Source organism: Callithrix jacchus, chromosome 11 (assembly GCF_049354715.1).
Source record: "Callithrix jacchus isolate 240 chromosome 11, calJac240_pri, whole genome shotgun sequence".
Classification (NCBI taxonomy): domain Eukaryota; kingdom Metazoa; phylum Chordata; class Mammalia; order Primates; family Cebidae; genus Callithrix; species Callithrix jacchus.
The window spans coordinates 97,066,623-97,342,197 of record NC_133512.1 but is presented as its reverse complement, the minus strand read 5'-3'; the positions used below and the strand labels follow the sequence as shown (position 1 = coordinate 97,342,197).

Here is a 275,575-nt window from a genome sequence, read left to right as displayed (position 1 = left end):
TCATATGTCAGATTTTAAAAAGAAGGGATTCGGCATGGTCCTATCTATCATTACGGAAGAGGATTCGGCGTGTTCCTGACCTTATTTTACTCGTCATCTTATCCCCCGTCGTCTACCAGGCATCCAGGCGCTGAGGAACAACTGTTCCTGGCCTTCCCTTCCTCCTCTGACAAGGAATACAATGAGCTTTCCCAGAACTACCACTGGCTGAACGCTAGATGACACTGCTGTGTTCCCCACCCCAACAACTGCAGTTCCTGCAGAGGGGATGCTCAGGTGACCCGACTGACTGGACCACTTGGTTCAAATTCTGGATCCAGGTAGATGCAGCTGGGGAGGGCCGGGAAGGATGGAAGGCTACAGACAGAATGCCCACATGCCTGCCTTCCTGAGGGCTTGTCTTCCCCAAACCCCCTGGGCAGTCACATGATTTACTTGGCTCTTTTCCTTCTTCCTAGCCTTCTCCAGCCCCTCGAAGCATGTGCCTTTATCTCTTCCCAAACCTCCCGTGTCACCTGAGGCCCTCTGGTGGTTCAATTCTTCATTGTAAGAACAAGCAACCTGTTTACCCCAAAGGGCTTCCAAGGAGAAATGCAAACGCGTCTCTTATTGGCAAGAAAAGCAGCACTGATTTGTTGAACTAGTGAATTGCGTTAATTCTGCAGATCAGTCTCCTCTTGCCTTGGGTTGAAGTAAACACAAAAAATTCCATAGAGGAAGAATGTATTGTCACAATACAAGGCTGCCATTAACTATGTAATTGGCCATAATAGAAGGCATGAATGGTGGGAAGTATGGGTTTGCGATTAACTAACATTCCTGTTCCCCATTTCAGGAGATCTTGCGGCGAGGTGCATGTTACCCACATAGCAGACCCTGGGAGGATACCCAGGAGCAGTGGTGGGGATCACAGAAGGGGCTTTAAGACGCCCCTGGTGTTCTATGGCCATTAGCTACCAAGAGGAGCAGGCGCAACCCTGGCTGACCACAGACGCCGCTGTCAAACACAGTGAGTTAACAGAGTGAGGGACTTCTCTTCCCTGGTCCGCCAGGGGCGTGGCTTCAAAGGCAGGAGTTTCCCGGCTCCACGCCTCCATCTGGGAACCAGAGGGGTTTCAAATGTAAAGTTCTTTGTCTGGGTTTCCGGCGTGCGGGCTAGGTAGAGAAATCCAGGTGAAGCTCCTTTGTCCTAAAACACCCGTGTGAAGCTCTTAGAGGACGGGGCTCTGTAACGCTGAGTTGTGGACCAAGCAGCCAATCCGGTATCAGAGTCAAAGATCAATCACTCCAGAGGACGTTTGCAAGAACTCCTCTGATTGGATGAGAACATGAATGGGGAGTGAATGGGGAGGGAATAATTCAAGGGTTCAAATTCAGCTGCTCCTTACCTGAGCTGATATCCTGCTCCGGGCTCCCCTCCCACAGCAGTGTGGTAGCTGGCTGTATCTCTCTTTCTCTCTCTCTTCCCCGCCCCCCCCCCTTCCCGTCTAATAAATCACTCTCCCACGAAACTCTTTGGGCCCACGATATTTATTCGAACAGTAAGCTCATGGTGCCCCTGGGGCCCCTTTCCCCATTCTTCAGGGTAAGAGAGGCTAAGAACCTCTTCAGAACTGGGAGCTGGGGATCTTGATGCCCCTCCAGGTTATAAAAGGACAGTGAAACATGGGGACGTGCAAGTCAAAGGCCATGTCTTCCTCCTAGATCCCCACCATTTCCGTGGCTATTATTTTCCAACAAGAAGACGCACTGGGGTAGAGGGCTGAGGAGAATAATTCAGTCCACAGATGCAGTTTTCTTTTTTCTACCAAGGCTCTGAATGAAGAGCTAATATTATACTATTCCCACCTGTGATGAGCCACAGTCCTTTCAATCCTTCTTCTTCATCAGCCATCCAAATGTCCCCAAGTGGTAAGCAGGCCAGCAAACCCGTTATCCTCTCTTCTCTCCCTTCCGCACATGTTTTAGCTTTAGTGGAAACTCACAGAACAACCTTCAATTATCTGCTGTGGTCTATGGCATTACTCCCCTAAAAAGAAGTGGATGGGTGTTTTTCAACAGGTTTGGGGTCTACTCTGAGCTAACAATTAGTGTGACCTTACTTTCCTTTACCATTATTTCTAGTTGCCCAGGACTCAAGTGGGAAGATGTGGCTGTGGTCTGGGGCAGAATATTTTGGGAAGTCTGGTATCCAGGGATATTAGGCAAACAAACTTTTGCATTGCACTTAATATTTCAGAAACCCAGCTGAATAGCTCTTATTTTTATGGCAGTAAGAAAGTAAATCTTAAACCTTTGTTTTTAACACCATTAAGACAAAGTTATTATGGAAATTGGACAAAGTGCCTTAGAGCAGATGATCCATTTAAAACATCAATCATTTTATCCTTAGCATTGTTTTATTTTTACTTTTTAAAATTATCTGAACATTGTTTCACAGCTTGTGAAACTAATAAATGACAAAGGATTATAAATGTCAATGAAAGGAAAAGTAAAATAGCAAGTATTTTAGCCTGGGGGGCAATCAAGTCATAAAGAAAAAGGTTTAGTAGCTCGCTAGACAATGAATTCTTATAAAGAGCCAAGAAAAGTATTGCTTTGAAACATTTTACTTTTAACCTTAGGCCTTACTGAATCCTTTTTCACTATACTTTAAAATTTTATTATTTTCTGATTATATATTCCTTTAGTTAAGAGTAGTGTCTTCAACATGAGCTAGTATACCTACTGATAGCATCCCACATCCTACCAACATTTCTTACATTTGACATTTTCTGCTGTTGATCCATAGGTTAACAAAACAAAACTACACACAGAAGGAAAGAAAAAGAAAGGGAAGAAAGAAAAAAGAAGGAAGGAAAGAAGCACAGACCACTTCCAGAATAACAGTATAAGGAGCTCTGCAGACCTGCTCCCCAGCAAAACACTCATATCTAGCTAAATGACTTTTTAAGCATTTAAAGTCTCTGGAAATTGTTCCCAATAAGAACAATGAGAATCTATGACACTTGAGCCATGACTCACTTCCTCCCTCCTCCATCCCCCAACTCACTTAACAGAAGCTCCACTCTGGGTGGATGCAGCCAGGAAAACATGGCTCCCTCTCAACCCAGCTCCCAGTTCAGGAATACAGTGGCTCCCCAGAAGGGGTGGGCCACCAGGATTCCTCAGCTCCCATTTTGCACAGACTAAATTGTAGATGAGTGCAGCTGAGAGAATGGAAGTTTCCCTCCTCCACCCAGTCCTGTCTTATAGGTGGACACTAACCCAGACAATGCAGTTTGAAATTAGAGGCCACAGTTGCCCTTGATCCAGCTTGCTCATAAATCAGAGTCTCCATGCTAGAGCAGCAACCTGAGAAGACAAGAAGCTACGGCCATCATCCAGAGCCCCGCTCTGTAAAGCAAGGGTGCTCTGAGAGAAGCCAGCCGCAGCAGGTCTGGAGCAATGACTCAAAGATTTTGCCCAAAGGAAGAGGTAGACCATAAAAACAGAGAGCACTGAAGCTCTACGTCAAGCCCCCAAAAACCTAACTTTATTTAAAACAGGATGTGGGGAAATTCAAGCATAAGGGAACTCTCAAAAACAATGGAGATTTTGGTGGTAAACAATAAAGATAACGTAATAATGCTGGTATTTCCATGAGAACAATACGCTCAACTATAGGCTAGCTAGTTTACCAAAGAAAACAAAGCAAAACAAAAATAGCTAAGTAGAGTCCTCCCGCTATGGGAACAAACCCCAAAGACTGGCCTCAAGACAATCCCACAAAAGGACCCAAATTTCACTGGATCATGTTGTGCAGCATTACATACCTCCAGGCATTGTAGAAAAACGATAGAAAATCAGCCAATAATTAGTGTACCCTGACAGCTGGGTGTGATACCAAACAAAGACTGATGGCTTAGCAAAGAGATCAGGAAATGAGAACACTAGAGAGGCCTGTTAAAACTTCTGTCACCCAGGTGACGTACTGTGCATGTACCTAAGGCTGTGCCCTCTGAGGAGTGAACTCAGAGGCTTCACGTTACGGGGAAATACACTTTACAAAGTCACTAAACAAAAAAGACAAAAGCAAGAAGCTTCGGCCAGGAGTAAGGAGTAGGGGGAGAGGAGGGCAAGATCAGTATTCAGAGCTGCTCTGATATATTATCTAAAATTATCAGCTTTTAACAACAAAGCATTATGAGACATATGAAGAAACAGAAAAAAGTGTAACCCACAGGGTAAAAAAGGCAGGCAATAAAAACTGCCTGTGAGAGGGCCCAGATGGGGGAATTAACAGATACGTCAGAGCAGCTGTTATAAATATGGTCAAAGTACTACAGGAAATTGTGCTTAAAGAAGTGAATGAGGTTATGACAATGTCCAGTCAAATACAGAATATTTATATAGAGGACTGAAATTCGTTTTTAAAAGAACCAAATGGAAGTTCTCGGGTTGAGAAATATAATAACTAAAATGAAAAATTTATTAGAGGAGCTCAGTAGTAGATTTGAACTGGCATAAGAAAGAATCAGCAAACTTGAATATAGATCAATAAAGATTATGCAATTTGAAAGCAGAGAGAAAAAAAAGAAAGAAAAATGAACAGAGCCCCAGAGAAATGCGTGACATTATTAAGTGTACCAAACAAGCATAATGGGAGTAACCAAAGGGATAAAAGAGAAAGAAGCAAACTGGAAAAAATAATCTAAGAAATAATGCCTGAAAATTTCCCAAATTTGTTGGAAAACATTAATCCACATGTTCAAGAAGCTCAACAAACTTCAATTAGGAGAAACAAAAACAGATTCAACCCAGACACATCATCTTAAAAATGTAAAGGTCAAAGACATAAAGAAAATATTGAAATCACCAAGAGAAAATTACTACTCACATACAAGGGAACCCCAATAAGATTAACAACTGACTTCTCATCAGAAATAGTGGAGGCCAGAGGCAGTGAGATAACATATTCAAAGTGGTGAAAGAAAAAAAAACTGTCAAGTAAGAATCTTATATCCAGCAGTATTGTTTTTATAAAATGAAGGTAAAATAAAACCATTCATAAACAAAAACTAAGAGAATTCCTTGCTGGCATGCCACCTCACAAAAAATAGCAAAAGAAATTCTTTAGGCTGACAGCAAGTGGCTTAGACAGCAACTCAAACCCACAGACAAAATATAAAGAGCACCAATGTAGATAATTTTGTAATTATAAAAAAAGTGTATATGCATATTTCTTCTTCTTTCTTTTCTCTAATTTAAAAAGCAATGTGGGGTGTGTGTATGTGTATGTGTGTGTGTGTGTGTGTGTGTGTGTTTAAAATTTTATTCTTGAGTCTATACATATAGAAATGTATATATCTAACAATAGCACAAAACCAGTAGGTGGGAGCAAAGCTGCCTTAGAATAAGGAAATATCACCTGATGGTAACTTGAATCCATAGGTACAATAAAAAGAGCCAAAAATGATAGGTTAATATAACAAAATCTATAAATACATGCTTGTCTTCCTTTCTTCTCTCAGCTCCTTTAAAAAGTATATAATTATATAAAGTAATAATTATAACTGCTGAGTAGCCAGAATTACAGGCGCCCGTCACCACACCCAGCTAATTTGTTTTTGTTGTTGTTGTTTTTTTTTTAGTAGAGACAGGGTTTTACTATGTTGGCCAGGATGATCTCAAACTCCTGACCTCAGGTGATCCACCCACCTCAGCCTCCCAAAGTGCTGGGATTACAGGCATGAACCACCATACCTGGCCAGAAATTAATTTCTATTGTTTAAGCCACCCAATCTGTGGTACTTTGTTATGGAGGTCCTAGCAACTAATGCACCAACTTTCCCGAAACAAAAATGGTGCTGATAGACTTGTTCCAAGCAGGATTGCCGCAAACCTTCAATTTGTAAGAAATACAATATATGCAAAGCACTATGTAGCAATGTGCAATAACATGAGGCATGCCTGTATCTTCAAGAGGTCCATGGGCCACTTTCTTTCCAGAAACAATACTCTATGCCAACGAATTAGACAACTTAGAAGAAATGAATAAATTCCTATAAAGATACAACTATTGAAGGTGACTCAAGAAGAAACTGAAAATCTGAATAGACCTATAACAAGCAAAGAGAAGGAATTAGTCATGTTAAATTTCCCACAAAGAAAGGCCCAGGTCCAGATGTCCAGATGGCTTCAACTGGTGAATTCTACCAAACTCTAAAGTAGCACTGAGAGCAATCCTTTACATTTGATTCAGCAACCCAAAAAGTCACTATATGAAAAAGACACACACACATGCATGCCTATAGCCACACAATGTGCAGTTGCAAAGAAATGGAACCAACCTAAGTGCCCATCAACCAACAAGTGGATAAGGAAAATGTGGTATATATAAACCATGGAATACTACTCAGCCACAAAAAGGAATGGAATAATGTATTTTACAGCGATTTGGAAGGAGCTGGAGGTCATTACTCTAAGTGAAGTAACTCAGGAATGGAAAACCAAATGCCATGTGTTCTCACTTCTAAGTCGTAGCTAAGCTATGAGGATGCAAAGGCATAAGAATTATATAATGAAATTTGGGGACTTGAGGGAAAAAGCTGGAAGGAGGTTGAGGGATGAAAGAGTACCTATTGGGTAGTGTACACTGCTCGGGAGACGGGTGCACTAAAATCTCAGAAACTACCACTAAAGAACTTATCCACATAACCAAAAACCACCTGTACCCCCAAAAACTATTTAAATTTAAAAATAAGAAAAGAAAACTATACAGATAAAAGTAATTAATGGAATTAAAGTGTTACATTAGAAAATATTCACTTAATCCAAAAGAAAACAATAAAGGAAACAAAAGACATACAGAAAACAAATAGCAAAATGGCAGATGTAAATCCAACTACACCAATAACAATGTTCAATGTTAAGGCATTAAACAATCTAATCAAAAGGCAGATATTAGCAGATTGGATGCAAAATCAAGCTCTAACTATATTCTGTCTGTATGTGATGAATCTTAGATTCAAAATTATAAATAGGCCAAAAGGCAAAGGGTGGGAAAAAGTACACAATACAGCAGTTACCATGAGAAAGCTGGAGTAGCTATACTAATATTAGACAAAATAGACACTAAAACTAAAATGTTACTTGAGATAAAGAAGAACATTTTACAGTAACAAAAGGAGTTAATCCATTAGGGAAATAGACTAATCATAAACATATATGCACCTAATAACAGAGTTCTAAAATACTTAAAACCAAACTAAAAGAATTGAAAAGAGAAATAGACAATTTAACAATAATAAAGACTTCAATTCCCAATTCCCTATTTTTCAATAAAGAATGGAAAAACTAGGAAAGAGATGAACTAGAATATAGAAAACTGTTTCTAAGCCAACTAGACCTAACAAATGTCTACAGAATGGCCCACCCAATGAAAGCAAATTTTTCTCAAGTGCACAAGGAACATTCTGTGGATAAACCATTTTCTAGGCCACAAAAGAAGCCTCATTACATTTTGAGGGTTAAAATCATATAACTTATGTTCTCTGACCACATGAAATAAAACTAGAAATCAATACAAAAAGAAATTTGAGAGATTTACAATAAGTTGATATTAAACAACATACTCCCTAAATAACAATGGGTCAAAGACAAAATTCCAAGAGAAATCAGAATATCTTTGAGATGAATGAAAATGAAAACACAATATATAAGACATCATATAGGATGTAACTAAAGCGGTAGTTAGAAGGAAATTTATAAGTAACTATATTTAAAAAGAAGAAAGATCTATCACTAAACTAACCTTACACCTTAGAACATTAAAAGAGCAAAATAAGCATAAAGCAAGCAGAAGGAAAGAAATAATAAATGTAAGGCCGGTTGCCTCGCCGGGAGGTTGGACACACCCACCTCTGCACCGGCACCTAGCTCTGCCGCATGGCTCCCCTGGAAGGCTCCAGCTGATGCAAGGCTCCTGGCAGGCTCTCCCAGCGGAAAACCCACCCAACAACCTGCTAACCAATAGCAGCCTGCCCCATCTTAATCCCGCTCCCCTGGAGTTAATCAGAGCACCCAGCTGTTGCTTGTTCCTTCTAGTCATAAAAACCCCACGCCCCAGGAAGTTGGCGCGATTTCTCTGGCCTCTTTCCCCGGGGCCATGGAACCTCGCCCGGGAGCTGAATAAATTGGATTTTCTTTTTCTTTTTCTTTTTTTTTTTTTTTTTTGCCAATCAGTTTGAGCTTATAAGGTTGCTCAGGTTAGCCTTGAACTCATGACCTCGCCTTCGCAAGTGCCACGACCTCCAGCGGGAGCCACTTTGGACCCCAGATTTTCATTTTCTTATACTGGCCTCAGTTTCCTCATTTTAAACTTGGCAATAAACCTTACAATAAAGATAAAACAAAGATAAAGAGAACAGAAAAAAAAGAAAGTAGCAATAATACAAAAAGTTCTTTGAAAAAAATCAACAAAATGGACAAACTTTTAGCTAGATTGATGAGAGCTAGAGAGAAGGACTCAAATTGTCAAAATCAGGAATGAAAGAGGGAACATCACTACTGACTGAGATGTGATGAAATGTTCCTCCCCCAATAAAAACAAAACTTATATATTGAAGTCCTAACCCCCAGTATTTCAGAATGTGACTGTATTTGGATGCAGGGCCTTGAAAGAGGTAATTAAGGTAAAGTGAGATCATTTGGGAGGACCTAATCCAAAATGATTGGTGTCCTTACTAAAAAAAAAAAAACAGATTAAGACACAGACATGCACAGAGAAAACACCATATGAAGTTCACAGAGAAAAGATGGTCATCTACAAGCCAAGGAGAGAGGACTTGGAAGAAATTAATTGCTTAGGTCTTGATCTTAGACTTCCAGCCTCCAGAATTATGAGAAAATACATTTCTTTTATAATTGAGACAGAGTCTTGCTCTGTCACCCAGTTGGGAGTGCAGTGGCATGATCTCAGCTCACTGCAACCTCCATCTCCTGGGTTCAAGCGATTCTCCTGCTTCAGCCTCCTGAGTAGCTGAGATTACAGGCATGAGCCACCATACCCAGCTAAATTTTGTATATTTTTAGTATAGATGGGGTTTCACCATGTTAGCCAGGCTGATCTCAAACTCCTGGCCTCAGGTGATCTACCCACCTCAGCCTCCCAAAGTGCTGGGATTATAGACATGAACCACCACACCCGGCCAGAAAATAAATTTCTATTGTTTAAGCCACCCAATCTGTGGTATTTTGTTATGGAGGTCCTAGCAACTAATGCACCAACTTTCCAGAAATGAAAATGATTATAAAACAATACTCTATGACAATGAATTAGATGACTTAGAGGAAATGAATAAATTCCTAGAAAGACACAACTGCTGAAGGTGACTCAAGAAGAAATTAAAAATCGGAATAGACCTATACCAAGTAATGAGAATGAACTAGTCACGTTAAATTTCCCACAAAGAAAAGCCCAGGTCCAGATGTCCAGATGACTTCAACTGGTGAATTCTACCAAACTCTAAAGTAGAATTGAGAGCAATCCTTTACAAACACTTACAAAAAATAGAAGAGAGTACTTCCCAATGTATTCTGTGGAGCCGGTATTCCCCTACAGCAAAATCAAAGACATCACAAGAAATGAAAACTACACATAAATATTTTTTATGAGGCCAGTCACAGTGGCCTCATGCCTATAATCCCAGCAGGTTGGAAGGCTGGGAAGGATCACTTGAGGAGGATCACTTGAGGCCAGAAGTTTGAAGCTGCAGTGAGCTGTGATTGCACCACTGCACTCCAGCCTGGGTGACAGAGTAAGACCCTGTCTGTATAAAATATATGTGTTATATTTTATTATATATATAAATATTTTATATATATGTATATATATATAAATATTTTATATATATGTATATATATATAAATATTTTATATATATGTATATATATATATATATAGAGAGAGAGAGAGAGAGAGAGAGAGATCTTATTAATATAAACACAAAAATCCTAAACAAAATACTAGCAAACCAAATTCAGCAGTATATAAAAAGGATTATACACCCTGACCAGCTGAGATTTATCCTAGGAATACAAGGTTGGTTTAACATCCAAAGTTTAACTAATTTAATACACTATATCAGTAGAATAAAGGACAAAACCCACATTTTAACAGATGCAGTAAAACATTAACTGAATGCAATCCTCTTTCATGATGAAAACACTGAACAAACTAGGAACAGAAGGAACCTTCATCAACCTGATAAAGGGAATCCACAAAAAACCCACAGCTGAGATTATACTTAATGACGAAAGACTGAATGCTTTCCTGTTAAGATCAGAAATAAGACAAAAACGCCTACTTTTACCACTTCTTTCAACATTGTCCCGGGGTTCTATTCAGGGCAATTAGGGAAGAAAATTAAATACGTTTTCAGATTGGAAAGGAAGAAGTAAACTTTCTCTATTTGCAGAATGCAAGATCAAGAGGCAAACTGTAACCTGGGCATGGTGGCTCATGTCTGTAATTCCAGCACTTTGTGAGGCCAAGGCACGATGTTCGCTTGAACCCAGGAGTTTGAGACTATCCTGGGCAACATAATGAGACCTCCATCTCTAAAAAAAAATTTAAAAGCCAGACATAGGGACACATGTCTCTAGTCCCAGCTACTCAGGAGGCTGAGGTGGAAGAATGACTTAATTCAGGAGTTTGAGGCTGCAGTGGGCTATAATGAATAAAAATATAAATTTTATCTTTTAAGAGACAAGGTCTCAGTCTGCACTGGACTCCAGATTGGGTAGCAGAGTGAGACCCTGTCTCTTCACAGATAAAACAAAAATTTGAAAAACTGAAATACCTAGAATTAGGTATGATTTCATCACTATTACACCAAAAACACAAGCAACTAATAGATAAATTTTAATTAACATTAAAAATGTTTGTGCTTCAAAGGACATTATCAAGAAAGTGAAAGGACAAGAAGAAGAATGGCAGCAAATATTTATAAATCCATATACCTGGTAAGAGTCTAGCGTCCAACACACACACACACACACACACACACACACACACACACCCCTCAGTAATAAAAAGCAGCCCAATTAAAGACAGGCAAAGCATTTGAATAGATATTTCTCCAAAGAAGATAAACAAATTGCCAATAAGCACATGAAAAGATGCTCAACATCACCAGTCATTGCAGAAACGCAAACCAAAACCACAAAAAATGCCATTTCTCATTACTAGGAAGCCTAGAATGAAAAAGATGAGACAATAACAAGTGTTAAGAATGTAGAGAAGTTAGGCCAGGCACCATGGCTCACTCCTGTAATCCCAGCACTTTGGGAGACCAAGGTGAGCGGATCACCTGAGGTCAGGAGTTCGAGACCAGCCATGACCAACATGGAGAAATCCTGCCTTTACCAAAACTACAAAATTAGCAGGTGACACATGCCCATAATCCCAGCTACTTGGGAGTCTGAGGAAGGAGAATCGCTTGAACCCAGGAGGCAGAGGTTGCAGTAAGCTGAGATTGCGCATTGCACTACAGCCTGGGCAACAAGAGCGAAACTCCATCTCAAAAAAAAAGAAAAAGAATGTTGAGAAATTAAAACCTTCATGCACTGACGGTAGTCATGTAAAATGGTATCACCCTTTTACTACTTTCTGTAGGTTAGTGATTGCTTAGGGCTCAGGGGACCTGCGGGAGGAATTGGGAATAATTGCCGATGGGTACAGGGTTACTTTTGGGAATGTTAAAAATGTTCTAAAATTCAGATTGTTGCACAACTCTGTGAATATATTAGAAACCACTGAACTGCACATGCTAAATGGATGAATTGTAAGGTATGTGAATTATATCTCCACAAAGTTATAGATAGATAGATGATAGATAGATAGATAGATAGATAGATAGATAGATAGATAGATAGATAGATAGACAGATGATACAATGTTTCTGAGACAGGGCCTCACTCCTGCTGTCCAGGCTGGAGTGCAGTGACACAGCCTCATCTCACTGCAGCCTTAACTTCCCAGGTTCAGGTGATCTTCCCAACTTAGCCTCCTGCTGTTATATTCTTCAAAGCAGGGGTTGGGGGATGGAGTGAGGGAAGGAGGAAAGCAGAAGGGAAGGTGGGAGGAAGGAGAAAGGGAGAGAGGGAAGGAGAAAAAAAGGGGAGGGGGGGAGAGGAATGAGGCTTAATTAATGTGTGGGTGGCTCAGTAGGAAGTCCTGATTGACAGCTCAGGCCACTGCAGGAACAACGTATATAGCCAAGAGGTAATTGAACAGATTTGACCGCAAACCTGAGCAGATACCTGAATTCTCACTGTTACGGTAGCTCATTAAAAAAAAGAATGAGAAAAAGGCAACAGATGGTTGAATGGGACTTTTTCAGTGTCTATCAGTTTTTTCTAAAGCCCAAAGCTGCAAACATCAAGCATGCAGCACCGCAATGTATTTCGGGCCTGAAAAGGCCTAAAATTTATGTGCCGCTTGGACATCTCGGAGCAGCACGGAGCCTCACAGGCCTAACCACAGGCTCCCCGCTCTCTCCAGAGGTGCCCCAACCCCACAGAAGAGGCTCCCATCCTCCCAGTTCCCCTATCACCCAGACCAGCTGGACTCCACCTGGCCGTTAACCTAACAGGTTTACTTAGCTGCCAGCCTGTGAAATTATTCAAAAAGGCCAATCGCATCCTGTTGTGTGAATCAGGGTCCACCCCATCCTCTTGTCACTCTGCAGCCTGCCTCCCACAGCCCTGCTCCAAGCACATCTGCCCATGTGGCCCTGTGTGGTATACGCATCCTCCATCCCTGGGCTGTGAGTTCCTGTGACTAATGAACTGCTGTCAATCTCATCTGTCCCTTCTTGGCTGTGATGTGTTGGGCCATCCCATACTATTTAGGGCAGGGGATCCCTCCCTCGGCAGTGGAGTGGAAAGGAGGCGCTCAGAACCCCTCATTCTAAAGAGCACATCACAGAGCTGCCCCAGCCCCAGGCGTGCTGTGATGTGGCCCAGCTGTCCTGGAAGCACCACCCTACTCCAGCCTATCTGAGCGTGAAGGGGGTTCACTGATGCAGGGGTGTGCTTGGAGAAGGGGTGCCATGGCTCTACTCTCACTACCTCAAGTCATGTGAGAGGCCCCCAGGGAATGACTGGATGTAGCACCTGCCTGGGGCAGAGGCTTGGGAGAGGACCCCACACCCTGGCTACCTGTCGAGTGGTTGTGGGAACATACAGGCCCTTCCTGGTATCTGGAGCTTGCCATGGACCCCACGATTTTGGCACATACAAGGATTTAGAGACTGGTGCCTATTTCTTGCCAGAAGCTTGAAGGTGGAAGGCCAGCCAAGCCGCCTGCACCCACCTCTTATAGTGACAAGGATGACAGGAAACTCCAGAGAAAGTGGCCCATGGACCTCTTGAAGATACAGGTATGCCTCGTGTTATTGCACATTGCTCCATAGTGCTTTGCATATATTGTGTTTCTCACAAATTGAAGGTTTGTGGCAACCCTGCGTGGAGCAAGTCTATCAGCACCATTTTTCCAACAGCAGGTGCTCATTTCGTGTCTCTGGGTCACATTTGGCAATTTGCACAATATTTCACACTTTTTCATTATTGTTCTATCTGTTGGGGTCAGTTGTGATTAGTGATCTGTGATCTGATCACTACCGGCGTTGTTCTGGGCACTGTGAACCAGGTCCATATAAGTTGGCGAACTCAGTGGGTTAATGCTATGTGTGCTGTGAATGTTCCACTAACCATTTCACATCTCTCTCCCCCACCTTGGACTTCCCTATTCCTCAGGCACAGTAACATTGCAATTAGACCAATGAATAACACTACAACAGCCTCTAAATGTTCAAGTGAAAGGAGGAGTTGCACGCCTCTCACTTTAAATCAAGTTCTAGAAATGATTTAGCTTAGTTGGAAAGCCTGTCAAAAGCCAAGACAGGCCAAACACTGAGCCTCTTGTATCGGTGAGCCAAGTTGTAGAGACAAAGGAAAATTCTTGAAGGAAATTGAAAGTGCTACTCCAGTAAACACACAAATGATAAAAAAAAAAAAAAAAAAAAAAAGCCAAACAGCCTTATTGCTGCTATGCAGAAAGTTTTAGTGATTTGGATAAAAGATCAAACCAGCCACAATACTCTCTAAAGCCAATGCCTCATCCAGAGCAAGTCCCTAACTCTCTTCAATTCTTTGGAGGCGGAGAGAGGTGAGGAAGCTACAAAAGAAAAGTCTGAACCTAGTGGAGGTTGGTTCGTGAGGTTTAAGGAAAGAAGATATCTTCATAACATCAAAATTCAAGGAGAAGTTATAGCAAGTTATCCAGAAGATCTAGCCAAAATCAGTGACTAAGCTGGCTGCATAAATGACAAATTTTCAAAGTAAGTAAAACAGCCTTCTGTTGGAAGCAGATGCCATCTAGAACTCTCATAGCTAGAAACATTCATAGTCAATGCCCTGCTTTAAAGATTCAAAGGACAGGCTGACTCTCTTGTTAGGAACTAATGCAGCTAGTGATTTTAAGTTGCAGTCAATGCTCATTTACCATTCTGAAAATTCTGGAGCCTTTAAGAGTTATGCTAAATCTACTCTATCTGCACTCTGTAAAAGAAACAACAAAGCCTGGATGACAGTATATCTGTTTACAACATGGTTTGCTGAATATTTTCAGGCCATTTTTGAGACCTACTGCTCAGAAAATAAAAACAACTGTTCTTTTCAAAATATCACTGCACATTGACAATGCAACGAGTCACCCAAGAGCTCTGATGGATACATGCAAGGAGTTAATGTTGTTTTCATGCCTGCTAATACAACATCCATTCTGCAGCCCATGGATCAAGGAGCAATTTCCACTTGCAAGTCTTATTATTTAGGAAATACATTTTGTAAGGCTATAGCTGTCATACATAGTGATTCCTCTGATGGATTTGGGCTACGTTAATTGAAAACCTTCCTAAAAGGATTCACCATTCTGCACTTGATCTTAGCCAAAAGGCCAAGAAGCAATCACCATTCTAGATGCCATTAAGAACATCTGTAATTAACTGGAGGAGGTCAAAATAGCAATATTAACAGAAGTTCAGAAGAGGTTGATTCCAACCCTCCTGAATGATTTTGAGGGGCTCAAGACTTCAGTGAAGGAATCACTGCAGATGTGGTGGGAATAGCAAGAGAAGTAGAATTAGAAGTGGAGCCTGAAAAGGTGACTGAGTTGCTGCAATCTCATGACCAAACATGAATGGCAGCCGGGGGCAGTGGCTCATGCCTGTAATCCCAGAACTTTGGGAGGCCAAGGTGGTTGGATCACCTGAGATTGGGAGTTCAAGACCAGCCTGGGCAAAACAAAAATACAAAATTTTTCTCCACAAAAATTAGCAGGGCATGGTAGCATGTGCCTGTAGTCCCAGCTACTCGGGAGGCTGAGGCAGGAGATTGCTCAAACCCAGGAGGCAGAAGTTGCAGTGAGACGAGATCGTGACACTGCACTCCAACCTGAGCAACAGAGCAAGACTCCATCTCAAAAAAAAAAAAATATCTTAAATGGATGAGGAGTGGCTTTTTATGAATGAACAAAGAAAGTTGTTTCTTCTTTCTTATTTACTTTTTTTGAGACAGGGACTTGTTGTGTTGCCCAGGCTGGAGTGCAGCGGTATAATCATGAATCACTGCAGCCTCAAACTCCTCAAGTGAACCTTCCATCTCAGCCTCCCAAGTAGCTAGAATAACAAGTTCATGCTACTATGCATGCACCTGTTATGTATGCAGGGTATATATATATATAACCGAGCATAGTAGCATGCACTTGTTATATATGCAGGGTATATATATATATAAAACTGAGCATAGTAGCATGCACCTGTTATATATGCAGGGTATCTATATATATCCAGGCATAGTAGCATGCACTTGTTATATATGCAGGGTATATATATATAAAACCGAGCATAGTAGCACGCACTTGTTATATATGCAGGGTATATATATATAAAACTGAGCATAGTAGCATGCACCTGTTATATATGCAGGGTATATATATATAAAACTGAGCATAGTAGCATGCACTTGTTATATATGCAGGGTATATATATATAAAACCGAGCATAGTAGCATGCACTTGTTATATATGCAGGGTATATATATATAAAACCGAGCATAGTAGCACGCACTTGTTATATATGCAGGGTATATATATATAAAACTGAGCATAGTAGCATGCACCTGTTATATATGCAGGGTATATGTATATAAAACCGAGCATAGTAGCATGCACCTGTTATATATGCAGGGTATATGTATATAAAACCGAGCATAGTAGCATGCACCTGTTATATATGCAGGGTATATGTATATAAAACCGAGCATAGTAGCATGCACCTGTTATATATGCAGGGTATATGTATATAAAACCGAGCATAGTAGCATGCACCTGTTATATATGCAGGGTATATGTATATAAAACCGAGCATAGTAGCATGCACCTGTTATGTATACAGGGTATATATATATAAAACCGAGCATAGTAGCATGCACCTGTTATGTATGCAGGGTATCTATATATATCCAGGCATAGTAGCATGCGCCTGTTATATATGCAGGGTATCTATATATATCCAGGCATAGTAGCATGCTCTTGTTGCCCAGGCTGTTCTCAAAGTCCTGGCCACAAGTGATCCTTCCACCTAAGCCTGGGAGGCTCCCAGGCTAGGATTACAGATGTGACCACCACATCCTGCCCGTTTCCTTAGATGGAATATACTCCTAGTAAAGACGCTGTAAACATTGTTGAAACTACAACCAAAAAAGTTAGAATATTACATAAACTTAGTGGATAAAGCAGCTGTGGGGTTTGAAAGCACTGACTCCAATTTTGGAAGAAAGTTCTATTTTGGGTAAAATGCTACCAAACGGCATCACATGCTACAAGGAACTCTTTCATGAAAGGACAGTCCATTGATGTGGCAACATTCGTTGTTTTCTTATTTTAAGAAATGGCCACAGCCACCCCAGCCTTCAGGAACCACCACCCTGATCAGTCAGCAGCCACGAACACCAAGACAGAACCCTCCATCAGCAAAAAGATGATGACTCACTCAAGGCTCAGACGATTGTTAGCATTTTTTAGCAATAAAGATTTTTTAATTTAAAAAGCCCGAACCAAGCAGAGTAGGTTTATGTATTTAAACATTGTATTATAGACATAATACTATTGCACAGGTAACAGGCCACAGTACGGTGTAAACATAACTTTTATATGCACTAGAAAGCCAGTAGATTTTTATGACTCAACTTTATTGCAATATTTGTTTTATTGCAGGATCTGGAACTCAACTCACAATATTTCCAAGGTGTATCTGTACCCTTTGTGGGTTAGATCGTGTCCTCCAAAAAGATACATTGAAGCTCTAACCCTTGGTACCTATCCTGTGACCTTATTTGGAATCAGGGTCTTTGCCAGTGCAATCAAGTTAAGATGAGATTATACTGGAGTAGCGCAGACCCTAATCCAATAGCCAGTGTCCTTATAAGAAGAAGGGAAGACACAGAGACACACAGATACACAAAGAAGCTCATGTGCAGACAGAGGCAGAGATTGCAATGATGCTTTCACAAACCACGAACCACCTGGGGCTACCAGAAGGCAGCTGAGATGAGGACGTTTGCTCGCCTAGAAGCTGCAGAAGGAGCATGGCCCTACCAACACCTTGATTTTGACCTTCTGGCTTCCAGAACCACAAAATAATAAATGTCTGTTGCTTTGGGACACCCAGTTTATGCACCTTGTGGTTGTGGCCACAGGAATCCAGTAACGCTCTCTTCTAAGACGGCAGCCAGGCAGACGAGGAAAACTATGTATGCAGTTATAGGCTGTGGGGTGGACAGCAGTGGGCAGGTCATCCAGGCACCGTGCAGGGCCAGGTCCCGTGATGCTCAGTACACACACCTGTGCCCAGCAGAAGAGCCAGTGTTTGCATTTCTGCTCCCCAGAGCCCAAGGGCTCGTGTAAACAAAAACAGACACACTGGCATGAGACAGGGGACATAGGCTCTGGGATGGACAGCAGTGGGCACGTCATCAGGGCACCGTGCAGTCCAGGTCCCATGATGCTCAGTACACACACCTGTGCCTTCTCTCGCTTTCTCTCCTGTGGCAAAAGACAGGCCCCAGGGCTCCCAGCCTCCATTGGTGACCTGGCCCCAGGGTCTGGGAATGCCACACCCTCCCTCTGCCCCTGTCTGTGGGCAGGGCCGCCTTTCCTCTGAACCCCTCCCTCCGGCCTGGCTCCAGGAGCATCAGCAGGTATGGGAGAGGAAGAGAGGAGAGGTTGGCCAGTCCTGGGGTGCAGCAGAGCTGGGAGGAGAGGAAAAACTGAACTGGATGTTGGATGTTGTTGAACTTGACAGCTGTTTCATACAGGAACACAATCGAAAACCTATGGTGGGATCTGCTGCCAGTGTGATTAAGGTGGGGAAGCCCGTGTGCGGACAGAGGCAGAGATCCAGCCAGACACGGGCGCTGGGAGTCAGTGGCTGCTGGGAGACAGCACGGAGATACTCGACTTCAGAACTGGAGGCTGGGAAGATGAGTGACCTAAGAGACAAACTGGGTGGTACTCCAGAGACAGCAATCCCCAGAGAGGCTGCCAGCCCCCAGACAGGGGCAGAAGGAGGGTGTGACATTCCCAGACCCTGGGGCCAGGTCACCAATGGAGGCCGGGAGCCCTGGGGCCTATCTGTTGCCACTGGAGAGAAAGCAAGAGAAGGCACAGGTGTGTGTACTGAGCATCATGGGACCTGGACTGCACAGTGCCCTGATGACGTGCCCACTGCTGTCCATCCCAGAGCCTATGCCCCCTGTCTCATGCCAGGCCTTCCATGGGTGGAACCTGGCAATGTGGGAGGCACCACTTGCAGGGGTCTGTCTCCACAAGACAAGGCAGAGGAGGGAGAGGACAAGCGTAGGGTCTCAGGACAAACAGACCCAGGACCAGCACAGCAAGTGGAAAGGCAGGAAAGGAAAGGGGGAGACCTCCACTTTGGCCCTCCCCCGCCCCTATCTAGTTCTGATTGGTCAGCAAACCAGTTCCCAGCCATGCAACCCCAGGAAATGGCATTGATGGTGCTTGGACCTGAAGTCATGTCTGTGGGGTTCACCTCCTGGCCACAGTTCACAGACCCCAGAATGCAGGGACAGGGAACTCCCAGGGTTTCCTGGGACATTCCTGCGTGTGTTTGGTTGTGGACCAGAGGGTACACCTAGGAGGGAGAGGCTTGTTAAACACATGGCTGCCTGCCCCCACCAGAGACAGAGACCCTGGGGCTGGGGAGGGGTCCAGTGCATTTGTTCCAGTCCAGCAGTGCTGGGGCACCCTCACATCCACCCCAGGCTCAGGAGCAGTGCAGAGGAGAGGCAGGGGCTAGATCTGAGGGAGAGAGACGCCCGCCATTCCCAAACCCTCTTTACAGAGGACCATGAAGAACCCACCAAGCAGAGTGAGCAAAGAAGAAAACAAACACAGACTTATGACCTGGGCCCACCTCTCACTCCCGCCCCAGTTCACTTCCTCCCCATGCAAAGCAGGTGTTATTTTGTTTGTGGCTCTTTAGCTTCCAGGTGGGGATGCAAATGAGAAAAGCTGAGAAGGACTCAATCGTTTCACAGAAAGAAGAGGAAACCAGAAGATGTCGGGACACCAGAGCCTTCGAGGCCTTTCTGGGCAGGGCAGCAAGTGAAGGTGGCCTCAGAAAAGGATTGGGGAAGGAGGGGCTTGCTGAGGTCCCCTCACTGACCCTGGGGGCCCCTTCTCTTCACCAACACATACAAATCCTTGGCCTCAAAACCCAGGCAATGTTCCGGCCACCTCATGTGGCAAAGGGAGCCCAGAGAGACGGGATGGGCCCAGGGTCACACACAGAGTAGCCAGACTGGGTGGAGACCTGCACATCCGGGCACCAGGAGTCTCTCCACGAGCCTCTGCAATTTCTCAAACTCAAAGACTCGTTTTTGCAACTTGGTCTCTATTTTCTGCACTGTTGGCCATTTCAAGCTTTTACCCGTGGTCAGCAGAAGGAAGTGTTAATAACTCACCACATAAACCCACTTTGCCCATGGCTCAGACCTCCACAAACCCATTTTTCCAGGCTGCTGCCGGGTTAGGCTCCCTTGGTGTTAATTTCCTGCTCAGTAAAGCAGTGAGTCATCTCCCTCCCTTCTCTCCAGCTCTCACTATTGCTCTGGGACGAGAGTCTGCAGAAGCGAGGTCACATGGAATCCTTTATTTAGTAGTTCGTGACCTGGGCGAGGAGGGGCTGGGACTACCAGCCGGCTCCTTGAAAACTGCCCCCAGTTGATTCTGAGAACACACCTGAGCCAAGAAGCTCCATGCAATATGGAATTCCTGGAGTTTTCATCAGCGCCCACTGCCATACAGGACTCTGGGGCACCTGGCTTGTCACTGGCTAAAAGATGCGCTGGGGTTGAGGTGCAGATGCTGGAGCACCGCTTGAACTTCCCTGCTGGTTCCGAGCCTCACTTGGAGGAATGCTGTCTGCCATGCGACCACCAGGTGGCGCACAACACCTCGCGGCGACTGGACAGGGCCCGGCAGAAAACAGAGGCTGGATGAGGCTTGACCAAGTACTGCGGACTCAAAATGGTTCCCTGTGGACCCATTTCAGCTGAAAGGAACAGAAAAATGTATTAACAGCGGCTTCTACAAGGAACAGTCGTGTTTCTCTGTAAACACGGTCCTGAGTGGCATAGGGGCCCCATGAAGGCCCAGGGCACACAGCCTCCTTCCTCCTCACGGCCTCCACCTGGAAAGTTCCACCCCGCCAGCCTCCTAGCCCACAGTGACTGCCAGAGCTCCAGCCATCACATCCAAGTCAGGCAGTCAGATGGAGGAGGGGACAGTGGTATGGCCACCTTCACTATGCTTTGCCGGAATTCAGATATCGCTTCCACTTGCAACTCATTGGCCAAGCCTTAGCCATGGAGGCTGGGGCTGGGCTCTTTTACTGGGCTTTGCTACCCCCAAGTAATTTCAGGCTTCAGTTTGGAAGAAGGATGTGAGGATGGCTGTCTCACGGTGGCGTCAGTCTCACGTTAATATCACCACTGGAGTTCCTCTGCACCAGCCTGGCATATTTTCCATTCCCTGGAAACCACAATAACTGGGGGCCCAATTTACCCCCAAATATATGTCCCATGTCCAGATTCTTCTCTTACACTCCGAGACCTGTGCCTCTACCTGACTGTCCTGTAAGAACCTCACAACCACATGTCTAAGCCAGTTCATCACCTCTCCCACCCTCTGCGCAGACCAGCCCTTCCTCCCATGCTCCCCAGCCCGAGGATTCTATCATCGGGTCCCTTTACCCAAGCCTAGAACCAAGAACCTTGGCACCCGCTTCCCTCCACACAGCCCCTCTGCTGTCTCCCTCATGGGTCCCACCTTCTTAGCATTTCCTGAATTCGTTCCATCTTCCCTTTCCCCACGATGACTTCCTGCTCACCACCCCACGGCCTCCACCACACCAACCTCAACGTGTCTCGCCTCCACCACACCAACCTCAACATGGCTTCCAGAGGGGTCGCTCTAAAATCCAACCATGGAGGTTGAAGCCTCCATGGCTCCCAAAATTTTCGAAGCGATTTATCAAGTCCTTGAGAATCTGAGCAATCCCTACATCCTCCACATATCAGTTAGCATGGGTTAAGCATTTACCATGTGCACAAACCAAGCAGTGACTCCCTCTGTCCTCACAGCTCCTCTCTGAGGTGGCAGGAGAGGGTCTGGGTGATCATTCAGCAAATACTCACACTCCTCCCACATAGACTTCCCCACTCATTGATGTTGAACTTGATCACCTGACACGTTTTGGCCCTGGGGATGTTGGAGGACAGAATGCAGAAGCACTCCACGCTCCCATGTGGCTCGGCTCCTTCCTTGGACTCCAGAAGTCCAGGGTAAGAAGAGCTTCCTCCAGAGAGCCTCAGTTGTGCCCCAGGATGAACTTGGAGCAGCCACCTGAATTCTTGTCAAACCCAGGCTACCTAGAGCCTAGGGCAGGGCCGTCCAGCCACGCCTACTCTGGACCAGCCAAATAGCAGTCATCTGAGACCTGTGAGTATGAGAGTAATGACCACTGGTTGTCATAATGCACTGAGCTTGAGGGCTGTTTGTTAGTATGATTATTATTTTAGAGACAGGGTCTTGTTCTGTCTCCCAGGCTGGAGTGCAGGGTCACGATCACAGCTCACTCCTGCAGCCTCGAACACCTGGGCTCAAGCAATCCTCCCACCTCAGCCTCGTAAGTAGCTGGGACTACAGGTGTGTACCACCAGACCTGGCTAATTTTTTTTTTTTTTAGAGTAGGGGTCTCAGTATATTGCCCAGGCTGGTCTCAAATGCCTGGACTCAGTGGTCCTCTTGCCTCAGCCTCCCAAGGCACTGGGATGGCAGGTGTGAACCACTGCACTGGCCTGGGCAGCATTACTACCACAAAATTACAGCACTCCCATTTCCAGCCACACCAGAAGTCGTTTCGACCTCAGGGCCCTGCATCTGCTGAGTCCTCTGAGTCTGCCTCTCCTGGCCTTTACCCAGCTCATTCAGATTAAATGTCTCTTCCCGAAGAGACTTTCTCCATGCGGCCCCTGGCCGCCACAGCCCTGTCTTCTGCCTTCACTGTTGCAGTCGGGAATTGCCTTATGCACTTACACTTTCTCTCTCTGTGGTCAGAACCCAGGCTCCGTACCATGGAGCACTTGCAGGTACCTGGTGCCTCTTCCCTGTGCTTGCCTGGCTGCTCTCACCCCTGGCCTCACTCGCCTTTCTGCTTCACTGCATCGAAAGCCCTGGCTCATTTTTACACCTCCAGGGCCTACACCTCTGGGACCTGACACAGAGTAGGCCCTCGGTAAGAGCTGGGTTTCCAGTTGGTGGAGGGCACCTTCTTTCTGGATGGAGGGGACCCTATCCTGCTCCTGGACTCTGGATGGAGGAATCTCCTGGTTTAGAGAAGCTTCTCTAGAGTCCAGACCAGACTTACTCTGTGATATTGTCTCTGTCCCCAGCTCCTGAGCAGAAAGAACTGGCCCAGGGTGAGGTCTGTAATTCGGGCAATCAAAGGGCTGCTGCCAGGGCCAAGCCTCTGCAGAGAGAACTTGAGTTCCTTCCCCACCACGCTTCATATGTGCTGTGTTCATACCTGCAGCCCACACGTCCCAGCCCAGGCAGCCTCAGCCGTCCCCTCCTTGCTTCATGAGGCCTTAGTCCCTGTTTGTTGAGTATCTGGGCTATGCTACAAAGAGGTGACATCAGAGGCCCCCCACCCTCAAGGCCCGTGCTGCTTACTGGGAAGCACAGGTTCATGAGGAAGTAACTAGGAATTGTGGGGTAATGCAGAGGTTACCTCTCCCTGCAGGCTGGGGCATGGCAGAGGCGGGGGTGGTCTGGCAGAGGTCAGAGTCTCACGAGTGCATCAGAGTGAGCCAGGCAAGGGGAGCTGGGGAGAGGGGGTTCCGACCAAGGTCAACAGCTTGATCGAAGGCACACAGTTGAGAAACATCACTGCATTCTGTGCCGGAAGCTGTAATAGTTCAGGATTCCTGGAGTGAAAAGTGGCAGGTGGGCAGTTGCCTGGCTGAGCCTGGGAGGGCCCGACCTTGAGGATGGTGGCACAGCTGGCGGGGCCTTGGCAGGGCTCTCTGCAGGGCAGTGGCACGAAGCGATCCGTGAGTTTGCCACAATGACAGCAGGGTGAGGGGTGGATTAGAGAGGAACAAGAACAGAGAGGACGTGCAGGAGACAGAAAATATTCATGCAAGAGATGATAGGAATCTAAATCAGGGCCAAGGTAGGAGGGTTCGAAAGAAGAACATCCAAGAAGGACCCCAGAGATTAAAACACCAGAGCTCAGAGAATCCAGAACACACAGAATTGGAAGGAGGGGGCTTCAAGCTTGGGCACAGACACAGTGCCACCCCCCAAATCGGGACCCAGGTGGGAGAACTGGACTGCAGGGTGGGGTGGCAAGAGGGCACTGTCAAAGCCCAGCTTGCCCCTGAGACGGCAGGAAGGGTCATGGATGGCACAGGGACAGGTGGGCAGGGGGTGGGGAGGATTCTGGGGCAGAGCACGTTAGCAGCGGGTCAGCGGCAGAGAGTGAAGGAGACAAGAGCAAAGAGGGAGCTTGGAAAAGGGGCCAATGTCTATGCTGAGCTGAGAAAATGAGATGGAGCCACAGAGGCGAAAATCGCAGAGGGAGGGAGACAGACTCAGAGAGAGACAGAGAGGCAGAGCCTGTGCACACCCAGCACAGGCAGCAGGGGCCCCGCCACTCCCCACCTGTACAGTAGCTTTCCCAGGCCGCCCTCTCCTGGAGCCTCTCCTTCCGGCTCCTCTTTACCACCGATGCCAGTCATTCTGTGTTACTCGGGACCGTTGTGGTTGCAAGTGATAAAAATTCAACTTGAACAAGATCAAGGAAAAGGAGATGAACTTTGACAAAATGCCTGGGAGTCCCGCCCAGTGAAGGAACATTTAACAACCAGATCCTGGAGGAGGGCAGGAATCTCGCCTCTGCGAGGAGCTGGCCGGGTGCTCACGCCTGAACTGGTTGATTTCATTCCCACCATTGTCCACTAGCAGGTCCAGAGCCTTCGAGGGCACTGCAGAACCTGCAGCCTGAGACAGAGTCTCTATTCCCAGTCCAGTCTGCAAATTCCCCAGAAAGACATCTCAGGACCCAGGACCATGGACCATGAGGCAATGGGTGGACCTGTAAGAAAAGCACCTTGCGGCTGAGCAGGAGGGCAGTGCCCGAAGAACATGCTGGGGCCAGGCACAGGGAAAGCAGTAGACGGACCCTAAGGTCAGACAGCACAGCCGAAGCCCCTCCTTGCACTGGGACTCCCTCCTCCTCCTCCTCCTCCTCCTCCTCCAAGTCCTCCTTCTCCCTCTCCTCTCTCTCCATCTTTCCTTCCATAACTCTCTCTCTTTCTCTGTCTGTCTCTGTCCCTCTCTCTTCTCCCCTCTCTCCCCCACCCCTCAACCCCTACTGGGCAGGGGGCTCCCAGCTTCTTCCCATCCCACATCACCCCTCCTGGCTTTCTCAGCCTTCCTGTCCTGTAGATGCTGTGGTCTTCACACACTTGCCACATTCTTGTTCCACTGTGGCATCCAGGGTCCCCATGGCTACCTATGACCAGAGCTAAACAAAGCGCTGGTGTAGCTGTGCTCCTGCCAGGGCCCAGTGCGGCCGGCCCGGGACCTCCAGGTACAGGCGCTGTTTCCGCAGAAGGGGCCGGGCCGCTGCCAGCCCTCTTGGCAGCCTTGGCACTGCTGAGTCACACTGAGCTTTCTGTTTCCATAAAACATGTTTCAGAGATTTATGAGGTAATCATGTGCTCACTACAGAAAAATTTGAAAACACATAAAAATATAAAGGAAATGATTAAAAACCACCTACTGTCCTCCATTTTCATCTATTTCTCCTCAGTCTTTTACTTATGCAAATTTTAAAACAAATGCCAACTTGGTCTATATATAACTTTTGCTTAACTTCTCATCAAGAGCCTTTGCCCTGCTTGTCACATGTTAATGATCTTCATTTATGGATCACTAGGACAACAGCTGACAGTTACCACTCTGCTAAATACTTACTGGGGGCTATTTCATTTAACAGCCTACACATGGCTTTCCCAAGAACAGTTAGAGTCCCCATTTTACAAATGTGGAAGCTGAGGTTTACAGTGGTTGAATAAACGGTTGGCAGTCACACAGCTAGCACATGGCAGGTCCCAACTTTGAGACCAAGTCGCCTGTTTCACAGTCAATGTCCTTTCTCTCCATGACCGCCCCCCCCCCCGCACCGCCTGTGTACCACAGGTCACAGGTGTGCATGGGATGTCTGTGTGTTGGGGTCGGGGGGCATCATCACTCTCCTCTACCTGGGCTGAGCTATGTCCCCGCTGGACAGTGATGGAGGATGCTTCCTGAGAAGAGTGATTTCCTGTTTGTAAGCCACCAGCCTCTAAGTCATGGAGTTGCATGCGGTGGCATGGCTGAAGCCCACCTGCACTCTGTGGGCCAAGGGCATGGGGGATGGACAGCTCTTCATGGCAAAGAGCCAGAGAGTAATTCAGGAAACTAGAGTTTTAACACAATCACCTCAACTTTGAAAGACTGCATACCAACACCCCAGCAAATATCACATCCAACGAGAAACCTTAGAAACGTCCCCATTTAGACTGGCAGGAAGACGAGGTGCCTGTTAGCATTGCTTCTATGTAACGAGGAGCCAGGGTCAGGGCTAATGTCACAAAACCAGAAAAAGAAACGGGATGTGTAGAAGTTGGAAGGAAGTGATTAAAGTGTTATTCGCAGACTATATGATACTTTACATAGAAATTTCAACTAATTGCCAAAACTAATAAGAGAATGGCTACGTGGATGTAGGGTCAACTTACAAAGGTCAGAAACACTCTCTGTTCCACAATAACCACCTATAAATACGACATATGTACATATAAGAAGATGGATACCTTTTATAATAGCAACACAAGCTGTAAAATGCCTGAAAAAAAGGAACAGTGCCCTAGTCCTTTGAAAAGGAAATTTTTACCTTCTAATAAAGGAGATAAAAGAGGATTTAAATGAGAGAATAATCTGTGTTGTTGGACTGGATGACTTAATATAAAAGTATCAATTCTACCCAAGTATTACCACAATTGTTGCCCTAACCAAATGCCACCTGTCCTTTTTTTAGGAATGCAATACATTTATTCTAAAATTTATAAAGAAGGATAAAAGTTCCCAAATTACTAAGGTAATTCTTTAAAAGATGTTACGGGATCTCTGGAGTGTCAATTTTTCTGACTGGAAACCTCTGTGGCCACAGTGCCTTTGCCTGAGTTCTTGTCCTGCGTCCAGGAAGAATGAGGTACATGGACAAGTGATGGGTAAAGAAGAAGAAGAGTTTTATTTAGTGTTAGAACAGCTCAGAGGAGGGGCAGCTTCTCTCTATAGGCAGGTCCTCTGATGAGTGTTCAGCTCTCAGCAGAGGAGGCCCGAAGAGGGTGGCTCCTATCTGCAGGCAAGTCATTTGGAGGTCTCTGCATGTCTCTGAAGCTCTCAGCAAAGAGGGTAACTCCTCTCTGCCCACGGGTCATGTCTGCAGCTCTCAAGGGAGAGGATACTGCTCTCTGCAGCTGGTCGTCCTGCCCCATCATCTTGCTGCCCTCTTCATCTTCTGCCTTCCTCCGTATCTTAAGTCCAGCAGCCATGCTAGTCACTTTTAACTGGCTAACAGAGGCCTGGTATTTTTCTTTCATTTTGACTATTGCAGTGCTTAGGGACTCTGAAGAAAAGGACAGAAAGATTCACTTTTACCCACCCTTCCACAGATTCTGGATGAGCCAAGAAGAATGTATCTCAACAGAAGGAGGATAACTCAAAAATCCTAGTAATATGAAGTTAAAATGCTAGCATCAGAAATCAAAATAGAGAATTTGGATATAGACCCACGTGTGTACAAGAACTTGGTTTATGACAGAGAAGTCACCACAAGTCAGTGTAGAAAGAAGAACATGTGTAGCAAATAATCATTGAAAAAGCTAGCTCTTTAGTAGGGGGTGGAGGGTGGATTCCCACCACACCATATGCAGAGGTGGGAAATTGAAAGATGTAACTATAAAGCCATAGAAACAAATTACAATCACATGTTTGATAACTGGGGTTGGATTTGGGGAAGCTTTCATAAGAAAGACCTAAAAAGTACAAACTATAAGGCAAAAATTGATGTTTTCACTATATGAAAATTAAGAATTGGCCAGGCGCAGTGGCTCAAGCCTGTAATCCCAGCACTTTGGGAGGCCGAGGCGGGTGGATCACGAGGTCAAGAGATCGAGACCACCCTGGTCAACATGGTGAAATCCCATCTCTACTAAAGATACAAAAAATTAGCTGGGCATTGGTGGCGCAGGCCTGTAATCCCAGCTACTCAGGAGGCTGAGGCAGGAGAATTGCCTGAACCCAGGAGGCGGAGGTTGCCATGAGCCGAGATCACGCCATTGCACTCCAGCCTGGGTAACAAGAGCGAAACTCCATCTCAAAAAAGAAAATTAAGAATTTATCTTCAAAACTGGATTTCCAAATGCAAAAGAATGAAACTGGACCCTTATCTTAGACCATGAAATTCAACTCAAAATGGATAAAGATCTCAAAGGTCAGACCTGAAACCATAAAACTTCTAGAAGAAAACAAAGGGGAAAAAGGTCTTGGCATCAGCCTTGGCAACGACTTCTTGGATCCCACACCAAAAACTCAGGCTACAAAAGCAAAAATAAATCAGTGGGACTACTTCAAACTAAAAAGCTTCCAAACAGCGAAGCAAACCATCAACAACAACCAAAAAAAGGCACCCAACAAGTTAGGGGAAAATATTTGTAAACCACGTGCCTAATAAGGAGTTAACATCCAAAATTCCTTTCAAAAACTCATACAACTCAACAGCAAAAAACAAATGATCCAATTTAAAAATGAGCAAAGGACCTGAATGGATATTTCTTCAAAGAAGGTATATGATATATGAGAAGATGCCCAACGTCACTAATGAACCGGGAAATCAAATCAAAAGCACTATGAGATACCACCTCCCTTCTGTTAAGGTGACTCTTACCAAAAAGACAAGAGATTACAAGTGTTGGTGATGGCGTGGAGAAGAGGGAACCTTTGTTGTACACTGCTGATGGGAATATAAACTGGCTTAGCCATTATGATAAACAATAGAGAAATTCCTCAAAAACTTAAAAATAAAATTACCTTCTAATCCAGCAGTCCCATTACTGGCCATATACCCAGAGAAAATGAAATCACCACCTCGTAAAGACACTCACACTCCCAAGCTCACTGCAGCAGTGTTCACAACAGCCAGGATACAGAAGCAGCCTCGATGTCTGTCCGTGGACAAATTGATAAAGAAACTGTTGTGTTATACATGGTGGAATATTATTTAGCCTTTATAAAGGAGATCCTGCCATTTGACACAACATAGACGGAGCTGGAGGGCATTATGCTAACTGGAATAAGCCAGATGCAGAAAGATAAATATCGTGTGACTCACTTACATGTGGAATCTTAAAAAAGAAAAAAGGAGAGAAAGCCAAATATACAGAGATAGAAAATAAAACAGTGGTTAGCAGGGGTAAGGTGGGAGGAAAAATGGGGAGATGTGAGTCAAAGGACACAAAATAGCAGATATGTAGAACAGACAAATCTAAGGATCCAGACATGAGGACTTTGGTTACTAACAGTGTATCGTATTGGGGATTTTTGCTAAATGAGTACACTGTAGCTACTCTTGCCAAAAGCGTGAGTGCTGATAGGAGATGATGGATATGTTACTGTGCTTGGCTCCAGTAATTATTTTGCTATCTACATGCTTCTCATAACATCATGTTATACACTGTAAATACACACAATAAGATTTATTTTTTAAAAATCCAACTGATACAACTCAGCACTCTAGAGGACCTACCCTAGGTAAAAAGTTAACTTATTAGGACCATTCAGGGACAAAAAGAATTTCTACTGAAGGGATACCATAGACAAGGCCAGCTGCAGTGGCTCACACCTGTAATCCCAGCACTTTGGGAGGCCAAGGTGGTTGGATTGCTTGAGCTCAGGAGTTTGAAACAAGCCTGGTCAACATTGCAAAACCCCATCCCTATCAAAAACACAAAAATTAGCTGGGTGTGGTGGCGCACACCTGTGGTTCCAGCTGCTGAAGAGTCTGAGGTGAGAGGATCGCTGGAGCCCAGGAAGTTGAGGCTGCAGTGAGCCATGATCGTGTCACTGCGCTCTAGCCTGGGCAACAGAGCAAGATACTGTCTCGATCAATCAATCAATAAAGAATACCAGAGACAAAACTAACATACTGAAGCCTGATTGGAAAAAGGCATTTGCAATGCCTAAAACTGACTAAGCATTGATGGCTGGGCACAGTGGCTCATGCCTGTAATCCTAGTACTTTGGGAGGCCAAAGCACGAGGATCACTTGAGCTCAGGAGTTTTAGGCCAACCTGGGCAACACAGTGAGATCTTGTCTCTATTTAAAAAAAAACTGACTAAGCATTAACAGAACATACAAGAAAGGAAAGCTAATAGAAAATTAAAATTACAGTGACTGAAACATTTAATCCCATCAGAATGGAAAACCTAGGAGAAGTATGTATAATTGGCATCTGTCATTCATGGCTCCCAAAAATCTTTTTTTTTTTTTTTTGAGACAGAGTCTCTGTCACTCAGGCTGGAATGCAATGGTGTAGTCACAGCTCACTGTAGCCTCAGCCTCCTGGGCTCAAGCTATCCTCCCTCCTCTGCCTCCCAAGTAACTGGGAACATAGGCAGGTGCCACCATACCCAGCTAATTTTTTTATTTTTTGTAGAGATGGGTTTCACTATGTTTCCCAGGCTGCTCTTGAACTCCTGGGCTCAAGTAATCGTCTGGTGTCTGCCTCCCAAAATGCTGGTATTATAGGCATAAATCGCCATGCCCCCAGCCTTCCCAAAACCTTTTTTTTTTTTTTTTTTTGGGAGAAAAGTTGTCACTCTGTCAACCAGGCTGGAGTGTAGTGGCACAATCTTGGCTCACCACAACCTCTGCCTCCTGGGCTCAAGCAATTCTCCCACCTCAGCGTCCCAAGTAGCTGGGACTACTGGTGTGCACCACCATGCCTGGCTAATTTTTGTGTTGTCAGTAGAGATGGGTTTCGCCATGTTGGCCAAGCTGGTCTTGAACTCCTGGCCTCAAGTGATCCGCCTGCCTCGGCCTCCCAAAGTGCTAGGATTATAGGCCTGAGCCATCACACCCAGTCCTCAAAATCTTTTGAACTCCTCTTCCCAGTGTGAACATTGCCTTCCTAACACTGGCAGGTGGGGAGGAACCCCCATTTCTGAGCCTTACCTATTACTAGAGAATGGACTTGGGATTTCGATTCCACTAATCACATACAGCCCCATGACACTTAGATTTAGACCTGAGTTATGTGGGAAAGAGGGAAAGTGCAGAGGTCCCATTGTAGATAGCAACAGAAGCCGGGCACTGTTGAAGCTGGCAGCTCATGGGGCTTCCTGCTCTAGAAACTTCTGACTGAGGCAGAGGCAAGGGGCTGGTCTGCGGTGTCAGGCAGAAAGTCATTCTTGGAAGCTCATTCTTGAGTCTTTCTTCCAAGCTCCAAGATCCTGTGATTCACCACAAATCCCAAATCAATCCTTTTCTTCTTAAACTGACTAGAGGGGACTCTGCAACTCATAAACTTATCAACAGATTTGCTCCTACCGGGTGTTAATGAGAATTCACTTCTTCAACAAATATTTACTGTATGCCTCCCAGCAAGACAAAATCTTTTTTCACTAGGAGCTTCTAAGTTTGTGGAGATAGACAATAAAGAAGTGTGTGTGTGTGTGTGTGTGTGTGTGTGTGTGTGTGTGTTTTCATTTGAGAGAGCTGTCAAGTGGTGGTACGGGCTATGGAGAAACATTTTAAAGGTCAGCAAATGAGGTCACTCTTTGATATGGGTGGGTCAGGAAGTCTTTCACAAGGTGCCCTTTGAGCAGAGACCAGAAGAGATGAGGAGAGAGCCGTGGAGATGCTTGGAGAAAGAGCATTTCTGCAGAAGAAAGGGCAGAGGTGCGAGAAGGCTAGCCTTGTTTTTGGAACTGCAAGGAGGCCAGTATAGCTGGAACAGAGAAAGTAAGAGCTACATGGCTCCCATTCATCAGAAGATTCAAAACACACACACACCCTGCCAACCAAACACATGCATGCATGCATGCACACACACATGCATATACCCTGCCTCAGCCTGTGCACACACAGACACACACCCTGCCACACACACAGGTCTGGGAGCTATCCTCCTACAGATGCCTTAGGAAGTAGTGCACGTGCCTGAGCTCTTCATATGAGATGTAGAGAGAAACAAGCTCAAGGCGCAGAGGAAACCTTGGGGGCCATCAGCCCTTTACAGGAGGTGAAAGAAGCAGCCAGCAAAGCAGAGCTGGAAGAACGGCTGGTGTGGAGAAGAGGAAGGGAATGGAAGGTCATCTTGCAGGTCAGGCAGGCACTGACTGTGCTTGTGGAGCGGGAGGAGGGGGCAGCAGAAGACATCGAAGGCTGGAGAGAACACAGAATCCAGGTCCAGGGGACCGTCAGTGGTGTGTTTTCAGGAGAGTGCAGGAGCTGAGCCCGACTGCACGTGAAAGAGTGCAGGTGTGGCTGGGTGGGGTGGCTCACACCTGCAATCCCAGAACTTTGGGAGACCAAGGCAGGCTGATCACGAGGTCAGGAGATCAAGACCATCCTGGCTAACACGGTGAAACCCTGTCTCTACTAAATACACAAAAAAATTAGCTGGGCGTGGTGGCATGTGCCTGTAGTCCCAGCTACTTCAGAGGCTGAGGCAGGAGAATCGCGTGAACCCAGGAGGCAGAGGTCATGGTGAGCCAAGATCCCGTCACTGCACTCCAGCCTGGGCAACAGAGCCAGACTCCATCTCAAAAAAGAAAAGAAAAGAAAGTGCACAGGTGTGAAAGCAGAAAGGGTTGTATGTCAGGAAATTCCTGCCAGGAAATCTGGCAAGCTTCTTGCTGTAAGGGGGGCACACATGGAGGGAGCTTCTTCATTACTCAGAGAAATTGAATAATTAGCATATCCAAAGGGACAAAGTGCCATGAACCAGAGGATGTGGAAAGATCTGGAATCTAATCTCCCTTTCCTCTTATCCAGGAGGAAAGCAAGAAAGGGTTGACCTACCAGGGACATTTGAGCCACTCTGCAGAAGTGGCAGGCTGGGGGATTGCCCCTGACCATTTGCTAATTACAACATTGCCTCCACCTGTGAATGTACGGATTTTGAAAACCATCACTAAATAGACCGGTACTCCAAGGCCTAGGATAGCCTGATCCCACGAGGTACTTAATGTATTTTATTAATATAATGAGTGAAGAGAACGGGCACAGAATGTTCTTCAGTCTCATGTCTTACATTGTTTCATTAGAAAACGTTGCGTGCTGGCTACTGTACAGTATCTCTGTTACAAGACAGAGGGAGCCAGCTTGGCAATTCCCCTAATGAGGACAAGGACATTGAGATCCATTGTCACTGCTGTCAATCAACTTGGGGGAAAAGAAGGGGTGCAGCTCACCTTGGTGGAGAAAAGCGAGACTGGGTTACAGCCACAGAGTCCTTGTGGATGACCTTCCCCCTAAGATGGGGAGGAGGAGGACGTGGAGAGCTGATACAGATGAGTTCACTGTACAGACAGCACCCTGCACCAGGGAGGCTGATGTCTCAGCACCCATTCAGTGCCCTTTTTGTTGGGAAATCAAAGGATTTTGTAAGAAAAGTCCATTCTGACTATTGCTTTTCTTAGAAAGATAAACCTTTTGCAGGGTGCCTTATATGCCAAGCTCAAATTTAGCCTAATTTGGATCTAAAAGAAGGAAATCTCCCTGAGAGTGGTTCCAGAAAGGTGGGATTGGGGGCTTAAGAAGTGGGATGGGAATTAGAATCGCTGTCATGGGGCAGGTGTGAGGGCAAGGGCGGTGATTAAACTCCTGCTCTGTCTCAGGGTCCTTTGAGACAGCTGTCTCCGATCCCTCATGGGATCAGAGAGTGCAGACATGGAGAAGTCAGCAAAGCTGGGACCATCTCCACAAACATCCCACCGTGCAGGGGCAGGGACCCCACAGCGCAAAGCAGTCCGGGGTGCAAGGCAGGGAGTGAGAGACCCTCGGGCCTGCATCGCTCTGAGCCAGCAAACCCATTCCCAGAGATGCCCTTTGGGAGACGATCAGGAAGTTCTTAAACACATTCTTCGAGACCCCGCACAGCAGCCCTACACATAATACCAGAAATTCAATACCCACGGAGGCTCGATCAGCTCAGTTATAGTATAATAGATTAAATAATAGTACTTAAGTGTGAAAAGAGCTAACATTAATAACATAGATATTTATTAAGTCAGACAACATTCAGAATGGATTTTCTTAACAAATTCACTAGAAAGAGGCCCATAATACACCGTAGAGTGAATAGTGAGTTTCCAAATGCAATCCTATTTATGTTTTTAAACATGCGTTACCTATACAGACCAGACCCACAGGTATCTCCAAGTACATTCACTACTATGTAAACAATGGTTATCTCCGGGTGGTAGGCTTAAGGACATTTTTTTCTTTATTCTCTAAAATTCACTGTGTCATCTGAATTTTCATTAAGTATGTGAGTTATATTTATGATCAGAAAAACACTGAGAAGTATCCCAGGGGAAGACCACCAAGAACCCTCGCAGATGCATCCCCCTGTGCACTGACTGCACTGAAGGATGTTGTCTCAGCTTTGCTAGCCCAGAAACTCCACTCAGTACCTGCATCAGTGAAGACCACCACCAACTCTGGCTTAAACAGACGGGGGCTTATTTTCTACAATGCCCAGAGCAAAGTAAGGCCGGGCTGGGGCAGTGTCTCATGAACGTCACCAAGGAAGCAGAGCCCCTCTCTCTCTTCTTTCTCAGACATCCTTGAGTGTGACTTCTGTCTTCATTGTCACAAAATCGCTGTTGTACTTTTAGGCCTCACAATCATGTTCCAGGTAGAAAGAAACGGGATGGGCAGAAACATTTTCTCTAGCAAGACATTAGCTTGTTATCCTGAAAAAGGACACATTCCCTATAAACTTCTGCCTGTGTTGCATCAGCCAGAACTATGGCACATGGCTCCCCTGAGCTTCAGAAGGGTCTGGAGGAGAGTTTTTTAGCTGGCACATGGATTCTACCAACAGGAAAGAATGGAAAGTAGATGAGGGAGCAGCCGTCAGCGATGCACAGCCCCCATGGGCAATCGTTCTAGCAGAGAACAGTTCCTGCCTGCAGTAGGCTGATATATGAACCAGGGCCCCGTGGATTCGTTGCCACTCCAGCCACCAGAATGACCTTCCCACCAGAACACTCTCCTTCCCAGGATCAGGGAACTGGGAAGTCAGATTGTTAAACTAAACACTGCCTGGTGAACATGGAATCAAATCCATGGTGGGTGCTAATATTGGAGGGCAATTTCCCCCACGCTGTGACATGACCCGATGACTCTCCCTGCCAGAGGTCAGCACGCCAGCATCCTAGAATCCTAGACGCTCACGACACTCAAATCCCACGCCACTCCCCTCTGCCGGACAGTGCTGGGCAGACACCATCAACACTCATCTCTTGGACTCCCCATTTTGTGGGGCATCCATCCCTAGGTCACCCTTCCTCTGCCGGACAGTGCTGGGCAGACACCGTCAACACTCATCTCTTGGACTCCCCATTTTGTGGGGCATCCATCCCTAGGTCACCCTTCCTCTGCTCGCATTATTGATTTAGCTCTATTAAAGTCACCTCTCTGGTTTACCTTTGACATAGAAGGCCCCCTGTCTCCTGCCATTTGTGTTGATTCTAGTTACCAAACTCTCCTGGAGGCCCTTCTTTTGTCCCCACAGGGACAGCCAAGGACTAAGCTCTGCAGACTCCTGAAGCCAGCTGGTGAGGGCTGTCTTGCTGTGTCTTGCCAGCATCTCGAACTTCTATCCTCCCATGAGTGGCTGCAGTGCAGAGAAGAAAAGGTCGAGCAGACCGGAGCATCTGCCTAACATATCTGAGTTGTTGTCAGGGGCTGGGCTGACGGAGTAGCTGGAAGAAGCAGGACCCTCAGACGAAAGGAGCTAGAAGACAGATTTCGCCTACAACAGGTACTGTCCAATGAAGTCAAGCATGCTCCGCTCCTGGACAGGGGTCCATCCATCTGGTCTGTGGTGGAGGGATTTTCATCTCGCATGGATTCAAAAGAACAATCCAGCAGTGAAGAACACACATTCACCACCAGTCCAGGTTCATTTCCCCACAGTTTTTAATTTCTCTCGTCTTTTTTTGGTTTCCTTTCTCCTTCTGAGAAATTTAGACATCTTTTTTTTTAAACGTCCTTACTGCCAGTGTCATCATCACATTCCTGCTCCCAGTCCGCGCCTGAGTGTGAAAGTGCGAACCTCCTTTTCTAATAGGACATCTGAGGCCACTGCGGGATTTGCTAAAGGGATTGTTATGGGGTTCTCATTCAGAGGAAAGTGTAAAATGTCATGTTTGTGGAGTGAAGAACTAAGCTATGAGAGTCAGCCCATCAGCCTCCCTCATGTTTCCTGGCCTCCCGTGAACTCCAAGCTGGTGTATCGCTTCTGTCTCCACGTGGCAGAGGCTGCCCGCTGAGAGGGCAGAGCCACAGGATGTAGCTCAACCCCTGTCACGGCATGGAGGAGTGCTGTGTGGGACCTCACACTAATGAGAAATAAACCGTGGTTAAGCCTCTGAGGTTTTGGAGTTGGCTAGCTCACATATCCTTAAATTACATGACCGTGTATGGGGAGATCCCGTCACTGCCACTTTACAGATGCAATAAATGAGGCCCTTTAGCAGTGACTCTGAGGTCACACAGCCAGCACATGTTGGAGCTCATGTCTGAACCCAAATCAGTCCAACTCCAAGGCAAATGTTTCCCCCTCCCATGCTACCTCCCTTTCTTCAAAGATAGTCCCAAACTGATTCTCTTGGCTGGGGATTCTTCTTCCTCCCGTAAACCCAGTCTAGAGAACTCAACCCAAAAGGACGTCTTTATATGTGCAAAGCTCTCCTTTATACCTCGCTCCTGTTCACTCACCAATGCCCTCAGCCAAGAGAGAGCTGGAGGAGCACCCAGGCCCAGGCCACGCACGCCGGGACCCCTCGCTTCACCACACAGAGAGCTGGAGGCTGTTTCCCACAAACACAAGTTCACCAAGAGGACATGTAAGTCCCATTTTAATGTCCAAGGGCTAGAATTTCATGAAGCAGCTGAAAAGTTATGAGGGTTCGAGTGTCGCAACAACAGGGGATGAACCAGGTCAGTCAGGGAGGGAAGCACAACTGGACCTGAGAACGCTGATCAGGGACGTGAGGGACGGGCTGGAGACGGAGGAAGTGCTGGCCCTTGGGGAAATGCCAAGTACGGGGTCTCAGAAGCCTGATGGAGCCAAAACAGGATGGAGTTCAGGTATGTCCACAGCGAGGTGGAGACAGAGGGAGCCTGCAAGGTATGCTTGCCATGATGTGTGTGCCCAGGAATGGAGCGACGAGAGGTCACGATCATCCAGGAGAGGTGCCCAGAGGGCACCAGCCACATGGATTATTGGGACTGTGTGCTGCAAGGATGGCGTGCCTTTGAAATGGAGTGGCAGAGGGTGGAGTGCGGGAGACAGCACAGGTCACAATGTCTCCTGTCCCCCTAGAGAGGGGAGAAGGTGATTCTCCAAGAAGGAGAGAGAGCAGTTTGGATTCAGTGGTGTGAGATAGCTTCCCCCTTATCTTCTTGGAAATTGCCCAGGGCCATCGAGCAGAAAAGAAAACTGAAGCACAATGGCCATACCTGATGAAGCTGGGAGACAGATAAGTCTGAATAATATCCTCTCCAACTAGAGTGAAGACTCCACATGCATGAGAGGAGAGAAGCCTTGGTGGTGGCAGTGCCTTCAACAGTGGAGGCAGACTCAGGGGGTCTCCCAAGACTGAATCAGCTTCTGAGAACCAGAGGAAGGTGAAGGCACAATCACACTGATGGGCCTCTGCGTAGGGAGCAGACTGTCTCGGGGAAGGGGACCCATGGAGATGCACCAGCCAAACCCCCTTTGAGTAAAGACCTGTCCCACCTTCTGCAAGTACCATCAGGGGCAACCTCCAGCTGTCAGCCTTCCCAGGGCCTCTTCAGATGAGGACCACTGCTCATCCAGGTCACACCAGCCTGTGTGCAACCCATATACAAAGACCAATGGAAGCAGAAGTATCAAAGCCCACCGCATCTGTCCAAACCAGGACAACTCTCTTGTTCCTTTCAGCTCTGGGCCTCCTCATGGGTAAGCAGAGGCTGTCAGGCTGCATCCCCACTCAACATCTGCCTCTTCCCATTCCTGCTTCCCCTCCTCCCTTCTTCAGCCATTGACCCAAAGCCACCTATAACAAGCATCCTAATCCAGACTGTGACCCCCATGGTAGGTAGAAGAGTGCCCTCGCCAAGATGTCCTCATTATAATCCCCAAAACCTGTGAACATGCTACTTTACTTGCTGAAAGGGACTTCACAGATATGATTAAATGAAGGATCTTGAGATGCTAAGATTAGCCTGGATTTTCCACGTGGGCCCAATGTAATCACAAGGGTTGTTATGAGAGGCAGGAATGTCAGAGACAGAGAGATCTGGAGATGCTGTGCTTCTGTCTTTGAAGATGGAGGACAGGTCCATAAGCTAAGGGATGCAGGTGACCTCCAGGCACTGAAAAAGACAAGGAAGTGGCTTCCTCCCTAGAGCCACCAGAAAGAACATAGCCCTGCAAACATTTTGACACGGCTTTATATCTTACAGTTCTGGAGACCCAAAAAGGGGTCATAACCCATTGCGCCCACTATGACCCCTTTTGGATCTCCAGAACTGTAAGATATAAAGTTGTATTATTTTAAGCCAAATGTGCATTAAGTTTTCAGTGTTTGTTACCAGAAAGATGAAAGTAATACACACCCTATGGCAACAGTGGAAAAAAGACTCTGCACTGTGGACAGCTCCACACCTTCCGATCCCTGCTGAGTGGAGAAAAGAAAAAGTTAAACAAATTCAGGGTTTTTTAAAAATAATTCACAGGTTCATTTTTGCCAGCCTAGAACGGCTCCAGCCCCTACCTCTTATGAACCTCCTGCAAATATCTGGTCCAAGAAAACTTGTCTGTCTCAAAGAAGGATAATATTTAGATCGATACACAATCTATACAAAAATATTATAGCCTAAAAATGAGAGAAAAAATGGCAGATAAAAAACACTTGTCAAAAATGTATTGCAATGAACAGATGAAAAGCATATCCAAATATTTTGCCATGAATGTTTTAAACTCAATGAAGCAACAGCTCAAGAAAGAGATGGTGAGAAAACAGAAGGATACGAAAAGAAAGTTGGCAAAACCCAGGAAAGAGTAGAATCAAAATTCAAATCAACACAGAAATGAAGACAAAACTGGAAGCAGCACAAGAAAGTGCTGTAGAGCCCAGAAGGGGGAAATGGATTAGACAGGCTAGTGAAATGGAAAGGCAAACCGAGGAAGTGGCAGCTGTGGAGGAGGGCAGAGGAGCTCCAACTTCCACAAAACGGAGTGCGCGAGGAGGGAACGCAGCCACAAAACAAAAAAATAATTCACACGCAGCTCCCTAATGAGACCAGGCACTTTCTCACGTTTCCTGGCCATTTGGCTTTCCTGCTTTCCTGTTTTGCAATGTGCTCGTTCTGTTCTTTTAATCATTTTTCTGTTGACTCCAATGCCTTTTTCATATTGATTTGTAAGGATTCTGTACATTCTGAATAGGTGTCTTCTGTAGGTTATGTGCACTGCACATATCTTCTTCCCCTCTGTGACCCAGCTTTTTTTCCTCTTTTCAGGTGTCTTGGTTTGGTTTGGTTTGGTTTGGTTTGGTTTGGTTTGGTTTGGTTTGGTTTGGTTTGGTTTGGTTTAAGGCAGAGTCCCACTTTCTCGCCCAGGCTGGAGTGCAGTGGCATGATCTCAACTCACTGCAACCTCCGCCTCCTAGGTTCAAGGGATTCTCCTGTCTCAGCCTCTGCAGTCGCTGGGATTACAGGCGTGTGCCACCTCACCCGGTTAACTTTTGTATTTTTAGTAGAGATGGGGTTTCCCCATGTTGGCCAGGATGGTCTCAAACTCCTGATCTCAAATGATCTGCCTGTCTCAACCTCCCAAAATGCAGGGATTACAGGCGTGAGCCACCACACTGGGACTTACGAATGTATTTTTAATAAACTTCTATTTTGGAATAATTTTAGATTTACAGAAAAGTTGCAAAGATAATGCAGAGCATTCCATAAACCTTCACCCAGCTTCTCCTAGTGTTGATTTTTTTTTTTTTGAGACGGAGTTTCGCTCTTGTTACCCAGGCTGGAGTGCAATGGCGCGATCTTGGCTCACCGCAACCTCCGCCTCCTGGATTCAGGCAGTTCTCCTGCCTCAGCCTCCTGAGTAGCTGGGATTACAGGCACGCGCCACCATGCCCAGCTAATTTTTTGTATTTTTAGTAGAGACGGGGTTTCACCTTGTTGACCAGGACGGTCTTGATCTCTTGACCACGTGATCCACCCACCTCGGCCTCCCAAAGTGCTGGGATTACAGGCATGAGCCACCACGCCCAGCCTAGTGTTGACATCTTAAATCACCACAGTACGTTTGTCAAAACTGAGAAATTAATAGGGGTGCAATACTCTTAATTAAACAAAACTCTCTTCACACTTCACCACTCTTACCACTCGTTCTTTTTCTGTTTCAGAATCCAAAACCCAACCCAGGACACCATGTTTCACTTCACTGTCATGTCTCCCTAGGTCTCCTCCCATGTGTGACTGTTTCTTAGTCCTTTTTAAGGATCTTGACCCTTTTAAAGATGAAGTATTTTGCAGAATGTCCCTCATTTTGGGCTTGTCTGGTGTCTTTGGATGATTAGACTGCACATATATATTTAGAGGTGAACCACAGAAGTGAGGCGTCCTTCTCCTCAGTTCATTTCTAGGGCACGTGGTCTCAGCATGGGACTTATCACTGGGAATATAAGCTTTGAGGATTTGGCTAACACTTTCCCACTGTGGTGTGACTCTTCTTCCGTTTCCATATTCCCTCCTTTGGAAGCAAGTCCCTAAGTGTAGCTCCTACAGAAACCCATATTTCTGGAGGGGGTAGTGTCTACCTCCATCAGAACTCTTCTGTATGGAAGATTTATCCCTTCTTCCCCTTTTGTTTACATATTCAGTCACGCATTTATATCCATTTGTACTTGTGGGTATTTATTTTATTCTTTAGTTCGTAATTCAGTACTATTGTTATTCACTTCGCTGCTTGAATCGATCCAGCTTTGGCCACTGCAAGCTTGTTCAGGCCGGCTCCTGTGTCCTTGCGACATGTCCTCGTCACTGTGGGAATCTGTTTGATCACTCCCCAAAGGTGGCTCTGGATAAACAGAACTTCTTCATTTTAGTATATGGACTCATGTTTTCCTTTAGATTTAGTGCCTCTAGTTTCCTGCTATTACTTTCTACAGGGTTTTTTGTTTTGTCTTTCACAGATTGTGATCAGGAAACATCACACAGGAGCCTCTAGGGGGAAGATGAGTTCGATTTCTCAATCTAGACGGGAGTTACCCGAGTCAATCAAATATGAAAGTATGGGCACACTCGCCCGCATGAAATAGGACGTGGCAGCTAGAATGCAGGTGCAGGCTGGAGGAGGAAGAAAGGCACTTGCGGCATGAAGGGCAGGGGCGGGAAATGCAGCATCACGGTGGGCTCTGCTGTGCTCCAGCAGCCCAGCTGTCCTTCCTTTTGGAAATTGCCTCTTGTACAGCTTTGCAGGGTTCAACGACCCCACAAAGGAAGGATCACATGGCTTATGCCTGCACATCCTAGATTAATTCAAGAAGGGTGGGCACATGGCCCAAGCTGGCCAATATTCCAGTTGATGCTGCTGATTTTGTTCTACTTCTTTTTCTTCAGAGGCAGAGTCTCACTGTGTTGACCAGGCCAGGGTACAGTGGCACTATCATAGCTCACTGCAGCCTCAAAAACTCCTGGGCTCAAGTGATCCTCCTACCTAAGCCTCCAAATTACTGTTCATTAAGTCCCAAGAGCATGCTCCACATAAAGGTAAAAGGCCTTGCTGGGGACAATGGCCTGCGGTTGGTAACACGGAATTGAGAGGCTGACTTGTGAGGCTGGTGAGAAGTCGGTGTGACGTTAATGAAGAATGAATGGAAAGCTGTTGAGAATGGTGGAGGATAGCACGCAACAGACTGGATAATTGTGACCTTGGGAGAATAAAGAGCTAACTCTATCCTCCCAGTCTACCTGGGGTCTCAAACATCAGAACTTCAGTGTGTGATTTCCAGTAGAATTAAAGTTCCTGGAGAAGCACTACAAATCTTTTTTAAATGATACAGAAAGACAAAGAGCATATGAATCATGCATAAGACCGTGCCAACTAGCTAAGAGACTGTTCCTTGTTCATTGTGAAGCAGCTGGAAATGTTCTAAAGACAGAAAATGCTGTCCGGAAGTGGTGAGTTGGAATGGAGTTGCTGCTGTCCCTCCTTCTCATTGTTGTTGCTCCTTCTCGTTGTGGTTGTGGTTGTGGTTGTTAAAATACACTGATGAGAGGTAGCCTTGGTGGCAGAACAAGGGTGGCATGTGTGATTATAACAATTCTATTTATAAGTCAGAAAAGTTCCTAGGGATATTTCTAGACTGCCGAGAATTTGGCAGGCGCCCCATGCAGGAGCGAGGACCCTGAACCATGCACATCCAATTAATTAAATAACCAGTGCATCCACCTGGACTGGTGAATGTGACTGATTTACTTTGAGCTGCCAAGTATGTGCCTGTAGGCAATGGAATAATGGCCCCAGACAGAGAAAATTTATCGCTTTTGGCACCTATTTTGACTCGTTTCCTTCTCAGCCTACAGGAGGGTTTCAGGCTTTTAAAAAGAAACTCATTAATAAGGATTCAGTGGTCATCTTGCTGATGCCAGGGGTTGGAAGAGCTGGGCCTAGGTCTCTTGACTCTTTTTCTGGAAGGCTTTTGTTTCTCTTTATCTAAGAAGTCCCACTATTATATAATTACTTAACCTAAGACCCCTGAACTGAGTTAAATCATATCCCCCAAAATCCATGTCCACCTGGTCCCTATCAACATGGCTTTCTTTAGAAATAGGGCATTTACAGATGTCATCAAAATGCCAACGATTGCTGGTAACCAGCAGAAGTTGGGAGAGGTGAGAAGAGTCCTCCCTGGTCCCTTCAGAGAGAGCACAGCCTGCCGACACTTTCAACCTCTGCCTTCCAGAAGTGCTGTGGTGCCCACCTCTGCTGCTCAGAGCTACCAGGTTTGTGGCACTTGGTTATAGCAGCCCCAGGAAACTGAATTCAACCCTGAAATCTGTATGATGCTTACTCAGTCTGTCCCCTTTGGACACTTTGCCCTAAATAGGACATTTCCAGCACATAGGATACAGTGTTTAAGTAGCATTTCATTAATGTCACCAGGTATACATTACACTTATAATTTCTTAATAACTTCAATTAATAAACAGGATAGGATATGGATATTAATGGCCCACAGTTGCTTGTTTGTTTAATAAACAAACAACTCAATGCCGGGCATCGTGGCTCACACCTATAGTCCCAGCTACTCTGGATGCTGAAGCAGGAGGATCACCTGAGCCCAGGAGTTAGAGGCTGCAGTGAGCTATGATGGCATCACTGCACTCCAGCCTGAGCCACAGAGTGAGACCCTGTCTCAAAAATATATATATATATATATATTCTCATATCACCACATAAAAGAGAACAGAACCAGAATAGCAAAACCGAAACCCTCCCTGAAAACTATTCCTGCTGTAGATCTATGGAGAATATCTACAACAAATCTGGGTGATAAGGTATTCCCACAAATCCACAAACCCAAAATATGAATGTGTCCGGGCAGACTGCTGACAGCGTCAAGAACAGCGTGACATAGAGTTGTGCGGGAGGAAGAGCAGAAAAAACAGCTGGGCCTCTGCTGGGCCCAGGGATCATAACAGCACAGCCCATCTGCTGTGTGTCCAGGGACTCCCTGCAGGCCTGTCAGAGCACAGCAGCCAACACCGGGCAGGGGGTGTGCAGGTGCCAAGTCAGAGGTGAGAACAAGGGGACCTCAGTAAGATGGCATTGTGCTGGAGTGACCTGGGCCCTGGGAATTCTGCACACTGACACAGCACAGCTCCCTTCTGAGTCCAAACCCAGCACTGGGAAAAAACTGGCTAGAAAAGAATGCAGATTGATTGGGTCGGGGCCAAGGGGGACAAAGGGAAGACAAGGCCCAGTTTAAAGTTGGGGAGGAGCTCAGAGGAGAGAGAGTGCTCGGAAAGTGGGGTCTGTATCGTCTAACCCCGTGTGAAAGAACAGAAACCAGACTCCAGAGTCACAAAGTCCAAAAAGTTATCCTAGCCCACCCTTCTCCCCAAAGGTACAGAGAAATCTCATTTAACTTAAGTATAAGCAGTGGGAAAGAATTTCACGTAAATATCATTCTAAGTTAATTTGAGGAAAAAAGGGACAGGGAGCCAAAGAATATCCTACAGACAGTGACGGCACACCAACCAGAATGACTCGGCCGAAGCGCAGACCAAGGCTGGCTCCTTCGCATTTCAAAAATACACAAAATGATGAATGCCATGAAGACCATTATGAGTCAGAAGTAGAAAAGCTCCAAAACAAGGAAATAACGATAATATTGAAAGAAAGAAGAGACTCCAATGTGAAATAAAAATATTTTGGAAATGAAGTCTAAATTAGAAGAAATGTTAGTGCAGTTAGATGTAGTGGATAATGTAATGAAATAAAGGATGAAAAAGAAAAGAGTTTTAGTCAAAAGATACGAATAAGGAATTCAAGAGACAGTAACAGGAGGTGGACTAAGATGAAGAGTTCATATAATGAGACTCCCCAAGAAGAAGACTAAAGCCACAGAACAGAACAATATGAACAACTAAATTTAGAATTTTCCTTTTGTTTCTCTTTATCTAAGAAGTCCCTTTAGTATATAATTACTTAACCTAAGACCCCTGTACTGAGTTAAATCATGTCCCCAAAAATCCCTGTCCACCTGGTCCCTGTGGATGTAGCTTTCTTTAGAAATAGGGCTTAATAAAGATACGTAAAACTGCATACTGTATCGCATATGTAAGCACAATGTACAATTAGGAAAGTTATCACGAGACATATGCTAGTGGGACTATCGCATTTTGAAAGGAAAAAAAACCTTTGGATGTCCAGCTTAACAGACCAAGTTACTTATAGAAGGAAGTGGAGGAAAGATGAGGTTGCATTTTGAATTTTCAGTGGCCATGCTTTGTGCCAGAAGACCGTGGAGTAAAATATTTTAGGTACTCAAGGAAAGACAGTGTGACCCAAGACAACCTTTAAGGGGAAAGGCTGTAGACAGATTTTCGTTATGTATGCGAATGTTCGAGAACTCAGGGAGTGTTACTCTCATGCACTTTTACTGGAGAACCCACTAAAGAACAGGCTTCAAACAACACAAATGATTGGAAAGCTGTTCATATAAGTCAGTGCCAAGATGAAATGATAATTATAAGCGTGGTCCTGTAGAAATCGATGGCTGTGTTCTGACACTGTGGATAGACAATGACAATCATAAATCAGGAGGGAGCCCAGTATGGTGGTGGCACCGGTGGCCCCAGCTGCACGGGAGGCTGAGGCCAGAGGATCACAGAAACCCAGGAGTTCGAGGCCACAGTGAGCTCTGATCACACAACTGCACTCCAGCCTGGATGACAGAAACAGACATGGTCCCTTGAGAAAAGGAAAACGGGAGAGAGTGGGGAAAGTAGATAGAAAGTAAAACAAGCTTGCTGGTTGCCTTATGGGTAGAAACAGAAAGTCAGAGAGTGTCGCTTCAGAATACATGCTGGAGAGAGGAGGGAGGGAGATGTGACTAGCCAATTTTAATATCGCTCGAAGTAGGGAACTGACAGAAAACAGCCAAAACTAGCAAGCTGAAAGTGTCATATAAAGGTATTAGAATAAAGGTATTCATTAGAACAAAAATTCAAACCTTCCTAAATACAAATTAATTAATAAAATTAATCACATTGATATATCAGTATAGTTCTAGATATGTGTATGTGATTATATGTATAATAAAACAATGTGACAGAACTGAGGTCAAATATATAGATCAGATCAATCAATAGAATTGGGCTTAACTCAGCTGTTAGAAGAAAAAGGTATCCATATTGGCTAAAAAGGAAAACTCCAATATTATGCTATCTATCAGAAGCAATACTAATACAAAGAGATTGTGCACGTCTAAAAATAAAAGGATATCAAAATATTCAATACTATTGAAAGATATAACAGACAAATAAAAATTAAAAGGAATTATGAGTCACTATCTTGCTATTCAACAAGGTAGAATTCAGAGAGCATTAAATGAGACACAGAAGGAGGCTACAGAATCCCAAAATCTGCAGTAATGGTGGAGATCTAACAGGAAGTACCACTCACATGGCTGTGGCTTAACAGCAACTTCATGAAGCACAAACTGCAAGAGGCGACAGGAGAAATATACAGAAACATGTTTCTTTAAAAAAAATAAATAAATATTTAACATGCCTATCTCAATCCAAGACAAATCAACTAGGTAGGTAGGAAGGTAGCGATAGATAGATAGATAGATAGATAGATGATAGGAGAGAGAGATGATTAACAGATTAATAGATACAAAGATGATCGATGATAAATAGATGGACAATTGATAGATAAATGATAGGTGATAGATATATGATTAATAGATGATAGAAAGAATTGATCCATCATAGAGACATAGATGGACAGATAGATGATAGATAGATGGATGGATGATAGGAGAGAGATGATTAACAGATTGATAGATACAAAGATGATAGATTATAAATAGATGGACAATTGATAGACAATTGATAGATGATAGATATATGATTGATAGATGATAGAAAGACAATTGATAGATCATAAATAGAGACATAGATGGACAGATAGATGATAGATAGATGGATAGATAGATGCCTGTAGAAAACTTAACAAAATCATTAAAGTAGATATTATAGATAAATGAAGTGATGAGGGTGGATGCTGTGATGTGCCACCCAGATTGTCCTTCTGAAATGAATGTCATAATCCCTACTTATGGAAAGTGCCACCAGAGGATGGCCCTCTGCTGTCAGCCCTCCCATGGATTTGCCTTGGCAGGAAAACAACTGCCTCACCCAAGGTCACACCTCCTTCCGGAGCAGCCCACACTCAGTGATGGATTAACACGGGGATAGAACAGCCAAGCCCGTCATTCCTACGCAGCATCTCTGAAGGGCTCTGCCAGCCTTAGAGGTCCCTGTGGGCTCAGCTGAGCTCTCTGTTGAGGTCAAGTCACAGACTGACTTGTCCCTCTACCCAGTCCTCCTTCTTCTCCCTCCTTCCAGTCTCCTGTCTCAGAGTCTGCCCCCAGGGAACTCAACCTGTGATGGAAACATACACATTAAAAAGACACAGATACCATTTCTCATCTATCAAATTGGGCAAAGATCCAAAAGTGTGACCGCACAGTCTGTTGGTGAGGTTATAGAAAGAAGTGTTCCCACATTGCTGGTGGGAACTTTAGCAATATTTTTTAAAAATTACATATGCATTAACCTTTGACTCAGCCCATCTTGGAATTTCTCCCAAAGATATCCTAGCAAAAATATGAAAAGATGTTTGCACGAGGCTATGTATTGTAGCAGAACTCTGTAATACCAACAAAGGACTGGAAACAAGTGGCAACCACCAGGGGACTGTTTGAGTCCGTACGTCCACACAATGACATACCACACGGCTGTGGGGGAAGGAGGCGCGGCTCTTACTGATGTGGACTCCTCTCCAGATACTAAGTGGATCGAGCAAGGAAGAAAAAAGTTCATGTGGACACTTTCATGCATCTGGAAAATGCAAGTAGGGAAACTAGAAGCATACATAACATACACTTGCTAATTTTAAAATATGTTTGAAAGACAAGGAAAAATACCTTAACAGTTATCTCTGGGAGAGGAGGGGCAGAGACCAGATGAGGACAGGCATAGAAATGAGACTTCTTTGAATATACTTGGCTTTGCAGATTCAACTTTAGAATTAAACTTAAAAAGCAAGCCGTAAAAATGAAAGGGGAAATTACACAAATGAATCGTAATTATGGAACATAACCATGCAAGAAGGAATTATTCCAACCAACTTAAACACAGTAATTTCACTATACATCCCTAGTTGGATATATTAAGGACAAAAGAACTTCAAAAATATCACAGACGATTTCCAGTCACCGTAGTGTTAGTTGTGGTGGTTGGTATTATTGCTCTGAGATGCTTGCATGTGTGTTTGTTGTAAGATAAAGCCAATGAGTAATGATGTTTTTGCCATTAGGAGTCAGGATTTTCAGTGTGGGAAAAAGGAGATGAAGATGTAAGATCAATTAGGTTAAATTAAAACTCTGTAGTTCTGAATTAGAATTTGTGATAACAGCATGAACACATTATATAATGCCTTAAAAGGGTTGCTTATTTCCTAGCTATAGCCATTGAAAGGCCCTAGACCAGTCTAGTAGTAATGAGAACTCCTAGCTATAAATACATTTCCTATTAAAAAAAAAAACCAAGACTCATCGGAGAAATGGCTATCTCTAAGATCAGGACAGGAAATGTACAAAAATGATTCGGTTTGGAACATCCTGTAATATCATAAAACAAGGACACTGTCAAGATTGCATGCTAAGTATTCTTAGCACCCACAAAGGGCCCACAAGGAAACTGTGGGAGGTTTTGGATCTATCACCCTGACTGTGGACATGGTAACACGGGTCTGGGCATATGCCCAAACTCATCAGATTATCCACATTCAACATGTGCAATCCCTTGATTGTCTATCACAGCTCAATAAAGCTGTGTTTGGGAAAAGAAAAACTACCAGGGTCGTGTCAAAATAACTCAGGAACCAACCTGAATATAAGTTTCCACTGACCAAAGATGGAAACTTGTGAGATCAGTAATGATAATAATGATGAAGGGTTGAAATACGTTGTGTTTTTTCCAGCATATGCGTTTATAACATCATTAGAGGAAACTCATTCTTCACTTTGGGGAGATGTCCAGGAAACATATTTTGAAAAGCAAATAAAGGGAATGAATAGCATGTTTACATTGCCTTCACTATATGAACTTTACCTCTAGGTAACCAAATAGCCACTAAGAGTTCATGTCTCACAAAAGAGAATTCTAGCTAATAAATAAAAAAGGAAAATAAATTAGGACATCACTACTTTGCAACCTGTAATGAATTAATGGATTTAAGCAACCATCATTTATAGCTACTAAATCACAAAAAGAGAGACAGCCAGCTATTTCTCCGTCTCCTGTTGGAATAACACACCACTGACTAGGGAATACGTTTGACAAAAATTGAAACCTGAGTCTGATAAAGTTTCTAGGTTTAACTACCAACTTATGAGAAATACAGATGACAGAGAAAAATGCAGAGTGGCCGACCACTCTGGTTTGCTCAGGACTTTCTTGGTTGTAGCAGTGAGTAAACTGGGCCTGTCGGCCCCTCATCATCGGCGAAATTCAGACTGTAGAAAACTCAAATGAATGAACAACCCAGATTCTTCAGTCAAAACAAAGCACACAAAAAAACATGGAGGATGACCCCATAGATGAAATGTACTTAAGAGTCATATCTACCCATTGCAGTGGATAGACCTTATGTGGTTTCTGGTTCAAATAAAGAAAACTATTTCAAAAATGTATGAAGCTGGATGCGGCGGTGCTTGTGTGTAGTCTCAGCTACTTGGGAGGATGAGGCAGGAGGATCACTTGAGCCCACAAGTTCAAGTCCAGCCTGGGCAACATAGCAAGACCCTGTCTCTATAAAATGTGTGTGTGTGCGTGTGTGTGTGTGTGTGTGTGTGTGTGTACATATACAGAGATACAGGTATATGAAACAACTGAAGAAGTTTGATCACTAACTGAATATTTGATATCAGGGAATTACCCTGCCTTAGATGTGGTAATGCTATTGCAGCGATGTATTTTTTTGCATCCTCATCTTTTAGAAAAACTGAAATATTTACAGATGAAATTATGTGGTGTTTGGGATTTGCACCAGACTCATCTGGTGTTGGGAAGGGAGAGAGTATGAGGAAACAAGATTGGATATAAACCGATCATTGTTAAAGTTGTGTGACAGACACCTAAAGGATTATCATACTGTTCTTAGTGCTTTCGTATATTTTAAATGTTCCCTAATGCAAATAAATTTTAATTCAAAAAAAAACAAAAAATACAAAGGGTGAGGCTCACCTGGAAAGCTGAGCACTTTCCTCTATGAGTCAATTGTTGACCTTTGGCCCTGATACCCACACTCCTTTCCATACTTCACCCTGAATTGTAAAAATTACATCTCAGACTCCCTCACCAACTGGCCTCTGGCTGAGTTTCACCAACGAGAATCAATAACACGAGAGGGGAGGGGAGGGGAGGGGAGGGGAGGGGAGGGGAGGGGAGGGGAGGGGAGGGGCGGGGAGGAGAGGGGAGGGGAGGGGAGGGGAGGAAGCCACTCAGCTTCTGCCACAACTACAGCAGGCTACTGTGGCTTTGAGCAGCGCTGGTGGCTTTGTGGGGACCACAGGAATGGCTGGCGCTCGGCAGCTCTCCCGCAGCAGCAATGAGTGTGTGCCGTGGGCTCTCTCCGAGGGGCAGCAGCAGCTTCATGACCTATTAGCATCAGCCTTTCCTCCCGTCTGCTGTGCAGCCCTTCTTCCACATATGTGGCCCTTGTTTCCAGTGGTCCCTGCACTAAATCCTCTTTGATTGAAATATCTGGAGTAATGTCTGCTTTTATGACTGCACACTGGCTGATACATCATGACACCAGATGACCAGCAGCTATAACAGGTGTAGAGCTGATAAGAAGCTTATGCAAAGGAAGATTGGTATGGGATTGCCAGGAGCTGAGGGAAGAGGGGCTAATGGCCATGAATTCAGGGCAGAACAGCCATGAATAAGCTCTGGAATTAGACCCAAGCATTCTATGAATGCCAGTGGCTTGTGGTTAATCCACAGACCCAGAAAGAGTCCCCTTTGCCTTCCTGTGCTCAGGGGACAGAAAAGGGTGCTGGAGAAGGGAGACACCATGGCTGGTCCCATATACCCCTCTTCCTACCTCTCTTGACGGCCTCAGACCAGCGGACAGTAGCTGCAGTGGTCAGCGTGGTATGGAAGCTCTTCCATCGTTAGAGACCTGGGAGCTTTTGACTATGTGGCTTATCCATCTTGAGTGTGACACCTCATGCTTCAGTCAGCAGGGAGGAGGAGAGTTGAAAGAGAAACGCTCCTCCCTTGAAGGGCACCTCCCAGAAGTTACATATGGCACTTTCACTCCCATTTTGTTGGCCCGAGCTTAATCACCGGGCAATGCCAAGCTGCAAAGGGGGCTGGTGAGTGTGGTCCTTATTCTGGGAAGCCATGGGATTAGCTCAACATCGGAGGTTTCATTATTAAAAAGGTAAAGAATCGTGGCTATTGAGGGTTCAAGCGATTCTCCTGCCTTAGCCTCCCGAGTAACTGAGATTACAGGCATGTGCCACTACACCCGGATAATTTTGTATTTTTAGTAGAGGCGGGGTTTCACCATGTTGACCAGGCTAGTCACAAACTCCTGACTTTGGGTGATCACCCGCCTTGGCCTCTCAAGTGCTGGGACTACAGGTGTGAGCCACCAAACCTGGCCCTGTAGCAATTTTTAAAAAAATTATTATTTTTTTAAGACAAAGGTCTCCCTCTGTTGCTGGAATGAGGTGATGCGACTATGGCTCACTGCAGCCTCAACCTCCTGAGCTCGTGATCCTCCCGCCCCAGCTTGCTGAGCAGCTGAGACCATAGGCGTGTGCTACCACATCTGGATAATTGGAAAACAAACATTTGTAGGGATAGAGGTTTTGCTGCGTTGCCCAGGCTGCTCTCTAACTCTTGACCTCAAGCGAACCTGCACCTCCACCTTCCAAAGTACTGGGATTATAGGTGAGGGCCACCAACTCTAATAGGACTGATACTGGATATGGATAACGGTGCTGAGAGGACACTCTCCTCAATAATGACACGTGTCCACTGCCTGACTTCTTGCCTGAGCAGAGGCACGTTTTGTAGCCCTCTCCGCAGACGGGTTCCCAATGGGGCTTCCATGGAGGTGGCTTGGAGGCCAGCTGTCTAGAGTGTGGGGGAAAGAGCTGTGACTGCCTGGTGTTCCCCTCATTCAGCTTCCCCAGTTTTCTTTTTTTGAGACAGGGCCTCACTCTGTCATCTAGGCTGGAGTGCAGGGGCACGGTCATAGCTCACTGCAGCCTCGAACTCCTGGGCTCCAGTGATTGTTTTGCCTCAGCCTCCCAAGTAGCTGGGATGACAGAAGCAAGTCACTGTCCCCGGCTTGTTTTCTGAGTTCCTGCTTTTCTTCCTGGCTGTGAGGTGCCTCCTGATTCGTGGGAAGATGCCTTAGTGTTCTGTTCCTCACTCCACCCCGTGCTAGTTAAGGAAAGCTCATCATTTGGGGGTGCTCGCTCTCTTGGAGGGCTCACCTGCCTGTGATGGTGCCACCTCTTGCACTCCTTTCTTCCCATAAGAAAGCTGCAAGCTCCCCCATGCAAGACCAGGGCCATGTGTGAACTACAGCTTGGGATTTAGGTAAACTCAATTCAGAAGCAATTTCCTCTTAGAGTTAACATTGTGCGGCTACCTGGTTACCTGAGATTCTGACCTCACCTATATCCCACACCCAGATGGTGGGCTCCAGGATGAATCTTAAAGCACTGAACTTTCAGGCCAGGTACAGTGGCTCACGCTTATAATCCCAGAACTTTGGGAGGCCAAGGCAGGTGGATCACCTGAGGTCAGGAGTTAGAGACCAGCCTGGACAACATGGTGAAACCCTGTCTCTACTAAAACTACAAAAATGAGCCAGGTGTGGTGGCAGGTGCCTATAGTCCCAGCTGCTCAGGAGGCTGAAGCAGGAGAATTGCTTGAACCTGGGACGTGGAGGTTACAGTGAGATGAGGTAGCCTGGGTGACAGTGAGACTCCATCTCAAAACAACAACAACAATAAAAACCAAAAGGGCCGAACTTTCAGTTCTTACTGCAAAGCTCGCAGGGGCAGGGTTTTCTGGACTGGAGGGATGCCCACTTCTTTCTCACAGCATGACTTCAACAGTGTGTTCTCTGTGGTCTAAGGAACTTACCGATGTGGCTTCAGGAGTCTCATGTGGTAACCATGTTATTGAGTTGTTTTTATTTTCAGAAATCATTAAGGGATGCATTTGACTTACATAGAAGAGGAATCTACAAATGAGACTCTGAGACTGGCAGGGTCCCAGTTGCCTGCTCAGTTCTCAGATAGGCCCAGGCTGATGAAAATTCAACTTAAGTCATTCATTGATGCATAATAGCAATGGCACAGTTGTGAATGGAGGTGGGGTCATTTGAAACCGGCTCTGGAGGATGGGGCAGGGACTTGGCTGTTGGCCGTGAGAGCACCTGGGAATGACATGGAGGGAATAACAGGTGTCTCAACACCAGCACCTGGAGGAGCATGAGGGGAAAGGATGGACTCTTGTTAGATCAGTCAGCACAGCCAGCACAGCCTTCAGGGGAGCAGATGGCTATGTGCTCCTGGGCCAGAGGGAGATGGAGGGGCACTGTGGCCTAGAGGTTAATGACGGATTTGCTCTTTTTGTATCGTATCATATCGTATCTCATCGCATCGCATCACATCGCATCGCATCGTAGCATTGCATTTTTGAGACAGAGTCTGGCTCTGTCGCCCAGGCTGGAGTGCTGTGGCGTGACCTCAACTCATTGCAACCTCCACCTCTCAGGTTCAAGCATTTCTCCTGCCTCAGCCTCCCGAGTAGCTGGGATTACAGGTGTGTACCACCATGCCTGGCTAATTTTTGTACTTTTAGTAGAAACGGGGTTTCAACATGTTGGCCAGGCTGCTCTTGAACTCCTGACCTCAAGCAATCCTCCTGCCTCTGTCTCCCAAAGTGCTGGGATTCCAGGCGGTGAGCCACTGCGCCCAGCCAGCTCTTTCTGTACTTTAAAGTGGAATTTAAAAGCACAGGTTAAGGGTTAAAATTATGAAACACACTTGATATAAACCAAGTTATTCTGGGAATAAATTTTCCTGGTTGTGGAGAAGGTGGAATATTTCACCTTTGGTGAAATAAACTAGAAATGTGTTGTTAGTCTTGTCTACCTAACACAACTATAAATTCTTTGCAGCCAGGGCTGAGATGGCGATGGAGATGAGGTAAGGGTCTGTTTGAGGAAGTCTTCTCTCCAGAGGTGTACATGAAGGACCAGCAGCAGCGTGGCACTGCCTGATGCTGTCTTCATGGGCATCCCTTGCCCCTGAGGATTGGAAATAGAAACTTGGGGTTTTAATTCTGTCAATTGTTGTCATTGTCATCTAGCTCAGGGAAAGCTGGCTGGCTAACTGAAAATATCAGGGTTGGAAAGTGGGCGTTTGAGAAAACTTAATAAGTGACAGATCCCTGGAGGCTGGGACAGGCACAGAATCAGGTGCTGGGGAGTTGAGAATGGCAGGATGGGAGGCTCTCGAGGGCACACCCATCCATTCACTATGGGAAGCAGGAGCTGGAGTCCCGGAGGCAGTAGGCGGCTTGGCCAGGGCCATAGAAATAGAGGTAGGGCCAGCTGTAGGACATAGCTCTGGTCCCTCAGTTCCACAAATGCAGAACTATGATGCTCCCAACCCTTGGAACATAGCTTTGTAAAACCCAGATTGCTCTTTTTTTTTTTTTTCCTTGAGGTAGGGTCTCCCTCTGACAGCCAGGCTGTAGTGCAGTGGCGTGATCGCAGCTCACTGCAGCCTTGACCTCCCTGGGCTCAAGCAATCCTCCCAACTCAGCCTCCTGAGTTGCTGGGAATACAGGTGAGCACCACTATATCTGGCTAATTTTTTTTTTGTATTTCGTAGAGACAGGGTTTCACCATTTTGCCAGGGCTGGTCTCGAACACCTGGGCTCAAGCAATCTACCTGCCTCAGCCCCTCAAAGTGCTGGGATTCCAGGCATGAGCCAGCATGCCTGGCCTGGCCTGTTCTTGAGTGTGAAGGTAACGGATGCAATGGGCGGCCTGTGCTTGGGGTCCTTTCTCTGGGGTTAGAGGGGCATAATGTGGAGCCCTTCAACTGCTCCCATCCCTTCCCCCAGAAGGTGTTATGCCTTTGAGAAGAGGGAAGCAGTGGAATCTTTTTCAGGGATAATCAGCATCTGGCTGGAGCTCCCAGGCCCTCGCCCTACCCGTCTCTCCATTTCTCTGGCTCCCTGCCAGTGGCTCCTGGTCACAGGCCTAAACCTCAGGGGAGGGCAAGGACAGTTTCAGGTCAGAAGGAACAGAGCCAGGGTATCTTGTTCTGTTCTTACGTCCAGGTGGCCATGTCTTACCTCCGGTCCACGGGTCTCACCCGGGGGCAATATTGCTCCCAGGCCTGTTTGGCAATGTCTGTGTGCATTTTCGGTTCTTTCACTTCAGGCTGGTGGTAAGTGGGTAGTTACCGGCATCTAGTGGGTGGAGGCCAGGGATGTCGCTAACCTCCTGCAGGCACGACAGCCCCCGCAGCGGAGAATCAGCCAGCCCCAGATGGCCGTGATGCTGAGGCTCGGAAGCCCCGCTCCAGGCCCGTTCTCAGTGGTGTTTTGGGAAGAGGGGTTTCCCAGCAGCCTTCCTCCCCTGCACAGCATGGTGGCAAGCCACTGCGGGCCTGGTTTTACCTCCTACCTCCACGTTTTCTCCCTGAAAGTGGAAACGGTAATTTCTGTCTTCTATATTCGCAGAAAAAGTATTTTTAAAAGCTGGCTGTAGTTTGAGCTGAATGTCCTGAGAAAAAGGCACATTATTCCTGTGAGGAAGAGACGGCTCCCTCCTTTTGTTCAGAAGCACCCTGGGGTCTGCTTGGCTATTGATAATGTTCTTAGAGAGGGGCCTGGGTAAGCAAGGGCTGGTCAGAGGTGACATACCAGGAATCATTTGTTTTTTCTCAGATGGAGTTTCACTCTGTTGCCCAGGCTGGAGTGCAGTGGTGTGATCTCAGCTCACGGCAACCTCCGCCTCCTGGGTTCAAGTGATTCTCCTGACTCAGCCTCCTGAGTACCTGGGGTTATAGGCGCATGCCACCATGCCCCGCTAATTTTTGTACTCTTAGTAGAGACGGGGTTTCACCATGTTGGCCAAGCTGGTCTTGAACTCCTGACTTCAGGTGCTCCACCCGCCTCTGCCTCCCAGAGTGTTGGGATTATGGGCTACCATGCCCGGCCAGGAATCACTTTTGAGGTTTTTCTTGTTTGTTTGTTTGAGACAGACTCTCATTCTGTTACCCAGGCTGGACAAACAAGAAAAACCTCAAAAGTGATTCCTGGCCGGGCATGGTAGCCCATAATCCCAACACTCTGGGAGGCAGAGGCGGGTGGAGCACCTGAAGTCAGGAGTTCAAGACCAGCTTGGCCAACATGGTGAAACCCCGTCTCTACTAAGAGTACAAAAATTAGCGGGGCATGGTGGCATGCGCCTATAACCCCAGGTACTCAGGAGGCTGAGTCAGGAGAATCACTTGAACCCAGGAGGCGGAGGTTGCCGTGAGCTGAGATCACACCACTGCACTCCAGCCTGGGCAACAGAGTGAAACTCCATCTGAGAAAAAACAAATGATTCCTGGTATGTCACCTCTGACCAGCCCTTGCTTACCCAGGCCCCTCTCTAAGAACATTATCAATAGCCAAGCAGACCCCAGGGTGCTTCTGAACAAAAGGAGGGAGCCGTCTCTTCCTCACAGGAATAATGTGCCTTTTTCTCAGGACATTCAGCTCAAACTACAGCCAGCTTTTAAAAATACTTTTTCTGCGAATATAGAAGACAGAAATTACCGTTTCCACTTTCAGGGAGAAAACGTGGAGGTAGGAGGTAAAACCAGGCCCGCAGTGGCTTGCCACCATGCTGTGCAGGGGAGGAAGGCTGCTGGGAAACCCCTCTTCCCAAAACACCACTGAGAACGGGCCTGGAGCGGGGCTTCCGAGCCTCAGCATCACGGCCATCTGGGGCTGGCTGATTCTCCGCTGCGGGGGCTGTCGTGCCTGCAGGAGGTTAGCGACATCCCTGGCCTCCACCCACTAGATGCCGGTAACTACCCACTTACCACCAGCCTGAAGTGAAAGAACCGAAAATGCACACAGACATTGCCAAACAGGCCTGGGAGCAATATTGCCCCCGGGTGAGACCCGTGGACCGGAGGTAAGACATGGCCACCTGGACGTAAGAACAGAACAAGATACCCTGGCTCTGTTCCTTCTGACCTGAAACTGTCCTTGCCCTCCCCTGAGGTTTAGGCCTGTGACCAGGAGCCACTGGCAGGGAGCCAGAGAAATGGAGAGACGGGTAGGGCGAGGGCCTGGGAGCTCCAGCCAGATGCTGATTATCCCTGAAAAAGATTCCACTGCTTCCCTCTTCTCAAAGGCATAACACCTTCTGGGGGAAGGGATGGGAGCAGTTGAAGGGCTCCACATTATGCCCCTCTAACCCCAGAGAAAGGACCCCAAGCACAGGCCGCCCATTGCATCCGTTACCTTCACACTCAAGAACAGGCCAGGCCAGGCATGCTGGCTCATGCCTGGAATCCCAGCACTTTGAGGGGCTGAGGCAGGTAGATTGCTTGAGCCCAGGTGTTCGAGACCAGCCCTGGCAAAATGGTGAAACCCTGTCTCTACGAAATACAAAAAAAAAATTAGCCAGATATAGTGGTGCTCACCTGTATTCCCAGCAACTCAGGAGGCTGAGTTGGGAGGATTGCTTGAGCCCAGGGAGGTCAAGGCTGCAGTGAGCTGCGATCACGCCACTGCACTACAGCCTGGCTGTCAGAGGGAGACCCTACCTCAAGGAAAAAAAAAAAAAAGAGCAATCTGGGTTTTACAAAGCTATGTTCCAAGGGTTGGGAGCATCATAGTTCTGCATTTGTGGAACTGAGGGACCAGAGCTATGTCCTACAGCTGGCCCTACCTCTATTTCTATGGCCCTGGCCAAGCCGCCTACTGCCTCCGGGACTCCAGCTCCTGCTTCCCATAGTGAATGGATGGGTGTGCCCTCGAGAGCCTCCCATCCTGCCATTCTCAACTCCCCAGCACCTGATTCTGTGCCTGTCCCAGCCTCCAGGGATCTGTCACTTATTAAGTTTTCTCAAACGCCCACTTTCCAACCCTGATATTTTCAGTTAGCCAGCCAGCTTTCCCTGAGCTAGATGACAATGACAACAATTGACAGAATTAAAACCCCAAGTTTCTATTTCCAATCCTCAGGGGCAAGGGATGCCCATGAAGACAGCATCAGGCAGTGCCACGCTGCTGCTGGTCCTTCATGTACACCTCTGGAGAGAAGACTTCCTCAAACAGACCCTTACCTCATCTCCATCGCCATCTCAGCCCTGGCTGCAAAGAATTTATAGTTGTGTTAGGTAGACAAGACTAACAACACATTTCTAGTTTATTTCACCAAAGGTGAAATATTCCACCTTCTCCACAACCAGGAAAATTTATTCCCAGAATAACTTGGTTTATATCAAGTGTGTTTCATAATTTTAACCCTTAACCTGTGCTTTTAAATTCCACTTTAAAGTACAGAAAGAGCTGGCTGGGCGCAGTGGCTCACCGCCTGGAATCCCAGCACTTTGGGAGACAGAGGCAGGAGGATTGCTTGAGGTCAGGAGTTCAAGAGCAGCCTGGCCAACATGTTGAAACCCCGTTTCTACTAAAAGTACAAAAATTAGCCAGGCATGGTGGTACACACCTGTAATCCCAGCTACTCGGGAGGCTGAGGCAGGAGAAATGCTTGAACCTGAGAGGTGGAGGTTGCAATGAGTTGAGGTCACGCCACAGCACTCCAGCCTGGGCGACAGAGCCAGACTCTGTCTCAAAAATGCAATGCTACGATGCGATGCGATGTGATGCGATGCGATGAGATACGATATGATACGATACAAAAAGAGCAAATCCGTCATTAACCTCTAGGCCACAGTGCCCCTCCATCTCCCTCTGGCCCAGGAGCACATAGCCATCTGCTCCCCTGAAGGCTGTGCTGGCTGTGCTGACTGATCTAACAAGAGTCCATCCTTTCCCCTCATGCTCCTCCAGGTGCTGGTGTTGAGACACCTGTTATTCCCTCCATGTCATTCCCAGGTGCTCTCACGGCCAACAGCCAAGTCCCTGCCCCATCCTCCAGAGCCGGTTTCAAATGACCCCACCTCCATTCACAACTGTGCCATTGCTATTATGCATCAATGAATGACTTAAGTTGAATTTTCATCAGCCTGGGCCTATCTGAGAACTGAGCAGGCAACTGGGACCCTGCCAGTCTCAGAGTCTCATTTGTAGATTCCTCTTCTATGTAAGTCAAATGCATCCCTTAATGATTTCTGAAAATAAAAACAACTCAATAACATGGTTACCACATGAGACTCCTGAAGCCACATCGGTAAGTTCCTTAGACCACAGAGAACACACTGTTGAAGTCATGCTGTGAGAAAGAAGTGGGCATCCCTCCAGTCCAGAAAACCCTGCCCCTGCGAGCTTTGCAGTAAGAACTGAAAGTTCGGCCCTTTTGGTTTTTATTGTTGTTGTTGTTTTGAGATGGAGTCTCACTGTCACCCAGGCTACCTCATCTCACTGTAACCTCCACGTCCCAGGTTCAAGCAATTCTCCTGCTTCAGCCTCCTGAGCAGCTGGGACTATAGGCACCTGCCACCACACCTGGCTCATTTTTGTAGTTTTAGTAGAGACAGGGTTTCACCATGTTGTCCAGGCTGGTCTCTAACTCCTGACCTCAGGTGATCCACCTGCCTTGGCCTCCCAAAGTTCTGGGATTATAAGCGTGAGCCACTGTACCTGGCCTGAAAGTTCAGTGCTTTAAGATTCATCCTGGAGCCCACCATCTGGGTGTGGGATATAGGTGAGGTCAGAATCTCAGGTAACCAGGTAGCCGCACAATGTTAACTCTAAGAGGAAATTGCTTCTGAATTGAGTTTACCTAAATCCCAAGCTGTAGTTCACACATGGCCCTGGTCTTGCATGGGGGAGCTTGCAGCTTTCTTATGGGAAGAAAGGAGTGCAAGAGGTGGCACCATCACAGGCAGGTGAGCCCTCCAAGAGAGCGAGCACCCCCAAATGATGAGCTTTCCTTAACTAGCACGGGGTGGAGTGAGGAACAGAACACTAAGGCATCTTCCCACGAATCAGGAGGCACCTCACAGCCAGGAAGAAAAGCAGGAACTCAGAAAACAAGCCGGGGACAGTGACTTGCTTCTGTCATCCCAGCTACTTGGGAGGCTGAGGCAAAACAATCACTGGAGCCCAGGAGTTCGAGGCTGCAGTGAGCTATGACCGTGCCCCTGCACTCCAGCCTAGATGACAGAGTGAGGCCCTGTCTCAAAAAAAGAAAACTGGGGAAGCTGAATGAGGGGAACACCAGGCAGTCACAGCTCTTTCCCCCACACTCTAGACAGCTGGCCTCCAAGCCACCTCCATGGAAGCCCCATTGGGAACCCGTCTGCGGAGAGGGCTACAAAACGTGCCTCTGCTCAGGCAAGAAGTCAGGCAGTGGACACGTGTCATTATTGAGGAGAGTGTCCTCTCAGCACCGTTATCCATATCCAGTATCAGTCCTATTAGAGTTGGTGGCCCTCACCTATAATCCCAGTACTTTGGAAGGTGGAGGTGCAGGTTCGCTTGAGGTCAAGAGTTAGAGAGCAGCCTGGGCAACGCAGCAAAACCTCTATCCCTACAAATGTTTGTTTTCCAATTATCCAGATGTGGTAGCACACGCCTATGGTCTCAGCTGCTCAGCAAGCTGGGGCGGGAGGATCACGAGCTCAGGAGGTTGAGGCTGCAGTGAGCCATAGTCGCATCACCTCATTCCAGCAACAGAGGGAGACCTTTGTCTTAAAAAAATAATAATTTTTTTAAAAATTGCTACAGGGCCAGGTTTGGTGGCTCACACCTGTAGTCCCAGCACTTGAGAGGCCAAGGCGGGTGATCACCCAAAGTCAGGAGTTTGTGACTAGCCTGGTCAACATGGTGAAACCCCGCCTCTACTAAAAATACAAAATTATCCGGGTGTAGTGGCACATGCCTGTAATCTCAGTTACTCGGGAGGCTAAGGCAGGAGAATCGCTTGAACCCAGGAGGCAGAGGTTGCAGTGAGATCATGCCACTGCACTCCAGCCTGGGAGACAAGAGCGAAACTTAGTCTCAAAAAAAAAAAAACTGTTACAGGACAATGTGGCATCACGTGTCATGCAGTGTCACAGAGGATCGCTGTACACTGACAAAGGTTCAGGACAGGTTTTATGGAGAAGGCTGCCGAGAGCCAGGTCTTGGAGAATGAGGAGGACTTGCATAGGATCAAAAGAAGCTCTGTTGGGCACTTCATGAAAGTGGGGCCATGGTCTTTTTCTTCTATTTCTCTCATGTGGTCCCAACTAAATGATGAGACACTGAAGGGCGTAGGTGTATCCCATAAGCTGCAGCAGGATAGGAAGTGAGGGGCTGCGCTGCCCTGTACCCTCCTGCCTTGAGCAACTTTGAGCCTCGTTCTCCTCCACTGAAAACTGAGGGGGGTGGGCTGTGCTCTCTCAGGACTTTTTGTGACTTTCTGTGATTCTGAGGCTCAAGGAAACACTTAAAAGATTTTAAGTGAAAGTTCTCCTGCCCTGAGTTGGGGTATAAAATCTCCACGGGGGATCCCGGGCATAAGCACCCATAAGGCCCTGTCTGCTCTGCCAGAGTGAGGCCATCTGCACAGGTGCCTCACCAGCACTGGGTCCAGCTGTAGAGCTAACCCAGGGCCAAGGGCCAGGGAGAGGCCACCCACCAGGGATGCTGAGGAGAGAGGCGTTGGTCAGTTACGTCCAACGCACCAAGCACTTCAGCCAAAGGAGCTCCCTTTTCACCAGTCACTTTCAGCCTTTCTGCACTTTTTCCATTTCTGAACCACAAATTTGGCAGTTACCCAAAGCATTCAACATTTACCAGTCAGTTGGTGAAAAGTTAGCAGGAAGCTTCAAGGAGTCTGTCCTCAGCAAGCAGCGCTGTACCCCAACCCCTCCTCAGTCATGTCTGGTGTGGCTTGAGTTTCTCATAAGCAATGGCATTTGCTGTCCCCTCCAAACACAGATACTTCACCTGCTCCCTGAGGTAACGAGAGGATGGGCTGGGCTGGAGCTGCAGCAGCTGCCTCAGCAAGTGGGAAGCTAATTGGCTCAGGAAGGGATATTCCTAAGACCTCGGCTTTGCGAGCCCTGAGCCGAACAGCTCAGCCTACAATCATACACACCACTTCCTGTGCCCCTCGGGACTGCCTATGTGGGCACCGTGACAGGAGCCACTGAGCCTAGCCCAGACCAACCCTCAAACCTGCACCATGCTCTGCTCTCCCAGGAGGCTCTGTGCCTCCCGTTCAGCTTCAGCTCGGTTCCTTTGCAGCTTCCTCACCTCCTCGCCAGCTCCTCATCTCTGCAACGTGATGCCTCATCATGATCACTAATTATTATTATGGGAAAACTGCTTGCTGACCAAGACAGTAGCCTTTACTGCAGCCCCTCCTCCCCTCCAGGGTCATGTGCTCATTCCTCCCTGCAGTTCATCAGATGCATCTGGATAGCATCCCAATGGCTGTAGGAGGACTAGGAAAAAGGTTACCAGTGAGGACGGCACTGACAGGGTGGCAGAGAACTTAGGGCTTGAATGTCTGGGATCATCTTTGAAGTTGTTTTCTGGCCTGTATTGTGAGGTAACTTCCCCAGTGTTCACAACAGCCCCCTCCCCCACTTTTTTCTTTTTGGAGACAGGGTATTTTGCTCTGTTGCCCAGGCTGGAGTGCAGTGGGGCGATCACGGTTCACTGAAGCCTCAACTTTCTGGGCTCAAGGGATCCTCCTGCCTCAGCCTCCCAAATAGCTGGGACTACAGGCACATGCCACCATGCCCAGCTAATGTTTTTAATTTTTTTGAAGAGACGGGGTCTGACTATGTTGCCCAGGCTAGTCTTGAACTCTTGAGCCAAAGCAATCTTCCCAGGCACAGGAACCCGCCCCATGCTTAGGAGCCGGTGCCTGCTGAGTCCAATGTCTCAGAGACTTGACTCAGAACATAAGCCTCGCCCCTGCTCCCAGGCATCCCCAGAGACATGGGGTGGCACTGGGCAAATGGACTCAACCCATCTCTCGGTATTTGAAAGAAAAAGCTCCCCCAGGGCCAGAGGATGGAGGACAGCTGACAACATTCACTCATTGCCATTCCTACTCCTCATTCCTCCATGCTCCTTCCTCCAGCCCTGAGAATAATAACTCTTCCCTAAGGCCACTTAGAGCCCCACAGAAAGCCAAACTTCCCTGCAGAAAAGTCATAATCCCAGGGCACCCAGGGCAACTTGACATTAAACAAAACCCCTCTGCTGAGCCTTCCATCCCACCCGAGCTGCCTAAGACCAGGAGACCACCCTGATTTGACCTTCCCAGTGTCCCTAATCAGCAAGTTCCATCTGATTATCTGGCTGCCATCACCTACCAAAGCAGAAAGAGGAAGCGGAGCTGTCACATATGGTTGTGCCGCTGCGAGAGCCCTCTCCAGACTGTTTCCCTGATAACTGATTTTCTTACCAGTTAGCATCTAAGTCTTTTGTGGCCAGGCCTTATGCTATTGCTAATTTTAAAATAATGGTAAGACAATCATGCTAAATTCTTCTGCTCTGGTTTCTTAGCAATGTCTCTTGCAGACTTCCAACTCACTTATAGGGTGTGATTATTAATATAAAATAATGAAGCTGATTATTTAAACAAGCACCTCAGAATGCATTCTCTCTTTTTTTTTCTTTTAAGACAAAAGTTAACGCAAAAAACTCGAATTGTACTTGGATGTTTAGTAATTCAAAGTGATTAAGAATCACTTTCCTTAAAATGCTACTGTAAGAAGATCAAGATAAAGTGAGTTTGGGGGTGGGAGGACTGGGTTTTTTTGAGACAGGGTCTGGCTCTGCTGCCGAGGCTACAGTGCAGTGGTGCGATCTCAGCTCACTGAAACCTCCACCTCCCAGGCTCAAGCTGTCCTCCCACTTCAACCTCCCAAGTAGCTGGGGACTCCAGGTGCATGCCATCATGCTGGCTAATTTTTGTAGAGACAGGGTTTTGCCATGTTGCCAAGGTTGGTCTTGGACTCCTGAGCTCAAGCAATCCGCCCCTCTCAGCCCCGGCAAAGTGCTGGGATTCCAGGCGTGAGCCACCGTATCCAGCCTTAAATTGAGTTTTTATAGCTTAATACCATGCATATATGCAGCTTTAAGAAAATCGTTACTATTTAATCTTTTACTAAGTCAATTTTCACATCAACCACTCTTGAATGACATACAATCATCTTAAAATGCCCCAAACCATCACTTTGGAAAGCCCTGTGTTTCCCAATCATTTCGACGTCATTGAGCACTTGAGAGAAACTAACACACCACGTGTGTCCTCTTATGGCCCTTGTGTTGTCCAGCCACCAGGACTCCCACAAGGAAACACCTCTTCCTACAGCAGTGTAAGCTCTTGGTGAAAAGCAAGTTCAATCGGGTTTCAGTTTCCTGAAGGCTGTCACCACCGGAGGACAAGTGGATTCCCACAGACCCAAATCTGGAAATGCGAAGCCCTGGGTGAAACCTCCCTCAGCCTTGACCTTTGAAGGACAAATGAACAGCCACCCAGAGGGTGGCGAGCTGGAGCCCTCCACTCAGAGGCCACCTGGAAACTGGAAACTGGGAGCAAAACCTCCTGCAAAAAAAGTATCCCAGCTCCACCTCGGAGGTATCCCAGGGCCTGGTAATAGGGTGGGGCCCGCAAGCCTCCAGACTGGGGCAGCCACAGACAGGCCCCCACATTCATCCTACAAAATGAACAGCTGGAGGCTCTCAGTCCGAGTCTCTGGTTTATTCTCCCTACCGCTCCCATCATTCTCTTTCAAATGTTTAATATTTACCTTGGCTGTGCTAAAGTTAAAAAATAATAATAATAAACATTTGTACCCACATCGCCAGTGAAGGAGTGGGACTTGTGCTCCCTGGGGAGGTGAGCAGGGGAGGCAGCCACAATCTAAGAGGCCAAACCTTTGGGAGGAAGGCAACCTCCAGGGACAGAAGCAAGTTTCGACCCAGGAAACTCTGTCCAGAAGATATCTCCCTATTCTGTGCACAATCATCAAACACAGGGACGTGTGGGCTTTCTAGTGGCCACATCAGGTGCTGGGCACTGTGCTAGATGCTGGGCAGAAAGAGATGACAAAATGACCAGCATTCAGCCCTTCTCCTTCACGGAGGACAGAAGAGCAAGAGGCAGGATGTGGGAGCCCCCTCACACAGGTGCCAGTGAGTGCCACAGCCAGCTGAGAAGCCTGCAGAAAGCCTTGGGAGTGGCGAAATCCATGCTGGGACTGGGAAGACGGAAGGGTCTCTCCACACCAAGGATGAGGGAGTCTGCATCACAAAAAGAGGGCAAAGATGAGGCAGATGCCAGAACACAGTGAGCAGGACAGAAGCTCGCATGGCTGCCGCACCGGGCACGTGGCAGGGAGGGGAGGGGAGGGGACAGGCAAGTCTGGAAAGAAAGATGAGAACCTCTGTGCAAACCTGGCACGGAGGGCTTTGTCCTGCAGCCAAGGAGGAGAAGGCCATCTGTCCCTCAGGACCAGCAGGCGTGTGACTCAGACCACCTGGGTTCACATTCTAATTCCGCTCTCGGGAGCAAGGGATGCTCAGGGGAGTCCCAGCCTCTGGGGCTTTGGTTTCAGGTGGTTGAAATAATGCTTGTGCTCAGGAAATAGCCATTGTTGTTGTCAGTGAGATGTGAGAGCTGCTACCACCCAGCTGAGCAGGGATGGGAGCTCAGGTAAGGACAGGTGCTGGAGACAGCTTGCACCTGGACAGGCAGGCTGGGCATCCCTCCACTCCTGGAGCTCTGGGCATGGAGGAGGAGGCAAGAGGGGCGCCGCCCTGTCCCTTCGGTTCCTGCTCCCAGCCCCTGACCAGACTGCAGCTTGGGGCCCTGCGCCAGCCTTCCGCCTGGTGTTGACACCGCATGGATCCCTTCCTGTCTTGTCACAGTCCCTCCAGCTTCTGTCCTGCCCCCTGGTTATCTTGGTTTGGGAAAACCCTCAGCTCTGGATGACAGGCCCTTAACAGCCAGGTGCCCAGGCCTGCAGGAGGGGAGACTGCACCACCATGGCTTGCCCTTGTCCTCACCACAAACTTCCTGTTGCCCTGGGAGCCCAGGTGAGGGGAGGAGCCGGGGAACAGGCCTGCCGTGGCTGAGCAGTGCAGGCGGAAGGATGGGTGGGGAGAACCTGGAGTCAAGACACACCTGCCACCAACTAGGGATGCCACTGCCAGCCAGTCACCAGACCAGCCTGAGACTGACTGTCCTCATGTGAATGCTCACGTGCCCTCTGCCAGGGTAGGGATTCAGTACACAAGGGTAGAGCACCCAGCTGAGACTGGAAGCAGGGACCACCTGGCAAACACAGCCACTGTGACTGCTCCTCGCCCACTCTCCAGCCTTAGCAGGGGACTCCTGGCAGGGACTTGGCATGGGGCATCTGGGCAGCCTGGCCCATCCAGACCAAACGACTGACCCCATGACACCCATGCATTTCTGTCAAGGACCGGCATGGACAGGTTGCCCTCTGCTGGGCCCAGTCCCCATCCTGAGCATAGACACATGCACATTCATACACACACATTCACTCCTCAGGAGCACCACAACCTACACCGCATCTCCGCCCAGGCACGCCCTCACCTAGCAAGGCAGCTGACCATGGTGCTGGCATGGTGCGACAAAGAAATAACCAGTGGCACCTCTGCTGCAAAGCCAGAGGGGAGCAAAGGCCCTTCCTTCCTCTCCTCTTTGTGCCCACCAACACCCACCCGGCTGCTGGACACTGAGTGGTAGGCATCAGGTGGGCTCCCAGGATGAAGGCACCCTAAGGACAAGGGCAGACCATGGCAAGGCTGAGACAGCGTCGGGGAGCAGGGACTGGGCTCAGCTCACAGCACAGCATGCCAAGAGCACTGAGCTTCACTGTTCCCCATAAACTGCTGCCTGGCTTTGTCTCCTGCCCTGGGCTCCAGAGTCCACAAACAGAGCCACGCCCCATTGCACCAAATCTTGGCCACCCCAGTTAGACCCACACCTGCACCAACAGTCACATCAGCCAACCAGGAAGGCCTGTGTTCAACTTTCAAACCATGAGCAGAAGCAAGCTCACACTCACGTGCGCACGTGTGTCCAAGTGTGGAACAGATCCTGATGCACAACCCTGTCCTTTCTGCCTGGCAGGCCTCTCTGTCACCTATGGCTCTCATCCTCCTCCCTGTCTCTCCCAGGAAAGGGGGAGATCCCTTCCTTCTCTCCTCCCAGCTCTGAGCACAGGAAACCTGCCAGGCTGCTCAGAAACCAACACCCGCCCCACCCAGACAAGGGCAGTGAGAATGGCACCCTCATCTTTAAAACAGAGTCAACAAACCCACCTCCAAGGGTCAGAGGTTTCAAGGATTCAGTGAGAAGTTGCTGAGGTCTCTGGATGCCTCTGACAGCTCCTGCCTGCAAACCGGCCCACCTGGGCACAGCCTGCCCACTGCCCATCAGCACTCTGCACCAGCCGCAGCCCCAGCACCGCAATCCTCCAGGGGCCACATGTCCTCACAGGCCTAGCAGCACATGCACAGACATACACACACACACACACGCACAGAAAGGCACTTGTGCACGCACCATTCCCTGTCCCCACCACCTCTGCCTTGTCTTGCTCCCAGGTCATGGGAATGAGTCACCCTGAAGGTTGTACCCTCTTCAGGAAGCTCCTCGAGATCCAGATCCAGGATCACAGGGGACCAAGGTGATCCAAGTGAGGCCCATCTGCAGCCAGACACCAGGTGAGCACTGGTCAGGGCTGGGGTCACCAGTGTGTCCAGGCCCCAATTGTATTAGACAAGATAAGGCCAAGTTGGAGGCAGAGGTGGAGGCCAGAACTCAAGCCAATTTCAGGTTAGGGTCAATGCAGGCTCAGGGTCCAAGCAAGGGAGACAGCATGAGGCTGTGTCGGCAGTCAGTGTCGAGGCCAGCTGTGGGAGCCAGGGTGTCCTGCCCAGCAGAGGAACATGGCCCTCAGGCGCTAGATGCCAAGCCACTGACCCATCAGGACTGCCTCTAAATGCATGCAGTCCGGGGGATCTTTGTTATCCTGAATCCAAGGCCCTATGGAGACAAGATTCTGTCTCCCTGGAGATGACCTGTTTCAGCACCCAGGGAGCGCCGCCCCCCCAGCACACACCCACACCTGGATATAGGGCAGCCCTGTGGGCCTGGGCATGTGGCAGACCAGATTCCTGTGCAGGACCCTGTGCATGTCCAGACGATCACAGGGCACAGCAAGTAATAGTTACACCCGCCCAGCACCACAGGAGTCTCCTCAGGATAATTATTTATTATTCATAGTCATCAGCATCTTCATTAATTATTCATATGATCCTTAATTATTATCCTTAACAATAAGAGCAGTAAATAGCAGAAAAGTCCTTGAGGTGCCTAAGGCCCAGGGCCGGGTGCCTCCGGGCAGTTAGACCAGCTAATGCCCTCAGGGCAGTAGGGGGACCACAGGCCCCACCCTCTGCCGGCCCTGCCCCTGCCCCTCTCACTGGGGCTCAGGGGACTGTGGCAGGAGATGGTCCCAAGGGCTGGGGGAGGAGCTATGCCTTCGAGGTCCTCTCCCCTTCCACGGTCAGGGCCTCCTGAACAGGGCCTCCGCGGGGGCGGCCCAGCAGCACTTGATCCCTGGGTGAGCCACATGTCCACACTGGGCAGCCCCACTAACTGCCCGGGTCCGAGCCATGTCTGTGCAAGGGCTGAGAGGTGAGGGCCCCCAGCTGGCCCGGCAGGGAGAGGCGTCGCGTGGGGCCATCTTGGGGGAGCTCCGGGTCCCCTGGGGGCAGCTCCTCACACGCCATGAACTGGGAAACCTGTGAAACACACCGAGCATGGGCAGGTGAAGAGGCCATGGAGGAGAAGGAAGGGGAGGAGAAGAAGGGAGGAAAAGGGCAGGAGAAGCCCCTCCAGCTCCTCTGCCCACCTGACCCTCTCTCATCCATGAGATGAGAGAGGGTCAGGTGGGCAGAGGAGCTGGAGGGGACAAGGAGAAGGGCCAAGGCAGCGAGAGCAGGACAGGGGCCACCAAGGGGAGGCACCAAGGTAGGAAGTAGAGAAAGGCGCTCTCCCAGGGCAGAGGCCAAACAGGAGAGCTGGGAGCAGGGAAAGCCCTAGGCCCTCAACGTGGTCGTGGCCGCTAAGCCCAAACCCAACCTGGAATAAGCAGTCTCTGCGCTGGGACAGAAGCTGGGACAGAAAAAGAGGCAAGATTCCTTCCCGCAATCCAGAAAGAACTCAGGGACCTAGAAAGAGGCAGGCTGGCGGCCAGGCATCTGAAGGCCAGGGAGAGGGCCGGGGCTGGCGGGAGGGGTTTGTGGGTGCTGAGCGTCTGCTGGTGAGAGCTCTGCGGGGGCGGCTGCGAAGGGAGACTGGCACATTTGGTGACGTGGGCCCTGGTGTCTGCAAACAGGAGCAGGCAGCATATGGGAGGGGGGAGCAGATGCCAAGGAAAGAGGGGAGGGAGCAGATCCCAGGCCGCCTCTGGCAACCAGAGGAGTCCCCATAAGGGACATGGAGGGTGGCACAGACACTGCCATCCTGCAGAGGCCTGGGACACGCAGACCACCCAAGAGAGGACGAGGGACAACCGAGACCCAGCTCTAGCAGAGGGGACAAAGCTGGCCTAGGAAGTCCTCCCCTGTGGGCTTGGGCTCTGAACCCTGGGAAATGCCAGGCATCCTCAAGATGACCCTGTGACAGCCAGTGCCAAGGGCAAAAATGGGCGGGACAGTGAGACCAGAGAGTGTCACTCACAGCAGGGACCCAGGACCCTGTCCCTGGACACACTGGCATGCAGCCTCCACCGTCAGGCCTCGGGCTCCATCACTTCTGCAAGGAGACCACCCGTGGCCATGACACAGGTGCCACAGTTGGAGCTGGCTCTTCAGGTGATGCCCAGGGCCTGGCGGTGGAGACTGTGGACACTAGGGGAGTGAGGCTGCGGGCCACTTACTCTGAGGATTCCCTGCTCCCAGCTCTCTAGGCGCTTTGAACAGGGGACTCTCCTGCCCTACCCTGAGCCTGTAGCTCCCAAGGCAGCCTTCCTCCAGGAGGACAGGGAGGAGGGCAGGAACAAGGGTCACGGAGGCTGGGCCACAAAGCCCAACAGAAAGGCAGCAAAGCAGGTTTGGACTGGATTCCGGGACAGAACCAGTGGGTAGGGGCGCCTTGAGGAAGGGGGACAAGAGCTTACCTGAGAAAGCGAGTCCAGGGTGAGAGGGGGGAGGGGGCTGACGGGCAACATGGGGAACGTGGAAGTGGGGCCAGGGCCCGGGGTGGTCACAGCACTGTAGGCAGGCGGGACCAGCGTCATCTGCCTCTGTAGCAGCTGCAGTACGGCGGCCATGTCTGCACTCAGCCGGGTTTCCAGCCTGGAGCAGGAAGCAGGGGGAAGCTCAGGGAAGTGGGGACACCAGGGACAGCCTCCCTGGGAGTGGGGGGGGAGGGGCAGCTGGTCGACCCGGTCGACCCGGTCGACCCAAGCCTCTGTGCTGGGTTGACCAATGTGGCCGCCTCCAGCTCAGCCTGGAATGGAAGGAGGGGATCCAGCTGCAGCACATACACACAGGCCCTCTCCCTCTCCCCAACACTGCCAGGACCCAGACCAGACTCCAGGGCATTCCCCGCACCCCACCTGCACTCCCTCACCTGTTGAGCTGGCGCTGGAGGGCATCCAGCCTGCTCTCCACGTCACTTCGGGGCCGCCGACCAGGGCTGGAGAGGGGGATGTTGAGGAGGCTGGGGGTGGGGGCAGGGCAGCGAGGGAGCTCCTGGTACTGGCGGCCCCGACTGTCCCCCCAAAAGCTGAAAATGTTGGACACTCCCGAGAAAGCACCTGCAGTGGAAGAGCCATTGAGCCGGTGAGCAGGTGAATGCCCCTCTGCAGCCCCACCCAGGCCCTCCCTCGCCCACCCCTCCCCCCCACCCCTTACCTGACAGGGGGTTGCAAGTGTCGCTGCTCTTCTCACAGTCCTCTGTCAGGGGCTCCCCACCCGGCAGCTCTCCGGGGGGCCTGGGGCTGGAGAAGGGCACCAGGCGGAGGGGGCTGGAGCTGCGACCTGGGCCCTCATCCTCACTGCTCTCAGGGCTGGAGGGGCCACTGGATGGGCTGTCCCCCCACGGCCCCCCCGGCCGGCCCCGGCTACTCGGCCCTGCCCCCGCCCGGCCCGGACCCAAGGCCGACACCTCCCCTGGCTGCTCCGTGTCTGTGGGAAACAGAGAATGGGCCTCAGAGAAGGGTGGGGAGGGGAGGGGGCAGGGTGGAGGAGGGGACAGGAGCGAGCCTGGGAGAGGACTGGGCAGGATGCCCTGGTTTGTCCCCAGTTGCTGCTTCTGCTATCTTGCACCCACTCTCAAGCCGACTGAGAACTCCCAGCACCCCCTGGCTGCCCAAGCACCGGCAATGGTGCTTCGGGAATTGGGGGCTCTCTGGGACTTCCCGGCTTCTGCCCTATCATTGGCCCCTGGCCCTCCTTTGTCCTGTGACTTTCCTCCTCATTAATTTAGGGCAACGCTCACAGAGACCCCAGCCCTGTGAGTTCCAAAAAGCCTCGGCTTGCCCTGGAGGGTAGGAGAGGGCTACCTAGAGGAGGTGACAACTGCAGGGGCCCTGAAAGATGGGCAGCATCTGAACAGCTGGGGTGAGGAGTGGGCACACTGGAGGAAAGGATTGGAAGGTCTGGGGCCTGAGTGAAGCAGACAAGGCCTCCCCGACTTCTTCGGGCGACCAGCCTCACCTCGGCCCCGCCCTCCTTCCCCTCCCCCGCTCCCTCCCCTCCCCTGCCTCACCCTTGTCCGTGCGCCTGCGGAATGACAGCTTGCGCTTGCGTTGCCTACTGAAGCCGCCCTCTAACTCCGCACTGCCGGGGGAGCCGGGGATCATGTTGGTCTGGAACCAAGATCAGTATCAGGGCTCTCCTGCCCCACCAGGGTCAGGCCCCAACCTCCCTCCTTAACATAGAAAAAGTAGGGCTGGGTGCCCAGCTCTGGGGAGATACTTCTTTGCCCCCAAGTGACCTCTGCCCCAGACAAGGCCTGAGTTTGGGACTTTTGTAGCCTGCTCTACAATGCCATTTGACAGACAGGGAAAGTAAGACAGAGAAGCATCACATTCAATGTCACACAGCGAAGGGGCAGCCACACAGCTGGAAGCAGGAGGAAGGGGTCCAGCTCAGGACAGCCGACTCACATCTCGCAGGTTGAAGGTGATCTCCAGGCTGGACCAGAAGTGATCGGAGAACTCAGGGTACATGTCTAGCACCTCCAGCAGGTCGTCACGATGGATCTTGTGTAGGTCACAGTAGGTGAGGGCCCGCACGTCCCCGTTCGACTTGCCAGGCCTCGCATACAGGTTCAGAGGCTCCCCAAAGATGTCATTCTTCCCTGGAGGCCACGGAGAGGACAGGGAGCTCAGCCCCGGGGGGCGGGGGCATTCAGGCAGCAGGCACCTTGTCTCGACATCCCCACCCTGGGCAGGGCATGTCCCCTCTGCTGGGTCACCTGCTGGCTGGCCCCCAACCCAGAGCCAGGATACCAGCCCACCCTCCCTCCTGGGAGGCAGGACAGTAAGTGCCAGGGGGCCGGCAGAAGGGGCCAGAAACCCAGGGTGTCCCAGCAAATGAGACCCAGACAGCAGGACTCCCCAAACCCCATGTCCCAAACACCCTCTTAGCCAATCACTGCACCCTTGTAAGCAATGTTTTTCAAACCAAAGATCAGAACACAGTAGTGAATCAAAACCAGCATTTTTTTTTTTTTACTGAAAGAACATACAGTAGTTTAGCTTAGCACAGCACAGAACAGAAATGCTAGAATGTACCACATGTAGTAAGGCCAAGTGTTATGTAATGAAACTTTGATTTTAGTTGTGTGGGGGTGTGTATTTGTGTTTGTACAGAGCTGAGAAACAAAATCTAAAATGTCCTAACATAAACCTTGGTTGAAAGAGTTTGAAATATCTGCCCCGAAGTATGCAGGGCGAGGGAAGGACAGGACAGACAGAGGGTAAGAGGTCCCCAGTGTGTAGACACACTGACACACCCACCATGCACGGGCGATGGAAAGGAAGTGGGGAAGGGGCAGACCTCCCTTGGCTTTGGCTATGTCAAGGGGCCAGGCAAGAGGCTGCAGGGAACCACATGGCCCTCAGTGAAACCAAATGCCCGCCTCCAGGTGAGCACTGCTTCCTCTACTGCCCAGGCTAGAGGATCTAGACTGGATCCTACTTTAAGGAAGCAAAAAGTGTCTGTTTGTGGGGGATCCTGAAAGGAAGGAGAATGTGGGAACCCCAGAGTTCAGCAGCCCCTCCCCACATGGGGTTCCTCTCCATGGCCCCGTTTGGAGGGCCTCAGTTTAGGTGAATTAAAGGAGCCCAAAGACCCTGCAGTCCCAGGTCCACAGCCCCAGCAACTGCATATTCAGAAGGGTCGAGCCTCTGGAGGCTGCAGAGGGCATTTCCAGTCCAGTGCCCACCCCCCACCCCATACCCAGGATGGCCACGACGACGTCACCCCGAAGGATCTCGATGGAGCCCCGGGAGATGAAGTACAGGGCGGTGAGCAGGTCCCCGGCATGCACCAGGGTGTCCCCCGGTGGCGCATGTGTGGTCTTGAACTTCATGGCCAGGGCCCGAAGGCAGCCCTTGGTGGCCCCTCGGAAGGGCTTGCAGTGCTGCAGCAGCGAGCGGTTCAGGTGCAGGCAGATGTCGGCCTGCAGGCACTCAGGGAAGCCCTTCAGCACCTGGGGGCGTGGGGGGGGGCGCGGCTCAGCACATCCTCCCTCGAGACCCCAACCCACACTCCACTTCACCGTCCCACCCCTCTGTGTCAGGAAAATCTCATCCTGCAGGCCTGGGAGATCTCAGAAGCATCAGGGGGCTCAGTGTCTTGGGAAGGACCTGGGGTCCCCACTCCAGCTTCACCACCCCTGGCTGAGCACCCTTGTGTTCTGGCCCTTCATGTTCTTATTTGTAAGGCATAGAGACCATTCCCGCCCCAGGCTGTCACAGGGATTTAACTCCATCGCCCACGTTATACACAGCGCCTACCTCAGAAGGGGCGCTCTCCAGGGAAGGGGCTCCAAAGGCTTCCATTTCCTCACGGGCAAAAAGGGGCAACATGCCTCCAGGGCCCTTCTTAGTACGGAATGGACTGTGACCGCCTGAGACTTGCTTGCTGCGCCAAGAGGCTCCCCTCTGTCACCCGACTCTTCCCAGCCTGCCACCCACCCACCTCGCTCTGGTGGTCTCACCGCATTCATGTCAATGCCATTGGTGTAGGACCAGGCATGCTGGAAATACTCCTCGAGGCGCTGGCGCAGGGGGTTGGGGATCTGGTGGAAGCGGATGAACTCCCGCACCCGGAGCATCTGTGTGTGGTAGCGGGCTGTGCCCGAGTAGAGCCGCTGGATGATGGCCGACACATTGCCAAAGATGCTGGCGTACATGAGGGCTGGGGGCGTGGGTACGTGGGGCCGTCAGCATCTGCAGGGACCCCACCCACCCACACATAGGGACCCTGCTCAGGCCCCGCACCAGGTCAGTGCCTGTCTCAGCGTCGACATGCCCATGAGATGCCCAAGTACATCTGCGCTCCAGCATGCCCCACCCTTTAGTAGTGCCCACCCAGTGGCCCAGCCCCCAAACCATGTCATCATGGTGGCCCCTGGAGCCTCTAAGTCCCAGGGGCCTGACTCTGGCCCAGTTAGCAGCCTCAGTTCCCTCCACTTGGGCAATCCCCGCCGCCTGCCTCGGGGCACACTCACAGCCAATGAGCATGACACAGATGGAGAAGATCTTCTCGGAGTTGGTGTTGGGGGAGACGTTGCCGAAGCCCACACTGGTGAGGCTGCTGAAGGTGAAGTAGAGCGCTGTCACGTACTTGTCCTTGATGGAGGGGCCGCCCAGGCCGCTGCTGTTGTAGGGCTTGCCGATCTGGTCGCCCAGGTTGTGCAGCCAGCCAATGCGCGAGTCTACGTGCGGCTGCTCCATGTTGCCGATGGCGTACCAGATGCAGGCCAGCCAGTGCGCAATGAGCGCGAAGGTGCACATGAGCAGGAACAGCACGGCTGCGCCATACTCCGAGTAGCGGTCCAGCTTCCGCGCCACGCGCACCAGCCGCAGCAGCCTCGCAGTCTTCAGCAGCCCGATCAGCTGGGGGACAGAGAGGGGGTACATTCGGTGGAGGGGGCGAGAGAGGAGGGGAGGCGCTGCAGCCCTCCGAGCGGGCATCGGAGGTCAGATCCCCAAAGACTTCCTAGACCCTCCTCCTAAGAGTTGAAGCCCACGCCGGGCCCGGCACAGGTGTCTTATGAATCTTAGTGGCAGCTTTGGGACAGAGGGGTCACCACCCCCCCATACTGCAGATGAGAAAATGGGCGCTGATGGGCCAGTGGTCACCCTAGGGTGCCTGGCCAGAACTCCCATCAGCTTCTAGGGCAATTTGTTGTGAGCTACAAAATACTGGCCCCTTGGGGTAGATGAATTAGAAAAAGGGCATCCTCTGTGGCCCTCTGCAACCCTGCGAGGAGAGAAGGAGCACAGGTTTGCTGGGGTACCCACCATGCCTCTGCAGCTTCCTCGCCACCACGTCTCTCTCCCACTGTCTTTATCTCTCTCTCCCTCTGTCTCTCTCTCTCTCTCTCACTCTCCCTCTCTCTGCCTCTCTTTCTCTCTCTCCCTCTCTGTCTCTCTCTCTCTGTCTCTCTCTCTCTCCCTCCCTCTCTCCGTTTCTCTCTCCCTCTCTCTCTCCGTCTCTCTCTCCCTCTCTCTCTCTTTTTCTCTGTCCTCCTCACCACCCCCTCCACCCCAGTACCTCCCACCACCTTCCTGGCCTCTCCTCTCCCCCCGCCATCAGCCTCCTTGCTGACCCCACCTCCTCGGAGCCAGAGCCAAAGATGAGCAGGTCGAAGGGGATGGCCGCCACCATGTCGATGAGGAACCAGCCCTTGAAGTAGTGGACAGCGATGCGGCCGGGGTGGCTGACCACCTCCTCGTTGGCATTGACGTAGGTGGTGCGGAAGTTGATGAGGATGTCCACGATGAACATGATGTCCACTATGAGGTCCACCACGGCCAGCGGCTGGCAGGCGTAACCACAGTCGGGAGCAGCCGGGCCCTCTTCTGTCTCCTTCAGTAGGAAGGCAGCCGAGTAGGGCGTGAAGACGGCCGTGTAGATGACCAGCAGCAGGATGAGCCAGTCCCACACGGCCTTGAAGGGGCTGTAGTGCAGGATGGTCCAGCGGTGGATGCGCGGCGCCTGCAGCTTGTACTCAGGCAGCACGTCGGCGCCCAGGGACAGGACCTACACATGGGGAAGGTAGAGGCGTGGGTGAGGTGGGCCACGGGACCTCGGGGGGCGGGGGGCAGGAGCCATGACGGCTCCACCGGGGCCAAGAGTGAGGAGGCCACAAAAGCTTCTGTCAGAATGCCCACCCCTCAGCCAAGCGACCACAGCAAATGACCACCCCCAGGTCTGGGCACCATGGTTCCCAAAATGCCACACAGCACAGGACCTCCTGGCTGGCTCCAAACAGTTCCAACAGTTCCCGACAGACATGCCGGCTCCCCACTGGCAATGCAGATGCAGGCCTGCCGCTGTGACTGCCCTGAGATACGGACCCACGCCCCCAACCACGCACACTGTAGTCTCAGCCCAGAAAAGGTTCCAAGGACTAGAGCTCCCAGCCCGGGCAGTGGCCCCAGTAGCCACAGTCCCAACCCACCAAGTGGTAGTCACCGCAGTTTCTACCAGCCCCTCTTCATGCCATGGGTCCAAGGACAGCAGGCAACCAGTCTCGAGTACCTTGGCCTTCCGGGATGGAGAAAGACCAAGATACTCCCACTCTCACTCCCTCAGCCCCCTCTCCAGGCTCAGGACACACCAGTCCTCATCCTCCCACCCTCTTACAAAGGGACAAAGAAGACGTAGCCCAGCTGGGAGGAGATGGCACCCAATGTATACAGAGGAATGTGCACACAGGGACCACTCAGGGGTGACATACACAGCCCTGTGCTGCTCACACTCACACTCTCCCTCCTCCACAGACAGATGCAGGTGGCCATCTGGACCCTGTGATACGTGCCTCTTGTTCCCAAGACAAACTAGGGAGAGCTCCAGCCAGCTCCTCCATACCATCCCAGAAGCCTCTGGGTCTCCCTCAGAATCCTGTCTCAGACATGCAGCTCAACCCTAGAGCCCCCTCCCAAGCACTCCCTGCCATCTCCAGGCAGCCAGCTGAACCCAAGGCCTTGTCCAGCCCCCATGAAGTCCAGAGGTGCTGGCCCTGCTTCCAGAAGCAACGACTCCCAAGCCCCCACAGCCTCAGGCTCCTGGGTTGGTGAGGCCATAGTGGGTGAGTCCCAAAGACTCCCATTCATATTCAGCCTGTGGTTGCCCAAGACACCTTCACAGATGGCACTGCTTGGACAACATCTCCTTAGATAACTAGAAGTTAAGACAAGTCATAGTTAAGAATTTGACCACCCTGGGGTAGACACAGGGCCTCCAGAGGTACCAGATGGGCTAGGGGAGCAGTGGGGCCCGGGGCAGGGAGAGAACCCATGGACAGGCTCCCAGGCCCCCATGTCTGCTCTGCCTGCTGTCCGAGTGCCCAGCTCCTTAAAGCAGAGAGCAAATGTCCACGGGTGGGTGGCCCTTCAGTGGGGACTGAAAAAATAAATAAATAAATGACTGGCCAGAACGCTGCTGAGAAGGGGGCAGAAGGTAGCTGCCCTTGGATAGGACTCTTCCCTGTGCCTGAGAGGCCAAGCCTCTGGGTGAGGGTGTCAGGACCACCCCTAACAGCAGGGACCCTACCCACATCTACACTCAGCATGGGCAACACTGCACCAGGGCACAAACTCACACATGTATGGGGTACATCTCGTCCTTACAGGGGCCAGTCCCAGCTCTGCAGCCACCAGCTCACCCATGGCCTTGGGCCAGGTCTGTACCCCCAGCCTGTTGTCCTAAAGCTGGCTTGTTTAAGCCAGGGCCTGGCTCCTCAGCTGTGGGTGGGAAGACTCCCACCTGTACCTGTCCCCCAGCTGAAAAGAGCATATAAGCCAAGGCAGAGGGCTCAGGTGTGGGGCGGTGGGGGCAGGGGTGGGATTCCCAGACTCAGCCCTGGGCCACCTCCCACTCCTCCTCTACTGTCGAGCCAAGCCTGCCCCAGGCTCTGACGGGAGAGCCACTGCGTGGCTCTAGGAGGTAACAGACTAGTGCCTGGCCCAGCCACCACACCTCGGCTGCCCATGAAGAGATGAGCCAGGTGCCTCAGCCCAGTGCACCCTCACCACCCACACAGTGGCTTCCACAGATTCCAGCCTCCTGGACCCCCAAAAACAGCACAAGCCTCCCTTGCCCGCAAGGGTCCTCCCCCAGCACACACAGCAAGGGAGCCCCAGCACCTCCATGCCAGGCCCTGCTGCCACCTGTCAGCTTCTCACGGTCCTGCCCGTGGGCTCCTTCTCCCCACTCCGCCTCCCCACCATCCTCTCTGGGCACCCGTCTCATTGCTGTCATCTCCCCACTTTGCATTTTTAACTCTAGGATCGTGGGCCATGGCAGCCACAGGAGAGGGAAAGTCCCGGCAAGGGAAACTGTGAGCCCAGCCTGGGAGGAGAAGAGAGCAGGAGCCAAGCGCGGACGAGCAGAGCCAGGCCCCATGGTGCCCAGAGCCTCCTGCTTCCCAGCAGCCCTCTCCCCAACCTGGAGCCAGAGCCCTCCGGCTGGCCACCTGCCTCAGTGTCCCAGTCCCAGAAGGAAAGGGAAGGGCCGGGGGTCACCTACCTCCTGGGCCACGAGGCTGGAGATGCGCACGGCCCGTCTCACCCGGCCTTTCTGGGCCCTGGGCCGCAGAGTCCCTGTCCTGCTCGCCTTCCCTGCTGGGGCCGCCATGGAGGACTTGGCTCCCCAAAGCCTGCCTGCCCTGGGGCCTGAGGGCCCGGCCAGCACCTCACCTGCACCCCAGCAGCAGTCCCAGCCCAGGCTGCGCCCCTGAGGCTGGCCGACTGGCAGCCAGGGCAGCCTCTGGCATGAAGCCAGCGTGGTTGGGGCTGGGCCCCGGGGCTGGGGTCACCCTGGCAGTAAGCGTGGGCAGCAACCTGCCTGGCTTGAGCTGCCCATGGCCCCGTGGTATGGGCCCTGCTGCCAGGGTGCTGCGCTCTGCCCGCCCGCCAGCCCAGCAACGGCTGCACTCCAAACCTCGGCTCCTCCAGCCAGCCCCTCCTCCTCCTGGGTCCCCACCCCCACCCCACCACACTGGGCTCCCCCGCCCCCGCCGGTGCCCGGCCAGCGGCCCCCTCCCCCGCAGCCCAGGCTCCTGCAGCGGCGCTCCCGCAGCCTGAGCCCCTCCCCCTCCGCCAGCAGCCGGGCCTGTCACCGCAGATTAATGGTCTCCCCGACACCCCCGCCCAGCCGGTCCAGTGCTGAGCCAGCCAGAGTCAGACAGAGACACCCAGAGATGGAGAGACTGCCGGTGACTGGCAGGAACACACGCGCCTGCTGACACATACGGGTGCACACGCACAGACCCACCGCAACGCAGGGGCACACGCAGCGGGCACAGGAGCAGGGCAGATGCCAGGGGCTCAGGTGGGAATCAAGAGAGAGAAAAGGGAGGAGGGAGAGAGGGCTAGGTGGCCAGATAAGGGCCCAGGGTGAGGGGGAATGTTCTGGAGTCAAGGCCAATGGGCTGGAGACCTGGCGGGGAACCAGAAAGCCAGGCGGTGGGAGCAGGGCCAGGAGGCCGCTGAGGGAGCTGCTCCCTCACATGGGCCAACCTAGGCAGCTGCTATGGAAGGGGCAGGAGGGGACAGCTTGGGACAGGAGTCCCCCACATTATCCCAGCTTCTCACTCACTGCAGGGATCTGCACTCCTGACCCCCCCACCCCTAGCCCCCAAAGGCGAGGATAAGGTGTGTGGTGGATGAGGCCATGGAGAGGTCGCAGGTCCTCTTGCTACCAAGAGGACCCATAACCCAGGAGGGGACAGAAGATCAGGCTGGCTAATGCCCCAAGACTGAGGGGATCTTCTCTGGCCCAGGATTCAAGGACTTGACCCCTCCATATCTTTGTAACCACCCCACCCACTCCCCTCCCCATGAGAAGAAAATTTGCTTCTTCCACGCTTTGGGGACATAGTTGGGCCCTTCGAGGCCATCCTGGCCATCCCACAGGACTGGGGCCCACTCTCTGCCTGGCGCAGCACCTTGGCCTAGAAGAATCAGGACCCTCCTGTCCTTGCCTTCTGTGGCCCCTTCTCATTTGAAGCCTCCCAGTTGGCTTGGCCCCCAGTACCCCCTTCACACACCCTGCAGCCAGACACTTTATGTCCCTGAGGCTGCCTTCCCCCCGCTACTGGCCCTGTCCCCAGCCTCAACTACCCTGTGCTCACCCTGTGCCCTGTAGGCACGCAGCTCATGCACCCGTCCTCAGCATCTGCCCCCCTCCAGCCCTTCCCCAGGTCCCTCCAGTCCTCTGTCTCTAGGACTTCTCAGACTGTCCCCTCCCCACACCCCAGCTCTGGAATCCCTCACCAACCCCAGCCCTCAGGTCTGCCTTCCTCCAAAAGGCCCTCACTGTCTAGCCCCCTCCTCCCTCCTCTGGGCCACAGCCCACTCCCACCCCCTCCCCAAGCTCCTCCAAGGTGAGAAGAGAGCCCAGCCACTGGGCACCTACCTGGGTGACCTTCTCGGTGACATTGTGGGTCCGCTCCTTTATCTTGGGTGCTATGATCTCACGGTCACTGGTGGGCGAAGCCAAGAAGGGGTCGCCCTTGAGGTCCACAAAGTTGAGGGTGATTTGGGGAATCTTGCTAATGGTGCGGTAGCGCACGAGGTCCGAGTCTGAGGTGGAGTTGAGCAAGCCGCTGCGCAGGGGGTGCATGGCCCCTAGTTGGAGAGGCGGCGTGGTCAGGCCAGCAGGCCTGGGGTCCCAGGCCAGGAAGGCCACCCACAGAGACCAGGAGAGTGGAGACCAGGCCCTGCACAGGTGGGGCCATGGGGCACAGGGAGTCCATGGGGTCCACTCAGGAGACCAGGGGAGTCACAAGAAATAGGGGAGGCCAGACCCCACCGCACTTTAATGAAGCAGCCAGGAGAAAGCCCTGGGACCAGGAGGAGGAAGAGGAGAGGGTGTGCCCCAGGATGCCAGCAGGCAGGGGCCCAGGTGGTGTTCCGAGGCCAGGCTCCTCTCCTGCCCAGGGCATCCCTGCCCAGGCCTTCCCAGGACAGCCAGATCCAGGGGCCCACCACGGCTCTGGGAGTGGAAGAATGTAATGGGATGAATGGACATTTAATAGCACAACAGGCCACTTAATGGAATTAAATAAGTGCTTAATGGGATTTCCATCTCCCAGGCACCCAGGACATCGTGGAAAGGTCGGAAGCCGAGGCCGAGACTGCGGCAAGCCTGGCAGCCGGGGAAGCTGGGCTGGGGCAGGACGGGTCCCGCGGCACCCTCACCGGTGCTGGCGTGGCGCGGTGGCGGGGGCAGCGCCCCGGCGCGCATGGCCTCGATGTCATCGGCCGACGAGGCGCGGCGCACGCTAGCGCAGCTCTCTCGGGAGCGCGTCCGGGCCAGGCTGCAGCTGGAGCCCGAGGCGTCGGGGTTAAGGCTGTGCGCCCGGGGCGGCGACGGGAGCGGGCCGGGCGCGGGGGCGGGCGGAGAGCCCCGGCCCACCAGCGCGCGCCGCTCCTCCGCGGGCCCGAGCCCCGCCACGTGGTTGTCCATGGCCGTCATTTCGTCCAGGGCCAGAGACTCGCTGCTGGGCGCCGCGGGTGCCAGGTCCACGTCCACCACCACGGCCCCCGGGGCTCCCGTGCCGCCCGCGCGGCCCGACCGCACAGATGACTCCCGGGCCGTCAGCGCCAGCAGCGCGGGCAGCTTCAGGCGGAAGGTCTTGGCGCGGCCTGCGGGAGAGGAGAGGCAGGTGGCCGCAGTGACCTCGAGCAGCCGGGGAGGGGGCAAGGCCTGGTAACTGCAGCTCCAACCGCTGCCCGGGAGGGGGCAAGGCCTCCTTTGTACCCTTGGAGCCCCAACCGCTGCGTAAGGGGAACCGGCACCCCTCCATCCCCGCTCCCATGCACAGTAATTCGACCTCAGGTCTCAAAAATCATTCTAGAAGCCAGTCATCATAAACCGCCATATCTGAAGCGACACTTCAGGGCGGATTCCATAAATCATCCCTGGCTCACACCGGCAGCTGGGAGCCATTTTAGACATGAGGAAGTGTGGACACAAAGGCGCCATGTCACACAGCCAGTGGTGCCCCCCACACGCCTAAGTGGGCGGAGCAATGCCAGGGGCCCTGCCCTGAGGATTGGCATCCGCTGAACAGGTAGGGTCAGTGTTATTGACACTGTCCTTTTAGAGCGTGAGAAACCGGAAGGTGAGCACTTTTGTCATGATGCTGAGGGACAGCTGAAAATTGAGCCAAAGAGGCCATTCTGATGGAGGAGGGGGCTCAGAGCCTTTGTTGTCAAGGATAGTCCAGCCCAGGTGAACATTCCTTCCCTCAAAGCCTCTCCTCAGCTAGCCAAGACCCCCAGGAAATTTGACCAGTCCATGGACAAGGACCAGAGGGCAGAAACTACACAGAGCTGAGTCCATAGACAGAGCTTCCTACTGAGCAGAGGAGCCGATCCCAGGTAGTCACCTGCACCACCCTGGGGCTGCTCAAGCCAGGCTGGAGTAAGGACCACTCCCAGGGGATGCTGGGATCAGAAGCCCAGCAGGTGAGGCTAGGCATACAGTGCTATCCCACGCCAAGGACCTGGGCCCTGTCATTCCACCCCTGTGTGTCCAGGGGAACCAGGCCACATCCTCAGGGTACAGGGTTCACTCTCCCACCTCCAAAAGGACCCCCTTACCCAACCACTACATCCTCCCTTCCTGCAGAGCATTGACCTTTGGCAATTCCCAACCCCAGAGAGGTGAGACCATGTAACCGCGAGCCTGGTAACTGCAGCTCCAACCGCTGCCGGGAGGGGGCAAGGCCTCCTTTGTACCCTTGGAGCCCCAACCGCTCCAAGAGTAAAGTATGCCTACACTTACCTGGGGCCAGCCAGCTGGTGGGGGGGCCCCGGTGATTGGTGTCATGAGCCGGGGACCCCACCATGTCCTTCTCCATCACCACCTCGAAATTGAGGATGAACATGATGACAGCCCCATCCTCGTTCTTCACGGGCACCACATCCACCAGACATAGGAAGCAGCTCCCTGCAGAGTGGGAGGACATAGCCCCTTGGTACCAGTGCCCTCTCAGTGGGCAGAGCAGAAAGCCAGGCAGGATGAACCCTGGAGCCCAAGAGGGCCGGTCCACTTCTGCCTCCCCATATGGCCCTTCCTCCCGGGGACCTCCTGTCCTGATCCCCCACCCGGCCACCTGCCTGCTGCCTTCATGGCTCCCCTCAATCTATCTGCCCCAGCTTGTTGCTGCCTCCCCTGCCCCTGTCTCTGCCTATGTGATTTCTCTAGCCCTTTCCCAGGTGCACTTTCTCTCACGCTGGCTATGATTGTTTCTTCCTCCATCTTTGATCTGGTTTCCTCCCCATCTCATTTCCACATATCCTCCCAGGACCTCTGTCTTTCCTTCTCTCGAGGCACTGTAGCATGGTGCTTAAGGCCACAGACTTTAGGCCTACGATATCTGGGTTCACAGCCTGGTTCTGCTGCTTAATCACTTATGCTTTTTTCCCTAAATTATTTAACATCACTGTGCCCCGTTTTTTCCATCTATAAAATGGGAATAATAATTTTTTTTTAGTTTTTTTAACTTTTTGACATAATAATTGTACATGTTTATGGGGCACACAGTGATGCTGCGATACACTAATGTATCTAATTCTTTTCTCATGAGCTGTAAAGATTAACCAAGTCAGCACATGCTGAGTCCTTAGGCAATGCCTGGCATGTGCTGCGCGCTGCAGACGGTCCGCTGTTCCTATCCGTCTCTGTCTCTGTCTCTGTTCTCTCTAGACTAGACCAGCCGTTGTGTCCGCTCACACGCTAAGGACAGACGTTGAGAGCAAGAGTTTCGAAAACTTCACAGCAATTTGGCAACACCACAATATCCACGCATGTGCTCTTGTATTTCACAGATGTACCAGCCTGTAACATATTAGCATTAAAGAAAACTGATCCTTCACCAAAGACTCTAAGAAGCACTGCTTCTAGATCTTTCATCTTCGGTTCGCCTTGTGTTTTTCTCGATCCTTGATTTTTTCTTTTCCAGTCTCCCTCTGTCCTCCAAAGCCCCTGCACCAGGTGAGGTCAGTCCCCCAGGCCAAGCACCCCTGACCTCCCTCGGCTCCCTGTTGAGCACATGGGGCCCCACACACTTCCCCGAATGCTGATTTCTGAAAGAGACGCCTTTAGGCCAAGCACTCGGTTCTACCCAGGTCAGAACCTCCCCACAGGAAGTCCTTAATGAAACCAGAAGGCAGTTAACATCCTGCTCCAGCTCCTCTATGGTCCCTGGGGACCCAGGTAGGCTCCTCATCTCCCACTCTCCCCAGGGAGCCTCTTCCTTCCTCTCAGCTCCCCCTCTGCTCAGCTGTCTTCTCTGCCTCCCAGTGTCTCCTATCCCCAACAAAGGGCCTAGTGCCTAGAGTCACGAGCCCTGGGGCAAGCACTGGCCCGTGGTATCAGTGACAGGCCATGCTAACAGGGAGGCTGCAGCCATGGGGGAGAGGTGAGGGTGACAACCATGCAGTCCCACTCCATCTTAGCAACCCAGCGCCCCCACCCTCCACTGCCTTTTATTTGAGACAGGGAGGGTCTCACTCTGTCACCCAGGCTGGAGTGCAGTGGCATGATCTTGGCTCACTGCAACCTCTACCTCCCAGGTTCAAGCGATTCTCCCGCCTCAGACTCCCAGATAGCTGGGACTATAGCTGCACGCCACCACACCCAGCTAACTTTTGTGTATTTTGATAGAGACGGGGTTTCACTGTGTTAATGAGGTTAGTCTCAAACTCCTGGCCTCAAGTGATCTGCCCGCCTTGGCCTCCCAAAGCTCGAGGATTACAGGTATGAGCCACCACGCCAGCCTCTCCTCACCTTTCTACCTCCTAGAGCCTCCCTGGCTCACCCCTACTCCTGATCTCACACCCACAGAAGGGGTAACAGTTGTGGTACTGTGAGTCAAGGCAGACGCCAACAACCTGGAAGCAGTGACACCCCTGGGAATAGGAGCTGGTGCTTGATGCTTGTCAGTGAGGTCAAGGGGCTGCATGCTGGGGAGCCAGGGAGCAGGCAGGTGGGAAGGGCCTGATGCTGGGAGATGCTGGCCAGGCTCAGGGATTCTAACCAGCTGGGGATTCATCTAGGGGAATGAGGTCCTCTGAAACCTCACTAGGTGAAGGGGCTGGCCAGGAACTGTCCACCCCACCCTGCAGCCCTTCCACTCACCACATCCCAGACCCTCACGGCTCTGTCCGAGGGCCCTGAGCTCAGGGGCTCTGTCTGGGTCTCCCTGCAGCAGCCATGCTTGTCCTCTGACCTCCGGCCTCTGACACACGGTTATGGTGTTGGAAGCCGCAGGGGGCTGGGCCCAGCTGGAGACCATTTGGCACCCAGACAGCCCGCCTGGAGTTTATGCCCTAATATGGTGATGGCCAGCAGCGGCCTGAACAGGGACGTGCCTCACCAGGACTGAGGAGAGGCCAGAGACCAGAGAGCCTTAGCACAAGAGTCCCCAGCAGCCACCCCAAGGACGGCAGCCAGCCAGGCCCTCAAACCTCAGTCCTCACAGGGAACTCGCCTAGAGAAGTCTAGAGTCTGGAGCCAAGATGACCCCAACGTTCAGAGTGGGCTGGAGGCTCTGTCCCCAGTATAGGGCCCCAGAAATTCCAACCTCGAGACCTCAGCACCCCATCCGCTCTTCAGCTCCAGCTGCTCAGCAAGAGAGGTCAGAACGGCATTCTGAAGCCTACCCAGTCCAGAAGCCCACATCTCAAAACTCCCCACTGGGGTCGCAGAAACTAAGTATACGCCACCTCACAGCACAAGCCCGTGCCCCATGCCTGGACACACACACACACACACACACACACACACACACACACAAGAGAAAGAGGGGGGGAGCGGGGGAGAGAGAGAGGGAGAGGGAGGAGAGAGAGAGGAGAATCTGCTGGCCCTGTTACTTTGATGAGATTCAAGAAATGTTTCCTTTCAAAATAACCCTGTCAACGGCCTGGTTATTCCAAAAATGTGAACTGGAGCCCTGCCTGATGGCGGGGGCTGGGGCAGGGGAGATCTAGCGATTGTCAAGGGGATGTGGAAGGAAGGAAAGCCGGGACCCCAGACAGGCCTGAGCTGTCTGAAGCACTGCCTCCAACCATGCTCCTGGGTCAGCCTGGACTTCTGTGAGCTGCCACATCACCTGCTCCCTGCTGTTCAGCCAGGTCTCCCAGCCAGACCCCATCCCACTACCAGCTGGGTTATGAGGGTTGGGAGTCCCTTCATTTGTGCCTGTGCCCACCTACTCGAGACCCCCAGGCCCTCGCTCTGCTCCCCTCTCCCTCGACTCACCCTGGCTTCTGCCATGGCCCAGCTCCCCAGGTCAGAGCCGAAGGACCCAGCTGCTGCAGGCTGCAATTCCACTGAGAGCCACTCTGTGGCAGGCACAGCCCACACTCCCGAGGCAGCCAGCACTGGGCACTCTAAGGGGGCAGCTGGGACAGGCAAGGATGGCAGAGGGGATGCAAAAGGGGAGGGGTTCCCAGTCTCAAAGGGAGGGGGCATGGGCTGTGGAGTCGAGTGGCCTCTGTGCATTGCACAAGAATGACTTTGGGCCAGTCACTTACCAGCCCAGAGCCCTGGGGCGCTCATCTTCAACACGGGGTAACCCTGCCCACCCCCTGGGGCTGTAGGGGCGAAATGGCCTAAGATATGTGAATCTCAGAGCCTGGCTTGAAGCCTCCATAAGCCTGAGACAGAAGAGACGCAGACAAGGGTGGAGGGAGCTAAGCAATGAGAGGCCCCAGGGCCAGCCTGGCTCATGTGGCTGTTGCCAGAACAGTCTGTGCTGGCCCCACTCCCACCCCAGCCTTAGCCCGAGCTGGCTGAAGGCCCCTCACTTTGGGTGAGAATGTTCCCCCTGCCTGGCCCAGGCCTGCTTCCAGGCCCTCTGAAAGGGGTGGCACCCAGGGTGCAACCATCCCTGCGCAGGCACCAAGACTCCTTAGAACCCCCGTGCTTTTGGGCCCAATGGCCCGGGTGAGGCAGGCGGCCAGCCACCCAGCAGGCCTCCAGAGGCCATGCAGCTCAGTGCAGAATGGGAGAGCCAGGCCTGGACACATTCCCAGGGCAGCAGGTACAGCGCCATCCTGCCCCCACCAAAGGTCCCCGTCATTTCTCAGAACACCACGCCGCCAGCTTGCTTTCATTTGGTGCCAGTCCACACCCAGCAGTCTACCTGGGGTGGGGGGCATTGTCCCTGCCCGTCATCCCAACCCACCCGAGGTCAGGGGCTCCACCCAGTTCCCCACCTCTGGGCAACCCTGGCCTAGGCCCGGCCCCAGGCAGGAGCCACACTTGGCTGTGGCAGGGACAGGCCTTATCTCAGCATCAGGTGGGGAGGAGGAGGCTGCAGATGGCCCTGAGAGGCCTTGGGCAACGTCCTGGGGTCAGAGTCTCGGTGCGCTCCTCTGTAAATGAGGTGTCATCACAGCTTCTTCCCAGGCGGCTCTACCCAGGCCTCTGCAAATCACTGAGCACATCCATGCATGGGAAGCATTGAGCCACCATGACCAACAAGACACTGGGTGCCTGCCCGCAGTGACCCACCCATCCAACAGGACCCCAGCTCAGTGCACAGGGCAAGAGGGAGGAAGAGAGAGCAAGCCAGATAGGCAGAGGGGCCCCGGGGAGCCGAGCCGCTCTCCCCAGCCATCGGGGGTCCTGTGCTACCTCTCTTCTGCTGTGACTGTGGGCAGGTCGCCCACCTCCCTGAGCTACAGGCTCCCTGCGGGTACTGTGGGGACAAGTGATTCCTGCACTGGGTGCCAGATGAGATGACAGATGGCTTTGCGGAAGCATCCAGAGCTCGAACAAGGCGGGGTGCTGGGTCCCTGCAGGGAAGGTGACCTCAGGGAAGCAGCCATCCTCGCCCTGGTAGCCTCCCTGCCTCGCTTGAAGCTGGAGGAACTGTGCCTGGGACAGGCCCAAAGTCACGCTGAGGGCAGGGGGCTGGGGCTCCAGTCGGCCTGTCCGCCCCAGGCAGAGAGGCTGTCTCCAAAGCAGCAGCCCAGGGCTGTGCAGTGTCAGGTTATATTTAGCCTGGTGGCGGCGACAGGAAGATGCAGCAGGAGCCGCTCCTGGCAGGGGGCCACCGTGTCACTAACACAGCTCTCATGGGCAGCCAGGGGCCTAGGAAAGGCCAGGGACATTGCAGGCCCAGGGGACAGATTTAGGGAGCCCAAGAGGCCAGTCAGTGAATGAGAGAGAGAGAGGGAGAGAGACAGAGAAGGGGAGAGAGTGAGTGTGCATGTGTGTGTGTATGTGTGTGTGTGCGCGTGTGTGTGTGAATAACAGAGAGAGAGAGAGAGACCAATCCTAAGCTCCTGCCTCCAGGAGCTGGGAAATGCAGGGCAAGGTTGAGGGGTCCTAAGCTCAGATCCTGACCCACAGAAGCAGCATCCCCAGAGAGGCTCCACCAGCCCTTCCAGCCTGAGACCCAGCAATCTGTGAGATCATTTATAGGGTCCTGGAGGCCTCTGTAGTCATCTAGACCCACCCAAACCCACTGTGTGTGGCATGCCTGAGCCACCTCTGCCCTGGACCACAGCAACAGCCTTGGGAGAAGAGCTCTGTGTAGAGAGGCTCCGGAGCCCAGCTCTGCCTCTCGGGAGGTGCCTGAACGGGAAGTCCCACCCACTGCCCTGCTGCTGAGAAGCCCTGGGAAGGTGAAACAAGGGCAGGCTGATGCTGGGAAGCAGCTCTCCACAGCTCCCTGCACAGGTGTCTGAGTCCCCTGCAGTTACACCCCAGCTTCAGCCCTTACCTCCCGCTCCCCGTGGTCCCCACCCCTCTTCCCTCCAACTCTTCCCCACCTTCTAGAACCCCCACCTCCAGAAAGCTCTCCTTGACTGCTCCATCTGACCCACATGGACTCTGCCCTTGGAGCACTCTTCCAAATCAATGCCCCTCGTCTAGAAGGCCACTGTACACTGGCTGGGCTTCCCCTCCACCCGATCCAGATCCCTGAGGCCAGGGAAGGACCAGCAGTTGCAGAAGCAGGGAAGGACCAGCAGTTGCAGAAGGACCGAGGGTGGACTCAGGGGTGGCGATCTGCATTCATGGCAGGTAGGGACAGGCCACATTCCTACCCTCTCAGCTCTCCTCCAGAGTCAGAGCACAGCCCACCCTTTCACCACTGAATTCGCCCATTTCGAGCTGTGGTGCCCTCCAGCCAGGGTCTGAGCAGCCAACAGAACAGCCATGGGAAGTGGAATCACGGTGCCTTTTGATGAAGCAAAATTCAACCTGGTCATCAGTTTCCCAGAACACAGAGGCTGACTACCGAGGACCCCAAGGCAAGGTGGGGAAAGCAGGAACTGCACAAGGTGTGAGACTTCTGAGCCTCAGTCCCCTTCAGCCCCCGCTTCACTGTGACCCCACAGACAGCTGGCCACAGGGCAGTGAAGGTGCACACAGCTGCCACTGGCCACCAGAGGACACTGGGGTCTCCTCCTGCAGTGGTCTGCAGGCTTCTAGGTCTGTGCTCTGTCTTAGCACCCAGCATCCACCAGAGAGCCTGGTGAGGCCTTGATAAAGCCCTGTCTCAATTCCAGCTCTGCCATGGGTCACAGCTTAAACCAAGGGTTATAATTCCTCAGTGACACACACACACAGGACACTGTGAAGCACCAAGGAACAAACATGAGTGCCAATGAAAAGGCCCCGAAAAGTCAAGTGGAACATTCGAGCATCAGGACACACCACAATGATCCAAACATAAACAGCAAAAGCTGGCATCGTTTGCAGATGACACAGTCACCTGCCTACAGACCCCCAAGAAATCAACAGGTAAACAATCAGAACTAGTCAGATCAGAGAGTGCAGCAAGGCTGCGAGATACAAGATCGGCCTGCAAAAATATAAAGCATTTCTCTACACAAGCAATGAGGAAACATAGTCAAAAACAATATATCTTTTACAATAGCAACAAAACCTCTGAAGTATCTAGAAATTGACCCAGAAGGCACAAGAAACCTGTTGCAGCAGCGGGGAATGGGAAACAAAACTTTAAACAAGCAAAAACACACAGAATTGATGTGGTAAACGGAGAGACCAACCAGGCAGGCTCTGGAGTGGGACAAATATTAAAGTATCAGTCCCCTCCACATTAATCTATAGAACCGAACTAATTCCAATCCAGAATCTAGTGGGTGTTTTCTTTCCAGGAATTCAATAAACTTTCTCTAAAGTTTATGAAGAAGGGAGTCCGGGCGCAGTGGCTCATGCCTGTAACCCCAGCACTTTGGAGGCCAAGGCGGAGGATCACCTGAGGTCAGGAGTTCAAGACCAGCCTGGCCAACATGGTGAAACCCCATCTCTGCTAAAAGTACAAAAATTAGCCAGGTGTGGTGCTGCACACCTGTAGTCCCAGCTACTCAGGAGGCTGAGACAGGAGAATCACTTGAACCCAAGACATGAAGGTTGCAGTGAGCCGAAATCATGCCCCTGCACTCCAGCCTGGGCAACAGAGCAAGACTCCATCTCAAAATAAATAAATAAAGTTTGTGAATAAGAAGGGAGATCCAGAGATAGCTATATCAGCCTTTAAAAGGCAGGATGTGGCACATATACACCATGGAATACTAAGCAGCCATAAAAAAATTATGAGTTTGTGTCCTTTGTAGGAACATGGATGAAACTGGAAACCATCATTCTCAACAAACTGATGCAAGAACAGAAAATCAAACACCGCATGTTCTCACTCATAGGTGGGTGTTGAACAATGAGAACACACGGACACAGGGAGGGGAGCATCACACACTGGGGTCTGCCAGGGGGAAATAGGGGAGGGACAGCAGGGAGTGGGGAGTTGGGGAGAGATAGCATGGGGAGAAATGCCAGATATAGGTGATGGGGAGGAAGGCAGCAAATCACACTGCCACGTGTGTACCTATGCAACAATCTTGCATGTTCTTTATATGTACCCCAAAACCTAAAACGCAATTAAAAAAAGGCAGGAGGAAGAGAGAGGATTCCCCTCAGCAGGTGCTAAGACATACGGAAGTCTATAGGTTTTTTTTAAAGCTAGTATCAAAGCAAGAGCCAGTAAATAAATATTTGGAACAGAACAGAGAGCACAGGGACAGACCCATGGCTATGTGGGAGATTAACGTGATAAAGGCTCTCCCACAATTCAGCAGAAAAGAACAGACTGTTTACTAGATGCCTTGGGAAAGTTGGCACATTACATGGAAAAAACAAAATTCGATCCCTACTTGACACCACATACAAGGTAGGCTCAGGATGGATTATAGACCTAACTGAGAATGGTAAAACAATTAAGAGAACAGAAGAAGAAAATGAAGACCCTCTGCAGCCTGAGAAGGGTGAAGAATTTCTTCAAGAGAACATCAAAAGCACAAACAAAACTAAAAATCAATGAAGTTTTTTGCATCAGAATTAAGTATCTTTGTTGGAGAAATTGAAGAGAGACTGAATGGGAGAAGATATTTGCCATATCTCTTTCCAGTTCAACAAAGAATTAACATCTGAAATTCAGTGAATGTTTAACAGCACGCATTTGTGTTTCTAGAGTACACAAGCAACGCTGCAAGTCCACAAGGACAGAAGTCAGTGACATCAAAATTAAAATGAGCAAAGGGGATAAGCAGGCAACTCACAGGAAAGTAAACCCAAGAGGCTGACAGGCCTAAGAGGTGCTCGGACTCAACAGAAAGGAACGCAAATTAAAGCCACAAGAAATCACTGTCACTTATTAGATTGGCAAAATTTAGAAAGGTGGAGAATGTCGAGAGTGGCAGAGATACGGAGGTATGGGAATCCGCAGCTCTGAGAAGGAGGGTGATGACAGGCATGGCAGTACTTAGTTAAGTGTCCACATGTCTCACGATCCAGCACTTCCACTCCTGGGCGTGTATCCCACAGACATCCTCACCCAAGTCCTGAAGGGACCATATCCAAGGATACTCACTACAGCCTCATTGATGGTGGCTGGGAGTTGGAGACATTCTGGGGTCCCTCCCTGGGAGAGTGGGCGGGTGAAGCGTGGCGGCCACATGCCACAGAATCCGCGGCTACAGACTAGATGTCGAACAGCAACCCAGCAGGACTTAAAGCAGATTCCCAAGTAAGAAAAGCGAACACCAAAATACAACATATAGCACAATATCATTTACATAAATTAAATCTATATGCATATATCCAGACAAAATACACATTTGCAAGAACATATGCAAGCAACACATTCACAGTAAGTACATTTGAACGCTTGCCTGTGGGGAGGGTAATGAGACTAGAGAGTGAGATAAAAGGGAAAAGAAAAAAATAAAATGAAAGAGAAAGGAAAAAGCAGTGACACAAATGCTGTGGTTTCAATTATTTGGGGAAGAGGCAGGACCTGGGGCCAGCAGCAGCCTGGGGGGAGGGAGGCGGAGAGGTAGGCAGGGTGCAGGGTGAGGCGGGGCGCACCATAGGAGCAGGGGTGCTGAGGCCCTGGGCCAGGTTCATTTTCCACGATTGCAACAGCACAGAGCTGCAGCCACTTAGGTGACGCCCAGCTTCACGGTGAGCAGAATGAGCTCTGGCACTGCATGCTGCTTTGTGGGTGTCTGTCATCTCATTCCAGGAACACCCTCACACCCCAAAGTGCATCAGGGACAGGTGCTATGATCCCACTCAGCAAACGAGGAATGGAGGCTGGCAAACCCCAACTAGAATCCAAGTTTCCTGAGGGCCTGAGCCCATCATGCCCCAGAAGGTCTCTCTGGGTGCAAGAGAGCAGGCACACTGGCACTGCACACTGGGCAGGGAGGGGACAGCTGAGCTCGGGTTTGGCACTTGCCAGCTGGGTAAACTTGGGCAAGTGCCTCAGCCTTTCTAAGCAAGAGCTTCCCTCCTGTGAGGTGGCAGAGAGAAATCCTACCTTTCACAGGGCCACAAGGACCACCTGCAGTAAAGCATGGTTCCCCCATTTGCAAACTGTAAAGTGCAGTCGCAACAATAAAAGTTGTGCTGCTGGGCAGGTGGCATCACCCCCACCTCAGCTGTGCTCTCTGCGGCAGCTCTAAGACTCTGTCCCCCTACCCCATCCTCCTTGCTCCACCTCTGAGGGTGAAGAGGCTGGGAGCTCCCAGATGCTCCTGTGCCCCACAGTGTCCACCACATGAAGCAGGCTAGAGGACTCCCAGACACGGCAAGTCTGTAACCAAGCTGGAAACTGCTGCCAAGTCACCTGATCCCAGGAAAGGCTCCTGCCCACCCTGTTCATTCATTCATTCAGCAAACATGTGCCGAGCTCCCGCTGTGCACTGAGCAGGCAGATTCAACAGAGAACAAAGCAGATGGGCTGCTCTCCCTCCTCGTGGAGCTGGCGACCTAGTCAGGGGAGATGGACGGGGAACCTCCTCTGGCACTGAGACCTCATCCAGCACTGCAGGAGGCAGCGGGCCAAGGGGAAGACGCTGCCTAGCTCCTAAGGTGCTTCTCATCCTAGATAAGCGCCCAAAAAGGAGAGGGATTCATCTGAGGCCAACCACAGGCCATAGAAGAGAGATCTTTATGAGCCCCAAGACATGGAGGGGACTTTGCGGGAGCCCCACCATGTATTCATCACCTGTCCCAGCACCCCTCCCTCCTCTGCTGACCCTCCTGCCCATGTTGGGAGGGAAGTTCTGTTAAACTCCCTCACACTAAAGGGCTAAATACTTTCTCTATATGGGGAGGGGGCAATGAGAGAGAATGTGTTTCTAAAGAAAAAGGAGCATTCTAAATGCAGAAGTTCTCTAAGGGAAGAGTTTCAGGAACCCTTCTTGGAACCTTGAAAATCATGCCAACCAGGAAGGCAGAAAAGAGGCCCAGTCTCCCCCCATCTCACAATCCCAAGCTGGCCCTTCTGCTGCCCCACGGCTCCCCTCCCCAGAGCCCAAGGCCACCGTCAAACTCTGCTCCCATCCCAGACAGCCCTTCGCAAATATTTACATAGCTCCTCTCCGGGGGCTGCAGAAGACGCAACTCGGAGAAGCCGCGCTCCGACGCTCTCCAGACTCCAGGGCGGGTCAAGGAGTAGCCAGCACCCTTCAACCGTGTCATGCCTGCCTCACCCATGGAATGGGACCGGGATAGGAAGACCCCAGCCCCAGCAGAAGGGGACAGCCAGCCCCAGCTCAGGAATGATCCCCCAGGAGCCCCTCCAACAGCCTCTAATCCAGCTGGAGAAGGGAAGCGTGGAGCCAAAGTGCTGCAGGGCAAGAGGCAACTGGCTCAGAGGCAGGGCCCCCAAGGACCCCTGCGCCCCCATGGACCCCTGCACCCCCATGGACCCCTGCGCCCTCATGGACCCCTGCGCCCTCATGGATCCCTGCACCCCCATGGACCCCTGCGCCCTCATGGACCCCTGCACCCCCAAGGACCCCTGCGCCCTCATGGACCCCTGCACCCCCATGGACCCCCCATGGACCCCTGTGCCCCCACGGACCCCTGCGCCCTCATGGACCCCTGCACCCCCATGGACCCCTGCGCCCCCATGAACCCCCCATGGACCCCTGTGCCCCTGCGCCCACACCTGGCAGCCCTACAGGTTCTCCTACTCAGCCCTGTCTCTAGGCTCACCAGGTCTTGGCCAGAAGGATAGGAATACCCCTGTCCCCAAGATGAAGGGCACTCCCCTGATAGCTTCAGTCCTACAGGAAAAGTGCTCATGTGTCTAAGCCCCATCCTCCTCTGGGATCACTCTGGTCTGCCTCCTATCTCAAGTAGACAAAGCCCACTTATGCACCAATCCCTGTCCCACCTGCCTTCCCAGCCTCAAGGCTTCCCTTCCAGGAAAAAGCTTCTTTGATCCCCAGCTCAGGCCTAGGGGACTGAAAAGAAGCAGAGTGGGTGTCTGAGCTGGGGAGGGGTCAGCCATGAGGGAGGAGGTGAGGCATCATTGAGGACAGGACATATGGCCTTGGGGGATGTAGACGGGCAGGAGGCCCGGAAGAGTGGGGCTGATCACAGGAGGTGCTGAGGGTTTCAAGGCAGTCTCAGGTCTGAGAACTGCAGGAATACCTGGAAGGCTGGGGTCCGAGGCCCAGGACAGAAGCGGGTGGGTGTGGGAGCCACCCTGGGCACAGTGCACTGGGGAGCAGACCTGGATGGCAGGTCCCCACCCCCTCCCCACAGCCACAGCATCAGCTGTTGCAGTGGGGGCCCTCTGACCCTGTTACCATGGCAACCGGCCTGCAGCTGGAGTGGAGAAGCCAATAGACTCTCCTCCAGAGACACAGAGACACCCCCATCCCCACCAACGCACAAGCTCCCGGGACACAGGGACATAGAGGCAGGCCAGTCGGAGGCATGAGCAGCCAGACAGAGTCTTCCACATAGGGGCGAGGACGAGGGAGAGACGCAAGGAGGAAGGATCCGGGGGTGCTGAGACGAGGGAAGAAGAGAGGCGGAGGCATCAGGGAGGAGATATAGACCAAGGGACAGAGAGTCAGCCAAGCAGGCAGGAGACAAAGGCAGGGAGATGTGGGGAGCGGGAGAGGATGCACACAGTCAGGCTGGCTGAGCACGGCGGCAGGGAAGCAGGGAGCAGAGGCAGGAATGAAAAGCAGAGAGGATGCAGGGGACAGAGAGACAGGACTCTGTGAGGTCTGGCAGAGGAGGAGCCACAGCCCCCACGGTGATGTGGGAGCACAGGTGTGGACCCAGCCGGCACCTGCTGCCTGGGGTGCCTCCCCAGGGCCCTGTGGGGATATTACCACCAGCCAGCCTCACACCACTGGGCTCTGCCCCCAATTCCACCTTCATCCCAGGCCTGATTTCAAGGGGCAGTGAGTCCCAGGGACCTCGTGTCTCTCCTTCAGCCCACACTCCCCGAGTCTAGCCTCCCCACCTCCCAGCAGTCCCAGCAACTAAATAATGGGGCTGTCTGGCTCCAGGCCCTGACACTGCACAGAGCAAGGCTAGAGGCACCGACACAGCACAGCTGTCCACGGTGGCGCCTGCCAACAGAAGGCTCCACCTCCTGCCTCACCCCCCCTCCCTGGGGCTGGCTCAGGCAGAGACCCTGAGAAAGGCCTGGACAGAAACTAGGGATGGCACAGGCATTCCTCACCTCCACCTCCCTACTGAGCCTATGTGTGAGTACACACACAGGCACGCACACACGCAGCCCAGTCTGGGCCCGGGATCACTGGAAGGACTGAGTGTTTCAAGGCAGAAGCAACAGAGGCTGAGGAAATCTGTCTGTATCACCTCAGGCCTAGAATGCCAGGATACATGGAGTCCTCGGTGGCCAAGGGCCAGGCTAGCCTGTTGGCCAACAGGAGACAGCTGAGCCCCATGGAAACTAGGTGGAAGTGAAGAAGGGGACAGGCGGAGATGACTGGCACAAGGTTTTCTGGGTCATAGCCCCATTTGGAATCGTAACCTGGAGAGGCGACGAGTCTGAACTTGGGCAGGGGATCTGGGTTCTAATCCCACTCCCTCCACCAATTCACTGGTCATCAGACCTCTGCTTGAAGGAGGAGGAAGCTCCTTCTGCCTGCAACTCGAGTCAGCCAGATGAGGTGATCCCACATTAACTCCTCTGCAGAAGGGGGCCACGGCCATCCTCTCCCAAAGGGGCCAGCGTAGGCCAGGAGGGAGGGCCAGCTCCACCTAAGAGCACTCCACATATATCACAGCCAAAGCAAAGAGCCCTCAGCCCCTGCTGCCAAGAGGCCAAATCCCCAGCACAGCTACATCTGCAGCGGGACTGGCAGGCACTGTCTGTGAACGCTCAGCACCCTTGTGAGGGTCCAAAGTGAGGCACATCATCCCAGAAGCAGAAACAGACTCAGGGAAGGCCCCCAGCTTGTCCAATAGTGTATAATTTCTGGCACTGTCTTAGATGCAAACCCAGGACTTACAGGTTTGTATTCTTCTCGTTACACCTGTGGTTGAGATAACATACAGCATACAGACAGACCTGTAACTACCTGGTGTCATTCTCAACATATGACAGACAGAACAGAGCAGACAGGACTCTGGTCAGACAGACGTAGGCTCCGTCCCAACTCTGCTATTTTCTAGCTGTGTGACTGTGGGGAAGGTTGCTTAACTTCTCTGAACTTCAGTTTCTTCAACCACAAAATGAAGGCAATGGTAGTGTCTACCTCCCTGGGTTGGGAAGAGTGCATGAGATAAGAGAGGTAAAACATTTGGCCCAGTGTCTAGCCCCTAAAATCCAGCCACTGCCTTCAGGCTTTGAGTCTAGTCTCACAGCCCCTGCCCCCTGTCAGTTAGAACCCTGATTTGCTGTGAGAAAACCTTCCACAGGGTGCAGGGACCATGCCCCCTCTAGTGCCATCCAATGATGCCACAGAATGTGCACACCTGCAAAAGTGTGGCCTGCAGGATACCGGGCTTCGCAGGGCCACCCCGGCCAACCCTGAGCACAGGGGCTGAGGCATGGGGCTGGCTGGCCCGGTCCCTCACAGGAAGCAGAGCGTGCTCACTGTCTACAGCAGACAAGCCCCCTGAGGGCAGGAGCCTCCTCTGTCCTGCCCATCTCCAAGAGCCTAGTGCCTGGCAGGCATTTACTCTCACAGGGGTTGAGTAAATGCTTATGGGACACAGGCTAGGAAGCAGTAGGGTTTGCAAGTGTTCTAGAGCTGCCTCTGCAGCCAGATTCTGCCTGCTAGACCCCAGCCTTCCTGCTCTGCCCGCCCTGAGCAGAGCCCACCCCAACAGGGCAGTCTCCTTGTGGGAGCAGCCCCACCCCAGGATCTGTTTATCCGCTCTCCGGAAGCCCAGAGCAGCTGTGCTGGGGGAGGCGGTGGCTGAGCAAAGACACCTGGCGCAGGAGAGGGTGGCAGGGTGAGGCTCTCGACAGACCGCTGAGACAAAGGGAACTGAGGTTTCGGAGAGAGGCACTCACCTTCCCCAGGTGCTGCTGAAGGGCAGGGCAGGGCAGCAGAGAGAGCCAGAATCCTGCAGCCCTCCTTGGCCTCTCCCTCCGTGACATCTCCCAGACCCGTCACCTGACAGAAACTGTCCTAAGGTAGCTAGGGGCCTGTGGCCGGAGGTCAGCACCCAACCGCCAGCCTGACCTTTTTACCTCTATCCCCGCACGCACCTGCCCTCCCACCTCGGTCTAACTCAAATCCAACTTGCTCCAGGTGCCCACACCTGCCCAGGGGAAAAGAAACCAGAAGCGCCAGACCCACAGCCTAGCAACTCCTTTGCCCCCTTGAAAACCATCTCAGCAGAGTAAGGTGCAGGCACCAGAACCGGGCCTCCCACTTGGCACACACGGCAGGACCCCCGCCCGCGTCAGTCCCCTACAGAACCCTGTCCGGGCTCAGGCCATTCTCCAGCTGCCCCCGCAGCCCCGCGCCCCTCGCCGTGGCCCCGCCCCAGCCCGCGCCTACCATCTTTCCGGTAGAAGGCGATCTCCACTTTGCGCTCCTCGGCGCCCAGCAGTGCCTGCGCGATCTGCGCGGCAGCGCGGCGCTGCGTGCGCGGCCCGTGCAGGAAGTCGCAGGTGCAGGGTCGCTGCATCACCTCGGCCCGCGAGTAGCCGCACAGCTCGCAGAAGCCGTCGTTGCAGTAGATGACCGCGCAGTTCTCCACCCGAGCGTTGGCGATGATGAACTTGCGGCCTGGGGGGCGGGGAGGAGCGGGCTCGTGAGCTGGGACCCCAGCCTCGGGGATTCCCAGCCATTCTCCACTCAGACTTAGCGGCCCGGGGACTCCCCACCACAGAAAGCGTGGCCGAGACTGGGGTCCCCAGCAGAGGGCGAACGCAGCGGTGCGTGTGCCCCGACACAGGTGCCTGGCAGGGCCTGACCGCGCGGTGCGCCCCCTCCTCCTCCTGGCCCGCGGGCTGGTTGCATGGCTTCCCCCGGGCAGGTTGCCAGCAGCCCGCCGCCCCCTCCGTACCCGAGGCTGAGGCCAGCCTGGCGGGTGTCAGCAACGCGTGTCAGCAGCCGCGGCGGAGGGATAAACACTGGGCCTAGAGAGGGAGCCTGGGAAAGGCCAGAGATGGCGGCCAGGATTCCCTTTGCATTGGCTCTCTGGATTCTGCTTTTAATTTCCCTGCTCTCCAGGCTGGGGGGGCGCTGCCTGAGCCACTCCTTGCCCTGAGGCTCCCTAGGAAATCACTCCCCAATTATCTGAGGATCCCATCAGGTCAGTACCCCCTAGGACTTATGCAGCCCCTCCAAGGGCAGTCAGGAGCTGAGGGGTGGGTGTGCCAGAGAGGACGAGGGAAGTAACCCGTTGAACACCTGGGACCTGCATCTCATTTGGTACTCTGACAACCCCATAAGGTAGGTGTCATTATCCTCCTTTCATAGATGAAGAAATCAACGCTCCAGAGAAGTTCGGCACCATGCCCAGGTCTTGCAGCTTGTAAATGACAGAGCCAGCTTTTGAACCTTGGTCTGGCAGAGGCAGAGGAAGAAACTGAGGGTCACAGGCAGAAGCCAAGGTCATAGGAGGCAAAGAGAGGGAATGGCAGCTCCAAACCCTGGAAACACCTGGAGCCTGAGAGGGGCCTGAGACATTGGCCCCACCTGTAGGAACAGACCCAAGCAAGGGGACTTGCTCCATGGATGTGAAGCCTTCCTCACATCGAGGATGAGCACCCCCGTGGTTCCATTTCAGCCACACTTGGCTCCCCAACTCCAGGCCTGCCCTGAGAGCCAGGCTGGCGAGTGAGCAGCAGGCAGGTAGCAGCCTCACTTATGCCAGGCAAGACGCTCCTGGGAGAAGAGCTTTTTATAAACAGAAGTTTCCGGCCACTTTGGCCTTTAATGCTGGGGGTTTTAGTAGCAGTTGGAATTCTCCCCCTCTCCTCCTCAGCAGGCACAGCCCTCAGGCTGCAGCCTAGGCAATCCTCTGTGCAAGGCCTGGCTGCTGCAGGGCACCCTGAGGCAGGACCAGGCAGGTGGGACTTGCCTCCTCCCACCTTTTTCAGCTCTCCCTTCCCGGCCCCCAGGAAGTTGCTTTTTGGAACAGGGTCATCTTTTGGTCAGTTCCCAAGGCCCCCCAGACCTTCCAAGCAGCCATCAATTCCAGGAGCCTGGGCTTGCTGTCACCTGAAAAGACCCCCGCTAACTCAGCCTCCAGCTCTGCGGCAGCCCAAGGCAGCCCAGAGGCCCAGCCACACACCCCAGCTTCTTAGAAGAAAAACCACCCCTTGTCCTCACTCCCAGGCCTGGGAGAAAAAAGCAAGTTTCTTCGAAGGCATACCCCACCCCCCCCACACACACCCTTCACTGAGATCCTGAAATACAGGATGGGACAGAGGCCTGCCCCTCCGCTGTACACCTGGAAACTGAGACCCAAAGAAGGAAGAGTCACTCAAGGTCACACGGCAGTCAGTGGCAAAGGTGGGGCTAGAAGCCAGCACCCTCCCACACCCATCCCAGCCTCCTCCCGAGCCCCCCCCCCCACAGCCTCCCCCTGGGTCCACCCCATCTCTCCGCGAGGCCCTCAACCAGTGTCACTGTCTCCACCCCCTCAGGATCATCTTGTTCCTCCACTCCACACAATACTGACCATTGCACTGACCCCTCCTTCCCCCCACCACCGTTACAAGCACACGTTGTCCTGTGCTCACAGGGTCATGGGCAAGGAATGTCATCCTCTCCCAACTCCCAGGGCTCTTGGCAGTCACACCCACTGTAGCTCATGCAGCCTTAGGGACAGGCACATGAATGCTACTTGGGTGCAAACCCACAGCCAGGACATTTGCCTACCGTGGGACCCTTCTAGAAGCCTCCCTACCAGGCCAGCATTGGAGGTGCTATAGTCCCAGTCCCCATAAGGGACAGTGCCCAGAGCAGGAAAACCCACAACTTGGGGGTACCACAGGGAGCTGATTACCCTCAAAGTCCAGCTCTTGCTCCAGGACGCCCTGTCTCCACAGGGCCCATAAGCTTGCAGCCTTGTCAAAGCCACCTCCCCACCGCCCATCCAGGGTCTAACTCATGGGTGACACATGGACTCAGGGTGATGCACACACACTCAAGAGCAGATTAAGGGCTGAGGCTGCATCCTCGGCTTTCCAGTCCTTCAGGCACCACATAGTCAAGATGGGCAAGATCAGGGTGCGCCCTGGACTCTAGGCATCCCAGGGTATGGGTCATAGACACTCTTATGCCCTTGCACCCACACGTCCCAATCTAGGTCCAGGCACCCAGAGTTGGGGACACCTGCACACTCCATCCCACATCCCTTCCCTGCACACTCAGCGTGTCGCACACATTCTCCGATCCCAAAAGCCTGAGCAGAGCTTCCCGCCCCAAGCCCCAACCCCAAGCCCTTTGGCCCGGTGCCCACGGCCCCGTAGCACCAAGCGTTGCCCCCGCAGCTCCCCACCAGAGCCTGGGGCTCACCAGGCCCCAGCGACTCGCACTTGGCGTTGCACACGACCCGGGCACGCCCCCCCATCCACACTCGGAAGAGTTCGGCCCGCCCCCAGAGCCCCCTGCCCGCCCAGCCCCCTCCCCCACTCACTCTGGCCCTCAAACTTGCGGATGATGGTGTCCAGGAAGGTGTTCTGCGGCGCGACGTGGCCCCTCCGCACCGGCATCCTGAGCCCATGGGCGGGCCGGGCGGGCCCCCACCCACCCCGGCCCGGCCCGGCCCCGCACTAGGCTTCGGGTGGCCCGGCCGGGCCGTGGTCCCAGCACCCCGCAGCCAAGCTGAGCACGGGCGGGGCCGAGACTGGACTGCAGGCGCGGGGTCCTCGCTCGGCTCCCTGCTCCCCGCTCCGAACCGCGGGCCCGGCCTGGAGCCGCCTGAGCGCGAGCCGCCTGCCGCCGGCACACCTGTCTCCCGGCCCCAGCCTAGCCGCGGGGCCCGCTCCGCCGCGTCCCCGCGCTGCGGTCTGCCCGCCCGAGCGCCTGGCTCCCGGCTCCCGCCTGCTGCCGCGCGGACAGCCGCTCCGGCGCCCGCGGCTCGGGCAGCGCCTGCGGCTCGGCCCGGCCGCGGAAGGGTTAATGCGGCGCGCGCCCCTCCGGCTCCGGCTCCGGCCCCCGCCTCCCGGCCCCCTCCCGCCTGCCGCGCGCCCGCAGCGCCGCCCTCTCCCCGCCACCCCGCGCGCCCGCCCTTCCTATTGGCTGAGCCGCGCCGATTGCTCCCCCCGCGCCAGCCCCTGGCTCTGCCAGGGTGCCCCCGGGACTCGCGCGCCCCAAAGAGGGGGGAAGGGACCCTTAGGCTGGGGAAGCCTTGAGGACAGGTGCCACGGCCAGCTTGGAAGCGGCCGGGAAGGAGGAAGGGATTCCACCCCCACCCCAGATTAGCGGCTAAGAAACCTGATTTGAAGGGAAACGGCGGGTCCTTCCGCTCTGGTTCCCCACCACGCCGAGCGCCGGCTTGGTACACACAGCGTGCGCTCAGTGCCTACTGTGGGTGACGGTCAAGGACTGGGCCCTGCGAAGACGAGCCGGGGGTCAAGGGACACCCGGGAAATAGGAAGAGCAAGACAATCTGGAGGCCCCAGTTCAGGGGAAATTTAAAATAAGGGAGGGTGAAATTCAGGAGGGGCACGCCCCCTGCCCCAACACACACACACACACACACACACACACACACACACACACCTCTCTCCGGGCTCTGCAGGACTCTGCAGGGGGATGTACAGAAAGGGGCATTCTGACAGCACTTGCGGCCTCCTAGCTGCAGGATCAAAGAGAGGCCCCCGAGCGCGAGGTTCCAGTCGGGGGATCCCCTTGTGCGAGCGGCCCGCCCTCCCCCGGCGGCACGGGGCCAGCCTTGCAGGCCCAATCGGCGGGCTCGGGGCCCTGCTGCGGCGGCCAAGGCCCAGCCCCTCCGAAAGCTCTGGCCTAGCCTCAGGCCCCTCCCCCCGGCCAGCTGGCTCGCTCCAGCTGCGGCTCCCTTATTTAGGCAAGGAGGCCTGGGGATGCTCAAGGGCAGGCGGGGTGTCTGCCCGCCGCCTGCTCATCGCCTGCTCATCGCCTGCATGGGTCTGAGTGAGGGTCTCAAGGCGCAGTGTCCTCGGACTTAGCAGTCAGGCAGGGCCCCGGGAAGGCCAGGGCGGGGAGGCGAGTGTTGACAGCTGAGTGGGCGGGCGGGGAGGGAGGAGTCGCAGCTGAACAGCCGAGGGTCCCCTCTCTGCAGCCCCATCAGAGACCTGTCTAGATGGATGGGGCCATGTGGGGGCTCCTGAGGGCTTGCAGCTGCCTCTGTCCTTGGAGCAGGGGCTGGGTCTTGTCACCAGCCAGAGCCATTCTGGCTTGTGGGGGGGAGGGGAAGAACAAAGGGCAGGGACGGAAGCCGAGTCCCGAAGGAGCAAGGCGAAGAAAGAACTGTCGCGGTGAGACCACCCCGCCCAGACTTTCACCTTCCACCCAAGAACAAAAAGATGCAAGCACTGGGGCCAAATGGGGCCACTGGCCAGCAGATGACACTCTTTTTTATTTGCTGGTGGGTGGGCAGTGACTCAGGGAGGCAGCCAGTGGGAGAGAAGGAGGTGGCTCCACCAGCTGATGCTAAAAAAGTCCAGAGGCTCTTGCCTGTGCAGTTATTCCTTAGGCCCTCCCCACTGCCAGCAGCTTCCTCACACCCCCCAGGGGCCCGGGGCCTTCCACAGCACAGGTTACCCCTCCTTGGTGACTTGGCATCAGGTGCATCTACACATCTGGGTTAGACAGTCATGGAGGTAGAACCCACTCCATGACTGGCCCAGCACCCGCCCCACCCCACGGCCACCCCTGGCTGCTGGGTTGCCTCCCATGAGTCCAGGATGATTCATGGTGAGTGAAGCGTCCTCCCCTCCAGGCCGGGCATGGAGAGTCAGCAAAGGCCAGCAGCTGAGAATGGGCATGAAAGAGTGAGAAGGGAAAGGGACATCTGTAGCCTCCCCTCTCTCCAGACCAAGGGAGAGGGAGAGCCAGGCCCTGAAGGGAAGGAGCTACTCATCTGAGCTGGCCAGCTGTCCTCCACTCCTGTACTCATGTTGCTGGGGCAGGCCTCTGCTCCTATCCCAAAGGGAAGACAAAGGAGTCAGAGGGGCCCTTCGTCCTCCCAAACAGAGCAGAGCCCAGGTGCAGGTAGCCCTCCTTCTATGCACAGAGGCAAGAAGAGAGCTGCTCCCTCAGGCTATGGAGAGCCAGATCTCTCCCTTTCTCCTCCCACCCCACTCCACACACTGAGAAGTCAAAGCCGAATGTAGATTTCTAACTTCCTTGGAGGCTCAGGGTAGAGCCTGAAGGCAGACCCACTTAGCCGCCCCCACAGTCAAGAATTGAGCTGAGGAAGAGAAGCTGTGAGAGGGGGCAAGCTCTCCCCAAAGCAACGTTTCTGGGCCTCCAGATGAGCTGATGGAGAAGCCCCCACTGCCGTCAACTTCCCACCTCCGCTACCCCCAGATCTGGGACAAAGAGAAAAGTGCCCAACCCTAATACCAAGAGTTGGGCTGTTAAGCCTCTAGAACCTGCCCCACCCCCGTCTCAGCTCCAAGAGCCATGTCAGAAACCATTCCTGGGAAGAGCTCTCCTGCGCCCTGTCTGTGGCTGAGGGAAGAGAGAGCTATAGTGAGCTATCCAGGCTCCTCCCAGCTCTCAGAAAGAAACAATTTAGGGAGAAAAGTCTGCAGAGAGCATCCTGCCCACCCTGCTCTCTGCTCCTGCTCAGCCCAAGAGCATGGAGCCAGGACAACCTGGAAGGAAAAAGAGAAATGGAAGCCCGCCCTGCCAGAGGTCCCCCAAGGAGCAGACCAGACTAGACACCACCAGAGCCAGGCCCAAGAGAGCCTGGGGTCCCCACAGAGGACTGGGAAGCAGCTCCAGTCAGCCGGCACAGGAGAGGCAGCTTACAGAGCGGTGGTTCCTGGGAAACACTGGGGGAGAAAGAGCAGCATGAGCAGTCCCTTGATGCTTGAAATATGGTGGGGCTTTTTGTTTTTCTATGCAACTGGATCCCCGGAATAGAGACGTTTTCAGATACGAACTGGAGTTGAAAGAGAAAAGAAAGAAAACAGCATGTCTCCTCTCCGGAAGTGGATGATCAGGGCTTACTGATAGAAGGAAAGTAGGGAGGAAAGAAAGAAGGAAGAAAGAATGGAAGGAAGGAACCCACCTGAAACTCCTTGCCAAGAGCCAGGACTCTCTTCACTCATTGCCCTCTGCGACTCCACATGTAGCAATCCCACCAACCCCTGGCTCATTCCAAGGTCTTCTCTGGACAACTTGATCTCTATCTTTGGTGGGACATTTTCCCTGCCTTTGTGGTGTCAAAAGAAGCAAATAAGGCCCTGGAGACTAGGATTCGGGAGACCTGACTTCTAATTCTGGTTCTGCTACTAGTTACATCAACAAGTGTTTACTGGGGGCTTTCTAAGTACTGGGCCCTGTGCCAGACACTGCTGGGGGACAAGAGGGATAAGCCAGGATCCCTCCTCCAGGGATTCACAGTCTAGTGAGTTTTGAGGGAGACGGTGGGCAGACAGAAGCTGCAGTCTGCAGTCAGCGCTGTGGGATTACGAGGAGGTGTCAGTTAATTTCAACTGGAGGAGTCTTGGAGGGCCTTGCCAGGGAAGGAGATTTCAGAGCAGGCCCTTGAAGGTTGGAGATGGCGCAGGGCAGAAGCACTGCAGATAGAAGAGACAACATAAAGATATAGACTGGAGAATGGCAACTGGGTCTGGGGACACAACAGTTTGATGTGGTGGCAGTGGAGCCCCAGGCTGGCACCATTTGCAAAGGGCTGAGGAGTATGAATTTTATTCTGTGAGCAAAGGAGACACAGTAGTGGCAGGAAACAGTAAAGAAACAGTAGTGGCAGCTGAACGCAGAATCATCGAATGTAGATATGTGTCTGCCTTTGTACAGCCCCTGGCGAAGAGTGGGTATTCAAGAAAGGTTTGTTGAATGAATGAAACATGTATAATAGTTTGGAGAAGCTGGGGTGGCTATGAGGTTTTTCATTACCTATTGCTGCATCATAGCCATCCCAAGATCTAATAACTTAAATCAATGACAGCATGTATTTTGCTCATGGATCTGCACTTTCCTCTGCTTTACTCCAAACTAGAGACTGGAAAGTTCATCCACTCACGTTTGGTGGTTGATGCTGGCTATTGGCTGGGACCTCAGTCAGGACCGGGGCCAGACAGCTACACGAAGCCCTTCTGTGTGGCCACCTGGCTCCCTCACAGCATGGTGGCTGTGTTCCAAGGGCCAGTGTCCTAAGAGAAGACCAGTCAGCAGCTGTATCACCTTAAATAACTTAGCCTTAAAAATCACGTAAAACAACTTCCGCCGTAATCATGGCCCATCAGATTCAAGAAGAACAAACATAGACCCCCCCACCTCTCATTGGAGGAGTGTTGCTGTCACACTGGAAGAAAAGCATATGTATTGGCATGACCACCTTGGGAAAATATCGTCTGCCACATAGAGCAATACAATAGTCCAAGGGAGAGATGCCCAAGACTTGAACCAGGTCAGAGGTGATGGAAAAGGGCCCATTTGTTGTGTAACTCTAGGAGTGCCTCTAAATCTCACTTTCCTTACCTGTAAAATGAGGAGACCAAACAAGCTGATCTCAGAGATCCCTTACAGCTCTAACATTGAGTGATTTCTTAATTTCACACAACAACGCACCCACTCATGAGTAGTGCCTTCATTTCTCCTCAATACCCATCTTCACCTCCACCTCCTCCCTCTGCTCTCTCATCCTGGGTGTGCTTGGAGCCACTGGTTACTCCACAAATAGCACCATGATCCAGCCTACATATTTATGTCAGACTAAAAATAAGTGAAGCAGGAGACCCCTAGCGACAAGAAAGAAGCCCCAGAGACTGATCAGTCTCCCACTTTATCGGCTGTGTGCACATCACTGTAGCATCTACTGGAAACCACAAACACAAGGAAATCATTATCTAACTGGGGAAAGAACAAATGAGCATGAAAAAACTTGGACATGAAATGTCAGAAGAACAATCTGGTGATGCTGAGGATACATGGAGCAGAGTTCAGAAGAAGGGGGGCTCTGAGCAGGCTGGGGCAGCCCAGAAAACTTCCTGGGGGAGTTTGGTCCTTCCGCATGGTAAAGATTTTCTCAGGTACAAAGGAAGACGGTGAACATCTTCATAAAGCAAGATCCCAAGAGGAGTCAGGTGTGGATTTCCCCACCAATCTATACTTACCCCCAGATGAGAAAGAGAAAGGGCCAGTTTCAGTTTCCTCTGCCTGAAAACATAACAGTCGTCTGTTCCTTTGATTTAAGGATGATTGATTAAGGATCGGGATTTTTAGACACAAGAAGAGGCTTCAAGTGAGGCTCTAAAACTTAGCCAGTACTAGAAGCTCCAGAATTACTATATAGGAGGGGCTGATGAGGAGAGAGAATCCAATTATAAGGGGGCTAGGACATTTGTTTGGAGGTTGAATTTGCATGTATTCCTTTTCAAATGTATTTACTAAGCACCTAATGTGTATCTAACACTATTCTAAAAAAATAGGTTGGTTTTGTTTTAAACAATGCCCTGAGGTTTTGCAGAACTAGTGCACTGTTTTGATGTATATTAGGTGGTTTATTTTTGAGTGGCTTTGAGGGATTAAAAAATATGAAGAACCAAGACATGCTCTGGGCAACCTTGCCAGGAAAGCTGGCCCTGGAGGAGATTCCAAGCTCTCTCTTGGCTGCTCAACGCTACCCGCCAGGTTGGAGCTTTGTCTCTGTCCAAGGTGCTGAAAACACTTTACGGCAGGCTCGGCAGAAAACCAGGGAGGGCAGCCCAGGTGACAAGACTGAGGCCCTTTTGAAGACACAGTGCATTAGATGGCCACCCCAAATCCTGAAAATGTGTCTGGAGCTGGACAGGAGCTCCTGGAGGCGGCAGGCGGTGAAGCAAAAACTGGGTTTGTCAGTCAGTGCTAAGCAAACCATGCCTCACACCCTTCCAGAGTGTGCCTTTCTCCCTCACTCCCCCGACAGCCATCAGGAAAAGATATGAATACACCCCTGAACTTTACACTTGCAACTGTTGGGATTTCTTTTGGGAGTTTCTGTTGCTTTATGAAATATTAGAGCCAGACGCGAACACTTTCATATATTAGACAATAAAACAGAGATTCACAGCAGCAAGGACTCTGCCTCAAGTTTGTGCCACAAGTTAGAAATGGAGCTGGACAAGAAACAGCATCTCCTGGTTCTTAGTTAAGTGGTTTTTCCACCACACCAGGCCAGGTGGGGGATTACATAACACATATAACAAGAGCTAAAGAAATTTGAGATGTGTGTGTGTGTGTGTGTGTGTGTGTGTGTGTGTGTGTGTGTGTGTGTAGAGAGAGAGAGAGAGAGACCAGAGAGAGATACAGGCGTGGCTCTGTCAGCTCTCCAGAACTTTTCTGTTCATTCTGCTAACATCAGGCAGAACTAAGAGCCTACCCCAGCTTGGAATGAAAATGCTAACCCAACACTTGCTTCATATCTTGAAGGGTAGCTAGCCCACCCCAAGGATCATCAGCTACTTGAGCCAGCCAACACCAAGGACCTGAGAAGAGAACTCAGGTTCAAATAGGTCTTGCATGGCCAGGAACAGTGGCTCACACCTGTAATCCTGGCACTTTGGGAGGCTGAGGTGGGATGATGGCTTGAGCCCAGGAGTTCAAGACCAGCCTAGGCAACATATTGCGACCTCATCTCTACAAAGAGAAAAAATTAGTTGGGTGTGATGGTGTGCACCTCTAGTCCCAGCTATTCAGGAGGCTGAAGCAGGAGGGTCACTTGAGCCGGGTTAGTCAAGGCCGCAGCTAGCTGTTAACTTTTCTTTTTCTGAAACAGGGTCTCACTCTGTCTCCCAGGCTTGGGTGCAGTGGCACAATCATGGCCCACTGCAGTCTTGACCTCCTGGGCTCAAATGAGTCTCCCACTTCAGCCTCCCAAGCAGCTGGGACTACAAGCGTGCGCTATTATGCCTGGCTAATTTTTGCTTTTTTCTTTTTAGAGTCAGGGTCTCACTATATTGCCCAGTCAGGTTCTGACTTCCTGGGCTCAAGAGATTCACCGTCCTCAGCCTCCCAAAGTACTGGGATTATGAGCATGAGCCACCATGCCCAGCTGCAAAAGCCGTGATAGCACCACTGCACTCCAGCCTGAGAGATTGAGTGAGACTCTGTCTCAAAAAAACAAAAACAAAAAACAAACAGGTCTCCCACTCCATCATCTCCCTGATATGCCCATAAACAATTATCCATCCCTTCCTATGTGCCCCCCACTGTGAAGTGCTCCTAAGGAAATGTAAGATATACAATATAGTCCTTGGCCTTACAAAATTTGCGATTAGTTGTGAAGACAAGATTCTCACCCGTGATTAGACAATATTACGGCAATCAAATACGAGCAGCTGACCGGAGAAGTCACATAGTCCTAGATCTCAAGTCTAAGAGGTGGCGTACACCATAAATGCTTTTTCTTTCTTTTTCTAAAAATGTTATTTATGTTTGTAAAATAGAGACAGGATCTCCCTATGTTGCCCAAGCTGGTCTCAAACTCCTGGGCTCAAGCGATCCTCCCACCTTGGCCTCCCAAAGTGCTGGGATTACAGGCATGAGCCACAGCACCCGGACAAACCAGGAATGCTTCGACTTTGGGGTCTGAAGGAATTGTTTTAAGGCCAGAAGGGTAAGGGAAGGCTTCACAGGGAGGGAGGCGTAGGGAGAATTTGGCTGAGCTGAGAATTGTGGTCAGGACCTCATCTCTGTCCCTCTGGAGGACCAGCAGTCCGGTTCAGGTCCAAATAGAGCGCAGTGAGGGTGTAAAAGTCACGGCAGAAGCCGACTGCAATCGTGGGGCCCTGAATATCCACGAAGAGCGGATTCGGTCTTTCCCCACTGAAAAACAGGCCCAGAGAGCTCCCCCTTCTGGATCTGCTCGGGAGAACACAACCTTCCTCTAGGAAGTGGGCTCAGCAATGCCCTGCGCAGCCAGGGCTCGTAGGTTTAGGAAACCAGACAACAGACTGGGAAGCCCCTTTCCTGGAAGCCCCAGGGAAGCCTCAGGTCTTCATCACCAGCAAATATGTCAGAGACGCCTCTGGGAGATTACTGGGCGTCAGGGGCATGTAATCCATTTGGGGAGGGCAGGAAAAAAAGACAAGTCACCAATGACTGAAGGTTCACCCAGGCTTGGAGTGAGGACTTCCACATCTCATGATCAGCAGGGAGCCTTAAAGGCTGCTTCTCCCAGCCTGGTCTGGGGGCACCTGAGAGGGTTCTGCCCAGCCGATCCCAGTGACAGTTGCTATGGAATTTCCATGCTGGCCACACTTGAGACTCAAAACCCTGACTCCCAAGAGACCTAACGCCACAGCAACCATGCCAGGAAATGGGGCCAGGATGAGGGGTGGCAGGAGAGGAGAGGGAGGCAGGAGGAGGCAGGATGGGGGCAGGGCCTGTCAGATGGATCCCTGACAACCATCCGTCTCAAGTCCAAGGTAATCTTATATCTTTGCCTTGGCAGATAGGATGGCTTTGTATGTAGGGCCCCCACAGCCCCAGGCAGGGCTCCTATGGTGAGCATTCGTTCTCACTCTGGACCCTCAAAATAAAGGGCAATTTCAAGTCCCCATGGATGGGGAAGCCTTCATATCCACACAGATGCTCTTTGCCCAAAATAGCTTTGGAGGGGCAGAGTCCAGATGAGGAGGCTGGACAATGAGGGAGCCCAGGATGCACCACCCATGGGCAACTGCAAAACTGTGGGAGGGGGAGCTCCCCAGCTAGGGAGCAGGGACAGGGTATGAGGAGATGCCACCCCACCCTCAGGTGGGCTCCCTGGGGCAGAGCCTGGTGAATAGCCTGGCCTGACCAAGCCTCTAGCAGAGACGCTTCTGCCTCCTGGCCAACAGACTGAGTGACCTGGAAACCCAAGACCTTATCCCGGCAGTGGTGGGGGACTGCCAGCCTCTGGGGGCTCCTGGGAGTCTGGACCAACTTCCACCTTCCCAAGGGAAATGAGCATCTCCAGGCCTCAATCAACCTTCAGGTTTAGATTATTTCTTCCACACCACTGCCCTGAGTGGAGTGAGTGTGTGTGTGTGTGTGTGTGTGTGTGTGTGCATGGATGTATGTGGTTGTGTCCCAGTTTGTTCAGGCTGCTGTAAGGAAACACTATGGACCAGGTGGCCTAGAGACAACATAAATTTATTTCTCACAGTTCTGGAGGGTGCAGTCTAAGATCAAGGTGCTGGCAGATTTCACGTCTGGTGAGGGCCCACGATTCATAGACAGCACCTCCTCACTGTGTCCTCACATGGGGGAGAGGTGAGGGATGTCTCTGGGGTAATTTGTAAGGGCATGTATCCTATTCAGGAAGGTTCCTCCCTCCTGACCTAATCACCTCCCAAAGGCCCTGCCTCCTAACACCATCCCCTTGGGGCTAGGATCTCAACATATGAATTTGTGGAAGTCAAATGTTCCGATTTGTGTGTGTGAGAGTGTGCATGCACGCATGGATGGATGTGTGCGTGTGTACGTGAAGTCACTTCCTAAGCCTTCAGTTTGACACACCCCATGTGGTCTGTGTAAGAAGCAGGGAGGCCCATATGTGTCCCAAGAAAGGCACCCTTGCTCCTCTGGGGGTGGGCCCAAATGAGCCACCTTGGGACCCCAGATGGCTGGTGTAGACCCTGTCAGACCCTACACATCTGGTGTAGACCAGATGTGGGACCAGAGGCACACACCGTTGGCTCCTCGCCCATCCCCTGCGCCTCCAGCTTCCTTCGTGGTGTCTTTATCCCAGGACTGGGCGCGAATCGCTCCTCCTCGGCTCTCTGCTGCCCCCATGTGGCTGTCTCAAGAAAGCTAGGGCTGCCGGGGGCGACCAGGACCAACACGGGAGCTCCTTCAGACTGGCAACCCTGTCCACATCCCGGAACCCTCAGCACCCCAGAACTCGCCCCGACGCCCTCACCAAATGCTCAGCACCAGCTCTGCAATCTGGAAGCTGAGCAAATCTCTCCGCCCGCCAGCACTCAGCATGAGTTACATCCTGGGGAGGGGGAGGCCTGGCCGCAGCTGCTCCCCGCCCCTCTCCCGCTGCTCCCGCCTCCCTTCCCTCCTTTCCCCGCTCCCACCCTGTCCTTGCCAGCAGGCAGGAAGGAAGCTGCTCATAGTGCAAGGGTGGGGTACTTCCAGCTCACACTGAACAGCCCAGGGCTGGGCTATAAAGAGTCAGGGACTTCCGCTCAGTCACCCCTGCCCTCACCCCCCAGGCCCCCACGCACACACCCCAGGACCAGGGCCTTCCCTTCCCAGCACAGCCCTTCAAGGTCAAGGCGTCCTCTGCCCAGCCCTGCACAGCACTGTGGTCTGAGAGGGAAGGCAGGAGCAAGGTTTGCCTCCTCTTGGGTGTTTCAGCGGGGGCAGGGGGCACAGGGCATAGCCCTCCCCAGGGAGGGGTCCCTACTCAGCCACAGAAGGCTGTCACCCTCCCCTGGGGTCTGGGCCAGCCCTCCCCGAGGTAGGAACACAGCCACTGTCAGGGACAAGGGGGCTCAGCTCCCAACCAGATCATCTCCAAAGCCCCTGTCCAGCTTCAGATCTCATGATTTAAGATGGAAATTCTTTCAGTTGAACACCAAACCTCCAAGCTTGAAAACTGTGTTTTTTCAGAAAGTACTCTTTAAAACATGGTTACCCATATGAGAGGTCAGCCACCAGGGAGCATCTGAATCATTTATGCAGGGCTGCAGGCATAGAGCAGGCCAGCACCAGCCAGAGCTCTGGGGAGGCCAGGCCCCTTCCTACAGGTGGGTAATCAACTGTTCTCATCAGAACACCCTGATGGAAGGCAGGACTCTCAGGACAACACTGGCCACGGCCCAAGAAAGGGGAAGCAGGGAATCCCCTGTCCGGGGAGCATTCACCTCTGACTTTTTCTGTTTGACTTTTTTTTTCTTAAGACCCTGCCATGGGATCTGCTGCCCCAATTCAAACCCAGTGTAGGCCCACCCTGACCTTCAGCCTTCAGTGCTGGCCGTACTGAACCGTTTCGTTTTGTTTTATTGAGACAGTCGCACTCTGTCACCCAGGCTGGAGTGCAATGGTGCTATCTCAGCTCACTGCAACCTCTGCCTCCTGGGTTCAAGCAATTCTCCTGCCTCAGCCTCCCAAGTGGCTGGGATTACAGGTGCGCACCACCACACCTGGCTGATTTTTGTAATTTGAGTAGAGACGGGGTTCCACTGTGTTGGTCAGGCTGGTCTTGAACTCCTGACCTCAAATGATCTGCCCTACTCAGCCCCCCAAAGTTCTGGGATTACAAGCGTGAGCCACCACGTCCAGCCTGGCCGTACTGAACTGCAGCCCATCCTCCCTGTGACCTCAGGGTGCTCCTTCTTGGAGCACTCCCCTTCACCTACATTGACTTCTTTCTGCCCATCTAGACCCATCTAGCCTCAGCCAATTCCCTTCTCAGTGGCCCCTCTCCGTTGCCTCCAGAACACAGCTTCTAGTCCCTGGGCAGCTGCACACATCTGCAACAAAACAAGCCAATGTATGAAGCAATCCCGCTCAGTGCAAGAGCTCAACCCAGCAGAGGATCCCCGCAGAGAGGAACTGGCTTGTGTCTTCCAGAGCATGCAGGTTCATTTCAGTGAAAACCTGCACTCACAGAGCAAGCTGCCCAAAAACCACAGACAGGAGGACCCAGAGAAAGAGCTATCCCCAGGGCCTGGGGACAGGGTGACAGCTATCCAGGGAGCATGGAGACGGGAACGTAAGGAAGGCCTCACAGAGGAGTCATCCTGCGGCTGTGTTGGTTGGGCCCTTCAGGAAGCAGAGTCCCAGGAATTGGAAGCACAAGAGGAATACTGGGGGCAATGCCTGAGAAAGATAACAGGGACCCGGAGCGGAAGCAGCAGGGGAAGGATCTGGCCCGCAATGCCACGCTCGCCAGGCTCACACCTGCAGGAGAGGGAAGAAGAAGGGCCTCACACAGCCCAGCAGAGCACTCTGATATAACAATGATGTGGAACAGGAAGGATGAGCCCACAGATGCCCCGGGGTTGAGTGACGGTCCAAGCCTCCAAGGAAGCACATGGCCTTGGACTGCACACTGGCGTCTGGAAGCCAGTAGCCACCAGCACCTTCTGCAGCAGGTACCTGCTCTCTGGGAGGGAGTGAACCTCCAGAGATGCCCAGTCTGGGCCTCAAGGAAGAGGGGAAAGATTTTCATTCATTAAACGGGAAAGGGAGAGGTGGAGGGAATGGCACAGTAGTGGCCCAGAGGCAGGAGAGCACGGACCATTAGGGAGCACATGAGAAAGCCCATTCATCTAGAACAGAGGGTTTGAGCAGTGCACCGAGGACAATGAGGGCCAGGCCAATGTCCTGGAGTGGCTTTGGCCTTAACGGAGGGTTTTGGGTAGAGCCGAAGCATGAGGTAAGCCCTGATTCCCAGAGGAATCTCACACAGTGTGGAGACCAGATGGGCCAGGGAGGCCTGGGAGGGATCCGGAGGCCGCAGGGACAGACCACGGCCAGTGGTGTAGGCAAGAAGACAGCAGCCGAGCACAGTAGCTGATACCTGTTATCCCAGCACGTTGGGAGGCTGAGGCAGGTGGATCACCTGAGGTCAGGAGTTTGAGGCCAACCTGGCCAACGTGGTGAAACCCCATCTCTTCTAAACATACAAAAATTAGCCAGGTGTGGTGGCAGGTGCCTGTGTTGAATACAATGAGTTCTGAGTTTCTCTTCAAAGAACTAGTATGTCAGTATGTTCAGCTCCCTTGTTCTTCGTTCCCCATCTTAAAGTTTAACTTTCTCTTTTTTGTTGTTTTGCGATAGAGTCTCTCTCTGTCGCCAGGCTGGAGTACAGTGTCGCAATCTCGGCTCACTGCAGTCTCTGCCTCCCAGGTTCAAGCGATTCCCCTGCCTCAGCCTCCTGAGTAGCTGGGACTACAGGCACACACCACCATGCTCGGCTAATTTTTTGGATTTTAGTAGAGATGGGTTTCACCATGTTGGCCAGGATGGTCTCAGTCTCCTAACCTCGTGATCCGCCCACCTCGGCCTCTGAAAACACTGGGATTACAGGTGTGAGCCACATCGCCTGGCCTCACTTCCTCATTCTTCATGTCTTCTTGCCCCTAGTTTCAGTAAACAAGGCAGTAGTTTTGTCTTCAAGTAAAATGTCTGGTTGTGCCAGACATTTCAGAACAGCAAAAGGAGACAGGAAAAGCTCAAAAAGTACATGTAAGAAAAGAGGAAAGAGAAACTGGGAGAAGGAAAAAGAGAAAATAAATCAGAGAGAGGAAGAGATGTGAGGGAGGGAAGAAACAAGAGATGACAGAGAGACAGAGAGAGAGACAGGGAGAGGGACAGAGACAGAGAGAGACAGAGAGACATAGAGACAGAGAGATAGAGACAGAGAGAGACAGGGAGAGAGACAGAGACAGAGACAGACAGAGAGAAACAGGGAGAGAGACAGAGACAGAGAGAGACAGACAGAGAGACAGAGAGAGACAGACAGAGAGACAGAGACAGAGAGACATAGAGACAGAGAGATAGAGACAGAGAGACAGAGAGAGACAGAGAGAGACAGGGAGAGAGACAGAGATGGAGACAGAGAGACAGAGACAGAGAGACATAGAGATAGAGACAGAGAGAGACAGAGAGAGAGACAGGGAGAGAGACAGAGACAGAGAGAGACAGAGAGACATAGAGACAGAGAGATACAGAGAGACAGAGAGACAGAGAGAGACAGGGAGACAGAGACAGAGAGAGACAGAGACAGAGAGATAGAGACAGAGAGACAGAGACAGAGAGAGACAGAAACAGAGAGACATAGAGACAGAGAGATAGAGACAGAGAGACAGAGAGAGAGACAGGGAGAGAGACAGAGACAGAGAGAGACAGAGACAGAGAGAGACAGAGACAGAGAGAGACAGAGAGATAGAGACAGAGAGACAGACAGAGAGAGACAGACAGACAGAGAGAGTGCAAATGAGCTAAAGACTTAAGAGGCCCTCTGAGTCTGGCAATGAAAGATTTAAACAGAAACAGAAAGATTAGGGAGACAGATGAAGAGAATGAGTAAGAGAGACACTGGAAGAGACAGAGATCAGAGAGAGACACAGAAGGTAAGACTAGGGAGAGAGATAGTATAGAAGGAAGAGAGAAAGAGACAGGAGACAAAGGAAAACTGCAAGTGAGCAGGTGAGGAGAGGGATTGAAAACTCTAAGAGACAGCAGCTAGGATACAAGAGACGAGAGACTGCCTGGTGCCGCAGCGCCTACACTGTCCTCTTGCCCCCTGTATTAGGACCCCAGAGCTGGCCCTGGACAGAGGAGAGCCAACCTCGCAGCAACCTGAGCCTGGTCAGCAGCACCTCGACCATGTCCCCGCGCAGCAGCCTGAGCTCCTCACTATGTGTGATGCAGTTCTCAGAGTCTGTAAATGTATAAAAATTTATACTTTAGCATAACAAGTTATAGGTAATAGCCTAGTATGTGTATATATGTGTGTGTGTGTGTGTGTACACACATACACACGTATATCTGTGTATATGTATATATATAACTAATAAGCACACTCTAAGAGGGTCACCCCTTAGGGAAAGAAGTCCAGGATTAAGACCATTCCAAAGTGTCCAAATTGATTACACAAAAATGTCCCAAACTGGTCACCTAAAGTACTTGTTAGTGACAGCAAATCACCTCACCCACTGGGTAGAAGCTGTCGCCTTTCCAAGCATGACTGCCAGTAATGTAGTTAAAACATTAATTAAAAATATTACACCCAAATTTAGATTAATAAAAAAAAGTCGACTCAGATAATAGAATGTATTTTACTGCAAATATAATCAAAGGCCTCACTCAAGCCCTAGAATAAACTGGGAATATCATGCTCCTTGGCATCCACCTTCAACAGGAAAAGTAGAAAGAATGAACCAGACCTTAAATAACCATTTAATTAATTTGGTCCTAGAAACCCACCACCATAAACTAAGTGTCTTCCTATCGTGCTGCTCAGAATTAGGACAGCCCCCAGGAGAGATACTGGTCTAGCTCCTTATGAAATGCTTTATGGGATGCCCTGTCAAGTTTCACCCGTAACCTTCACACCTCTGAGAGCAAAGATCAGTTTCTTAGGAATTATATACTTGGCCTGCCCGCTACCTTGTCTTTCTTCGGGACCAAATGTCTCCCGGCACAAACCCCACCTCTCGCGTTTCCAGTTCATCCACATCCAGCTGGAGACTACGTCCCTATCAAGAGCTGGAAAGAAGAAGAGCTCGAGCCAAACTGGGAAGAACCCTACCTAATACTTTTAACGATGGAAACCGCCGTCCGAACAGCAGAGAAAAGACGGACTCATCACACCAGAATCGAAAGGGCACCCCCCCTCCAGAGTCCTGGACAGTGACTCCAAGATCTGCTCCCACCGAGTTGAAGCAGAGATGTGTGTAACCCTCCTGTTTTGTATGTCTTTCCATTGCTCTTCGATTGCTAGTCCCCTGATGTGACCAAGTCCATTTAACCTCAAACTATTACATTGGATGCTTGCCTTGTATACCCTGCAGAGCCTTGTCAAGTCGAAAACAGCTCTCCACTTTGGAAAAGTACCTCTGTCCTTCCTGGCTGTCCTCAGACCGGACATGAGTGATTTGAGATCATTTAGTCTGGGGAGAGTTCAGTGAAGACCCCAGTGTCCACTGGGAGTCTTGTCCTCCCAATATAGAGCTTTTATGCCACAGCTGGTCCTACGTTCTGTGGCTCACTAAAGAGCAAGGATGGACTATCCCAACCAGCAGTTGTAATTTCCTAAAGCCATACATTCATTTTACTAAAAGAACAGCTTCCCCTGTCAGCTAAACCAGTGTAATCCAGTACAGGTTATTATCTCAAACCCTCAACGTTCTTCACCTTCTCTAAGCCAGTTCCCTTCTTTAAGCCGGTTTTATGGTATAGGGGCTGAGGTTTCAGGAACAGACCTTATCAGATCCTTTGAGATATGCTTCATTGCTCCCCCACCGCCTGCACCTTCCCCTAAGCCTTCTTCTAGAACCTCTCACAGCGAAACTGTTGTTCCTCCTCCATCTAATGGCAAGACCAAGGTGGCTATTGTAGAAGTCAAAGACCTAAAACAAACTTTAGCAATTGAGACAGGATATCAAGGTGCAAGTGCCTGGTTGGAATGGATCAAATATTCTGCCCGAACCTTAAACAAAGGCACCTGTTATGCTGATGCCCACGGCAGGCCAGAGGCCCAGATTGTCCCCCTTTCCACTGGTCCTGCAGTCCACCAGGCATAGGCTGTAGGGTGACTCTTTTCCAGGACTACACAGCCTGGGGTAACCAGTCTTGCCAAGCTCTCTCCCTGCTATATCCCAAATTTCAGCACCCCGGGGGTCAGTCCCGAGGGCCATTCAGCTTCCGTCTCCTGATACCGAGTTCACTTTGTGTCTCTCACGTCAAGGAGGAAACTTAGTGTCCCTTGGAGACCTAAAAGGATGTAGTGAGCTTAAGATTTCCCAAGAGCTTACCAATCAGTCAGCCCTTATTCACCCCCAGGCAGCTGGATAGGTAGTCTTGTGGTGGACCTTTGCTGGACACTCTGCCAAGTAACTGGAGCAGCACTTGTGCGCTAGTCCGGTTGGCTATCCCTTTCACCCTGGCATTTCATCAACTACTGAAAGATAGGAACAAAACACCATAAAACCAAAAAATGCCCCCATGGGTCCTTTGACTTTCGTGTTTACAGAGACGCCGTTAGAGTTCCCCACGGGGAACCTGGTGAATTGAAAGCCAGGAATAAACAGCTGCAAGGTTCAAGTCCGCATCATTCCAGTGGGTAACGATCAACAGAAGCATAGCGTGGATAAATTACATCTACTGTAACCAGCAACGATTCGTTAACTGTACTAGAGACGCCATTAAAACAGTAGCTAAACCATTAGGGCCCACCAATCAAAGAGCCTAAGAAGAAAGAATAGCATTCAACACGATGCTCACAGAGAAGGGTGGACTTTGTGTCATGGTTAGAACCCACCACGGTACTTTCATTCCAGAGAACACAGCCCCCGGGCCAGGCGCGGTGGCTCACGCCTGTAAACCCAGCACTTTGGGAGGCTGAGGCGGGTGGATCACAAGGTCAAGAGATCGAGACTATCCTGGTCAACAAGGTGAAACCCCGTCTCTACTAAAAATACAAAAATTAGCTGGGCATGGTGGCACATGCCTGTAGTCCCAGCTACTCGGGAGGCTGAGGCAGGAGAATTCTTGAACCCAGGAGGCAGAGGTTGCAGTGAGCCAAGATCGTGCCATTGCACTCCAGCCTGGGTAACAAGAGCGAAACTCCGTCTCAAAAAAAAAAAAAAAAAGAACCAGTATGTCAGTATGTTCAGCTCCTTGTTCTTTGTTCTCCACTTTAAAGTTTAACTTCCTCCTTCTTTATGTCTTCTTGCCCATACTTTCAGTAAACAATCCCTTCTAACTCACATATTTAGAGTCCTGAGTCACCGCTAGTCACCTGCTCTGTCCTGAGTCATCCCTAGTCACCTTCTCTGTAACCGTCCTTCCTGCCAAAACTGCTCACCCCGCCACTCTGGCTCTGCCCCTACTCTTTTTAAAATAGCCAATTGGAATTAGCTTAGACCATGTGGTCTAACCCCAACCAACAGAGTAACGACACGGCAGCTAAGGCTAACTGTTAGGAATAAAAATCCCTTCTGTCCTTTGTTCTGTGTGCTCTCGCCATTGCTCCATCCGTGAGACACTCGCTTCTATAGAGGTAAATTTGCCTTGCTCAGAAAATGTCTGTTTAAGTGCTATTTCTTTTGTGGCACTGAAAATTTTGCTTCTAACACCTGTAATCTCAGCTACTCGGGAGGCTGAGGCGGGAGAATCACTTGAACCCAGGAGATGGAGGTTGCAGTGAGCTGAGATCACATTGCACTCCAGCCTGGGCAACAAGAGTAAAACTCTGCCTCAAAAAGAAAAAAAACATACCAAATTAGCCAGGCGTGGTGGGGGGCACCTGTGGTCCCAGCGACTCCAGAGGCTGGGGCACAAGAATCACTGACTCTGAGGATGCCAGTCACAGCTCCATTAACTGGGATCTAGGAAAATGAGTCATTCTCAGTCATGCACATTTAAAGTGGTGGCTGAATATGGAAGCCAGACTTGGGATCTGTTGTCTCCTCCAGCGTGGTGGAAGATGCCTGAGAGGTAGGGGCTGGATCCCATCCCCTGCCTCACTAGGAAGACGAGGTGGTGGGGTGGGCTGGGGCCTCAGGCTTGAGGCCATGGGACAAAGCCCAGGCTGAGCACTGCCCTTCCATCTCCCTCCTCTTGAGACAGGGGCAGCAGGGCACACTGGTGTCCAGGAGCAGCCTTTTCCATGTTTATGAGGCCCCTTCACCCTCCACCCTCCAAAACTGGCAGACCCCACCTGCTTGGTGTGACCCCAGAGCTCTGAGCACAGCCCGTTCCTTCCGCCTGCCTGCCCCCCACCCAGGCCCACCCCAATCTTATCCTCCACTGCTTTTCAGCGGAGTCTGGCCAACACAAATCCTCTTGTTTGTTTGTCTGCCTGCCCGCTGCTCACAGTCTCTGCCTCTCCCAGTCTCTCAGCTTCCGTTTCTTTCTTGAACTTTCTCTCAGTCTCTGAGTTCTCAAAACCACAAGGCTTCAACCCCTACGGACCAGATACCCAGCTAGTGGCTTTTCAACAACCCCCAGATGGCACAGAACTACAAACCCCAACATGCATTCTGGCCTGGAGTGACTGGAGAGTGCTGGTGCACCCCACCTGCATTCTGGGAACTGTAGTTTCCCTAGCCCCCCACCTTCCTGTCCCATGCTCTCACCAGGGCATCAAGCTCTTCCCTGACCAGCTATCCCTGCCTCGACCCAGGTCTCTCTACTGACCTGCAGCCCCGGGAAGCATGCGTCACTGAATGACAGGGTGGGGGTGGAGGACAGAGCTTCCTGCTCTTTTGTGTCCCCCATTTGAGTCATGGAGGTGTGGGGGTTCCAGGAAATTGGGGCTGGGAGGGGAAGGGATACCCTAATGTCAGACTCAAGGACAAAAAGTCACTGCATCCTTGCTGGGCCTGTATTCCCAAGAACCCAAAAGGACTCAAGGGCAGGGATCCAGGAGCTCTTATATGTATAGGGGGAAGTGAAGGAGAGAACATGGGTGACCCTAGAGGTCCCTGTGGTCACTGAGAGTGCGGGCTGCCATCCCCTGCTACAGAAACAGTGTTCACCTTCTGCCGACCCTTCAGGGAAAGGCCCTTCCGTCTGGCACCACATCACAGAAGGGCCTTTCTGACCCCCTGGTGGCTCCACCCTGCCACTCCCCCACACCCTAGCTCCCACACTGCAGCCCCAGGGCTCTGCTGGACACCTGGGTTCCCACTTATCAGCCTCAGTCTTCAGAGCGGAACCCAGGCGTCCGGCCCCCCACCCTCTAGGCCGGAGGGCGTGGAGCTGAGGCTTTAGAGCCTCCCAGCCAGCCTTGTTCCTGTCCCATTGTGTATGGGACAGGGGCGGGGCGAGGGCCAGCACTGGAGAGCCCCCTCCCACTGCCCCCTCCTCTTGGTCCCCTCCCTCTTCCTAAGGAAAAGGCCAGGGCTCTGCTGGAGCGGGCGCCAGAGTGGACGCACAGCGACATGGGCAACTTGAAGAGCGTGGCCCAAGAGTCTGGGCCACCCTGCGGCCTGGGGCTGGGGCTGGGCTTCGGGCTGTGTGGCAAGCAGAGCCCAGCCACCCCGGCCCCTGAGCCCAGCCAAGCCCCAGCATCCCCTCCCCCACCAGCGCCAGAACACAGGTAAGGGCCAGGCAGCTGGGTGGGCACAAGCGTGATGTCAAGGCCTGAAGCCTGGGGCTGGGAAGGTCTGGAACCCACAGCCCAGCCGGGAGGACCAGGTCACGAATGCAAAAGGACTATCAGTGTGCATAGGACAGAACAGTCCGGGAGGCTCAGAAAGGAGACCAGGATCAGAGTCTGCAGGGGAGCAAGGGTGCCAGTTACAGAATCCAGCCAAGGTTTCAATGCTGCTCTGCCACCAAGAACTGTTTGACTTTGAGCAAGTTACTTAACCTCTCTGAGCCTCCACTTATTTAAAATGGAGATATGACAGTACTTACTCCATGGGGTAGTAAGTTTCTAGCTCACAGCAAGCCTTCCACGGTAGCGATGATCATTGAGCTGGAGAAGAAAGGAGCTGAGAGCAGCGGTTTCACTAGAGTGAGAGAGTGGGGTCTCCCAGAAAAGGGAGAGAGGTGGATAGGAGACTCAGGCCCTTGGGGTGAGGGGGCTGAGAAGACAGAGCCACCAGGCCTTTCCCTCTTGCTCCAGCCCCCTCTCCTAGTGGCTGTCACCTGAAAACTGGACCATGCATTTCCCAGAAGAGTCCTCCCTGGGGCAGAGGTCCCAGGAGAGAGGAAGAACCTGGAGTCCTGATGGGGTGCCAGGCCAGGGGCAATGTGGCTGGGGCTGCAGGCAACTCTACAGGGAAGGCTGAGGGCCCTGGCCCTGCTGCTCAGGCGCACCCTTGGCCTGAGTCCCTCCCTTCCTCCCTGCCGACGGTGGCTCTGGGAGGAAGTGATAAGGCCTGCGAGGCTTCCCTTCACACAAGGGGCTGCTGTCAGTTGGGGGTGTGAGTGCAGAGAGAAATCAGGGCTGAGGAATCCCTGCAGGGCTTCCCTCCACTCAGGCACCAGGCTCTGTCCTCCTCAAGGTAAGGCTTACAGCAACATTGGGGGGTTGGACACCCCATCTCCAAAAGAGATGAGGTGTGCACTGCAGGGGGGATGCTGACCCAGCCTCGGGGCAGGGGCTCAGAGCTCAGTGGCAGCAGCCCCCATGGCCCAGGACCCTGGTCTATAAGCAGTGACACAGTTAGTGCCTGGCTCCTAAGGCCTGGGGAACCTCAGAAGGCGTGCGGTGGGTGAGCCGTGAGGTTGCTGGTCTTGTGAGAGGGGCCTCCGGGTGACATCTGGGGAGACGAAAGGAAACAAACCCTTTCCTAATGACCCCATCCCTGGCTCCCAACAGCCCCCCGAGCTCCCCGCTAACCCAGCCACCGGAAGGGCCCAGGTTCCCTCGAGTGAAGAACTGGGAGGTGGGGAGCATCGCCTATGACACCCTCAGCGCCCAGGCACAGCAGGTAAGGCCGGCCACCGCGTCCCCATCGTCACCAGGGGAAAGGGTGGGTGAGGTCTGGACTCAGAGGGGGCCCAGAGGGAAACTCCATGCTTCTCTGAATTGGCCTCTTGTCTCCAAAAAGAGGAGAGGACTGGGAAGAGGAGTTGAGGGACACACAGGGGACTTGGGTGACCCCCAGACTCCAGTCTTACTCCCAGCCCTGGCTCAAGCTCTCCCCTGTCCCACCCCTGCACCCCTCCTCCCTCTCCCCCATCCCATTCCTGCACCCCTCCTCCCTCTCCCCCATCCCACCCCTGCACCCCTCCTCCCTCTCCCCATCCTACCCCTGCACCCCTCCTCCCTCTCCCCATCCCACCCCTGCACCCCTCCCTCTCCCCATCCCACCCTGCACCCCTCCTCCCTCTCCCCCATCCCATTCCTGTACCCCTCCTTCCTCTCCCCATCCCACCCCTGCACCCCTCCTCCCTCTCCCCCATCCCATTCCTGCACCCCTCCCCCCTCTCCCCCATCCCATTCCTGCACCCCACCTCCCTCTCCCCATCCCACCTCTGCACTTTGGCCTGTCCTGACCTTTGCATTCCCTTGACCTAGGATGGGCCCTGCACCCCAAGACGCTGCCTGGGCTCCCTGGTATTTCCGAGGAAACTGCAGGGCCGGCCCTCCCCCGGCCCCACAGCACCTGAGCAGCTGCTGAGTCAGGCCCAGGCCTTCATCAACCAGTACTACAGCTCCATCAAGAGGTGACAGCTCCCTGGATGCCACAGCCTCCCTGGTCCCACTGAGGCCCCAGAAACCCCTTGACGACCTCCCCCATGACTCTCTCCCTTCCCAAATCCTAACACCACGTAGGTCCCTCCAGCCCACCCCACAAGCATTACACAAAGCCTAGAGGAGGGCCTCCCTGTCCCACACAACTTCCTGCTTTTCCCCTTCCCACCCCCTCCTTCCCAGGAGTGGCTCCCAGGCCCACGAGCAGCGGCTTCAAGAGGTAGAAGCCGAAGTGGCAGCCACAGGCACCTACCAGCTTAGGGAGAGCGAGCTGGTGTTCGGAGCCAAGCAGGCCTGGCGCAATGCTCCCAGATGTGTGGGCCGGATCCAGTGGGGGAAGCTGCAGGTGTGGCCAGTGAGACCCCAGGCGGGACAAAAAGGGGAGCGGGGTGTCGGGGCGGTTCCTGAGGCTTCCCAGGGAATAGGGGGTCTCAAACAGTGGGGGAGATCGCTGCCTGTTCCCTTAGAGACTAGAAAGGTAGAGGGGCTGCCCCACCCTCAGCACCCAGGGGAACCTCAGTCCAGTAGTAAAGACCTGGTTATTAAGCCCTATAGTAGAGCCTTGGCTGGAGGAGGGGAGAATGTCTAGCCCACTCCACGGTGAGGACAGCTGGGTGCAGCTTCCCCGGGTGGTGGGTGCCGTCAGTAGCAGGAGCGGCCTCCTAGAAAAGCCCTGGCTGCTGCTTCTCCCACCAGGCCAGCCCAGTGCAGCCCCTCACCCACACCCGGTGCTCCCCCCAGCTCCCCTGCCCCAGCCCGCACCCCCTCACACACCAGCCCACAGACTCAGAGCTGGCCTCAGTTGCTAGAACAGCCTGTGACCACAGCACTAAGAGAAGCAAGCTGCCCCATGGGGGAACTGCACCTACAGCCTTGACCTCCTTCACTGGCCTGGCCGCCAAAGAGTTTGGAATAAAGCCTTATGCCCAGTGACTCCCAAAGCAGTCTCCAGTAAAACACAAACTATCCAATCCGACACCTGCCTGACCCTCTAAGTCGTTCAAAGCTTTAGCTCAACTTTGATCCCTTTGAGCTGCCATAGTGGGCCCCACTCAGAGCTGTGTCCCTGCCACTCCCCTGCTCCTGTCACTGACATGTGTTTCCTCCTCCCTCAGGCAGGAGTGGGACCTCCCAGCCTCCTCCTGGGGCCTCCACTCAGCCAGCCAAGACAGCTCCTCCAAGCACTAGAATGTCAGGATGAGCAGCATCCCAGAAGGCCTCCTGTGCAGGCTTCCCTTCCCATCGTTCATGTGATTCTCAGAGAATCAGATGGCTGCCTGGGGTCACCTGTCCCTTCTTGAGTGCCATGGATCATGGGGGTTTGCTGCGCACACTCCTAGGCAGCCTCCGAGACATCCGTTGGTACCTAATCCAAGCATCAGTTTGGCAGAGGCTGTCCCTCCTCTGTACTGGGTACCAAGTCAGCTTCTGTAGGGATGGGGAGACACGTGGCACAGAGAGGAGATGAGGAGCAGGCCAGGTGCTACATATGTCAGAGAGCAGGGCAGTAAGGGATCAGTGTGGATGCCAGTGGTCAGGAGGGCGCCGGGGGTGAACCATGACCCCTGCCCCCTCACCAGCAGCTCCTCTGGAGCTGAAACTCAAGACCCTGTCTCTCTCCTCTGCCTCCTCTCCCGCTGCGGCTCAGGTGTTCGATGCCCGGGACTGCAGGTCTGCCCAGGAGATGTTCACCTACATCTGCAACCACATCAAGTATGCCACCAACCGGGGCAACCTTCGGTAAGTGCCCACCAACGCCAGGCCCAGCCTTCTCCCCCGAGGCAGGGAAGGCGGGGTTCTAACCAGCCCTTTCCCCACACATGCCAGCTCAGCCATCACAGTGTTCCCTCAGCGCTGCCCTGGCCGCGGAGACTTTCGAATCTGGAACAGCCAGCTGGTGCGCTACGCAGGCTACCGGCAGCAGGACGGCTCCGTGCGGGGGGACCCGGCCAACGTGGAGATCACTGAGGTGGGCACTGAGAGCCACCCACAAGGGTCTCCCCAAGGTGGAGAATGAGGAAGCCAGTGGGAGGAGGCTCGGTGGATCCAGGCAGGAAGAGGGGAGCCTTGGTGAGAGGAAGGATGAAAATGCAAAGGAGGGATGCCAGGGTAGGCATGGAGATGCAGCCAGTGAGGGGTCCCTGAGATGAAGGCAAGAGATGGTGGATGGAGAGGTCTCTGAGAATGGTATAAGGCTCAGCCGCCAGGCCGCCCCACCGCTCCCCACAGCTCTGCATCCAGCACGGCTGGACCCCAGGAAGTGGCCGCTTCGACGTGCTGCCGCTGCTGCTGCAGGCCCCAGACGAGCCCCCAGAACTCTTCCTTCTGCCCCCAGAGCTGGTCCTTGAGGTGCCCCTGGAGCACCCCACGTGAGCACCAAAGGGACTGGCTGGGTGGGATGGAGGGGGCCATTCCTGAACCCCTCAAGGAGGGCCTGTACGGGATGCTGATCCGATGCCCCGGCACCCCCAGGCTGGAGTGGTTTGCAGCCCTGGGCCTGCGCTGGTATGCCCTCCCGGCGGTCTCCAACATGCTGCTGGAAATTGGGGGTCTGGAGTTCCCTGCAGCCCCCTTCAGTGGCTGGTACATGAGCACTGAGATTGGCACCAGGAACCTGTGTGACCCCCACCGCTACAACATCCTGGAGGTGAGGGGTGGGCTGGGGCACGGCCACCAGATGTCCCTGCCCCAGGGGGGAGTCTGCCTCTCACTCCAACCCCAAAACGCCAGCCACGGGGACAATTAGAGCGGGGCCAGGGCTGCCTCCTAAATGGGAACTGAGGACCAGCTCTGGAACCACTGAGACTGGGGCAGAGGAGTAGGGGTGGGAGGGGTGTGTGGGGGTGTGAGTGGGTGAATGTAAGAGTGTGGATTTGTAGAGGTGGGTGGGTGTGGGTTTGTGGGGGTGTGCAAGGGGTGAGTGTGAGAGTGTGAGTTAGTGGGGGTGGGTGTGGATGTGTAGATGTGAGTGTGTAGAGGGAGTGTGTGAGTGTGGGTCTGCGTAGGGGTGTGAGTGTGGGTTTGTGGGAGTGTGTGGGCATAGGTGTGAGTGTGGGTATGTGTAGGGATGAGTGTGAAAGTGTGTGGTTGTGGGGGTGGGTAGGTGTGAGTGTGTGGGTTTGTGGGAGTGACGGTGTGTGTAGAGGTGAGTGTGAGTGTGGGTTAGTGGGAGTGGGTGTGGATGTGTACCTGTGAGTGTGAGTGTGTAGGGGAGTGTGTGAGTGTGGGTCTTTGTAGGAGTGTGAGTGTGGGTTTGTGGGAGTGTGTGTGGGTATAGAGAATGTGGGTGTGTGTAGGGGTGAGTGTCAGAGTGTGGGTTTGCGGGTGTGAGTGGGTGTGGGGGGTGTGTGTAGGAAGTAAGTGTGAGAGTGTGGGTGTGTGTAGGGGTGTGAGAGTGTGGGTTTGTGGGAGTGGGTTTGGATGTGTAGATGTGACTGTGTAGGGGGAATGTGTGAGAGTGTGGGTTTGGGGGAATGTTTGTGGATGTGTAGATGTGAGTGTGTAGGGGGAATGTGTGAGTGTGGGTCTGTGTAGGGGTGTGAGATGTTGGTTTGTGGGAATGTGTGTGGCTGTAGGTGTGAGTGTGGGTGTGTGTAGGGGTGAGTGTCAGTGTGGGTTTGTGGGTGTGGGTGGGTGTGGAGGGTGTGTGTAGGAGGTAAGTGTGTGAGTGTGGGTCTGTGCAGGGGTGAGCGTGAGAGTGTGGGTTTGTGGGGGTGGGTGGGAGTGTGTGGGTTTGTGGGTGGGTGTGGGTGTGAGTGGGTGGGTGAGGGGCACATGGGAGTGGGTGTGAATGTGTAGTTGTTTTCCCAGGTATAAGACTCATAACTCAAGAGCTTTCATCAGATACTCAGAGGGGACCTTGACTCAGAAAGGGTTAAGACCCATTTTCAAGATGAGACATTAAAGCCCGGGGCTGAGAAGTGACTGGCCCAAGGTCCCTCTCTGCTCTGAGACGCCTTCGAAGGCAAAAACCCAAACCAGGCCACTCGGCAGCCAGGCCTTTCAATGGCCACCACTCACCTCACTCCTTCCAGCCATGATGGGAAACAGAGATAGACTCCACCCCCACCCCCATCACCTCTGTCCCTACTGATGCCACGCAACCTCCTGCCCCAGGACGTGGCTGTCTGCATGGACCTGGATACCCGGACGACCTCGTCCCTGTGGAAAGACAAGGCGGCGGTGGAAATCAACGTGGCTGTGCTGCACAGTTACCAGGTGCACAGGCCCAGACTGGCTGGGAAGGCAAAGGGCTCGGGTGCAGGGGGAAGCAGGGGCAGGGGACGGAGGAGAGGGAGGCATTTAGAAACTGGGCAGGATCCAACAGGCGGAAGAAGTTCCACATTCCCAGTGCCACGGCACACACCAGCCTGCAGTTCTGGGACAGGGAATGTGCCATTCCAGGTGCTGTCATCTGGTGGCTTAATGTGTGTCAGGGACTTTGCTGTTTACTGCATGCGAGGTCATACTGATTCCTAGGGCATATTGGGTATTGTAGTTTGTGGGACCCACTGGATCCTGGAAACTCAGACCAGGATTGAGGGCATGCCAGGAGTGGTAGTTTGCTGAGTACTGCGGGCTATTTGGTTTGGAGGCAGGCATACAGATGCTGGAGACTAGAGCTGCTGTTGCATGTTGAACTTGGAGCATGACCATGCAGGATGCGGTTTGGGGTGACACTGGTTTGAGGGGACATAGGATGTGTCAGATGTGCGGTGACCTAGAGCACATGTGGTTTGGAGTGACAGGAGTGGCAGAGAAAGAATGGGCGAGGTCTGTGGGCCTGGTCTGAGCCTCTCCACCTCTCTCCTCCTGCCAGCTGGCCAAAGTGACCATCGTGGACCACCACGCTGCCACAGCTTCCTTCATGAAACACCTGGAGAATGAGCAGAAGGCCAGGGGGGGCTGCCCTGCAGACTGGGCCTGGATCGTGCCCCCCATCTCAGGCAGCCTCACTCCTGTCTTCCATCAGGAGATGGTCAACTATTTCCTGTCCCCTGCCTTCCGCTACCAGGTGCCCACCCTAACCGGTTCTGCCCCCCGGGCCCAGCTCTAACTCTGAGCAGCCCCTAGGGACCTGTAACCTTTCCTTTTCTTTACCTCCCCTCCCAACCCTATCACCTCTCTGCAGCCAGACCCCTGGAAGGGGAGTGCAGCCAAGGGCACCGGCATCACCAGGAAGAAGACCTTTAAGGAAGTGGCCAAGTGGGTACCCCAGAAGCACCGCCCTCCCCCACACACCCTGGGGGGACCTTGCCCCAGCAGTGTTCTGGGCCCACCATTCAATACGGCAAAACCCTGTTGTGAGGGCGTTGGACCCTTGCCTGGGGAGGCCTTGCCTCTGTGCACCTGGGACGCCCTGACGCCTCCCTTGCCCGCAGCGCCGTGAAGATCTCCGCCTCGCTCATGGGCACCGTGATGGCTAGGCGGGTGAAGGCAACAGTCCTGTACGGCTCTGAGACCGGCCGGGCCCAGGGCTACGCACAGCAGTTGGGGAGACTCTTCCGGAAGGCTTTTGACCCCCGGGTAGGGCTTTTGCCCCCAGGGGAGCAGGGAGCTAGAAAGAGGGGGCTCTATCAGCATCTTCAGGGGTGCCTGGGAGGACGGGAAGTGTTACAAGTCAGAACTCATGAGGCACTCCAGACCCACAGGTGTTCAGAAATCAAGTTGGGGCCTGAATTTTGCACTGCCAGGGAGGCCAGAATGAGGAGGACAGGGCCTCAGGGGGTCACAGCAGCCAGAACATCTGCCTTTCCACCCACACAGGTCCTGTGTATGGATGAGTATGACGTGGTGTCCCTGGAACACGAGACACTGGTGCTGGTGGTAACCAGCACATTTGGGAATGGCGATCCCCCGGAGAATGGAGAGGTGAGAATTTCCAGGAAAGGGGCTGTTGGGAATGAGGAGAAACTCAAAATTGGAGTGACTGGGCAGGAACCTCTGCCCAACACACACACATACACTCGGGCACACATACACACACACCAGGATGGAAGGGAAATGCCAAGAGACCTCCCTCCCCAGCCTGACACCCCGTACAAGGCACACTCCCAGCCTACCCATGAGGCTTCCTCCCTTCAACTCATTTCCATTATCAGTGCAAGTTTCTAACACAAGAAAGGCGTGTCCTGGCTGGCCAAGAGGTTAGACTGTGTTCAGGCATTGACAAATAAGAAAAACAGGGATACACTGAGCGCGGCTTCCAGGACTCGGGTAATATTTCTTAAGGGATGCCGGATACACAGGTGTGTTCAGTTTGTAACAATCCATAAAAAAGCTGTAATTTACAACACCTACAACACTATTCCAGCATTTCTTTTCTTCTTTTCTTTGTTTTATTTATTTTGAGAATCTATGTACGTTGCCCAGGCTGACCTTGAACTCCTGGCCTCAAGTGATCCTCCTGCCTCAGCCGCCTCAGCCTCCTTTTTAACAAAAGAAATAGAACGCTGTTTAGATGCCCAAGTTTTTAAGTAACTTCACTTAAAAAAAAATACACACACACACACACACACACACACACACACAGTACCACCATTGAATGCCTTCTCTTGCAAGCTTAGATGTCTCTGAGGTGCCCCAGGCTAGGTTCATTTCTGGTTCTTACCTGCTTCAGCTTCTCAGTGTTAAAGGCCTTATTAGCACTAAGTACCTCCTGGGAACTCTTTTTTTTTTTTTTTCCTTTGAGACAAAGTCTAACTCTGTGGCCCAGGCTGGAGTGCAGTAGTAAGTAGTACAGTCATGGCTCACTGCAGCCTCAACCTCCCAGACTCAAGCGATCCTCCCACCTCAGCCTCCTAAGTAGCTGGGACCACAGGGATGTGCCATGATGCGTAGCTAATTTTTGTATTTTTTGTAGAGATGGGGTTTTGCCATGTTGCCTAGGCTGGTCTCTAACTCCTGGGTTCAAGCGATCCACCTGCCTTGGCCTCCCGAAGTGCTGGGATTATGGATGTGAGCCACTGCACCTGGCTGTCAGTATCCTAAGCTTGAATCTGGTGAAAGCCTTTTCGCTGCCTTTGTGTCTATTTCAGCCCTCATTCTGCCCTACCTTGTAAAAAAAAAAAATAGCACCAGCAATTGACTTTTTTTTTTGTAGTATAAAGGTGTATAGATACCCATATAACCCACAGCCTTTACAAGGTATAACACATTTTCATCACCCTGGAAAGTTCCCTCATCAGTGCCTCACGTGCATCCCTTCCCAGTCTGTCTCCCTGCCAAAGTGTCTGTCACCGTAGATTAGTTTCACCTGGTCTAGAACAGCACCTAGATGAAAGCACGCAGTGTTATGGCATCTCCTGCTGAGTCTGTTTTTGAGGCGCACCCGTGTTGTGGCGTGACTCAGTATTTCACTCATTCTGCTGCTGAGTGGTGTTCATTGTGTGAATATCCACAGTTTGTTTATCCATTCTCCTGTTGGTGACACTTGGGCTGTTTCCAGGTCGGGGCTATTATGAATCAAGCTGTTATGAACATTCTTGTACCCGGCTTTTGTGGGCTTATGTTTTTATTTCTCTTGGATAAATACTGAGGAGTAGAATTGGTAGGTCATAGGGTAGATGCATGTTTAATCTTTCTCTTTTTAAAAAAGTAAAAGAGAGGCGTGGTGGCTCACGCCTGTAATCCCAGCACTTTGGGAGGCCCTGGTGGGCAGATCACTTGAGGTCAGGAGCTCAAGACCAGCCTAACCAACATGGCAAAACCCTGTGTCTCCTAAAATACAGAAATTAGCCCTGCATGATGGTACACGCCTGTAGTACCAGCTACTGAGGAGGCTGAGCCAGGAGATTCGTTAGAACCCAGGAGGTGGCGGTTCAGTGAGCCAAGATCATGCCACTGCACTCCAGCCTGGGCAATAGAGCAAGACTTTGATTCAAAATAAAATACAAATAAATAAAACTCCAAAACAGCCAAGTGAATTAAACTGACATGCACTTTAAGATCTGTACATTTCAACGTATATTAATTTTATCCCAAATTTTTAACAAATCTAGGAATATAGCTCACAGAAAATAGGGTATATTCACTATAAATATGAGCAGAGGCCAGGCGCAGTGCCTCACTCCAGTAATCCCAGGACTTTGAGAGGCTGAGGTGGGCAGATCACGAGGTCAGGAGATCAAGACCATCCTGGCCAACATGGTAAAACCCTGACTCTACAAAACTACAAAAAATTAGCTGGGCATGGTGACACATGCCTGTAATCCCACCTACTGGGGAGGCTGAGGCAGGAAAATTGCTTGAACCCAGGAGGCGGAGGTTGCAGTGAGCCGAGATTGCGCCACTGCACTCTAGCTTGGCGACAGAGCAAGATTCCGTCTTAAAAAAAAAAAAAAAAAGAACAAAAATATTTATAGCAAATTTGTGTGTAATACCCCACACTGGAAATAATTCACATGACCATTGACAAAAATGATAAATTGTGGTATGTTCAAGTGCCATATCGCACTAAGTGTGAACAAATCCAACCACACACAACAATGCAGGTGAATCTCAAAACATGTGAAGAGTAAAAAGTGCCAGAGCAAAGAATACATACTGCACTACAGGATTCACCTTAATAAAGTTCAGAAACAGGCAGAACTAATCCATGTAGATAGAAATTAGGAGGGGAGTTAGTCACCCCTGGGGTGGGAGTGGCAGTGACAGGAGGGAGGCATGAAGGTGGCTTCTAGGATTCGGGTGGCTTCTAGGATGTGGGTAATATTTCTTTTCTTTTCTTTTCTTTTTTTTGCGACAGAGGCTCGCTCTGTCACCCAGGCCCAGGCTGGAGTACAATGGCGCCATCTCAGCCCACTGCAAACTCTGCCTCCTGGATTCAAGCGATTCTCCTGCCTCAGCCTCCCGAGTAGTTGGGATTACAGGCACCTGCCACCACGCCCAGCTAATTTTTATATTTTTAGTAGAGACAGGTTTCACCCTGTGGGCCAGTGTGGTCTTGAACCCCAGGCCTCAGGTGATCCATTCGTCTCAGCCTCCCAAAGTGCTGGGATTACAGGTGTGAGCCACTGCACCCAGCCACAGGTAATGTTTCTTGATGGGATGCCGGTTGCACAGGTGTGTTGAGTTTGTGAAAACCCACAGAGCTGTACATTTACAACATGTGTGCGCCTCTGGGCTTGTGTTGCACGCTGACAAAACATTCAAAAACGAAATTCAAATCGTACTTGCTAACTATGGCAAACGTGGGAACCAACACTCAGAGACATCTGCAGTTCAGCACCAGATGCGCTTCCTTCCAGCTTCCTTCCCTCTGGAAGGTCCACATCACGCTGCCGCTTCATGGCAGCACAAACAGGCCCACAGTCTTCTGAAGAGGGCCACCTGAACAATGTCTAGAGACCAGGACACCACCAAAGGAACTGAGTTTGTCCCCCCATGAAATCCACTAACACAGGGTAGACTGGCCCTAGCCATTGCTGGCTGGGAGGAGGAAGGAGCTGCCACCTCCCCTGCTGCTGCAAGGGTGCTCTGGTGCCCCAACAATGGGGATTCAGCAACTCCACCTCTAAAGATTACCTGGCTGAAGCATTTAAAAGGGGGAGCAAGGCACACGTACAAGGGCGTTCGAGGGCGCACTGTTCCCAGACCACGCTGCTTCCATCTCTGTGACGTCAGGTGCAATGTAAACACTAAAAAGAATGAGGTCATGCTCTGGGAGGTTCAGGTAGGAGGATCACTTGAACCCAGGAGTTCAACGTCAGACTAAATAACACAGCGAGACCCTGTCTCTGCAGAAAATTTAAAAATTAACCAGGTGTGGTGGAACGCACCTAGAGTTCCAGCTACGAGGAAGGCAGAAAAATCTAATCTCAGGAGTTCGAGGTGACAGGGAACTACGATCAAGCCACTGCACCTCAACCTGGGCAACAGAGCAAGACCCATATCTAAAAGCAATACTACTACTTAGGTCAATATTGATGTGTTGACCTGGAGGGACGTGTGAATTAAATTACGTGAGGTATAAATAAATGCAAGGAAGTATGGTATAGTAACGCTTCTATTAAAAAAAACTGTAACTATACACCGGCACGTAGGGACAGGGAGAAAAGAGTTGGAGAGCAGTGGCATGATCTCGGCTCGCTGAAAGCGATTCTCCTGCTTCAGCCTCCCGAGTAGCTGGGATTACAGGCACCTGCCACCATGCCTGGCTAATTTTTGTATTTTTAGTAGAGACTGGATTTCACCCTGCTGGCCAGGCTGATCTCGAACTCCTGACCTCTTGATCTGCCCGCCTCAGCCTCCCAAAGTGCTGGGATTACAGGCGTGAGCCACCGCACCTCGCCTCATTTCTGAAATGTAATTTTTCTTCTTTTTTTTTTTGAGACAGAGTTTTGCTCTTGTTACCCAGGCTGGAGTGCAATGGTGAGATCTCGACTCACCGCAACCTCCGCCTCCTGGGTTCAAGCAATTCTCCTGCCTCAGCCTCCTGAGTAGCTGGGATTACAGGCACGTACCACCATGCCCAGCTAGTTTTTGTATTTTTAGTAGAGACGGGGTTTCACCTTGTTGACCAGGATGGTCTCAATCTCTTGACTTCTTGGTCCACCCGCCTCGGCCTCCCAAAATGCTGGGATTATAAGGGTGAGCCACCACGCCCGGCTGTAATGTAATTTTTCAAAAACGTCAAACTGCTTTTGAAATTTTCAAAACAAAAATTAAAAACTACAAATCACTAATAATAAGGGCCAGCTGGTACAGTTTTAAACTTCTGCGTAGTTTGAAATGAAACAAAACTAACCCTGATGCCAACATTTGCCTTGCCAGAGCTTTGCAGCTGCCCTGATGGAGATGTCCGGCCCTTACAACAGCTCCCCGAGGCCAGAGCAGCACAAGTGAGTTGGGCAAGAGTTTCAGAGGAGCTGGGGGAGCTGACGCATTTGGAGACACAAACAGACAGGGGTCTGAAGAGCTCTCCCTCTGTACCTCGAGTCGTTTTCCCACCAAAAGCCAGGGCTCCAGGATGGCCTTCCTTCCAGGCTGGAGCCGCAGTCTGGACCTGCCTGCTCTGAGAGCCATCCCGAGGTCTCCAGAGAGGAGGGTGTGGCGTGGCAGGGCCCAGGCTCGGAGTCCTCTGGGATGCTGGCCCTCAGCCCCTCCCAAGGGCAGGGCCTTTCCTGTCGAAGAGGCAGAGACCCTGCAGCTGTCCCCGGGGCTGGGCCTGGGCCTGGGCCGTGTCTCCAGGGCCCTGTGACAACCTCGTCTTTGTCCTCTCTTGCCAGGAGTTACAAGATCCGCTTCAACAGCGTCTCCTGCTCAGACCCACTGGTGTCCTCGTGGCGGCGGAAGAGGAAGGAGTCCAGTAACACAGACAGTGCAGGGGCCCTGGGCACCCTCAGGTCAGGGCCTCATCAAGAGGGGAGCAACAGGTGGGCAAGCTGCCTGGGCAAATGTGGGCTGGGAAGGGAGCTCCAGTGACAACCCCTGCACCCCAGGTTCTGTGTGTTCGGGCTGGGCTCCCGGGCGTACCCCCACTTCTGCGCCTTTGCTCGAGCGGTAGACACGCGGCTGGAGGAACTGGGAGGGGAGCGGCTGCTGCAGCTGGGCCAGGGCGACGAGCTGTGTGGCCAGGAGGAAGCCTTCCGAGGCTGGGCCCAGGCTGCCTTCCAGGTGAGCCCAGCCCCACCCCACACTGTTCTGACTCACTCCCACCTGGGACGCCTCCTCTGGGCCTGCAGTGTTGAGGCTGGAGGCCTCACTGCTGCCCTGATTCTGTTTGGTTCTTTGGTCCCTTTCTGTTCCTTCCAAAATCCACCCTCATCTCTCCATGGCACAGCCAGCTCTTCTGGGTCAGGGGCTGAGGATGACTGGCCCTGCCAACCACAGAGGGTGCCTAGCCCAGGCAGAAGTGCAGCCAAAAGACAGCAGGCACGGCCCTGGTAGGAGGGAGCTTCAGCCAGGCCCAGGCTGGGCCCCACGAGTGGGCACACATAGGGAGGGGGTGCAGGGCAGGGCACCCCACCCGGGACGGGCAGGATGGAGGGAGAAGTAAGGGACAGAGAGAAGGTCAGACAGAGGCAAGGGTTGAAGCTGAAGCCAGCACAGAAGCCACAGGAAGTGAGAAGCCAGACAGGCTGGGGCAGTGCCTGCACCACAGAACTGGTCCAGGGCCAGGAGAGCAAGTGCAGGGAGAGGTGGGTCCCAGGGCCTGGGCCGTGGCTTTTTAAACCTGGGCTTCCTCAGGGGCAGTGCTACCTATCTGGGGATTGTGTCTGCAGTTGACAGGGGCTCCATCTCCCCAGTGCTACACTGTTCAGGGCAGTGCTGCTCCCCTGGGGCCCAGGCTGGAGCTCAGCAAATTTGCCTTGATTGGAGGAGGGCATACTAACAGGAGGGGGAGGGAGAGGGCTGTCTGAGGGAGGGGGGAGTTTTGCTAAGGATGGGGAGGTCAGGCTGGAGAAACACATAGGCCCCAATTGGGAAGAAGGGAATAGAAAATAAAACTTAAAGAATTTAATCAAAAAGAGCCATTGGAGCAGGATGAGACCACAACATGAAGTTTTGGGAATAGGACTTCAGAGGCGTAGGATGGATTAGAGCATCACTGAACCAGAAGCAGGAAGGCTGAGCTAACCAGAGCAGCAGCAGTCGAGATAGGAAGGAAGGGAGGGAGCTGAGGAAGGAAGAGATATAAGACTTCACACGCACCACAAAAGAAAGATTAACAGGACTTGGTGATATGAGGCTCAGCCAATCACCAGTGAGCCCTGGATTTCAAGCCTGGGACTGGCCGAGCTTTGTACCTGACCGGGAGCGCACAGGATTCACACCCTCCCCAGGGTCTGCCCGGTGGGGCCTCCTCTGCCGCCTGAATTCTGCATCCCTATCCAGGAGGACTTACTGTCTGAACACACTGTGCTAAGGGCTTTACCTAAAGTACCTCATTTAATCTTCACCAGAACCCAATGAGATGTAAAGATGGGGAAACTGAGGCATGTAACTGTACGTACGGGAGTTGGAATTTGAGTGCAGGTCTGAACACACAAGCACCTTCACAAGCCACTGTGTGCCAAGCACTTGACTTCTCAGATCACGGGATCAACACTCACCAGATAAAGAACCATGACACCAATCAGAACATGCAGGGGAGGAGCGAGCCGGGTCCCTAGGCCCAGCGGCCGAGCCATGAAATGGGCTGGCAGAAAAGGTGCTGTCGCTGGCGCCTGCCTCAGCCACTGGGGCAACAGGCAGTCAAGCCATCCAGGCTCCCCACTAGGATGCTCGCCGGTGGCAGAAGGTCCTCAGCCTCACCAGCCTATCCCTCAGGCCGCCTGTGAGACCTTCTGTGTGGGAGAGGATGCCAAAGCTGCCGCCCGAGATGTCTTCAGCCCCAAACGCAGCTGGAAGCGCCAGAGGTACCGGCTGAGCACCCAGGCCGAGGGCCTGCAGCTGCTGCCAGGTGTGGCCCTGCCCTCACCCTGACCCCGCTGGCTCTCTGAGGACCCCCCACCCCAGGACTAACACACCCAGGGGCCAGGCCCTGCTCCCTAGCTCAAGCTGCCCCTTGACCCCTCAGGTCTGATCCACGTGCACAGGCGGAAGATGTTCCAGGCTACAATCCTTTCAGTGGAAAACCTGCAAAGCAGCAAGTCCACGTGAGGATGACAGCTTTACCACACCCCCCTCCCCTTCCTGCACACCCGCACCCTGGGCCCTCCTCCTCCCATACTGACCCCGACCTGTCCTGCACACCCGCACCCTGGACCCTCCTCCCCCCATACCCCCCTCCCTGTCCTGCACACCCACACCCTGGACCCTCCTCCCCCTATACTGCCCCCCCACCTGTCCTGCACACCCTCACCCTGGGCCCTCCTCCCCCCATACCTCCCCACACCTGTCCTGCACACCCGCACCCTGAACCCTCCTCCCCCCATACCGCCCCCCACCTGTTCTGCACACATGAACCCTGGACCCTCCTCCCCCCATACTGCCCCCCTACCTGTCCTGCACACCCTGAGCCCTCCTCCTCCCATACCACGCTCCCCCTGTCCTGCACACCCACACCCTAGATCCTCCTCCTCACACATCCTCTCACCCCAACCCCTCCCTGATTCCCCATAAGTGCCCCTCTCCCACACCCAGGCGGGCCACCATCCTGGTGCGCCTGGACACCGGAGGCCAGGAGGGGCTGCAGTACCAGCCAGGGGACCACATAGGCATCTGCCCACCCAACCGGCCTGGCCTTGTGGAGGCGCTGCTGAGCCGCGTGGAGGACCCGCCAGCACCCACTGAGCCCGTGGCAGTAGAGCAGCTGGAGAAGGGCAGCCCTGGTGAGGGGCAGCCTGGGACACGACAGGGCACACCAACCCCACGCCCAGCCCCAGCGCCAGGCCTCCTGGAGCTCAGGATCCAGGGTGTGGCCAACTCCTCCAGAACTCAGCAGCTGGGGTCAGAGCTGACTGTGCTGCCCGATGCCAAGCTAGCCTTGTTGCTGGACCATCTACACACCCTCAAATGCACCCCCACCAGAAAGCTGTCCCTTCCCTCCGGGATCCTCCCCAAGGCTCCCCTGGCAATTTAGCTTGCTCTGGAGCTGCCACGAGTGCCTGGGCTTTATTTAAAATAAGGGTGGGTGGGGTCAGAGGCAGAGCAGCCCAGACCAACCCAGTCCAGCCAGGGGCCCCCAAACAACACACTGAGGCTGCCCAGACAGGCCCATCAGCAGCTCAAGGGCAGGCTCCTAACAGTCCCCAAAATACAAACATCAGCCCAGGCACTGCAGTTCTGCTAGGCCCTGTCCTCACAGCTCCCTGTGCACCATCCGCAGGTGGCCCTCCCCCCGGCTGGGTGCGGGACCCCCGGCTGCCCCCGTGCACACTGCGCCAGGCTCTCACCTTCTTCCTGGACATTACCTCCCCACCCAGTCCTCAGCTCTTGCGGCTGCTCAGCACTCTGGCAGAAGAGCCCAGGGAACAGCAGGAGCTGGAGGCCCTCAGCCAGGTTGGGGGCCCCCACAATGAGGCACAGGGGCTAGAGAGATGGGATGAGTTGGGTGGGGGCCCCAGTGACAGGAAACCCCCATGCAAGGTCCTCCCTGGACTTTCTTCTCCTGACTGACGTGAACTGGTGCTTTAAGACCCAGCTCCCCAGGGAGGAATTCACGGCTGGATTCTCCAGGTCTTAGAGAAAGCTGTTGGCCTGAACTGAGGAGGGAGAACCCCTAAGGAGGCTCAGTGGGGGAGGAGTGAAGAAGGGAGGTCGATTAGGAAGGGCCATGGGGTCCCTAACCCACTGCATCCTGCCCTGCCAGGATCCCCGGCGCTACGAGGAGTGGAAGTGGTTCCGCTGCCCCACGCTGCTGGAGGTGCTGGAGCAGTTCCCGTCAGTGGCACTGCCTGCCCCACTGCTCCTCACCCAGCTGCCTCTGCTGCAGCCCCGCTACTACTCAGTCAGCTCAGCACCTAGCATCCACCCAGGAGAGATCCACCTCACAGTAGCTGTGCTGGCATACAGGACCCAGGGTGAGGCAACTAGCAGGAGCAGGCCTGGCCACAGCGGGGGTGGGACAGGCCCCTCTCTGGCCCCTCACCAGCCTCTCCTCCCCACCCCCTAGATGGGCTGGGCCCCCTGCACTATGGAGTCTGCTCCACGTGGCTAAGCCAACTCAAGCCTGGAGACCCTGTGCCCTGCTTCATCCGGGGGTAAGTGAGATGGAGGACTTGGTGGGGAGCTGCCCAGGGCCAGGGTGGCAGCTTTGGTGAGGAGTGAGGAGCGTCACTGGTGAAGAGTGTCACTGGAAACAGGAGGGAGCTCTGTAACATGTCAAGCACGTGGTGTCATTAGGTCACTTCAGAACCCTGGCTAAGCTTGGCTCTCCTTCATTTAGACTCAGAGTTTTGCCCTGAATCTACAGCTCCCAGAGCCAGAGCTGGGATCAAACCAGCTGGCCCTGTGGCTTTCTGAAAGTGCAGTTTCTGTGTTCCTCTCTTTGTCCCTGGGCCGTCTGATGTGGGGCCACATGGCAGCTGGGAACTACAGTCACTATATCCTCACTCACTCCAGGGAGAACTGCTAGGTAGGATAAAGGCCACCCTTGGCCTTGGTGTCACTGAGGGCTCAAAGAAGTTGAAGGATTTTTTTTTTCTGGACACGGAGTCATGCTCTGTCGCCAGGCTGGAGTACAGCGTCATGATCTCGGCTCACTGCAACCTCCGCTTCCTGGGTTCAGGCAATTCTCCTGTCTCAGCCTCCCAAGTAGCTGGGATTACAGGCACGCACCACCATGCCCAGCTAATTTTTTGTATTTTTAATAGAGACGAGGTTTCACAATGTTGACCAGAATGGTCTCAATCTCGACCTCGTGATCCACCCGCCTCAGCCTCCCAAAGTGCTGGGATTACAGGCGTGAGCCACTGCACCCGGCCAATTTTTTTTCTTTTTTTGAGACAAGGTCTCTTGTCACCCAGGTTGGAGTGCAGTGGCGCAATCTCGGCTCACTGCAACCTCCACCTCCCAGATTCAAACAATTCTCTCACCTCAGCTTCCCGAGTAGCAGGTATCACAGGAGTGCACCACCACTCCTGGCTAATTTTGTATTTTTAGTAGAGACAGGGTTTCACCCTGTTGGCCTGGTCACAAACTCCTGACCTCATGATCCACCTGCTTCTGCCTCCCAAAGTGCTGGGATTATAGGTGTAAGCCACTGCACCCAGCCTAAAGGTGAAGGATTTTAAGAGGCCCTTCCTTCATGCTGTGTCCAGAAGTCTTGCTCCCTCTCACAGCCAGGAACCAGAAGTCCTGATAGGACTGAGAATTGTTGCTAGGCTGACATCAGCTGGGCCTGGTGACCCCAAGCCACCAGGGCAGCTAAATTACAGATAAACTGTACCCATCTACTGAACATAAAGTAAATACCACTATTAAGGGCATTTAAAATACACACACTCGGTGAACCCATAATAAGCTGAAAGTATGTCTTTCACTCTCCCCACATTTTCTAAATCCCCTGAGTCATCTAAGTATTCTTCAAACCAAAATGAACTATATTTCCTTTGGCACAGTATCCAGAAACTGCAGATCCAAGGAGTTTCAGCAAGCAGAGTTGTTTTTTGGGTTTTTTTTTTTTTTTTTCTTGAGATGGGAAGTCTCTTTATGTTGCCCAGGCTGCTCTCAAACTCCCAGGCTCAAGCAATCCTCCCACCTCAGCCTCCCAAAGTGCTGGGATTACAGACATGAGCCCAGAGTTCTTTTCATAAACCCGTCAGGCTTCCTATGAGCCAAACACTGCTTTAACGACTTCACAGATATCAACTCATTTATCAGGAGAGCTTGGGTTCTCCTCGCTCCACCCGCCCTGCATGGTGAGAACGGGGGAGCAGGGAAGGCAAAGGGGACCTGATGAATTCTCTCTCCTGCTAGGGCTCCCTCCTTCCGGCTGCCGCCCGATCCCAGCCTGCCCTGCATCCTGGTGGGCCCAGGCACTGGCATTGCCCCCTTCCGGGGATTCTGGCAGGAGCGGCTGCATGACATCGAGAGCAAAGGTGAGGCTGGGGACTAGAGGACTGCTTGGAGGGGTGGGGTTGGAAGGCAGGAAACAGATAGGAAAGAGAGGGCAGGAAACAGAGGCCACAAAGCTGAAAAGATTGGAGGGGAGGGGAGGTACTGAGGCAAGGGCTGGGCCCTGTGTGTCTGGCTGCCTGGTGCCTGGCACATAGTAGGTGTTGACTGGATTACAGATAAAGGAAAATCGAATTTTGGAAGGGATAGGGCTAAGACTCAAAGAAGAACTGCCCGAGGTGGATTCTGGACTGTGCCAGAGCTGACTGGGGTCCGTCCAAGACCTAAGGATGCTCCAAGGTGTTCAGATTGAGCATGGGGTGCCCAGGGTAGTCTGTCAATTAAAAGAAGAGGGCTGTGACTGGGAGGAGACTTAAAAGTGGGAGAATATGAAGTGGAAGCAAGGAAGGGGACTGTGATGTGACACAATGCAAAGGCATAGAATTCTGAGTCCTAAGCCACACATTCTAGCGCAACTCCGCCAGGGGCTACCTACATGAAGGAAATCACCACTTCACCTGCGCTCCCCTTTCTTCTATAAATCAGGCGTGTGCAGGGTCTCTGTGAAAGCATTCTGCATGCTCTTAGAGATGAAACAGCCAAAGTAATGGTGGCTTCAGCCCAAAATGCTGGGCTGCCAGGCTGGGCGATGGTGGCCAGTGGGGGGCACCGCTGGCCCTGTGCCCTGAAAGAAGGGCCTTCCCAAGCCGCTGCTGCTTGCAGGGCTGCAGCCTGCCCCCATGACTTTGGTGTTCGGCTGCCGGTGCTCCCAACTTGACCATCTCTACCGCGACGAGGTGCACGACGCCCAGCAGCGCGGGGTGTTTGGCCGAGTCCTCACCGCCTTCTCCCGGGAACCCGACAATCCCAAGGTGTGAGACCCTCAGAGCGCAATGGTAATCTGAAGATAGAGAAAGAGGGGAGGACTCGTGCACTCCAGCGGGGCGCACCGACCAGAGCCCTCCCGCGGCCTCCCACGATCACTCAGCCACCAGCACGCACTCCAGCCCACCCTTGTGCCCCAGCCCCTCTAGGCCCACCCCGCCCCGCCCCCAGCCCCTCCCCTTCGGCGCTGCCCCTCTAGACACCGCCCCAGGGCACGCAGGCCCCACCTGGTGGGCTCCGGAGTCTTTCAGACCCAGGGGGCCAGCCAGCTGCCCCAGGGTGCGTACCCCGCGCCCACCCCACCAGGACCCGTCCTAACCCCGCCGCCCTGCAGACCTACGTGCAGGACATCCTAAGGACGGAGCTGGCTGCGGAGGTGCACCGCGTTCTGTGCCTTGAGCGGGGCCACATGTTTGTCTGCGGCGATGTCACCATGGCAACCAACGTCCTGCAGACCGTGCAGCGCATCCTGGCGACCGAGGGCGACTTGGAGCTGGAAGAGGCCGGCGACGTCATTGGCGTGCTGCGGGTGTGGAGGGGCGGGCCAGGGCGGGGACCAGGCCCAGGGAGTGCGGGGTTCCCGCTCAGGTCTCCGACTGGGGTTCTCATCCACTGCTCACTTTCCCGACAGGATCAGCAACGCTACCACGAAGACATTTTTGGGCTCACGCTGCGCACCCAGGAGGTGACAAGCCGCATACGCACCCAGAGTTTTTCCTTGCAGGAGCGGCAGTTGCGGGGCGCAGTACCCTGGGCGTTCGACCCGCCCACCTCAGACACCAATGGCCCTTGAGAACCGCCTGGCTTTCCCCTCCAGTTCCTGGAGAGCGGCCGCCGCACTCAGGTCCGCCCGACCAGGACAAGCCCCGCTCCTCCCGTCTTGAGGTGGTGCCTTCCCACATCTATCCAGAGGCTGCAAGGATTCAGCATTATTCCACCAGGAAGGAGCAAAACGCCTGTTTCCCTCTGTAGGCCTGCTGCCTCGGACAGGGTCCGCCTAAATCTGGAACGCCCCTCCCAGCAGCCGTATCCAGGGCCTACTCCTACCCCCTTCCTGTTTCTTAGGCGAATGTTAGATTCCCCTTACCTGTCTCAGGAGTATCTTACCTGTAAAGCCTAATCTCTAAATCAAGTATTTATTATTGAAGATTTAAGAGACTGTGCCAGATGTTAGGAGAACCACTAAAGCGCCTAACCCAGCCCATGTGGATTACAATTACAAAATGACAAAATTTCTGTTTTAACCTGTGCAGTTGTATGGGGGGAGAGGGGAAGGGGTTATTCTTTTGACAGGGAGTCTTGCACTCCACTTGACCCTGCACTCTAAAACATGGTTTCCAGCCAGTCTGGGCAGCTCTCCTGTGCAGGTCTCAGGCTCGTGATGGAGAAGGTGCAGCACTCAGCTGCCAGAAGTGGGGGCTGCCAGAAGCAAGAGTCACAGAGATGTGCAACGGCCATGAGCAAGCTTTACTGCTTATTTAATACAGCACAGGGAGCCAACCCACTCCCAAGTCAGCACTCCCAAGTCCCCATGCCCTGCAAGCCCCCAGGAACCTGAAAGTGCTGCCGGCGGCCACGAGCACAACAAATCCACAGCCTTAAAGCCCACCTGCCTCACTGTCGCCCTTCCATTTAGCTCGGGCTAGTCCTTGACCTCTGTCCCCCCACCTGGAGGAAACTCGAGGCCTTCTTTCCAGGCAGCTGCTCTAGGACACACTGCAGTTGTGGGCGTGTCCCCTCTCCCCTCCGGATGGGGACCATCTCTAAGACTTGTTTCCAGTTGCCATCAGCATCTCCTCTCCTACCTTTTCTCTGTTCTCAGGGCGAGTTCCTCACTGACTGCCAGGTCCTGCCCCACTAAAGCACCTGGGCCTGTCATCTACAGGGCCTCTAGTGATGGCTCCGTTGTTCTTCTACTCCACCCTCCAATCTCCTGTGGCTGTGGAAGCCAAGGCACCTGTGGGAGGAGAAGGTTCTTGGCAAGCAGTCTAGGGGTCTAGGTTCCAGGGATGACCACCACCATCACCCCAAATTCCCACCGCTGCTCCCATCCATTCAAGTCTGACTCCAAACCAATTGCCTACGCAGCCCTCTCTCCCTCCCCTCACAGGAGGCCATACTGACCCTGAGGCATCCTCTCAGTCAGTGCAAGAGGCCTGGCCAGGTTCCTTCTGGGTGTCTGTGGTCACCTGAAACCCTCTGGGGAACAGATTCCGGGCCCTCTGGGTTCCCCACTGTTGTCTGGGGCTAGAGGCAGGACTGGAGCCTGGTGACAAAGGCCATCAGCTGGGCAGTGCCAGGATGCCCAGTGTCTACCAGGCTCTGCCGCCTGCAGGCCCCACCCTCCTCACCATCACTTGACCAGGATGGCTTCTCTTCATCAGGCGAGGGTGGCTGTGAGGGGCTGGAACAGGGTCTGGACAGGTCGGAGGCCACAGCCTCACCCCAAGGCTCCTGCTGCTGCTGGTGGTGAAGCTGCATGGAAATGAGGAGGAATGAGGGCCGCCCCCAAGGAGGGCAGGGTCCCAGAGGCAGAGGCTTTTCAGCTTCCTCCTGCAGCTGTACTAGGCCCTTCCTCAGATTCCACCCCTGCCTCCATCTCCACGTTGTTCACCTGCTTTCTCCCCACATTTCTCCTTCGGGCACCCTCCGCTCACCTGGTGCAGGTAGATGGCATGGAGACTCATCTCAGCAGAAGCAAGTTCTGGGAGCTGGGCCAGCTTCTGGCCCCCAGTGCCTCCTGGGGACACACAGCTGAAACACAGCATGAAGCAGGTCAAAAGACATACCCTCCTCCAGCCACGGCCAAGAGGGCTTCCCTTCTGAATCCCCTGACAGTGCCCCAGCTCCTCCCTCCTAGAGGATCAGCCCCACCCAAACACCCCTGCATCTCAGGCTCCACTCCTCACCTGGGGTCCTGGGCAATTCGGGAAATGGAGGCAAGGAGGCTGGCTGTGGCCGCAGCTGGACAGGGGGCTGTTGGGCTCAGGTCCCTCGGGGGCAGGAGAGGGTGCACCAAGAGGTTGGCCAGGAAGGCCTCAGGCTGGACGCAAGAGGGGAGGGAAAGCCAAAGAGGGAGTCAGAAGAGAGGACAGAAAGGGAGTGGGGAGGAAGGGAAGGCCTAAAGAAGGCAGGAGAGCAGGCTGGGGGCAGGGCCGGTGAGGCAGGTTACCACCCAAGGTGAGGCTAGAGGGGAAGCGTTTGGGGAGGAGTTGGGGGGTGAGGGCAGAAGGGGAGGCCAGGCTTGGGACTCACCAGGGGTGAGGTGCAGTTGCTGAGCACCCCCGGGGTGGGGGGGCTGCGAGCCGAGGTGGCGCCCCAGGCGGCTGCATCTTGTTGTACCCGGCCCCGGAGGTGCCCGAGAAACTTGGAACTGTGCCCAGGGGGTTGCCAGAGAGGATGCGCCAGGGAGAACCGCATCAAAGAAAGCTCAGTCTTCCCGTCCTCCGCACGCTGAGACAGCGAAGCCTCCGTCTGCCCCGCTGAGAGCCACTGTGAGCAAGGACAGTCTTTTAGGTGCTAAGGACATCCAGCTTACGGGGTTAGGTGGGACAGGAAACACAGCCGCATTTTCCATGTGAGGGAAACAGAGGGGCTTGTTCGCCATCAGCAAAACCACAGCATGAGAACAGAACCCGGGTCTAGACCCAGCTTGGGGATAGGGCCAAGCCTCCGTGCTTTGCCCAGGGTGGTCTTGACAACTTTGGTCCAGCCACCAGTCCTTCGTCCGGCCCCACTCATGGGCCAAGTCCATTCCTCAGCCCCCAGGGGGTTCCTTGCTCCCATTTCCTGATGTTACTATGCGCCAGCAGCTCCATTTGCCTACGCAGCCAAATGGGCTCCACAGACATTATCTGTGTCATCATAAGCCTGGTCTAGGCTGTGCTCTGGAGGGCACATTGCCATTGTCACCATCTGACAGATGAGGGCATGAGGGCATAGGGAAGGGAAGTGACTCGCTTAAGGGCACAGGTGGCAAGCAATGGAGCCAGGGCTGGAACCCAGGTCTGCTCCCTAGAGGCAAGCAAAATCCCACCCAGCCCAACCCTGCAGGGCCAGGGCACAGCTCTGACCTGAGGGTGGCCATGGCGCTTCACATCCATGAGGGCGAAGGAACAGATGTCCCCAACCCCAGCCACATCCACAGTGAAGTGATGAAAAAAGTCGATAATCTCCAGGGCACGAGGGCGGAACCAGAAAAGCAGAAACAGTGGGGTGAGGAGCGGGGACAGGAGCTCCTCCAGGAGGGAGACCTGGGGAAGCAGCGGTGAGGCTGAGCAAGGGTCGCTGAGGGCCCCACCCGCGGTATCAGGACCAAGCAGCCCCCAGCGACCCTGGCCAGGGCAAGAAGCCTCCCACCCAGTCACTTCCTAGACTCCTGTGGTGGCCCTTTTGCTTCCTTCATGTCGTCTCCCAGACAGATCCTCGGCGCAGACAGACCCAACTTCCTCCGCAGCCGGCCCCCGCACGGACCCTCACCGCTCGGTACTGCAGCAGCTGTGCCATCTGCCGGTACGCGCGGTCCCTGCCACCGGGGCAGGGCTCCTCCGGGAGGTAATGCATGTGGGCCAGGGCCGTCTGCAGCAGGAGCTGCGGCGCACGACCCTGGCACTGCTCTTCGGGAATGAAAGACCTGAAGGGCGGGATGCGTGGGGAGAAGAGGCCTGCGGTTAGGAAGACGCGCGGTGGGATGCTGGGCTACAGGGCCCCGGTGGTGGGAGAGGTAAGCATTAGAGGCGGAAACCTCACATGGCACCAGATCAGAGAAACTGTCATCACACACCACCACCCTGGGCATCTGCCGTCGCACCTGGCCACGGTGGCGGTGACCCCGAGCGCAGTCATGGCGGTGAGCACGTGCTCCACGGCTAGCACGTCCTCGTCATAGACGGTGAGCACAAGCAGCGCCGCGAAGAGCGCGCCCGCGAAGAAGACTAGCTGGCGGGCCAGCAGCGCGCGCAGGGGCGCGGGGGGCGCAGCGGTGCGCAAGAAGGAGGTGGCGGGGCGGTAGGCGCGGGCCAGGCGCGCGCGCAGCTCGTGTGGCAGCTCGTTGAAGTGGCGAAGTTGCAAGCGCGCCAGGCGGGACCAGCGGCGCGCCCCAAGCACCCCGGGCTCACGCCGCAGCAGCTCCACGTGGCTATAGAAGGCATGCAGCACCTGCCAGGCCAGCACCAACGGGCTCAGCGCCAGGTTCAGGGCGGCGAGCAGCAGCACTGTGCGCCCCCAGCGTGCTGCCAGGGCGCCCCGCTGGTCGCTGCGTTTGTAGGCGTGCGGCAGCTCCCAGCCTCCGCGGAAGAGTGAGAAGGGACCGCGGAAAAGCAGCAGGTCGATATTGAGTGCCAGGCCGCGGCTGAGGAAAGTGGCACTGCCTCCCCAGGGCAGTGGGCAGCGGGCCGGCAGCAGGCCCTTGTTGGCCAGCGCCACCTGGTAGTTGGTGTAGCGCAGGATGCGGTGGTGGACATCCAGCTCCGTCAGGGGCCGCGGCTGTACGCACAGGCCCCCGCTCCTCTGCAGCGCCAGGAGACGGGACTGCACCTCTGCCCAGGGAACCGAGTTCAGCTCCTCCTGAAAGCGGAAACTGATGAGAGCCAGCGACCCCCATTCTTCTCCAATGATGCTCAAGCTCCACATCCCCAAGTGCACGGCCTGAAAACCGGCAAACTGAGTTTGCCGCCACAAACTCACCATGGCCAAGTTACATCCCTCACCGTCCCCCCTCCCACCTTTCCCTTAGCGCTGTCACTAACAAGGGCACGCCCTACTTCCTTCATCCTCTTCTAAATTGCCCTGTTCCTCATCGGCCCTGCCATTCATGTTGCCAGTAGTCATGTGCTTCCTGGTGATGGCTCCAAACGTTGGACCTGGCTTCTCATATCCTTAAGAGCCTGAGGCCCTCTCCCTTGTACACACAAAACAATAGCTGACGAGGGGGGGGCGGGCTCACGCCTGTAATCCCAGCACTTTGGGAGGTCTGGGGGGCAGATGGCCTAAACTTCGGAGCTGGAGAGCAGCCTGGGCAACATAGTGAGGCACTGTCTCTACTAAAAATACAAAAAATAGCAGGGCGTGGTGGTGTATGCCTGTAGTCCCAGCTACTGGAGGAGGAGGCTGCAGTGAGCTGAGATCACAGCACTGCACTCCAGCCTGGGTGACAGACCTAGACCCTGTCTCAAAACAAAACAAAACAAAAACAAGAATGGCTGGCAGTTTGTGGGAGACTCTCTCCTTCCCGTTTCCAGTGCACTCACCAACTCTGGAACAAAATCCTTCCCACCTTCTGCCTGGGCATGCTTTACACCCCCAGCCCCACCCCACTCCAGGCCGTCTTCTGCTCTGTCACCAGAAGCCTTCCCAGGACCCTGGCTATGTCCATGTCTGGGGTGGGGCACTGTCAGATCTCATTTGGAGGCTGCAAACCTCATGTCAGCCCAGTTTCACTCAGCTTCCCCAGTCCAGGTTAGTCAAGTCCCCCAGGCCAGCCTCTCCACTCCATCCCAGTGTCTCCCCTTCCCTTCCCCTGGAAGAAACAAGGAGGAGGGGAAACAAGGGAGGAGGAGAACAAGACAGGTGAGCAGTCTCCCACCAGAGCTGATCTGAGGTCCAGCTTTGGCTCCCACCACCTCTGCTTCCCTGACCTCCTCCCTCTCCCTTGTTCAGGAGCCTTCTAAGACCTCTCCCCTTGCTGCACAGGAAGGCTGTGCAGAGGGCTCCAGACTTCCTGGGGGAGCAAGGGAAGCAAGCTACAGAAGGCCATCTTTGAGCGGTGCCTTAAAGAACTCAGATACAGAGGAGGGAAGAGCAGCTCAAGACGGCAAGGAAACAAAGGGCAGAGTGGAAGCAGGGGACAGTGACAGGCCAAGGCAGTGGCTTACTGCAATGGGTGGATGGTACCAAAGGCTCTGTTTTAGGCTGGTGGGTCCATCTCCTCACTGCAGCTTCCAAAAGCTCACGGGTTTTCCCCACCCTCCTGTCCTGCCCACCCAAGCCCAACCCAAATTCCTCCAGCTCTGGAAAGCCAGATGACCACCATTCCTCTAAATATCCAATGTTTTTAGCACAAGCATGTGACTATACGTCATTTTTGTTTTTTTGAGACATTTTCTTGCTCTGTTGCTAGACTAGAGTGCAGTGGCATGATCTCAGCTCACTGCAATCTATGACTCCCAGGTTCAAGTGATTCTCCTGCCTCAGCCTCCCAAGTAGCTGGGACTATAGGCACATGCCACCACACCCAACTAACTTTTGTATTTTTACTAGAGACAGGGTTTCACCATGTGGGCCAAGATGGTCTGAATCTCTTGACCTCATGATCTGCCTGACTAGGCCTCCCAAAGTGCTGGGATTACATGCGTGAGCCACCATGCCAGCCATGTCATCTTATATGAGCCACCTAAATAAACTCTCTTAGGGTAGGGGCCATGCTCTCTGAGTGGTGGTAGCCCTCTCCCGACATTATTCTGGGCCTAGGGCAGGTGTTAGTAAGGCCTCACTCTTTCTGCCCTCCTTCCAGTTGGCTGTTTCATCTGTACAGTCCCGCTTCCTCCCCCTCCTCTGCACACCCTCTCGCGGTGCCCTCCACACAGATTTAGGCACCCAGCTCACCGGGGCAATGTGCAGAGCCTCCCGGTAAAACACCTGGATGTCCCAGTAGCTGAAGAGGCTGCAGAGTGAGCGAAGCAGCTGCACCAGCCAGAAGCCCGCAGCCAGGACCAGAAGGAAGACGAGCAGGGGGCTGGAGCGGATCCTGCATGGGGTCGGATGGAAAGAAAGGTGGGCAACGGAGAGAGAGGGAGACCAGACTTCCGGGGCGAGAGTAAACCGTCAGGAGGAGGGGATCCAGCCAGACCAGCAGCTCTCAAAATACGGCCTGAGGCAGGGGCTGGGGGGCTGAAGTGGCCCTCACAAGTGTGCAAAGTCAAACTCTTTTCAAATAATACTAATGCTTTCTGATGTTTTCATTCTCATTCTCTCATGAGCATGGAGTTTTCCAGAGGGTACAGGACGTGTGGACAGGTCACACCATACTGGCAGCTGATGAAACGTGTGCTCGCACACTCTTACATTTTACAGTTGTTCTCAACTATCATTTCTTTTTTTTTTTTTCCTTTTTATTGAGACAAGGTCTCTCTCTGTTACCCAGGCTATAGCGCAGCAGTGGAATCAGGGCTCCTATCTCCCTGCCAAAGGTCTGGTACAGTTATTGATTGGTTGGCAAAGAGAACATTGCAACGAAGGCTGTGAAGGTAACAGTGAAAATGCATCGTCTGCTGGGAGGGAGGAGGGTGTAGGGATGCTGCAGTGATCAGAGAGTCGCTGCCTCAGCCTCCTGAGTAGTTAAGACTACAGGTACGTGCCACCAAGCCCAGCTTTTGATTTTTCTTCCGGAGTCTCGCTCTGTCACCCAGGCTGAAGTACAGTGGCACAATCTTGGCTCACTGCAACCTCCACCTCCTAGGTTCTAGCAATTCTCCTGCCTCAGCCTCCTGAGTAGCTGAGACTACAGGCACACACCACTATGCCCCGCTAATTATTTGTATTTTAGTAGAGATGGGATTTCACTGTGTTGCTGGTCTCAAAACTCCTGCGCTCAGGCAATCCACCCGCCTCAGCCTCCCAAAGTGCTAGGATTACAGGCACGAGCTACCGTGCCCAGTCAATTTTTATTTTTTTTAGAGTTGTGGTCTTGTTCTGTTGCTCGGGCTGGTCTCAAACTCCTGGCTTCAAGAAGTCCTCCTGCCTCAGCCTCCCCAAGTGCTGGGATTACAGGAATGAACCACTGCACCCAGCCTAATTTTAATTTTGTATAAGGTAAATGTAGATAGATAAGACTCTCATGAACAAAAGCTCTTTAGGGTTCTCAACCAATTTTAAGTGTACTAAGATACATTTAATGCACTTTAATAGATACACTTAATAGATCAGGCACAGTGGCTCATGCCTGTAATCCCGACACTGGGAGGCCGAGGTGGGTGGATCATCTGAGGCCAGGAGTTCCAGATGAACCTGGCCAACATGGTGAAACCCCGTCTCTACTAAAAATACAAAAATTAGCCAGGTGTGGTGGTGCATGCCAGTAATCTCAGCTACTGGGGAGGCTGAGGCAGGAGAATCACTTGAATCCGGGAGGTGGAGGTTGCAGTGAGCCAAGACCTCACCATTGTACTCCAGCCTGGACAAGAGTAAAACTCTGTCTCAAAAAAAAAAAAAAAAGACACACTTAATACACTTAAAGTGTATATTAAGTATCTTTTTGGTCCTGAGACCAAAACCTTTAAGAACTGCTGCTCTAGACCACAGGACAAAGTGGGGCTCCTGTCTGCTCCTCTACCTGCTTCCTATGCTTCACCCCCAGAGCCCCACCACGTTGTCACTCACCTCTCAGCACACTGGGCTGACGGCAGGATGGCATCTGACAAGGTCACTTTGCTGTGGAATGACCCAGGTCTGGTACGGTTGCTTGGTTGGTTGGCAAAGAGAACATTGTAATCCACACATCGAAAAAGGAAGGTTGTGAAGGTGACAATGAAGATGAATTGTCTGCCGGGAGGAAGGGGGGTGTCAGGATGCTGCAGTGATCAGGGACAGCCATGTGGGCTCCTGTCCTGGCTCCCAGAGCCACCCGGGGTCATCCTCCCCAACCCTGCCCCTGCTGAGCCCCTGGGCTGCTTGGGAAAGCACGGGATGGAAGCAGCAGGCATGATTAAGGAAGCAGATGACAGGAGGAACACATGGGCCCAGGGGACCTAGTTCCATGGCTGGGCTAAGGGTCTCACCCCAGCTGGAAGACATCCTCCAGCAGGATGCAGGCAAAGCCATTCCTCTGGTGGTAGCTGTAGATGTGGCCGAATGTCAAGGAATAAGCCTGAGGCATGATGGGCCTCTCCTGAGGACACCTCCCCTCAGCCCCAACACATCTCCCACCCATGACGCCCTCATAGAGTCTCCCTGCCAAGAATAGTGTCAGCTCTAAGGGGACCTTCCCACGCCACCTTGCAGGCCTAGCACAAAGGATATCTTGGTGAAGAAGCTGTCCAGGTTCTGGATGTGATGCCAGGAGCCTGGGCACAGAGGGGAAGAGTGTCAGCCCCTGGCACGTGATCAGTTCTCCACATTCTCAACCCGATGAGAACTCAACTCCAGCCTGGGGTAAGTACTGGAGCTCCCAGGCACCACCAACCAGCTCCCACCCACACCCACACACATACCCCGGAGCCCTTCAGGGACGTGAAGGAGGGGTTGCTGCTCCTCCCCGTGGATGGGTGAGTCTTGGGACCCCTCAGGGTCACAGTCCTCCAGCCGCTCATAATCCTGCTCAGGGATCAAAGGGCCTATCCGCAGCCCAGGAGAGTCCTGGGGGCACTGGTGTGAGGGAGGGGCAGTCACTGAGGCCAGGGGTGGGGTGGAGTGGGATCCCCAGGAGGGGGATGTAGAAGCAGGTGTCATTGCAGGTTGAACCTGTGTTGTGGGGGTGGCTGGGGTGGGGAGAGCGCTATGGCAAGGCTGAGAAGCCCCTGTCCCCTGTAGCACTGAGCAAGGGGCCCCTGGGGTGACAGGGGAAAATGAGGAGGGAGAGCTTCTTGTATGAGGGGCAGGGGACAGAGAGAAGATAGAGATCCTCCCTCCCGCAGGTCCCCGGAGGGAAGGAGGAGGAGGAGGTGGCAGTGGCATGGGGAGGAGGGGCACCGATCCAGGCCCCAGGTCTCCCCACCGTCCTAGCCGCCCTCTACTCCTCCCCCAGCTCATTCGGCTCACCATGAGGCCACGGCTTCTCCAGAAAGGATGGAAGGATGGGAGCTGTTGCTGCTTCCACGGCAGGAGGTCTGTGATGCTGAGCTGGGACTTCAACAGGAGCTGTGACAACAACAATACTAGGTGACTCAGCCCAGGCAGGCCTCAGGCGTCCCAGCTCTCAGTCACCTGCCTGATCACTCACACCCCTTCCAGGACAACCTGAGGCCAAATCCTTCAGGGCCTGCGAGGGGCATCAGTTTAAGAGCCAGGGCCTGAAGAGCACATTGAGATGACAGGAGATCCCTATTATCTCCATCTTCGGACCTTGAATAAATGAAAGATAAAGAGAGCAGCAGCCAAAATGACAAAACCAAAATGCAAAATGGTGTTAGAGCCAGGTGTGGTGGTGTGTGTTTGTGTTACTAGCTACTCAGGAGGCTGAGGTGGGAGGACAAGTTGGTGCAGGTTACACTGGGACAGTGTAGGTTACAGTGAGCTAGATCTAGCCACTACACTCCTGCCTGGGAAAGATTCCCGTCCACGCCCCCCCCCCCCCAAAATCCTGTTAAAGGATTGTAGCTGGGCATGGTGCCTCACACTTGTAATCAATCTCAGCACTTTGGAAGGCTGAGGCAAAAGGATTGCTTGAGGCCAGGAGTTGGAGAACAGCCTGGACAACAGAGTGAGAAGACTCCATCTCTACAATAAATCAGAGAGCCAAGATGTTAAATATTTCATTTCTTAAGAGTATACCTCCCCTGCTTCCATCCACACACACACGACAGTGATCAACAGGGAAATATTTTGTGAATAAAGTAGAAAAGAAAAAGAAAGGGCCAGGCACATTGGCTCACACCTGTAATCCCAGCACTTTGGGAGGCTCAGGTAAGAGGATCACTTGAGGCCAGGAGATCAAGACCGGCCTGAGCAACTTAGGGGGACACCATTTCTATGAAAACTAAAGAAAACACTCAATTATTTTTTAAAGACTAAGAAAAGGCTGCATGTTTTATTGGTCTGAGGGGCTAAGAAAGGGAAGTGGAGGAGCCTGATTTTGCAGCCAAGTTGGGGAAAACTAAGAAGAGGAGAAGACAGGAAAGGCAGCTGTCTTGGATTTGAGAGTCATTTTGGGGAGTTTAAAGTAGAAAATTGGGAGGCCATGCGTGGTGGCTCACGCTTGCAATCCCAGCACTTTGGGTGGATCACGAGGTCAGGAGTTTGAGACCAGCCTGGCCAACACAGTGAAACCCATCTCTGCTAAAAATACAAAAATTAGCTGGGTGTGGTGGCGGGCACCTGTAATCCCAGCTACTTGGTAGACTGAGGCAGGAGAATCACTTGAACCAGGGAGGCAGAGGTTGCAGTGAACCAAGAGTACGCCACTGCACTCCAGCCTGGACAACAGAGCTAGACTCCGTCTAGAAAAAAATAGTAGAAAATTGGGCTTCTCTGAAAGTTCCATTCTGTTTCCATCCTTATCCTTTTGAAATTTGACATTCTCTCATGTCTGGATCCAACTTCTGGGACCTGCTGAAAAGCATCCCGGCTGAATCAGAAAGGAGGACAGCTGTGAGTCTGGGACTTGGAAGGATAATTTGAGTGCCCAGGGAGGAGCTGAAATGAGTTCTTTGTTGTCACCTCAACAAGGAGGAGGAGGCCCAGGCAGCCGGTCTGGTGGCTTGCCCAACGCCATTCTTGAGGGCCTGAATCATGAGGTTTCCTTCTAAAGCCCATTCCTCGGATGCTGACTCAGCCACCAGGTGTCAAGGTTTCTAGGGCTTAGGCCCAAGGGCTGATGTTGGGGCCAGTATCCCTGAGATGGAGAGATGGACACTGTGCTTCCCAGACTGTTCACCAAAGGCAATCATGGAATCACCCACAAAATCAGGGTCCAGATGTGCCTGATTTTTCTTCTTCTGTGTGGAGTATTGTAGTAGTAGTAACTTAGGTCTTGTAGGCCTTTATCTCTGAGCAGGAGGCAGAGCTATGAAAACAAGACCCGTCTTTCTAGAGGTAGCAAAATAGAATCCCACATTGCAGAGGGGCCAGAAAATTCTTTTTTTTTTTTTTTTTTTTTTTTTTTGAGACGGAGTTTTGATCGTTACCCAGGCTGGAGTGCAATGGCGCGATCTCGGCTCACCGCTACCTCTGCCTCCTGGGTTCAGGCAATTCTCCTGCCTCAGCCTCCCGAGTAGCTGGGATTACAGGCACACACCACCATGCCCAGCTAACTTTTTGTATTTTTAGTAGAGATGGAGTTTCACCATGTTGACCAGGATGGTCTCGATCTCTTGACCTCGTGATCCACCTGCCAAGGCCTCCCAAAGTGCTGGGATTACAGGCTTGAGCCACCGTGCCCGGCCAGAAAATTCTTATAATCTTTCTGAGACATCTGCCAAGATGGGTTACGTGGATTTTTGTCTAGTCTCTCCCCCACCTCACTCACCCAATGTCACTCAATATCATGGCTATTCCACCATAGTCACAATAGGTCCCCTCCCTATACACCCGGATTCCCTTGCCCAACCCTAAACTAATCCTGGGACATTGTACTACCTAGTTTAACCCTGCATTCATTCTCATTGACACCTACCACCACTCCCAAGTTAAGTCGATTTATAATAAAGGGCACTTTTCCTTGTCAAGCATTTGGAAGGGAAGGGGACAGATAAATGAAACAGAGCCACTACCCAGCAAGAAGCTGCAGCCCAGTGGAAAGACAAATACACAAACAATTACAGGGAATAAATAAGAGTGATGCAAACTCTTGGGTAGGAGCCTGAGGCAAGTCTTTCTGATCTGGGTGATGAAGGCATCTGTGAGGCAGAGAGATCTGAGGCCGCGCCTTGATAAATTACAGGACCTCCATACCAGTAGTTCTCAACAGCTGAGACGTAGGGCAAGTGTCAGAATCACCGGGGGAGTTTTTCCCCAAGTAAACGTGACACATGCCCCAGCAGTTCTGACCCGCCTAGGAGAGCGGAGTGGGCAGCAAGGCATATGTATGCGTTTTGAAAAAACTCCCAGTCCATTTGTGTTCATTCCAACCCTAGAGCCCGCGTTCTACACTCCCTGGAGACAACCGGACATCTAAAGATCCTTGAGCCTTAGGAAAATGGCCAGAGGTCGGCGGCTGACGCGTTACCGTGGATACTCCGGGTGGAGGACCTAACCGCGCACACCCTGATGACGTCACCCCGAGCCTACTGGCGCACAGGGCAAAAGTCAAACCCACTTCCTGTTCGGCTCCGCCCAGAGCAGGGGACGGGAGGGTAGGCTATTCTCTCCAATCACAGTTCCGAAAGGAGGAGTTCTAACAACGTATCCTCCGATCACAGCTTGCAACAAGATTGATGTGTCTTTTCACCAATCACTGCCTAGGCGCGTGGGGGTTGTCGGGATGGGGGCCGGAGCCAACATGGAGCCCTCAGTGGGATGAGGGTGAAACTGCTATTGCCGGCTACTCCTGTTTTCCCGCCCCAGCATGCTGGTGCATTTATTTCGGGTCGGGATTCGGGGTGGCCCAGTCCCAGGCAGGCCGCTACTGCCCCTCCGCTTCCAGACATTCTCAGCTGTCAGGTAAAAAGGGAAAAACCTATTCAGTGCGGGTCATTGACCGGCCGGCAGGTCATTTCCAGGCCCGCCGGGAGATGGAGTCCGCGGGCTCGCACGAGGCTTGCTGGGAGTTGTAGGCCAGGCCGGCCAGGGTGGAATGTCACTCCGCGGGTATTGGCCTCGATTATTTATAGTGACAGTATATGCTCCGGCGTCTGCATCCGCTTGTCGGCCGGAAGGAGGGACGCTCGGGGTCAGTGACCACGCCCATTCCGCACTCCCGACCAGGGGTCGCCTTTCCTCGCCCCGGAGTTGATTGGGCGATTTGGACGAAAATTCTTATGTTAAGAGACATTTAATAGTAGCAGTGCTCCCAGGAATCAAAATGAGTCGAACAAGAGCTGGAGACGTTCAGCAGATAAAGAGCCAATCTAATAGGCTAGGCGCGGTGGCTCACCCCTGTAATCCCAGCAGTTTGGGAAGCCAAGAGTTCGTGACCAGCCTAGCCAACATGGCAAAACCCCGTATTTACTAAAAACTACAAAAATCTGCTGTGTGTGGTGGCACACGCTGTAATTCCAGCTACTTGTCCAAAAGAAAAAAGAAGAAAGAGTGAATCTAATAATTTGTACATGTCTGTTTTTAGCAAAACACTCTATACAGATTGGTCCAGAGAGAGAGACGGGTGGGAAACAAACAAGGACCCTGAAACTACAACTCGAATGTAAATGTTTTATGAGAAGGGACTGATTCCTGAATCCATTTTTTTTTTTTTTTTTTTTTTTTTTTGAGACAGTCTCGCTCTGTCACCCAGGCTGGAGTGCAGTGGCACGATCTCAGCTCACTGCAATCTCTGCTTCCTGGGTTCAAGTGATTCTCATGCCTCAAGCTTCCAAGTAGCTGAGATTACAGATGTGCACTACCACACCTGGCTAAGTTTTGTATCTTTAGTAGAGATGGGGTTTCATCATTTTGGCCCAGCTGGTCTTGAATTCCTGACCTCAGGTGATCCTCACACCTCAGCCTCCCAAACTGCTGGGATACAGGCCTGAGCCACCTCTCCTGGCTGTCTTTTCTAATCCTAGAGTGAATAACTTGGGGGCCAAGCAAATAGAAGATTCCCAAGGGCAGGCGGATATGGAGTTGTGTCATTTGGAAAGGCCATCTGACTGGTGCAGGGCAAGAGCTGGGGCGAGCTGGAGCTGGAAGTCTTGGTGCTGGGAAGTAATCCACAAGCTCTTGGCAATGACGAAACCTTTCTTAGAGTCTTAGTTGGGAGACAATGCAAGAAGCTGGAAAAAGGCCATGGTAAATTGTTGAAAGGTTTAAAAGCAGTCCTTCGGAAATAATAAGGGTGTTGATGTTACTTAAACCAGAGAGAAACCCAAGGAAAGACAACAAATAATATTCAAGTATATACACATTCATTAGTCAGTATTTTTCAATAGATTATGAAATGAATCTGGTGGGTCAGGACCATTTAAAAGTAAATATAGGCCAGGCACAGTGGCTCACACCTGTAATCCCAGCACTTTGGGAGGCCAAGGCAGGCAGATTACCTGAGGTCAGGAGTTCAAGACCAGCCTGGCCAACATGGTGAAGCCCCGTCTCTACTAAAAATACAAAAATTAGTCAGGCGCTATGGCTCACGCCTATAATCCCAGGACTTTGAGGGGCCGAGGTGGGCAGATCACTTGAGGTCAGGAGTTCGAGACCAGCCTAGCCAATGTGGTAAAGCCCCGTCTGTACTAAAATAACAAAAATTAGCTGGGCATGGTGATGCCTGTAGTCCCAGCTACTCAGGAGGCTGAGGCAGGAGAATCGCTTGAACCCAGGAAACAGAGGTTTCAGTGAGCCAAGACAGTGTCACTGCTCTCCAGTTTGGGCAACAGAGAGAGACACCGTCTCAAAAAGAAGGCCGGGCACAGTGGCTCACGCCTGTAATCCCAGCGTTTTGGGAAAGCTGAGGCAGGTCGATCACAAGGTCAGGCATTCAAGACCTGTCTGACCAACATGGTGAAACCCCGTCTCTACTAAAAACACAAAAATTACCTGGGTGTGGGGGTGCATGCCTGTAATCCCAGCTACTCAGGAGGCTCAGGCAGGAGAATCGCTTGAACCCGGGAAATGGAGGTTGCAATGAGCTGAGATCGCGCCCTTGTACTCGAGCCTGGATGACAGCGACACTCTGTCTCAAAAAAAAAAAAAAAAGAGAAAAGAAAATATCAGAATACATGTTAAGAATTAGAGAAAATATTGTTTTGTGAAGCGTTTCCATTTTGAGTGGCATGTATGTGTTCATGGTTGCAATGTAAGATGTTTCTTTCCTTCCTCATGGAGAACCTCTAAAAAGGGTAAAAAAAGAAAAAAAAAAAGATACGTTTCTTGCTGTAGGCCACAGTAAGTGTAAACATTTGCAAATCCCTATAGTAGCTGGGTTAGACTGCATCTCCAGTGACGGCATGCATGTGCTCAGCAAACATAAACATTCGTGGAACATCTATCATGTTCTGCCAGTGCTGTCTAAGATACACATGGTGTGGGAAAACTGGGCAGTTACACCAGGCAGGAGGAGAGTAAGCATCTCCATCTAAAAGTTATGAAAGACACAAGACCACAGTGGAAAACCAGACAGAAGAACCCAGCAGTTGGAATGGGGAGGGGGAAGGCCTCATGTAGGCAAGAGGCACAGGCCTTCCTAAAAGCAAGGGAAGGAGGAGCTGAAACTGCAGTTAGAAGGTTCTAGGGATGTGAAAAGCCATGTTGGGAAAGAGAAAAGCTCACGCCATTCTTTTTTACAGTCTTCCCCATCAGTAAACTCGTCTGGATCTTCCAGATCTCACCATCCTCTCCTGGCTGGATAACTTCTGCTTCCTACAACCAGTCCTGTCTGCCTCCAGACCACGCCCCTCTACTATGATCTTTTTTTTTTTGAGACAGAGTCTCACTCTGTTGCCGAGGCTAGAGTGCTGTAGCTCAGCTCACTGCAACCTTCACCTCCCAGGTTCAAGTGGTTCTCCTGCCTGAGTAGCTCAGACCACAGGCACACACCACCACACCCACCTAATTTTTGTATTTTTAGTAGAAACAGGGTTTCAATATGTTGGTCTCAAACTCCTGGCCTCAAATGATCCACCTACCTCAGCCTCCCAAAGTGTTGGGGTTACAGTATGAGCCACTGCACTCTGCCATGCTTTGATCTTTAAAATGCAAACCTGATCTTGTCACACGTCAGCCTAAAAATCACCATGGTCCTTATTGCTCTCTTAAGTCCAGGTGCTTGATAAGAACTAGAAAACTGCCTCTCCCAGAGGTTGCAGCGGGCTGAGATTGCACCGTTGCACTCCAGCCTGGGCAACAAGAGTGAAACTCCACTTAAAAAAAAAAAAAAGAAAAGTAAACTGCCTCTCCCGCAAGTCTCATGTCTCCTCTTTCTTCTTGTAGGCCAGGCTTCAGCCATACAATTCCTGAAACTTCTCTCCTATCCTTTCTTACTGCAGACACCCACACTTGCTTTCCCTCAGCCTAGAGCTTTCCCAGTTTACACCCCACCCCCACCTGTGCCCAGCCTCCTCTTCCCCCCAGGCCTCACCTAGAAGGCCTTTCCTGATTCCCTCTGAGGAGAAGGAGAGGAGCAGGGCTCCATGCTGTCTTGTGCCTGTGATTCCCAGTTAACTGTGAGTCTCCCACACTCAGGCATGGCTGCTGTGAGGGGAGCGACTCTGGCTGTCATGTTCATCTCCATCCTTTCCGTACCCCCGAACAGAGCACCTGCACACAGTAGTTCAGGATGTCTAGAATCGGTGGAGCTCGGTGGCTGATGCCTGTAATCCCAGCACTTTGGGAGGCCAAAGTGGGTGGAACGCCTGAGGTCAGGAGTTCGAGGCCAGCCTGGCCAACATGGCGAAACTCCCATCTCTACTAAAAATAAAAAAATTAGCCGGATGTGGTGGCAGGCACCTGTAATCCTAGCTACTCAGGAGGCTGAGGTAGGAGATTCACTCGAACCTGGGAGGTTGCAGTGAGCCAAGATAGTACCATTGCACTCCAGCCTGGGGGACAACAGCGAGACTTGATCACAAAAAAAAAAAAAAAAAAAGAAGAAGAGGAAGTGCTGCTTCCAGAGGGCTTGGCCAGAGCTCCGAGGGTGGACTAGTCAGTTGGAGGACAGAGCCTTGAGCCATCCACGCCTCTTTCTCATTACAGGTACCCTGATGGCTCCCGCAGCTTCTCCCTACCCTGGGCCATGGCCCACCTGCGGTCCCAGCTCTGGGCCCATCTCCTTCGAGGCCCGCTAGCTCCCAGACGGAGGCCCTCTGCCTGGTGCTGGGTTGGGGGAGCCCTACTAGGTCCCGTGTTGCTGAGTAAGCGTCCCCGCCTCTGCCTTGTGGCCCTGTGTGAGGCAGAAGAGGCCCTTCCTGCCAGCTCCACACCCCGAGTCGTGGGGTCACGCTTTAACTGGAAGCTCTTCTGGCAGTTTCTGCGCCCCCACCTGCTGGTCCTGGGGGTAGCCGTCGTGGTGAGGCTTTCCCCACTTCTCCATCCTGGGGACAGGGCAGGACCCAGGAAGGGCCTGGAGAGGGCCTGAGCCAGAACTGCAAAGGGATGGCATTCCTGCCTTGCTACCTCTCAGAGGAGAGTTCACGGGAGCAGCAAGGGCTAGCCAGGGGTCCAGGGATGCCAGGAGCATCAACACCAGGTGGCGGGGTGTGCAGGGGTCCGTTGGGGCTGGAAGCCAGGTTTGAACCTCTGAGAGGCACTGATGTGTCCACATGACCAGCCACAGCCTGGACACAGCAGGGTTCAGTGGTGGGAGAGGAAGGGCCAAGATCTGGCTGGGGCTGGGGAGGAGGATGGCTCCCCACTCGAAACACCTGTCCCCTCTGCCTCCCCATTCAGCTGGCCTTGGGTGCGGCACTGGTGAATGTACAGATCCCCCTGCTTTTGGGCCAGCTGGTAGAGATCGTGGCCAAGTACACGAGGGACCACGTGGGGAGTTTCATGACTGAGTCCCGGAATCTCACCACCCACCTGCTTATCCTCTATGGTGTCCAGGTACAGCCGGGAGTGGGGCTGGGGGCCGCCAACGAGCTGCCCGTGGCATCCCTGAGTGCACTGGCCTCTTTCGCAGGGACTACTGACTTTCGGATACCTGGTGCTGCTGTCCCACATTGGCGAGCGCATGGCGGTGGACATGCGGAGGGCCCTCTTCAGCTCTCTGCTCCGGTACTGCCAGCCACAGGGTGCAGACTTGGGATGACTGGTGGCCCGATGGGGGTCTGGGGGTGGGGCCTCATCCCGAAGTAATGTCTCCCTCTTCTGCCCTCTTTGTTGGTCCATGTCCCATGCCAGACAAGACATCGCCTTCTTTGATGCCAATAAGACAGGGCAGCTGGTGAGCCGCTTGACAACTGACGTGCAGGAGTTTAAGTCCTCCTTCAAGCTTGTCATCTCCCAGGTCAGCGGGCCGGTGTGCCCATTACACATCCTCACACACTTTCCCACGTGGACTTGCCAGGCCAGTCCTGGCCGCCCCAGGCCTGATGTTGGGCCAACAGGCCACACTGACTGGAGAAGCCCACCACGTGGTGAGGGTGTGGGGAGGGGCCACAGCAGTTCACAGAAGGGAAGTGTGGAGGCAGCATCCAAGGTCAGGACAGGCTGCTTCTCCACCGCTCTGAAACTGTATCTCCCGTGGAAAGCCTTCTCAAGCACTCAGACAAGAGCCTCTCCTAGCAAAAGCAAAATCACTTCACCTGCCTTGTCTCCAGAGTGCCTGGATTGCTGACGAGCATTGAGCATGCATAGTGGCTCTCTACCGAACACCGATGCCCTCCCCTCACCCCCCACTGACCCTGTGGCCGCTGGATCATGCCAGACACTAGTCTTGGCAGTCACTGGTGTACCCCATGTGGTTCTCTTTGTTCCGTTCCTAGAACAGAAAGCAGCAAGCTGGGCTTGTCTAGGGGAAGGACTCCACAGTTCGTAGCATTCTTGCTCAGCTCCTTCATGCCTGCTGCTCGCTTCCCAGCTGGCCAAGTTAGGGTTCCATGCTGTGACCGGTGGACGGCCACTTGGCCTCCAAGGGGCCAGACCTGGGGCCTTGGCCTTGGGAGTGCAGAGCTACAGCTGGCTGACCCTTGGAAAAGTCCTTCCTTTCATGGTGTGAATGCCATAGCCTCCCACCTTCCCTCCCACTCTCTAGGGGCTTCGAAGCTGCACCCAGGTGGCAGGCTGCCTGGTGTCCCTGTCCATGCTGTCTCCACGCCTCACGCTGCTGCTGATGGTGGCCACACCAGCCCTGATGGGAGTGGGCAGCCTGATGGGCTCAGGCCTCCGAAAACTGTCTCGCCAGTGTCAGGAGCAGGTACTGGCCTTCCTGCCCATCCTCCTCACCCTCCCCACACCGGTTCTCTTCCCACTCCCCAGAACTCCTCCCTGTCTCCAACCTGGCTTCACATTTCCTGGCCTCCGTGCAGGTTGCTAGGGCAATGGGCGTAGCGGACGAGGCCCTGAGCAACGTTCGGACAGTGCGCGCCTTTGCCATGGAGCCACGGGAAGAGGAGTGAGTCCTGGGAGGGCGAAGCACAGAGCAGATGCCCCCCACACCCTGCCCACCCTTCATGCCAGCCCAGCTGCCTCCTGAGTGCCCTGGCTTCTCTCACCAGGCGCTACGGGGCAGAACTGGAAGCATGCCGCTCCCGGGCAGAGGAGCTGGGCCGGGGCATCGCCTTGTTCCAAGGGCTTTCCAACATCGCCTTCAACTGTGAGTGAGCTATGGTGGGTGCTTGTGGGCTGGGGAGGAGCTGGGAGCAGCCAAGGCAGGCAAAGGGCCATCCTCCGTCTGCTGTGAGCCTGCATTTGCCTTGGGCCGGCAGCTGACTCATGCAGGTAAGGGGAGGGTGCTGATGTCCCAGCTGAATGACGGAGCTCCATGCAAAGCACTGCAGGGCCGCTCTCGAGGAGGCTGTGGAGGCGCCCACCCTTCTTGCTCTTCCAAGGAGGAAACCAAGGCTGGGACCAGACATGTGCCTCACCTGACTCTCCCAGTTAGCAGCAGCAGAGCAGGCCCAGGGTCGATTCCTCTGCTCACATAGGCTCAGCCTCATCCCCCTCACTGCCTGTCCCCTCTCTCACAGGCTCAGCCTTGTCCCCCCTCACTGCCTGTCCCCCCTCACACAGGCTCAGCCTTGTCCCCCCTCATTGCCTGTCCCCTCACACAGGCTCAGCCTCGTCCCCCTCACTGCCTGTCCCCTCACACAGGCTCAGCCTCGTCCCCCTCACTGCCTGTCCCCTCACACAGGCTCAGCCTCATCCCCCTCACTACTTGTCCCCTCACACAGGCTCAGCCTCATCCCCCTCACTGCCTGTCCCCTCTCCTGCAGGCATGGTCTTGGGCACCCTGTTTATCGGGGGCTCCCTTGTGGCCGGACAGCAGCTGACAGGGGGAGACCTCATGTCCTTCCTGGTGGCCTCCCAGACAGTACAAAGGTAAGTGGGGGCCGTTCCCATCGCTGCAGGGCCCCATGCCACCCTCCAGAGCCCTGCTGGGACAGGGGACATGGGTGCCAGCCTTCTCTGGGGGCCAACTGCCGTGCAGCTCCAGGCCTGCCCAGCTCCCCCCAGGGATGCATAGGGCTAGGAGAGAGCGGGGAAAGAGCTCCTCAGGGCCCAGAACAGCCCTCCTGGCTGGGGCAGTAGTGCTGCACCAGGCGTGTGTTTGTCATCTTCAGCCTTCCAAAGGACCCAGAAGTTTTCTTAACAAGCTTTTCAAAAAAATTTTTTTTAACTGTAGTAGAGTACATGTAACATAAAATGCAGCATTTGAGCCACGTGGAAGCGTGCAGCTCATTGGTGCACTCACACTGCTGTGCTGTTACCACCCACCTCCAGCGTGCAGCTCATTGGTGCACTCACACTGCTGTGCTGTTATCACCACCCATCTCAGAACGCTTTTTTTTTTTTTTTTTAATGGAGTCTCGCTCTGTAGCCCAGGCCGGAATGCAGTGGCTCGATCTCGGCTCACTGCAACCTCTGCCTCCCAGGTCCCAGTTCAAGCAATTCTCCTACCTCAGCCTCCCAAGTAGCTGGGATTACAGGCACGAGCCACCATGCCCAGCTGTTTTCTATGTGTAGGAGAGATGGGGTTTCACCATGTTGGCCAGTCTGGTCTTGAACTCCTGACCTCGTGATCTGCCCACCTCAGCCTCCCAAAGTGCTGGGATTACAGGCGTAAGCCACCGCACCCAGCCTCCAGAACACATCTTACCTGGCAGAGCGGAGACTGTCCCCGTGAAACTTGAGTCCCTACTTGCCCTCCCCCAGTCCCTGGCACCTACCAGTCCACTTTGTCTTTATGATTTGACAACTCAAGGGACGTCCTGTAAGTGGAGTCAGACTATTCATGTCCTTTTGTCACTGCATTTTGTCACTCTGCATCGTGTCTTCAGCTTCCTCCATGTTCGAGCCTGTGTCCGAATCCTCTTCCATTGCAGGCTGTGACATTCCATGCATGGATGGACCGTCCTTGACAGGCTTTGTGAGCTGCCCCTCCCCATTATCAGCCACTTCAGGGACGAGTCGCTGACCCCTGTCCCTGCACTCCCACCCTTAGAGTTTATTCTTTTGCGTTGATCTGAAACCACCCACTCAGCTGAACCTCTGGGGCGTCCAGAGCCGAAGGGCTGACTTTGCTCGACAGCCCGAGGCAGGCCTCTCAGATCCTCTTTCCAAGCTAAACACAAACAGTTCTACATACAGCTGTTACGGTAAATAATGAGATAGTGAATATGCTGTAACAGATCGTCAAAGGGCAAAGACCTGTCTCCGACCACACGTCGCCCCTGCTGCCCCGTCTCTCCCCGAGCCCCCTGCTCTTCCTCCACGGCCCCACCCGGTTCCTCTGTGGCATGTGTCCTTGCCCTGCTGCATGGTGCACCCTGCATGTGTGTCACTGGATCAGAATCCCTCGCTGCAGGGCCTACTGTCCAGGGAAGGGGGAGGCAGGTAGAGACCACCTCCCATTCTCAGCCCCAAACCTGACATTCCACAGACATTCCTCCCATTTCCACAGCTGCACAGACACCTTCCTGGGCCCAATTTCTGCTTGATGCTCCTCAATCTTGAGCACATTCAGACCCTTTCTGGTCCTGGACTCAGGCCTCCTGGGCAGCCTCGTCCCTCCTCCAGCCCAGACAACTGTTCCCTGGTGGCTTTGAAATTCAGATGCCCTCACTGTGATAGAGATGGGACTTGGGGATATGCGCGTGCTTCCACTGCCGGTCCTGCTCCATGCTGACCCACTTCCCTTGACCACAACCTTGGCCTCTCTGAACAAGACAGTCATTTTAGTCCTGAGGACCATAAGAAGCCCAGTGGCTCTCTTAATAAAATCACCCCTTTGCCCCCTGGGGTGGGCAGTGGCAGGACAGTCTCCCTGTGGGGAGGGTGGCTGCACTGTCCGGTCACAGCCCTCCCCCTTTGGGGTCCCCACTTTCCCTTAAGGGCCTGAGACCCTGACCTTACCTCCCATGGTACTGCTTGTCCATCCAGCAATTTTATGATATACACAAGAACCCCTAGGGGCTAGTCTGTGTTGTCTCACTGGCTGCTCCCACAGCCACAGTTCCTACACCCATTTCCTTGGGGGTCCTTCTAGCCCTGCCCATGTGGAGATTCTTCCCGACCCACCTTCAAGGAATTGGGTCTGTTGTGTAAAGGAGCTAGTGTGTTTACCACTGGGTCTTGCCAGCTAAGCCAAGGGACCACGCATCGGCGCTGGCATCAACAGAGGGGAGGCAGGGAGAGGGGAGCAGGATGGCCTGGCCTGCCTTAGGCAGCCTAACCTGTGGGCCCATCCTGAGCACTCCTGATGAAAATGGGGAGGCACCAGGACCGACAGCAATGGGGGCCCAGCCGCCTCATTAGAATCGGGGCCAGGCCCCACCTGAGTACAGGCCCACAGCCTGCCGCCCACAGCCCTTGGCCCCTGAGAACAGGGTCATCTCACTCCAATGAGTCACGTGCGTTTTGAATTTCAGTTTCTGCCGGCCCCCTTTGTCAGGCCTTAATGTCTTCCGGATCGCTGGTGGAGAACGTTCCCCTCCTCATCAGCAGATAGCTGGCTGGGCTGGCTGCTTCCTGCTGCTGCCTCCCTGCTGCCTTTAGCAAGTGCTGACTACACTGAGTCTGCTGGGACCTTTTCCCTTGAGTTTCCGGGCCCCGCCCACTCACCCCCACCCCAGTGCTGGAAGAAATGAGTCTTGCAGCTCAAGGATTGCTGGGGAGTCAGTCTTTCCTCTTCTTAAGGAGCCGACCAGGCATAGACAGTGGCAGACACACTGTCACGGGTCAGCCAGGCCAGTCAGGGACCAGTGACCAAGAAGCAGTTGAGTCACCTTCCCCAGCCTGGCAGCCGGCCAACCCTACCCCAGCCTTGCCTGGACGCAGGAGGCCACCCACTGTCTAGACAGATAACACCGTGGGGATACTCACCTGCAGGGCAAGCCCACAAGAAAAGTTTTTTTCAGGGAATTTTGTTTGGGGGTCTCCCCAGAGTTCCCCTGTGGCCCAGAGTCTCTGTTTTCTTCTTTCTCCAAAAAGATTTAACATCACTTCTCCCACCTAAATTTTAGCCAAAGTCATTGTTCCCCCAAGAGTCTGCCGCATTAGATCTGCTCTCCCCTCGTGAGCCACGCAGCCTTGATTTCTGTTCACTGCGGCGGCATCTGCATCCTCAGGGCCGCAGGGAGGTCGTGGGTCAGCTGGGCTCCCTTCCTTGTGGGCTGATGTCATCCTGCATGTGTGTACAGGCCTCACCCTGCAGACCACAGGCCAGGGCGGTAGAGGACACCACAGAGGCCTGTGCCTTCACTTCCATTTCCTCCTGGAGCAGCCCCTCCCGGGGGCCTGGGCTGGGCTGAGGGACAGCTGTTATCCCTACCCGGCTAAGGAGGGAGCCAAGGCTCAGCCATCTGGTGTCACCACGTGCCAGGGCTCCATGTCCCCAAGTTGCAGGAGCAGTCCCTGCATTTAACCCCACAGGCTACCTTGCTCCCCACCATTGGTTCCTTCCCCTTCCGTCTGGCTTGTCTTGTTCCATCTATTCCAACCCTCTCTCCTTCTCCTGCCAGGTCCATGGCCAACCTCTCAATCCTGTTTGGTCAGGTGAGTGGCCAGCAGGGTAGAGGCCTGGGGTGTGGAGTCTGCCATGTGTGTGCCGCTGTGGGAGCTGCCTGTTGACTGGGTGTGGGTGGGTGGAGAGCTGGGGGGACCCCAGCCTAGAGCCACAGCCACTCCCTGGAGATGCTGTGGCCACCCCTACTCCTGCCTCCCTTCAGACTTTGGGTCCCCTCCCACAGGTGGTCCGGGGGCTGAGTGCAGGCGCCCGGGTCTTTGAGTACATGGCCCTGAGCCCCTGCATCCCGCTGTCTGGGGGCCGCTGCATCCCCAAACAGCACCTGCATGGCACCGTCACATTTCACAACGTCTGCTTCAGGTCAGCGTGGGTGAGCAGGTACAGGGGTGGAGGTCTGGCTTAATGCCCCCCATAAACAGAGGGCTACAGAGAGACTTAGGAGGGACCCGGGCAACAAGGGCTGGGAGCCTGGTCTGACTGGGGGTCTCTTGGCTCCTCCCAGCTACCCCTGCCGCCCCGGCTTCCAGGTGCTGAAAGACTTCACCCTGACGCTGCCCCCTGGCAAGATCGTGGCCCTTGTGGGCCAGTCTGGGGGAGGTAAGGGAAGCCTTCTCTTTACCCTCTGGCTCTTCCTCTGGCAGCCACTCAGAGCAAGGTCAGGAGCAGTGAGCCCTGCACCCCAGTGGAGTCCCTTCCTCCACTGCCACAGTGCCCCTTCCTGGGACAATCCCCAGAACCCCTGGCCTCCCTCCCTCTTACCCCACTTCTGCAGGAAAGACCACCAACTCCCTCTGTCACCCCAATTCTCCAGGAAAGACAACCGTGGCTTCCCTGCTGGAGCGCTTCTATGACCCCACGGCAGGCAGGGTGATGCTGGATGGGCAGGACCTGCGCACCCTTGACCCCTCCTGGCTCCGGGGCCAGGTCATTGGCTTCATCAGCCAGGTGCGGGGCCCTCAATCCCACTGCCCATCCCCCTCTGGGCCCTGCCCCTATTGTCCTCAGGTACCTTTTCTTTCCATCCCATCCTCACCATCCTTGCTGCTCTTGGGAGACCCCTGGCTTTCTCCATATGTACCTGGCTGTCCTCTGGGCAAGGCATCCCTTCCCGGGAGCAGCCACAGCTCTGCCTGGTCTCCCAGAGCAGGGACGCTTTGTCCCAGTTTACAGCAGTCTACGCAGATGGGGCACCCCTAGGATTCTCTGCAAATCCCATAGCATCCAGGTCTAGGGGAGCCTGTGGTGGGGTTGCTGAGCCTGTAGCCATTCTCCCTCTGCTTGAGGTGGCCCTGCCCAACGGGGAGCCACCCTCCCCTTAGATGGCTGTGAATGAAGAGGGAGGCCTGCCGTCCCACCAGGGAGAGTGCCTGTGCCGGAGTAAGGCAAATGCAAGCCCCCGACCCCAGCGCCTGCTCTGCCAGTGCCTCCCAGTCCCACTCCTGGGGAGGAGTTCTGGCCCTTAGTAGGAGGTCAACCTGTCCTTCCTTTCTGGGGGCCGCTCTGCATCCTCACTCCACCTCTGACTCTGAACTTCTGATTCTTTAAGAGCTCCTAGTCTAATCCTCCCAAGTAGACTGTCCTAATGTACATGGCAGCCCTTTGGGTTTCTGGGGCAAAGAGAATGTTTCTTTGGACACTATCTCCATAACCCCTCACCCACAGGAGCCGGTCCTGTTTGGGACAACCATCATGGAGAACATCCGCTTTGGGAAGCCGGGAGCTTCCGATGAAGAGGTGTACGCAGCTGCCCGGGAGGCCAATGCCCACGAGTTCATCACCAGCTTCCCTGAGGGCTACAACACGGTTGTCGGTGGGTGCCAGGACAGGACCCCTGCTCGGGTCTGCGGGGAACCAGACGGGGAGGCATTGGGACACAGGATTCTGCAGGAGCAGTGAGCAGCCCAGCGGGACTGAGGGGAGCAGGGACAGTTGGGGAGAAAGACAGTTGTGTCCGGGAAGACCAGAGCCACAGTCAAAAGGGACAGATGCTCTGTGGGGACGGGAGTCCAGGCCCATGTGGTTCAGAACCAGCAGACCAAGCAGTCCACAGAGACAAGACAGGCTCCAGGAGGAGCTGGAGAATGCAGCAAGGGCATATGGCAGGACCCTGGCCAGGGACACAGTGACACGTGGTGTTTGGAGTCCCCACCAAGCCTAAAGGGCCACCACTTCCCCAGACAGAACAGAAGGCACGAGGGCTGCCTCCTCTCCCCTGCCCATCCCCCTTCAGCTCCTGTTGCCTAACAAAAGACCCAGGGAGCCGCCTCCTCTCCGCTGTCCATCCCATTCCGGCTCCTGTTGCCTTCATGTGCTTTTCTTCTCTAAAGGCGGTTCTCCTCATTCTAATCAGGGTGGCTGGATGGGTCCCAGGAGAGGGCTCTGGCGGTTCTGAACTAGGGGCACACAGCTGGCACTGAGGGCTGAACTAGGGGCACACAGCTGGCATGGCAGGGCTGACCTAGGGGCGTGCAGCTGGCACGGCAGGGCTAAACTAGGCATGCAGCCTGGCACTGCAGGGCAGCAGTTGACATGCAGAGCTCCCAGGTCTTCTCTTTCCAATCTTTGGGGCCTGTGTCTTGGCCAGGGTCTTGTCTCTGTTGCAGTGGGTAAGCACTTCTCAGGATGCAGAGATACTGGGGCTTCTCAACTCTGGTCAGTCCAACTGAGTCCAGCCTTCTGAGCTGTGGGGCCACTGTCCCCAGCCCAGCCTCGTGGTCTCGATTGCTCCCCCAGTCATGTTCATCCACTGTCCAGATACCAGCTATCCTCACTGGGTGCTCTCCCACATCTCTCTTGGGTGGCTCTTTTCTTGTCTCTCTGATCTTAGTACTTCCTGCTCATTTGGGCCTTCTTGGGGCTATGCCCTTACTGACCTGTCACCTGCTGTCACCTTGAGGTCTTTTTTGGCTTCCAGGCTGCCACTTGTGCTGTCCTCTGTAAGCTTTGAATCCCCCCTCCCTGGAGTCAGTGGACCCTGGAGCCCATGTTTGGGTGCTGGATGTTCCCCACAGCCACAGAGACCCGGGAGTGTGGGAAGGTGGCTGGAGCTGCAGGCACAGTTCGGGGTGAGGATGAGAGGCAGGAGGAGGGTGCACAGTGCGGGGTGGCGGGGGTCAGAGGCAGGAGGAGGTTGTACAGTTCGGGTAGGGGTCGGAGGCAGGAGGAACATGCATGGTGCTATGAAGGGCACTCCAAGGATCTTAATGGGAGTTCAGGAAGGACCCGGTGCCCCTTTGTTGGCCACCCTCAAGTGCATAGCTTCAGGCTCCTGCCATGCCCCTCCCTTCCCAGGTGAGAGGGGCACTACCCTGTCTGGGGGCCAGAAGCAGCGCCTGGCCATCGCCCGAGCCCTCATCAAGCAGCCCACAGTGCTGATACTGGACGAAGCCACCAGCGCGCTGGATGCGGAGTCTGAGCGGGTTGTGCAGGAGGCCCTGGACCGGGCCAGTGCAGGCCGCACGGTGCTGGTCATTGCTCACCGGCTCAGCACCGTCCGTGGGGCCCACTGCATCGTCGTCATGGCCGATGGCTGCGTCTGGGAGGTTAGTCAGCCGAGTGGCGTGGATCCGTGGGTCAAGGATATAACTTCATCACTGACAGTGGCACGATGCTGCCATGAGTTATACGAAGGGTAGCCTGGCCATAGGGCCTTGGGGGCTGCTCTGGAAGCAGCATCCCATGCAGAGGCAGGAGTTCCTGCATCAGCCAAGCCCTAGCCTTCAGGCCCTCAGTTTCTTCCTCTGTTTCCTGGAATAGCATAAGTGCATCAGCTCCCAGGATCAAAAGGAAGAGTATTGGCCAGGTGCCTGCAATCCCAGCACTTTGAGAGGCCGAGGCAGAAGGATCTCTTGAGGCCAGCCTGGGCAGCATAGTGGGACCCTGTCTTTACAAAATACCAAAGGGAAAAATAGCCTTTGTGGTCACATGCACCTATATACTATTAGCTACTCTGGAGGCTAGCCAGGAGGATTACTTGAGCCCCAGAGGTTGAGGCTCTAATGAACAATGATAATGCCACTGCACTCCCGCCTGGCATCAGAATGAGACCCTGTCTCAAAAAAAAAAAAAAAAGGGAAACATACTCAGAAAGAGTGGTACTGGGAGCAAGGAGCAGGGCTGGCTGCCCAGGGTCTGAGGTGCAGGAGAAGCAGCACCAAGACCCTTTGCGGGAAGGCAGGAGCAGGACCCGTGAGGTTGTATGGCATTGGCTCACAGCCATTTGTTCAAGCTGAGGCTGAGGGGCTTGTGCAAGGAGTTGGGGCCTGAGTGGGAGCCTTGGGCTCTGTAAGGGGGACAGAGGGAATCGGGTTGTTTTGTGTGTGTGTGTGTGGAGAATGGGGTCTCACTATATTGCCCAGGCAGATCTCAAACTCCTGGGCTCCAGCTGTCCTCCCGCCTCTGCCTCTCTAAGAGCTGGGATTACAGGTGTGAGCCACAGCTATCGGCTGGGAATCGTGTTCTTCCAATTGTGTTCAGCTAAGTAGGGAAGTGGCCCTAACCAATGCAGCATGCCCATAGTGGCTCCTTTCAGATAGGGCATTGGTTTCAGAGTGTCCCCAGAAGGGGCACTGCCTTAGTGACCATGGGCCCAATGGCTGAGATGTTCAGCCCTTCCAGGGTTCTGAAGTCTGCACACATTGAATCAACCATCTACCCCTCCGTCCTGTCTTCCAGGCTGGGACCCACGAAGAGCTCCTGAAGAAGGGCGGGCTGTACGCTGAGCTCATCCGGAGGCAGGCCCTGGATGCCCCGAAGACGGCGGCCCCACCATCCAAGAAGCCAGAAGGCCCCGGAAGCTCCCAGTGCAAGTCCTGAGAAGAGCCCCCTGAGGTGTGGTCGCTGCCAAGCATCAGTGCTAGGGCTGGAGCTCAGCCTGGGGGGAACGCACTGGGGACTGAGCCCCCAGGAGGGCCAGCATGTGGAGAGTCGCCGTGGCTACTCCTTCTCACGATAAAGCCGGGGCAGGCCCAACCCTCCCTTCCATCCTAAGTCCTGCCGGCTGCCTCCCTCCCACTAGAGTCCACCAGAGTCACTGGGCTGCACAGGAGCAGAGGCAGAGTTCTGCAAGGTGCCTCCACTTTTCTCTCCCTTTGCCCAGCCCCCTCCAGACCTCTCAGAGATGCTCTGCCCAGTCTCCCCATCCCACCCAACAGCCTCAAGTTGGCCAGGCCTATAGCGCCAGGGAGTTTTTAAAAAACAGGGTCTGACATTGGCTGGGAACGCAAACCTAAGCTCTTCCCACACCCTTGCTAGGACCTCACTTCCCTAGACTGACTCCCTCACTGGACCCTGGGAGAAGGAGCCTATCCCCTGGCTCACCCCAGAACCCACAGTCCCCATCTTCCAAACAACCTCCCTCCCTTCTCCCTGAACGGGGAACAGTCCTGATGTCTAGATTTCACCTCCTCTTCCCACCGCTGAAGGACACAGGCCTAACAGGGCCCAACTCTTGGGTCAGGGTAGGAGGGAAGAAGCACCAGCCTGCCTGGCTGTCTTCCACTGGCCCTGCCCTGTGTGCCTGGAATCTTTGACCCACTGAGATGGTGGACCCGCCTCCTACACCAAGGACACCCAGCTCTGAAGGAGACAGGAGGAGCTGATGCCCACCTGGCGCTCTCGGCTTCCTGCCCACAGTGCTGAGGAGTACAGAGCTCAATGGAGCAGCTACTGCAGAATCCAGTGTAGAATCGGTCCAGGAGAGTACTGCTATGGACAGGCCAGTATCCACAGCAGGGTCTGGGAGGTGCCCCTTAAAAGGGGAAGGCAAACAGCCTGAGTGACGGGTGCCTGTGGCCCTGAGACTGGATGAGGGCGAGGCTCCAGCTGGCTTCAGAGGGGTCTGGAAAGGCACACAAGTAGGGCCTTAGCTGAACTGGTGCCCCAGGACCTCATGCCCCTGCCCTGTTGCAGATGCACCAGCCCTCCCCACCTCCTCGCTGCCGTCACTTCCTGCTGGGATCCTTCCCCCATCCAGCCACATCAAGGCTGTGAGACTATATGGAGCCCTGCTCCCCTGAGCAGGGGAAGAGGGGGTACCTGCCCTGTACCTTCACAGTCAGCCAGGCATTCTGGATTTATCTGTGCAAAGAAGGGCTGTCAGTGCCCTCTTTCAGGGGTGGTGGCAGTTCGCTGATGGAGCAGCCAGTGCTGGGGAGGCCAGCCTGGAAGAGATAGCAAGTGGCTCAAGTTTGTGTGCAGGAGCCAGAGTGGGACCCACAGGCTCTTGTGGGGTATGGTTTAGACCTAGATGCTACTCTGGGGACAAGCCATCCAAAAACCCCAGGCCCACATCCACCCTGATTTGATATCCTACTTCCTGACAGATCAGAGGCTGGAGGCCCAGAAGCAGAGCCTGGGGCTGGCTCCCAGCTGCTTTGCTACTAAACCCCTCCCTAGGGCAGGCCACAGCAGCCCTCAGCTTCCTGGCGAGTCCATGAGCCCTGCCCAGGGGCCCTGCTTGTTGGCCTGACCCCTCTCTCACCAGGCAGCCAGCCAGCCAAAGCGGCTCCTGCTTCACCCCCTCAGTCACCAGCCTCAGGCTGCCTAAGACGCCTCTGACACCAGATTCTAAGGCTCTCCTTACATCTGGGCAACTTCTCCAAATGCAGCCCTCCACCAGCTAAAGGAGTGGTGGAACCCCACAGCTAGCATGCCATCTGCCTAACCTTGCTTCGGTCTTAGCTCCACAGTGCAGAGCGGGAGCCTAGCAGTGCTTGATGGGGACGCCTGTTTTGAGAGTGTATGTGGGATAATCTACAGTAAAATACTTGCAAAGTGTGGTGCTGTGCTGTAACCTATGTACTCAGTCCTTCCAGAGTGTTTATTAGTGAAGCACCTGCCGTGTGCCACTGAGCCCACTATGGGGAATGAGGACAGCCCCTGCCCCTGTGAAGCTTGTGTCCTGTTGGGAGGACAGACAGGTGGCCCAGCAGCTGCAGCATGGTATGTGCACACATTTGGTTGGTAGAACCATGTTTCTACCACTCATGGTCAAAAAAGCGCACCAAAGTCAGCCTGGCGGCCTCAGGTACTTTTTTGAGCAAAGATAGAATAGAAATAAATTTCAGTAAATAAATTAGTGGGCCAGCTTTCCCAAAGGCCTACACGGAATGTCATCTAACTCTCAGATACATGGTGGGAGACAACCGTTTAGCCAAATGCAGTGCGACACTGATGAGGACTGCCTGGCGCTCTGCAGGTCAGGGCTTCCTCCCAGAACTGCACCTCATCCCCAGGGCCATGGGTCAGCACAACGTCCTCATCCCACTACAGGTCAGCTGGCACTACCTCACAAACAGTAACTGCCTTCTGGAGGTCCCTCCCCAGCCTGGGAGCCTGCCCCGCCTCCAACCCATCACCTCCCTGGATCATTGGAAGCATCTTAGGTCAGATACTGCGCTGGCTCTGCCCTCTCCAGGCTCACTGTCTCCCACCATGCAGGCTCAGGGCATGACAACCCTAGAAAAGCCCCATGCAAAGCAGACCTGCTCCCACATTACTGGTGGGAATGCAGAATGGCATGACTCCTGTGCGGGAAACTGTCATCTATCAGATGACCAACCCAGTGGTCTTTTGGCCCAGCAGTCCTCCTGGGAGTTCACATCTGTGTTGATATGGCAACACTGTTTGTAATGGGAAGACGAAACCCCCAGTCTCAGTGGGGGAGTCATTAAATAAATGATGCTATATGCACATAACAGGTGGTACGCAGCCATTTGGAAAAATGAAGCTTCTCCAGGTCCTGGATATAGCATTCTAAGATGGGAAATCACAGGTTACCCGTGTTGTGTCTGAGATGACAGGTGGGGTACTCATGTGGTACCCCAGAGGATGGCAGGTGGGGCGCCATGTTCTTTCCACCTGGGGTGGCACGTGGGCCCATAACCATTGTGGTAGAGGCCAACATCCTCAACGGGAGGGCCTGAGTGTGGGAGCTAGGCTCTGACTCCCTAGGGAGAGAGGGACACAGGAGACAGACGGACCCTGGAAGTGGGACCTGAAGAGGGCCCTGGGCATCCAGTGTAGGCTGAGATGCTGGGGGCATAGAAAGAAGAGATCTGCTGATGCCAATGTTCCAACCACTTCCCAGGTTGGTCAAGAGCCAGCTCTGGTCTTTGTGAAGGAACAGATAATTGTAGGTGAAGCTGAGGGAAGGCCGGAGAGGCAAAAGGAGGGAGGAGCTAGGCAGGGGTCAGCGACTGACCCTCAGGGCTGGTATACAGGGGCTGCAGCTGGGAACCTAGGGGGCCCCAAGGCACCTCCAGGCCCAGTTTACCTCTGGGCTTTCCTCACGCTCTCCCCAGGATCACTGCGGTTTCCTCCTGGCGCCTCTCATCTTGGACAACCATGCCCCCCTCCAGGCTGTACTAATGGCTCAGCCTGGGGCCCCAGGGACCTCCCCTACCCACCAGACTGCTCTGCCGGCCCCCTTTCCCCCCTCACTGCTGAAACCCAATCCTCTGCGGCAGCGCCGGCTCAGCACCGCCTCAGCACGGCTCCCTCCGCAGCCCCTGCCTGCCACGGTCAGCTGCACCCCACCTGGTCTGCTGCCGAGTCCCCAGCCCAGTGCCTAGGCCAGTAGACCCACTGCGTGTTCCTCAGGAAGGCTGAGCGAGACCGACGGGCCAGATCATCTCCTCCAACCCTGCCAGGCTAGTGCCTCCCTGCCTCCCAACCTCGGCTCTCTCCCACCCTCTCCTCGCCTGGCCCCCTGAATCCTGTCTCAGCCCTCTCAGCCCCTTGACTGACCCTCTCTCACTCCTTCCAAGCCTCTGTAGCTAGTCCCCCTCCTGAGTTTTGGCCATGAAGCCCACCTCAGGCCCAGAGGAGGCCCGGCGGCCGGCCTCAGACATCCGCGTGTTCGCCAGTAACTGCTCGATGCACGGGGTGGGCCACGTCTTCGCGCCAGGCAGCCTGAACCTGCGCCGGGGTATGTGGGCAGCGGCCGTGGTCCTGTCAGTGGTCACCTTCCTCTACCAGGTGGCTGGGAGGGTGCGCTACTACAGGGAGTACCACCACCAGACTGCCCTGGATGAGCGAGAAAGCCACCAGCTCGTCTTCCCAGCTGTCACCCTGTGCAACATCAATCCACTGCGCCGCTCACGCCTCACACCTAATGACCTCCACTGGGCCGGGGCTGCGCTGCTGGGCCTGGACCCCACAGAGCACGCCACCTTCCTGCGCGCCCTGGGCCAGCCCCCTGCCCCACCCGGCTTCATGCCCAGTTCCACCTTCGACATGGCACAACTCTATGACCGTGCTGGGCACTCCCTGGATGACATGCTGCTGGACTGTCGCTTCCGTGGCGAACCTTGTGGGCCTGAGAACTTCACCATGGTGAGCTGACCTCCCTACCTATCCTGCCAGGGACCCAGAGGGCCAGCCAGTCCCTGCCCAGCACCCACAATCCCCTAGCCAGCATAGCTCCCCCAAAGCCAGGGGATCTCTTCCTTCCTACCAGCCATGGACTCCAAAACCCCTGGTGCCACTCTGTGCAGCCCAGGAAGCTGTGCTTCTTGGGGCTTTCTCTGTCTCCCAGCGCGAGGGCAGCATATGAGACCACACTGACCCCAGCTGGCCCTAGCCTGAGGTCTGGCCTGTGGAGACGCTGCTCCTGGGGCTGGGGATCCTCCCCTGTGGGACCATTCTAGGGCAGAAGACCCCTGCCTCTGCCAGGAGGACAAGATTTGCTTTCCCTCCAAATTTTCAACATACTGCCAACCCTGGAGGAGAGCCACAGCGGCCCATTTCCTTTTCCCCCAGTCCCCAGAGAAACATGGAAAAACCTGCATCCTGTGCCCTGGGCTTTGGTGGGGGCTGGAAGGCAGAGGAGCTGGGCTGATGGGCTCCCAAGAGTGTCCTGCAACATGTGCCCACGTGGAGTGTGGGGCTGGGGGCATTGAGATGCGGGCTTCAGTGTTCAAAGAAGAGGCACAAACAGAGCATGAGGCAGGGCAAGGTCCCATGACCATGTGCTTGCCTGGGGGAGACAGCGGTCACCCTGTCTGCCCACTGCAGGTCTTCACCCGGATGGGAAAGTGCTACACGTTTAACTCTGGCACCGATGGGGCAGAGCTCCTCACCACTATTAGAGGTGGCATAGGCAACGGGCTGGACCTCATGCTGGACGTGCAGCAGGAGGAGTATTTACCCGTGTGGAAGGACGATGGTAGGGAGCACACGAATGAGGCTGGGGGAGGGCATGGATTGAGTGTAAAAAGGCTAGGAGAAGGAGAGGAGGTGCCAGGGTGTTCCCCAGGACCTGTGAAAGGGGCTGGGCTGGCTCATCCCAGTCCTGCAGAGAGGGGCCTGCAGTGAGAGATCTCATCTGGTTGGGGAGGAGACCTGACTACAGGGTCTCAGGCCTCACAGGCTCCTCCCCAACAGACGAGACCCCGTTTGAGGTGGGGATCAAAGTGCAGATCCATAGCCAGGAGGAGCCGCCCATCATCGACCAGCTAGGCTTGGGGGTGTCCCCAGGTTTCCAGACCTTTATCTCTTGCCAGCAGCAGCAGGTACCCTCCCGTGTGCCTCCACACCCCCTCCTTCAAGCCCACACCAACTCGAACCCTAAACCCTTAGCTCCTCAGACCTGTCCACGGGCCTCTCCCCAGCTGACCTCTCACATTCTTGGGGAAAGCCTCCTAACCCTGTCCCCCCACAGCTGAGCTTCCTGCCACCGCCCTGGGGCGACTGCAGTTCAGTATCTCTGAACCCCAACTATGAGCCAGAGCCCTCTGATCCCCTGGGTTCCCCCAGCTCCAGCCCTCCCTATAGCCTAATGGGGTGTCGCCTGGTCTGTGAGACCCGCTACGTGGCTCGGAAGTGCGGCTGCCGAATGATGTACATGCCAGGTGAGGGGTTGGGGTCCACATCCCGTGGTGAGCTGGGCCCAGGCAGCCGGGGCTGCTCCTCAAGCCGTCTCCCTGGCACCCGCAGGCGGCGCGCCAGTGTGCAGCCCCCAGCAGTACAAGGACTGTGCCCACCCGGCCATAGGTAAGGGCAAGCCTCCCCCACCTCCCGTCCGCGCTGCTCGGCCCGGGCCCCTAACCCGCCGGGCAGGCGGCTGATGCGGCCCGGTGGCCAGCAGATGCCATGCTTCGCAAGGACGCGTGCGCCTGCCCCAATCCGTGCGCCAGCACGCGCTACGCCAAGGAGCTCTCCATGGTGCGGATGCCGAGCCGCTCTGCCGCGCGTTTCCTGTCCCGGAAGCTCAACCGCAGCGAGGCCTACATCGCGTGAGACGCGCGGGGTGGGCGGGCTCCTCCTAACCGGGGCCTCCCGACGGGGCGGGGCGGAGCGGGGCGGGCCGGATCCCTAGTGCGCACAGCCCGGGCGGAGGCAGCCTCCGCAGCCTCACTGGCTCTGGGGCTCGTGCTGGTTGCTTAATCTTTCTGCCCCCGGGGGATCCTGAAGCCCCCTCCCAGGAGTCTGTTTTTTTCCTTTTTTAAAATCTTTATTTTTAAAAAATAGAGACGGCGGCGGCGGGGGAGGGTTGCGGAGGGGGAGGGGGTGCAGGGAGCCGGTCTCGCTATGTTGCCCAGGCCACAGGCTGTCTCAAACCCCTAGCCTCAAATCCTCCCTCCTCATCCTCCCAAAGTTCTGGGACTACAGGTGTGAGCCACCACCATGCCCGGCCCCTCCCAGCGTTCTTGAAAGGAATGGGAGAACCCACAGCTGCTTCTTGCCAGCAGTGGGCACCAGGCAGTGGCCAGCACACATCTGAGGCCTTTCTTGTCCTCAGGGAGAACGTGCTGGCCCTGGAGGTCTTCTTTGAGGCCCTCAACTATGAGACTGTGGAGCAGAAGAAGGCCTATGAGATGTCAGAGTTGCTAGGTATGTGTGCAAGGCCCTCAGGGCTGGGGAGATGTGGGCAGGCTGTGAGTTGAAGGGTGACCCTGTCTCCACAGGTGACATTGGGGGCCAGATGGGGCTGTTCATCGGGGCCAGCCTGCTCACCATCCTCGAGATCTTAGACTACCTCTGTGAGGTAGGCCAGGGCCCCCACAGCAGGAGGTGGGAAGCAGGAGATGGGAGGTGGGAATCGGGGCCCCTAGGATCAGGGGAAGGCATGCACCAGCCACCTCCCATCCTGCTTGCCTTCAGGTGTTCCAAGACAAGGTCCTGGGATATTTCTGGAACCGAAGGCACTCCCAAAGGCACTCCAGCACCAATCTGGTAACAGCCCCTCTTCTGGAGCCCCTGCCAGCTCCAAGGGTGCTAGGCCCCAGCCCTGAAGCCTAAGACCACCATCCCACCCCAGCTGAGGAAAAAGAGAGGCAGGAGGGTGTGCAGTGATCTTGACTGGTCCATGGGAGGAGGACCTTTTCCCACCTCTGACCCTCTCCTCCTCCCACAGCTTCAGGAAGGGCTGGGCAGCCATCGAACCCAAGTTCCCCACCTCAGCCTGGGCCCCAGGTAACACATAATGGCCCCCTAAGATCAAGGGAGGAAGGGCAGCCAAGGAGGGTAGGGGCAGGCCCAGGGCAGTGGCTATGCCGGTTTCACCCCAGCACTATGCTCTGTCCCCGAAGACCTCCCACCCCTCCCTGTTCCGTCACCAAGACTCTCTCCGCGTCCCACCGAACCTGCTACCTTGTCACTCGGCTCTAGACCTGCTGTCTGCGTCCCCGGAGCCCCGCCCTGGCATCCTGGACATGTCTAGCCTGCACGTAGCTTTTCCATCTTCACCCCAAATAAAGTACCAATGCATCAGCCTTGGGTGTTCCTCTTACAGGCTGAGGTCAGCCCAACTCAGGCATCAGAAGTCTTCTGCCAGCCATCATCCAGCTGGACATGGCTTCAGAAATGCAGAGCTGGACCCGTGAACCCCCATGAATCTCTAGGGTAGAATGGTAGTAAGAGGTTGTCAGTCATTTGCACCTCAGTCTGAGTTTACTAGACTGACATCGCAGAGAGCAAGGAGAACAGGTATCCTCCAAGCCCAGGCTTAGGTGTGAGGTGCAGAATCACAGTCAGCGATAAAGGTGTAACTGGAAGAATTCGCTGCCCAGAGCCCAGCGAGAAGAGGCAGGGAGAAGAAGGTCGGGGTTGCAGGGGGGGGGGGGGGCGGGCGGGCGGACTCCACGTTCAAGAACACAGCTGTCCTGCCTTACGTCCTTGATTCCTTTCCTGCATTTGGGACCAAGTGCAGCACACAGCCTGACTCCAGACGAACAGTTCAGCCCCAGGCTTGAAACCGCTGGGGTGGGGGTGGGGGGAGCCCTCCCTTTCCCTCCTGCCAGTAAGGACGCACCAGGCCCCAGCCACAAGCCCAAACTCCCTCTCTTTCACTGTACCCCAAACCTTGGGAAACTGACAAATAGGGAGTGAGAGGGGGTATTCCTGATAGAACCATATCTTTGGGGCTCTCCTGTGCCAGCCCACAGGCCTGGGTATGGAGGATGATGAGGGAGAGCCTAGGAGGTGCACCTGAGATATGGAGAACCACAGGGAGACAGCTCCAGCCCTCTTCTACCCCCACCCCTCTTCTCCCCTCAAGCTGGTAGAAAGCCCGTCCTTGCTCTTGGACACTGGCCTCCTCGCCTGGATGGACCATGTCAGGCCCTCCTGGACAGAGGGAGGGAGGAAAGGGTGTGCAGTGACAGTGCTGCCCTGCCCCAGGGGTGAGGGGTGAGGGTCATAGCCTCTTAGAGTAACAGAGCAAAGTGCTATCTTTGAGCCGGAAGCAAGGGTTGGAGCCAGCAGTACCAGAGCAGAGACCCCCGCCAGCCCATAGCCCCTGCAGAGCCACTTGACCACCACATCAGCCAGACTGTGGGAAAGGAGCCAATTTATGAAATTAAATAAAGTCCACAAAGGGAGTGAGAAACTCAGGCTCAGGCACCCCACCCCGGCTGGGCCCAGCACAGCTGGAGCACAGTACACTGGGTACCCCCACTGTCCTGCCCCTCCCAAGAGGGGGCTTAAATAGGCCAGGCCCCAGCCTGGCGGCCAGAGGTCCCAGGGCCTAGGGCGGACAGAAGTCGGAGAAGTAGGGGTGCTGCAGGGCCTCTTCTGCTGAGATACGTTGGACAGGGTTACACTTCAGAAGGTTCTGGAGATGGGAGAAAGGCAGTGGCAGGTTCAGGACAGGTCACTGCCCAGAGCCTTGCCTTCCTGTAGTCCCTCTGGACAAGTGTCCTGCCCCACCCTCTACCTCTGGTCACCTACCTGCAGCAGGTCCCTCCCTGTGGCATTGAGTTTGGGCACGACGTTCACCAGGGATGTTGTGGCCGGGTACATCGGGTAGGGCTGTGGAGAGGCAGGGAGGGGCAGACCAGGGGTAGGGGAGGGGTGGAGGCTGCCAGGAATGTGAAATAAGAGGGACCCTGATGAACCATGACCCCCTACTCCCCATCACACCTTGTAGTCTGGCAGCTTGGTCATGGAGGGCCACTGTTCCTCGGTGGGCGTCCCCAGCAGCGTGTCCACAGGGTCAAGGATCACTTGGGGAAAGGGTCACAGCTGCATCTTCAGGGACAGGTGAGGGCTTCTTCCCCTCCTGGGAGGGATTCCTCATACCCACCACCCTCTTCTCTCACCCTCCCTTTACCCTCCGGCTTGGGCTTGACAGAAGCAGCCCCAGCATGTCACTCACACATCCAGCCGGTTCCCATGACAATCGCTAACTAGTCTAACCCACATGCTGATGGCCTAGTCTTCATGAACCAGTCCTGCCCCACTCCCACAAAACGTGTCCCTGCTCCCTTGGGCTCCTTCACCCTGGCATCCGTCTCTCACCTGGAGGGACATCCTCTTGACTTCGTCCCCCAGGGCACACTGCCCATCCTATAAGTGGCACCTTCTCCAGTGTGCATATGCTCTGTGACCATCAGGGCGTCCAGCACGCCTGCTCTCTCCCCTTGCCCTCAGGAGAAGCCCTATGGACCCCACCATCCCACCCCATATCATCACTGCCCTTGCCCATTGCGCTAAAACTCCATGGGCTCTCCCCTCCCAGAGGGCTCGAGGCAGAGGAAAATGGAAGGATATCGGAAGATCCTCTTTAACTGGTCATCAACATCATTGCCGGGAAAGAGAGGCCGCCCAGCATTGGCCAGCTCTGGAGGAAAGAGAGGGGCTAAGATGTGACATGTGAAGGACCCCTCACTCTGAGGGACTCCTGACCTTCCAGCCCGTCCCAGGGCCTCCCTTCCTTTCCCCAGCAGAGACCCTCCAGATCCTATTTGTCAACCCAAATGGGAAAGAAGGTGCCTCTGCAGTGCCCAAGCACATCACCTGCAAAGATGCAGCCGGCTGACCACATGTCGATGGACGTGGAGTACAGCTTGGCCCCAAAGAGGACGTCCGGTGGGCGGTACCACAGTGTAACCACCTGGAGGAGACCCCCCCCGACAGGGACCTCCCACTTAGAGGGCTGGGGAGGAGGTTCAAGGAGGAAGCTCAGAGAGGAGAGGAAAATAATGCTTTGGGTCCTGGGGTAGGAGCTGAGGGGCTCCCTCCCTCAACACCACATCCCAGCTGCCAGCTCACCTCAGCTGAGTAACAGCGGACAGGGATCCCAAAGGCTCGAGCCAGGCCGAAATCAGCTAATTTCAACTCCCCATTCTGAGGGGAATGGAAAGGGAACATGGCGAAGGGCCTTTGAGCAGCCTTGGGGCAGCACAGGCTCCATCCTCCCAGTCCTGTTCCCCCAGGCCCTGGTCCTAGCCTCCCCTTCCCCACCTTCTTCCCAAAAGTACCCTGTTGATTAGCAGGTTCTGGGGCTTCAGGTCCCTGTGCAGCACATTGCGGCTATGACAGAATCCCAGGCCTTTTAGCAGCTGGAAGAGGAATGACTGGGGGAAGAGCAGGGAGCAGGGAGTCAGACACCCTGAACATAACTGTGGCCAGCAACTGGCCGGCTCCTCTCCTCACCCTGTGCTTCACTACACTCCACCCACCTTCCAGCACCTGGCTCAGAGTGACACCATTCATTTGCCATCCAGGACCTGCTTTGTACTGTGCTAGGCATTTGAGGGACAACAGTAAACAAGCTGGCCCTGGTCCCCACCTTCCTGAACCATACAGCCTAATGGGCCTTGCCCAGTGGGTCCTAGATCTTGCCTAGATCCCAGCCCATGATCTTCCCTTCCTGGATGCATCTGAGTATGCACACCATGACCATCCACATCAATATCATGGTGTAGTATCATTCAGGACTGGCTCTCCTGGAACCTGGACCAAGGCATTTGATCTTGGGCCCAGAAAAGCACCTGACACCCAGTGAAGCATTCAGTAAGTATGTGTTGAATGAATGAATGTATCTCCTTGAACCTCATTTTCTCATCTCTCGGGTGTAAATATCATTGATGTTACTGATGTCAACATCATATGATGTCCCTCTAATGTGGCCAGATTGGTGTCTGAGAGCCACTGTGCAGGTCAAAGACAACCACGTGAAAATGCTCTCTAGGAGGCCCCTGCGGGGCAGAAACAGGGTTTTCTCTTCCTCTGACACCCTAGAGCGTGCCTGTTCAGGGCCCAAACTTGGTGCCCAAGGAGTGCTTACACTGAAGGCAGACTTAGACCCCAGCCTGAGGGGTCCCCCAACACTCTCCTCACCTTTACAATCTCAGGATCGAGGTCACCATTGCAACTGTCAAAATACTTCTTCAGGTCCTAAAAAGGGATATGAGTGGAGGAATGGGACAGAGTTTAACCTCAGTCTGGGCCCCTATACCTTCCCAAGGCTACTGTCCCCCAAATCCCGCCTTTCACCTGGTCACAGAATTCAAAAACCAAAGTTAGCTTCTTGTCACTGTGCAGGACATCATGAAGCCTAGGGCAAAAGAAGGGCTCAGCCAGGCACGTCTTCCTGACAAATGTCCCAGGTCAGCCCCCACCTCCCCCAAGCAGCCACACCTCCCGCACACCTGACGATGTTCTTGTGCTTCAGCTCCTTGAGTAAGCAGATCTCCCGGAGGGCTGAACTCGGCACACCCTGCATGTGTGAGGGGGCCAGGTGGGCAACAGTCAGATCCCACCCAGCCCAGGCCTTCAACCCCCTCCCCAGCCTCTATCCCAGTCCGCAGCCTACCTCATCATCGTCATCCAACCTCACCCGTTTCAGAGCCACGATCTCATGCGTCTCCCGATTTTTGGCCTTGAACACTGTTCCGTAGGTGCCTAGGGGAAGGAGGTCAGGGGTCAGGGGAGAGGATGGCGCACTCTTCCCTAACCCAGGAAATGCCTCCCCCTGGGAGGTGAAGGCAGCGTCTGAGTGTGCAAGGGAAGGGATTCAGGGTGAAGGCAGGTGGGAGAGCTTTATGAGTGAGGATGTGGCAGGTGGGGAGGGAGAAGGTGCCTGCGGAGGCTCCAGGGGCTCGGCAGGACGACTGCGGCTGCCAGGCAAGGATGTCTATAATGAAGGCAGTGCTCACTATAATGAAGGGTCTGGAAATAGTGAGGAGGTGTCTGGGAGAGGACTGAGGGTCTGCAGCAAGAACCGAGGCTGGGGGTCGGGGTGAGGTTGTCCAAGTGGTGCTGAGGCTAGGGTGAGAAATTCAGGAAGTGTCGCGGTTGGGAGGTCGGGTCTACTGGGAACGCTAAGGTTGGAGTGGGAGCCTACGGGAAATGCTAACACGGGAAGATTGGTGTCTGGATGGAGTGCTGAGCTCGGGGGGCCAGGGCTGCAGCCGCTGTTGAGGTCGGAGCCTGTAGGTACTGCTGACGGTAAGAAAGCCAGGGCTGCAAGGAATGCCGAAGGGTATGCAGAGGAGCTCTTGCAGGAACATCTCGAGATTCCATTACCTTCTCCAATCTTTTCCAGTTTCTCGTATTTCTGCATCGCGGCGGCCGCGGGGACCCTGCGGGCCCTCGGTTTTTAAGACTCTGGCCCTGGCGTTGCAGAGGAGGCGGTACCCCAGCCTCCAGCCCCGCCCCGCCTGCCCGCGCACGGCCTTCTGGGGCTTGTAGTCCTAAGACGACAAGGTTTCCCTGCAGTTCCCGAGGCCGAGGACAAGAAAACTACAACCCCCAGCCGGCTGCGCTCAGGCTCTCTGCAGCACTTGACTCCCGGGCTCTGGTTCCAACGCGGAGGCAAACCCTGGACTTCAAGTCCCAGGGAGCCACGCGTGTCCGTTTTCCGGGCGCCCCGCCGCTGCGCTGCGGTTCCCAGTGTGCCCCGCTGTTGTTATTTCTTTTATGTGTTCCCAGACCTCTTGAAAAGGGCCGCTCCGGGACTACGCGTTCCAGAATGCAGCGGGGATGGGGGCGGAGCGCTGTCCCTTAGGGGTTTGGGGTTTGGCGTTTGGCGGCCTAGAGCCCGGGCCCTGGCGGCCCAACTCTGACCTTGTTGGTGGCCTTGAGTTCCCGACGGCCTCCTGACGACCTCAGCACAGGTTTCCACCTCTCCCCAAGCCACCTAGTGACCCCAAGATTGACTGGGGAGTGCCTTTGAGCGATGATGACCTCACAGGGAACAGCTGACGGCAGGGCTGGAAATATAACAGGTGTGCCTTTTTGAGGCTGGATTTTTAGTGAAGGGGTACACTCCAAAGACCCTTCTCTCCGCTGCACCCCGTTTGTTGTCTCAGCCTTCACTCGACTCCAGCCGCTGAACTCTGATATGCTGAGGCTAGCTGGGTGGAGCCCTGGGGGGGGGTCTCCCTAGACCCCAGTCTCCGGAGCAGGGCCCACTGGAGTCAGCCAGGGTGTGGCCGGCAGGTTGGTTAACCCCCTCCACAGACAAGACCACAGACAGGTGCTCAACTTGCACCAGCCTCTACCTCATCCCTTAAAGGAGTTGATTATAGATTCCGTTGCATTGCCTCTCTAATTGTCTCATGATTGCATTCTTGAGGGCTATGGACTGAGGGAAAAGGATCCCAAACAGCGCTCCTCAGCATCGGAATCAGAGTTGCTGCCAAACACGTATTAACTAACTCGTTTTTATCTGAACGCTTTTGCATACACAATGCTATGCTTCACGTGGCCGACTGGAGAAAAGAAGCGAAAAGTATATGCCTTATCTGGAAGACTTGGTGATTTCGTTGGGTAAACAAAAACTACACACAAAGGTCTTGAATGATAAATGATGGCTATGGCTAGGGTTGATTCAGTGTGAAGGTTCCATTCAAGAGTAAGGAGGCCACCACAGGGAATCTCTGTCCCTCTCAGGAAGTGGGGGGGGCGCCTAACAAGTTGCCCTCTCCCAGGTCAGCTCAGGTACTGAGCGGGTACTGGGCAGCCACCCTTCTCACCCGCTCGCCACCTGAGGCTTTCTTGGAGGCACTGGACTTTCTTGGACGTACGGGGGTTATTTGAGAGCGGGGGGCGGAAGAGAATCTCGACCCCGGTACGTTTCTATTTCGACTTCCTCCGCCCCGAATTTCCTGGCCATCCTTGTGCCTGCGTTTTCCTGCCTGGAATCCCCAGCGCGAGGCGGGATCTTTTCCACTCAGAGGTGCAGTAATTGAGCCAAGAGACGGAATCCCCCGGACGCCTGAGCCCCGAGTAGAGAATCTCAGGGCAGAGGGACGCGGGGGCGGTTCCTAGTGCCGGCCTGTGCCTGGAAGCGCGCCCCCGCCTCGGCCCCTGCTCTCGGCCCCCGCTCCCTCCTCCCCAGCAGCCGCGGCGGGGCCGCGCACGGTGCGCCGGGGGGCGCGCACGCAGGGGGCTGGCCTGCCCGAGGCGCGGGGGAAAGTTGAGTTGGGAGAAGTTGGGAGAGGCGGGGGCGCGCCCCGGGGTGGGCACGGGGCAGTCGTCGGGAGCGCGCGAGGGCGCCGGAGGACGGGGAGAGACCCCGAGACCCCCGGGGCACGAAGTCCAGAGCGAGCGGGTAAGCGGAGAGGTGGTGGGGGGGCCCGGGGCCGCGGAGGGAGGAAGGGAGGGGAAAGGAGAGGGGGGGAACTCGGGACTCGAGCGGGGAGGGAGTGGAAGTGGAGGAAAGGGCGGAGACTGGGGCGCGGGGAACCGAGGTCTAGGGGAGAAAGATGGGGAGGCGGATGGAATGCTGGTTGGAAGCGGGCATTCCGGGGTCCGCTTCTCAGAGTTCCCTAAAGCCAGGGTGCCGCGCCCCCTGCCACCAGGAGGGTGTAGTCTCCCGGGGACGCCGCCGGCCCTCCCACTCCCCGGCGGACTCCAGACCATCCCTCCCCTCCTGCCCCGCCCGCGCAGCCTTTCAGTCCAGGGGCGCCCACACTGGGGGTTGCCCGGGCCTCCGTCCCCAATCTCCGGGTTGAGAGGCGAAGCGAGGAAAGGCGGGTGGCGGGTCAGGTCGGGACAAGGGGTCAGGCAGAAGAGGGAGCAGCTGGGTGGGGATGGGAAAGACGAGCCCGGAGAGTTGGACCTGACTCCCGGGATCGGCTTGTCCAGGCGGGGAGTTTCGTGCTGGGTGTGAAGGACCGCACTGCCTGAAATCCAGGGTCTACTTTATCCCCCTTCATTTCCCCTGCCAGCCCCACTTGGAAGAGCTGTGGAATTTACGAGTTCACTTGGGGGGTGGTTAATGCCCAAGTTGGGGGTCCGAGTTGCTAATCCCTTGGGCCAGGGGAGAGATGCTAATCCTCTGGGCTGGTTGGGGCTGGTCCCGGGAATGTGTCCCCACCCGGATTATCGGCACCGATGCTGTGGACAGAGGCTGCTTTGTGTTCTGGGACAGCGGGGGAGGGGGCGCAGAGGAGTGTGGAGGGCACAGCCTGAGGTGGGAGTAGGCACCTGCAGGTGCTCAGGGTGGACTCCCCACAACCTTCCCAGCCTGGGTCACCCCACGCTCATCCACACCACCCGCCCTGGCTGAAGGCCTGCTGAGGGGGAGGGGAACAGCGTGTAGCCGAGTTGGAGTGCTTGCCAGGATCGTGTTGCCAGGCTCCCCATCCTGGGTGACCCCCCAGGCCTATACTGTTGGACCCAACACTGACTTGTCTTACTTGTAAGTCGGGCACCCCCAGTCCCCAGCAACACACTGGGAGCATGGGTACTGTCACTTTCCACCAATCTTGGGTGCCCCCCGTGCTGACCCACTAGGAATGGGCCGGCCCCTCATCTGCAGGGATTGGGCTGCCCCCTGCAGCTCCTTCTCTGCCCCCAACCACACAGGGTGTCCTCCGCAGACTCCCTGTAGTCACAGTCAGGAGGGTAGCAGCCCTGCCACTCAGATTTTCCTGGCTCCAGGCTCTAAGGGGGCGGGATCCAGACTGTCCTCAGAGGCAGAACCTCAAGGCTCAGTGGCCACCCCCTCCCAGCCCATCACATGCCCCTCCGCAATTATAAAGCTCTGCCCAGCCTGTGCCCACCTTCTGTGCCTTCCTCCCTCCCACTGAGTGAGTGGAGTTGAGCTCCTGCCCTCTACCCAGCCGGTCAGCTTCCCTCCTGCCGGCCCCCACAGACCTGGGGGAGGGTAGCCTCCTGCCAGCCTGCACTGGGGAGGGGGCGCCCCCTCGCTGCAGGGGCATCTCGGGCTCTCTCCAGAGTTCTTCCTCTCGTCTGCCCGCTTCCTGCACGGCAGCCCAGCCTGGCTCCACGGGGTGTCTCACCCTCCTCACCACGCCCTCTCTGGTCTCAGGCCCACCTCTGGTGGGTGCCCTGATGCTGAGAGACTCCGTGTCTGCCTAGGCCTTCACTCCCCTCCTTCCCCGGCTCATGATCACTCCCCTCCCCTCCATTGTTGCTTTCTTTCCAGGCCTGGGCCTTGACTCCTTTCTCTCTTTTTCTTGCGGCCTCTCCCACCTTCTCTCTTCTCCCTCTACTCAGTCTCTTGGCCCTTTTTGATCCCCCTCGCCTCAGTCCTCTCCTGTCTCTTTGTTATTCTCTATTTCTCCTTTAAATAACTCCTCTCTGTGCTGTGGCAGCTGCTAAGGGCCACTCTGAGGTCCTTTATAGTCAGGAAGATCCGGAGCAGCGTGGAGGGCGTGTGGTGGCTGCTGCCATCCTGGGGCTCTCGATGGTGATTGGGCCTCTCCCCTACCCAGGTTATGCCTCCACCTCATTGCCCTGAAAGCCGCAGCGACAGTGAAAAGGGCTAAGATTTGGCCATGAGCAGCGCCCCCCGGCGCCCTGCCACGGGCGCAGATTCTTTCTGCACGGTGAGTGTGGCCCCCAGTTCTCCACCCAACCTTCCCTCTGTGGCAGCCAAGGGCCCTCTCCAACCAGGGTTGTGAGTGTGTGTGTGAGAGCGTGAGTGTGCAGACCAGGAGGGCGCTACCATCCCTACCCAGACCTTGCATGATTGTCGTGGGGGATGGATAGTGGGGGGATCAGGCATCTCCTAGTCCTGAGGAGGCAGTTGAGGCTGTTATCTGAAGATCTAGGTAGCTTAGCCTCGGCAGTTGAGGAACTTTGAGAACCCTGGGTCTCTCACCCAGCGACCCCTCTTAGCCTGCCTGGCCCTTGAAGCGCAGGTCTGGTCTGAGCACCAGTCAAGGTTCTGGGCTGAGCCTGCCTGCCGCGCCTGGCCACGCCCCCTGCCCACGTGCCACCCAGGCCCACCCCTCCCTGCCCCCACGTGGCCACTGCTCCACATGGCCCCCTCTGGATTTTCCTAAGGAGTCTAATGATTAACCCTGTGCCACAATCAGCTCGGCTATTGGTCATTCTGGCCCAGAGGGGCACGTGACTGGGAAGGGGCGCAGGCTGGTCCCCTCCCCCTCCTTCTCAGGTTCACCCCTGCCGGCCATGGACTTCCTCCTGCGGCCTCAGGTGCGAGGGGTCTGCGACCTTTTCTCCCCGTGGGGGCTAGCTCCCTGCACCTCTCCCTGCCCCCTCGTCCCACGGTGCTGCTTCTGGTAGGAGTGGGGCCGGGCACTTGGGGAAGCCAGGAGATGGGCAGGAGTCTTCCTCACAGAGGGGAGAAGCCAGCCCCCTGGCCTGCTCACCTTCTCTTATCTGGTGTTCTGCCAGTCTCAGCTGCTCCAGTCCCCATCTCGTCCCCAAGACCCGCCCTTCGCCACAGCCCTCCTCCCCGAGCTCTTCCTGGTTCTCGCTGCTGGCACCGCCATGGAGGGGGCTGCATACCCCCGCCCTTGGAGATCCCGATGCCCTTCAGGTCCAGAAGCTCTTGAGCAAATATTTGGCGGCGCCTGGAGCTGAGACCGTGGGTGGGTGGGGGGGCTTGACCAAGGCTCCCTGGCCGGGCGGCTGCTGCTTAGCCAGGTTGAGCTCTTGCAAACGCCGCATTCCCTGCCGGGTGTGCCGGCTACTGCTCTGCGCCTGCAGGATGACTCAGGTGGGGGCTGTGGGGGTGGGGTGAGGGGTGGGGCTAGGGAGCAGGCCCAGGGCTCAGGTGTGGGGTCTAGGGGCTTGGGGAGTCCTCCTGGGGGCTGAAGGGCATCCATTCCTGGCCCTGCCAGGCTGGGTTTGTTTGACTCTGACTGGCCCTGGATCGGTTAGCTTGGGCGCCTCCAGAAGTTACTTTTTGGGCTCAGCAGTTGTCTTCAGGCCAACAGGAGAGTTTTTTCACTATCTTGTCATGTGAACTTCCCAGTTCACACGCTCTCCCTCCAGGCTGCAGAAGGGCTGTACAGCCAAGAGGGATGGGCTGGGGTGGGGGCAGCTCAGAACCTAGGGGACAGCTGCTGGGGGGGACTGGGTGTCTGCATCTGAGGGGACACTGCTGGGGGATACTGGGTCCCTGCATTTGAGCGGACAGACTAGGGGGACTGGGTCCCTTCTTTTTTTTTTTTTGAGATGAAGACTCGTTTTGTCACACAGGCTGGCGTACATGGCATGATCTTTGCTCACTGCAACCTCTGCCTCCTGGGTTCAAGTGATTTTCTTGCCTCAACCTCCCGAGTAGCTGGGATTGCAGGCACCTGCCACCATGCCCAGCTGATTTTTGTATTTTTAGTAGATAGAGGGCTTCACCATGTTGGTCAGGCTGGTCTTGAGTTCCTGATCTCCAGCAATCCACCCACCTCAGCCTCCCAAAGCACTGGGATTATGGGTGTGAGCCACTGTGCCCAACGTGGGTCTCTATATTTGAAGGGACAGCTGCTGAGGGGATATCAAGTCACCAGCATTAGAGGAGATGGCTGCTGGTGGCAGGGGTCCTGCATCTCCGGCACTGGGAAGGGTGAGGTTTCGGGGTACAATTTCCAGTAAGCCCTGTGTGTTTTCTCTGTGCCTTCTTCCTCACAGCCAGAGCCAGAGAGCTTGGTCCCTGGGACCCCTGGGTTCCCCGAGCCGGAGGAAGATGAACTTCACCGCACCCTGGGCGTGGAGCGGTTTGAGGAGATCCTACAGGAAGCTGGGTCTCGCGGAGGGGAGGAGCCAGGCCGAAGCTATGGGGAGGAAGATTTTGAGTGTGAGGGGGCAGGCAGGAGAGGGGGAGGAGGCAAGGGGATCACATTTGACTGTCCAGCAAAGAAGGGGCTGGGGTCCTTGTGGGAGGAGCGGGTCTGTGGGCCAGGATGGCAGGGGAGGGATGCTCTGCTGGCCACAGCCAAGTCTCCCTCCTCCCTGCAGACCACCGCCAGTCCTCCCACCACATCCATCACCCACTGTCCACCCACCTGCCTCTGGATGCACGCCGCCGCAAGACACCCCAGGGCCCAGGACGGAAGGCTCGAAGGCGCCCAGGAGCCTCCCCAACTGGAGAAACCCCCACCATTGAGGAGGGGGAGGAAGATGAGGATGAGGCCATTGAGGCAGAGGGGGCCCGGGCACTCACGCAGCCATCCCCTGCTTCCACACCCTCCTCAGTGCAGGTGCGCTGGGCACAGGCTCTGAGGGGATATCGGCTGGGCCCTTGTCTCGTCACTCCTGCCCACATGGGTCCCTGTTGCAGTTCTTCCTCCAAGAGGATGACAGTGCTGACCGGAAGGCAGAGAGGACCAGTCCACCTCCCCCTGCACCGCTGCCCCACCAGGAGGCAACTCCTCGGGCCTCCAAAGGGGCCCAGGCTGGGTAAGTACACCCCAACCAACAGTGTCCCCATAGATACCTCCCCTGCTAGGGAAGTGAGATGGTGGAATCACCAGGCCAAGGTTCAAATCCCAGCCCTGCCCTCACTAGCTGGGCAAGCAACTTAAGCTCTCCAAGCCCCAGGTTCCTCACGGAACCAAGCATAATAGAACCTTTCTCACTGGTGGCTGTGGGGATTAAGGGTGGTATGAATAAAGGTTCTAAGTATGGTTTAGCTTGGCACAGAACAAGCGCTGCCTAAGCTGTTCCCACCCCCGCTCGGCCCCCACCCCCGCCTCTGGTGCAGCAGGAACAGTAGCCAGCACTGGCTCAGGTACTGGACTGGTGACCTCCCAGCACTTGCTGGGGCCCCCAGGGTTCCAGAGGCAAAGCAGACCCCCTCTCCTTGGGGAGCTGCCAACATGGTCTAGTCGGAAACCAAACGCTGTCATATGAGATGGCATCAGCATATTGTCACTGCACCCAGTGGCTGGTTCAGGCAAAGTGTCAGTACCAGTGGACGATTGGCATTTGAGGGAAGGCTTCCTGGAGAAATGACTTTGAACTAGGTCTCAAGGTCACTACTATCACGGGTCTGTTGTTTTCTGGGTACCAGGCAGCGTGAAGGCTGCAGGAAGCGAAGGGCATGTCGTCCCCTCTGGGAGAGCATAAACCTGTTGGGACAGTGTACAGATGTGGGGGGCGGGTTACAGTGGCCTTAGAGGTGCCAGGATGGCCAGGAGGAGGTTAGGGCTTCCGAGAAAGTCTGGCAGCAGGAAAGGGTGGGATTTGTGGGCCAGGGTGCGTGGGGGCTAGGAAAGCCTGGTCATGAGAGGGGACATGAGCTTAGAGCTCTGGGGTCTCTTGATGTTGAGAGAGAGGGATAGGACTGCATGGCAGGGCCCTGGCCACCCAGTGTTGACAGAGAGAGGGGAGAGAGCAGAAGCTGGCATCTGTGAAGGCCGAGGCTCACCCCTCCCAGGGCAGGAAGCTGTCTGCCGTCTCAAAGGCCCAGTGCCACGGACTTTATTCCTCTTGATTAAACATAGGCCCCTGTGAACCTCTGAGTCCCATGGCTTAGGGGTGTGCCAGGGGGTGAGGGGGCAGGGGGATGAATGCTGACTGTCAGGAAGCAGCGTCCTGAGCTCCTTTTTTGCGCCAGGCCCTGCACTGGGACTTTTCCAGAATCTCACCCCTCATGGCACCGCAAAAGGCTGGCCTCAGCCCCAACTGCTAGGAAGCATTGATGTTCACAGTGGATGATCAGAGGGGCCTTTGGGTGACCGTTTGGGGCTGCATAGCTGGAAAAGGGTGGAGCTGGGGTGTGGATGCTGGCAGTCTGTGTCCAGAATCCCCCTCTTCCCATGCCCATGCCTCCCAGGAGTGGGAGCTAGGAGGGCCTGGAGTCTGATGTGGCCCCTTCCCTAGCTGCCTCCTGTGTAGGTGCTGGGCATTGGTGAAGAGGCCAGCTTTCTCCAGCTCACGGCCATTCTGTCTGCCTAGAACCCAGGTGGAGGAGGTGGTGTCGGTGGCCAGTGGCACCGCAGGGGGTGACGATGGGGGTGCCTCGGGGCGCCCCCTGCCGAAAGCCCAGCCTGGGCACCGAAGCTACAATCTTCAGGAAAGGAGGCGCATCGGGAGCATGACAGGGGCTGAGCAGGCACTGCTGCCCCGGGTCCCCACAGACGAGAGCGAGGCCCAGACGCTGGCCACGGCTGACCTAGACCTCATGAAGAGTGAGTGCTGGGCCTGGGCCAAACCCGGCACTGGGGTGAAGGAGTAAGAGAAAGGGGGAGCCCAACTTTGGTCCTCTGCCCCCACAGGTCACCGGTTTGAGGACGTTCCTGGGGTGCGGCGGCATTTGGTGCGGAAGAATGCCAAAGGTTCAACACAGAGTGGCCGGGAAGGGCGGGAGCCTGGCCCTACACCTCGAGCCCGACCCCGGGCCCCCCACAAGCCCCACGAGGTACCACACTCTGCTTCATGCTCCTCCATTAACTTCCCATCCTCCTCCCCACGATCCCTCCGCTACCTCTCAGACCAGCTGTAATCTCAAGCCTCAGGACTCCCACCTTTGTTTTGTTGAGACAGTCTGACTCTGTCATCCAGGCTGGAGTGCAGTGGCACAACTTTGGCTCACTGCAACCTCTGCCTCCTAGGTTCAAGTGATTTTTTTGCCTCAGTCTCCAGAGTAGGTGGGATTATAGGCACCCACCATCCATGGCTAATTTTTGTAATTTTAGTAGAGATGAGGTTTTACCATGTTAGCCAGGCTGGTCTCCAAGTCTTGCCCTCAAGTGATCCACTGCCTTGGCCTCCCAAAGTGCTGGGATTACAGCGTGAGCCACTGCACCCGGCACAGGGATGCCACCTTTGGTTGTGAAGGTTGTACACTGCACAAGTGTGCCGTCTACACGTCTTAGAGCTTATTGACTTAGGCACCGTGATCACATGTCCCATGGTGGGCATCATTGATTGGAGTATTGGGGTTATAATTCACATCTTCTTGTATCGTGACCAGCTTAGAAAGAGATGCCATTTTCTGTTTTGAATAAAGGCCCCCTTGGGCTAAGGTGGCTCTGGATAGCACCGCCCTTCATTTTTCAAAACCCAGTTGCCTCTACTCATTCGATCTTCTCAGCCACCTGTGAAGATGACAGCAGGTCAACAGCCATGAATTAGAGTGCTGTGACTTGGCCAAGGTCACTCGGTTACCTAGTGACGCTGCCCATCTTAAGGGCTCTGGTCCTGAACTCTGACGCAGTGTGTGTTTGTCCCCATTTTATGGAGGTGTCATACATACAGGAAGCTGCGTCTGTGTGAAGCATCCCGCTTGGTGGCCAGTTGCAAGGACCTGCCTGGCCATTTCCAACACTCCAGAAGTTCCTCCGTGGTCCCACCCAGTCAGTATCTTCCTCCATTTGCCAGTTCTCGAATGCCTGTCGGTGAAATGGCTGATAAGCATTCCACATGTTAAAAGGTCTACCGTGGCCATTTCTCAAGCCCTGACTGTGAGTCATGTAGCATGCCATGTGCTTTACCTTTTCCCTCCTGACAGTCCTTTGAGACGGGTATTATTCTCATTTGACAGATGAGAGAAGCCGCGTCTCATTGGTTAGTCAGTTGTCGAGGGCCCCACCTGGCTGTGGGGCTGGTGTGCCTGTGCACCACCCACCGTGCTCCTGCTCTCCAGGGTCACTTGCCTCCCTCTGATGCCACTTACCTCTGAGACCCACCCCAGGGCCACTGCCCCCCGGCTCAGTACCCCAAAATGCCTTCCCTTCTCTCCCCAAGGTGTTTGTGGAGCTGAATGAGTTGCTGCTGGATAAGAACCAGGAGCCCCAGTGGCGGGAGACAGCTCGCTGGATCAAATTTGAAGAGGACGTGGAGGAGGAGACAGAGCGCTGGGGCAAACCCCATGTAGCCTCCCTCTCCTTCCGCAGTCTCCTGGAGCTCCGCAGGACCCTGGCGCATGGTAACCCCGCTCTCCTCCACCTCCCACCCAGCCACTTCCCAGGAAACTTTCTCCCAAATGGCCCAAATCTGTCTTGAGCCCCATGAAGTGTGACAACCCCAGAGCCCAGAGGGACCGTGGTCCACGCCCAGCTCTCATCTGCATTTTCAGCTATCAGCTTCTCTAATGTTCTCAGATAACTGAAGAATTTTATGTAAAGCTTTCTGAAATTCCTGACATGCCTTGGTACCATCTTCAAGATTCTGGGGAATGTGATCTAATCCGTAGCTGTGTAGATCTCACGAAATGACCACTGGCCGCAGATGCTGGACTTCCGAGCCCTGCGTTTGCCTGCCTGTTCCTTGCCAATGGGCCATCACTCCTGGTTGTTGTTAAAAGGCCTATTTCTAAGGAGCTGGGGTTCTATGGTTTGAGGCACCCTGGGAATTAATTTTTTTTTTTTTTGAGACAGAGTCTCATTCTGCTGCCCAGGCTGGAGTGTAGTGGCGCAGTCTCGGCTCACTGCAACCTCTGCCTTCTGGGTTCAAGCGATTCTCCTGCCTCAGCCTGCCGAGTAGCTGGGATCACAGGCGTGCGTCACCACGCCTGGCTAATTTTTGTAATTTTAGTAGAGTTGGGGTTTTACCATGTTGGCCAGGCTGGTCTCGACTCCTGACCTCATGATCTGCCCACCTTGGCCTCCCAAAGTGCTGAGATTATAGGCGTGAGGCACCATGCCCGGCTTTCTTTTTGAGACAGGATGTTTCTCTGTCGCCAAGCTGGAAGTACAGTGGCGCAGTCTTGGCTCACTGCAACCTCCACCTCCTGGGCTCAAGTGATCCTCCTGCCTCAGCTTCCTGAGTAGCTGGAACTACAGGTGCCTAACACCACACCTAGCTAATTGTTGTATTTTTAGGAGAGATGGGGTTTCCCTATGTTGCCCATACTGATCTCAAACTCCTGAGCTCAAGTGATTTGCCCGCCTCAGCCTCCCAAAGTGTTGGGATTACAGCTTAAAATTAAATTAAAAAAAAAAGAGTAAACAAAAAATTAAGCAGCTGAGGACCTAGAAACCTGCTCTCAGGATTGTTTCCCAACTAAGAGTCCATAGGCTCCCAGTGAGGCTCAAGGGCTTTGGGTAAAGTGCCACCGGGCAGGAGCTTTGTTACTAGGCCTTGTGATCTCTGGTCTGGCTGCTCGGGGGTTTTTGGTTCTGTTTCTTCTTTAATCTTTGTTGCTGATGAATGATCTGGTAACTTTTGAAGGGACCATTATTTCTGTGTGCAATGGTGAAGGGAGGTCAAGTAGCAGATGGGGAAGTCAAGAAGCTTGGGGTGGAGCGGGGTCTGCAGATGGCTCCAGGGCAGCCACATGGACAAAGCCACGGACCAGCTGGGATGTGAACCAGAGGGAGAACTAGGCCCCTAGAGTGACACAGCAGATGGCTCACTTAGAGGAGAGTTTTCTAACAGCCAACAGAGTTCAGCCAGAGTGAGCGGCCTGGGCCGTCCCCATGGAGGCTGGCTGCTCCCTGGAAGGGGTGTCTGCCAGGCGTAGCCTAGGTGGCCTCTCTGGTCACTGAGGTTCAGTGGTCTCTGTTGAGCATCGTTATATTCCTGGAGGTCTGGGGTAGGGGACGAACCAGAGGGTTGATGTGACCTAGGCTCCTGTGGGAGCTAGGACTCAAGCCCGTGTCCTTCATGGGTAGACTGGTGTTCCATCCCCGGCACCCGCCCACCTGGTTCTCTCAACCGTCCCCAGCTCCTGCTCCCATTCCATTCCCTGCCACTGTTTTGCGCCCTGGGCCTGAGAGGTCCTCCATGCCATCTTATGCCAGGGGCTGTGCTCTTGGATCTGGACCAGCAGACCCTGCCTGGAGTGGCCCATCAGGTGGTGGAGCAGATGGTCATCTCTGACCAGATCAAGGCCGAGGACAGGGCCAACGTGCTGCGGGCCCTGCTCCTGAAACACAGGTGAGGCCCTGTGGGCGGCTGGGACAATACTTCATCTAGCCCACCTGCCCTGGCCCTTGGCATTGAACCCCCCCCACTTCACCTCACCGCCCTCTGCCCCACCAGCCACCCAAGCGACGAGAAAGACTTCTCCTTCCCCCGAAACATCTCAGCTGGCTCCCTGGGCTCCCTGCTGGGGCATCACCACGCTCAGGGGGCTGAGAGTGACCCCCACGTCACCGAGCCTCTCATCGGAGGTGTTCCCGAGACCCGGCTGGAGGTGGAGCGAGAGGTGAGGGGAGAGCCTGCTCTTCCTGGGCTGGTGGCAGCACTGAGGAAGTCCGGGTGAGGACTCAGAGTGGGAGGAGCTTGGCTGGGCTGAGCTCTCTTCTGTGTCCCCCAGCGAGAGCTGCCACCTCCAGCACCACCAGCTGGCATCACCCGCTCCAAGTCCAAGCACGAGCTGAAGCTGCTGGAGAAGATCCCTGAGAATGCCGAGGCCACAGTGGTCCTCGTGGGTATGTGGGGCAGGTCCCATGTTGGGGTCTTGGTGGCCGGGCCCTGAGGCAGGGCCCTATAGTCTCCCTGGCCCTCCCTTGGTACCACCCCTGGGCGAGGGGCTGGAAGGTGGTCCTCCTGCTCAGCTCTTACCCACGATGGCCCCACACCCCTAGGCTGCGTGGAGTTCCTCTCTCGCCCTACCATGGCCTTTGTGCGGCTCCGGGAGGCCGTGGAGTTGGACGCAGTGTTGGAGGTGCCGGTGCCCGTGCGTTTCCTATTCCTGCTGCTGGGCCCGAGCAGCGCCAACATGGACTACCACGAGATTGGCCGCTCCATCTCCACCCTCATGTCAGACAAGGTCAGCTCCCCTCCTGCTCTGAACCCTGCTTCCCAGAGCCCACCCTGGGCCAGCCTTGATTCCCACAACTGCCCCCCACCCACCAGCCTTGCCCAGCCCTAGCTCCAGGCCCTCAGCCCTCCTCTTTGTGCCCTCCCCGATCCCCATCCTGCTTTGGCAGCAATTTCACGAGGCAGCCTACCTGGCCGACGAGCGGGAGGACCTGCTTACGGCCATCAACGCCTTCCTGGACTGCAGCGTGGTGCTGCCACCCTCGGAAGTGCAGGGCGAGGAGCTGCTGCGCTCTGTGGCCCACTTCCAGCGCCAGATGCTCAAGAAGCGAGAGGAGCAGGGCCGGCTGCTGCCCACAGGGGCCGGGCTAGAGCCCAAATCTGCCCAAGATAAGGGTACGAGCCAGGGCAGGCTGGGACCAGGGCTGCCTGAAGGGAATGAGGTGAGCGGGGGTGAGGGGGCAGGATGCCCTGACGGAGGCCTGGGTTGCAGCGCTCCTGCAGATGGTAGAGGTGGCAGGGGCAGCTGAAGACGATCCCCTTCGGCGGACCGGGCGGCCCTTCGGGGGGCTGATCCGAGATGTACGGCGCCGCTATCCCCACTACCTGAGCGACTTCCGAGATGCCCTTGACCCTCAGTGCCTGGCTGCCGTCATCTTCATCTACTTTGCCGCCTTGTCTCCTGCTATCACCTTTGGGGGGCTGCTAGGTGAGGAGGAGAGCCTTCAGGGGTGGTGTGGGGGGTACTGCCCAGGGCCTGGCCACCATCTCCTGAGCTGGTCCCTGTACCTCCAGGAGAGAAGACGCAGGACCTGATAGGGGTGTCGGAGCTGATTATGTCCACAGCGCTCCAGGGTGTGGTCTTCTGCCTGCTGGGTGCCCAGCCGCTGCTGGTGATCGGCTTCTCGGGGCCCCTGCTGGTCTTCGAGGAGGCCTTCTTCTCGGTGAGGGTTCTTCCCGCCCAGCTCCAGCTGCCCCTCCTCTGCCCTAGACACCTCCCCCAGCATCCCTGCCCAGAGCTCGGGACCTGACAGCTCTCGCCTCCAGTTCTGTAGCAGCAACCATCTGGAGTACCTGGTGGGCCGCGTGTGGATTGGCTTCTGGCTGGTGTTCCTGGCCCTGCTCATGGTGGCCCTGGAGGGGAGCTTCCTGGTCCGCTTCGTCTCCCGCTTCACCCAGGAGATCTTCGCCTTCTTGATCTCACTCATCTTCATCTATGAGACCTTCTACAAGCTGGTGAAGGTGGGCAAGCTGCCGACAGCTGGACCAGGAGGGCTGAGTTTCAGGGATGGAAGGAGTCTCTTGGTCCCGTCCTCTGGATTCGAGGCCAGGCTTGTCTGGAGGGTCCCTGGGGCTTGTTGCCAACGCATACACCAGGGCCTCAGATCAGTCTTTTAATGAATGGAATTAATTTTTGAGACAGTCTCACTCTGTCACCCAGGCTGTACAGTGGCATGACCTTGGCTTACTGCCACTTCCACCTCCCAAGTTAAAGCAATTCTGCCTCAACCTCCCCAGTAGCTGGGATTATAGATCTTCGCCACCATGCCCAAATGATTTTTGTATTTTTAGTAGAGATGACATTTTACCATGTTGGCTAGGCTGGTCTTGAATACCTGACCTCAGGTGATCCACCCACCTTGGCCTCCCAAAGTGCTGGTACCATAGGAGTGAGCCACCGTGCCTGCCTTGATTTATTTCTAAACAGCAACTCAAACCAGATAGATAAGTCTTTCAAAAACTCATAATTTTATTTATTTTTTTTGAGATGGAGTCTCACTCTGTCACCAGGCTGGAGTGCAGTGGTGCAATCTCGGCTCACTGCAACCTCTGCCTCCCATATTCAAGCAATTCTCCTGCCTCTGCCTCCCGAGTAGCTGGGACTACAGGTACCCGCCACCACGCCTGACTAACTTTTGTATTTTTAGTAGAGACAGGGTTTCACCATGTTGGCCATGATGGTCTCAATCTCCTGACCTTGTGATCCACCCGCCTCGGCCTCCCAACGTGCTGGGATTACAGATGTGAGCCACCGCGCCCGGCCTCTTTTTTTTTTTGGAGATAGTGTTGCTTTGTTGCCCAGGCTGCAGTGCAGTTTTGGCATGATCTCTGCTCATTGCAACCTCTGCCTTCTGGGTTCTCCTGCCTCAGCCTCCCAGATTGCAGGCACATGCCACCATGCCTGGCTAATTTTTTTTGTATTTTTTTAGTAGAGATGGAGTTTCACCAGGCTGGTCTTGAATTCCTGGCCTCAAGTGATCCGTCCACCTCAGCCTCCCAAAGTGGGTGTGAGCCACTGCACCTGGCCAAAAGCTCAAACTTCTATTTCTTAAAAACTTCTATATTTAATGGCACAGTGGCACTATTACAGCTCACTGTTACCTCAAACTCCTGGGCTCAAGTAATCCTTCTGCCTCAGCCTCCCTAACAGCTGGGACTAAGTGGGCACTACCATGCCTGGATAATTTTAAAATTTTTTGAAGAGAAGAGGCCTACCTATATTGCCCAGGCTTGTCTGGAACTCCTGGCCTCAAGCCATCCTCCTGCGTTGGCCTCCCAAAGGGTTGGGGCTGTAGGCAGGAGCCACTGGCCCAGTCTATCTTTTTATTTTTTTATTTCATGTTATTTATTTGTTTTTTTGAGACAGAGTCTTGCTCCATTGCCCAGGCAGGAGTGCAGTGGCACGATCTCAGTTCACTGCAACTTGGGCCTCCTGGGTTGAAGTAATTCTGCCTCTGCCTCGACCTCTCGAGTAGCTAGAATTACAGAGGCCCATCATGCCCAGCTAATTTTTGTATTTTTAATAGAGATAGGACAGGCTAGTCTCGAACTCGTGACCACAAGTGATCTGCCCGCCTCAGCCTCCCAAAGTGCTGGAATTACAGGCATGAGCCACCATGCCTAGGCTCTTTTTTTATTTAAAAAAAAAAAAATATTTTTATTTTAGTTTTAAAACTCACATTTTTAATAAGAAAGCTGCATGTTTTTGTTAAAATGTCAAACAATCCAGGAGTGTAGAAAGGGGAAAGGCTCCAGAGCTGACAGTCAGTCTGGGCATGAGACGTGTGTGACAGGCCACTCTGGTTCTCTGTGCTCATGTCCTCCTCTTTCAGGCCCCTGGATTCTCTCTGGGCCTGGCTGATGCCACTCACCAGCTGCCTTCCTGACTTACATCAGCCGCTCAGTCTTTTCTGCCCCACACTGGCCTGTGCTCATAGCTGGTTCTCTGGGTCATTGTCTTAATTCAACAAGACAAGCTCCTTGAAAGCAGGCCAGCCTTTCCCCTGCCCTACCCGTCCCACCCAACACTCGCTGAGCCCCATGAACTTCTCTGCAGTCCAGCTGATGGAGGCCGTGTGGCCTCCTATTCCCAGATCTTCCAGGAGCATCCCCTACATGGCTGCTCAGCCTCCAACAGCTCAGAGGTGGACGGCGGTGAGAACACGACATGGGCCGGGGCCAGACCCACGCTGGGGCCGGGCAACAGGAGCTTGACTGGGCAGTCTGGGCAGGGGAAGCCCCGGGGCCAGCCCAACACGGCCCTGCTGTCACTGGTGCTTATGGCCGGCACCTTCTTCATCGCCTTCTTCCTGCGCAAATTCAAGAACAGCCGGTTCTTTCCTGGCCGGGTGCGTGGGCTTAAAGGCCAAGAGGGGGTTAGGGGCAGGAAGGGGGGGTGGCAGGAAGTCAGGGGCTGTGGTGGCAGGCCTCTGAGCGCTGTGCCTGCCCACTCAGATCCGGCGGGTGATTGGGGACTTTGGGGTGCCCATCGCCATCCTCATCATGGTGCTTGTGGATTACAGTATTGAGGACACCTATACCCAGGTAAGATGCTGCTCGCAGCAGGCAAGTGCTACTGCCTCTGCCGCCCCGGGTCTAGGGGTTCCCCTCCAGCCTCGAAACCCAGCCTGTCCTTCAGCTGAGTGGACGCCAACCCCTTTCCATGGCACACCCTCCACATTCACCTTACCCTTGTCCCTGCACTGTGTCTGCCCTGCAGAAGCTGAGCGTGCCCAGTGGATTCTCAGTGACTGCCCCAGAAAAGAGGGGCTGGGTCATCAACCCCCTGGGGGAGAAGAGCCCCTTCCCTGTGTGGATGATGGTTGCCAGCCTGCTGCCCGCCATCCTGGTCTTCATCCTCATCTTCATGGAGACACAGATCACCACGTGAGTGGTCCTAGCCGAACGGGTATAAGGGCCAGAGCCCCAGGCCAAGCTGGGGAACTCAGCATGGAGCCTCCAGCCACACTGGGCAATCCCAGGGACCTCAGGACACCTTGGATGCCAGGATGGCCACAGGAGTTTATTCTGTGGACAGCAGAAAAGCACCCTGATGTTTGCTGGGACAGGAACAGCACTTGGAGGGCAGGCCAGCCTGGCAGTGTTCGCTGGGAGCTGTCATGGAAGATAAGGGCTCGGGGCCCAGGTTCTGCTCTATAATGGAATTTGAATCCTGACAGAATGGACAGGGACCACCAGTTTCCAAAACCAATTGGAGGGACTGGCTGGACATTCTGGAAAGACCCTGTGGTCTGCAGAGCTGAGTCCAGCCTGGGCCTCAGCAGCACCCCTCCTGCTCTCAGGCTCATCATCTCCAAGAAGGAGCGCATGCTGCAGAAGGGCTCCGGCTTCCACCTGGACCTGCTGCTCATCGTGGCCATGGGTGGCATCTGTGCCCTCTTTGGCCTGCCCTGGTTGGCTGCTGCCACTGTCCGCTCTGTCACTCACGCCAACGCACTCACTGTCATGAGCAAGGCTGTGGCACCTGGGGACAAACCCAAGATTCAGGAGGTCAAGGAGCAGCGGGTGACAGGGCTGCTGGTTGCCCTGCTTGTGGGTATGTTGCCTCTTGTCCTTCGTTTCCCAGTGGATTCCCCAGGGCCACTGGGGCCCACAGACCCTGGGGCCAACTGTTTCTCCTTCGCCTCCTGTAGGCCTCTCCATAGTTATCGGGGATCTGCTCCGGCAGATCCCCCTGGCCGTGCTCTTTGGAATATTCCTGTACATGGGAGTCACCTCCCTTAATGGGATCCAGTTCTATGAGCGGCTGCATCTGCTGCTCATGCCACCCAAACATCACCCAGATGTCACTTACGTCAAGAAGGTGAGCCCCCCAGCTCCCCACCAGAAGGGGTGTGCCTCTGCCTATCCTGATGTACTTGGGTCACTCTCCAGCTGCTCCCTCCAGTCTGCCCCTTCACCTAGCCCCCACCTCCTCTGTACAGACCCTAGGAAGGTGCTTCCGTCCCCACCTCTGAGGAAGGGAGAGGCTCATCCCAGGAGCAGGCAGGGAGGAGCCTGGGCTCACCTGTCTCCATCCCCCAGGTCCGGACCCTCCGTATGCACCTGTTCACAGCCCTGCAGCTACTCTGCCTGGCCCTGCTCTGGGCTGTCATGTCCACAGCTGCCTCCCTGGCCTTCCCCTTCATCCTCATCCTCACAGTGCCGCTTCGCATGGTGGTGCTTACCCGTGTCTTCACCGAGCGAGAGATGAAATGCGTAAGCCCTCCCACCTGCCTCCCACAGCCCCTCTTGGTCCCCTCTCACTTTTTTGTGGATCTAAAAAGGCTCCCCTTCCCTTGTTGACCACTACCCTCCCACACAGCTGGATGCCAACGAGGCAGAGCCAGTGTTTGATGAGCGGGAGGGTGTGGACGAGTACAATGAGATGCCCATGCCTGTGTAGCCGCCCATGCCTGTGCAGCCACCGTTGAGAGATAGCTGAGAGACCGCCAAGAGTCGGATGGACGAGGGGACAGGCTGGTGGGATGGGGTTCCCCCTCCCCTGCCCCTCCCTCCTCATTTTTATTTAAGTGAATAATTTAAAGTCCCCTCCTCTCCCAGTGCCCCTGCAGTAAAGTGCTTTGGCCCCCACTTATCTCTGGCCTTTTGTCTCTATGTGGGGGCATGAATGAAAGAGGCAGGGTTCCCAGCCCTGCTCCCCATCCCAGAAATGAGACAATGGGAAGGAAAGGAACTTTAATAGAAACCAAAACATAGGGAACCAAAGTGCAAATTGTCCACCCCCCATAGGGGGGCCATCCTGAACCCCATATCCTCCCCTCACCCCCCTTCGGGCCCCCAGCGCAGGCCCAGGGCCTGGAGCTTCTGCCTCAGGTAGCTCTTGAGTTGGGGCAGGCCTCTCTGGGACTCCAGTTCCTCAAAGGGTAGCTGTCAGGAGAGGAGAGGATGGCAGGTTACCCGTGGGCCAGGAGTGAGGCTTCACCACAGGCCAGGCCAGGGTCACTCACCGGCAGGAGCTGGTAGCCCATCAGGCCTAGGTGCCGCTCCCTCAGGGCCCTTGAGCCCAGGAGCACCCTGCCATCCCGGCAGAAATGCCAGCGTTCCCGCAACACCAGCACCACCCTGTGGGGGGAGGGACATGGCTCAGGGCATGGTGGGCAAGGTGGCCAGGGCTCCCCCACCCTGCCTCCCTTACCTCTGGGCAGGATCTCGGGTAGTGGGGCTACAGGCAGCCTGTCCCTGTGGGCAGGACCTTGGTGGGTATGGCAGGAAGGGGTCCTGGGTTCTCACGGGAAGCACAGCACCAGAGCTGCCGACACACAGCAGGAAGTCTGGAGGGGGAGCAGGGCAGGTGGTCTTAGCCAGGGCTCCGTCTCCCTGGGCCTGCCGCTGGCCCCTCACTCACCTGTGCAGTAGCCTGGAGGCACGGTCAGGTCCTGGCGGTATTTCTCCTCCCCCAGCAGCTGGCGCAGCCCCTCAGCTACTATGTCCTTGTGACTGAGGAGAAAGGACACCAGTAGCAGGAAGGGCCCAGTGCCTCATCCTAGTCTGACCCAGTCTAGTGCTGCCACCCTGCTGGGCAAAGCCCTCTGCTGCTTCAGGGCCGTTTTCTTTATGGCGGCTGAGCACCTAAGCTTTGGCAGTTCCTGGTCCTGCTAGCTTTTCTACTCTGTGCTGCTCTCAGGCCAGCCCCTCCCCTTGCCCCAGGCTGTCCCATCCACCTGTACTTGCAGCGGGCACGGTCGGTGATGAGAGGCTGGGGAAAGATGGGCACTTGCTGCCTTCGGGGAAGGCGAGGACCCCGGTATCCTGGGAGCTCCAGCTCCACGGCCGTGTCCAGCAGGGAGAGGTAGCGACGCACAATCAGAGCATGAGGGGTGCCTGTGGGGAGGCGGGGACTGGGGCTCCGGGCTGCAGGCCACCCTGCTCCCCTGCCTTTCCAGCCCTCGGGGCCCCAGCCAGCCATCCTGGCTGCGTACCACTGATGTAGTTGATAAAGCCAGGGGAAAAAACAAAGTGCAGGGCTCTGAAGGGCAGGCACCGCAGTTGGCACAGTGACATCAAGATGTTGACCGTAGCCAGGGGTGCCACCCCTGCTTCCCGAGCCAGGATCCTCTCAAGGCAGGGCATAAACTGCTGTTCCAGAGGCAGGTAGTTCAGCCGCCCAAAGGGCAGGACCAACTTCTGTACCACCTGTGAAGGAAGAGCAGTTCATTACCCAGTGTGAAGTGTTTCTGCAGTCATCTTTCACAAGCTAAGCCTCAGGGAGGCTGAGCCACGTTTATAACATTGCTGTGAAGACAGGACAGTTCCTCCAGCCTCACAGTTCAACAGCAAAGCAGTCATGAGCTGCATGTGACTAACCACCAAACAGGCAGAGGCGACATCACTGTGGCGTCTGGCCCTGAAGACTTCCAGGAGGGGGATGGGTGGAGCTAGGATGGTGCTAAGAGTGCTTTGGGAAACTGCACAGTTCCAGGAATACATGCTGCTGGCGGGAGGTGGGCAAGCCACAGAGAAGGTGTGGAAAAAGATGCAGGTCCCAGGAGACGGAGAGGGTGTGTCTGCTTCAGGAAGAGGACAGCCAAGCTGGACAGTGCGCTGGGCCTGACCAGGACCCTGAGAATGACTCAGAGATGCACAGGAGGTGGGAGGCAAGCCCACCTTGCTGCTGAGCTGGTTTTCCTGAACCACCAGGAAGCGGGCAATGGCTTCCAGAAGCTGGGGCTCCCGTAACCGGTGCCGGGCCAGGTGCTGGGCCAGGAGCACCATCACATGGGGCGTCAATTCCTCTGGTCTTGTCTCTGTGAAGAACAGCCTGTCACAATGGGCCTCAGGCCGGACCTCCAGCTGGCTCAACTCCACTTCAGCCTAGCTAACTGAGCCCACTTTCCGCCTCCTGTCAGCCCTCCTCATCCCTATCTGCCTTTAAGCCCCTCCAGCACCTGCCAGGCTGCTGATCAGATGCTGCCGTGGATACCGCAGAAAACGGGGGCAGCTCAGAGCAGCTTCCAGCCTTTGCCCACCTCGGAGAAGAGACGACAAAGGGGGAGGTGGCTTCGGAGGGAGGCGGAGCCTTCGCTCCTGCTCCAGGGCACGCACCAGGGGACCATCAGCTGGAAAGCCTGAGGGGAGAGGTGAAAGGCAGCCTGGTAACAGAGCTGTGCAGCTGTTCTAATCATGGGGTTACTTGGTGAATTCCCCACGTTTCTCCTCTCCACCTCCTGAGTGGGAAGGTGTGCTAGAGTTTAAGTGCAAACACGGAGAAATGTAAGCTATCATGTGACTATGAGGGATCAGAACAGTCTTTGGGGAATACATACAAAAATGGCAAAATAGGCTTTCATCTTGTGCCAATTGTGACAAAGTATAGTGGCTTCCTAGGGCACTCTATTATCAAGAATCTGGGGTGGCACCCTAGCGAGGCTAGAATGAGTGCGTTCGACTCTTGTCTGCCGCAGACACGGAACGGGAGCAAGAGCAAGCGTTCCTCGGCACACGCCTGACAGGCTGGGTCTCTGTCCATGGTCCTCTCCTGTTTTCCCTATTCTTCATTAACACCCAGCAGCCCCCCAGGCGCCCACCTCAAGCCCCTCCTCACCAAGTAAGACTGCAAGGTGCAGACACACGTGGATGGTGTGCATGTCAAAGGCGGGGCAGTTTCGGATGATGAGCTGACTCAAGTCCTGTAGTGTGGCCTGCTCCACAGGAGGGGGCCGTGGCCGAGACCCCAAGAGTTGGCCCAGACGACGAAGCGCGACCGGATAGTGGTGGGCGCGCACCTTAGTGGGGTTCTGGCCCAGCCAGCGCAGCAGCTCCCCAGGGCTCCTCGCCTGTTCCAGAAGCCGCTGCAGCCCTTGCACATGACCTGTACTGGGGCCTCCTCCAGGAGGCCAGTCTCCCCATTTGCTGGGCCCCAGACAGCAGGGCTGTACTGGAGGGATCACCAGCAAGCCAGACAGCCGAGTAGGGGAGGTCTGAGCAGAGAGCAGGACTCGAAGCATTGAGTTGGGTGATGGAGACCCTGAGGGGCAGCCCAAAAAAGGGGGTGAGGTTTTCTCCAAGAGGAGAAAGACCTGCTACCTACTGCTTACCTCACTCCTCATTCGGGGGACCTGGGTTCCAGCAACCCTTTGTGACTGCTCTGGGCCTCTTCCCCGCCCCGCCCCTCTGCCTCTTTCCACTCCTTTGAAACGGCAATCATAATCCTCAGTGCGCTCAGCGCGGAGCAATTCCACATGCACCATCTCTGATGCTCCTTACACGCCCAGGTGGAGTAGGCAGGGCTGGCATTACCTCATTTCACCGGTGAGAAGCGCAGGCCCAGAGCGGCGAAAAGATTAAGCCCGGGGTCATTAACCCGGTTAGTGGTCGCGCCCAGTCTGGAGCCCAGGCGACACCGGCGTGCGCTCTCCCGACCACCTCCCTCTCCCGCAGTAGGAGGAGGCGGCAAAGAGAGTGGAACGCCGGGTCCGCGGCTGGACGGTGCTGGGTTCCATGCTGGGCGCTCCCACTTACCAGCGGCATGACCTTGGACAAGTGGCTTCGTCTCTCCAAGTCTCCTCACCCGTGAAATGAAAACGCAGCGCCCACCTCGCAGGGAGCGCCCGGGGCCCGAGTGCGCCGCTATGCGATGGCGCGGAGTCGAAGTCGGGGGCCCCACACCCACCCAGGCCCAGGGACGCCAGGAGACCGTGGCCGCTGCCGCTAACACCAGCTCCCGCAGCCCTCCCGCAGCCCGCCCCGCAGGCGCCACCCCTACATGACTCCCCGGGCCCTGCGCAGGTCGCTCCCTCAGTCGGTCTCGGGGCCCGGGGGCCAGGCTCCCCCCGCGGCCTCCTCATCGGCTGGCCGCCGAGTCCGCCATCTTCCCAGCAGCCCCTGGAACGCGGCCGGGACACCAATCCCGGAGCTGCGCTCGGCCAGCGGAGACGTGGCTCCCGGCAGGCACTGCGAGCCAGGGAGCCGCGAGCCCGCCCCCGGGAAGTGCGCGCGCGACGCCGGGGGCGGGACCACGGAGGCCCGCGCCGAATCCCAGGCGGAACACCCAGAAGGGATAGCGGTGGACCAGAGCGTCCGGAGCAGTCTGTACCCTTCTCTCCCAAGCGGCGAGGGCTCCCCGCCCGCCACTCCGCACACACTCAGACACACTGCAAGAGTGAAAACTTCACAGTTACTTTAATCTGCACGGGTTCCGAGGAACTCCTCTGCCCCTCCCCGCTCCCCTTCACCAGCCTCCCACGGTCCTGGCGTCCCCAACTCAGCCCATGGTGCTGTCAGGGACTGGAGGCGGCTGGGTCCTCCGGCAGCACGTTAAGACGGGCCCGGGGGGCGGCCCGTCTCTGCCCGGGGCCTAGGCAGCGACAGCAGGTCCCTGACCCCGAGGAGCCGACTCCCAGTGCTGGCTGAGGGCCAGCAGCCCCGGGAGGCGGCCCCGAGCCACGGCGAGCGCAGGGCTGGGCCTCTGCCAGCCCCGGGAGTCCTCTGCGGTGCAGGGCTGGGCTCCAGGGCAGCGGGAAGAGGCAGGCCGGAGAGGCGGGCCTGGGCAGGCAGCAGCTCCCGCCACGGCGCGGGGAGCAAGGTCCAGAGGAGCCAGCGATGCCGCCAAGCGCCCGCGGAGGCACTACGGGCGGTACATGGCAAAGGCCAGGAGACTGAGGAGCAGGGTGAAGCCGGCCAGGCCCAGAGTGGCGGTCAGGGGAAAGAACGGCCGGTACTGGATCTGGCAGTACCAGAGCAGCAGCAGCAGCAGGAGCAGCAGGGGCAGCAGCAGGCTGCCTATTTCCAGCCCGGAGGGGCCGGGCTCGGACCCCGGAGGGCAGGGGGGACTTGGGGGGCCGACCCTCGTGGACACGTGGCAGTGGAGAACGCAGTTGGGAGGGAGGTGAAGGCTGCCCAGGGTCTGGGTGTCGTCGCCTAGCAGCTGCCCTTGGTAGATGAGTCGCACCTGCTGTTCCCGGCCGGGAAACTGGGTCCTGAGGAGAGAGGGACCTGGGTAAGAGAGCAGGCCTCAGGCAATCCTAGTCCCTGGTCCCGGAGCAGCACTCCCACCCTCCCCCTGCCCTCCGCACCGCACAGGTCCTGGCTTGGGAGGGGCCATCTGCCAGGGAAACAAGTGTAGTTGTGATGTGGGGCGCTCATCGCCTCCAGTATAAACGAGGGCTGGGTCTCAGACCTCTCTGGGAGCCTTCTGCTACTAGTCCCCCCATCCCTGTCTTTAGCATTGCTCCTGCCTCTTGCCCTGCTTACCTTTTCAAGGAACCAATGGTGTCGTGGGGCCAGGCCCTGGCCACCTGCTCTGAATCATTGAGGAATTTCAACCGTAGCACGAGGGGCTCCTGCGGGGAGTCCAGGGCTGGCTGTGTCGGTGTTGCTGTGACCCCAGTGCTGGGCTCTGGCTGTGCAGCTTGACCTCTGTGTCTCAGGCTGGGAGTCTCTGGCCCTGGGGCCTCCCCTCTCATGCTGTCGGTAGCTGCCATGGCTGCGCTGGGCTGGGCTGGCGATGGGGTCCCTGACAGCTGGGGCAGTGGGTCCCCGCCCTCAGCGGTGTGCGTTGAGACCCAGGCAAGGGCCAGCACCAGAAGGCAGGCAAGCACCGAGAAAAGGACGGTCACCTCATCACCCACCCCTTCAATCAGGGTCATGGCGCTTGCCTTGCCCGCCGCACTACCGAGCTGGAGAGGCACAAAGAGCCCGTGAGGCGCGAGCCCCCCGGGCTAGGGGCCCTAGAACCTCCACAGGATCCTGCCCCCACTCCACCGCTATGATCCCACCGTCCTCAGCCCGTCCCCTCACCCACCCCAGGGTACCGGCTGCTCTGCCTCCCAGTTGCCCCAAACTTGCGTCCGGGTGCCCTTTCCCATCGCCGAATCCCAAGTCCTAACTTTCTGTCATCTGAGCTCGAGGTCTTCAACCAGCTCCCAGCTCACCTAAACCCTATCTCAAGGTAAGGGCCCCGACCTTCTAAGCAATGCCTCCCCTAAACGTCACCCCGACCAAACTTCACCCCCAAGCGTATCTATTCTCCGTCCACTTCACTCTAGTGTGTCTACTCCTTCACCGACTTCACCCCAGGCTCATCTACTCCGTTGCTAAAGTTTCTCCGAGGTAGGGGTAGAGCCTCTGTATCCCCATCCCCCCACCCACAGCGTTACCGTTCACCCAAACCCCACCCGCGGCACCGGACTGCTTCCCAGGCTTCTCCCACAGCAAACGTCAAACTCGCCCCTGGGCAATCTGGAGCCTCCGAGCGTCACCACCCACCCAGCTCGGCCCCCTCCTGATCCCCTCAACCCCTCTCCCCGGAGGCCCAACTCTGCGCCTCCTCTGGAAGCCTCTCCAAGCCCCGCAGCTGCCAGACCCCAGATCCCGCCGGGAATCCGAGACTTCGCGCTCCCCGCCCCCACCCCTTGTCACCCCTCCCACCTTCCCGCCCCCCGGAGCCGCAGGAGGGCACGGCGATCCGGGGCAGCGCGGGCGGGGCCCGGCTGGGGCCCTGGGTGGCGGGGTGGGCGCGGTCGCGGCGCGGAGACTCACCGCCCGCGTCCCCCTGCTCCATCGCGGCCCCTCGGGCACTTCCGGGCGGGAGGCGCGGAGGTCATAGGCACCTGAAGCACCCCTCCTTCCCCGCCGCCGCAGCCAGGGGCATTGTGGGACTTGTAGTCCGGCGCCGCGCTGTCCCCGCCCTCTGCCCTGCGGACCCACGTGCGGGGCTCTACCGGCGGTTCCCGGCGTCTGCAGATCGCTGAGGGGCCGGTGGGGGCGGCTTTGTAGGGGAGGGGGTTGTGCTACCCCCTAGGGATTTGGACCGCAGCAGGATCTGCCCCCTCCCCCTCCAACAGCCAGGGCATCTGTTACACCAGATACCTACGTCAGCTGGAGCTCGTCAGAGCGCGGGTGTTCGTAATGCAGTGAGAAAGGCTCTGAGGAACTCAGGGGGCCCCTACCCTTCTGTCAGACTGGGCGCCAGAAGGCGCTTTGGCTACCGAAATTAATTTTTCAGCCCAGAGCCCAATATCCATGGGCTGCCCCACCAGGCTGGCTAGGGATACCCATCCTCAGGGCTGCCCCTTACCCTGGTCCCGCTCCTCAACCTTGCCCCTTCAGGACTATCAAAGAAGCATAGACTTTGGAACCTGGCACGAATCCTGATCCTTTATCCTGTGTTTATCAGCTATATGACCTTGGGTGGGTTATTGCATCTCTCTGAACATTAATTTCTTCCTTTCTAAAGCATGCTTTGTAAGTCATCCATAAGGAAGAAATTAGATGATTTATTCAAAAAAGGGAAAACTATGTAAGGTACATGTCACACAGTAAATATTTGTATTGGTACACTCCCTTTACCCAAACCTGGGCTCGGGAATTGGGTCCTTGGTGTGTTACTGTGTGAATGGTGTTGAATCCCAGGCCTGTGGATATCTGTGGATTTTTCCCTCTGGGCTCCTGCAGCCACAGAGATCTCACATCCTGGTTTTTACAGGTCAGTCTTGATTTAAAATAATCTATCCTAGACTTCCCATAGTTCATGTCTACTTGTGGGAGCAAATATTGCCTTAGGAATGTCAGTCCAGATAGATACCATACAGAACTAACCTATCTCTAGTTCCTTCCCTCCTGTTCATTCACTCATGTTTTCAAAATATGTACTATGACCAGGCACGGTGGCTCATATCTGTAATCCCAGCACTTTGGGAGGCTGAATTGGACAGATTACCTGAGGTCAGGAGTTCATACCAGCCTGGGCAACATGGTAAAACCCTGTCTCTACTAAGAAAAAAAAAAATCTATCTATCGATATATACACGCACACAAAAAAAATTAGCTGGGCATGGTGGTGGGCACCTATAATCCCAGCTACTCAGGAGGCTGAGGCAGGAGAATCACTTGAACCCAGAACACGGAGGTTGCAGTGAGCCAAGATTGAGCCACTGCACTCCAGCCTGGGCGGCAGAGTGAGACTCCATCTATATATACAAACATACATATATATATATCTAAAAATACATTTTATATACACACACACACACTATGTGCCAGGCATTGTGTAAGTTACCGGGAATAAAATGGTGAATCAGACGCTCTTCCTGCCCTCATGTGGCTCAATATACTAGTAGAAGAGTCAGATGTGTGGACAGCCCATCAGTGCTATAATGGGTGTGTGCTACTTGCTGGGGCAACACATTTAAGGAGCTCTTTGCTCTTAGTGTCTCTCTTGGGAGGTATACCTGGTGCTACTTCCTGCTGTCAATTCTAATTAAGCATCTAAAAGAGATGTTGGATGTTACTTTTAGAATTATACAACGTCAGAACTAGGTTTTCTGTTCAACTACTATATTTTGCAGATGAAGCCCAGAGAGGGCACAAGATATCCTTAAGATTATGCAGGGATAGAAACACATGTCCCTCAGGAGCTTAGGAGACGGCATGTGTTGATTAGCTTTCACCAGGTGCTTTGGAAGGTACAAGGCACTCAGGAATAGTGACTGGGTTGGTACTGGGGCTGAGTTGTGTAGCTAATCAAACGGTGGGCAGCTTCATGCTGGGAAAAGGTCCAGCTTGGCTGGGGAAGTGGAAGTGTGTGGAAGAAGGATGATCTGGGGTAGCAGATCCCGGCAACATCCCTGGCAAATTTATTGGCTGGGGCCACTGATCTGCACATGTCACCTCTTGCAGGTTTTAGGAAACATTGTGTGTGTGTGTGTGTGTGTGTGTGTGTGTGTGTTGGTGAGGGCGGTGCTAACAGAACTGCAGCCCACTTTGGCAATGGGACTGCAGAGGAACTGGGACATTGCAGGGAGCTCCCTGGCTCCAGAGGGACAGGACGGACAAGGGGTGAGGACGAGAAAAATCAAGAGCCACGTGGGCTCTGGTTAGTCTCTCCAATGGGATGGGTAGAGGAGAAAGGCATATAATATTTCATCCCTCTCTCTTCTTCCTCTATGTACCAAATTTAGCTAACCTCCCCAATCCGGCAGGGGGAGGGTCTTTTAGGAGAGGCAGATCACAGGAAGGTAAGAGTAGGGACGTGTTTGTTCAAAGTATCATTTCCAGATCCGTAGATGATGAAGGCTCAGGGAGAACTGGAAATAGCAGCCCACAACCCATCCCAGCCTCTGAGCTGCAGCTGGCAGTGGAAAGCCCGGGCAGGGAGCCAGGGAGAGAACTCCAGTAGTAGGGTGGTCTCTAGGGCTGACCTCGGAGCCTGGAGACAGGGGAGCCTTTGCCGCACTGAAGGCGGGACGCTGTAAGCGAGGCGCAGCTGGGCCTGGGCGGGCTCCTTGGCCAATCAGCCTTGGTCAGCAGCACCCTCAGGCGCAGGGCACTGTTTGGACATTGCCTAGAGATCGGACACCCCACCCAGATCAGCTCAGGGAGGCGAAAGCGACAGCCGGGAGCGGGAGGAGACCGGGGCAGCTGTCCCCTCAGAGAGGGTGGCACTCGAGGCAGTGTGGGTGGGGACTGGTGAGGAGGCGGAAGGGCCGAGGCTGGGTGGGAGGGGCCCGGGCTCCTGGGCTGGAGCGCGCGGCTTGGGGGTGGAGGCTGCAGAACCAGCGAGCAAGAGAGGGGCGGGGGCGCCCGGGCCAGCGCGCAGGAGGGGCGGGGGCGGCGGGGAGGGGGGCTCGGGCTGCGTGTGCCGGAGCCGGCGGGGGCGGCGGTGCGTGCGCATGACGCGGGGGGAGGGCCCGGGCGGCGCGCTCCCGGTCCCGTTGTTGTTGCCGCTGGAGGTTGCTCCGAGGCAGTGGGATCACGGCGCCGGGAAGCGCTCGGCAGCGGCGGCCACAGCGTGCGCGGCGGCGCCTCCTGGCCTCGGCCTCCGGCCCCCGACCCCCGGCTCCATGCGCTAGCCCCGCGCCGCCGGCCCAGTAGTCCCGGCCCCGCCAGCCCCGCGCGCCCGCTCGCCGCCGCCGCCGCCGCCGCCGCGCCGCCCCGGGCCCTCTTCGGGCCCCACGGCTCCGAAGCCATGAACTTCCAGGCGGGCGGAGGGCAGAGCCCGCAGCAGCAGCAGAGCCTGGCGGCTCCGGGGGGCGGCGGCGGTGGCGGCGGCGGCGGCGCGGGGGGCGGCGGGCAGTTCGGCGGCGCGGGGCCCGGGGCCGGGGGCGGCGGCGGCCCCTCGCAGCAGCTGGCCGGCGGGCCCCCCCAGCAGTTCGCGCTCTCCAACTCGGCGGCCATCCGGGCCGAGATCCAGCGCTTCGAGTCCGTGCATCCCAATATCTACGCCATCTACGACCTGATCGAGCGCATCGAGGATTTGGCGCTGCAAAACCAGATCCGGGAGCACGTCATCTCTATCGAGGGTGAGCGGAGCCGGGGGCTGTGGGAGCTGGGGCACGGTGGCCTCTCCGGCGCGGGCCGAGAGCTCCACGGGCCGGGCCTGGCTATGCTTCCCCAGTCGGGGGTCCTTGCGCGCTTGAGGTTCGGGCCACGAGGTTTGCCGATCTGTGCTGCAGAACCGGCGAGCAGCTTCGCCATATCTCGTTCAGGGACACTTTGGGGTTGGGGGTTTTCTGCTCTGTGCTCCAGGGCGCGAAGCTGGTGTCGCTCCGGGGGGCCTGGACCAAATCTGTCCAGGCCTGGACGGGGAAGGTGCGCGCGGCAGAGGGCTTCAGCTGCCGGGAGGTGGGGCCGTGAGCGGGGAGGCTTCTTAGCCGCTGCCCCGGCCCTGCTCCGCAGTGGGGCTGGGGATCGGAGCTTCGCGTTAGTGGATGGCAGCCTTCCCGGGCCAAGCGCCCGCAGGCCCGGAGGGTGGCGCTCGCCGCGGCGCCCTCTCCCGACGCACACCCCCTACGCCGCCGCGGCCAGGCGGGCGCGGGCCGGGCCTGGCCCGGGGCTGCGGCGCAGCGATCGCGTGGGAGGTGCCAGCACGTCCATCCGCGCCTTGGCTGGGTCCTGAGCGCGCCGGCGACCCGCGGCTTCTCGGTCTGGAGGCAGCCGCGGGGCAGCCGGGCGCTGACTGACCTCCAGGAACACCGCACCCGGAGTCGGGGACCGGAAACCCCCGGCCACTGCTCTGCCTAGCGCTCCTTTCTCTGGGCTCTTAGGCCCTGGACTTTCGACCGCTGAGGGCACAGGAAGTGGGGGCAGCTGCTGGCGGATGCCCCGTGAGCCCCAGTGTAGTGGGGCTGGTGGCACCCGCAGGCACCCCAGTGGCATGGTGACCTTCTAGCGTTTGTGGACAGATGGGCCTCGCCCTGGGCCATCTGCTTCCTCCTCCAGCTCTGTTTGAAAGGGGACGCCCACCGGCAGGTGGTGGGTTTGGCCTCAGTGGAAATGCAGCGAGAGCCAAGGCATTTTGGGATAACATGGATTTGTGGGCAGGGGCCTGTCCGTGATTTGGGCCTTAAGGATAGGGCCCCTTCCGGCTTCATCTGCTTGCCTGAGATTCTGCCGGTGGTGCATCTGAACACCTCCATTTCTGCTTTCAGAACTCCCCATAGCTAGGGAAGGAGTATTGGGTCTGGGGGGACCCCATGTGATGCTGAGTCCTGTCTTTTGTTGTGACATGACAGTCTGACTTCCTTCTGCCTCTTCCCAACTCGTTCTTATTTCTTTCCTCTCAAGGCTGAGTTCTCTGTGAACTAATTATGTGACAGAAAAAACTCATTAACGTGGATCTGAGTAAATGGCCTGAATCACTGCTGTGGCTGGGGACTAGGAGATGGCATTTATGCGAGCCCTGGGTCCCAAAGTGAGGAGATGACCAATTTTTCCGCTTAGATCTGAAGAGGGTGGAGGTGGGAGAGACATCGTTGCAGCTTCACCGTCCTTGGAGGAAGTGAAAACATTCCTAATCTGCTCCAAGCTTACCTTCCCCCAGCTCCTTTTGGAGGGTGACAAGCTTCGTGGGCTGGCCACAGGATGTGGGGGGGTGTGTGCATATCTGCTTCTGAGCCCTTCCCAGAGCAGAGAGAGGTTTCTGGTCTCCACTCCGGCTCCAGCGTCCTGAGCAGCGACCCCTTCTCCCCAGCTCCAGGGAGCCTCTGGTTGGGCATCTTCTGTGATGTGAAGGCGGCGATTCCTGGGACACCCTTGAATTTTTTGCCTGGTCTTAAATTTAACACAACAGACAGAATTTCCCCTCTTAGGGCCCTTCCCTGACCGACTTCCCCGTTGTGGTTTGGAAATACCCCACGGTTCCATCTAGCAGGCCTGGAAGCTCGGCCTCACCCTTGTGAAACCCTGGGAGCTTGTGTCTCATTGTCACCAGACCGACCCAGCTGTGGCTCACACATCCCTTCTCAGCCCTGCTGTTCCCACTCCTGGGCCCTGCTGCCCTGCTCTCCCTCCCTCCCCCCTGCCCAGCCTCTCCCGGCACCATCATCTTTATCCACTTCACCCCTCTTGCATTTTCACTTTTCTGCTGTAGGCAGTCTTCAAAAGAAAAAAAGCCACTCCTTCTCCAATTTCTGCCCTATATCCTTCATGCGATAGAACTCCTCTCCATCTGCCAAACCATATTGCTTCTGTCCTGCGAAGCAGCGTCTCCACTTTCTTTCTTCAAGGAGGGAGAGGCACAGACTCTCTGGGCGTTTCCGAGCATAGTCTGAGGCTGGACTGAGACCCAGCCCCCCAACGCCAGCCCCAGGGCTGTACACACCTGGGCTGTTACATAAACACACTGTCAGCTGGGAGCTGGGTCCTGTGTTTCCTGGGGATAAGCCTCTCGTGGAAAGCGGTGGCAGGTTCCGAGTGTATAACAAAGCCTCCCCCACTCTGTTTAGGCTTCGGTGAAGGGTTTGTGTGTCCCAGCTCTGAAGGTGACTTGGGGCATGCAGTCAGGATCCATTTGGCACTGAGGAAGTGCAGTGGGCACTTGGGCCGCTCGAAGTCACTTCTGACCCCTTGTCCAGGGCAGGAGGAAGCTGGGGAGGTTTGGCTTTCCCGTGTTTCAGGCCAGGGTTTGTGGGGAAGGAGACCGTCTTGAAAAGTTCCTTTCCCACCAGAGGCCAAGGAAAGAGAAAACCTGCCCATTGCTTGGCCTTAGGGAGTGGAAGTACAGCCCACAGCTGGGAGGGAGAGCTGGAGGGCTCACTATGTGCAGAGCCTCTGAACCACCTTCCCTTCACTAGTGGGGAAACTGAGGCTCAGAGAGAGGAGGGGGCCAAGCAGGTATAGCCAGGAAGAGTCTGGGCCTCCAGCAGGAGCCCGCTTCTGGCTTGGCACTCACCTACGAGTGCTCCCTGACAGCTTGGGTTTCCTGGCTGAGTCCTAGAAAGAGCAATGCAGGAGAACCAGGGCCTCCGTCCAAATGGGGACACTGGGCACATGGAGTGCAGGATGCTGGGCCAAGCTAGTCAGGAGCCCCAAGAAGCTGTTGTGAGAAGCAGCCTGGGAGCCAGCAGGTCCTAGAAAGGTCTGCTGGTCCCAGTCAGTGTGTACAGGGGAGAGCTGGGCACAGGGAGAAGCAGGGGTTCAGGGAGGGCCTGGGGCCCTGCTGGCAGCTCCAGAGAGGCTCCTGCCTGGAAATGGAAGTGGACCTGACTGCTAGGTGTGTGCGCCATATGGTGACTATGGAGCCGGCCTTTGTCAGCTGGTGACTTGCTCAAGTTTTCTATTGTTTTTCCCTTAGGGCTTTTTTTTTTTTTTTTTTAACAGTTCCTTTGAGTATTCCAGCCGGCCTGGCCTGGCCGCCAGAGCATTCTCACCCTCACCCCGTTCACTTTTCATTCAGTTCACAGGCTGGGGGCTTGGTGACATCCTAAAGGGACTAAGGTAAAGAGATGTGGAGGTTTCTTGTTTGGGTCAAGCCTTGGCTAGACACAGAAGGGGCCACAGCTGTGGCCACAGTTGGGTGGCAGCTCAGAGGGACAGGAAGAGGGTGCCCACCTGGCGAGCAGGCCTCCCTCAGGCACACCTGGGGTTTAGCGTTAGTGTCTGTTCTGTTCGTCCTGTGACTTGGTGCTGCAGGACTGGCATAATGATATTCATATTTGTGCCAGGCACTCTCTCTCGAGCTTTCCTTACTGTTCCTGGGTGGGCCCGGCCTATATTCTCCTGTGGACCCAGCTACACTACACACTGCTGAGGCTCCCTTCAAAGACGAGGACTTGGGAGGTCTGGGATGGGCGCTGGGGACGCGTGTCTGGAACCAGCCTGGGCCCCTCTGGCAATTCATTGCTTTAGGGACTGAGCGTCTAATGGGGGCCTGGTTGTTTATGTGGGACTTTGCTCACAAGAGTTCTAGGAATTCTGAAAAAGAACATAACCATGTGGGTGCTAGTAGCCAGGGAAAGCTGCATTTGTTCCAGATACATTCATTTAGCTCCTACTGTGTGGCCCAGTTGCATCTAGCACAGTCAAAAGCAGACCATCAAAGGAGAGGAAGGGAGAGAAGGGGCCAGAAGGTCTGGGCTTAGTGCGCCCAGAGAAAATGACTCAGCCTGTAGGAGGTGCCAGAGAGGCACTGGGAGTGCGGGAAGGAGCCCCAGATTTTCAGAACACCAGAGCAGAGCAAGGGTCAGAAACTTGGGAAGCCTCATCAAGACCTCCTTCTTCTGAGTCAGAAGCCAGCACAGGAAGACCTGTCTAGCCTGATCTCAGGCTGCACAGCCTCAGATCAGTGCAGTGACCCATTCCCTGCTCAATCTAGGGTCTACACACGGACTCTTCCCCCAGCAGTGGTACCCACAGATGAAGCAGTCCTTGTCCCTATGGTGCCCCCTGGGTATCTTTCTGTGTCATTTTTTCTTTTCTCAAACATGTGCCAGGCCTGGGGGTCAGGAGGGTTTCCTCATAAGGAAACAGGATGACGGAGGCAATGGCAACGAGAACATGGGTCCTGGGGAACAGCAAGTGGGGCTCTTTAGCTGGGGCGTGGAGTCGTAGGAGCTGGGTGGGTGAGGTGGGCAGGACCCCGGTGAAGGAGTATTTAATGCTTTCTCCTGTATTTATTTCCACCCTGCCATGTTCCTAGAAACCACGGGAGCCGGCCCGTCATTCTGTGGGAGGTGGGCGTCACGAAGGCTTTAAGCCTTTGAGAAGGCCCGAGCCACGCCAGCATCCACACTGCTCGTTTGTGCTTGTGAGCCCCCTACCAGCTCTCAGCGCATCCCTGGCCCAGAAGTAGAAGGTGCTCTTCTCGGAAAGCAGGTGTAACCTGGGAGAGCCGAGGCTGGGGGGAAACAGACACCCTCGTAAGAACTCCCATGTCCCTGTGTGGCATTGCCTAAACATCCACCTGTTGTGTTCGTTACTTCCTTTTTGTTTTTTTTCCGGAGACAGAGTCTCGCTTTATTGCCAGGCTGGAATGCAGTTTTGGCATGATCTTGGTTCACAGCAACCTCCGCCTCCCGGGTTCAAGCAATTCTCCTGCCTCAACCTCCCGAGTAGCTGGGACTACAGGTGTGCCACCATGCCCAGCTAATTTTTGTATTTTTAGTAGAGATGGGGTTTCACCTTGTTGGCCAGGATGGTCTCAATCTCTTGACCTCGTAATCCACCCACCTTGGCCTTCCAAAGTTCTGGGATTATAGGCATGAGGCACCATGCCTGGCCTCTTTTTTGTTTTTTTTGGAGACGGTGTTGATTTGTTGCTCAGGCTGGAGTGCAGTTTTGGCTCGATCTCGACTCACTGCCTTCTGGGTTCAAGCAATTCTTCTGCCTCAGCCTCCCACGTAGCAGGGACTGCAGGTATGTGCCACCATGCCCATATAATAATTTTTGTATTTTTAGTAGAGACGGGGTTTCATCATGTTAGCCAAGATGGTCTTGATCTCTTGACCTCATGGTCTACCTGCTTTGGCCTCCCAAAGTACTGGGATTACAGGTGTGAGCCACTGCACCCAGCCTAGTTTCTTTTTAACATGCAGGTAACTGGAAATTAGTTTAATCAGATGCTTTCCTCCTGACCCCTAGCTGACTTAAACCATGCAGCCCAAGGGGTAAGGTAGCTCATTTTGGAACATGGAGTTGAGGTAGGGAAGGGAGTGAGCCCAGCCGCCCGCTTTGAGGGTGCAGAGAGTGGGTATGTTCCACCAATAAATGTTCCTCCCTCTGCCAGGCTCACTGCTGGGGGCTGGAATCATGCTTTGCAACACTTTGCGGCTCATAGTTATTTTCCCAGAGGAGGGTCTTTTTGGATTTGCAAGTATCATTTCCATTTCACAAGTGAGACAGCCTAGGACCTAGACTGAGTAACCTTCCTGAAGCCACGCAGTGAGCGGGAGAAGCAGGAATTTTCCCTGGTTCTCTGTCTCCAGGTCTCTGTGCTTCGCCTTGCACGTATGAGCTGAGTAAGTTTTGGTGGCCACACCACATTAGCCCTCAGAAGCTGCTTCTACAGGAAGCTTTATGAGAGTCAAACAGATCAGAGTTTAACTCTTGGAAGCCTTTTGAATATAATTTTAGGGTAAATTAGGACTCCTGCTCCCTACTGTAATTTTCTTCAATCCCCAACTGAATTGAATGGGCTCCGGTGTCTGCCTCCCATGGGTAACACAGATGTAGCGTCCAGTAGACAGAAGCACATACACACATATGTATTTGTGTATTATATGTATGTATATGTGTGAGTATATTTTTAGAGATAGGGTCTTACTCTTGTCCAGGCTGGAGTGCAGTGGTCCGGTTCTAGCTCACTGTAGCCTCAAATTCCTGGGCTCAAACAATCCTTCACGCCAGTCTCCGGGTAGCTGAGACTGTAGATATGCACCACCATACCCAGCTAATTTTTTTGTTTTTTTGTAGCGATGGGGTCTTATCATGTTGTCCAGCCTGGTCTTGAACTCCTGGAGTGAAGCAATTTTTTCACCTCGGCATACCAAAGTGCTGGGATCACAGGCATGAGCCACCATGTCTGTGCTCAAATATATCTTTAATTTAAATTTCATTTAAATATGTTTAACAGATGAAAGTAAATACATGCTTGTTAAAACCCATTCAAATGTACAAGTAGGAGAAAGATGGCTGCCCTGCCTCCCCTCTCCTGGAAGGCTCTGCGGTGGGCAGTCGGGTCTCCATCCTTCTCATCTTTTTTCCATCAACTACTCTTTGATGGATTTGCTGTTTCTAGGCTTTTGCAGCAAACATGGGATTGTTGTGGAGAATGCTTCGCTGGGAGAATGGGAGCCAGAGATTCACAAAAGGCCCCTGCCTTTCATTTGTGTATTTGGCAGGTTCTAGGCTGGGAGTCAGGATACCTGGGCTTCCGTCTCTGCTCTGACACTAACTGGCTGTGAGAGCTGGGGCAAGTCTGCCCTGGGCCCATCTTCTGAGAGTCACATTCTGGTTGTCTGGGCTGCTAGCTGTGACCCCGGTGTGAGGATCTGGAACAGGCCAGGTTTGGCTCCCTGGGCGGGGGTCTTGTCTGTCAAGTGAGGACCTGAGCTGGGGTCTCTAAGCTCTGTTCTCAGGCTGCCTCCGTCCACGCAGCATTTTGCAATGCACTATCTTGGAGCCCCCCAGGAGCTGTTAATCAGAAGAGATCATGGGAGGAGAGGGAAGATTTTCTGTGCCTCCGTTTCCTTACCTGAGATGGCTTATGGCAAAGCCACCACCGCCTCCGCCGCTTGGGGGTGCTGAGGATTGAGACCCCATGTGGGGTATGCTAAGAACAGTGCCTGGTGCGTTGTAAACACAGGTGAAATATCAGGCATCATTCTGAAAGGTTGGCAGAGTATCCTGTGAAAGGGAATGCTGGTTATTATCTACCTGCTTGTACGCTTTGCCTCATTATTGCTTTTGGATGAATTCTCAGAAGAAAATGGTCAGACTCTGGGGTCAACACGTTTTTAGGGCTTTTGCAGTACTCCGGCGCCCTGCCCTCCAGAAAGGCCATTCGCTTTCCAGACATAGAGACGGCCTGTTCCCTGCTGCACTTCCCGGCACCCCTTCTCCATCTGATATGAAAGAAAAACAAAGACTAAATGACGCTGGTTGTTTTACTCTGACTTTGATGACTAGTTGATTACCAGCTGTTTCATTTATGGATTCACTTTGACTGTTAGTGAGAGTCAATATTAAAACATTCTGGGGGGGGTCATCTGCATTTCCTTCATTCAGTTCATATCCTTTATTCATTTTACTCTTGGCTTGTTACTCTTTTTCTTTTTATATAAATGGGGTCTCACTATGTTGCCCAGGCTGCTTGTAAACTCCTGGCCTCAAGCAATCTTCCCACTTTGACGCCCCCCCAAGTGCTGGCATTTCAGGTGTGAGCCACCATACCTGGCCTCTCCTCCCTCCCTCCTTTCCTTCCTTCCTTCCCTCCTTTCCTCCCTACCTCCCTTTCTTCCTTCCTCCCTCAGAATAGTGGCCTGTCACCCAGGCTGGAGTGTAATGACACAATCGTAGCTCACTTTAACTTCAAACTCCTGGACTCAAGCTATCCTCCTACCTCAGCCTCCTGAGTAGCTGGGATTCAGGCATGTGTCACCACATCTGGCTAATAATTTTAAAAATTTTTTTCTAGAGACAGGGTCTATGTTACCCAGGCTGGTCTCAAACTCTTGGCCTCAAGTGATCCTCCTTCCTCCACCTGCCAATGTTACTCTTTTAATTGAGTTGAAGACAGTTTTAATCTCTTTTAATATAGGTTTTTCTAAAATGTACATTTCTCTGTCTGCTGCAAGGCAGGCACTGTCCGAGAGTCAGAACTCTCACCTCAGTGTGCCCTGAGCTGAGCAGACAGTGCCATCCTCTGGGCCACCCAGGAGGCTGAGGCTGCTGTGCCTGCTCCATGCCACAGCTCCACATGGCTGTGCCTTAGGGCTTTGTGCCTGTCCACAGTGCACTTTTTCTTCCTTTGCTGCCAGAACCCCTCCTTGCTGCTGCTAGGGCACCTGCCTACAGCAGCTTCCCTTTTGCCTTTCTAGCTTGGTGTTTTGATGGCTTGCAAACCTGAAACCCCAGTGCCAGGAGTGGGATCAAAGCCCGTCACAGGGGCAGAGAGAGGACCGAGAAGTCGACCCCTCCAGGGCTCCCTGCTCTGCTTCTGCTAGGAGCCCCACCCCTCTCTGTGCCTGGGCTTTTCCAGACACTGGTTGGTGGCACTTCTGTGCCTGGAGGACGTTTTGGTTAAAAATGCTCTAAATGTCTTCTCCAATCACAGTTGCATAAAAAAGAAAGAAAAAGATACCGGAAATGCAAGCCCCAGAGCTCGCATTTGAGAAGAGCTGTGACCTTTGAAGGCTTTCCATCCCTCTGAAGCGGCATCCCTGCCCCACCCCAACCCCGTTATTGCTTCTAGATTGTTCTGGATGGTTCTATATTGGGTAATGTGGAACGAGATCTGACCTGACCTTCATTTCTTCTCTCAGGGGCTTACTGGGGTAGAGGTTAAGAACCTGGGCTCTGGAGCCAGGCTGCCTAGACTGGAGTCCCAGACCTACCATTTGGGAGCTGTGTGACCTCGGGCGAGTTCCTTAACCCCTCTGTGTCTTAGCTTCGCCACTGGCAAAACGTGGGCGTCGCATTCGTTTCCCGGTGTGGTTAACGTCTGCAGAGCAGTTAGAGCAGCAGCCGCCCTGAGGATGTGTGCTGGGTGGCGGCCGTCTCATTACTTATCTCATAGAGGCGAGGCTGTCATCACCTGCGTGGGGGTGCCTGAGGTCAGGACTGCCTGAGATCACGGGAACGGCCGTTTCCAGACCCCAGCCTAACAGCTTGGGCGGCAGAGTCTGGGGTACGTAGGTCTAGCCCATCCAGGCCCAGGGACAACGGCCTGATGAGGCAGGGTTGTCACGGGATCTGCTCGTTGCCCCCAGCACCCAGGGTCATCTTCGATGTTTTGCCTGCTGTTTTTTCTCTGTTCAGCACTGGGCAGTAGACATGGGCAAGTCACATGTGTGCACTTACATGTTCTTTTCTTCTTTCTTTCTTTTTTTTTTTTAATGAGATGGAGCCTTGCTTTGTTGCCCAGGCTGGAGTGCAGTGATTCGATCTCAGCTCACTGCAACCCCCGCCACTGGGTTCAAGCAGTTCTCGTGCCTCAGCTGCCCAAGTAGCCAGGATGCAGGCAAGTGTCACCACGCCTGGCTAATTTTTGTATTTTTTTGTAGAGACGGGATTTCACCATGTTGGCCAGGCTGGTCTTGAACTCTTGAGCTAAAGTGATCTACCTGCCTCAGCCTCTCAAAGTGCTGGGATTACAGGTGTGAGCCACTGTACCCAGCAGATTTTAAATTTTCCTTTTTTTTTTTTGGAGATGAAGTCTCACTCTGTCACCCATGCTAGAGCGTGATCTCGGCTCACGGCAACTTCTGTCTCCCCGGTTCAAGTGATTCTCCTGCCTCAGCCTCCTGAGTAGCTGGGATTATAAGCATGTGCCACCACACCCAGCTAATTTTTATATTTTTGGTAGAGATGGGGTTTCACTGTATTGGGTAGACTGGTCCCGAACTCCTGACCTCCTTGGTCTCCCAAAGTGTGGAATTACAGGGTCAAGGGAGCCACTGCGGCTGGCCTGATTTTAAATTTTCAAGTAGCCATATTTTAGAAGTTTTTTAAAAGTAAGATTAATTTTAATATACTTTAACCCACCTAAGTCTGTTCATACGTTGCTACAGACACCTGAGAATAATTTGTAAAGAAAAGAGGTTTAGGCCGGGCACGGTGGCTCACGCCTGTAATCCCAGCACTTTGGGCAGCCAAGGCAGGCGGATCACCTGAGGTCAAGAGTTCAAGACCAGCCTGGCCAACATGGTGAAACCCTGCCTTTACTAAAAAATACAAAAATTAGCTGGGCGTGGTCACACATGCCTGCAATCCCAACTACTCAGGAGGCTGAGACAGGAGAATCGCTTGAACCTGTGAGGCGGAGGTTCCAGTGAGCCAAGATCGTGCTGCAGCACTCCATCTCAAAAAAAAAGAAAAGAGATTTAATTGGCTGACGGTTCTGCAGGCTGTACAGGAAGGTGGTGCCAGCATCTGCTGTGTTTCCGGGGAGTCCTCAGGGAGCTTTCACCGGCGGCAGAGGACAAAGCAGGACTATGAACGTCACACGGTGCTGAGAGCGAGGAGGAGGGTGCCACACACTTGAACAGCCACAGTAAGGGCAGCCCTCATGAGGGACCCGACCCCATGACCCAAACTCCCTCCCACCAGGCCCCACCTCCAACACTGGGAATCACATTTCAACATGAGATTTGGAGGAGACACACATCCAAACCATATCGAAAACATTCTCATTTCAGCATGAAACCTATTAATATATAAATATCTATTAGTAAGATATGTTTCTGTTCTTCTGTATGTTCATACTACATCTTCACACTGCGCTTGGTATTGACACCCAGGACCTCTGCCTGGGACGGGCCATGTTTGCAGTCTCCCTGACCGCACCAGCCCAGTGGCTGTGGTATTGAAGAATAGCTCTGTTTTATAGCCTGTAGGATAAAAAATGGGGCCAAGTGGGGGGACTCACACCTCTAATCCCAGCACTTGGGGAGGCGAAGGCGGGCAGATTACTTGAGGTCAGGAATTTGAGACCAGCCTGACCAACATGATGAAACCCTGTTTCTACGAAAAGTATGTAAAGTAGCTGGGCGTAGTGGCGAGCGCCTGCAGTCACAGCTACCCCGGAAGCTGAGGCAGGAGAATTGCTTGAACCCAGAAGGCAGAGGTTGCAGTGAGCTGAGATTGCACCACTGTACTTCCGCCTGGGTGACAGAGGGAGACCCTGGCTCAAAAATAAAAAACAAAACGAAAAAGATAACACATGGGGCTGGCTGGGTGCCGCTTTGGGAGGCCAAGGTAGGCAGATCACTTGTGACCAGCCTGGGTAATATAGTGAGACCCTGTCTCTACAAAAAAATTTTTTTAATTAGCCAGGTGTGGTGGAGTGTGCCTATAGTCCCAGCTAATCAGGAGGCTGAGGTGAGAGGACTGCTTGAGCCCAGAGGTCAAGGCTGCAGTGAGCTGCGATCACAGCACTACACTCTAGCCTGGCGACAGAGCAAGACCAGTCTTTAAAAATAATAATAACAACAACAGCAACACATACCTGTTGGCTATGAAAATTGAATACTTTTATTCAACTTACCTTTTTTTTTTGAGATGGATTCTCACTCTGTTGCCGAGGCTGGAGTGCAGTAGCATGATCTCGGCTCACTGCAACCTCCACCTCCCTAGTTCAAGCAATTCCCCTGCCTCAGCCTCCCAAGTAGCTGGGATTACAGGCGCCTACCACCGTGTCCGGCCAATTTTTTTGTATTTGTAGTAGAGACGGGGTCTCACCATGTTGGCCAGACTGGTCTCGAACTCCTGACCTCAGGCAGTCCACCCACCTTGGCCTCCCAGAGTGCTGGGATTAAAGCACTGTGCCGGCCTGGTTCAACTTTTCAAAAGCTTATATTAAAAATCCAGAGTAGTGTGCCCTCTCAGTCATGTCACAAATACGTCTTTGTCGAGCACCCACCTAGGCTGTGGTGATTGACAGCAGGCAAATCCATTCAAAAGTCTGGCTGGATTCACAGTAGTTTGTCCCTGTGTGTTTCCTTAAAACCTAGAAGTGCAACTATTGTGTGTGGTGGGTGACAAAGTATGCTCATGTTAAGGGGTGCTCTGTTCCCTCCTTGAGTCCTGCACCCGGTGGAAGGTCGAGCCCAGGCCCTGCTCTTTGGGATGAAGTCCATGTCGGCCGGGCCTGGGCTGCTGTCAGTCAGCATCTAGGGCACCTGCTCCGGGCCCCCGTCAGGATCCCCGGTCAGAGACCTCTGTCAGCAAAGTCGCAGTGTTTCCTCACCCCATCCTGGCATGTCAGGCAGGCGTCATTTTTGTGAGTTTTTTTGTTTGTGTTTTGTTTAAATATAATATAGATGATAGCAGAAAGTCTGTAAACATGAATGTCCTCTTGGAAACTGTGTGGCACAGGAGGAAGTCTCCTGTCTCCCGGCCACTTCCTGGCTGAGAAATAGGGAGACTCCCCGCTTTGGAAACGAGGTGTTCATGGACTGTGCCGGAAGAGTGCACAGTGCCGGAGCAGTCAGTGACAGACCCCTTCCTGCCCGCCCTGGTGAACGTCGGGAAGGACCCGGGGCTTCGCGGGAGCCCGAGGACAGGCTGCATGTGGCAGCCCTGCCTGCAGTGCACCCTTGGTGGCATCTCGGATGGGGTGTCCCTAGCTCAACTCCAAGAGGATCTTGCGAGGATTTCACGCTCCCACAGCGTCGGTCCTGCTTTGGAGGGAGGTGCCATCCTCACCGTACTACTCGCTTCTTATCGCATCCCAGGCTGGCTGTGGAGCATCGAGAACCCTCCTGGCTTCCATGCCTGCGAGATGCTTGGTGTGAGGTGCCCCTTGAGCCTGCTCTGTGCCCTGCACTTCTCTGTGTGTAGGTCCCGAGCTGTACAGCAGCCCCCAAGGATGTGTTGTGTTCCCCTTCACATGGGAAGAGTGCTGTCTCTCCCAGCAGCTACTCCAGTTTTGGGCTTGCTTAGCAAGCTGAGGTGTAAACCTGGCTCTCCATTGAGTAATTGGCACCCTTATAAAAAAAAAATTGGCCGGGTGCGGTGGCTCAAGCCTGTAATCCCAGCACTTTGGGAGGCTGAGGCGGGTGGATCACGAGGTCAAGAGATCGAGACCATCTTGATCAATGAGGTGAAACCCCGTCTCTACTAAAAATACAAAAATTAGCTGGGCATGGTGGTGCGTGCCTGTAATCCCAGTTACTCAGGAGGCTGAGGCAGGAGAATTGCCTGAACCCAGGAGGCGGAGGTTGCGGTGAGCCAAGATCGCACCATTGCACTCCAGCCTGGGTAACAAGAGCGAAACTCCGTCTCAAAAAAAAAAAATTAAGGCCAGTGGCTCACGTCTTTAATCCCAAAACTTTGGGAGGCCAAGGCAGGTGGATCACCTGAAGTCGGGAGTTTGAGACCAGCGTGGCCAACATGGTGAAACCCCGTCTCTACTAAAAACATAAAATTAGCTGGGCATAGTGGCGGGCACCTGTAGTCCCAGCTACTCAGGAGGCTGAGGCAGGAGAATCACCTGAACTGGGGAGATAGAGCCGAGTGCCACACCATGGCACTCTAGCATGGGCAACAAAGCAAGACTTTGTCTCAAAAAGAAAAAATAGTAATTAAGGCTGAGCACGGTGTCTCACGCCTGTAATCCCAGCACTTTGGGAGGCCAAGGCAGGAGGATCACTTGAGCCCAGGAGTTCAAGACCAGCCTAGGCAACACAGTGAGACCTCATCTCTACAAAAAATAAAAATAAATTCATAAATTAGCTGGGCATGGCAGTGCATACCTGTAGTCCTAGCTACTTGGTTGGCTGAGGTGCGAGGCTCTCCTGAGCCCAGGAGGTTGAGGTCTCAGTGAGCTGAGATTGCACCACTGCTCTCCAGCCTGGTGAGTGAGACACTGTCTCAAAGAAGAAGAAAATAATAATAATAAATAGACCTGGCTCTGCTGAGACCCTTGCCCCACCACAGGACCCTGCCTGGATGACTCTGCTCTCCCTGCAGCCCTGGCTGGTGGGTGGGTGCCTGCCCCACCTACAGCCCCTGTGGAGCTCGGCTCGTTCTAAACACCGTCAGGTCCCCCGTGGCCTGGAGCAGCTGCTCCCTCCCGGCTGGCATGTGTCAGTGCTGGTATCTGCATTACTCACTGATTCCTTGATGGATGTTGAGCCCTAAGCCCACGTGGAACTTCCTGGCCACCCCCAGGTCCCTAGCCCAGCACCTGGCCTGGCCCCATGAGTGCTTGAGCCACCGGGGGCCTCCTTGCCTCTGTAGTGGGCCCACAGGGCCCCTCCTGGACTGATGGTGGGCTGGCTGTCAGTCAGGTGCTTGAGGAAGCAGCTTGCAGGGACCCGTGCTTACGTTCTCCTCATGGGCTGGAGGGGACAGCCCATTATGGTGGCCGGATGGTTTCCTTCTGAGGCATCACGTCCTCTGACTCATGCCCTTCCTGTTGGCATGGATATCAGGCTCAGGTCTGTGTAGGAGCCTCTTGCCTGGGTTCCTGAAGGTCTCAGGCTGCTGGCACTCACCACGGTGCCCAGGTGGCTGGGAAGAGGCTGGCAGGGCATTAAGTGCCCTTGAGGGGTGGAAGCCAGGACTCAGGAGACTGTGGGAAATGCAGTGTCCTGCCCCACAAGCAAAGCCTCAGAATGTGGGCGCCTCCTCCCTGTGCCCACCAGAGCCAAGGGACCACAGAGCCAAGGGGCCCATAGGCCTGGCCAAGACACATGCCCTGGTAGGATTGCAGAGGCTGGGAGGAGGTGAGCAGGGAACCTGGCCTTGGCCCCAGAGGAGGGGCCCGGGATGGACCGAGCCCCCCAGAGAGCCAGTTCAACAGGGTAGGAAGCCAGGGTCTCGGGAGGCTGGGAGAGGATCATTCGCCACACCCCACAGGCCTCGGGGTGGGAGAGAATCTGCCTCCCAACGCTTTGCTTCTGGAAGACAAGGTGGGCCGGTGCACCTGGTGAGGGGTGCCATGCGGGGGTGAGGGCTGGCAGAGGTGAGCTCTGAACCTGGGGGCAGTGGTGCCATGAGCCCTTCCTTCCTAGGTGACCCCAAAACTTGAGCAAGGGTGAAATAAGCAGAGGTGCAGATGATAGCCCTCTTGGGCTGGGCCGTGCAGGGGTGCCTCGAGGCACAGTCCCCTTTACTCTGACTGGGAGTTGGGCCTGGCACCAAGGGAAAATCAGCTGACTTAAAAGGAAAGTATCTTCAAGCATCCAGGGCATGTGCTAAGGGTGGTGAGCAGGTTTCTGTGCAGTAGCCTGGGGCACGAGGACCATGGTGCGGAGCTGCAGTGAGCCTGCGGCGCAGCAGGTACCGCCAGACATGGCTTCACTGCAGTAGTGATTTTCTGATTAAAATTGCTGGCGTTGTACGTTTGCAGACTGCTCAAACGCACCGCTCCACACTCCAGCTCTTTGTGTTTGTGCTGCATATGTCACAAGATTGACAGCTCCTGCTGTGGGTGACAGGAGTTACAGGTTCTAAGCCCGTGGCGGTAGGACCAGATCTGCTATCTCAGAAAGAATGGTAGTGCGGTGTCTCACGCCTGTAATCTCAGCACTTTGGGAGGCCAAGGCAGGAGAATCACTTGAGCCCAGGAGTTCAAGACCAACCTAGGCAACATGGTAAGACCTCATCTCTACATAAAAAATGGCCTTGTTTTTTGAGACAGGGTCTTTCTGTGGCTCAGGCTGGAGTGCAGTGTCATGGCTGGATCTCAGCTCACTGCAACCTCTGCATCCTGGGTTCAGGTGATCCTCTCACCTCAGCCTCCCAAGTAGCCAGGACTACAGACATACACCATCACACCCAGCTAATTTTTCTATATTTGGTAGAGATGAGGTTTCTCCATGTTGCCCAGGCTGGTCCTAAACTCATGGGCTCAGGCAATTCCCCTCAGCCTCCCAAAGTACTGGGATTATAGGCTTGAACCACTGCACCCAGCCTCTACCGAAGCAATTTTTAAAATTAGCCAGGTGTGGTGGCATGTACCTGCAGTCGCAGCCACGTGGGAGGCTGCTGCAGTTAGATAACCTTTGATTGTGCTACTGCATTCCAGCTTGGGCTACAGAGCAAGACCCTGCCTCTGAAAAAGCACACACAAGAAAGAATGCCTTTCTCTTAGTCCTCACACTGTGCCAGGCGCTGCCTGTGTGCTTACCTGCCTCCCTTGTATTCCTGCCAATGGGGTAGTATTAACCCCATTTTGTGGATGAGGAAACTGAGGCACGGAGATGTGAAGGAAATGGTGGAGACAGGACCTGGACCCAGAAACTCTGGCTTTGGAAGCTGTGCTGCCACCGGATGCACAGGGAAAAAGATAAGACCTTTAAAAACAGGGCAGAAATGTAGAAGAATCTTGTGTAATCTTGGGATGAGAGATCCTCTGAAGTGGACAGAAAATCCAGGATTTATAGAGGAACAGACTGACACATTTCCCCCCAGCCCCAGCTTTTTATTTTGAAGAATGACAGCATTTTAAAATGTGATCATTGTGAACATTTCACCGCATTTGCTGGCTCTCTGTCACTGTCTCACTCTCACATATGTTTTTTCAGCAGTTGTAGACACAGTGACACATCTTCCTGAGCTCTTTGGCAGGCATCTCCTGCAGATAGGCACATTCTTCTACACAACCGTAACACCAGAATAGCACCAAGCAGGTCAGAAGAATTCCCCAATATCACTTAATAGCTGATCCGTAATCACACTTCCCCAGCGACGCCCGAAATGTCTTGTACAGCTTTTCTTGTTTTCCTGGATGAGGACGGAACGGGGTCCAATGTGACCTTTTCCCTCATCGTGTGGACTTACTGTAGGGCCAGAACCCGTTTTCCTGGAACCGTGGGCTGGCTGGTGCTGGGTGTTTTCTCTCGTTCCTTTCTCCCTCGTGGGGTCTGCGAACTGAACTGTGATCTGGAAGCTCAGCAGGATACCCCCATTCCTCCCCGGGACCATCCTCTTAGTGCTGTCGGGGGAGTGAGGACGGGGTCTCTCCAGTGTGAAGGTTCATTTCCACCCTCTGTAATTAGTAAGTTGTCTGTGGGGATGATCATTCCACACCCTGGAAATAAACCGCCCCCCACAACCTGAAGATTTTAGCGTCCATCAGTGATCCTCGCCTGAGGTGGTGATACCGGGGTTGTCCAAGGTGGACAACAGTAGAACCCAACAGTCTTTCTACAGGTATTAGTCAGTGTCCTTCTGATAGGGACAGCATCTCCCCACCTCTTACTTTTAGTGTCGCCCTGTGTCACGGATTGTGTTGTTCAAATGTTATAACCAGTGACCAAACGAGCAGATGTAATGACATTTCTGGGTCATAGAGCAGGAGAAGCTGTTTGCAGTGCACAGGCGCCGATACATGCTTAACATGCCCGTTATATGAAGAGCTCCTGCAGATTAAGAAAAAGATTTTAAAACTCAAGAGAAAACAGGAAAAAAAGGAAAGAAAGACAGGCAAGGAGTAGGATCAAGACAGAGGAGAGAAGAGGAAATACTGTGTGTTGAGGAACATGAAAAGGTGCAGCCTCACTAGTAATCGGGGACGTGCCCATCAGAAGAGCCAGGGGCTGGTACCTGCTTGGAAGAGTGGAGCGCTGGCACACAGGGAGCCCCGACATCCTCACGTGCTGCTGGTGGAGATCGGGAGAAGAGATTGCAACGACCAACCTGGCAAAGTAACTGGGCGTTATCCGTTCACATGAAACACCCCCACGCCTCGGGAAGAAAACACCATAGGTACACAGGTATTGATTACAGCCTTGCTTGTAGTGGTTAAAAAAGCAGGAGGTGGTATGAGTGCCCCTCCACAGGGGAAGGGTTGAGGAATGGATGGAAGATTCATACCGTCAGATGCTATGAAGCCAAGCAATCAGAGCGAGCTAGAGCCAACCTAGTGGCCTGGGGAGGGCCCCAGGTGCCCCTGGCTGGGCAGTGTGGTGTGAGCTGGTTGCAGTGTGAGCAGGAGCTAGGGAGACAGTCAGACGCATCTGTGTTAAGGAGAGGCAAGAGGGCATGTGGCCAGGACAGCGGTTTTCTGAGCGTGTTGTGAATGCTTTCATGCCCTAAAATAAAATGTAAAAAGACTGGCAAAGCACATATTTATACTAGTCACAGCATGTTTTCTTCCTTTGTATCCCCTCAGAGTCTGACTCAGAAAATCTCCTCTCCTCATTCCAAGGGGGAACAAGTCTTCCGTTTCTTTCTGCAAAGTAACATTTCAGAAAAATGGTGACGTACACTTATTACAGAAAAACAGAAGCAGAAGCAGTCACCAGTAACCCTAACCAGAGGCAGGCAGCCACTGTCATCATTTTGTCATTATTTTGATATTTTCCCTTTTTTTCTTGCATTTTTTACACAGGTCCATACAATTTTGTTACATACAAATTTGTATGTGGCTTTTAAAAAATCAAGTATTATGCAGTCATGGTGGCTCACGCCTATAATCCCAGCACTTTGGGAGGCTGAGGTGGGAGGATCACTTGAGGCCCAGAGTTTGAGACCAGTCTGGGTAATACCGGGAGACCCTGTCTCCACAAAAAAAAAAAAAAAAAAAGATTAGCTGGTCATAGTTGACACAAACCTATGGTCCCAGCTACTTGCAGGGCTGAGGTGGGGGGATCTCTAGAGCCTGGGAGGTGGGGGCTCCAGTGAGCTGTAATCTCCCTGCTGCACTCCAGCCCAGGCAACAGAGCCTACATTTCCCCCACACACCACACAACAGAGCCTACATTTCCCCCACACGCCACACAACAGAGCCTACATTTCCCCCACACGCCACACAACAGAGCCTACATTTCCCCCACACGCCACACAACGGAGCCTACATTTCCCCCACACACCACACCCTACATTTCCCCCACACGCCACACACACACACAAAATCAAGCACTGCCACCCACCCATGCTAGGTAAGTCTTTTTTTTTAAACCAGCTCATGTTTAATTGTGATATTTTTAAATTGTACAAGTATTTTGACATCTGCCCCCCACATTTAGTCTCTTGAAATGACAGGAAAACACCAACCAATCACAGGTTTAATGGGTTTAATAATTTACATCTGAGTTCCTATTTGTAGCACCCAATATTCCTTTGAAATATGAAACAGACTTGTCAGTGGCCAGCAGTGAATTTCTGCCCCACCACTGGAGTGGAAAAGTTCAGATTCTCTGAGCATTGTGTTGCAGTGGCACGTGTCCAGGATTGGCATCTCCCCGTAGTTGGGGGACTTTAAATGTACCAGTGAAAATAGCTTTTTCCCCTCTAAGGGGAAGAAAGAAAATCACTCTCAAAACATAGCAGATCTGGCTGGGAGGTCTTTCCCCTTGTCTCGTCTCTCCAGGCTGGTAAATAAGTCTTTGCAAAGATTTAAATTAAATTAAATTATTTTTTTGAGACAGGGTCTCACTCTGTCGGCCAGGCTGGAGCACAGTGGCACCATCTCGGGTCACTGCAACCTCCACCCCCCAGGCTCAGGTAGTCCTCTCACCTCAGCCTCCTGAGTAGCTGGGACTGCAGGCGTGCGATGCCAGCCTCAGGAGCTTTTTTTTTTTTTTAGATGGAGTCTCATTCTGTTACGCAGGCTGGAGTGCAGTGGTACAGTCTTGTCTCACTGCAGCCTCCTCTTCCCAGGTTCAAACGATTCTCCTGCCTCAGCCTCCTGAGTAGCTGGGAGGACAGGGGCATGCCACCATGCCTGGCTAAGTTTTGTATTTTTAGTAGAGACAGAGTTTCACCACGTTGGTCAGGCTGATCTCGAACCCACCTCGGCCTCCCGAAGTGCTGACGTTATAGGCATGAGCCACCACACCTGGCCTCTCAGGTGTTTTTAAACTTCTGTCCACTAGACTCTCAGCCTGTCTGAATCTTTTTTAAACTAGTTGCACTGTTCCCTGCAGTTGCCTGAGCGCCCCTGGCACTGCAGCACCTTCACGCATCTGCACCTGCACTTCCAGCAGCTGCTTTCCACACCCTCCACATCCGTCCTGCAAAATCAGTGCAACCATTTGAACATGTTATTGCATTTTCCGTTTATGAAAATATTTTGTGGCTGGGCATGGTATCTCATGCCTGTAGTCCCAGAACTTTGGGAGGCCAAAGGAGGCAGATCACCTGAGGTCAGGAGCTTGAGACCAGCCTGGTCTCGTGGCCAACGTGGTGAAACCCCGTCTCTACTAAAAGTACACAATTTAGCCAGGGGTGGTGGCAGGCATCTGTAATCTCAGCTACTCGGGAGGCTGAGGCAGGAGAATCGCTTGAACCTGGGAGGTGGAAGTTGCGGTGAGCCGAGATGGTGCCACTGCACTCCAGCCTGAGTGGCAAGAGCAAAACTCCGTTTTAAAAAAAATTTCTTTTCTGCTTTTGTGGACAGGTGCGATGGCTCATACCTATAATCCCAGTCTTTTGGGAGGCTGAGGCAGGCAGATTGCTTGAGCTGAGGAGTTGGAGACCAGCTGGGCAATATGGTGAAACCTGGTCTCTACAAAAAAAAAAAAAAATCTAGCCGGGCATGGTGGTGCACCTGTAGTCCCAGCTACTTAGGAGGCTGAGGTGGAAGGATTGATTGAGCCCAGAAGGTCAAGGCTGCAGTGAGTCGTGATGGCGCCATTGCACTCCAGCCTGGGTGACAAAATGAGACCCTGTCTCAAAAAAAAAAAAAAAATGTTTTTTTCCTTTACTTTTGTAAAAAATATAAAAGCAAATGGAAGTGCTGGTGCTGCTGACAGGGAATAAATCTCATACTTGGAATGCAATTTAGAGAGTCATCGGGCTGGAAGAGGCAGAGCTCTAGCTCATGGGACTTCAGCTGGGCTGCCTGTTCAGTTGTAAAGAGAGCAACATTTTAAAATGTCAGAAGTATAAGAGATGGGTCAAAGTTGTGAGAAAAAGGGGCAGCGTGGTACAGGGCGGTGCGATGCTTCACATTCTGAGTCTGGAGCCCCCTCTGTCCCGCCCTATGGTGGTGACCCAGCTCCTACCCCCACCCTTCAGGCCATGGGAGAGCTGGAGATGCCAGGAACCACTGGCATGGCACTGGCCCCCATGGGGGGCGCGTTCCTCTCCAGGAAGGAGCTGCTAGAACGCAGACCGAAGTCTACAGCTGCTGTTGCTGGTCAGAGCTGGAGTGACATCCACGGAACACCCAGGGTCTTAGAACATGGCCAGATGGGACAAAGCCAGGAGGCTGGGTGGGGGACATGCTGAAGGACCGAGTCTTCGAGGGGAGGGCCTTTGTCCTGTCCACCATCGCGTCCAGCACAGAGCTCATGGACAGACAGGAAAGCACACTATTAAGTACTATATAAGTACCATCTGCAGCACTACAGTGCCATGTCGCCAGCCTGGTGGAAAGGCCATTTCCAGCTGGAATGACAGCTACCCCCACCCCTGTCCTGGGGTAATGTTTCCCCGCTCCAGGCACTGCCTTCGGTCCTGTGGCTCTCTGATAACCACACCCCCACCGGCGCCTCTGCCACTTTCTCTCCCTCAGCTTTTCCCCTAGGGAGGAGAGGACCAAAGCCACTGGGGAGCTCTCAGACTGACACCCTGACCTTGGGAGATGGGGCAGAATCCTCCCGGCCTCTGAGCAGCCCTCGAAAGGTTCCCGGGATGTAGGCTGGGTCCTGTGCCTATCCAGACTGCCAGCCACATTACCTTGAGGCAGGGTCAGGGAGAGACTTCAGTCTGCTCTCCCCAAATGCACTGAGTAAGCACTCAAAAAATAATGTGCCTCCTCGGAAAAACCTGTGTGTTCTTCCCAGTATGCGCTAGCTTTTCCAGAGAGCCCATAGCTTTTGTAGTTTCCTAGAGCTTTGATAATAAAGCATTGTAAACAGGGTGGTTTCAAACAACCTAAGCTTGTTTCTAGCTGGCTGCAGTGGCTCACACCTCTAATCCCAGCACTTTGGAAGGTCATGGCTTGAGCCCAGGAGTTCTGGACAGATAGTAAGACCTCCACCTCTGTAAAAAAAAAAAAAAAAAATTGGAAAAAATAGCTGGACATGGTGTTGCGTGCCTAAAGTCCCAGCTACTTGGGAGGCCAAGGCAAGAGGACTGGTGAGCCTAGGAAGTCGAGGCTGCAGTGAGCTGTGATTGCCTGGGTAATAGAGGGAGACTCTATCTCAAAAACCAAAAAGTTTGTTGTGTTACTTTAATTCTAAAGGCCAGGTGTCTGAGATAAATGTGTGGGTGAGGCCACGAGCCTCTGAAGGCGCTGGGGAGTGATCTGCCCCGCGCCTCTCTCCTTGGTTTGTTGATGGCCATCTTCTCCCTGCATCTCTTCACACTGACTTCCCTTTGTGCCCAAATTCCCTCCTTTTATAAGGACGCAAGTCATACTGGATTCAGGGCCCACCCTCCTGCAGTATGAGCTCATCTGAATCTCATCTGCAACAACCCTATTTCCAAATATGGTCGCATTCTGAGGTCCTGGGGTGTAGGACTCAGGGCTCTCCAGGGTCCTCCCCATCTCTGTGGTCTCTTAGAGGGGAGGTGGAGGGACCAGCCCAGAAATCAAAGCTGTGCTGAGGGGGAGCTGCCAAGGTCATGGGCTGACTGCATCTGCCTGGATTTCCCATGTGAAGAGAGCTAGTCTCAGTAACCCCAGCATCCATTCCAGCTCCCCCTTGCACAGTGGGAGCAGCTCCTTCTGTTGCTTGCCCGCTGCACACCAGGTACCACATAGCCCTCCATGCTCATGGTGCTGGCCTGCATGGCACCTTTAGCTGGAAGCTGGATCCTCCCTAATTTATAGACAGACCTGAGGTTAAGGAGACCGTGGCTGGTCACCCAGTAATCAGAGCCAGAGGCTGAACTTGAATCCAGCTTTCTCAACTCCAGGGCGCACCGTGCCTCTCAACTTGGGGCCTATGCAGATAATTTTGCCTGTGACTTCTCTCAAAAAAGACTGGCCCAGCCAGGGCCCATCTCTCTTAGGCATTCCCCCTCACCCCCTCACAAGGAGGACAAAAGTCCTAGGAACACAGTTCATGCTCAGCAAAGACCTTCACTCATTCATTCGGGGAATCATGGCCACCTTCGTGTGCCCAGCAGCATTCTTTTGGGGTGGGGGGCATTAAACACACAAGGAAACCCTCCAAGAGTGCTGAGTGTTAGATGATGTTGAGAGTGTTCACTGAGCTGGTCAGCCTCCTGAGGAAGGGATGCTTCAGCCACCGTCCAAATGACCTCAGGGACAAGCAGGGCAGAGGCCCGCGAGGTGTCAAGGTTGGATGGGGGTGGAAGTGGGTCCTCAGGAGGGTGGCAGGTGAGAGGGCAAGCAGGTAGTCAGGAGCACACAGGGCACTGGAACAGAATAAGAGGTTTGGGTGCCATTCTATGCCAGGTGGAAAGCCATGGCGGGGCTTTGCTGAGAGGTGACCAGGTTATGGTTCTTTTTTTTTGAGACAAAGACTGGCTCTGTCACCCAGGCTAGAGTGCAGTGGTGCAATCTCGGCTCACTGTAACCTCCACCTCCTGGGTTAAAATGATTTTCCTGCCTCAGCCTCCAGGAGCTGAGATTGCAGGTGCCTGCCACCGTGCCCAGCTAATTTGTGTATTCTTAGTAGAGACGGGGTTTCACTGTGTTGGCCAGGCTGGTCTTGAACTCCTGACCTCATGATCTGCCCTCCCCGGCCCCCCAAAGTGCTGGGATTACAAGCGTGAACCACCACGCCTGGCCCAGGTTATGGTTTTAAGAGGTCCACCCCGGCTGTAAAGGAAATCAGTCGGCAGTGGTGGTGATGGAGGCCGGAGCTGGGAGACCCATAGGAAGCTGATGCTGTGACTTAAGCCTGGGAGGAGGGTGGCTTGCCTCTGAGTTGGAGAAAGGAGCTGGTGATGGATCTGGGCCACATTTAGGAGGGAGCACCACCAGGACTGACACAGATCGGGCTGGGGGAGTGGTAAGGAAGGGAATGGAGGGTGAACCTAGCAAGCTTTTGGCTTGTGCTGTTCCAGAGCCCGCGGTGCCGTTGAAGATGGGGAATGCTGGAATGGAGCTGTTGGGAGTGGAATTTGAGTTCATGGCTGCCGCTGCAGCAGCTCGAGTTGTGTGGGGACAGCTGCTGGGACGTGTAAGGAGGACTGTGGCCTCGCTGGGCAGGCATCTTGAGTGCTTTGCCCTCCCTGACACACACCTCCCCCCGCCCCGCCCCTGTCCTCTCCTCTGATTCCCTAAGCTCCGACCAGGAGAGCCTGTTGGACACCAACCAGTCTTAGGGGGCTGGGGGGCTGGGGGGCTTGGTGTGGTACCCACTGCCTTGCCAGATCAGTAGGCAAAGCCAGCCTTCCCTGCTGCAGCCCAAGCCCCAGCTGTAGGAAGATGTTTTGCTGCCACCTTGTGGGCAGAAAGGGCCTGACTGTTTGGGAGCGCCACGATGGCTCTGGGACCACACTTGGCTTTTGGAGGAAGCCAGAGCCTTTCCCTGCGGAGCCAGCCACAAGCTCTGGTGTTCTGGAGAAGGCTCATCCTCCCTCATCTCCTCGAAGGGCATCCGCCATCTCCCCGTGGGCCACAGCGGACACAGCCAGGGCTGACCCGTGGCTCAAGTAACACACCCGGAGACGACCAGGTGTAAGATCCCCTGGGACCCCAGGTGAGGCTGCCCTTTCCCACATCCCCAGGACCAGCTTTCTCTTTCTGGCAGGGTCTTACACCTGCCCATCACAACTCCTGTGGCCCCTCACCCTGTGCATATGCGAGCAGGGCACCTGAGGCTCAGACTAGCACAGGCGTTGAGCTCATAGCTCTTCCTCCTGACATCCAGATAGTCCACAGAGGGAGGTCTCAGTCCTGGCATCTGCACGCTCTGGCTCCAGGGAAGGCTGTCTTCATCGTGTCCCAGGATGCAGTGCAGGCATTCGTGAGCCCCTAAGAGGCAAATTGTCTGGTGCTTTGGTGGCCTTAAGAAACAGAGCTGACCAGAGGGCTTGTTCTGTGGATTTCAGTATTGTTTGTGTAGTCCCAGCCTGGAACTTTTTAGGGCTGTCCCATTTCCCTCAGGCCCGGTAGGTAGTGGCTGTGTGGAGCACAGCTGTGTTTGCTGTGTGTCTTTGCAGCAAAATCTTGTCACACAGAACAGAGACCTCATCCCTGCCCCTGGGCTGAGCCAGTGAGGAAGAGAGGCGTGTGCCTGCAGCTGTTCTCCTTTTCGGAGTCTTTGGCTTGATGTCCTGAGACGTTTATGTGGGAGCAGGCGCCCTTCCTGCCCAGTTTCTCCATGTCAGGGAAGGTTTCCGGGGAAAAGGACTCGGAAGGAGGAGGCAGCCAGGTGAGGAACAGGAAACTGTTCCAGGTTTGGGAGCTGAGGTGGTGCTTTCTTCTTGGACTGATTCTGCAGGTGCAGTGGGACTTATGTGTCTTCTGAGGATGTAGGACGTTCTTTTGGGGACTGGGCATTGCTGCCTGCCTTCCCTGAGACACGTGTGTGTGTGTGTGTGTGTGTGTGTGTGTGTCTGTGTCCAGCATGTGTGCAGCTGGGGCCTTAACCCCCTTCTTTCCCATCCTGCTGTTCTCCCACGAAAGAGTCATCCAGCTTCAAAAGTGATCCATCCCGTTGGGTACCTTGCCCCCGTCCCCTCTCAGTCCCCAGAGGTCGGCCCCCATGGCTGCTGTCCTATGCTTGCTTCTTCATATTTATTTATTTATTGATACAGAGTCTCACTCTGTGGCCAGGCTGGTATGCAGTGGCTCCCACTTGGCTCACGGCAGCCTCAACCTTCTGGGCTCAAGCAATCCTCCCACCTCAGCCTCTCAAGTAGCTGGGATCACAGGCACATGCCACCATGCCTGGCTAGTTTTTCTTTTTTTTTTTGTAGAGATGGGTTTCGCCATGTTCCTCAGGCTGGTCTTTAACTCCTGGACTCAAGTGATCTGCCTGCCTCGGACTCCCAAAGTGCTGGGGTTACAGGCCTGATACACTGTGACTAATTTTTTGGATTTTTAGTAGAGATGGCGTTTCACTATGTTGGCCAGGCTGGGATTACAAGCCTGAGCCATGCACCCGGCCCTTTGCTTGCATTTTCACTGGCTTGCAGGATGGGCTTGTGAGTGGGCAGCCTTACTCTCCGGCAGAACAGCCATTTCCTGTTGTGCGTGAGAAGGAGGACAGACAGATACACGCAGATAGGGAAGTCAAGGCAGAATATGTTTCCTTTTGATCTGCAGCTCAATGACATTGGCCAGCTTCGCTGAGTTGTGTTCTTGTCTCTGTGCCTGCCTGAGGACCCTTCTGCAGGTGCTTCTACCCTGGGGGAGCATGCGTCCCATACAGGAGGAAGCGGTCCTCATCAGCACTAATAATTAGTCCTACGGAAACACAAACTCACCACCAGGGCCTCTCCAGGCCTGGGAGATCCAGCCCAGGACTTGGGAATTTCCAGCACTTATTTCTGCAGGGAGCACCTAGGATGGAGAGGCCCTGCCTTCCTTAGGCATTCCCACCCAGCTCATCAGGAATGTGCCACTTTTATCTCCTACTTGGCTCTGACCAGGTCCATGGAATTCTAAAGCTGAAAGAGACAGTGGGAGTTGGGCTGGACTGGGGGGTGGAAGAAAGCGGGAGTATTAGCGCTTTAAAGGAAATGCAAGCCCCTCATCCCTTGCCACGACTTAAACTTGTTTCTCCTGATGTGCCGGTGGTATTGAGACAGCTGGGGGTTTCTGACTTTGTGGGTGACACAAACTGGCTGGTTTCCAGAGCCTGAGACAGGACTGATGTTTACACTGCAGTGTCAATCACAGCTGGGGAGCCCTTGGTGTCGGGGGCAGCCCACGGTCATGAATTGGAAGGGCCGCGGAGCTTGGAGGAGTGTTTTCATTTACAGAACGTCAGGCATCATCCCGACAGGAGGTGAGACCCAGTGAGCAGCAGGGGCCTGGAGCTGCCCGGCCTCAGAAGTGAGTCACTCACCCAGAACTGCGGCCGAGGTTATCTTTGATTTCTCTGCTGCCCTTAGGCAGGACGCTTAACTCAGTCCAGACAGATGAGTATCTTCTGGATTTTATAATATCCAAAGAAGACAGCCTCAGTCATCAACAGAAGCCGACTGTAGCAGCCAACAACTCTCGACCTTAGAATGTCAGAGCCAAAACCACCTCGTTGAAGCTGGTGTGCTGCAGATGAGCACTGGTGCACAGAGCCGATGTGGCTGCCCCGACCTCTCCCACTCAGGCTGGTGATACTTCGGGGCCTCATGCTGTTGGCTCTCCTGGCTCTTTCTTTGAAGAATGAGAAATGGCCCACTTTCCTCCAAAATAGGGCCCAGTGTATGGTGGGCTGAGGTCTGTTACTTAGTTGGCCTGCCCGTAATGACAGCTCCTCACCTACCTGCCCGATCCTAGGAGGAGCCCTGGGCTGGAATTTCCTGTTTTCCGAGGGCTCCCGGGGGCTGCCCCAGCAGGCCGGCTCCCCCGCGCCATGCCGCCGTTCCCGGGCGTTCCAGGCCAGACTTGCCGCCTCTCTCCGGGCTGGGCTGGCTCCCGGCCTCTCCAGGTCTGGGCTTGCCGGCTGCGAGGTGGAGGAGTTGAGGGACTCTGTCGGCCCACACCAAGTGCCCAGAGGCCGGAGGTCCGTGCGCCCCGGCCGCGGCCCCGGCCTGGGCCCAGCCCCGCGCCCCTCGCCATGGGCCTGGCCCGCGCCCGCCGGCCCTGAGTATGGAGCGGGGCTGGCCGCCGGGGGACAGCCGTCCCGGGGAGCGGCCCGCCGCCTGCCGCCGCGCCCACAGCGTCTGCGACTCGCTGGACCTGCATGGCGCCCCGGCCGGCCGCGCTGCCGCCGCCCTGCAGGCCGCCCTGTGCGCCGCCCGCGAGCAGCCTGCGCGGCCGCGGAGCGTGTGCTCGGGCGGCCCAGAACCACCGCCCACCGGCGCCCGCGGCCTGCTGCTCGGCCTCCTGCGCCCCCGCCTTGGCCGCCGGGACCCGGCGCCTTCAGGACCGCCCGTCTCGTCCGCGCCCAGCCCTGCACCGACCCGGCGCAGCCGCACCTGGGGGGAGCCGACTCCGCGGCCGCGGCCGGCCAGCATGACGTTCCTGGAGGTGAACCGTCTGGAGCTGGCGGCGGCCGAGGCGCCGGGTGCTGGGCTAGGGCGCGCGGGCAGCGCAGGCTTCCTTCGCGGCGCGGCGCTGTGGAGCAGCCAGCGCTGGTCGGTGCTGCGCGGCGGCCACGGGCCGGAGGGGCCCCGGCGCGGCCTGGCGGCGCTCAGGAAGAGCTTCAGCTTCCGCCTGCGCCGCGGACAGGAGGTGCGGCGCTCCGAGTCGGGGCTGCTGACCCAGCCGCCCCGCGCGCGCACCCGCAGCGACGGCGACACTGGCTCCCTAGGCGCCTTCCCCAGCCGCCGCGACCTGTTGGGCGCCGACGCCTCGCGCGCAGCCCCGGAGCCCGGCCGCCCCCGCACCGCCGCCGGCCTCTGGAGGCTGCTCATCAGCCGCTTCCGCCGGAGGGAGCCCGCGCCCGCCGCGCCGCTGTGGAGCCGCCGGGCGGCCGCGGCCCCGGAGCTCCTGCGCGCACCCAGCGGTAAGGGGGCCGGCCCCGGGAGCCTGGGGGGCGCCTGGCAGAGAACAGCTCGCGGGAGAATGGCCATGGCCGGGCCCGCACGGTGCAGGAGGCAGGCTGGCACGAGTGCCGTTGGCGCCCGGTGTCTGGGGTCTTCGGCAGTGGCAGAGCAGAACGGCCAGGCCGGGGTGGAGGAGTCGAAGGGAGCCCAGGACAGGCCGCTCTCGGGTGCGGCCGCGAAAAGGAAGGAGAATCACCAGAGTCAGGGCCCGGGGCTGGGCCAGACACCTTTCCTAGTACCTGGTCAGGGCAGCGCGCTCACCTCCTGCTGCCCCCCTGCTCCAGCTGCCCCTGCGTATGAGGTTGGGGACTGATGTGGATCTGATTCTTGAAACTACTCTTTGACACAACCGTGGGACAGTGCCTCTGGGAACCAGGGAGGGAAGCAGAGCTGCCCAGCCAGAGAGGGTTCCCAGGGCTGGCCCGAGCATGTATGTGGAACCTGGAGGTGATGGAGATGGGGGCCTGGCTGTCGGAGGGCTCTGGGATAAGGGACATGCCAGAGTCAGGTTCTGAGAACGGAATGAAAGGAAGGGAGGCCAGGAGGTGGCCTCCCTGCTAAGGAGGAGCTTAGGGAGGAGGTGGGTGGGGTAGATGGCTCCCTATTCACCTGCCCATGACAGATGAGGGCCAGGCCAGGCTCCTCCCTCTTCACCCATCTCAGGAATGTGGTGGGTGGCCCCACCCTGCCAGGGTGCGCTGTTCTTACTTGCAGGAGTCTGCCCCCCAACCAGGAACCGAGGCCTTGGGTCTGGTCTGAGACCTGCTGGGGTGGCCTCTAACCTGGGCCTGGCATTTGGGCCCCAGGGGCACTAGGCCAGGTATGGCTTGGTGAGAGGACACTTACCTGCTGGAGCAGGAAGAGGAAGGACACAGGGCTGAACCCAGGGGTTGGAGCCCACAGACCTCAGAGTCCTGTTCTGAAGACTATCCTCACTCTGGTCTGCTCAAAAAGAACCTTCCCACTGCCTCCTAGGGAGCTAGGGTTGCGGGCTGGGGTCCCATGGAGGAAACTGCTGTCCTCTGGCCTGGGCCTGGGGAGGGCGTCCTAGGGGATACAGGCAGCAGCAGTTGGGACAGGTGTGTGTGCCACCCTGGCCCTGACGGGGTGGCTCTCTCTTCCACAGACTCGTTTGTGAACAGCCAGGAGTGGACACTGAGCCGCTCTGTACCAGAGCTTAAAGTGGTGAGTGCCACCCATGGGCAGTGCAGGCGGCCTGGAGCCGGGGGGCGGGGGGGCCAAGGCTGAGTGCCTCGGGCCTGTGCCTTGCTTCTCCAGCTCCCGTCCCCTCCTCTACTCAGCTTGGCCCTCTCTGCCCTCTCCTCCCCTTCAGCCCTGGCTTTTCTCCCTCCTGCTGCTTCTTTGCTTTTCCTGCTGGGTCTTTTCCCTCGTGGCCTCTGACCCGCTCACCCCTTCCTCTCCTGCAGGGCATAGTGGGGAACCTGTCTAGCGGGAAATCAGCCCTGGTGCACCGCTATCTGACGGGGACCTATGTCCAGGAGGAGTCCCCTGAAGGTGAGTGTCACAGGCCCAGCCTGGGCCCGGAGGCCGGCCACTCCCCGCCTCCCTGCCACAGGGTCTGGGTGCAGGTCTCCAGCCCTCTTCAAGTCCTCTTATCTCCTCCGTTGGAAGCTGTAGATTTCCTCTTGGTCCCCCGGGCTCTTTCTCTGTGCTTTGGACCTGACCGCTTGCTCTGTCCTAGGGGGGCGGTTTAAGAAGGAGATTGTGGTGGACGGCCAGAGTTACCTGCTGCTGATCCGAGATGAAGGAGGCCCCCCTGAGCTCCAGGTGATCTCCTGCCTGGGGCTTAGGGCCCACCCCTGTGCCTGGAGCTTTTTCTTGAGCTTGCTGGTTGGGACTGGGAGAGTTGGTGTGCCCAGGGAGAAGGGTCCAGTTGGGTCCACCTGCCCTGCATGGGAGTTTGCCAGCTCCAGGTTTGGGTGTTAATTCTACTTGGTCTCCCCTAGTTTGCTGCCTGGGTAGATGCAGTGGTGTTTGTGTTCAGCCTGGAGGATGAAATCAGTTTCCAGACGGTGTACAACTACTTCCTGCGGCTCTGCAGCTTCCGCAACGCCAGCGAGGTGCCCATGGTGCTTGTGGGCACACAGGGTGAGGCGGGGCCCTGCAGGAGCTGGCAGAGAGCAGGAGGCCCCGGGCAAGGATGCATGGCGGGGAGGGGTGGGCAGGTGTGAGAAAGCCTCCAAGGCCCCACTTTCTTCCCAGTGCTGACCGGCTGCGCTCTCAGCACTCCCCATGCTGCTCTTGTCTGAGGGCTTTTGCCCTGCTGAAACCTGCGTCCCTGTGACCAGCAGGTCCGTATTTTTAGATGAATAAACGTGCTCAGAGCTTAAGTGCATGCCGGTTTGCACTTGGTGAGGCCGTGGCAGGGTTGAAATGAGACCCAGGCACCCGCGTTCTTGGTGCTCCGTGTGTTCCACTCGCTAGGCTGTTTGCCCACCCGCCCTTGGGCCAAATGCCCCTCATCACACTACCCCAGCTTCTCCGAAAACTGAGTGACTTCCCCCCTCCGCCTCCAACAGACGCCATCAGCGCGGCAAACCCCCGAGTCATCGATGACAGCAGAGCCCGCAAGCTGTCCACAGATCTGAAGCGCTGCACCTACTATGAGACGTGCGCGACCTACGGGCTCAATGTGGAGCGCGTCTTCCAGGACGGTAACTCGGGTGCTGGGCCCCAGAGCCGGCGGTAGGAAGCTCCCAGTGAGCGAGGCTGTGTGTTTTTGGGGGAGGTGCTAAGCCAGGCTTTACCCTTTGCTCCAGTGGGCATAATTGACTCTGCTGTCCCCTGCAGTGGCCCAGAAGGTAGTGGCTTTGCGGAAGAAGCAGCAATTGGCCATCGGGCCCTGCAAGTCACTGCCCAACTCGCCCAGCCACTCGGCAGTGTCCGCCGCCTCCATCCCCACCGTGCACATCAACCAGGTTCGGCCTGCCGCCTGCCCCGCCCCGCCCTGCCTGTTCCCGCCGTGCCTGTCTTGCCTCTGTTTGTCCTGCCACTTCTGCCGGCCTCCTGCTCACACCTGTCCTCCTTCCTCTGGCCTCCCAGCCTTGCATGTGGTTTGGAAACATTGGTTGGAATTCCATTCAGCCTGCACCATAGTCTTGGCCTCATCCCCGCCCCATGGTGCCTGCCCCCTCCTGCTACCATCCCCACTTCCCTCTGCTCTCCACCGGTCCACAGCCTGCACTCCCTACCCGATGCCTGCTATCAGAAGTCCTGGGCCAGCCACAGATGACATGGTCAAGCCAACGGCCACTGCATTTTTACCTCTGCCAGTGACCGTCACCCTTCCAAGGCCTGTCCTGGCTGTAGCCGACCAGTGACAGCCTGGTTGCATTTCAGAGGCCCCTCCCTTTAGGGCTGTTAGAAGGCGGCAGCATTCTCCCGGAAGAAGGAGGAGCAGGGCTAGGTCTTTCTGTCTCTGAGCAGCCCCGCCCACCACGACCAAGTAGGGCTTGTGCAGTTCGCTTCTGCAGCAGTCCCTGTTCCGGGGGGCAGGTTGTGAGGGCAGTGGTTTGAGCACCATACTCCTCTTGTACAGGTTAGGTTCAGGGGAGGCAGCCGATCAGGCCACATGCTCTAGTGAGGGCAGTTAGCTGAGCGGGCCACCTGGTCGACGGTGCATGCTTCCCGAGTCCTGGAGACGCTGCCATCCTGTTTCTTCTCCATTCTGTGATCTCTTTTTCTCTTTCCCTTCTCTGTTCCACATCTACAACTTACTCTGCCTGGAAGTCGTAGCTCTGTTCTCTCTGCCCCAGCTGTCCCAGAATCCCTTTCCCTGCCATGGGCCTGCTGGAAGCCACCCTCAGCCTCCCCCCATGCCCTGGGCCACCCCTGGCTCCTGCTTCTTGGCCCGCTGCACTCTAAACATATATCCCTAAATGAGAGTTTGTCCAGGGCCACCCTCTCCCTCCTTCAGGCCACTTGCAAGTCAGGACTCCACAGTCTGTTCGCTGCCAGGCTCTGCAGCTGATTCCTGCCTGCCAGCCTGTGCCTCTGACTTAGCTCCCTGGCTGGTACAGAAGCACTCCTGCTCCAGCCCCAGGACAAGGGTTTGCTGCCCCAGTGAAGCAGCCCTGGCAAGGTGACAGTAGATCCTGCTGGCCTCCAGGCCACGCGAATGTTCCCCCAATACTGTGTAGGGGCTAGTGGCCCCTCTGCTGCCTGTGAGCCCCAGCCAGGCCCTGTTAGCACAGGGATTCCCGGCACCCACCTGTGCCCATCCTGCTCCCTGACCCAGAGCTGCCCTCAGCAGCCCTCTCTGTCTTTAGGCCACGAATGGCGGCAGCAGCGCCTTCAGCGACTACTCGTCCTCAGTCCCCTCCACCCCCAGCATCAGCCAGCGGGAGCTGCGCATCGAGACCATCGCTGCCTCCTCCACCCCCACACCCATCCGCAAGCAGTCCAAGCGGCGCTCCAACATCTTCACGGTACGTGACCGCCTCCTCCCCCGCCCAGCCGCCTTCGCTGCACAGGCAGGCCTGAGTGCCGAGCTCCTAGCCAGGAGGGGCATGGGCAGCCCGAGTCAGGAAGATGGCACCTGCAGTCTCTCCCTCAGACACATACGGCTCCCAAGGGTCCTTGCCGGTGCCCCCAGAGTCTTCCAGACCATTCCTCTGCGCCCACAGGGGCTTCCAGTCACGGCCCTCACCCTGTCCCCACAGTCCTCCCGGCCCTCTGCTACCCACACTCACCCTCCCCGCCGCCTTCCTCTCTCTTAGGCCCCTTAGGGTGTCTGTCAGCTCGAAGGGATCCTTGGACTCACCTGGCCTAACTCCCCTGACCCCCTTTGATTCAACAGCTAATGCACCGGCGGCCGGAAGGCTGTTTGCCCAAGGCGACACAGAGGGTTAGCTGGCCCAGCTAGAGTCAGAGCCCAGGCCTCCCCGTTCGCCTTCCGGCTCTTTTTCCGTTACCCCACTGCCGAGGGGACATTCATGCTTTCCACCCACCGCTGTGATTGGTTTAACAAAGGCTTAGCCATCTTTTCCTGGGCTTCACCACGCTGCCTCGTTCCTCCCTCTCAGGTTTGTCCTGTCTCCTTGCGAGCTCCTCACTCACCCCTCACAAACCTCACACCCCACACCCGGGGGCTGCCGTGCTGGCCTGGTTGAGGGTGACCCTGGCTCTTAGGCCCCAGGGCCTGCTGTCTCTCCACTCCCAATGTCTGACACACAGTGCCCATCCAAACCCTAACCTTCCAGCTGGGCTGGGCTGGATGTTCCAGGAGTCTTGGGCCAGACAAAGGTGGGTGAACCCCCGTGTGGGTTGTCACAAGAGCGCCCACCCCTCCGTGTCACTCCACGCGCCTCTTTCCAAGAGCAGGGCTTGGCTCTCAACCTGGGCCCGAGTGTGGCCGGCCAGGCCAGATCTCCGGACCCTGCCCAGACAGAGCTGGCGCTTCCAAGCCCTGCTCACTCATTCTCGCCTCTGCCTGCCCAGCTCACTTCCCCCTCCTGGCTGCCTGCCTCCGTCCCCCAAGCCTGCCACCTGCCCTCGCGGCCGTCCATGCGGCTCATTGCAGCTGCCCGGCCCCAACCCTGCCTAGACGCGCAGCTTCTCCTTTCTATCCATGGTCATTGAGATATGAGAGTGTGGGGGGCCGCCTGCTAGAGCCCACACCTGCCACTGCTGCTGCTGCTGCTGCGGGGCCCTTGGGTGCCTGTGTCCCTGGTGACGGCTACCAGGGCCCGGGCACCCTGCTCCCTAGCATCGCGCCTCCGTCATCCGCTGCCTCAGTTCCATTCTTAACCTCCCCTTCCCCTTGCTGGTGAGCTCTGTAGCAACCCCAGGGCACCCCCTGCCTTCCCCTGCCCTGCCACCCTCTCCTCCACCCCTGCCAAGCCCCCGGCCTCCCCCACCCCGGCGCCCGTGCTTCCTGCCATCCTGTGCTCTCTGCTGCCTGCCTCGACTGCTGCCCTCCATCCTGGCTGCTCACGGCACGGCCTTCCCTCTGGCCCTTCCATTCTCTCCATCCTCACAGTGGCAACCTTATTTTCTTTCCATTGTTTCCGTGGTGACCTCACTTGCACCGTTGTCCCTGAGGTGGCTTCAAGGCGCGGCTGTCCCTATGGGCGTTTCTTGGGACCTCCCCTTTCATCATTGCTATTGGGGCCTCCTCTCTTCTTCATCGTACTCCCCAGCAGCGACATGCTTGCTCGAGGGCGAGCCCCTCGTGTCCTGCCTGCTCTGTGGCTAGTGACCCCCCCACTGGACATGGTTGTGCTGTCCCCAGTCTCTCCTGTGACTTCATGTGCTCATTTCGTTGCCACTCTTGCCCCTGTTCCTGTACGCATGGGGAGGTGGTCCTCTGGGCTCCCAGGGGTCCTCTGGTGGTTGGGGCCTCTTGGCTCACAGTCTGGCTGGGGTGGGCTGCACCCCACTCCCCCCGACCGGCTCTTCTGTCTGGGGACCCGGTGGCAGCAGTCCCATCCACCTTCCTCCTCCCTGGGCCGAAGGGGCAGAGGGCTGTGGCGGCCCGGGCCATGGAGCCCAGGAGGGGACTGGGCGGTGCCGCCTGCGGAGGCGCTGGGCGGCTCTTTGCTCTCCAGCGGCTCTTTGGCCCTGTTCTCCTTGTTCCCTCTGGCCGTGCTTTCTCCCAAGCTGCAGTTGTAGCCCTGTGTCCCTCGCTGTGCCCTTGGCTCCTGGCAGCCTGGGAGAACAGGAGGGCTGGGCCTGGGCTGCCGAGTGGCAAACATACCATTCCCTGCTGAGGTGGACATTCGGCCTGCGTCTGCCCAGCAGGTGCCGCCGTGGCCTCCTCCTCCTCCTGGTCCTCCTCCTCCTCCTCCTTTTCCTCCTCCTCCTCCTCTTCATGCCCCTCCTCCTCTTCATCCCGCTGCCGCCGCTCCCCAGGCGCCTGGGTCTCTGCCCTCACCGGTGCTGACCAACTTGTGCGGGGCTTGAGTATAACTTGCCAAAATCTTTATTCTTTCGATATTTGCAGATATGTGCCACTGTTTCCAACTTTTCATCAACAAAAAGGCCTTTCCAACTCCTTCCAAATTAGAAGACCAGGTGGTGACACACAGCACCTCTGGACATGCCCCCTGTGCGGGGCCGGAGGCGGGCCGGGCCCTGGGACTGCTCTCAGATGAGAAGCGGCCGCCGAGCTCCCCACTCCAGAGACCCACGGGAACCTTTGTAACTAACCCCACCCCCAGGGAAGGCTAGGAGCGCCGGAGCCCGCGCTGGGGGCTGCCGGGGACCAGGCCCGGCTGGACGCTGCAGGCTCGCTGCATGGAGAAGAAGGCAGCTCGGCCCCACGCCCGGCGCTGGCCAGCGCGACAAGGCCCAGAGGGGCGGGGGAGTCCAAGCCCGCCTGGCCCGGCTGCTCCTGGGGGGCGCTTTCCTGCCCCTCCCCTCCTCTGCTCCTTCCTGCATGGACCTCTGCCGTTCCTGCTCCTGCTCCGGAAGCCGCCGCCACCGCCGCGCTTGCCTTGCCCCCTCTTTTTGGCCTCCCCCTATTTCCTAGGATCCGCATTCGGGTGGACTCTGCCCCAGGAGCTTGACAGGGTGCAGGGCCTCTTCTGGCCTCTCTCCTCTCTCTGTCCATCCACTGTGCCCCTTGGGCCACGCCGATGCGCTCGGCGCCACGTGCGTGCAGTGTGGTGTCTGTGCCGCAGACGGGCCGCCTCCCCACTCACTCGTGGACTTTGCGCTCCGGGTTGTCGCGCCCTGTGCTCCCGACCAGCAGCCCTATGTCCACCTCCTCGCCCCGCTTCTCTTATGCCCCCGCCCCGGGCGTGTTCCTAGCGCCCTCGGCCTCTCTGTCCTTGCTCTTTTGTAAGGGGCGGGCCGGCTCAGTGACCTGTGCTGCTCTGTATGGTGCCGTGTGTAAGAATAAACCCATTGGAATACTCGTGGTCTCCATTCCTTCCCATCCCGCCGCCCCGGCCCGACCCACTGCTAGGGCTGCCCAGGAGGAGGGAGGCAAGAGGGAGGCTGGGAAGTCCAGGCGGGCAGTTCTCAGCAGACCCCGGGCCTCTCTAACACGCCTCTTGTTTTCTCTTCCAGTCTCGGAAAGGTGCTGACCTGGACCGGGAGAAGAAGGCTGCCGAGTGCAAGGTGGACAGCATTGGGAGCGGCCGAGCCATCCCCATCAAGCAGGTCAGCACCTCCCTTCCCGGGTGCTCAGAATGAGGCCCAGGAATGTGGCTCTTCCGAGGCCACTGTGATGGGGGAGACGGCATCAGAGGCCAGCACCACCCTCCCAGGCCGAGTCCTTAACAAGGGACAGGCTCTCTGCTGAAAAGCGGCCTTCCCTGAGCCACCACCTTCTGGCCACCAGCCCTGCCTATACCTTCTGATCACCACAGGAGGGCAGAAGAGAGCTACCTGCTGTGCTTGGCCACGTTCTGGAGTTGGGTCTGGAGAGGGTTAAGTCGCTCTCTGAGAAAAATGAGCCACCGGAGGAGCCTGCGTTGAAGGGTTACTGAGGGCTAGTCCAGTGCTAGGTCTGTTGGCATGGTTTTGTTAATAAGAGCTTCTGTTTGTCTTTAAAGAAAAAAGTTGAGATGCTACCACCTCACCTCTCCCACCTTCTCACCTCTTCCACCTCCTTTCTGAGTCAGTCCTGGGGGCACCGGGCCTGCCTTCTTCCAGATCAGAGGTGTTGCGTCCCTGCCTTGGACACAGCATTGACCCACAGAGGGCGTTTCTCTGGTGTGTTGAGCCAGAGCTGCTGGGGTAGAGTGGGGAGGCGTGTCTTTGGTGTGTGGACGAGAGCGTGAGGCGCTGGGGTGCCCATAAGAACAGGGGCGGTTGGCACAGAATTTCTTGGGATCTGGTGGTTGAAGAGGCAGTGTACATAGGTAGCTGTTGCCAGGTTTTGACCACAGGGGAGGTTGATGTGGTCAGAGCACTGGAGCCCGGCTTGGCAGGGCCTGTGGTCAGGTGTGGCTCTCCTGGGCTGGGACTCATAGGCAGTGTGACCACTTGTGGGGAGGGGGCCAGTGTGACCAGGATTCATTTGTTAAGGGTAGGGGTTTCTGATTCCCAGTGAAAGTTCATTTAGAACGAAGAGCCCCAAGCAGGGTAGTGTCCCAGAGGGCAGGGTCCCACAGGGTCCCATGTGGTGATCTGGATTGTTCCACTTACACATCCCTTGAAATGTTCATCGCATTTATGCTTGGCAGAGACCACTCTGGTTGGGCCAGCCTACTGGGAGGCCCCCTGAAAAGTCAAGGGCACAGTGACAGCAGCCGGAGGCCTCCCTGTCGGTCCATGGGGCACGTGTGTGTGTGTGTGTGTGTGTGTGTGTGTGTGTGTGACTGCAGAATCAGACCCTGCACAAACCTGTTGCTCATTTGATGCTGTATCTTCGGGGCACCTCCTTTGTGAGGGCCTCTGCTGGATGATGTCCTCTGCTTTGGCGGAGGCGCCTAGCTCCCTGCTTGAAGGTGGGGAGTGTAAGGGAGGGTGTGGACAGTGAGTGGGTGTGTAGACACTTCATAGCATTCACTAGGAAAATGGGAGCACTTTCCTTGGGATCCTACATGTTCCCTTTCCTCACTGGGAGTTGTGGTTATCAGAGGCTGACTTATTTGTTCCCTGAATCTCCCACACGGGAAAAATGGAGAGATGTTAGGTTGGGGAGGAAGCCCTTTGAACTTGAACCTGGGGTTCTGGTCCAATCTTGTGGAGTCAGTAGGTCACTTGGGTGTTTTTACCCCTAACTCTCAGGGACTGTCAGTAGGAAGGCCCCTAGCGGTTCAGCCCTGAGTGGAGCCGCCAGCTGGGAGCAGATGTCACAGGCCTGTGCCTGATGCAGTGACACCCTTTAGGGGGTGCCGGCTCCTTCCCGTTCTGTAAGGATAGCTCGCTAGGGGCGGGGCGTCCGCTCTCTTCTCCCAGTCCGGTAGTCATTCCTGGTGCTTCCCCGCTCCCGGACCTCCTCGCTGCCACCCAGTCCTGCCCCGCCAGTTCTGCAGCCCCTCCTGTGCTCCGCCCTCCTGTCCCGTACTCCGGTTCAGTTCCTTCCCCTCCCCCCCAGCTCCTGCTGGGAGTGGAGATTGCATTTCAGTTGCCATTTGCATTCCCAATCAATCCGGACTCCGCAATTAAGTCGGCTGGCGGAGCTGGGAGGGAGGCGGCGGCGGGAACGGGTCCTCTGGGGGCTGTCGCCTCCGTGCCTCCGCGCCGCTCCCATTCCGCCCCAGATTGCTTCCTGCTCCGCCACGCGCAGCCCGCCGGTCGGGGAGGGAGCAGGAACCCCTGTAGCTTTCTTGGAGAGGGAGTAGGGAGAGGCAAGGGCTAGGCCGGTCTCCTCCCAGTAGCTTCTGGGAGCCTGCAACGAGCCGGGCGGGACTGAGCAGCCGATCGTTCCACCCGCGCCACTGTAATAACGAGCATCATTTCAGTGGCTCCTCCGCCTCTGCCGGATAGGGCGCTGCTGAGGAAGGGGGCGTTCAGGGTGGAGGAGGGACCCCCGCCGAGAAACGCATTCTCCCCGAGGAGGGAGGAGCCACAAGTGTCTGGATCGGAAAGGTGCGGAGGCCGGGTCCCCACCCTGACTGTTGGAGGAACCGCAGGCAGCGCAGGCCTTGAGTGCTCCACGTTCTGCACCGCTGGGGGCAGGGAGCAGAGCGGGGCTGGGGCTGGCCATGGAGTCTCCTGCTGAAGGCTGAGAGGGTGGGAGAGGGTAGCACACCTAGTGGGGTGGAGGGAGTCGGGACAGGGGCGGGGAGCTGGGTCCATCCCTCACACTTGGTTCTTTCTTTGGCCTGTGTGGTGGGGGCGGGGCCGGGGGGGGGAGGATTGGGGATGACTCCAAGGCATCCCGGAGCCCATGGGCCTCAGAGCCTCAGAGCCTTACTGCAGACTGGTGCTCCCAGAAGAGAGCAGAGCGATCACGGGAGGGGGAATAGCTGACTGCTTGCTGAGCTCTCAGTGCACCTGGTCCCTGGGCAGTGACAGGAATGCCACACCCAGAGGCAGGTCACCAAGGCCCAGACTTGAAGGCTCCTCCACAGACCGCGAGACAGGGCCCATTTTCCTCTGGAAGGTCCCCTTAATGCCGCTTATCTTCAGAAACACCTGAGGATAGGGTCTCCCAGGCCAAGGAGGCCCAGGTAGCAGGATGTGTCTGCACGTGGCCAAGTACTTCAGCTCCCATCCCTCATGAGCACACCTTCCACAATGCCATTTGTTGGAAGTGGGGAGAGGCGGCCTAGGCTTCTCACCCCTCCAGCCTGGGGTGGCTGGAGGAGGAGCAGCAAGGATGTGAAACGTGGAAAGTTGGGCAACTGGTGTCACAGCTACCAGGGCTGCTGGAAATGGTTGCCCTCTCTGGCCTCCACCTCACCCCCTGTTGGGGACGGGGGAGGTCCAGAAAACCAGAATCACTTTTATCCTGATCGCATCCATCTGGGGCTGAGCCTTATGTTAGGAAGAACTTAGAGGAGGAAGCTGCAATGGAATCCAGTATTTACCCCCTACCCTTGGGCGTCAGGACCACAGGCTGCAGATGCGGGACCACCGTTCCCATGTGCCTGCATCTCTTAATCCCCGTGTTGTTGGCTGCCTGCGGGCAGGGCCCTCTATTCCTAAAGGAGATGCCATCTTGGGGCCTCTTCCCTCTCTGGGTGCTGCCTCCTCTAAGTATAGGCAGAGTTCACCCTTTCGAGTGTCCCTGCTGGGAGTGCTTCCCCTTCTGCTCTCCCAGCTGAGGGTGAGCCTGACCCCCCCCAACCCCACACTCAGCCCCCCATTTGTGGATCTACCTGTGCCCCTCTTCCCCCTATGGGATTTTTGCCTTGAAGTCTCCAGGGAGTGCTGCCTCTTCTCGACCCTCTTGAGTTGCGGGTTTTAGAGGATGGGGGGCATGAATGGTGATGCTGGTCCTGGATCTGTCCCCGGTCTCCATTGTGGCACTCCCTGGTTCTGCCTGACCCCACCTCCCATTCCCAGCCATTGCCTTGTGTGTTGTTTGAGGGAGGCAGCCTGAGCTGGTGAGGGCATCTTTGGGGGTTCTCACTAGAGGAGCAGGCTTCTCCTGGGAAGGAGGCCACGGTGTGGTTGGGCATTGTCTCCTTCCATCTTCCTACTGGGGTCCACCTCGTGCCTTCATCGTCTGGCAGCCTGGGTTTTAGGGGGCTTTTCCCCAGTTCTTCCAACAGGTGTTTGCTGGTGTCAGCCATGACCCAGGCCTTGTCTCAGGGGCAGGCTCCTTGCTGTGGCACTTTGGCTCATCCTTCCAGCCATCCAGCCTGTGTTCAGCGTGTCTCACTGGCCTATGCAGGAAGTATGGTTGCTGAGAGGGAAGGCTGGGTCTTGCAGCTGCCTGGCTTGGTGGTCTAGGGCATGCTTGGGACAATTAGGGGATTGTTCTACCCTGTTTTTGGAGCTACCTTGAGGTGGAAGGCCAGGACCTTAAAGAAATCTCTGCTGTTTTGACCCTTGGAGCCTCCTGGGGAGGAGCATGACTGATGGCCACTGTCCACAATCTTGACCATCTACACCCCTGACCATCTACACCCCTGATAGGCTTATCCTGCCAAGGTGGCTCCACACACACACTGGGGAGGCAAGATGCCCACCTGCCAGAACAGTGGTCCAGCCGCTTCCTGGCAGATGATCAAGGAGAACCGAATCCTGGGGAAGGACTAGTCTCAGGGGCCCTCCCAAGTTCAACGATAGGTCCTTGAAGCCTGCTTTGCTCAAAGTGGCCCCAGAGAAGTGGGAAGGGAGGAGGGTGTTGGCTAATGACACTATGACCTTCCCATGCCCTGTGACATCAGGGGCTGGCTCCTGGTTTCTGATCAGACCTCTGTTCTCAGGGGATCCTGCTGAAGCGGAGTGGCAAGTCCCTGAACAAGGAGTGGAAGAAAAAGTATGTGACGCTCTGTGACAACGGGCTGCTCACTTATCACCCCAGCCTGCATGTGAGTCTGGGAGGAGGAGCCTCCTGGGGGAGAGTGTGGGAGTGGTAGAGGGAGGATAGCAGAATACGGGCAGCGGACAGGCTTCAGGACGGACGGGAAGCAGACCTGTGATTTCGAAGAGCTCATCCGTGGAGAAAGAACCTCCCACTGGCAGCTTGGGACATGCACAAGACCCAGCTGGCCCCTCGTGTGCCTTCTGGGCGGTCAGGCTCTCTGGTTGTTTAAGGAGCGGGATTCGGCCACTTCCACAGAAATTCTAGTGAGGAAGCTGATGTTGCCATGCCGTTGTGTTGAGCTGAGCTGTGCCAGCGGGGAGCTGCAGACTCCTGGGCCTGGGGTGGTGGAGGACAGGGCTGTTGAGAATGGGCTGGAGCTTCAGTCAGCTCCTCCTGGGAGGAGAGCGAGGGTGGCCTTGTCTGTGGTTAAGAGGGTCTGGTGCCCGCGTGGCCTGTGTCCCAGCTGGGGGGTGTTTTGGTGGCTGGAGTGGCCCCTGTGCAGCTCCCCCACCCTTCCTTCCTCCCCTCCCCTCACTGCGTGGCTCCAGCACACAGCTGTCACCGGAATCCATCTCTGTCACCACCCCACTGTGGGGCTAATGAGTTCTCCTATGAAGCCCCTCGAGCACAGCACGTGGGCCGGCCCCACCCCCCGGCCCAGAGGCCCTGGGCCTGCCTCTGAATCTGCCCAAGATGTCAGGAAGGCCTGACCCAAGAGGTGCTGGGTCCCTGTGTCCTGGCCATCACCCAGGCCCAAGAGCACCGCCCAGACCGCCCTGCAGAGAAAACGCACAGAGAAGGCCTGGCCCTCCCGGGCTGCTCGGCCTCTGACCATTCCTCAGGCGATGATCCTCCCCCTCAGCTCAGGGGACAGCGCCAGTCAGCCCCTCGCCCTTCCTAACACACCTTACTCCACAGGGCAGGGCCTGGTACCTGGGAGACTGGAGGAAGGACCACCCTCTTTCAGTGCACCCGGCTTCTGAGCTCCCGCCCGACCCCAGCCTCCCCACCATGAGCACAGACCTTGTCCCGCTCTTGAGTCCTTGTGAGGCGCCGAGAGAGGCGGCCAGGCCTGCTGGGAAGAGCACTGATGGCACAGGCAGAAAGTATCATAGGAGGCCAAAGGGCACTCTATGGTGCCAGGCTTTGTTACTTTGTACAAAGCCCTACACTAAAGGAAGGATCAGAAGATGAGGAGAGTCCCAGTGTTTCCCTGTCGAAAGGTTTTGAGGGTGTCAGGGCCACTCACAGATAGCAAGTCACAGGTAGAGTGCTGGGGCCTAGAGGCTGTGCCGGCTCCTTCCCTGCCTGAGGCGCTTCACAGCCGACACCAGGCCGCTTAGCATGCCCTCTGCTTGTGTCCAGCCGTCCATCTCAGTGGGGGAGCTTGGGAACGGGCCTGTTTGAAATGTCTTTCCCCACCTCTGTGGAGCCAACCGTTCTTACCTGCTCCCTTCTGTTTTGTGTGGCCCTAGCTTGGTGCACAGTCTGCCCTCTGCCAACAGTGGAGGCAGTGAGGATGAAGGGGGTGGCAGAGGGTTCCTTGGGCTGTGGAGAAGGTGGGTTGCAGGGTTGGGCTAGGTTTTGGTTTCAGAAGAGGAAACACAGCCAGCTGGAGAGCAGAGCTCAGGGGGGTTGGTGGCTTGTCAGAGTCACCGGGCTGGTGGCCCGGTGAACTAAGGCTTGGACCCATTAATTTGGCTCTCAGCATTGCCCAGATTTTTCTGTCCTTGTCAAGAGCATCTCCCTCTGGGGCTGGCTGAGAGAGTCACAGAAGGGTTCATAGCAGGGCGAGCACTGTCAAGTAAGGAGGGAGTCGGGCTTGCCTGCCTGGGCTAGGGTGGGCATCTGAGCCCCACAGGACTGCCCTCCCAAACTGCACTTGTTGCACTGTTCAGCTACAAGGATAGGCCGGGAAGTCCTGGCATCCAGATCCTGTCACAGGCCCCAAAGCACGCTTGGCTACACATGGTGAGAAAGCAAAGTGGAGGCAGGGCCGGTCGTGGCGCTTTGTGCTCCCTCCCAGCTGTCCATGGGACTCTGGCAGAAGCCCCTTTGTGCCACCCCCATGCTTTCCCTCCCTCACTGCTGCCTTGCCTCCGCCATCCCCTGGCCACCTTCTTCCAACCTATGTGTGCTCCTCGGTTGCCAGCAGTGAGCAGGCCACCTCCCTACCTGTGAGCAGCCGCTTCTCTCTGGGACTGTTCAAACCTTAATCCCTGGCGGGAAGCAGGTCGAGAAGCAGCTCTGGCACCTCCAGAGGCTCTGACAGAACTCGGGGCTGAGTCTGGCTCTCCTCTCTAGCAAGGGTCTCTCCTGAGCGTCAAGGCTAGTGACTCACCTATGGATGGGGGTCGGGCTGGATGGGACACGCAGAGGCCAATTTGGTGGGCCAGACTGAGCCCCGCGCCAGCTTCTTGCCTGGCCCGAGAGAGCCCGCCACAGCCTCCCCCATTTTGCAGCCAGCGGAGCCATTCACACAATCACCTTCTGTTAATTCTATCTGCAACATCAATTAAATTGTTTGTAGAAACTAATTGAATGTGGCTTAATCACACATCTTAATAGCTTTCCACGCTCTGAACTCGTTGTTAATTCCAGTAATAAAACGAGATGAGAACGCTGGCTGGGTAATTAGCGAGGAGGCTGGGGAAGAAATTGCTGTTTGATGGTGGGTAATAAAGGCAGCCGTGGTGACCGCTCTCCTGAGCAGCCACCACCACCGCCACCGCCACCATGCTCCTCGTTCTGCTGACAGAGGGAAACGCTGCTGCCTGTCTGAGGTTCCCATCCCTGCTGCTGCTCCTCAAGCTTCTCTCCACTCTCCTCCAGGCCCAGGCTCCAGAGTTTCCCGGGCAGGAGGGCATGGAGTCCAGGGCTGTGGGTACCAGCCTGCTCCGGGAATTCGGAGTGTCTGGCTGGTGCCATCGGAGATGCTAAAGTTGGGCCATCCTTTCCCCTGAGGCCAGTTTCTGGCTCCTTAGCCCCAAGTGGAGTCCCTCTATGCAGCTCTTACTCCTGGCATAGGGTCAGCTTTTCCTGCCATGCCCCAGCCCGGGCATCCCAAGGCTGTCATGGGGCCTAAAAACTGTTGCAGCTGCTGTGACCTCCTTGTGAACTAGAGCAGCCCAAGCCCCTCCCCTAAGGAGGGACTGCAGCTGTGGCTTTGGCCCAGCCAGCTGTTGACTGTTGTGTGGAGTAGCCAATCTTAGACGTGATTGTGTACAGGGACTGCTGACAAGAACCAGGGACAGGAAGCTGAGTGTGGGATGCAAGCAGAGAAGGGGTGAGGCAGTGAAGTCACTTGGTGGACACAGGGCTGAAAGCAAGACCAGAGGGCCAGTGGGGCCAGTGAAGTGCCACCTGGTGTGCTGGAGAAGGATGGGTGGAGGTATGCTGGGAAGGCAGGAGGGGCTCCCAGGTCTGTTTCCTTCTCAGCCACCTTGGCAAGGCCCCAAGCTGTGGGCAGAGTCCTGCTCCACCAGGCATGGGCTGAGAGGTTGTCACAGAGGTCTTGCCCAGGCGGGAGGCTGCTCACTGATCCCTCAGTTGTGTCTATGGTTGTGGGACAGTGAGCAAAACATCAGCACGTGCTTGGAGCCAAGCACTTGGTACTGTCCCTCACAGAGGACTGGGGTGGCGGGAGGGCACAGGTACAGCCCAAGGCTGCAGAGAGCAGCAGTGGCAGGAGTGGCTCTTCTCTGAACACAGCTTCTAGGCGCAGCTCCTCTTCTCTGCTTGGTTACTCCCTGGTCCTCTTCCTGAAGGGCTGCCTGCCTGGGAAGATGCCATAGGTACCTCGAGAATTCAGGCAACTGCAGGCTCAGCTGGAGCCCACGGGGCTGGACCTGGGCAGGGAGGCAGTGTGCTAACGCCAGTTCTTTCCACCATTCCCCTGATGACACAGAGCTGTGAGTGGTGTCCAGCTCAGCCACAGAACTGCAGGTGGAGGCTGGTGTCTGGCACTTTTTCCTCCATCTAGGTGGTAACCTCCTCACCCTTTCTTAGTGAGCTGGGACCAGGTGACCCTTTGTCTACTAATGTCCTCATGATTCCTCCCAGAGAGAGCCCTGGTGAGACTTCCTGTGCTTCCACTGCTTCCCAAGAGGCAGCAGGCCCCCTGCACTCTTTTCAGCAGAGGACAGTGTCAGTTTTCCCTGGAGCAAGCCTGGAGGGAAAGCAGTCTGCCAGCCAGAGCGGTGAAGGTGAGGGCTGGGCTCCTCCGGGCAGGAGGACGAGTCTGGGACAGCCCGTCGCACGGCCACCCTCAGGATGCAGACATTCCAGAGGTGCTCATGGAGGGGAAAGAAGGAGCAGATTTATGTCCAATCAGTGTCATTCAGTCAGAAGTTAAGTCTGGCACCCCCGCCGAGGTTCTTCTCTCAGGAAGGGTCAGAGACCCATGGGGAGGAATTTGTGTCATGTTACCAAGGGCGTTAGCTAGGAATTGCCTCGGAGCTCGGACAGTGGCAGGGACAAGGAAGCAGGAGGCAACAGGCTATGGGGAGAGGCTGGAAGGAGGAGGCATGGGGGGCTCCAGGCCAGGAAACTGCTGGCCCCCACCCTCCCTCCCTGCACTCGGCCTCGGTGCTACCTAAATGGTGGGTGGAGTTGAAGCACAAAGTGGCCCCCCATTCCTGGGGCCCTGACTTGAAGGCAGGGCGAGTCCCAGGCTCAGGACGGGCTGGAGGAAGCCTGCGCATGGGGCACAGGCTTGGGAATCTGAAAAACCTGGGCTTGAATCCGACTTTGCTGTTTAAATGTGTGTTCTTGGGCGGATTAGCCTTTCTAAGCCTCAGTTCCTTCATCTACAAAATAGGCACTGCCTCCCTCAGGTGGTGAGGATTCCTCGAGGTCATATATGGAATGTATAAATACGCTGCTGTAGGATGGTAAACACCCCACACGTGACAGGCAGATGACATGACGGTGATGACGATGACTGTCGCCAGAGAATCGGTGGCACCTGTTGCTGTATTCCAAAGTCCAGCAAAAAGAATCAGAGGCATCTCTTAAAACTGTTCAGCAAGTGTTTATTATCAGACACTGTCCTAAGGGTTGGGATGATCCTGGGCTTTAGAAGGTTCCCAATGCCCAGGTGGGGTCTGCAGTGCTTGATGGCCACCCTGTCAGCCATGTCCCTGAGTCTCTCAGCTCCCCTCCGCAGCAGGGGCTCTCTCCCTAAATCCCAGCCTGGCCCAGCACTTGGCCTGCTTTGTGCTGTTGCCTCCTAAGCCGTCATTCCTGAGGGCCTGAGCCTCGGCGCTTAGCTCCAGGTCCTTAGCCACCCCCAACTCTGCCTCTCTCCTGGCCGAGTCCCCCTAGCACTGCTTTGGGCACTTTGGAGATCCAGGTGTCATCCAGACTCGAGACATTCTGTGGCTTAGAGTCCTGCTTTTCGAGATTGGCGTGTTCCCTCTCTTCCCACAGCAGGGAGAGACCTGGGAGTTGTGAGGGTCAGTGCTGGATGGCTGCTGCTAACTGGTCTTCGTTTGTCTCACCCACCTGGCCTTTAGGATTACATGCAGAACATCCACGGCAAGGAGATTGACCTGCTGCGGACGACGGTGAAAGTGCCTGGGAAGCGCCTACCCCGAGCCACACCTACCACAGCCCCGGGCACCAGCCCCCGTGCCAACGGGCTGTCTGTGGATCGGAGTAACACACAGCTGGGTGGGGGCACAGGTGAGGCGGCTGCTGAGGTGGGGGTATAGGGTACAGCTGCCATGGAGCCGAGGCAGGCAGACATTCTGGGCTTGGCTTCTTCTCGGCCTGGGCACAGGGTGCTGGCGAGTTTCACATTTCAAGGTCATCTCAGCAAAAGACGTGCCCTAATGCAGCCCTCATGGAGTTAGTTGAGGTAGCAGCAAATGCCTAAACCAGCAGCTGACCTGGATGTCAGACGGGGCCAGGCAGTGTCATGTCTGGGTAGCGGTGCTGGTGGTCCTAGGCCCATCTCTGCATCTGGATCTGAGGCTGGCGATGGGTGGGGGCAGGGCCTCTGGGTGCATGGCCAGCAAATCATTCCATGGGGAGGTGGAAGGGCACAGAGCTATCTGGTCAACCTGGTGCATCTTCTCAGGACTGAGAGGTGGGGTCTCTGCTCAGAAGACTGAATTTAGACAGGAGCTGGTGGCGGGAGACTCCATGAAGCATGTAGTGTTCTTACCTTTTGAACTGAGAGTGCTGGCTCAGGTGGAAGGCGCCCTGTCGCCAGGGACTCCCTTCCTGTGCTGCTTCATTCCTCCTCCTTTGGGCCCCCAGGCCTGGTGCTCTTCCGGGGCCATCCTTCCACACTCAGTTCCCTTGCTTCCAGAGCCCCTGGCTCCTGACTGCTTTCCCCTGAGACTGCAGTATCCCAGATGCTGTCCTAGGTCATTGGGTCTCATGTTCCCTGGGCCCGGGAACAGCTGCCCAAAACCCTGCCCTGCCGGTGCCATGCCTGTGCCCTGCCCCAGGAGTCAGCACCTGGTAGCAGTGGTCTGCAGCTGGGTGAGTCACCTCCCTACAGGGCCTCTGCTTGTCACCATAATGGGAAGATGTGACAGACTTTTAGTGGACAGGTGGTTAGGGATACTAAGTCCCCTGGAATGGATGGGAGAGACCCCAAACAGTGAAGAATTGCCCCACTCAAAATGCTGATGGGACACCGCTGAGAAGGCCCAGGTTAGAGGGAAGGAAGGTGTGATGATGCCTTCAGGTGTGGTCCTTGTGGGAGGTGCAGCACCTGAAACAGGTGGGCTGGGCTAGCTCTTGCAGAACTACCTCCCACCAGGCTGAAGGCAGCGGAGCCGCTGGGTAGTGCCTGATGCCGCCGACTGAGATGTGCTGGGTGCAGTGGGTGTCTATGGTGCAGTGGGTGTCTGTGGTGCAGTGGGTGTCTATGGTGCAGTGGGTGTCCATGGTGCAGTGGGTGTCCATGAGGCAGTGGGTGTCTATGGTGCAGTCAGTGTCCATGGTGCAGTGTGTGTCCATGAGGCAGTGGGTGTCTATGGTGCAGTCGGTGTCCATGGTGCAGTGGGTGTCTGTCTGTGGTGCAGTCGGTGTCCATGAGGCAGTGGGTGTCTATGGTGCAGTGGGTGTCTATGGTGCAGTGGGTGTCCATGAGGCAGTGGGTGTCTGTCTGTGGTGCAGTCGGTGTCCATGAGGCAGTGGGTGTCTATGGTGCAGTGGGTGTCTATGGTGCAGTGGGTGTCTATGAGGCAGTGGGTGTCCATGGTGCAGTGGGTGTCCATGAGGCAGTGGGTGTCTATGGTGCAGTGGGTGTCCATGGTGCAGTGGGTGTCCATGAGGCAGTGGGTGTCCATGGTGCAGTGTGTGTCTTTGAGCAGTAGATGTCTCTGCATCAGGCCCCAGGTCCGCAGCAGCTCTAGGAAGAGGTCATTGTCCCCATTTTAATGAGGAAACAGAGGCTTAGAGTGGCTAACAAACTTGTCTGGAAAGTCCCACAGTAAGTGGGAGAGCTGGGTGAGGTCCAACCTAGGTGTGTCTGTTTGAGGAGCCATGTTCTTTCCTCTAAGCCACTCTGAACTCTGAAAGGAAGCCTGTGAGGTGGATGGAGGGAAGGAAGGAAGCTGAGGAGGAGAAAGCCGGCCACCACCCATCACAGGGCTGTGCTGGGTGTTGGGGGCGGCTTGAGCCTACTGTGGGGTGGCACCGGCCTCAGGGCAGGTCACATGCAGTCTTCAGGGCTCTGCCCGGACAACGGGTCAGAGCTGCGGGGAGCCCTCTGGCACCAGCCCCCAGGAGCCCCTTCGGTCATCTTGAGGTTTCTCCTGTCATTCCAAAAAGGGAGGAGCAGGCCTGAGTGAGTCCCTTTCCTTGAGGGCAGGGAGCCAGAGGACAGCTGGGCTGTTTCTCTAGAGCGAGAGAAATGAGAAGACACTGTCCTGTCCCGTGTCTGTTCCTGGCATCCCTCACCTGGGAGCAGCAGTGGCATGGAGAAGGCAGCCCCATGCCCTTCCTCCTGTAATGACAGCGCCCACGCGCAGGAGCTCGAGGACGGTGCTCACCCAGCCCGAGTCCCGCTGCCGCGTGCCGACACCGACACTGACACCGACCCTCATACACACTCACACATGTCTCTCGCTCACCGGGCGATGTTAACATCTCATTATCTTTGTTACTGTAATTACATTATCCGCTGCTTTATGCAGAATTATCCTCCGAGGACTAATTGATGGCTCCATGTTTAATTCATTAATCATTAGCATCAAATTCGACAATTACAGTGCACACTGATTGTGGGATTGCAGGCGTAATGAGGGGAGAATTAACAAAGAAAAGGGAAAGCACTTTCCCTCCCTCAGGGTTTTGGGTTGGGGGGCTTGGGGTGGAAGTTGGGCCTCTGATGGCTTTGGAGGGGGCTAGAGATGAGGCGGAGTACAATTTGGAACCTGGAAGGGAATGAAAGTGGGGGGAGGAGAAGCAAGGTGTCTGAGAAATTAGGGACCGAATGTGCACCCCGGAAGATTTCCTGAGGTGGGACCTGTGAGGGCAGAGGAGGGAGGTGGCAGGATTCTGAAGAGGTGGCATCTGCCTGTTCCTTCGGGGCCTGGAGATGGAGACTGGCCGGTAGCCTCTGTGCTGCATGAATGTGACTAAGCACTCGCTGTGTGTCTGGTCCTGTTTTGGGTGTTGTGACAAACACAAGAGAAACATCCAACTTGCTCCCTGCCTGTAGGCGTCATCCCAGCCGCAGAGAGTGGCACGTTCGGGCATTCCTTTACCTCCTAGCCACTGCAGCATCCTGCCTCCTACCCAGGGCTTCTACTCAGTCCCACCACCTGCAGGGCTGGCGTGAGGCCTGGCGCCTGACTTTCCCCTGGCTGGGCCTCTGCCTCCAGCTTTGGCTGGCTCTGGGCTCCTTCTCTGCTTTCCTACTGGCCTCCAGCACCTGGCTGGCTCCTCAGCTGCAAGGTTCAAGAACCTCAGGTTTGGCCCCCGTTCTTAGAACACCTAGGGCCATGTCCCTCTGATCTCAGTCTTGGGTGGACTGAAGAAGGGGAAGGAAGCTTAGGTTCTCAGCGTTCCAACTGAGGCCTTCTAAGTGTCACAGGCCTCTGAGGCCCCAGGCTGTTCCCAGAATCTCTCCCGCAGGGACTCAGCCTGGGAGTGAGGTGGGAGGATTCTGCGGGGCTCTGTCCTCCCTCCACTGCTGGCGGCACCTGCCCCAGCCTTGGCTTTCCTAGAGCCTTTGGTTCCCTCTGGCTCTGCCATTCTTCCCTGATGGGAAACGAAAGATTAATTTTCTCCAGCCCAACAGGATAATTACTAATACTAATTAGACATAATTACTTGAATTTGATACACTTATTTCTCGTCGGTATGGCAGTAAAGCTGAGGCAAAGCAAATGGCATACGTGGACTAGAATGGAGGGTGCAGGGGCCCAAGCCAGGAGGGACCCCACCAGGAACACTGCGGAGATGGGCGTCAGCACCGCCCCAGCTCGCTCTGCAAGTTGGGAGCTCTCTGATTCATTGACCCCTGCCCGCTCCCGGATCACAGTGAGGGGACAGTGTTGTGGACTCTTCTGCTCCTGGAGAGAGGAGGGCATGAAGGTCTGGAGACAGGCTGCTTTCTAAGGCGCACCGGGCCCCTGCACAGCTCCTGGCTCTCTCAGAAGCCTGGCCTGCCACCTGATGAACCTAGTGCCCTGCTGGAATTTCTCAGGCTCTGCTCTGCAGCCCTGTTTTGAGGATAGTATCTCTGAGCATCCTCCCCCATCCGGCCTCCCCTCCCAGTCTGACCCTTCCTGCCCCCAGGTGCCCCCCACTCGGCCAGCAGCGCATCCCTGCATTCTGAGCGCCCCCTCAGCAGCTCTCCCTGGGCTGGCCCACGCCCCGAGGGGCTGCACCAGCGCTCCTGCTCCGTTTCCAGCGCCGACCAGTGGAGTGAGGCCACTGCCCTGCCCCCAGGCATGCAGCACCCTGGTGAGTGGTGGCTCTGCTGCTTCCCACCTTTTCTGGGGCCCCAGTGACAGAGAAGAGGGGAACTGGGCAGCATTTTTTGCCTGGGAGGCTGCCCTGGGACAGTGCCCAGGCCAAGGGGTGGAGCCCAGCTGGGCCCTCCAGGCTTGTCACAGAGACCTTGCATAAGGGCTAGTACTGATGTTGCCTTGGAAACAGAGTAGGGGCACTGTCCCTTCTTCAGCCTCCAAGTGCAGCCATTTTCCCCAGAGCCCCCACCCGCTTGCAGCCCTGCCTAAGGCCGGCGCTAGAGGCCCGCCCTCTGCAGCTCCTCCTCCCCTCCGTCCCCAGGCGGCGCTGGCGGCTGCTCCCGCATCCCCATCAGCCCCCTGTGCAGTTAGCTCATCAGCCTCTCGGTGGGGGGGGGGGGGGCGCGCGGCTGAGGAGGGAGGTCGGAGGCTGGGCGCTCTAAGCTGTCTGAGCCACATTCTGAAAGCAGTGGAATCTCGCCCGCTACTGTGGAGCAGGTGGGAGGGGAGTTCCCGTGGAGTTGCCCTGAAAGGTCATTTTCCATCTGTGCTGCCCCTCTCAGATAGGCCTCCACCCATCCTAGGTGGGTCGGTGACTCTACCGTCTCTCCTGTCTGCCCCCTCCACTTGCTTCCAGGGCTCTTCCGTTTGCCCATTTGTCCGTTCTTTCTCTCTGCTTTTCTTCTTTTGACCCTACTTCTTTCACCGTTAACCACAGATCCCATCAGTTCTGAAGGCTCAAAAGGGCGTGGGGCCAGCTCTCCTTTCCTGTCCCTTGCTCTTTCCATGCCTTTGCCATGAGTGACAGTGTAATGACAGGAAGGCCCAGGGTGCCCCACTGTCACCCCAGCCAAGGGTGTTCTCTTTGGGCTTCCCAAAGGCCCTTCCTGAGCTCTCCCAGTAGAAGCACTAAGGCCCAGCCTCTGAGTAGCCCTGGCCTCAGGGCATGGGCTGAGAGAGGAGCTGGGCAGTACCAGCGCAGGGAACTGCCCTACCTCCCAATCCACACCCAGCGCACCCCTGGGGGAAGTGAGCTAGGAACACAGAAAGGGAGCCAGAAGCCCTTCCCTTGGGTCACTGGTCCAGTGGCCCATGCTGGCCTGCGTGAGGGCCCTCTGTTGAGTCTGGAAGGAGGAAGGCAGGGAGGGAGGGAGTGTGTCTGCCTCTAATGAAGTTTGACATTTAGTGGTAAGCGCCGGGCGGGGTGTGGGAGACGGAGCTTGATTAGCGCGCTCTAATTGACAGTAATTAGGCAGCTCCCTGATTGTTTCTAATTCTGCTATTAATTGTGAGGAGCGGGGAGTGTGATTGAGGATAAATTTGGTGCGGAGCTGCTGGGGCTTCAGCTCCCCATGAGTTCCCTGGGCCGCCTTCTACCCCTCCAGGCTGCAGAGGCAGTTTCCTCCCTTTGCCTCCATCCTGCTCTGCCTAAGTTTCCTACTCTTTCTCCACATTTTCCTCCTCCAAGGCTGGGGAGCTTTGGGACTTGGAAAACCAGGCAGACCCCTCACCTGGAGAGAGGTGTCTGTCTGGCTCTCCCAAGTGTGGCCTAGCTACGGTTGGCAGGACTGGTCCTCTCCTCCTCCCAGTGCCCTGTGCCCCTCCCCTCCTCTGCCTCCCTTCTTCCCACACTTCTCCAACTCTCCCCTCACCAGCCAGTGGCCCAGCTGAGGTGCTCGGTTCCAGCCCCAAGCTGGAGCCTCCCCCATCTCCCCACTCCAACCGGAAGAAGCACCGGAGGAAAAAGAGCACCGGGACCCCCCGACCAGACGGCCCCAGCAGTGCTGCTGAAGGTTAGGGGGACCCAGAGGGAAACTGGGCACAGGAGGTGGGCAGTGGGACTTGGGGATAGTACTCTAAAAGTAACACCTATTTTTTTTTAATTCAGTGGATTAAACACTTTCTAGTAATTGCTCATCAAAGTATTTCAACTTCTTTTGGTAATCTAGACCTGGTATCTCAGAAAAGTTCTTCTGCTAACTGAAACCCTTTCTGTTGAAATGTGGGCTTCATTTATTCTTAAAGAAGGTAACAGACAGCAGACTGCTACTGCAATAGCTCCTCTAAGATGTGCGGGTGGGACCTGTGCGTTTTGTATCTCTTGTGTCATCCCAAGTTTAAAAGGTGCTGGGTACTTAGTAGGTGCTTAATACCTGTGTAGATTGGCTGAGTCTCCTTAGTTTTCCTTAGGCTAAGGAATTCCAGCTCCTGAAGCCTTCTTCCATAGAGCCTTTCTCTTCCTCTATTACACTGCTGCGCCTTGGATTTTCCCCAAAGTATCTTCAAAACCTCCCTCGTCTTAGTGATTGGAGTTTCTTTGCTCCCAAATAAGTTTAACTTCTATAGACTCGTAATTTTTCATTTCTGCTCTAATCGTCAGGGTTAGAGGTATGGGTCAGGTAAGCAGAGACACCTAGCCAACCTGTGCCACAGTGATGCTTAGTACTCACAGTGTGGGGTGTCCCTTCTGGTCTGGCAGACTGAGCCCCACAAATGATCATGGAGGTCACATAGTTCAAAGTCTGTGACTGAAAGCAAGGTAAGGCGCAGTGATGGTGCCTGGGGAAGGAGACACCGGTTCTGTTTCTGTGGGAAGGTAGTTCTGCTAACCATCCCTGAGAGCAAGGGCCCAGCAGAGTAGGAATTCCAGAGGATGTCGGTGTCACTGAGTGAGGCTGCCTGGGGCCAAGATGCAGTGAGAACTTACAAGCAGGGATGGCCTTGGCAGAACTGGGGTTCACCCTGGGGCCTTACCACAGGTACCTGTGCTGTCTTTCCAGCCTCCAGGACACAGTCACACTGCTTGTTAGGAATTGTTCACCCATGGGGCGCTGGCCATTGGGAATGAGATTCATGTGGCTGTCTTCCAGGGCCTGGGGGAGCAAAGCTTGGAAGAGCTTCACCACGTGACTTGGGGTCACAGTCCAGCCTTCAGGGGTTGTCACTACAGATGCCCTCAGGCCCTTATTTGCTCACATGCTCCAGGGCCTGGAGAACACCTCTCCTCCTCTCCCCTATCCACATGCCCTTCCTGCCTGTCTATACTATGGTAGTGGGGGAGGGGCCCCGCTCCCAGGAGCCCCACGCTGACGCCGTCAGGAATATTGGGTTTAATGAGCTGCAAAATGAGGCGGCTGTAGCTGACATGTACGGATGGTGCCCACGCCCGCCTTCCCCCACCCTCTCCCAGCATTTGCCTCCTAGCACCCTGTGGCATCCTTCTCCAGATACTCAGCTCTTCTTTCTCCAGGAAGCACCCCTCTCTGGTTTCATACCCATTCCCAGCAGTGCTAGGGGTGCCAAGACCCTGTGTCCCCCATCTGTTTTCACCTGAGCTCCACAGGTGGTTAGGAATGAGGATTGGGAAGTCAAGCTAATCTTGCGAGTTTACTCTGCCTCCCTCTTGCAAGTTGTCCTGGAGCGTGTAGCCTTGCACCTGGGGAGGAGGACCCGTGCCAGTGGAGCTGGGTAGTGAGTGGAGCTGCAGCGATGGCACACTCCGGGTGTGCCTGCGGGCCAGGAGCCCTGATGGCATAAACATCCCCCACACAGAGGCAGAAGAGTCGTTTGAATTTGTGGTGGTGTCCCTCACCGGGCAGACATGGCACTTCGAGGCCTCAACGGCAGAGGAGCGGGAGCTGTGGGTTCAGAGCGTGCAGGCCCAGATCCTTGCCAGCCTGCAAGGCTGCCGCAGTGCCAAGGACAAGGTGGGTACAGAGTGACTGGGCCCACACAGAGCACCTGGCTGGGATGGGACTGAAAGGAGCCTCCTGACTGACCAAGCACCCCTTCTCTCTCCTGCTGTGTGACAGACTCGGCTGGGGAGCCAGAACGCAGCTCTGGCTGTACAGGCCGTCCGCACTGTTCGTGGCAACAGCTTTTGTATTGACTGTGATGCCCCCAGTAAGTGCAAGGCTAGTGGGGCTGGGAGTTGGGGACAGCCTGGGGAAAGCTTTGCAAGCATCAAAAGAACAGGGAAGAGGACAAGGAAGACTCCTAATTGTCCCACACTCTGGTGGCTTGCCTGCTGTCGCTGTATCATTCTCTTCTCTTTGCCTAGATCCAGACTGGGCCAGCCTGAACCTGGGTGCCCTGATGTGCATCGAGTGCTCGGGCATCCACCGACACCTGGGGGCTCACCTGTCCCGGGTGCGCTCCCTTGACCTTGACGATTGGCCACCTGAGCTGCTGGCTGTTATGACTGCCATGGGCAATGCCCTTGCCAACAGCGTCTGGGAGGGGGCCCTGGATGGCTACTCCAAGCCAGTGCCTGATGCCTGCAGGTGAGCAGATGGCACCCTGGAGCTGGCCAGGAGTGGGGGGGCCATTGGGGGCTCCAAGCACGGGGAAGATTGGAGTGGTTGTGATGGTGTTAGAAGGGTTAAAACTGTCTGTTGCTCTGCTTGGCAGTTGGCCCCTTGAGGGTGCCCCTCCTGCTCTGGTGCCTGTCACTCAGGCGCCTCAGAACAACGGGCCCTTTCTGAGCTGAGGGTCCTTTCTGAGCTGAGCGTTATCAGCAGGTCAGGGGCCAGCAGGAGGCGCATGCGCAGGGCCCCTATCACAGTGTGGTACAGAGTGCCCACTCCGGAGCTCTGAGATGGGGAGAATGGGTGGGAGATAGGGGAATGCACGGCCCTCCAGTGCAGGCCCCCACCCGCTTTGTTCCAGCACTGCCAATCCAAGAGAGTTCAGATGGCCAGATAAGCTGCAACACGGGCCTGCCTGGAATCTTCCTGCCCTCGCAGCCCCCACATCCCCACTGTACCCAGGGGGCCTCCCTTCAGTCTCCCTGCTTTTCAGCTTCTCCCACCCCCTTTCCATGACCCACTGGCCCTCTGTGTGCCAGGAGTTTCTAAGGCTTCTCTCCTCCCTTTCTGCTCTCACTTTCACTTTCTCCCTTGTCCCCCCCCCCCCCCCCCCCCCCCCCCGGTGTCTGGTGTTGCTTCCTTTCTGGCCCCACCCATTGCTTGGTGTCCTTCCTTGGCTCATGCCCTGATGGGCCTGTGGTTGCAGAGAGGAGAAGGAGCGCTGGATACGGGCCAAGTATGAGCAGAAGCTCTTCCTGGCCCCATTGCCAAGCTCAGATGTGCCACTGGGGCAGCAGCTGCTCCGGGCTGTGGTGGAAGATGACCTGCGTCTGTTGGTGATGCTCCTGGCACATGGCTCCAAGGAGGAGGTGAACGAGACCTATGGGGATGGGGACGGGCGGACGGCCCTACATCTCTCCAGTGCCATGGCCAACGTCGTCTTCACGCAGCTGCTCATCTGGGTGAGTTGCATGCCTCAGGCCTGTTCTGACTTTGCTCTTCTTAGCCCCGTCCTTTGAAAGCCACTCTTCTTTCCTCCCCTACAACCAGTCTCCTCCCATGACATGCCAACTGTAGACATGTGTTTTCTCCTACAGTACGGGGTAGACGTGAGGAGCCGGGACGCCCGGGGCCTGACTCCACTGGCCTATGCTCGCCGGGCCGGCAGCCAGGAGTGTGCAGACATCTTGATACAGCATGGCTGCCCTGGGGAGGGCTGTGGCTTAGCACCTACCCCCAACAGAGAGCCTGCCAATGGCACCAACCCCTCTGCTGAGCTGCACCGCAGTCCTAGCCTCCTATAAGGCCCAGGAAGAGGGCAGAGGGGCCAGAAGGATTCCTGGGCCTGAAGATCCTCCTCTCTCCAGGCACTGTGGGGACAGACACAGAAATGGAGAAGCAGGGACATATAGAAAGGACGAAGCAGAGGAAATGAGGGAGGAGAGTCAAAGGGACCAAGGAGAGTTTGGGGATTTGAGCTGCAGCAGAGAGGGAATGAGGGATTTAGCCCTCTGCCCTAAGGTGCCATTGAAAAGGGACAGGACCCTTCGGAGGTGCCTGTGAGGAGAGGGGAGCAGGACCTCTCCCTCCTCCAGATCCCTGCCTCCTAGTGCCAGCCCCTCACACACCTTCATCCTGAAACGGAAGGAGGACGGCACAGGGTGGGGGTGCTGGATGAAAGAGACGAGGGGTGATCTGTGAGTCCCATGTAAACTTTGTACATTGGAATATTTATGTTTGTGTACATATTTGGTGTGTGTGTATGATGAGCCAATAAACCAGACTGTGTGTGGCTTTGTTTCCCCCTTTGGCATCGCTGCCCTCCGTAGCATACCCTCAGCTCTGCCCCTCATCCCTTCCCGTTGTTTGCTATGTTCTAAGATTTTCTTCCCTCCGTTGGCCTGGGCCCCAGGTGGTCGTTCCTCAGTCTCCTACGTGCATTGCTTTCTTTTTTCGGCCGTCCCTTGGCAGGGTCTGGTTGAGTTTCCAGCAGCACCGCACAGTGCCTTGAAAGGACACAGAGCTCTTTGCTTCCTACTGGGTGCTGCCTCCCCGACCTTCAGGCAGCTTTTTTTTTTGAGATGGAGTCTCGCTCTGTCACCAGGCTGGAGTGCAGTGGCTCACTGCAGCCTCCACCTCCTGAGTTCAAGCGATTCTCCTTCCTCAGCCTCCCAAGTAGCTGTGATTACAGGTGCCCACCACCATGCACAGCTAATTTTTGTATTTTTATTAGAGGTGGTTTCGCCATGTTAGCCAGGCTGGTCTCAAACTCCTGACCTCAGATGATCCACCTGCCTTGGCCTCCCAAAGTGCTGGGAATACAGACAGGTATGAGCCACCATTGCCTGGCCATCAGGCAGCTTTTCCAGCTGTTCTCTTCATTTGTCATCAGCGTTCTATGGAGTAAGCTCATTTCCATGCCCTGTACTGGCCAAAGTGCACCCAGAGGGCATAAGCATTTCCTGTTTCCTACAAGGCTGGGAATGACCATGCAACAGGATGCACAGGGAGAGAATCGAGTCAGTACCTGGGAGAAAAACTGAGGGGGCCACAGGATAAGTGGAACGCTTCATTCCAGACAGCTGTGTTACAGCATAGACTGAATTGTGCTTGCGCTTTGCTTGTGAGGAAAGGGGAGGAGGGAGGTGGCTGACACCAGAACAGCCGCTCTAACTCCCACCATCTTGCCAAGCCCAGCTGAGGACAGAATCCAGAGCTCCTGCTTTTCTTTCTCTCTGAATCCCTTAGTTATTCCGGAGGGAAGACCTGGGGGAAACGCCTCTCCCTGCTGGTTCTGAAAGGATGAGAACTTGCTAATTTAGAGTCCTGACTCTCTTGAGGAGTCTTGCTGCCTCATTCCTGGACCCACTTTGCTGGTGGCCCTTGTCTTGTTTTTTAAAAAAGTTTCCCACAGGCCTGACATAAGCCCTTTCTAAAATACCATGAGCATATGTTGGGTGTGGTGGGCTATGCAGGTAAATAGGTAACACTCTTGAGAGAGGAAGCCAGGCTTTCTCAGCCCGCAGCCCCTTTGCAAGGCTGAACCTTACATGTAGTTAGGGCAAATAGAGACAAGGCCACGGGTATGTGGAAGAGTAGGATTCCTGGGCTCTGAATACTAGCAATAATCACCTCCAGATTCCCTATGGAAAACAAGCTGCTTGGGCTGGCTGAATATGGCTTTGAACGGAGGGTTAGGCTACATAGGTAGAGCCAGAAAAACCCTGTAGGTCAGGGCCTTGGTTTGAGCTGCTTCTCCACTGTGGCTTTCCTGCCCAGGTGCTTCCTCGCCTGCCACTCACAGGGAACACAGGGCCACGGAAACTCTGCTCCAGCCCTGCCAGAATGAAAGCAGCTCCTGTGATCCCCAACCTCTGTCTGGCTTATCTCCTAAAAAGATCTAACCCCATAGATTCCCTGTGAAGGCTGAGTCTAAGATATCAGAGAGACTTAGCCTTGATCCTAGACCAGGCTGGGAATGGGGCTGATCTGGACTACATATTTTTAGCCTAACTCAAGCTCTGCTGAAATTTACCCCAAAAATAGAGAAGATCCACCCTAGATCTGTGTGTTCTCACTGGAGAACTGTAGTACCATTGTTAATGACCAGTCACGGCCCTAGGTTGCTTTGGTTGCCCAAACCAACTGGGAGAAATGAGCTGCCTGGGAGAGCTGTCGGTCTCTGTAAGAAGTGTCCGGCATGCGTCAGGGTGATGAGATGTAGCTAAGTCTTCCATAGCCAGAAGAATGTATGGGAATAGCCAGAAGCTTTCCCTCTAAGGAAGGTAAGGAGGCTGGCCAGGTAGGTATTTGAGCTGAACTTCCCTGTCCTCCCGACATTAATACCTTCATTTCCTTGCCTCATTCAACAGGCTATTTTTCTTCTTAATGGCTCTGCTCTCTAGCTCCCCTCCCAAATCAATACAGGTCATATTTCTTCCCAGGAAGCCCAGTTCCGATCATACCACTTCCACTGGTTTCTGCCCTTTCCCCTCTGTCTGCAGATGGCTCTGTAGAGCCCTGCTCCTTGTGTTCACTTTGTCCACAACGATCCCCAAGCCTCTGCTACGTCTATCACACAGATTTGTGCCTGTCCCATCCACTTGAAGTGGTCCCTCCTCAACTGATCTTATTCTGTAACAGAAGAGGTAGGGG

General features: G+C 54.6%; 11 protein-coding genes across 46 annotated transcripts; 6 read left to right on the top strand and 5 right to left on the bottom strand.

Annotated features, from left to right (window-relative positions):
• Positions 1–68,323: 68,323 nt before the first annotated feature.
• On the bottom strand, positions 68,324–142,967 carry KCNH2 (potassium voltage-gated channel subfamily H member 2). 5 transcript variants are annotated; one of them, XM_078343451.1, is made up of 15 exons: positions 142,887–142,967; positions 98,665–98,895; positions 83,117–83,281; positions 81,526–81,972; positions 80,741–80,952; positions 75,932–76,360; positions 74,823–75,210; positions 74,310–74,509; positions 73,547–73,799; positions 72,250–72,443; positions 71,850–71,949; positions 70,994–71,266; positions 70,710–70,896; positions 70,255–70,432; positions 68,324–68,875 (listed from the first exon to the last, which is right to left on the bottom strand). In XM_078343451.1, exons 2-15 carry the CDS (start codon positions 98,792–98,794, stop codon positions 68,726–68,728), a joined length of 3,306 nt encoding a protein of 1,101 aa, XP_078199577.1. In that variant the 5' UTR covers positions 98,795–98,895; positions 142,887–142,967; the 3' UTR covers positions 68,324–68,725. The 5 variants fall into 5 exon arrangements, with proteins under 5 accessions (XP_078199577.1, XP_035110266.1, XP_035110265.1 ...); XM_035254375.3 differs by lacking the exon at positions 142,887–142,967 and adding an exon at positions 102,847–102,985; XM_035254374.3 differs by lacking the exon at positions 142,887–142,967 and adding an exon at positions 101,759–102,227.
• NOS3 (nitric oxide synthase 3) lies at positions 121,871–143,778 on the top strand. Its single transcript, XM_035254372.3, has 26 exons — positions 121,871–122,050; positions 123,281–123,392; positions 123,983–124,131; positions 124,343–124,505; positions 125,808–125,899; positions 125,987–126,128; positions 126,389–126,528; positions 126,632–126,806; positions 128,276–128,377; positions 128,979–129,173; positions 129,291–129,364; positions 129,541–129,685; positions 129,926–130,030; positions 134,933–135,000; positions 135,388–135,504; positions 135,601–135,775; positions 137,432–137,564; positions 137,682–137,760; positions 138,248–138,435; positions 138,933–139,105; positions 139,416–139,626; positions 139,719–139,806; positions 141,524–141,645; positions 142,385–142,533; positions 142,881–143,075; positions 143,178–143,778. The coding sequence occupies exons 1-26, from the start codon at positions 121,893–121,895 to the stop codon at positions 143,337–143,339; spliced, it is 3,612 nt and encodes a 1,203-aa protein (XP_035110263.1). The 5' UTR covers positions 121,871–121,892; the 3' UTR covers positions 143,340–143,778.
• Positions 143,669–156,457, bottom strand: ATG9B (autophagy related 9B). 9 transcript variants are annotated; one of them, XR_013524150.1, is made up of 16 exons: positions 156,423–156,457; positions 152,752–153,397; positions 152,561–152,604; positions 152,320–152,384; positions 151,922–152,083; positions 150,149–150,290; positions 147,357–148,111; positions 147,026–147,179; positions 146,620–146,799; positions 145,802–146,038; positions 145,456–145,589; positions 145,204–145,300; positions 144,898–145,021; positions 144,671–144,812; positions 144,352–144,503; positions 143,669–143,965 (listed from the first exon to the last, which is right to left on the bottom strand). XR_013524150.1 is itself a non-coding variant. In XM_054237542.2 (16 exons), exons 2-15 carry the CDS (start codon positions 153,299–153,301, stop codon positions 144,685–144,687), a joined length of 2,328 nt encoding a protein of 775 aa, XP_054093517.1. In that variant the 5' UTR covers positions 153,302–153,397; positions 156,017–156,457; the 3' UTR covers positions 143,993–144,503; positions 144,671–144,684. The 9 variants fall into 9 exon arrangements, 7 of the variants coding, with proteins under 7 accessions (XP_054093517.1, XP_035110269.1, XP_054093516.1 ...); XM_054237542.2 differs by lacking the exon at positions 143,669–143,965 and having other exon boundaries at positions 143,993–144,503; positions 152,752–152,854; positions 153,299–153,397; positions 156,017–156,457; XM_035254378.3 differs by lacking the exon at positions 143,669–143,965 and having other exon boundaries at positions 143,993–144,503; positions 152,752–152,905; positions 153,299–153,397; positions 156,043–156,457.
• Positions 156,458–156,671: 214 nt separating this feature from the next.
• Positions 156,672–174,746, top strand: ABCB8 (ATP binding cassette subfamily B member 8). Of its 3 annotated transcripts, XM_002751836.6 has the most exons (16): positions 156,672–156,856; positions 161,039–161,351; positions 161,732–161,887; positions 161,964–162,058; positions 162,185–162,290; positions 163,038–163,199; positions 163,312–163,397; positions 163,501–163,598; positions 164,218–164,323; positions 167,965–167,998; positions 168,193–168,329; positions 168,472–168,566; positions 168,781–168,914; positions 169,632–169,779; positions 171,261–171,511; positions 172,644–174,746. In XM_002751836.6, exons 1-16 carry the CDS (start codon positions 156,762–156,764, stop codon positions 172,782–172,784), a joined length of 2,157 nt encoding a protein of 718 aa, XP_002751882.2. In that variant the 5' UTR covers positions 156,672–156,761; the 3' UTR covers positions 172,785–174,746. The 3 variants fall into 3 exon arrangements, with proteins under 3 accessions (XP_002751882.2, XP_078199583.1, XP_078199584.1); XM_078343457.1 differs by lacking the exon at positions 161,039–161,351; XM_078343458.1 differs by lacking the exons at positions 156,672–156,856; positions 161,039–161,351 and adding an exon at positions 160,991–161,038.
• On the top strand, positions 172,848–180,868 carry ASIC3 (acid sensing ion channel subunit 3). 3 transcript variants are annotated; one of them, XM_078343460.1, is made up of 12 exons: positions 172,848–174,911; positions 176,273–177,305; positions 177,987–178,137; positions 178,356–178,483; positions 178,633–178,822; positions 178,908–178,964; positions 179,059–179,206; positions 179,713–179,804; positions 179,879–179,958; positions 180,075–180,146; positions 180,328–180,386; positions 180,503–180,685. In XM_078343460.1, exons 2-12 carry the CDS (start codon positions 176,772–176,774, stop codon positions 180,579–180,581), a joined length of 1,590 nt encoding a protein of 529 aa, XP_078199586.1. In that variant the 5' UTR covers positions 172,848–174,911; positions 176,273–176,771; the 3' UTR covers positions 180,582–180,685. The 3 variants fall into 3 exon arrangements, with proteins under 3 accessions (XP_078199586.1, XP_078199585.1, XP_078199587.1); XM_078343459.1 differs by lacking the exon at positions 180,328–180,386 and having other exon boundaries at positions 180,503–180,868; XM_078343461.1 differs by lacking the exon at positions 180,075–180,146.
• Positions 180,869–181,744: 876 nt separating this feature from the next.
• CDK5 (cyclin dependent kinase 5) lies at positions 181,745–185,806 on the bottom strand. Of its 2 annotated transcripts, none has more exons than XR_013524151.1 (12): positions 185,724–185,806; positions 185,011–185,099; positions 184,847–184,914; positions 184,692–184,752; positions 184,536–184,592; positions 183,674–183,769; positions 183,465–183,539; positions 183,210–183,306; positions 182,712–183,033; positions 182,334–182,416; positions 182,142–182,222; positions 181,745–182,025 (listed from the first exon to the last, which is right to left on the bottom strand). XR_013524151.1 is itself a non-coding variant. In XM_002751833.6 (12 exons), the coding sequence occupies exons 1-12, from the start codon at positions 185,758–185,760 to the stop codon at positions 181,939–181,941; spliced, it is 879 nt and encodes a 292-aa protein (XP_002751879.1). In that variant the 5' UTR covers positions 185,761–185,806; the 3' UTR covers positions 181,745–181,938. The 2 variants fall into 2 exon arrangements, 1 of the variants encoding a protein (XP_002751879.1); XM_002751833.6 differs by having other exon boundaries at positions 182,334–182,394; positions 182,964–183,033.
• Positions 185,807–187,299: 1,493 nt separating this feature from the next.
• LOC128928442 (uncharacterized) lies at positions 187,300–189,997 on the top strand. Of its 2 annotated transcripts, none has more exons than XM_078343464.1 (2): positions 187,300–187,377; positions 189,884–189,997. In XM_078343464.1, the coding sequence occupies exon 2, from the start codon at positions 189,887–189,889 to the stop codon at positions 189,935–189,937; it is 51 nt and encodes a 16-aa protein (XP_078199590.1). In that variant the 5' UTR covers positions 187,300–187,377; positions 189,884–189,886; the 3' UTR covers positions 189,938–189,997. The 2 variants fall into 2 exon arrangements, with proteins under 2 accessions (XP_078199590.1, XP_078199589.1); XM_078343463.1 differs by lacking the exon at positions 187,300–187,377 and adding an exon at positions 187,593–187,752.
• SLC4A2 (solute carrier family 4 member 2) lies at positions 187,300–204,945 on the top strand. Of its 5 annotated transcripts, none has more exons than XM_078343449.1 (23): positions 187,300–187,377; positions 189,884–189,997; positions 192,048–192,213; positions 192,375–192,616; positions 192,697–192,815; positions 194,316–194,548; positions 194,636–194,778; positions 196,107–196,287; positions 198,104–198,239; positions 198,345–198,510; positions 198,622–198,736; positions 198,893–199,077; positions 199,238–199,463; positions 199,561–199,776; positions 199,863–200,011; positions 200,115–200,309; positions 202,442–202,696; positions 202,803–202,892; positions 203,068–203,234; positions 203,651–203,904; positions 204,002–204,171; positions 204,393–204,566; positions 204,673–204,945. In XM_078343449.1, exons 2-23 carry the CDS (start codon positions 189,947–189,949, stop codon positions 204,751–204,753), a joined length of 3,714 nt encoding a protein of 1,237 aa, XP_078199575.1. In that variant the 5' UTR covers positions 187,300–187,377; positions 189,884–189,946; the 3' UTR covers positions 204,754–204,945. The 5 variants fall into 5 exon arrangements, with proteins under 5 accessions (XP_078199575.1, XP_035110260.1, XP_054093510.1 ...); XM_035254369.3 differs by lacking the exon at positions 187,300–187,377 and adding an exon at positions 187,593–187,752; XM_054237535.2 differs by lacking the exons at positions 187,300–187,377; positions 189,884–189,997 and adding exons at positions 190,568–190,696; positions 190,812–191,136.
• Positions 204,946–205,031: 86 nt separating this feature from the next.
• On the bottom strand, positions 205,032–209,194 carry FASTK (Fas activated serine/threonine kinase). Of its 3 annotated transcripts, none has more exons than XM_002751830.7 (10): positions 209,074–209,194; positions 207,913–208,335; positions 207,257–207,436; positions 206,976–207,115; positions 206,291–206,504; positions 206,033–206,192; positions 205,717–205,808; positions 205,507–205,642; positions 205,319–205,433; positions 205,032–205,238 (listed from the first exon to the last, which is right to left on the bottom strand). In XM_002751830.7, the coding sequence occupies exons 1-10, from the start codon at positions 209,153–209,155 to the stop codon at positions 205,131–205,133; spliced, it is 1,650 nt and encodes a 549-aa protein (XP_002751876.1). In that variant the 5' UTR covers positions 209,156–209,194; the 3' UTR covers positions 205,032–205,130. The 3 variants fall into 3 exon arrangements, with proteins under 3 accessions (XP_002751876.1, XP_009001074.1, XP_009001075.1); XM_009002826.4 differs by having other exon boundaries at positions 207,338–207,436; XM_009002827.4 differs by lacking the exon at positions 207,257–207,436.
• A 276-nt stretch (positions 209,195–209,470) lies between these two features.
• TMUB1 (transmembrane and ubiquitin like domain containing 1) lies at positions 209,471–211,887 on the bottom strand. Of its 2 annotated transcripts, none has more exons than XM_035254384.3 (3): positions 211,737–211,887; positions 210,561–210,985; positions 209,471–210,286 (listed from the first exon to the last, which is right to left on the bottom strand). In XM_035254384.3, exons 2-3 carry the CDS (start codon positions 210,953–210,955, stop codon positions 209,935–209,937), a joined length of 747 nt encoding a protein of 248 aa, XP_035110275.1. In that variant the 5' UTR covers positions 210,956–210,985; positions 211,737–211,887; the 3' UTR covers positions 209,471–209,934. The 2 variants fall into 2 exon arrangements, with proteins under 2 accessions (XP_035110275.1, XP_002751875.1); XM_002751829.6 differs by having other exon boundaries at positions 211,848–211,887.
• A 3,135-nt stretch (positions 211,888–215,022) lies between these two features.
• AGAP3 (ArfGAP with GTPase domain, ankyrin repeat and PH domain 3) lies at positions 215,023–273,213 on the top strand. 11 transcript variants are annotated; one of them, XR_013524148.1, is made up of 18 exons: positions 215,023–215,608; positions 245,404–245,462; positions 245,705–245,792; positions 245,980–246,065; positions 246,245–246,386; positions 246,818–246,952; positions 247,089–247,216; positions 248,567–248,725; positions 251,242–252,404; positions 257,075–257,179; positions 262,692–262,860; positions 266,941–267,108; positions 268,769–268,906; positions 270,666–270,820; positions 270,926–271,016; positions 271,174–271,396; positions 272,127–272,382; positions 272,518–273,213. XR_013524148.1 is itself a non-coding variant. In XM_035254354.3 (18 exons), the coding sequence occupies exons 1-18, from the start codon at positions 215,275–215,277 to the stop codon at positions 272,722–272,724; spliced, it is 2,736 nt and encodes a 911-aa protein (XP_035110245.1). In that variant the 5' UTR covers positions 215,023–215,274; the 3' UTR covers positions 272,725–273,213. The 11 variants fall into 11 exon arrangements, 10 of the variants coding, with proteins under 10 accessions (XP_035110245.1, XP_078199580.1, XP_035110246.1 ...); XM_035254354.3 differs by having other exon boundaries at positions 252,312–252,404; XM_035254350.3 differs by lacking the exon at positions 215,023–215,608 and adding an exon at positions 243,242–244,237 and having other exon boundaries at positions 252,312–252,404.
• The last annotated feature ends 2,362 nt before the right edge of the window (positions 273,214–275,575 follow it).

Excerpts from the sequence above, each read along its gene's own strand:
- NOS3 (XM_035254372.3), top strand. The coding sequence starts at position 121,893 with ATGGGCAACTTGAAGAGCGTGGCCCAAGAGTCTGGGCCACCCTGCGGC. Across the intron at positions 129,686-129,925 it reads GGAAGGCTTTTGACCCCCGG|GTCCTGTGTATGGATGAGTA; the intron begins GTAGGGCTTTTG and ends CCACCCACACAG. Across the intron at positions 137,565-137,681 it reads GGGCCTGCAGCTGCTGCCAG|GTCTGATCCACGTGCACAGG; the intron begins GTGTGGCCCTGC and ends TTGACCCCTCAG.
- ATG9B (XM_054237536.2), bottom strand. The coding sequence starts at position 153,301 with ATGGTGAGCCGAATGAGCTGGGGGAGGAGTAGAGGGCGGCTAGGACGG. Across the intron at positions 148,112-150,148 it reads AGGCTCTGCACATTGCCCCG|GAGGAGCTGAACTCGGTTCC; the intron begins GTGAGCTGGGTG and ends TTCCGCTTTCAG. Across the intron at positions 146,800-147,025 it reads AGCTGCTGCAGTACCGAGCG|GTCTCCCTCCTGGAGGAGCT; the intron begins GTGAGGGTCCGT and ends CTGCTTCCCCAG.
- ASIC3 (XM_078343459.1), top strand. The coding sequence starts at position 176,772 with ATGAAGCCCACCTCAGGCCCAGAGGAGGCCCGGCGGCCGGCCTCAGAC. Across the intron at positions 178,965-179,058 it reads CTGTGCCCACCCGGCCATAG|ATGCCATGCTTCGCAAGGAC; the intron begins GTAAGGGCAAGC and ends GGTGGCCAGCAG. Across the intron at positions 179,805-179,878 it reads TGAGATGTCAGAGTTGCTAG|GTGACATTGGGGGCCAGATG; the intron begins GTATGTGTGCAA and ends CTGTCTCCACAG.
- SLC4A2 (XM_054237535.2), top strand. The coding sequence starts at position 190,587 with ATGGACTTCCTCCTGCGGCCTCAGGTGCGAGGGGTCTGCGACCTTTTC. Across the intron at positions 199,464-199,560 it reads CAAATCTGCCCAAGATAAGG|CGCTCCTGCAGATGGTAGAG; the intron begins GTACGAGCCAGG and ends CCTGGGTTGCAG. Across the intron at positions 200,012-200,114 it reads TCGAGGAGGCCTTCTTCTCG|TTCTGTAGCAGCAACCATCT; the intron begins GTGAGGGTTCTT and ends TCTCGCCTCCAG.
- TMUB1 (XM_035254384.3), bottom strand. The coding sequence starts at position 210,955 with ATGACCCTGATTGAAGGGGTGGGTGATGAGGTGACCGTCCTTTTCTCG. Across the intron at positions 210,287-210,560 it reads ACCATTGGTTCCTTGAAAAG|GACCCAGTTTCCCGGCCGGG; the intron begins GTAAGCAGGGCA and ends CTCTCTCCTCAG.
- FASTK (XM_002751830.7), bottom strand. The coding sequence starts at position 209,155 with ATGAGGAGGCCGCGGGGGGAGCCTGGCCCCCGGGCCCCGAGACCGACT. Across the intron at positions 207,116-207,256 it reads TCTGATCAGCAGCCTGGCAG|AGACAAGACCAGAGGAATTG; the intron begins GTGCTGGAGGGG and ends TGTTCTTCACAG. Across the intron at positions 205,643-205,716 it reads GCCTCCAGGCTACTGCACAG|ACTTCCTGCTGTGTGTCGGC; the intron begins GTGAGTGAGGGG and ends CTCCCCCTCCAG.
- CDK5 (XM_002751833.6), bottom strand. The coding sequence starts at position 185,760 with ATGCAGAAATACGAGAAACTGGAAAAGATTGGAGAAG. Across the intron at positions 183,770-184,535 it reads TCGATCCTGAGATTGTAAAG|TCATTCCTCTTCCAGCTGCT; the intron begins GTGAGGAGAGTG and ends CTCTTCCCCCAG. Across the intron at positions 182,395-182,963 it reads CAGTTAAAGAGGATCTTCCG|GCTGCTGGGGACGCCCACCG; the intron begins ATATCCTTCCAT and ends CCCTGTGGACAC.
- ABCB8 (XM_002751836.6), top strand. The coding sequence starts at position 156,762 with ATGCTGGTGCATTTATTTCGGGTCGGGATTCGGGGTGGCCCAGTCCCA. Across the intron at positions 168,330-168,471 it reads TTTCACAACGTCTGCTTCAG|CTACCCCTGCCGCCCCGGCT; the intron begins GTCAGCGTGGGT and ends GGCTCCTCCCAG. Across the intron at positions 169,780-171,260 it reads GGGCTACAACACGGTTGTCG|GTGAGAGGGGCACTACCCTG; the intron begins GTGGGTGCCAGG and ends CTCCCTTCCCAG.
- KCNH2 (XM_035254374.3), bottom strand. The coding sequence starts at position 101,834 with ATGCCGGTGCGGAGGGGCCACGTCGCGCCGCAGAACACCTTCCTGGAC. Across the intron at positions 80,953-81,525 it reads ACCGCGCCACGCCAGCACCG|GGGCCATGCACCCCCTGCGC; the intron begins GTGAGGGTGCCG and ends CTCTCCAACTAG. Across the intron at positions 72,444-73,546 it reads CGTCGTCGTGGCCATCCTGG|GGAAGAATGACATCTTTGGG; the intron begins GTATGGGGTGGG and ends CGTGGCCTCCAG.
- AGAP3 (XM_035254350.3), top strand. The coding sequence starts at position 243,379 with ATGGAGCGGGGCTGGCCGCCGGGGGACAGCCGTCCCGGGGAGCGGCCC. Across the intron at positions 246,066-246,244 it reads GAGGCCCCCCTGAGCTCCAG|TTTGCTGCCTGGGTAGATGC; the intron begins GTGATCTCCTGC and ends GGTCTCCCCTAG. Across the intron at positions 267,109-268,768 it reads CCCAGGCATGCAGCACCCTG|CCAGTGGCCCAGCTGAGGTG; the intron begins GTGAGTGGTGGC and ends TCCCCTCACCAG.